This window comes from Oryzias latipes, chromosome 15, assembly GCF_053564925.1.
Source record: "Oryzias latipes strain Hd-rR chromosome 15, Olatipes_Hd-rR_3.1".
NCBI lineage: Eukaryota > Metazoa > Chordata > Actinopteri > Beloniformes > Adrianichthyidae > Oryzias > Oryzias latipes.
The window spans coordinates 30,138,087-30,423,577 of NC_136251.1; the positions used below are offsets into that span (position 1 = coordinate 30,138,087).

At 44.0% G+C, this 285,491-nt stretch overlaps 9 protein-coding genes, 4 long non-coding RNA genes and 1 other non-coding gene across 32 annotated transcripts in view; 6 read left to right on the forward strand and 8 right to left on the reverse strand.

The window, feature by feature from the left end:
- Positions 1-4,421: 4,421 nt before the first annotated feature.
- LOC101167896 (opsin-5-like) lies at positions 4,422-12,728 on the forward strand. Its single transcript, XM_023963689.2, has 6 exons — positions 4,422-4,731; positions 5,727-5,932; positions 7,215-7,314; positions 9,145-9,249; positions 9,325-9,548; positions 12,172-12,728. Exons 1-6 carry the CDS (start codon positions 4,593-4,595, stop codon positions 12,619-12,621), a joined length of 1,224 nt encoding a protein of 407 aa, XP_023819457.1. The 5' UTR covers positions 4,422-4,592; the 3' UTR covers positions 12,622-12,728.
- Positions 5,066-39,574, reverse strand: LOC111948822 (uncharacterized). The gene is made up of 5 exons (XR_013647703.1): positions 39,446-39,574; positions 33,572-33,689; positions 7,034-7,173; positions 5,704-5,925; positions 5,066-5,627 (listed from the first exon to the last, which is right to left on the reverse strand). It is a non-coding gene; the product is annotated as an uncharacterized LOC111948822 (long non-coding RNA).
- Positions 14,306-38,769, forward strand: vit (vitrin). 9 transcript variants are annotated; one of them, XM_011484705.4, is made up of 22 exons: positions 14,310-14,689; positions 19,208-19,290; positions 19,431-19,496; positions 22,780-22,936; positions 23,016-23,149; positions 23,233-23,310; positions 25,034-25,216; positions 25,605-25,649; positions 27,498-27,536; positions 27,625-27,675; positions 29,165-29,227; positions 30,870-30,944; positions 32,555-32,620; positions 32,996-33,064; positions 33,375-33,431; positions 33,537-33,584; positions 34,200-34,265; positions 35,040-35,187; positions 35,266-35,369; positions 35,913-36,139; positions 36,692-37,205; positions 37,887-38,769. In XM_011484705.4, exons 2-22 carry the CDS (start codon positions 19,257-19,259, stop codon positions 38,063-38,065), a joined length of 2,403 nt encoding a protein of 800 aa, XP_011483007.1. In that variant the 5' UTR covers positions 14,310-14,689; positions 19,208-19,256; the 3' UTR covers positions 38,066-38,769. The 9 variants fall into 9 exon arrangements, with proteins under 9 accessions (XP_078787655.1, XP_011483007.1, XP_011483009.1 ...); XM_011484707.4 differs by lacking the exon at positions 32,996-33,064; XM_020709750.3 differs by lacking the exon at positions 29,165-29,227.
- Positions 39,575-55,642: 16,068 nt separating the features above from the next.
- LOC101168645 (striatin) lies at positions 55,643-87,031 on the reverse strand. Of its 2 annotated transcripts, XM_023963687.2 has the most exons (17): positions 86,629-87,031; positions 74,548-74,651; positions 70,928-71,001; positions 69,315-69,393; positions 68,291-68,449; positions 67,174-67,306; positions 66,948-67,101; positions 66,217-66,327; positions 64,147-64,290; positions 63,945-64,078; positions 62,214-62,389; positions 62,009-62,056; positions 59,528-59,649; positions 59,286-59,453; positions 59,069-59,209; positions 57,124-57,312; positions 55,643-57,046 (listed from the first exon to the last, which is right to left on the reverse strand). In XM_023963687.2, exons 1-17 carry the CDS (start codon positions 86,839-86,841, stop codon positions 56,877-56,879), a joined length of 2,319 nt encoding a protein of 772 aa, XP_023819455.1. In that variant the 5' UTR covers positions 86,842-87,031; the 3' UTR covers positions 55,643-56,876. The 2 variants fall into 2 exon arrangements, with proteins under 2 accessions (XP_023819455.1, XP_023819456.1); XM_023963688.2 differs by lacking the exon at positions 66,217-66,327 and having other exon boundaries at positions 86,629-87,029.
- A 660-nt stretch (positions 87,032-87,691) lies between these two features.
- heatr5b (HEAT repeat containing 5B) lies at positions 87,692-109,362 on the reverse strand. Of its 4 annotated transcripts, none has more exons than XM_023963042.2 (36): positions 109,140-109,362; positions 108,543-108,696; positions 107,907-108,118; positions 107,289-107,397; positions 107,017-107,166; positions 106,619-106,790; positions 105,588-105,745; positions 105,242-105,491; positions 100,720-100,875; positions 99,988-100,238; positions 99,803-99,914; positions 99,576-99,728; positions 99,390-99,489; positions 99,200-99,309; positions 98,959-99,122; positions 98,718-98,893; positions 97,624-97,729; positions 97,354-97,544; positions 97,118-97,277; positions 96,841-97,030; positions 95,610-95,779; positions 95,385-95,532; positions 95,128-95,307; positions 94,801-95,052; positions 94,324-94,505; positions 94,176-94,244; positions 93,235-93,414; positions 92,922-93,165; positions 92,326-92,556; positions 91,524-91,651; positions 90,740-90,884; positions 90,379-90,654; positions 90,055-90,279; positions 89,819-89,970; positions 89,475-89,688; positions 87,692-88,817 (listed from the first exon to the last, which is right to left on the reverse strand). In XM_023963042.2, exons 1-36 carry the CDS (start codon positions 109,298-109,300, stop codon positions 88,510-88,512), a joined length of 6,339 nt encoding a protein of 2,112 aa, XP_023818810.2. In that variant the 5' UTR covers positions 109,301-109,362; the 3' UTR covers positions 87,692-88,509. The 4 variants fall into 4 exon arrangements, with proteins under 4 accessions (XP_023818810.2, XP_023818809.2, XP_023818811.1 ...); XM_023963041.2 differs by having other exon boundaries at positions 105,197-105,491; XM_023963043.2 differs by having other exon boundaries at positions 105,197-105,491; positions 108,543-109,064; positions 109,140-109,273.
- A 6-nt stretch (positions 109,363-109,368) lies between these two features.
- gpatch11 (G patch domain containing 11) lies at positions 109,369-114,749 on the forward strand. Its single transcript, XM_023963047.2, has 8 exons — positions 109,369-109,539; positions 112,317-112,543; positions 112,629-112,670; positions 112,757-112,877; positions 112,947-113,037; positions 113,184-113,291; positions 113,663-113,744; positions 113,915-114,749. The coding sequence occupies exons 1-8, from the start codon at positions 109,490-109,492 to the stop codon at positions 113,968-113,970; spliced, it is 777 nt and encodes a 258-aa protein (XP_023818815.1). The 5' UTR covers positions 109,369-109,489; the 3' UTR covers positions 113,971-114,749.
- Positions 114,750-115,085: 336 nt separating this feature from the next.
- eif2ak2 (eukaryotic translation initiation factor 2-alpha kinase 2) lies at positions 115,086-139,871 on the forward strand. Its single transcript, XM_020709754.3, is given in 35 exon segments — positions 115,086-115,319; positions 116,982-117,323; positions 117,422-117,545; positions 118,756-118,829; positions 118,907-119,056; positions 119,142-119,259; positions 119,348-119,403; positions 120,072-120,150; positions 121,737-121,768; positions 121,848-121,890; positions 121,979-122,055; positions 123,637-123,756; positions 123,837-124,029; positions 124,031-124,246; positions 124,356-124,499; positions 124,580-124,681; positions 127,920-127,982; positions 128,583-128,717; positions 131,003-131,118; positions 131,930-132,059; positions 132,680-132,798; positions 132,871-132,994; positions 133,072-133,124; positions 133,201-133,323; positions 133,411-133,543; positions 133,641-133,681; positions 133,770-133,860; positions 134,559-134,608; positions 134,693-134,812; positions 134,896-135,015; positions 135,093-135,297; positions 135,763-135,900; positions 136,087-136,185; positions 137,739-137,801; positions 137,898-139,871. Coding segments are annotated over 35 exon segments (4,035 nt in total). The 5' UTR covers positions 115,086-115,212; the 3' UTR covers positions 138,033-139,871.
- A 19,227-nt stretch (positions 139,872-159,098) lies between these two features.
- Positions 159,099-159,461, reverse strand: LOC144984071 (uncharacterized). Its single transcript, XR_013647704.1, has 2 exons — positions 159,360-159,461; positions 159,099-159,251 (listed from the first exon to the last, which is right to left on the reverse strand). It is a non-coding gene; the product is annotated as an uncharacterized LOC144984071 (long non-coding RNA).
- A 62,713-nt stretch (positions 159,462-222,174) lies between these two features.
- Positions 222,175-222,736, forward strand: LOC105355834 (uncharacterized). Its single transcript, XR_910163.3, has 3 exons — positions 222,175-222,333; positions 222,453-222,521; positions 222,600-222,736. It is a non-coding gene; the product is annotated as an uncharacterized LOC105355834 (long non-coding RNA).
- A 4,608-nt stretch (positions 222,737-227,344) lies between these two features.
- On the reverse strand, positions 227,345-230,096 carry irf2bp2a (interferon regulatory factor 2 binding protein 2a). The gene is made up of 2 exons (XM_023963052.2): positions 228,650-230,096; positions 227,345-228,461 (listed from the first exon to the last, which is right to left on the reverse strand). The coding sequence occupies exons 1-2, from the start codon at positions 229,443-229,445 to the stop codon at positions 227,746-227,748; spliced, it is 1,512 nt and encodes a 503-aa protein (XP_023818820.1). The 5' UTR covers positions 229,446-230,096; the 3' UTR covers positions 227,345-227,745.
- A 9,300-nt stretch (positions 230,097-239,396) lies between these two features.
- Positions 239,397-250,284, forward strand: LOC144984072 (uncharacterized). Its single transcript, XR_013647705.1, has 4 exons — positions 239,397-239,719; positions 245,433-245,563; positions 247,441-247,543; positions 247,657-250,284. It is a non-coding gene; the product is annotated as an uncharacterized LOC144984072 (long non-coding RNA).
- Positions 250,285-253,141: 2,857 nt separating this feature from the next.
- Positions 253,142-254,975, reverse strand: tomm20a (translocase of outer mitochondrial membrane 20). Its single transcript, XM_004077480.4, has 5 exons — positions 254,762-254,975; positions 254,443-254,489; positions 253,899-253,980; positions 253,627-253,769; positions 253,142-253,369 (listed from the first exon to the last, which is right to left on the reverse strand). Exons 1-5 carry the CDS (start codon positions 254,883-254,885, stop codon positions 253,325-253,327), a joined length of 441 nt encoding a protein of 146 aa, XP_004077528.1. The 5' UTR covers positions 254,886-254,975; the 3' UTR covers positions 253,142-253,324.
- LOC111948858 (small nucleolar RNA SNORA14) lies at positions 253,447-253,580 on the reverse strand. The gene has a single exon (XR_002874856.1). It is a non-coding gene; the product is annotated as a small nucleolar RNA SNORA14 (small nucleolar RNA).
- Positions 254,976-255,470: 495 nt separating the features above from the next.
- arid4b (AT-rich interaction domain 4B) overlaps positions 255,471-285,491 on the reverse strand; it is a 43,462-nt gene continuing 13,441 nt past the window's right edge. For 3 of the 7 annotated variants that reach the window (XM_011484711.4, XM_078931533.1, XM_078931534.1), the window contains exons 3-24: positions 282,712-282,822; positions 278,933-278,998; positions 278,581-278,671; positions 277,323-277,402; positions 277,147-277,238; positions 273,507-273,648; positions 272,619-272,698; positions 270,547-270,623; positions 269,994-270,142; positions 269,849-269,921; positions 269,687-269,781; positions 269,510-269,607; positions 268,832-269,027; positions 268,551-268,753; positions 265,089-265,271; positions 264,232-264,316; positions 263,948-264,149; positions 262,617-263,831; positions 262,416-262,526; positions 258,174-258,386; positions 257,410-257,556; positions 255,471-257,321 (exon numbers count right to left, since the gene is read on the reverse strand). In XM_011484711.4, coding sequence (XP_011483013.1) covers positions 257,167-257,321; positions 257,410-257,556; positions 258,174-258,386; positions 262,416-262,526; positions 262,617-263,831; positions 263,948-264,149; positions 264,232-264,316; positions 265,089-265,271; positions 268,551-268,753; positions 268,832-269,027; positions 269,510-269,607; positions 269,687-269,781; positions 269,849-269,921; positions 269,994-270,142; positions 270,547-270,623; positions 272,619-272,698; positions 273,507-273,648; positions 277,147-277,238; positions 277,323-277,402; positions 278,581-278,671; positions 278,933-278,998; positions 282,712-282,822 — 3,864 coding nt within the window. In that variant the 3' untranslated portion in view covers positions 255,471-257,166. The remainder of the gene's footprint in view (positions 257,322-257,409; positions 257,557-258,173; positions 258,387-262,415; positions 262,527-262,616; positions 263,832-263,947; positions 264,150-264,231; positions 264,317-265,088; positions 265,272-268,550; positions 268,754-268,831; positions 269,028-269,509; positions 269,608-269,686; positions 269,782-269,848; positions 269,922-269,993; positions 270,143-270,546; positions 270,624-272,618; positions 272,699-273,506; positions 273,649-277,146; positions 277,239-277,322; positions 277,403-278,580; positions 278,672-278,932; positions 278,999-282,711; positions 282,823-285,491) is intronic. The other 4 variants (XM_078931536.1, XM_078931537.1, XM_078931535.1 and 1 more) reach the window with 3 other exon arrangements.

Consider the following 285,491-nt stretch of genomic DNA (forward strand, 5'->3'; position numbering starts at 1 on the left):
AGCGTTTTTTCTGCGTCACAAATTTGATGTTTGTCTGCAAGAATTTTTTCGTTTGCACCTGATTCACAACCGCTTGAATACAGATATCGTTATAATCTTTTTAATAGCTGTTTTCCATCATCAAAAAAAAAAATCCAAAAACAGGTCAAAAATTGGGTCAGATTATAAGCAGGATCTTTAGAACATCAGTTGCTCTCGTCGATTAAACGCTTCAAGCTGTGTGTCCAGGCCCTCTGCTGCTGCTCTGCCACCGGATTTATAAAAAAGAATCGCACCAACGGAATGTCCTCTCATGATTTCTGCATCAGCTATGGGTCAACCTGACATGCCTCACAGGAAAAGTGTTTAGGTTCTTCTTAAATTGTTCTTGGGGACTTGAGACCTCAGATGGAGTTAAATGCTCCAGTTTTTCTCTGTTTCTCCTCCTTTTGCATCTGTGCGCAGAAAAGCTTGCAGGTCATGCATTCTTCATGCAAACAGGAAATTCTTCCTTTTCCTTGCCTCGTCTTTCCTGCATTCGTGTTATGTTTTGTTTGCATTAACATCTGGAACACACAGCTTCACGTCAGAAATCTCCGATAAAGGTAAAAGGGCTTCACCTGCTGACAAATTTTACTGTGAAAAAAAATGAAAAGAAAACAGATTTTGGAGCAGAAATGGTAAACATTACCGAGTGCCCAAATAAATGTTTGCACCTGGTTCTCCTGAGCCAACGAGTCCAGAGCAGCAACAGATCCCCAGAGCTCCTGGTCTGCGGTTTTTTCAAACGCACACTGAACCTTTCAGCCATTCTTACTTTTGGGGTTATTTTTTTTATTATTATTATTTTTATCACAGGCTTTTTCAGGTAAGTGTTGCCATTTTTCTTTTACTGCAACTTAAAGGCTTTCTATTCCTGTTCTTTGTCATAAATAGCTTCTAATGTCATAAACGCAGCCATCTAGACTGAACTTTGCATCTTTTTAGGCTCTAAAGGAGGCTAAAGATAGCAGATGATCATAAATAACCTGTAGGGTTTTATTTTGAAACCTTTCTAATTGTCTGCATCTTTTTTGCCTAAGGGTTCAAACTCCCTTAAAAATAGGTTTGAGCAAATCAAACCAACACAGATGTTTTTCCTGGACATGTCCCTAAACCTTTAATTTTTATTTTAAGAAAAATAGTTTGCTGAGCATTTCTACTAACGTTTATCTGGTTTTATTTCTTTCATTTGTCTCAGACTGTGAGACCACACTTCTTCTTAGTAAAAAAGGGAAATTGCAGTGGAAATCCTGCAAAGTTCAGCTCATAAAGTGACAGGCTGATCCTGTGTGGAGCGTCCACACAAGCGCTCCCTGTGTGTCTCCATTAGTGACAGGGAGCGGGAACGTGTTTTGGTCTGTTGGCCTGATGTTTGTCCTCTGTGAAGAGAGACTTTGTGACTCCCAGAAACACTCGCAGCCTTGAACACACACTTTTACAATAGTACATGTGTCTGTGAGTTTCCATTTGGAAAGTTCTGAGCTTTTGCACTCACGTCTCTGGTTTGGCGAGAAACACACGAGGAAGCCCGGCGACACAGAAGCTTACTGTGGCCTCGATGCGATGGCTTATCTGAACGCCGACCTGCCAAAGAACACAGGAAGGAGCCGCATGCTAAGCTGGATGACTTCCTTTAGCTTGTTCCACGCGCCAAGACTTTTACCAAACTCGTGCAAAACAGAGATTTCAAAAAGAAGAACACAAATGTCAATAAAGTTTTTTTAAAGTCTCACTCTGATCATCTTTTGATCTATGACAGTGTTTTTCAAGCAGTGTGTGTGGCGTGGGAACTTGTCCTCATTAACTGATCTAAAAACATTTTCCATCTCCAGGGTATCAGCTCTGTGTTCATCCAAACAGGCCCTGATAAAACACGAAGAAGTTAGGAATATGAAAGATCGTAAAGACTTTTTCTTTGTGTTTATTTGATTCTATTTAAATACATTTTAAGAAGAATGAATCAGAAGTGGTTAAAGTTTTCACTTCCTTGTTCTGATTCTGCTCATAAAGTCGCTCAGTTCCAACAAAAATAGCAGCTAAAGCTCGTCTTTAGCGGTGTATCTTTCCACAGAATCCGGTGTCAGACCGTGGAACAAGTGAACAAAACCATGAAGCTCAGAGAAGCTAGTCTGTCTGGCATTTGGCGGCTGAATGCACAACATCTTCCATGATGCATTGGGTTAAAGTGACAGCGTCTCAGTGCACAATGAATCTTCGTTGTTTAACGTCTTAAAACCACAACGAACACACATCAAACAGTTTTTAAGTCTTCTAACTTAACTTTTATTACATCTTTTAGAAAAAACAGCTGCAACTTCCAGCTTTTTCTGTCACGGTTATCACCCAAATGCATGTGAGATTGTGGAGGCCTGTAGATCAATACAGACTATGAGTTTCTCCGTTTTTTTTTTTTTTTTTGGATGCTGGTGTGCCGCAGGATTTTTGTCAATGTTAAAGTGTGCCGTGGCTCAAAAAAGATTGAAAAACACTGATCTATGAAGTGGTCTTTAGTACCTTATTTAAGCAAAATTAGAAAAAAACGTCGTCTTCCAGGACATCGTTTCTGCAGAGCGGCAGGAGTTCTTTAGAAATTCACCCCAGAGTTGTGGGTGGGAACAATGGTGTCCTCCTTGCAAAAACTTTGGACTCCTTTGACCTAATGGGGTTAAATATATTAGTGATAATAGAATGACAATTGTCAGATCAATTCCATAAAAATCTGTCACAAGTCATGAACACTTCAGTCCCACTGCAGCAGCTGCAAACATCAGACACGAATTACGCCGCCATGAAGCATCCGTGAAGCTTGGAGGACAGGCTGCTGGATGTGGACAGTTTGGTCAGAGTTTCTCTTCCTCTTTTTCGAAGAAATAGTTTGATGAGGAGGACTCCGATGTGCTGAGGCATCTGGCTGCAGCCTCCACATCCTGAGTGCCAGCAGAGCGGCCAGACGAGAAAGAACAAGGTGCACACTGTGAGCTAAACGCACAGCATGGCCGATCGGGTTACCGATCCCTCAGCTGCCCAAGCTGCCGTGGAGAACCCGTCTGTGGGGATGAGTGACAGGTCTGATCATTTCAGCAGTAACATCAGGCCGTCATCCGCTGGTTTCCCAGAAGGCGTATGGAAACACACGTCACACCACTTTAACCAAACCTGAGGTGATCTGAAACCCTTACAGAACAGGAATCATGACCTCATCGCGCCCTTTGATGAAAAGACTTGATTAGAGAAAGCGAAACGCGTCAGCGGAGGGTTTACAGCCGCTCATGCAGAGGTTATTGTTGAGGCACAAGGAGGTGGGAGGAAATTGTTGCCAGCCGGTGTGAAGCACAGCACACTCAGAATCACTGTGAGACCCAAAACTGTTGGACAGAGTCAAATAAAACTTCCTTCTAATCTGAGATGTCTTTGATCTGAGCAGGACGACGGCTCAGCTCATCCAAATGATATTAGTTTGGAGACCTAAATCCCCGAAGGGACACCTGCCAAGAATTAAACCAGAAAAGAGGTTTGTTAAGTGAGCCGCTGACATCCAAATTACATCATTTGACAGACTAAAAGGCTGCATTAGAGTTAAAAAGTCTGCTTCAGCTTTGTTTTCCATCATTGATGAGCTCAGACTGTGCTTGAAACCATCAGAGGTTACATTGGTGGTTTTCACCGATATATAAAGAGAGGCAGTTTACTCTGAAAGGCTTAAAGAAAGCATGATAAAGCCCATCTTAAAAAACACTATTTAAGCTTATATCTGTCATTAATTGCTTTTGATCTGTCTTCAAAGTTTTCTCAGTACTCTTTTAATTATCATTATGAGTTTTTTTACTCCTAAAATACAAAGATCTGTGTCGTTTTTTTGTTGTTTCAAGTGTTTCTGCAGAGCGCCAATAGTTCACCTCTAGTTTTGGGCGGGAAAAATGCTGAGAGCTCTCTAGCTTACATCCCGTCACACCCCCAACCTTTAGTGGTGCAACAAAAATGGTGAACAGTATCAGATCTATCCATCCGTCCAGTTCTGATCCAGATTCCAGCTCAGACCAGGAAAACAAAGACGCTCATGGATCTGTTTGCCTGCAGGTGGATGATCAGAATGGGGCGGAGCTGGATGCTTGTGGACCCGCCCAGCATATGTCACATAAATGATCTCTGTCAAAAGGCTTTTTTTTTACTACTCCTGATTCACAATAATTTAAATAAAGAAAAACTCAGAAATATAATTTGTAGCTTAATGTCTTTCCAAATGTCCTCCATCAACAGGAAAAACACCAAAATCAGGATTTTCATCCAAGTGGGTCTTTAAGAAAATCCAAACCGATGACTTGCTGACTGAACATTTTCCTCCCAACTGAGATTTCCACTCGGAATCTCCTTAGATGTTAAGAAATAGACAGGATTACAGCCATTGGAGGAGTGAGCAGTCAAGTCTTAGTGACCGCGTCTAAGCTGGATTTAAATCCAACTGAGCCGTCGTTCCCGCCGGTGGAAGACCTCAGTGTCTCCAGCCGGCAGAAGAGAGCGGAGCTGTGGTGGAGGACGGGGGGAACTCATGCCGACACGTCAGACTTCAGGCCATGGAGATCACGCTGAAGGCTTTTCCTCTGAAGGTGGTGAACATCCCATGGAGGAATAACAACCTCAGCACTCTGCACTCAGAGCCTCCTCTGTCTGAACAAGGAGAGACGGTCATCGGAGTCTACCTGCTGGTGTTAGGTAAGTCCACCCTGTCTGATCAGGACTTCCAGATGAACATTTGAGGCAGTTTTTACTTCTCATCTTCATTTCTGCAGCAGTTTAGAATGAAAAAAGAAATATTTTGAGCCTCATCTCATACTTTAACGCTTTACATTTTAAAAAATTGAAATAAATACTTCTTATGAGGTGTTTTTTTATTTGTATTTGATCAGCTTGAAATTAAAATATTACTGAAGTTGCTTCTAAAACCATAGAAAATGGAGAAATATCTCACATAGAGCTGGTTTTGGCAACTTTAGTGACAGTTCCACAAAACCTGATAATTCACTTGGAGAAGTGCAGACCTCAGAGATGCCAGTGAATATGTATTTATGATGTTAGGATGTGCAGAAACAAACAAATCTTTGGCGGCTCGGCTCTATGCATGGATGAACTCAGACCCCAGTATGGTGTTTGAGGACCGGACCATCCCAAAGCATCGCTCCAGGGTGGAGGAGGGTTGCAGAGCCCGTCTGGAATGCAGAGAAATAAAAATCCGATTTTTCCTCCAAGGCAGAAATAGGATTGCGATTGGCTGAGAGGAAGGTGGACAATCTGACTTGAAGGCGCGGTCGTGAGTGGCGTGCAGAGTGAAGTAAAGCAGCCCTGAGTTCCTGGAAGCGAGGAAGATCTTCCTGATTGAAATTATGCCAAAGCTTTTCTTAATCCACACACTTAAACTGTGACCAGAGAAACCGTTATAAACCCCAACAAAGCTGTTTGACATTAGAGTTCCTGCAAAAAGTTCACAGCTTTTTGTGAAATGGTAGTTTTGCTTCAATTTTCACATCTGCTTAAAAGTTTCCTCCTTTTTTTTGCATCAGATGACTGTCTTTGAAAGTCTTAAAAACTGCGATTCTTTCACTCCGTCCTCCCTGCAGCACATTAAACCGTACATTTCAATGCAAAGTTGAATGGGAGCGTCTGTATTTGTGGCTGAGAAGCTCCAACCTGCTGCGTCTGTGCTTCCGCAGGGTGGCTGTCCTGGTTCGGAAACAGTCTGGTCATCTTCGTCCTCTGCAAGCAGCGGGCTTCCCTTCAGCCAACCGACTTCTTCACCCTAAACCTCGCCGTCTCCGACGCCAGCATCTCCGTGTTTGGTTACTCCAGAGGAATCCTGGAAATATTCAACATCCTGAAGGATGACGGGTATTTGATCACCTGGATCTGGACCTGCCAAGTGAGACGCACACAAAAAGTGTCCTGAAATACACCAGAATTCAAGGAGTTTTTCATGACTGATCTTGTCCAGAAGCAAAACAACAAAAGTATTCATTCATTCCTCTTCTAAACCCGTGTTTATCTCTTTCGGGGTCACGGGGCTGCCGGAACCTATCCCTGCCATTCGTTGGCAAAGGCAGGGCACACCCAGGACAGGTCAATAAGTAATAAATAAGTTTGCACCCATGTGAATGTGAGTGATTATGCTGGTAGCCTTGTGGACTGGAGGTTAAATCTATAATCAGATTACTGTGATGGAGGCATTTAGCTGGGTAAAACTCTTCGAGCGACCCGTCAAGCAGAGACTAAGTCCAAGTTTTCAAAAACGAATAGACTAAATGTGATGCGTTCAGAGACGATCATGTCGTTTTAAGACACAAAAACAGATATTTTTTTTACATCTCTATCTAGTAAATAAAACATTTGTTTTAATGAAATGCCTCAGTGTTTTAGTTTTTTAGGTCTAACCTCTAAGAAAATGGAAATGAGTGCAGATCCTGCAGATCTGAGGGTAAAATTTAAAGGAGCGACTCTGAGAGAAGAGACAACTGCACAGAGCGTGATCAGACATGAACAGTTTCATGCTGGGCCACATCCCTGTATTTTCCATTTCAGAGCATTTTTCATGGTAATCTGACCTGATGTGAGGGGAAACAAAGTGTGGTTTGATGATATAAAGTTCATCAAATTTCAACCTGAACATCAGAAATGCAGCAAATGGAGACTGTCCGATCCTAGAGGAGCTTTCTATACCCGAATATCTCCAAACCACTGCATCCCACTGAATGAAATCTTTTTAGAATCTACAGAGGACATTTGGGGCTTTCCAATGATACCAAATGTGAAGGGGTGGAAGTCTGGGAATTGTAGTTCTTTTGGTGGATTTAAATAAATCTTGACATTTCTCTGGCAGTCAGGAGGGACCTAAAATCTCGCTCTTCCCAGCTGTCAGGCTAGCAATCTGCCAAATGTGTGTGAAGGGTGATGAGTGGCTGTAATAGGATTAGGACTAAATAAGATCAAGAAATAATCAGCAAAGACCTTAAATGAGCCACATCACCTGGAAGTGACCCAGCAGGGCGCCGGGTGTCACGCAGTCGGGGTCAAACTGGAAAAGAGGAGCGTAATTCCCTTCAGGAAGAGACGATGTGAAGCACAGTCATCTCCCTACGTCTGTCCATGTCCGGGTGCAGAGGGAGCCTGAAAACGGGAGCAAATGAGATGAATCTGTCTCTTTCCAGGTGGACGGCTTCCTCACGCTGCTCTTCGGCCTGGTGAGCATCAACACGCTAACAGTTATCAGCGTCACAAGATACATCAAGGGATGCCACCCTCACAAAGGTCAGAGCTCACCCCGGTTCAAGTGAGGACAAACCCCATTCCAGCCGCTTTTATCTAACGGAAAAGCCGTTTTTTTTCAGCCGGTAAAACCTGGTTAGCGAGTGCAGCTGTGAAAATAACCACCACCTGTCTGCAGTGGCTGCATTTATATTTGTCTAACGTGGCATTAAGTTAATTTGAGGTGGGATTTTCCTTTTCCGGATCCAAAGTGTTGCTAAAAAGAGTCTGGTAATGACACGGAAATGAGGTTTAGCAGTTGCTCTGGTTGGACCGCGTTTGTGGTCGTTGGTAAACGCCGGTTTTACGATCCGGTGTTTGGAGGTTTGGCTGCGGTGGATGGAGGACATAGAAAAACATGACTGACAGCTCCGGCGTGGAGGTGTGCAGGTGCAGAGGCAGCGAATGTAAAAAGCTCACCTCATCCAATGTATGCGACTCTTTGACCACATTAAACATTTCTTTCCATTTGTGCTGCGTTTCTGTCACATTTTGTTCAAATCCATCACAAACTCCTGAAGTAACGGCTTTTTGATGTAAGAGGCGACCATTTGGGCGTAAAACCACACCAGAATATTTCCCAAACAATTAGAATCAAGATTATAACTAAAGTTTAAAGTAAACGTTTCGATTTATTTCCTACATTCACATTTGTATTTATTGTGTTCAAAATTTAGGTTTACATTTGCTTTTCTATTTCACATTAACCTTAAAAGTAATATTGGACATTTAGATACAACATTTGCCTTTATTTTTGTCATTTTAATTTAATTTGATGCTTACATTTAGATTTAACTTTAGTATTTAGATGTGGATCCACTCCACTGAAAAGGATCTTTTTGGTGTTTTTAACACGCTCGTGTTGCATTTTTCTGATGATGGAGGACGGATAAAAACAATTTTAAACTCAGAACCGCATTTCAGAGTATTTTTATTCAAATCGTTGTGAATCAGGGACACTTTTAAAATCAATCAGAAGATGATCGGAGTGGAGCTTACTAATAAATTTACATTTGAGATTTAGATTTTGGTGCAGAGGCAGAGATGACCTCTGATCAGAGGGTGGTAGGTTCAATTCCTGCCTTGCCCTGCCTTTCATGTGTCCAAGTGTTGGTTATAGCTTGGCGCCGGTCTCTTAAGGTGTGCGGGGGGAGTGGGGCTGCTAGGGAAAAGCACCACGCACAGTAGGTATTTTCATTTAATTTGCATGTGTGTATGTGTTCATACATTTGTCTGATTTTGGATTGTTTTATCGCCAATTTACTGTTAGGTTAACTGCTAATTTTACTGAATGTTTGGTTTCATATATAATGTTATTTAAATATGTCATTTTATTTTGATCTTTTAGGGTGATCTTAACATCTACTCAGGGACTGCAGATGAAAAATAGCCTTTTGGCGAACTCTGGCATGGTGGCAGGAATGTTTCTTGATATGCACTGTCCCTGTACCAAATACATAAATACATCTAAAAACTGTTTACCATTCCAGTCATGGATGAATACTTTTATTTGAGAGAAAATGTGACGTTTATTTGAGGCGGTAACTTCTCCCATTTGCCGCCTCACATGGAAAGAGCTGCATCTTCCACTTTCTGCAGATCTCAGCACTTATAAAACAACGTGCATTTTGTCCACAAAAGGTCCTTAGAGCTGTAGGTGTTTGGATACCACTAAAGACTTGATTGTTCAACAAATTCTGACCTTTACAGCAAGTGGAGAATTCTGCATTTCTGGAGTCTACTGAGGGTCTTTTTCACAACAGTCAATCCCATCATTTGTGTTTGTCTGAGAACATCGTGTCACGTTTGTCTCCTTGTCGTGTGTTTCTGCAGCCCACTGCATCAGTAGCAGCACCATTGCAGTCTCTCTGATCATCGTTTGGGCCGCGGCGCTGTTCTGGTCTGTTGCCCCGCTGCTGGGATGGGGCAGCTACACAGGTCTGCTCTCTGAAGGTTTTTAGTTTTCGCCCGTCTGAGGCTCAGAGCGACGTCTGCTTCTGCTGTGCCCCATAGATCGAGGTTACGGAACCTGCGAGGTGGACTGGTCCAAAGCCAATTACTCCACATTCTATAAATCCTACATCATCTCCATCCTCATCTTCTGCTTCTTCATCCCCGTTGTCATCATGCTCTTCTCCTATGTTTCCATCATCAACACGGTGAAAAGCACAAACGCCATGTCAGCCGTCGGCTTCCTCTCGGCCCGTCAAAGAAAGATGGAGAGAGATGTGACGAGGGTAGGCCGGCGGAAGAAAGTTTCCTCCTGAGAGAAAAGCTTTTGTTCTTAAGAGTCAAACTCTCAGCCCGCACCACCCGGTGCCTGGGGCGGTCTGGGGCGCTGCGTGGTCCCCTGGGCTTGGGTGTGGGGGTGCGTGGTGGGGGGGTGGGGTGGTGGTCTGGCTTGGCTTGGGGGGGTGGTCCCTTTGCCTGTGCTGGGGGGGGTTGGCGGGGGGCGCTGCTCGGGGGGGGGCCCAGCGGCGCTGGATGGGCTTCCCATCTACAGCTGGGGCTGGGATCGGCCCTTCCCTGGCTCTGGGGCGGGACGGGACAACCCTCTTGGGGCCCCCGGTCGCTTCTGGGTGTCATCCGCTTCGGCTGCGGGGTTGGGGGGTCTTGTCGGCCCTGTCCTGTAGGGGGGCATTCTGGGGGAGGGGGGGGGCACTATTGGTACGGGGCAGGGGGGGTTGACGGGTCGGGGTCTCCGCTGAGGCCATCGGCGGTTTCCCCGGCCGGTTGGCTGCCTCGGTCCCGTCAAGGCCTGACCAGAGCTCTTCTAGGGCCGGCGTTTGGGGGTGGGGGCCTGGGCTTGCTCCGGGGGGGGGCGGCGCTTTCTGGCTCCTCTCTCTCTGTGTGTGGGGGGTGGTGCTGGGCCTGGGGTGTCGGCGCCTCCGGGGGTGGGGCCTCTGGGCTGGGTGGGCCTGGCCCCCTTGCTGGGGGGGGGGGGGGGGGACAGCCGTTTGACCACCGGGGGACAGTCTATCAGCTGTCCCCAACTTACCCCCTTCCTCATATAACCTCATAATAGGGTGAGGGGGTGGGGGGCTTAGCCTGCGATGAGCCTTGGGGGGGGTTTACTAGGCAGTGGCCCCCCTCCTATGGTTGCCGTATGGAGTGGGCCCCCCCTCTTTCGGTTTTATTTGCACCTTAGACATGTAGGGCCCTTGGTAGGGGGGGGTGCTTGGACATCACTGCCAGCAAGCAGCGGATGTCCTCCTAGCACCCTACCCGCCAATTTTAACCGCACCTTAGACATTTAGGGCCCCTTGGTGGGGAGGATGAGGGGACGTCACTGTGAGTAATCAGGAGATGTCCCCTTAGTGCCCTACCCGCCAATTTTAACTGCACCCCCCTTAGTACACACACCCCTCCCCCCTCAATATATACATCCCAACATAAACACACACACATGCACACACACACCCTCTCAAACACACATACACGCACACACATTTTGCAAGGAAGGTGGGACCTGGGTCCATCTGTCCCCTGCCTCTTCCCTGGTGGGGGGTACGGGCCCCTTTGCAACGGCGGCCGTGTCCCCGGGGTGCCGGCTTCCTGGGCCCGGCGGTGCTCTCTCCGCGCGGTGGGGGGGTTCACATTATATCTGAGCTGGGGGTGTCTGGTCCCTGGGGGGTGGGTTCTGGTCCTTGCTCCTGAGTGCTGGGCCCCGCCAAATTTCCAGCTGTGGCCGAGCCAGGTCGGGCCATATTTACAACACCCCTTGTGGGCCCTCTTTTTTTCCCCGGGGTTCCCCCCTCCTGGGCGGGGGCGGCGGGCCCCCTGCCTCGCTCCTCCCTGGACCAACCGTGGGCCGGGCGGATGGCTTCCTGGAGTGCGGAGCGGGTCTCCCTTGGGGGGTCCTGGCTCGTACCTGGGGTTGGGGCGGGGGGATGCCTGGAACTCCTGGGTGGTGGTGGGGTGCTCGTTTGGGGCTGTGGGCGTCCTTCTCCGGTGGGGCCCTGCGTTGGGTTCTCCCGGCGCGGCGGGGGGGCTGCCCTCCTGGTTGGGCTAGGGCGGCGCTCTCTTTCCCTCCGTGCCTCCCTGGCCTCTGGCTCTGGGGGCCTTGCGGCGGCCCTGCTGGCCCTGGCCTGGGTGGCGGGCTTGGTCGCCCGGGCGGCGGTGGTTCCCTGCCGGTTCCCGTGTGGCGTTGGGGGGATTCCGGGTGCCGCTGCTGCTGCGGTGGGGGTCTGGGTGTGGGGGTGGCTGGGCACTCTCCCTCCTTCTTTTCACGTTCCACCATCCATTTTAGAAGAACATAAACACTCACCTGAGCACTGGTGTTAGCTCACCTTTGCACTAACAGTTTGCATGACTGAATGACTGAAATATTTCACACTAGTTGGTTTTAAGGCATAAGTATGCGTGTGTGAACACTATCTGTTTTGTGTACATGTCGACAGGTGGACATTTTTGCAGCTAGCAGGTGTGTTTATAACATTTGAGTGTGTGTGTGGACGGGCCCCGCCCTTTTTGTACTGCATTTGAACCTTACCATAATGATTAACAACCAGTAAACTTGTTGCTCTATGCTGCTTCATGGTCTTATCCCCCTTCCCCTCCTATTATCACCCCCCTACCCCCCCTCTCTCTAGCGTCCCTCTCTCTTCTTCCCCTCTTTCCTTTTCCGTCCGGTCCAACACCAAAGATTTTCAAACATGATTGAAATTAATAAAGTTTGGCCTCAATTACAAAGGGGTTTATTCAGACATACCTTTGGTTTGTCTGAAGATTAATAACCCCTCTTGTTAAAGCAAAATATGTCCAACACAAGAGGCCCTCAGCTCTCATCTGTCTGCCCAGCTGTTGGACAGGACAAGTTAAAAAAAAAAAAAAAAACTCTTTTTTTTTTTTTCTCTCTAGATCTCCATTGTGATCTGCACTGCTTTCATCATGGCCTGGTCACCATATGCGGTGGTGTCCATGTGGTCAGCCTGGGGCTTCCACGTGCCAAGCATAACCAGCATCATGACCCGGCTCTTTGCCAAGTCTGCCAGCTTTTACAATCCTCTCATATACTTTGGCATGAGCTCCAAGTTCCGTAAGGACATCTCTGTGCTGCTGCCCTGCGCCGCTGAGGGCAGGGAGGTGGTGCATCTGCAACGCTTCCAGAACATCAAACCCAAGGCCGACACGCCTCTCACGGCCGCACCGCATCCGCCGCCGGCCAAGCCCCTCGCCGCAGAGATGAACCAGACCAACGCCGACGGCGACCCGGGGGTCAACAACCCTCCGCATACCCCTCCACAGATCTTTCACATCGACGTGCCGTCTCACATTGAAACGTCAGAGTTCTGGTGTGACAGACTCTGAGGACTGTTTCCAATCCACACGTGAACCTTAAAAGTGAGGTTGAGAGGATTTTTGAATGTTTTGGTCCTGCTGTGTTAAATGTCATAAATAAAGGATTTTCTGTAAAATCTGGACTGTCAGTCACTTTCTTTGTCAATAAACTGAACCAAAACATAAACCATTTACACCAGGAGGACCCAAAGCGTCGATAGGTTGATCATGAAGACAGTGTGGGCAGATTATAGGCCGTCAGAAATGAACCCAAAAATAATATCGTTGAAAAGTATTCATTACTATAATTCCATTCAAAAGGATTAGACTTTCATGGAATATAGTTTCAGAGCCCAATGTTTGATTGATTTCAAGTATCTATTTTATATAAATTGAGGTTCCAGCTCATTAAACCCACAAAAACAGGATTTCAGAAAGTTAGAAAACTCGAGAAATCAGCTTTGCTCCTCAGTCATTTCAAAAATATAAATATATTTACCTGACAGTTGTAGCCCGTCTCCCGAATGCGTCTGAATGTGGTTTTGAAGCTGTTCCTCCACCTCATTCCCGTCTTTCTGGAGGTCTGCAGGTTCTTGAATCTTGTCCTTTTGATGATCTGCTGAAGCCCACGCTCTTCTCTTGTGCTGCTGCATCTTCTCCTTCCATGAGACCTTCTGTTTGGACACAGCCAGCCTCCTTCGCTAGGAACCTTTTCTGCTTCTTCTGGTGGAGTTTTATGGCGGATGGCACACAGCGTTGAGGTTCATTCCCGCTAGGAATGTCTGTGGCTTACCCAGATTACGGAGTGGATCAATGACGGTCTTCTGGACAATTATCAAGTCGGACGTCTTCCCCATATTGAACCAAATTGAACCAATTCAATGACATCTGGAGAACCAGTGCAGGCGATTTGAGTTTAAATGTTTTGTTGGTGAAACTCAGAGAAAAACATTTTTGTCCTGCAAATTTTGGGCAGATTTCTCCACAGTTTTCTGGGATTTTATGAGCTAGAACCCCAATTTCTGTAAAAATAAACAAATAAATACTTGAAATCAATTAAACTGTTGGCCCTGAATCTGTATTATATGAAAGTTTAATTTTTGGAATGGAAATATTGAAATAAATTCACTTTTCCACAATATTCTAAATTTTTGGAAAAGGTCTCTCTCTCTCTCTACAGTATATATATATATATATGGTTATTTGAGAAGCTTGCATGCTGAAAAGTGTGTGCACAGCTGATCCCCCATAGTTGTTTTGTGTATTAAAGCAATTTGATAAACACAAATAAGCAAATAAAAGAATCAGTCTTGTGTTTGGATTTTAGCTGCATCATTCTTCTTCTCCTGAAGCCTTGGCTGGCGTGCATCCACTACATTTGTGAGGTTTTCATTTAAAACACAAAAGCGTCAGAGTCCTGGAGGTTGTTTTTTTTATAGCTCCAAAACACTAATCTCAAGCACAATGGGCTCTTTTCAAGCAGCACTTAAAACCTCCCGGCCCAAACGCAGAGCAGACCCCTTACAGTGGCATTGTGTGCTAATGTTCATAAAGCTGCTCAGCTCAGAGTAATGGAGTCTGACACAGAGCTGTGTGTGCTCTGGGGGCTGCTGGGGCGCAGCAGCTTCCAGAAAACCCCGAGTTTAGTTTGTCTCCAGGATGCGCTGGATTGGTTGATGTGTTGGAGGAGGAGGAGGAGGAGGAGTGGTTGCTCTGGAAAAGGGCTGAGGAGTCACTTCTGTAAGTCCATGAACAGAAGTGCAGCTTTCTTTGATGCGTTACAGAAAATAAATCATTTAACTTAAAAGTGCGAGGAAAATCTGGAAAACAGAGTGTGCGTCCCCTCCGGATGACCCCGCTGATCCCTCTCTGTCTGAGCTAAAACCTTGGAACCTGAAGTGGGACGGGCAAGCTGGGGGAACTGTGGCCCCGTCCCGTCCTCCAGCTTTAATGAGCACTGCGATCAACCAAGACTAAACCTCCAGGTGGAACAGGAGGCTGCGCACGCGCTCCAGACCGCTCCAGAGAAGAGGCGCTGCATGCGCGCGGACGGGGCTACCTTTTAACCAAAGCGCGCGGGATTACTGGACCCTCTCAGGTGAGGGAGCTTTCCTGGTTTTTGGGGGAAGTTTAGGGAAGGAGCCCGGAGGGAGCTCCTAAAGTGAGGAGGGACGTTTTTGCATCTGCGTGGCGCGTGCAAATTAGGAATTTATTTAGTCAAAACAAAAGTTTAATGCTTCAGATTTCTCCTGATTTCATCTTTGACATTCTGGATGACGACGATGCAACACTCCTGCTGCACACCTGAAGTAACTCTAAGACTAAAATCAAAATGTCAGGATTATTTGGATCAAATGATCAATTTACGTTCCAAAGCCTTTATTTTGAAAGGGCCTCACAGTGACAGGGCACGAGAGAGGAGATTTTCCAGCCTTTTAAGTTCTGCCTGACATATCTTTGTGTTCCCTCTCTGGTTTCCTGAATGTTTGGAAGAAAACTGATTAGGCGCAGGTGGTCTCCATTCAAGATTTCCAGCAGCAAGCTGCAGGCTGTGGCTTGCACTGAAGCCAGCGCCAAGAAGTAAAGTATTTCAGGCTGTGCTGCATAAACAAAGTGTCCTGCAGCAGCAGCAGCAGCCCAAAAGGCAGGAGGATTGACCAGTAGTATGGGGCAAGATAACTGTCAAGATGAAAGGTGTGCATACAAAGTTGTGCACAAATTTGACCGTCATCTTACCTCACACAGTAGAGACTTGTTGGATTGTCTCTGTGCTTCACAGTTACCTGCAGCAGCACTCTGACACCTGTGAACGGTGGGTTCAAACACTTCCTGGCAGCGTAAATACAGTCCCACTGCAGACAGCCACCGGGGTTTACCAGCAGGTCACGATTCGGGACAGACTGCAGAACTTGTGGAAGCTGATGCATTTGCAGAGAGACACAATTATTGTGCCGTGGATCAGTAGATGATTGATGTTCACGCTGCAAAAACACGTAGAAATAATCCACAAATTCTTCACATTTAGAAAAGAAAAATCAGAAAAACTGTCTCAGCAAGAATTCTTTAAGACATCTTTTCTCAAACTTTGCTATTTACTATCTTGCAAGAGAGAAAATAAATTTTTTTTTTAAATAGGGGTATTTTTAGGATCCATTTTTGTCCATCCTGCTCACCTTTTTCACCTCCATCCCCTCCGGGTGCTCATTGTGGCTAAAATGGTATAGTTGTCATTTTTTATCACCTTACTTTCTAAACTCTGCAGCTGTGGGATGCTAAACGTCTGATGCCGAACTGTTTAGTAGGGTGAACATTTATGTAACCAATTCAAAAAGGCTAGTAAAAACGGAGAACACCGAAGATATAAATCCGCACTGTGGAGCTGAATTATGCTTTAAACCCTTAAACTGTGTGAGCTGATGTGATTGGCTCCCTGCACACAGTGACCGAGGCTCGGCTACGGGAACTCTTGGGTTTTTCTCTCCACTTTGTTGTAGCTGTTTGCATGTTTTAAGCTTTGTTTGTTTTGAGTCTCCACCCAGTTAAAATTAGACGTTGGATGTGTTCAGTGGGCCTGAGAATACAGGTGATGTGACCTCATCCGGGGCCACGTCGCTCGCTGAACCGCCCCCTGCATCTTCTGAGCTGCTTTTCCTTCTGTGTTTGTCATTTATTACGGTCAAAAGCACATCTGAAAGCATTCTTAGAGTTCTGGCAGACCCGTTTATATCTTGTCCTTTAATCATGTGTTTTTGAAACCTTTCAACTAGTAAAACTTTTCAAACATTTATTTTTTTTTGGATGCAACATGTAACAGATTTGTCAAAATAAGACTTTGGTTGGTATGATTCTGTGTTTCCATTCCAAAATTTGGACTACCACAGGTGTGAGTCAGGTTATCCTTCATACTGTAGATACAAATATCTGTCCTAGCTTGTCCCGCTGTCTATTTTCTTCCCCCCAGGACACATTTATGAGTCTTCTGCCTGTTAACGCACAGCTCTGTGGAAAAAACCATGTCAGATTCTCACTAATGGTGCAGCGGGGGAAAGTCCTCCCACCGCCAAGCCCTCATGATGATTCCTCACATGAGATGCCATGTTTGCGGTCAGTGTAATTCATGCGCGTCGAGGTTATGGGAAATGTTTGCTATGGCCTCAGAGTTCCAGGTAACGTGCTGGAAGTTTTTGTTTACAGAGCCAAAAACCCCACAAATTAGTATTAATTAAGTAAAGAAATAAATCTATAGTACTCAGAGCTCCATATTTTCTTTGGTAAAATGTTACCAGATAATAGGAAATGTAAAGATTTTTTTAATCTTACCATTACTCTTTCTACAGCAGAGTTTTACCAAAGAGTCCCACCAGTTAGGCCTGGTAGGACTCTTTCTTGAGCTTGACAGCATCCCTTACTTCCAGTGTCCACCACCGGGTTCGGGGGTTACCGCCGCGACAGGCACCAGAGACCTTACGACTACATCTCCGAGCTGCAGCTGAGACAATGGAAGTGGAGAACATGGTCCACTCGGACTCAATGTTCCCAACCTCTCTCAGTTCCTGTTTGAAGTTCTCCCGGAATGTGGGAATTAAAGACTTCCCTAACGGAGGGCTCAGCCAGACGTTCCCAGCAGACCCTCACAGTGCGTTTGGGTCTCCCTAGTCTTTCCGGCCTCCTTCCCCACCAGCGAATCCGACTAACCACCAGGTAGTGCCTGGTGGACAGCTCTGCCCTTCTCTTTTTCAGAGTGTCCAAGAAACAAGGCCGAAGGTCGGCTGAAACAAGTACGGTACAAAGTTGATCATTGACCTCCTGGCAAGGGTGACCTGATGCCACGTGTATAGATGGACACCCTTGAGCTCAAACATGGTGTTCGTTATGGACAAACTATGACGATCATAGAAGTCCAACAACAAAACACAATTCAGGTTTAGATCAGAGAGGCCATTCCTACCGATCATGCCTCTCCAGGTGCCACTGCCATTGCCCACGTGAAAATGAAGTCCCCCAGGAGGACAATGGAGTTCCCCCCGTTGGGGCACTTTCAAGTACCCCATCGAGAGACACCAAGAAGGCCGGGTACTCTTAACTGTCCCCCACCCGAGACCTGTCCCCCACACATCCATGAACGTCTTTGTTTTCCTCGTCTGAGCTAGAATCTGGATCAGAACTGTACGGCTGGACAGCTACGATATAGCTGCCATTTTTGTTGCACCGCGAATGTTAAGATGAAGATGTGAGTTTTTCCTTTAAGTTGTCCTGTCCAACAGCTGAGCAGACAGATGAGAGCTGAAAGCCTATTGTGTTGGACAAATTTTACTCTTACAATAGGGGATATGAAACGTTCTTAACGCGAATAAAACCTAGAACACATGTGCATGAAGCACAGTGGTGGTGTGTAATGGTCTGGGATCTTTTTTGCACCTGGAAACCTGGCAGTCATTCAGTCACCATAAACAAAAACTAAAGAAAATGTTCTATTTGTCACCAAACATCTCCAGATCAGATCCCAAGCAAAAACCAGCAAACCTCTGACCAGAAGAAGGATGTTATCAGAAACCATGAGCTAAAACGGCTTCATGGACTGAAAACAGACATAATATCTGAACAAGTTAGTGCTGCTGAAGGCAGTAACTTCTTATTACTTCTACAAGCTATTAAATCAAGTGTACTTAACCTTTTCACACTATATTTTGTCTTTGATAGAGAAAAAATTGGCATTGGGTAATATATCAGGTGTTGTTGAGCTGAAGGGTTTATTACATAGTTTTAAGGCACACCAAAGGCAAAAAGGACTTTTATGTCTGAATACATAAAAGGAGATTTTTCTTTTGGGGTCACCTTAGTTTCTATTTGAAAGAAAAAACAACTGAAATGATCATTCAAGGCCTTTCAAACGCTTTTAAAGACGAACTCTAGCTTTTTTGCAATAAAAAAGCATTTGAAAAAATCTATAAAATCTAAGAGTTATTGCTGAAGTTCTTTTGAAATCTCCTGCATGGAAGTTCGGCTGCTGGCAATTTCATTTTATTCAGGAATGCCTCGTAAAAATGTCAGTTCTGCAGCAGGAGCCGGGGTAGCTTGAGCTTTAGGGCCTTATAGCTGCCCTCAAAGATGGGGGGGGTGTTCTTCGGTCACTGCCATGTGATCGCTTTATAAACGCGTAAACTACAACCGCCAATCTTCACCTACAGTCTGTTTTAAATCTGAATCTGAGGGACAGATGCACGAGGTTTTCCCTTCCCTGAAATAACGGACCCTGCAGCTTGATGTGGCCGCTTCCCTCAAACAAAGAAACCATTCGACTGAAAACAATTCCCCATCCCTTACGCTTTAAATTATCTTTGTCTGTGCTCTCTAATAAGTCGAGCTGGATGGATATTAGTGGGAGGGCTCCTGCATACAGTTTAGTGTGGATGTTTGAGGTGGAGTCTCTGATGGCCTAAAATACAGTCTTTATGTGATCTGCCCATCTTTGATGTGTAACAATAAAAAGGGAAATGTTTAGCTGCTCTTGTTGGCTTTGTGACGGAGTAACTCGGTTCTTTGTGTGGTTCCCGTCTGAAATCTGCATCTGTGGACACCAGAACTTTGACTTCAAAAGGTCTTCTTGTGTCTCTAGGCTGCACAAGGACATCTGGCTGAGCCGTTGAACCAAGGAACCACCAGTCATGTCCAGACTACCCGTCACCGTCATCGTTTTTGGTGAGAAAGCAGCCCGTCTTTATGTGGACCTGTACATTATCTACACTATGTGCGTGCAGTTTCATTAGACGTTCCACATCAGTTTGCTTTCACAGCATCAGTCTGCAGACTATTAAGTGATGTCAGATGTTTCCCCGCAGCGCTCCTGGCGTTCTGTGCATGCAGGGCGAAGCCCAACGGATCAAAGAGCAAGAAACCAAAGCAAGGTGGGCATCGTCAGGCCTGTCATCTGGGTTTCTGTTATCACTGTTTACGCTTCCTTTTCAGTCACTTCCTCAACATCTTGAAGTCCATGAACAAACATAAACATCTAACATCCAGTCATTTTGCGAGCCAGTGAAACAGCGTTTACTTTCTACACTAGAACCAGAGAGTTTTAGGCCACACAAACAGCAGCGATGGCTGCAACACAAAACCACTGATCCTTCACTCCCACAGTCAGCCTGCACAGAAACCCAAGAAAGGGGAAATGTTGGAAAACTAAACAATTAGTTCATAACAAATGGTATTCTCATAACTTTTAAATTCTGGCAAAATTTTGTTTTATTTCTACAATAAAGAATACATATTTTTGGTCTTAAAAAAGCTGATTTTTTTATGGAAACTAATAAATCAGTCAGTATGATTCCTATGTTAAAAAAGATTTTTCTAAAGGACTTTAATACACTCTAATTAACAACAAGTACTAGAACACCAAAGTAAAAGGGTCTATATCATGCAAAATCAACTTTTTAAAGTTTTAAATGTATTGTAATTGTTAATTTCTCATGAAAAACAACCCAAAGTGGTATTTGGATCCATTCAAGCATTTGAGTATTCCTCTAAAAACCTGCCCTCTGAGCACCAGCCCATCCCAATCCACATAAACGAGTGGGTTCCCACACTGTGACCTCACAAAGTGAGAAACAGCCCCTTCCAGTAAGAGTCTGCGCTTCTGATCCCGCCCCAGGCTAAGACACACCCACTTTCTCTTTGGAGCTAGCGGTGATCGGCTAAACGCTTCCCTTTTATACACACAATGTACACATCCATCTTCCTAAAAGTTTGGATGTTGTTTGTTTTCGTGGGAGAAATGACACGCTGCCGAGGCTGGCTTTAGTTTGACGTTATGAAATAGCTGGCGTCTCTCCACAGGGAGAGAAAGGCGTAGCCTCAGAGATCGAGTTGTCTTACTTCCGGGTTGGAAAATGAGCAGCAAAAATAACTACCGTAATTTCCGGACTATAAGCCGCTACTTTTTTCCTGAGCTTACAGCTTATACAGAGACGTGGCTAATTTATGAATTTAATTGGCGGCCGCCATGTACGTACTTTCTGACTCAGTGAATGGTTTGATTTCTTTATCTAACACCATACACAAGTCATTTGTTTTTCAACACACTAAACAGCCAAACAGTATGGACCTCACTTCAGGTCTTAGACACTTCAGTCATGGTTCAACAAAACGAAACACGCATGCCCGGCCGCATCCCAGAATCCTTTGGTGCCATTAGACCCAACGTGCACGTGATCGCCGCTACAATATGATGCAGCTTTCAAGTTAAAAACAATCGTTAAAAGCAGCGTGAAAAAATCCACCATCACCAACGGGTTTGGAAAAGCTGGTCAGCTGCGTGACGGAGAGAACAGCGCATGCTCAGGAGTGAATTTACCCCAGAGTCAAAGTGACTCGGCTGGCTGCACGTAAATATGTGGGAATAACATCAGCCTTTATTTTGTCGGGACACGACTGGAAACACAAATCCACGTGATCGTTTTTACGGTTTCTAAGGACTGACCGGAATTTTGCATTGAAAAACTAACAGCCGCTGTGTGAGCTGGAGAGATGTTCTCCTGCTGCTCGTTCACATAGAGCTGCGGGGCCGATGACAGTCTGATGGCTCCCACACGTAACAACGCATCCGCCCCTCATCAACAAAACGTACAGTATTAAGTCCGATTGCTCTGCACAGAAACGATTTGCTCCTCCCTGGAGCCGGCCTGGCCAGATGTGTCGGAGAAGATAGGAAGGGGAGCGCGCGGGGCGAGCGTAGAGGCGTCCGCGGATCAACAGTGTTTGTTGTGGAAGGAAACTTCTGACGCACGCGCCGTGCTGGTATCGCGCTGAGGCGCTGGTATCGCGCTGAGGCACGCTCTTTTTAGTCACCGCTGCTTTATTTTACTGGTGTTTTTTTAACCAGCCCTGTTACTCCCATAACGCTGCCGCGACATAAGCGGAAGGAGAGCTGTTCCTTTTCACCCCTCCATGCACTGCTGCTACTTGCTCATTCTTAAACACGTACAACAGTGTGGCGAGCCGGGTGTTGGCCCCACCTTTAGCCCCTAAGACTCATGGGAAATGGGGGATCGCGGATGTAAATTTCTCCTCATAACTGAGGGATGTAATGTTGATTATATGGTTACTGTTTGTAATTTCATGTATGATACCTAGATTGTCAATAAGTAAAAAAAACTAAAAATAAAATAAAATAAATAAAAAAACCATAACTGAGGAACTTGTGAACAGAATAGAGCTCCATGCTGTTTGGCAGATGTGGGTATACTCAAATTCATGAGCCTGAGGCAAGGCTGACTCCTCCCACAGTGTGGTAATGAATCACACTTACTCTGGGAGTCAGGATGTGGTTTGTCAGGCGTTGCTTAATACATGCGGCTTTTACTCCGGCGCGGCTTGTGTATGTTTAAAAGTGGTTACACACGTGAAAATGGGTGGGTGCGGCTTGTAATCGGGTGCGCTTTGTAGTCCAGAATTTACGGTAATTTCGGTATTTCATTCTGTGTGTCAAAGGTAACATATTATCGTATATAAGAATATAGTTTATTCTGAAAGAAAAGTATGATATAAACCTTTTAATACATAGTTCTGATAGGGAAGCACAGAAGTGGGAGTGCTATGATATGGGCTTTCATGAACAATAAGAGAGATCGTATTTGAAGATGGTAGTAGAGGTGGGTGGAGCTGTGTGAAGTTTGCATGTTCTCCCCATGTGGGTTTTCTTCGGCTTCTTCCCACTGTCCAAAAACATGCTTCATTGGTAAAGTGGCAACTCTAAATTGTCCATAGGTGTGAATGTGAATGGGTGTTGGATTGTGACTCTGCGACAGACTGGCGACCTGTCCAGGGTGTCCCCTGCCTTTGTCCATAAGTGGCCGGGATAGGCTCCGGCAGCCCCGTGACCCTGAGAGGGAACAAACGGAAGAAGATGAATGATGAATAGTAGAAGTTTTTTTTGCTGAATTTCTGATTTCACTCTCATTAACATTTTAAAAAGATGTAAATTTAAGAATAAAGCACAATAAAACACAAGTTTGCAAATTAAAAACAATTCCCAAACAAAAACGATGGGAAATCTTCCCATCTGACATTTTTAGTTCATTCTTGCTCGTTTTTAACTTTTTCACAACTCAATTTGCAATTTTCCCTTAAGTATTGAAGTGTTGAAGGTCGCTCTCCTGACAGTCTTAACCCTTTTTCTTCTGCTGTCTACAGTTGTTCCAGATGTTGAGTGTGACGTCAGAGCAGGGAAGATCAATCTCCAAGAGTTCATAGTGAAATGTCCTGCACGCTGTAAGGAAACCCGGCAGAAAGTCTACGGGACGGGAATGTTCGCCTCCATCTCCAGCATCTGCAATGCGGCCATCCACAGGTGAGCACCAGAGTTCCAGGTGAAGATCTTCATCCAAACGGTGTGAGATTCATCAGATCAGTAAACATTGCTTCTACAGCGGCGTGATCACAAACTCTGGAGGAAAGGTGATCGTGAAAAAGATGGCCGGGCAAGACGCCTACAAAGGAAGCAACTCCAACGGGGTTCGATCCCTGTCCCTGCCGAAGTGGAGGGAGTCCTTTGTTGTCTCAGGTACTGAAGACGAAGACAAAAGACAAACAAACCCTTGGTTTGTGTCTAACGCTCGTCCAAAAGATCCATCTGTTTTGTTTTAGTGGGGAAGCCGAAGAAAGGAGTCGTCTACCCGTCCACTCTGGACTACGTTCCTTCAAGACCAACCTACGTGAAAACTGGTGAGCAGAAGGATGGTCCATGTCGGTGACGGTTCTCGTTCATCCATCCATCATTTCTCAGCGAAACGTTTCAAGATGGAAATTTTTAGGTCTAGTTGCCACGACTTAACGTCAAGACACGATGGTCAATAAATGCTCGTCATGGCTATTGTTGAATTCCTTCCCTACTCTCAACTTAGTCCACCATATAGTTTGTTTCCCCAATCCAGTGCCCTAGGAATTTCCCAGAAGTCTCTATGAAAGACGAATGTTCAAAGATGCGTTTGGCGAATACAGTATAGACCACAATGCATTGACCACAATGCATTTTATTGTATTTTTTATAAGTCGCCCAAGTTTTCGTCATCAGAACACAGTGGATTCATAAATGCTGCAGTCTTTCTAAAATGTTCTTTGTATTCGATTAAAAACACGGAACGTTCTTAATCTTTAGGAAATCAGTGACGTCATATTTGTCATTAAAAACGTCCCACACTGTAAGGTTCTGTGGTAGTTTAGGGAGCAGCAAGGGAATTTGGACATAGTCGAGATTTTCAGGTTTCAAGTCTATATTTGAGTAGTTTTTTTGACTACATTTCTAACCAAACATATCAGGTTTAGCTTTTGAACACTAACTATTACAGTTTTTTTTTTTAAATAAAAACGTTTCGAGTGTTGCTTTAATTATGATGAGGATGTTTTTAACCAAAATCCCAAAACCTAAATGTCTTAAAAAGCCATATTTCATGTTTATCTGAAGCTTCCATTTCCAAAACCTCCTCTACATGGGCGTGGCTGTTGGCACTGAGCTGAGTAGCTCCGCCCTTGATTCCCCCTTTTCTGCAAGCTAGGTTTTGCATGAGTGAAGAGCTTGACAAAATTGTGTGTGTGTGGGGGGGGAGGGGTACAAAAAACAGTACTGATAGTAACTGATAGTCTCAGAAACGGGAGAAATTGTTGAATTCACTTCAGCAAATTAAATGAAGTGACATTAAGAAAGAATATGCGCACGTCATTTTCCAAATAGGTGCAGCCAGAGCTGAACTATCTTCTTGGCCACACGGACCCAGAGGAGCGCAGGTGTGTCTTGTGTTTGCCTTAAAGCAGGGGTGCCCAAATCCAGGCCTCGAGTGCCGGTGTCCAACATGTTTTCCAACCATCCTGCCATTGAGGCTCCTTATTGGCTAGACACACCTGATCCAGGAAATCAGCTGCAGATAAGACGGAGCTAATGGAGAACTAGCAGGAGGCCAGCCTTCGAGGCCTGGATTTGGGCACCTCCACCTTTAAACTCGTAAGGCCATCTCAAGGGACATCATGAAATTGGAACGTACCATTGTCGTGCATACGGTAAATGTATCTAAGCGTTCACTAGGATGGTATAAATATATGTGCATGATCATATTTACTTTATGGGTTCATCCATTGTCTATGATTTTAACATTTTGTGTGGGTGACCTGCTTGCTCCGTACAAGTTTTACCATTTTTTGCCCGTATTCGCCTGTAAGAGCAGTTGGGGCTGAGGCAGAAGGCTGTAGTTTATCTACTGCTCAGGGAAAAGAGGTTCCTGTGGGCAAATATCTCAGCGTTTGGCTCCGCTGAACCTCCCTCCGTTTGAACGAGGAGTTGGAGTCGGCCGAAGAATGCCAGGAATGCATGACAACACAGAGGTTACTGTAGGCGCTCTTCCTCCCTCTTCATCCTCCTTCTGAATTACCGCCTTCATCACTTATTTGCTCTCAGGTCAAAAGGAGGTTACCACGGTGATGCCCACGACAACCACAGCTGAAAGCACCACAACAACTCCTGCACCAACCACCACCACCACCACCACACCAGCTCCCACCACCACCACCACCACCACCACCCCTCCATCGCCGCCGACCACCAAAGCCCGAGCAGCTGCCCACAAAATCAGGGACACAGGTGAATGCAGAAGCAGAGGTCTGCCGCCAGCAGGCCGCCTTTTAACCTAAACACAACCAGGTTTGTTTAAAAACTACAAAACAAACTTTCCTCTCCGACAAACGGAGGATTAATGAGAGCGGCGAGTCATTACAAGCAGTTACAACTGCAATTATGGGAAATTACAGTCGCTCCCTGACGGAGTTAACGCGCTACACTCGTAGTTTCCTGAGTGATTAAACGGTAGACGAGCCCGTTTTTCATCCCCGATGAGATGAAAACGCAGCTGCAGATCTGAAGGTATGTCTGTAAATGAGGTGGGCGCTCGTCCAAACGACCACCACTCATCTTCTGTTACATTAGCTGCTTCTTTCTATTCTGGCACTCCATTTGTCATTTTTCTGTCTAGGCAGCAGCCACCCTTACCTCGCCCATGTGGCTTCCACCAGCTCAAGTAAGTCAAAGAAAAGGGACCACTGCTGTGCTTTGCTGAGATGATAGTTGAAAAAAGAAAACTATTTTTAAAACGTTTTAATCAGAACACTTAAACTTTTTCGGCATTGTTGGCATTTATTTGCCTAAAAGATTTTTCTGTCTTTTCGCATCTTCCACAAAATAAAATAGGGAAAGCTTTTTTGTGCCACAAGAATAAAATACAGCAGAGTGAAACTGGTTTCAGAACTGTCCATGTTTAGTTGGAATTCGCCTGAAAGCTCACCCCCCCTCCCCAACCAAAGAAAGGATGACATCACAATGGGAGAAACCATCAAAAAAATGAATCTGTTTTGGGGATCCAAAAGACTGTTTCCAAATCCACTAACACAACCAAACACACACATGTTGTGGCAAAGTGTTAGATTTGGGCTATGTCTGAATTCCTAATACTTAACTACTAAAACATTATATAGTAGTGCCCTTTTTTGTATTTTAAATGGCGAATATGACATCATCAGTTTCACAAAGTTAAAATCGAATCCATATGAGCAGGATAAAAATGTTAATGGTCTAATAAAAAAATAAATTTAAAAAATGTTTTTTGCAAAAATTGTTTAAACGCAATGCATTGTGGTCTGGATTCTCAATCTAGAGAGCATCAATGCACACTGATTTCTTGCAGAGACTTCTGGGAAATTTCTACTGCACTGGATTTTGGAAGAGTAGATTCGGACAGCACTGGAAAATGGCGAACGCACTATATAGTGCACTAAGTAGTAAGTAGGGAAGGAATTTGGACACAACCTTGGTGATTTTCTCACAAACGAAAACATTTGTTCAAGCGATCTCCACAAAATTTCACAAACACGACTAGGTTAGGTCTACAACCGCAACCAAAGTTTTGTTAACCCTTTAAAAAAAAAAACCTTTAGTACCTTAAACAACTTCAAACTACTCCAAGAGTTTTCAGTTCATCTACTCGTAGCTCCCCGGGCATCATTGGGAAACTAATTAGGAAAAAATGTTGGAAATACATTTTATAGATTTTGAATAGCATTAACTCGCAAAATTGACGTTCCCCAGTTGCTCGCGTCAATTTCTACCTGAATATGGTGAACATTTAATACATGAATCCCTGGCTCAAACTGAACGAAATAATATAGCATTTGATATGAACATATTAAGATTGTGGGTCTGTTTAACAAAAAAAACCTTTGTTGCCAAGGAAATCCAAAAATGTACTTTTGCTGATTCTTCCAAGAATGATATAGAACTGTTCGTCATCCCCAGGAGACCAAAAAATAAAATGGTTGCTATGGAGATTAGAAGAACAGAAAAGGCAACATTTTGAGAAAAGGATTTGTCTTCATGAATTTTGTGTATGTGTAGCTCTAATCGGTGGGGCAGCAGTCGCTCAGCCACGGGGGCGGGTCAAAATGGGGTGTCGAGGACAGGCAGCGCCTGCCGGCGGCTTTAACAATTTTTTTTCACCATAAATGTGTTTTGATAGTATTTCTTTTGCTAATTTTGGGTAAAAAGACAGTTGGTTTGAAAATTATTCACATTTGACTTTAATTGTGGTTTTTTTTGCCCAAAACAGAGTAAGTTACAGTAAATGTTTTTTGAATTTTAGCTCAGAGTGTTTTTAAATCTTCTGGTGGCACAACTGGAAAAAAACATTCTCTAACGTAACGTAGTTGAGTTTGTGAGCAAATTATTGGGATTTTTCTTTTCATTTGTCCAAAATAGTCTGCGTATGCTCCAGAAAAATGTTTCAAAATCAATGATTCCCCTTTTTCTTGAACTGTTCCCGTTTCGCCTTTCCCATTTGGCCTGAATTTGCCCCACACTTGTGTTATTGGTGTAGGGCAGTCTCCCAGTGGCCAGGGAAAGAGCCCCAGCCAAGGTATGTGTGTGAACCCTGACCTGATGGAGGAAATTTAATGAGTCAAACAGAAGTTCAAGTGTGACCGAATGTTGGCGTGTCTTCAAAGTGTTCAGAGGAACCTCCTACCCCAACAGATTCCCTCAGCGTGCCAGTGCAGGTAAGGTTTTAAAAAAAATCGGCTTAGTCTGGATTTGACTTATCCTCCTGATTACCAGGGAAAAACTATTTTGGCCAGTCAGAATCTTTACAAATGCTCCAAAAACGGTCATCTCCAGAGCCCCACCCCTTCACATTTGGTATCACTGGAAAGATCACAATGACCTCTGTAGATCCCAAAAGGAGTTCATTCAGTAGTCTTCCATGGTTGGGAGATACTGCGGTTTGTAAGTGTCATCTGCAGAGGAAACCTTTGCATTGTGGGTAATCAGGAGGATAACGTGGATCAATCTGACGTTCATTCCTTCCTTTGCTGCTTTTCTGAAGCCTTCTGCCTCTTTGCTCAGAAACTGCCGCTTGCTTAATTCCAATCATGTGTTGTCCATGTCCAAATCTTCCTTCATCATCATCAATGCTGTATAGATTTTCTCTCTGTAACCTCCTCAATATTTCTAATTAAAGAAAAAACCTTCATCCAAAAACAGGAGGAAGTCCACAGCTAAGAGGGAGAACCAATGGATATTCGTTCCCTTTGAAAACTCTCCATCAGTTGTTCATAGCTGAAGGCAAAGTGATTCAGAGAAACGGAGCGCTGACTAGAAGCGTCCATGTTTGCAGAACAGAAACTTCCGGGTTTGATTTGGAGGCTTCTGGAGGCTTCTGCTCTAGAACATCTAGAAAGTAGAGTTTGCGTTGGTTTTAAAGTTCCACTCCGATCGTCTCTTCATCTTTTTTCAAAGTGTTCCCAGCGGTCTGTTAATTCTGAATATGCTGTTGTTTTTTAGCCAAAATCTAAAAGCCTGTGTCATTTTTCTAGGACATAGTTTCTGCAGAGCGGCAGGAGTTAATTAGAAATTTGCCTCCGTTAGCGCAGAGCAGCCCGCCCCCCTTCCCGTCCCCGTTGGGTGACAGCTTGTAGTGGGTCTTTTAAGGAAAAAGAGAAATCTGCATTTTTCTGCAGTGATCCAAACTTCATTCTGCTTCCATCACAACATTCTGCCCACAAGACAAAATCTGTCATTTATCAACACGTTGGAACGAGTTTGCAGATAGATGAATCTCTGCGGTGCTCCTGTCCTCTATAAAGTTACGTATTTCCAAATGCTTAAACGTTTTACTCCTGCTTAGAAAGTCTTCAAAGAAGAAAACGCAAACAAACAAATCTAAAGAGACTAAATATGATGATTTATTTTGAGTGTTTAGCCGTTTCCTCCCTCTTTTTAACGGCCGTTACCGGAGTATAAAAGATCCTTTTCCACATCAAACACCTTTATTTTTAAAGTAAGAACAATAAAAAAGAGGATTTACTTTGCAGTTTCTTCTCACTAAAGGAAAATGTTTGACGTTAGAGTCAGAATTTGAGTAATTCATTAAATTTCAGAACATTTTTGAGATTGTTCCATGGAGGTGATCCTCACGCATGAAAAAAGGCTGGAAAGAGTGTTTTCCTTTGTGAAAGCAGATGAAGACAGGTCTAATCTTTGCTCCAGGTCTGCGCAGACCAGAGGCAGGATCTGCCATCAGGAGGCCGCCTTCCTCTCCAGTCGGACCAGGTCAGCCTCACCTGCAGCCTCACACACAGGAATGCGGGTCAAGGGCAGGACCTGTGACCCTGATGATGATGATGATGCCATTCAGCCTCTCGGGGTCAGCGCTAATCCGCCCCATCCAGCATCTCACATTCCTCTCAGGATAATTGCTGTTTTCTGTCATGATGAGGACGAAGTCGCATTTTCATTTTAGCGGATGAAATGAGGCGAAAGAGTCCAGCATGACGCCTGTTGCTGATATGATGCTGTGGAGGGAAAAAATGGCTTTCCTCAAAGGAAAACGGCTGCATTTGTGGAAAAACGGGGAGTCTTCTCTGCTCTTTCCTACTGCCTGGTTCTCGGCTTTTACGACGCTGGTAAGGGAAGTTCCCAAGCACACGGGTGGTCAGTCAGGTGCATCCTCTGCTGCAACACAAGCAGGTAATGAGGAGCGCGAGCAGCCAGAACGCTGATAACCACGGGGACGGTTTCTCTGTTACGCCTCCCTCTTAGGTAAGTCCCTGATGAGAAGCGCGCTCTGTCAGTACAGTAATGACAGCTTATCACAGGTACCATGTGGTCTGGTTTCGTTCCGTCCTTTCAAAAGTGGCGCACAGAGATGAAAGCGGGCCAAGCGAGCCCCAACAGAGGCGCGTGACCCAGGCCGCGAAGCTGCAGGAACTGGGTCCGGTCTCCAGAAGGAAAAGCTCCTGAAAAGCGGGCGAGGTGTGGCTCGCCTAGGAATGCGTTTCTGTTTTTTCGTCTGTGGAATGCACCACCATGGATCATCTAAGAGCAGACAAGACGTCCTCTGTCTGAATGGCGGCATATTGGGAGGATTTGATTTCTAAAACATCATTTATTTGACAAACTCTTTGCTGCTGGAATGCTGGTCGATGCAGGAAGCAGGTTTTCAGATTAATGAATAACAGTTTTTTGAAAGAAAATCCATTGATTCCTTTAGGCGGTTTGTTCAGGAGGAGGTCAAAGGTCAGAGGTGAAGGTGAGCAGCACCTCTGCGTGTTGATTTGTGACCCATTTGCATTTAAAAGGGCTACAATTGTTCTTTTTTTTACATGAAAAAGGCACACATAGGTAAATGGAGAAATGTAGATTTCATCGGAAACACAACAATGTGAGCGTCTCCGTCAGGAAGCGGTGAACCTTTGGCCAGCAGGGTCTCCCCTCTTACTTTGACAGCAGGCTTAGAAAAATACCCCCATGCTTCAGTGGAGCCCCCTTAAAGAACAAAGGCCGCTCTCCATCAGCGGATGGGAACCTGGAAGCTCCGGCGCTGTGTTTGAATAAGGTTGCCCGTCTGCAGCAGAGAAGAGTGTTTTGTCGTGTGTCACGCAGCTCATCTGTTCACACCTGTCAGTCAAATCTCTGTCATTCTCTTTTCATTTGATTGAAGCTAAACATTTGCCAAAAAGAGGCGTGTTTCCAGCTCGTTTCTGCTTCCAGGGCAGCAAGAAACAGGGGCTACCTGTCCCTGAATCAGGCCTCAGTGGCCCAGGCTGCAGCCGTCTGAATGACTGCTGTATGCTCAGCGTCTGGCTGAACATCTTGTGCGCCCTCCACTAATAATGTGGTCGTTTTAGTGGAGGTCACAAGTATGCGCCGCCTGCTTGTCTTGAACGCAGCTTTCTAATGTTTCCCCGCACAGCTTTTTCCCGAAGGGACTGGCCCCCCTCTTCTTTTCCTCGTCACGATTGGTTTCCTGGAGTCCGGCGACCAGCAGGTATGAGAGATGGCACCGGCCAATGGCGAGTGCCGATATGATCTGGGTTTTCACGTTATTTGGCTGACTAGTGGTTGCTTGGGAAGTGGGAAACAAAGTGACGACTACTCGGTAGCTCAGGATGTCAATGAATGCTGTTTTAAGCCTTTATAGTTTAAATTTGATATCATTTTATAATATCGCCAATTTGAGTAAATTCGAAAAGCTCATTTATATTGTAAACTGCTCCCTTTAGCCCCTCCCACATTCCTCCCCATCTCAGAAATACATACAGGCCTTCTGCAGGCACACTTCTTGTTGTAGTTTGTAAAGTTAACAAAGCAACCAAACTGGGTTTGTCTTAGGTTTGAGGTGTTTATCCCCACAGGGAGCTCTTTTTACACCCAGACCGTTTTTTGAATGAACAGTTTGTTACCATTTTTTCAGCAGACTCCTGGCCGATTGTGACCCGTTAGGCCAAATCTCTAGCTAAACTATTTGGTTTACAAAAGTCTAAACATTCAAATACAAGTTTGTATATTTTCTAATGATGACTCACTCATTGGGTGGCCGGGATACAGATATAGAGTGGCTGACCTTAGTTTGAAAGATCGCAGGTTTGGTTCCCATCTGTGTGTCGATGACACTGAACCCCACATTGCTTCTGGTTTTTGCCGTTGTGGCATTGTAAGCAAGCCGCACTGCCATCAGTGTGTGCACGGGGGAATGTGCATGTAAAGCGCTTTAGGCCTTAAAGCAAAGTAGATGCACGTCTAAATATACACCATTAATCATTTACCATTTTCCTCAACCTTGAATGACTTTGTCTCTCTGGAACTCTCTGGAATCCTGATGTCAGGAAAGCCAAGCTAAGCGGCCCGTTTGGTTTCCGTTAACCTGAGGACATTCATAAGTGCGTCTGTGGAGTTGGTTTTCCCGGCAGAAATGTAGCCTTTTTTTGTAACATTTTACAGAGAATGACTTTTTGTGAAGCTGAATTTGCCTCAGAGCTGTTTAAATCAGGAAGTGCTGAAAGTGGCCAGGAGTCTGCTGAAAAAACGGAGTGGATGTGTTGCATCTGCATTTGTCAAAGTTGGTTGATTGTTAAGGCATATTTAAAGAAAATCTTTAAGCTTGTTTTTGTTATTCTGAACTTAAATGCAGAGGATGCAACAGTGACTTTTTTTAAATTCATGAACTGATTTTTCTTTAATTTTTGTATTTTAATGACACAAAAGTCCTTTTCCGTCACAGTTATTGTTTGTCACTCAGAGTTCACTTTTGTTTCATTTAAACTGATAATTGTTTGTTGGAACAGAAATCTGTTATAATAATTAATGAAACTTTTATTTATTTGTTTATTAAAGTTTTTTAATGTAGTAGTTTGTTAAAAACTATTTCATTACCAAAAAAACAAATGTAATTAACTAACAGCTTCTTTCTTATTATTTTAAACACAACTTTTGTGGTCATTTTTGTGAATTTTTCCAGACTAATCTGGTGGCCTATAGAGAAAATAAATCATTAAATGTATTAACAAAATCCTGTAAATTAAAATATTTAGTAGATTCATCTGTACTGTAAACTTTAAATGTGATTTCACAGCACAATATTCTCTGCTGCATATTCAGATATTAGCTATTCAGTTCCAGACTCAGGATACGCATGGAGTGAGACAGACACACCTGAGATCACAGGTAAGCAAATGCGCCGATTCCCTTCACTGCAGCCAATGAGAACGTCTGCATTCTGCATGTGGAAACACAGCATGTTGGTATAAATGAGAAACCTGGATATCTGCTGGACATTCTGTTGACTCCATGGGGAGGTAGCTGTCCTCCAGGACCGTCTACCTGCCATATGAGAGTCTTCTAGAACCATAGAGGAGGAGCAGACATATGCTGCATGGTAGATAATGTGATGTATGGTGATAATTCTGCCTAAAAAGCTGTTGTTTTCACTGATCTGGGATCGGTTGCTGAGGATTGGTGACCAATCTCAACCATGGAAATGTCTGCTTTTCCACCTGAAGTTCCCTCCCCACTAACAGGTTTCCCAAAATCCTTCTTTAGCTCGGGATCGCAGGCCTGATTTCTCAGAATATGAGCGCTGGTTTTATAGCTTACCGTATGGACCATACGGTAAGTGTTCCTCTATCTCTATTTACTGGGCACTAACACCTTTTCAGGTCATGTGAGTGGGTTGGGTATGTGGAAATAAATATGTCAGTAGTTCCAGATCAGCTGTGTTTACCTGCTTCAGGCGTAGTCCCCGTTCACTCAGAAGGAAAATATTCTGGGCTACACAGCCCTCTGAAAACGCACTAAAAGAGCCATGTCTCGTACAAAACAGTCAACTCAGCGCCGAGGCACAAAAATATCCGGATGGATTGTGTTTTTGTTGCTCGTATTACAGCTGGTTCTCACTGCTTTTTGCTCGATTTGCTTTTAGCTCCCCGATCTACTGACGTAGATGGAAAAATGCCCCTGGACACAGCCCATACTAAAGGTAAGCAGCCGTTACCTTGGTTACCAAGGCGGTATCATGATAAAGCAATGGTGTATGTACAGGTATAAGTGTGTGACACGGCTCGTATGTTTTTTGTTGATGCAGTGGAGGCGGCGGACGCCTGGAAGCCAGAAGCAAACCTTTACGACGCAGGTAAGGATGGAGCCGCCGCTCGCTCTGCTGCTCCGAAACCAGTCGGTAAATCTCTGAGTGTGGGTGCCGTCCAAAACCAAAGGGAGAGTTGGGTTTCTGCTCAGCCTGTAATTGAAGGGAGTTTGGGGAAAAGTCACAGAGTATGGTTTCCTAAAGCACAAAGCCACGGCCAAACATTTGGGATGACTAAAACGTGGACAAACGCAGCAGAAGAACGCCGTTTCTACAACAGGAGAGTTTCTTCTTTTGATTTTTTTGATGCTGGAAAGTGAGAAAACTGTACAAATTTTCCCAAAATGTATTTTTTATATGACTGCATAAAAACCATGAAAAGTTGGAAATACATTCTGTCGTATTGTTTTATGCTTCAATATGCAGCTCATCAGCATCATTTTGAAAACTTTATTTTTTTCACATAAAGCTAATCAAAGAATGCTTTTCTTTTACAATAAGCAAAGCTTTAATTATTATGATTTATTAAAGGGCTCAGAGAATTTAATGGATGTTATAATCTGGTATTTTCAGGTTTCATGGTCGTATGTCTTTCTCCAGTTTTGTTTTTATTGCCTTAATTTCAGGATGTGATGGGGTTTTTTTTTGTGCTTTTCCTCTCAGGTTTTAGCATCAGAGAAAGAGAACCTGTGCCCAGAGCGCCAGAGGTCGTCTCCCAGGGAGATCCAAGTACGTCCCGCTACGTTTGTGTCAGCACATCGGAAAAGTTCATTAAAGTGTCGAAACCACTGATTTGATGGACTGTGAGTCAAAACCTGTGGAGTTCCTGAGAGACGCAGAACTTTTCATACCTAGAAGTCTGTGTTTAACCCTTGTGCTATCCTAGGCACTTTACCATTGGGAGTTGGGTCATCTAGACCCACTAGACAGTGCTCTGAACCTTTTTCTTCAATGATTTGTGATCTTCACTGGTGTCCATGGATTACATGAAATCTTTCCACCTTTATCCACCTTTGTCATGGTAGGGGGAACACGTCAATGGAAGGGGGGGGGTCATCTAAGATAGCACAAGGGTTATATGAAAACCGAATGGATTTGAGATGGATACCCAGAATGCTCGGCTTAAAATAGCTTTAGTGGTTAAAATTTCTAATAAAAGTTTAGAGAAATTGTTTTTTGGGGTAAATTTTCAGCAGGTTACCTTTTTTTGTTTTCAAAATGGTGACAAAAAAGTTAATTTTTCCCTTTAAACCTGACTCTGGCCTGAAGATGGACGTGACTAAACCCTGGATAGAACCAAGCAGATTCATCATTTGCATATAAAGTTCTTTTTGAACATTTAAAGAACTTAAACATCTAAATCTGTCAACAACTTTGTGGAGAAAAACACTTGTGAATCCTCAGACTGGAAGATTTCTATGCAACAGTCTTCTATGAAAAGAGAGAATGATGTAATCATGGCGTGTGAAAGCATGAGCCCAGCAGAAACGTCACTGTGTGCAGATTGTAAGGTGGACCTGGCCTTTCTGATGGATGGTAGCTGGAGCATCGGAAAGCGGCGCTTTAAGATCCAGAAGGACTTCCTGGCAGAGGTGGCACAGGTCATCAACGTGGGCGTCGCTGGACCCATGATGGGCATCATCCAATACGGGTAACACATCCATCCTGATCCTGCTTTTCACCCGTTTGAGGTGGTAAAACTGCAACAAGCTTTGTCTTTGGTCTGAAGAGACGAGCCGGTAACGGAGATCAGCCTGAGGACTTACTCCAGCTCCAGAGAAGTGAAGGCCGCCGTGGAAAAGATCGTCCAGAAGGGAGGCCTCTCCCATGTGGGTGAGCGACCCCCTGCTGCCAGCTCCAGCAGATGCCCAGAAACACAAGTGTGAAAGCGCAAAAGGGTGCAGTTATCGCATTGCTCGCTACCCAGACGCGTTTTCACGAGCAGGGATGGAATTAAATCTAAAATTGCCGCGAGACTAAATTACAGTCCTGCCTCTTGGGAGCCGTGTTTTTCTGCTCTGTGACCAAAAGGTTGTTGCTTTTACCAGCTTGTGGCGTTGGCTTTCAGACACATAAGGGCCGGTTTGCTGGTGCGTCAGCATGCACACACCGCCACAAGCCTCTTTATGACCTGCTAAATTTTGCATCCTGATCCAAATAGCGTTCGGCCTTAACTGCTCTCTAATCATGCAGCTCTGTAAAAAGCTGTGTAGTCTTCCAGAGCCTCTGCTGTCATTGTTCGGACCACCTGCAGCACAGTCCCAGAACCAGGGTTTTGTTGTTTTTATCTAGACAGTTGTGTCCTTCAGATCCCAGTCCTCGCTGTGGATGGACGTAGTTAAACTGGGTTCCTGTCGCCCCCTGGTGTCCCGACAGGAAGGGCTCTCTCCTACATCAACAAGCAGTACTTCAGTGACGCTAACGGAAACCGGGGAGGAGCGCCCAACGTTGCCGTGGTGCTGGTGGACGGTTGGCCCACAGACAAGGTGGAGGAGGCGTCTCGGCTCGCCCGGGAGTCCGGGATCAACATCTTCTTCGTCACCATCGAAGGCCCCGACGAGAGCGAGAGGCAAAACCTGGTCGAGGACAATTTTGTTGACAAGGTGTGTGTTCATGTCATTCAGGTTTGTCGGTGCTTTAGGACCCCCACCAATAAAAACGGGCTTCTTTTTAACATGTTCTTATGGTATTTTTCTGATAATGGAGGACGTATATAATGAAAATTTAGATTAAAATTGCATTTCCGAGTATTCCTTTAATCCAATCGCTGTGAATCAAGAGCAGACAAAAACTGCGGTTGGAAAAGCTTGTAGGTGTGATGTTGAAGCTACTACGGCAAGCCATAAGCTCCCTGCTCTGCTCCATTATGATGCATCCACTTGCAGACAAATAGATCCACGTTTGTCTTTGTTTTTCTCCTCTGAGCTGGAATCTGCCTTATACCTGTACGTCTAGATAGCTCCAATATTGCTCGCCATTTTTGATGCTCCGGTAACGCTAGGTTGGGGTTGTGTAGACAGAACTCCTGCCCATGACCCAGAGGGGAATTTCCATCAAGACCACTGGAAACGCTTTGAGAATAGATGAAAAGCTGATCGGGGTGGGACTTTAACATGTCAATGCAGTGATGTGATGGCGTGTTTTTGACCCAACAGGCTGTGTGTCGCACAAACAACTTCTTCTCCCTGCCCGTGAACAGCTGGTTTGCCCTGAGGAAGGCGGTGCAGCCCCTGGTGAAGCGAGTGTGCGACACAGACCGGCTGGTGTGCAGCAAGACTTGCCTGAACGCCAACGACATCGCTTTTGTCATCGATGGCTCCAGCAGCGTGGGAACGGGCAACTTCCGAACGGTGCTGGAGTTTGTGGCCAACGTCACACGGGAGTTCGAGATCTCGGACACGGACACCCGCGTGGGAGCCGTGCAGTACACCTACGAGCAGAGGCTGGAGTTCGCCTTCGGCCAGTACAACCACAAGGCCGAGCTGCTGAACGCCATCAAACGCATCAACTACTGGAGTGGTGGGACCAGCACCGGCGCTGCCATCACCTACGCTGCGGAAAAACTCTTCAGCAAATCCAAACCTAACAAACGCAAGATCATGATTGTTATTACGGACGGGCGTTCCTACGACGACGTGAGAGCTCCGGCGCTCGCCGTTCATCGCCAAGGTAGGAAATGAGGAATTCATTGGAAGTGGGGAAAGTTCTTTTCATTTTTAAAGTTTTATTAACAAACCAACAAAATAATGTTTATTATTTAAAACTAGTAGTATTGACTTTTTGAGTTTGATTTGGTATTTTGGTCAGGACCAATGACTGTATATAAGAACTGGACCGAGTTAATGTGACATCATCCAGAGAAAATGGTTTACTTTTGGCTCCAAGTGAAGGAAGTCAATTCAGTCACCATTTTGAACCCATAAAACTGGCTCCACGTTGCAACCAGACGACATCAGTCAGTGGTGATTAGCCCAAATCAGTCTGAGTCGACGTTTCTATGGCAACCTATCAATCCAACATTTGGAGCCAGTAGACTCCACCTACTTTTAATGAGGCGTAAAACTTGAACTACAGAAAAAAAAAAGTGAAGATTTTTAAGAGCGTGCTGGAAAAAAAAGGTAGCAGAGCAAGAATTGATTTCATGTAGCCCGTTTTCAAGTGTTGTTGGAGCATGCTCAGTAAGGTCAAAACCTGCTCTGTGCAATTTCAAGTTTCATTGTAGTGAATGGGGATTCACTTTCTTGCATAACAAGCCCCCTAGTGGTTGCTTGGTGAACTGGTCCAAACCACTGTTTCCCAACACGCTTCAATCCGGAAGTCAAAAACCTCTTCTTTCCTCTCCTGATCCAGGCGTCATAGCGTACTCCATCGGCATTGCGTGGGCGGCCCAGGACGAGCTGGAATACATCGCCACCGACCCCGACAAGGAGCACTCCTTCTTCGTAGATGAGTTTGACAACCTTTACAAGTTTGTTCCTAAAATCATCCACAACATCTGCCAGGAGTTTAACTCTCAGCCCAGAAATTGAGGCTAAACGAGACGCTGAATCCTTTCTTTGAATCTATTCAGATGGTGTATCTGAGTTTGCCACATGTTAAAAGAAAAAAGAAAAAAATGGGGGGGGGGGTCTCATTTAGTGAAAGTTTGTCTAAACTTTAACAGTAAATAATTGATTAATTGGTGGTGATGCAGAAAATACCAATAAGGACACAAATTTAAAAGGTTAAAATTTTACATTTGCATTTTTTTTTTTCATTTCTTAGAGCAAAAGAAAATTATTTACCAATAATTAATCGTTTTTCACGAACAAAAACCCAGTCAATATTGCTGCTTCCGGCTCAACAGATGATGCTTTTGCACACAATGGGGGGAGGGGGGCATTATGCAGTTTACAGCTACATACTATGGAGTTCTTCCTAAATACTATGGTGCTAAAGATGGAACAATCTGAGCATGAAAAGCATAAAGAAACCAAAAATTATAATAAAAATGAGGACTTGGATGGCAGATGAGCTCAAGCATCTCAGAAATGACAGCAGTTACTTCAACCACTCTACTCTTAGTGGTTGTTTACAACATTGCAGTCATTTCTCAGTTATGTTGGAAGAGTATTTATAATTTTTTTTCCTTGTATGCCCTGTCTGTACATATGCTCATTAAAAATTTCTCTCTGTTCAGATAAGTGGAAATTTATATATTTTTTGCAGTTTTTAATAAAACAAAGTTAAAGTACCTTGTGCGTTTTTGGATTTTATTTAATAAAACTCTTATTTTCTGATTCATTGAAAGTTGATCGATCTATCTATCTATCTATCTATCTATCTATCTATCTATCCTTATTAAGCAAAAGAACCGGGGCTTGTTGACCTTCTAAAGACTGTTAGGATCATGTATTGTTGCTTAGTTGATGATAGTCTTTGCTAAAGTTAAGGAAGTTGTAATAAGTTAAAAAAAATATTTGTGATTCATGATCAAGGCTATAAAATTACACACAAGTTCCATTAGAATTTGGTCAAATTTGGTTTGTTTCAAGTGGCTTTGATTAATTTTCTTCTGGAGTAGTTTGCTGAAAAACAATTTTTAATGACACTGGTAATGATCTATTATGGTGGTTTATTATTATTTTGGCTTTTTCTTAAATATTTAGTGTTTGCATGTATGTTTGCTAAAGTAGACATGTCGTTCATTTTCTTTGTACATACAGTCTTAAATCAGATTTTAAATGATAAATGGTGGTGATGCAGAAAATACCAATAAGGACACAAATTTAAAAAGGTTGAAATTTTACATTTACATTTTTTTCCCCATTTCTTAGACCAAAAGAAAATGATTTACCAAAAATAAATGGTTTTTCAAGAAAAAGAAAAAAAGCTAAATCAGATTTTAAATGGTCTTAAAATGTCTTAACTGTGACTTCTGTGAACCTGAGGGGATCACGACCCTGTGGGCCCCCCCACCAGCAGGACAGCTCAAAAGGGGGGGTGCTTTGTGGTTTGGGTGCAGGTCAAGGCGCGTGCATCTCATCGACTGTATCACCTGGAAAACCAAAAAAAAAAAAAAAAAACGGTTTACTCCTGGCTCTGATCAATAATTGAAGTAGTCTTTTTTTCTTGCGATATGGACATCATTTAGTAAAACAGTGAGTCTTTGTTTCTTTGTTTCTATGGCAACCGTCCTCACCAATCAGCAGTGAGCTAGTTGAGAAGCCACACCCCTATCTCTTATAATTTTTATGCAGTGTGTCAGCTAGCTCCGCCTACTTTTATTGAGCTATCTGATTGGTCCGTTTATAACTTGGAATATATCCATAGACCTGCATGTTACCTGACGGAGCATCTCTGACGTCATAGACTGTTGTTTTAAAAATAAATTTATATTTTCAGATCTGACTTTGGCCAATATTTCCTTTCGTTTTGCCTGCATACAAAAACATCCACGCAAAACACGCGGAACAGACTGGTCGTTCAAACGTTTTTTATATTGAATCGCACACTTCAGCAGGAGTCAGCCCCAGATTTCCCAATTAAATGTTTCTCCTCCTTAATAATAAGTCAACTCACCACAGCAGGACAGCAACAACCAGACAAAAAGTGCAATTAAAATCACAAGACAATAAGCAAAAATCATGTAAATAAACATGCACAAGTTTGTTAATTAAAATAAAATGTTCCTGTTGCACGGAAGTGTAACCCTCTCTTCGCTCCTACTGCTCCACAGGCGGTGCGGTCCACTGTGGTAGAGGGGAATTTTTCTTTTGCTCAGGTTGGGTGAAGGCTTGGGTCAAATTTTACCTATCAAGGTTAATACTATCCACCCCAAGAATTTCACACGACACGTACAGAAAATGATAACAAATGTATTAATAACAGAATTATACTCAACAGTTTCAAAATAAAAATTGTTCCAAATAAATAAATAAAAACCACTGAGATCTCAGGGAAAATTGCAGTTTGGAGCTCCAAAAAAAAAAGAGAAAAAAACCCCACAAAAATACCCTCAATTGAGTGCACTCAACAGTCCTACCGCCCTCTAATGTCCAGGAATGCAGTTCACGGAGTCGGTTTGGGTGTAAGGGGATGATGGGATGGGACCAACGGTCTCTTCACTCAAGGAGGGAAATTATCCAAGATGGAGGCGTAGAAGGACCGGGAACAGAAGACGGCAGACGAAAGAAAAACTCCTCTGGAATGTCACATAAAAAAAAACCAGCCTGCACAACGTGCAGAAATATTATTCATTTAACTCTCATTCACTAGAAATTTAATTAAAACAGTTCAAAAAGTTTTTTCCTTTTTCCTATTCACAGCATATCAACAACATACAATGTTTTTCCACATTTATTAACTGCATAACCAGGTTATAATAACCAATGTGACTGAATATAAAACTGAAAAAATTCTTATAAAAAGTAATCAAAGTTATCCCGACTGGTTTTAATGTAATCCTGTGCACGCGGCAACTCGGTTTAGCATGCTAACACAGCGGTTTGAATAGCTGCAATAACTCACCAGGATATCCGTTGTACAAGTAAAAAAAAATCTTCAGTGCAGTTTCAACAAGCACAGCTCCAGCTTAAATCAAAAAGCTTTCTGGGTTTTATTTTCTTTAAACTCCAATATCAATATGGCTATTCGCTCCCACGTTCTGTTTGCGTCTCTGTGACTGCACACGGTGTTCCAAAAAAATCAATCCCACACAGATCTAAGTAAGAGTGAGATGATCACTCTGAGCTAAAAATAAAATCTGTACGCAAAACAATGCACTTTTAACAAAGATGGTAGACAGTTAAGATGACCACTCTTAATTAACATTTGTTAACATTAACTTTGTTAGAAAAAAAAACATTTTTTCTTCTTATAAACAAAAACCAACAACAGCAGGCTACCTCCAAGTGCTATAAGAAGAGTGGGGTCACACCACCTGGGTTACACTCTCCCCCTCTAAACTGCATGAGTCCCTGCATGCCAGCCACCTGTACATGGGCTGCCAGATAGTGGAGCGACCACATTTTCGAGACTTGCAAAAAATGAGCTAATGGCGAGGATCAAGGGCTTCCCTAATTCATCATAGGTGAACTTGTGTGGGGGTCGTTTCATCCTTTCAGAGCGCCTAGGCTTACTTGACTCACTCTCAAGACTGACATTTGCATCCTCTTCAAGGTCTTGGCTAGCAGGGCAGGGGGGTTCACCTGAATGAGAGATTTCATTCTCTTCAGGACTTGAGATGTCCCGGTCAACTTCGAATGACTGATCACACTCTGGAATATTCACAATGACATACTCCCTTGACTCAGCTGAAGGCTGCACCGGAGCATTGCTTATGTCTGGTCCTAACCCATTAGCTTCAGTCGGTTGCTCACAAGTCGTCTGATCAGACTGCAATCCTGTTTGTGCAAGTTCTGTCCTGAGTTCAGGAGTCTCTGGATTTAAAGGAACAGAGTTTCTCATTAGAGGGCATTCTATCTCCTGCACGTAAGGACCACGCATCATGAACTGTGAAGGTCTCTGAAAGAAGAACTTTCCTTCCTCCTTGTCACGCTCCTGTCCGGAGTGAGACCGACAGGTCCAAGGCAAGACCAATAAAAGCCACTCCACAAGGTTTTTGTGAATGCTGAAAATGGCTGTTATTTTTATTTTACAGTAGGTAACCAGCAGCAATGTCCATACATGCTCTGAAACCCAAACTCCTCTCTCTCATGAACCAAAATTCACACTTTTATAAGACATGGCCCCTCCCCTGGGCCAGGTGGTTTCAGTTGAGGTTAATTGCTGATTTTTGGTCAGGCCCTACAAAAGCCTACCAAACCCAGAGATCGGGTCCTTTGACCCAGGAAGTGAAACTGAAAAAGGTAAGACACAAGTCAGCAAGACATACAAAAATACATAAACATAATACACCCAAAATAATAAAGGAATAAAAGGAGTTAACAGTGTGTATATCAGTGTGTGTTGCTATCAGGAACTTTCTAAGATGTTTTAAATGGTTGAATGTGTGCACCCACCCAACCAGCATTAGCTTAGTCCCTGAGTATACGATGTGTCTGTATGTTTGAGTTCCTGTGTGGAGTTTCAGTCAGGGGAAACTGCCACATTACCTCCCCCCTCTCCTGGCGCCGCTGTGGTGGCCCACCGAGACAGGTAGTCTGCCATCAGATTTGTTTTGCCAGATTTGTGCCGTATTTTGAAACAGAAAGGTTGCAGGTCAAGGTACCAACGGGTCACCCTGGCATTTCGGTCCTTCATGGTTCCAATCCAGGACAAGGCTTTGTGGTCCGTTTCCAGGTCAAACTCACGCCCCAGGAGATAGTAACGAAGACTTTCCAGGGCCCACTTGATGGCTAGGGCCTCCTTTTCTATGGTGGAAAACCTCACTTCTCTGGGCTCCAGTTTTCGGCTGAGGTACAACACAGGCCTCTCTCCCCCCTGATCACTCTGAGTCAACACAGCTCCAATGCCAACATCGGAAGCGTCTGCTTGGACCGTGAAACGCTTCTGGAAGTCAGGACTACAGAGAACAGGTGAAGAGCACATTGCATTCTTTAATGCAATAAAAGATTGTTCACAGTCAGCAGTCCATTTGACAGTGTTAGGAGCCCCCTTCTTTGTGAGATTGGTTAAGGGGGTGGCGAGAGTGGAGTAGTGAGGGATGAAGTTGGAATACCACCCCACAAGGCCGATGAAAGACCTTACTTGCTTCTTGGTGCGTGGGCGTTGGGCATTACGAATGGCATCGACCTTGTCCACAAGAGGGCGGATGCGACCCCCTCCAAGCTGGAACCCCAGGTACTGGACTTCTCCCTTGGCCCACTCGCACTTTTGAGCATTTAGAGTCAAACCAGCCCCTTCAATCGCACTCAGAACAGCTCTTAAATGCATGAGATGGTCCTCCCAGGACTGGCTGAAGATGACGACGTCATCCAGATAAGCCGCACTGAAGGCTTCAAACCCCCTCAGGACAGCATCCATCAAACGCTGGAATGTTGCTGGGGCACCATGGAGCCCAAATGGCATCACTGTGAAATGGTAGAGTCCTGTTGGGGCACAAAAGGCGGTGTACTGCTTTGACGTCTCATCTAGTGGAATCTGCCAATACCCCTTGCAGAGGTCCAATGTCGTTATATATTTGGCAGTCCCAACACGCTCCACCAGGTCATCTATGCGGGGCATAGGATAGGCATCAAAACAGGAGACAGCATTCACCTTTCGGAAGTCGATGCAGGGCCTCTGAGAGCCATCCTTCTTGGGCACCATCACCATGGGGCTGGACCACTCACTCCTTGATGGCTCGATAACCCCAAGATCCAGCATCCGCTGGATTTCATCTTTCAGGACCCCCACCAATCGTTCTGGGATGCGGTACGGCCTCTGCCGTATTGGAGGAGTCTCAGGTCTTTGGAGACGGATGGTGTGCTTGATGAGTGTTGTTTGACCTGGACCATCCCGAAATAGCCCAGGCATCTCCTGCAGCAGCCTTTGCAAAGCTTGTTGGTGTGCTAAGGTCAGGTGCTCCAGACGAGGTGTTTTTGGCTGTAAGAGTTGGTGCAGATTAGTCTCTGACTCACCATCGTCTTCGTTAGCCTGACGCACCAACAACACCTGAGCTGAATCACGCTCCTTCCACGCCTTTAGCAAGTTGATGTGGTAGACTTGGGATGCTTTTCCCTTGTCTGGGTGAGCCACTTCATAAGTCACTGGTCCAGTCCTCCTCAATACCTCGTAAGGTCCTTGCCATTTGGCTAACAGTTTGTTGCTGCTTGTGGGAAGCAGAATCAGGACCATCTCACCTGGTTTAAACTCTCTTTGTCGAGCCCGTTTGTCATACCAGTACTTCTGGTCTTGCTGAGCCCGCTCCAGATTGACTTGGGCCTCATCCTGGTACTTCTCAAGGCGTTCACGCATCTGGAGGACATAAGACAAGATACCTTCTGGTACTGGTTTCTTGGTAGCCTCCCACTCTTTCCTCAGAAGATCTAGTGGCCCTTGGACAGGCCACCCGTAAAGCAGCTCGAACGGGGAGAAGCCAGTTGATGCTTGAGGCACCTCCCTGTAAGCAAACAAGACAAAAGGCAACCACTTGTCCCAATCACGGCCTGTATCAGCCACAAACTTGCGCAGCATTTGTTTGAGCGTTTGGTTGAATCTCTCAACCAAGCCATCAGTCTGTGGATGGTAGGGGGTTGTCCTTATGCCTTTGATGCCAAGTTCCTTCTGTAGTTGCTTCATGGTGCCAGAGGTGAAGTTGGTAGCCTGGTCCGTGATGATCTCATCTGGCACCCCAACTCGAGAGAAAAGCTGGACAAGGGCACTGATTATTTTCGGTGTCTTTATGCTTCGAAGGGGAAAAGCTTCTGGAAAACGTGTGGCGTAGTCACAGATTACTAAAATGTATTTATAACCAGAGCTACTCTTCTCTAATGGCCCAACCACATCCATGGCTATGCGCCGAAAGGGGGTACCAATTACCGGTAATGGGTGTAACGGTGCCTGTCTGACTTTGATGTGTGAGGTGACCTGACAGTCTGGGCATGTAGAGCAATACTGTTTGACATCTTTGAACATTGTAGGCCAGAAAAACCGGGATCCCAACCTCATGTATGTTTTCTGCTGTCCCAGATGTCCTGCCCATGGTATTGTGTGTGCTAGATGTAGAACGAGAGGCCTACAACTAACTGGAACGACCAACCGTTTACCTGCCTCCCCTGTAGCATACAAAATGTCATTTTCAACCAAAAACCTCAATCCAGATCCTTGTTTTCCCTCCCCATTCTCCACCTGCTTATACAACCAAGACAGAGAAGGATCAGACATTTGCAAAAAACTTATGTCATTCGGAATATCCCAGTTAACACTTACAGGTTCAGGATAAACTTTTACATCAGAATCTGTACCTGTAATTTTGTCAATGCGACGCTGGCGTCGGGATTTCCTGGGGCCTTTGGAACCACCCTCACACAGATCACTGTGAAGATCTGGCAGGGGCTCCAAGCCAGCTTTTGTTTGAGACCTTGTAACCACTGCACATATTTTAGGTTTCATTTGTGTGATCAAATCATGGAGAACCGGCAAATCTCTTCCCAAAACACACTCTACAGACAGTTGGTCAATAACCCCCACCTGTAACAAAAATGCATGGCCGTCAACGGCTATAGTAACCTCTGCTGTAGGATACGATCTCTGATCCCCATGAACACACTTAATGTTAGTCTTGTTTTTATAATCAATGACACCATTTGACAGACAACACTTCTTAACCAGTGACAAAGAACTTCCGCTGTCTAATAAAGCGGACACATATTTACCATTAACTTGAACAGGATACAATGAGGATGAATGTGGGGTACTTTGTCTGCATAAGTCATTACCTGGAACATAGCAGTAACCTGAAAGTTTAGACTTTTTAAGGGGACAGTCTGAGGCCTTGTGACCAGGTTGTTGACAGTAGTAGCAGATGATTTCCCCATGACTGGAACCAGCCTGATGTCCAAACCTATTATTAGTCCCAACAGCACCCCGACTAACAGTAGCCTGCTGCTCCACCCTTGTAGCCCCCACATTCCCAAATGTCCCATGGTTTCTGGACCTCTGACCTTCTAGCCGACTGTCCTCATGTCCCTTACGCAACGGCCGCTGTGAAGTGCTGGTCACGTGGGGTCTTCGGGCGTTGACGTATTGCGTTGCCAGTTTTGCAGCCTCCAAGCCAGAAGTGGGTTCCCGCTCCTTAACCCATGTTCGAACGTCTGGTGGAAACATCCTCAATAGCTGCTCGAGTATGATGACCTCCCCGATGTCCTCCACACTGCACTGGTCTGGCTTAATCCAACGTCGATATAAACCTTTCAGGCGCTGGTAGGTCTCTGTGGGCGTCTCTCCCTGAGGAACAGCTGTACTCCTGAAACGCTGGCGATAAGTCTCAGCAGAAATGTCAAATTTAGCCAAGAGAGCTTGCTTCAGATCTAAATAAGAATCAGAAAGGTCCTCATCCATGGCAGAATAGGCCTCCAATGCCTTCCCAGTCAGTAGAGGAACCAATCTGTAGGCCCACTCAGTCTCCGGCCAAGCCCAGGTCTTCGCTACACGTTCAAACCGGAGTAAATAATTCTCAATGTCCTCACCAGACTGGAACGGTAGCAACTTGGGGTCCTTCCGTAGGGCTGGAACCGTTGGCTGAGACTGCAGAGCTGGTTGCTGCAGTGGTGAAGGCCCACCCAAGGAAAGTCCTGTAGGAGAGGCAGCAACCTCCACATTGGAAAGAGATGGCAGCCCCCTGCCAGCCTCCATAGCTGTCCGCAAACCTTGGAGCTCCCCAAGCAGCATTTCTTCTCTGCTCCTCTGGGCATAAATGAACTCCCGCAGCAGTGTAACCATCTCCTGCTCTGAGGACGCAGCTCCTGGTGGCTGGAAGGTAGGACCCTCATCCCCATCATCAGTTGCCCAGTCTTTACCTTCCACATCAGGTTCAGCTGGCTCTGGCTCCATCAAATGTTTGGCAGCCTTGCTCCTTGTCTTCTGGGTCATGATCCCACTTCTGACACCAAATGTCACGCTCCTGTCCGGAGTGAGACCGACAGGTCCAAGGCAAGACCAATAAAAGCCACTCCACAAGGTTTTTGTGAATGCTGAAAATGGCTGTTATTTTTATTTTACAGTAGGTAACCAGCAGCAATGTCCATACATGCTCTGAAACCCAAACTCCTCTCTCTCATGAACCAAAATTCACACTTTTATAAGACATGGCCCCTCCCCTGGGCCAGGTGGTTTCAGTTGAGGTTAATTGCTGATTTTTGGTCAGGCCCTACAAAAGCCTACCAAACCCAGAGATCGGGTCCTTTGACCCAGGAAGTGAAACTGAAAAAGGTAAGACACAAGTCAGCAAGACATACAAAAATACATAAACATAATACACCCAAAATAATAAAGGAATAAAAGGAGTTAACAGTGTGTATATCAGTGTGTGTTGCTATCAGGAACTTTCTAAGATGTTTTAAATGGTTGAATGTGTGCACCCACCCAACCAGCATTAGCTTAGTCCCTGAGTATACGATGTGTCTGTATGTTTGAGTTCCTGTGTGGAGTTTCAGTCAGGGGAAACTGCCACACTCCTCATCCTCTGAGTAACCATCTGAATCAGCACATTCCACATGCTGGTTCTTGACTGCAATGTTTCTCAAAGTCATCTTCTCGCGTTTGCGTGGAAGGGATTCTGGCTCTGCAGGTTCTTTAACTGGCAGAAACCCACAGGGCAACAACAGGTCTCTATGCAGAGTGCGTCGGGGGCCACTGCCATTCTCTGGCGTAACAACATAAACTGGCCCACCGTCAATCTGCTTCACAACAACATGAATTTCGGATTCCCACTTGTCTGCCAATTTATGTTTCCCTCGAATGCTGACATTCCTTACCAAGACCCTGTCTCCTTCAACTAATTCAACCGCTCTGACTTTAGCATCAAACCTTAGTTTATTCTTCTCGCCAGTCTTTTTAGAATTTTTAGCAGCTAATGTGAAGCTCTCCTGAAGCCGGCAACGCAACTTCTGAACATACTCTGAATGGGTCTTGTGATTCTCTGTTGAAGATTGTACACCCAAGATGAGGTCAATTGGAAGGGTTGGTTGCCTGCCAAACATCAACTCATATGGGGAAAATCCAGTTGTGTCATTCCTTGTACAATTATATGCATGGACAAGGGGTTTGACAAAGTCTCTCCAGTGTTGTTTGTCCTTTTCCTCCAAGGTTCCTAGCATGTTTAACAGGGTCCTGTTAAACCGCTCAACTGGATTTCCCTGGGGATGGTAGGGTGTGGTTCGCACTTTCTTTGCTCCAATCAGGGAACATAACTCCTTGATTGTGTGAGATTCAAAATCACGCCCCTGATCGCTGTGAAGGCGGCTTGGGAAGCCATAATGAACCAAGAAATTCTCCCAAAGTGCCTTAGCAACTGTCTTAGCCTTTTGATCCTTTGTTGGTACTGCAACTGCAAACTTTGTGAAATGGTCAGTGATGACCAAAATGTTCCGAGTGTCATGGCTGTCAGGTTCAAGGGACAGGTAGTCTATGCAAACCATTTCCAATGGGTAGGTTGTTTTGATGTTCATCATTGGGGCAGCTCTCTGCATCTGAGCTTTCCTCCTGAAGCATCTTTCACAAGTGTGGCATTTGCGTTCAATAGAGTCCTTCATTTTTGGCCAATAAAATCTGGCTCTAGCAAGACTTAACACGCGATCAGATCCCAAATGACCAATGTTGTCATGTAAGCCTTCTAAAGCTTTGTCTCGGTATTGCTCAGGCAACACAAGCTGGTAGATCATCTCTCCTCTATCAGAACATCTCCTGTAAAGAATGCCATCTCTGAGCTCAAGTCTGCTCCACTCTCTGAGCAGGAGCTTTACTTCAGGATGCTCAGCATTTACATGTCTGAGACTCGGCTTTTGTTCTAGTTCTATCAGAGAAATTACTGTTCTAATAGATGGGTCATCTCTCTGTGCTTTATGCCAACTTTCTTTCGTCATACCCGGTAGGGTAGTCTGACCCTGATCAACAAACAGATCAGGCAATGAAGAAGCATCAACGGCGAGCGACTCCACCAGGACAGGGAGGCTAGGTGGATTTACAGCGTGATGCTGACACACTGCAGAGATTACATCGGCAGAAATCTCATGTTTCTCCCCCTCTAAGATGCGCCTTTTTAGCTCATTAATCCTCTCCCTCTCTTGCACATAACCTTCATCTTCCTCTGGTGCAGCTTGTGGCCGTCGAGACAGGCCATCTGCATCCCTGTTGGTGCATCCTGCCCTGTACTTGATGTCAAACCGAAAAGTTGACAGGGCTGCCAACCAGCGGTGTCCAGCAGCATCTAGCTTGGCAGAGGTAAGGACGTAGGTAAGTGGGTTATTATCTGTCAGGACTGTAAATTCGGTTCCATACAGGTAATCTTTGAACTTTTCACACACAGCCCACTTTAACGCTAAATATTCTAGCTTGTGAGCAGGATAATTTCTCTCACTTTTCGACAACCCCCTGCTAGCATAAGCTATAACTCTGAGCTTTTCACCTTGCTCTTGATAAAGAGCGGCTCCCAAGCCTGCACAAGAAGCATCTGTGTGTAGGACATATGGGAGCTTGGGATCTGCGAACGCCAGGATGGGAGCCGATGTTAACTTGTCAATCAATGCCCTGAATGCAGACTCACACTCAACTGTCCACTCTGCATAAAAGGGGGCATGAGGCTGCACGGTGTGCTTAGGCCTCTCACGCTTGTATAATTTACCCCTCTTTCTAGCTGAACTATATCCAGCAGTCAGAGCGTTGAGAGGCTTGGCGATTTTGGAATAACCTTCCACAAACCGGCGATAATATCCAGCGAAACCCAGGAAGCGCTTCAACTCCTCCCTATTTGTAGGTCGTGGCCAATCTCTGAGAGCAGAGATTTTCTCTGGATCAGTATGAACTCCCTCAGCATCTACCACATGACCAAGGTATTTCACAGATGTCTTAAAGAACTGACACTTCTCAGGTGACAATTTCAGACCATAATCCTTGAGGCGCTGTAACACCCTCAAAAGTCTGAGCTCGTGCTCTTCTAGGGTCTCAGAAAAGACAATCAGGTCATCCAAAAACACAAGAACCTCACTCAGATGAAGATCTCCAACACATTTTTCCATTAAACGTTGGAAAGTGCTGGGAGCATTAGTCACACCTTGTGGCATGCGATTGAACTCGTAAAATCCCAAGGGACATGTGAATGCAGTTTTATGTTTATCCTCCTCTGCCATTTCTACCTGATAGTAGCCAGACTTCAGGTCCATTACTGAGAACCACTTGGCTCCGCTCAAAGCCGAAAACGCCTCCTCAATATTGGGAAGGGCGTATGCATCTTTTATAGTGCGGGCGTTTAGCTTCCTATAATCAATGCACAATCTAATTTTTCCATTTTTCTTCCTCACCAACACTACTGGTGATGCATAGGGACTTTCTGACTCCCTTATTATCCCAGCATCCAAAAGTTCTCTGAGGTGTTGCTTTACAGCTTCTCTGTCTGAAGGATGTATTGGTCTTGACCGCTCCTTGAAAGGCGTCTGGTCTTGTAACCGAATGTGGTGCTTCACAGCTGCTGTGTGACCAAGGCACAGGTCATCTGCAGCAAAAACATCAGACACAGAGTTCAACTTGTCTGTTATGCGTTGCTTCCACTCTACAGAAAGAGGGGAATCATCAAAGTCAAACGCAACCGTACCAATCCCAGACTGGGAACCGGTGGACACGGACAAAGGTGTGGTAAGGGGCAAAACACTCTGCACAGCGGATATTTTGCCAATGACAATATTGGTAGGTAGAGTGACATCATGGGCTGTTGTATTCCTAAGAATGACAGGAATTTTGTTTGCGCCTCTACAGTTTATATTCATAACTGCACACTCTAAGAACATCCCACCAGGTAGGGAAAATGTTTCAGGTGGCTCGAGAACAAAGAAGGTATGTGGATTTGCTTTTCCTACCCTGACTTCTCCATAGACACAAATTTTGTGTCCCGCTGGAATGACAACAGGCTTCCGCCCATGCAACTTTACTGGGCGAGTTTTAGTTGTATTTCTATGAACAAGGCCAACATGTTGCAGAAGTGCACCAAACCTATCTGACCTCTTCCAGAGTGTAGGCCCCTCATGTTCTATTCCCCGCTGGTATAGCTGAAACAAGACATTAGTGCCAACTAATAACGGTGTCCTGCTATTAAATTGACAATCGGGTACAATGAGGGCGAGAGCATTTAACTGTTCTTCCCTTCCAGTCACACTTTCAGGAAAGGTTAGGGGAACTTCAACATAACCTAAATAAGGCACAGGCTGCCCTCCAGCCCCCTCAACCTCAAGCAGATGAGAGATGGGCTGAATGGGAAGTGATGTCAGGAATGTGGCATGAAATGTTTCGGAAATAGTTGTGACTTGTGAGCCTGTGTCAAGAATGGACTCACATCTTGTGTCTCCAATGAAGACTTCAGAAATGCACCGAGGACCTACAAGCCCAGAAGGTAATATGAAATCCAGTTCATCACTGTGTTCACCGGTTTGGGTGTGAGCTTGCTGTTGTAATTCATGAGTGGTTAGAATGGGACTTGGTTGATTAGTTGCTTCTTCTGCTCCTGGTCGCCCCTCAACAGGAGCATTCACAAGTTTAAAGATGCTTGGTGGCCTTTCTGTTGAGCCCAGAATCTCTCACGTTTGTCACGGAGTTCTTTGTTCTTTTTCTGGACAAGTTCAGGGTTGTGAGTGTTACCACAGTTTGCTGCGATGTGGCCGTCTTCACCACATTTAAAACAGAACCATGGTCTGGGTGCAGTAGGGGCTCGAGGTGCCGAACAAGGGCCCGCAACATGGATAGCCAAGGTTTCGCAATGTTGAGGTGATTCCTTATTAGCAGAACTGCTTGGGGGTACTACAGTTCTTATTTCATTTCTTTCTTTATGTATCAGCATTGCTACTTGTTTTTGAAGTTCTGCAACTTCTTTTTCAAGTTTGGTACTTTCATCCTGCCTCTTGGGAGTTGGAGCAGCAGGCTGCTCTGGAAACACTGCCATGCCCATCACAGAATGAAGATGTGAAGCAGCTTTAGTGCTTCCTAAATGTTTTCTCATTCGGTCCATTTTAGCTGTTCTCCGGTCCTCTTCTGTTCTCAGAAGCAAAAGCAACTCTGGGAATGATGGTGGACTGGCCTTTCGGTACTCAAGCTGGAGGCCCATAATCAGACTCTGGTCCCAGCACCCCCTACAGAACTGGCGGAGTAAGTATTTGTCAGATTCAGCAGCTGAAACCCCCCCTCTAGAAACAGCTTTAGTTAGAAGTGCTTGTAGTCGGTTTAAATAAACAGAGGGTTTTTCACCTGAATTTTGGTTAGACCCCAGGAAGGTTGCAAATAGCTCTTCTCCATCTTCTACAACTCCAAATGCTGATTCAAGCTGTGTGAGATAAGCTACAGGAGTCGCACTTGTTCCAAGTGGTTTGACTATGTCAGCTGCTGGACTAAGCAGGCTCTCTAAAATTCTTCTCACCTTCTGAGAGTCAGACAACAAGGTGTCAGTGAGAAGAAGATCTACCTGGGTACGCCACGCATCATAATCAACCTCACCATTTGGCTTTGGCAGCCGCCCAGAGAAAGTTCGAATTCGGCTTTGACTGTAGCTTGATGGAGCTGGATCGTTACGAATGAAATGCTCCACGATCACTTTTTGAACCTGAAGTGGGTTTACTGTATCTTCATGCAGAGAAGGGGAAAAATTATTCTGTGCTCGACTGGGTGGGGTCTGTGCAGAAACATTTGACAGACCTTGCCCTGGAGGTATGCTGTCATGAGTAAGTACAGGAGTATGATGCTCAGAGGGCTGAAGCTGAGTATCAGGACTTTGTGGAGGGACAGGTTGCTCGGAATGAACAAGTTGCATCTGCTGCAGAAGCACACTCCAAAATCCAGCTTTACTATTTCCAGCAAGGGTGCTCAGCTCACCCAAGCATCTCTGGGCTAATTCTCGACCAAGCTCTTCCTGACACATTCCCCGAATGGTTTTGATATGCCAACTAACAGCAGGATCTTTTGGACTAGGTAAGTCACCAAGATTTGCAGGGTCAAGTTGGGATATTGCTCGATCAGAGGAGTACTGTATAAGAGTTAGCCCTTTTGGATGATCTGGGTCGTCCGGTACTCTCACTACCTTTTCAATGTCACCATTAACTTTGAAAAAATCAACAATATCCTCATCAGTATATGTTTCATGTACGCCTGTCACATAAATGCAACTAGGCCCATGCAGATCAAACTGGTTACAAAGATCCATTTTCAACTAAATGTGAACTATCAAGATTCAAAAATATTTTCTTTACACACTGTTTGGGGTGGAAGTTGATTTAAATTGCCCAAGCCCCACGTTGGGCGCCACTTTTGTAACCCTCTCTTCGCTCCTACTGCTCCACAGGCGGTGCGGTCCACTGTGGTAGAGGGGAATTTTTCTTTTGCTCAGGTTGGGTGAAGGCTTGGGTCAAATTTTACCTATCAAGGTTAATACTATCCACCCCAAGAATTTCACACGACACGTACAGAAAATGATAACAAATGTATTAATAACAGAATTATACTCAACAGTTTCAAAATAAAAATTGTTCCAAATAAATAAATAAAAACCACTGAGATCTCAGGGAAAATTGCAGTTTGGAGCTCCAAAAAAAAAAGAGAAAAAAACCCCACAAAAATACCCTCAATTGAGTGCACTCAACAGTCCTACCGCCCTCTAATGTCCAGGAATGCAGTTCACGGAGTCGGTTTGGGTGTAAGGGGATGATGGGATGGGACCAACGGTCTCTTCACTCAAGGAGGGAAATTATCCAAGATGGAGGCGTAGAAGGACCGGGAACAGAAGACGGCAGACGAAAGAAAAACTCCTCTGGAATGTCACATAAAAAAAAACCAGCCTGCACAACGTGCAGAAATATTATTCATTTAACTCTCATTCACTAGAAATTTAATTAAAACAGTTCAAAAAGTTTTTTCCTTTTTCCTATTCACAGCATATCAACAACATACAATGTTTTTCCACATTTATTAACTGCATAACCAGGTTATAATAACCAATGTGACTGAATATAAAACTGAAAAAATTCTTATAAAAAGTAATCAAAGTTATCCCGACTGGTTTTAATGTAATCCTGTGCACGCGGCAACTCTGTTTAGCATGCTAACACAGCGGTTTGAATAGCTGCAATAACTCACCAGGATATCCGTTGTACAAGTAAAAAAAAATCTTCAGTGCAGTTTCAACAAGCACAGCTCCAGCTTAAATCAAAAAGCTTTCTGGGTTTTATTTTCTTTAAACTCCAATATCAATATGGCTATTCGCTCCCACGTTCTGTTTGCGTCTCTGTGACTGCACACGGTGTTCCAAAAAAATCAATCCCACACAGATCTAAGTAAGAGTGAGATGATCACTCTGAGCTAAAAATAAAATCTGTACGCAAAACAATGCACTTTTAACAAAGATGGTAGACAGTTAAGATGACCACTCTTAATTAACATTTGTTAACATTAACTTTGTTAGAAAAAAAAACATTTTTTCTTCTTATAAACAAAAACCAACAACAGCAGGCTACCTCCAAGTGCTATAAGAAGAGTGGGGTCACACCACCTGGGTTACAGAAGGTTTTCTGCATTTCCTCATAGTTTATTTCCAAAAATCTGGTGGTAACTGTAGCATTTCTGAATCCTGTCCTTACATATTATAGATTTAATTAAAGGAAATATTAGCAAAAATGAAAAACCTTGAGAAATTTGAAATGTTGTAACATTAATTATAAAGAAAAGAGATATACATATGGTTTATTTATTTTGAATATAAAGTAATTTTTTATTACTTACCGGTTAAAATAAAGGGACAAAGGACTCCCAGTGAGCGTTTTAGGACAATTTACAGCCCAACAGCAGACAAACAAACCTAATAGCATAGATGCTAAAGCTAACACGAAGAAACGGGCTAAAACGCAAGTTCTGTTCCCAGAATCCACCGCGAACATCATCTGTCAATCATGAAACCGCGCCCCCTCATTAAGAGAAATTAAACGCTGTAAAAATTAAAAAATATATAAAGAAACTTTTAAAAAAAAGGACTCCACCCAGAGTTGTCATGAATCAAATAACTACTGATGAAATAAAAAGTTGAAGCATTAAAAGGGTTTATTTAAGGGGGGAAGAGGACGAGTTTAACATGGGAGTCATTGGCTGTGTTTACATGGACAGAAGTAATCTGAATACACGCCTGATCAGAATAAAAGTGCGTCATGTGAACACGCCGTTTGAGACAGTCGGTCTGATCAGACTTATTCAGATCAAAATGTCCTTCCGATCGAGATAGGTGATGCTGATCCGATCGTGGTGCACATACAGTGTCTTGTGGTTCACTAATGCGCTGGTTTGATGCCGCGCGTTGAAGGTGGGAGTGTTACGCTCTCACACTGACACAAACACATCCCTCCGTATTGCTGGTACTTCCTGTTTGGAACGCCAGGGAGGGCGGAGTCACTCGATCTAGTGCAAACCCGGTCTTTTGGTGATAAAAAACAAACCTTTGAGCCAAATGAAGATTTTACAGCAGGTTTTATTTAGAACATACTTCCATGTACAAACCAGTGACTGAGAAAATGGCTCATGTGAAGCTGTAGTCTCCATGTGAAACAGTTTGGACGTCCGTCCTCGGCTCACAGCGAGCTGCAGACGGAGGAGGACGTCCAATGGTCAGCCTGTTCTTCCAAAAACAGTCCCACGGTACTGCACTAAATTCTGGCTAAACACCGGACTAATGTAGATATCAGGACATCACATCGTGGTCAAGCGTGTCCAACACAGCTGGGGAGATCTACATACGGTACACAGCATTCAGTTCAAACAACAGCAAACTGGCCAAAATCGGATAAGTTGCTCCTAAAAGTTGACGTCTATTTAAGTCTGAGCTGTGATCCCAGCAAAAAAACGCTCGACTTCTGCGCTCCACAGGTAATCTAGCAGGCAAATATATTTACTGATCTGTTTCTCTACGGCCTCAGAAATGCATCAAACCTCTTTTTCCCCCAACCGCACTTATCAAAAATGAGCACTCAAACTCACGCCGCACAGGAAAGTTTAAGACTGAATATAGCTTTTGTTTATTATAAGCATTTGTAATTTTACATCCAATGTTAAAATCAACACCATCGTGACAACCAGCCCCCCCCCCCCGCCCAAAAGAAGCTTGTTAAAATCCTATTTTTTCCAGACCTTTTTAAAGCAAAGGCACATTTTTAAAAAGGAACACGAAGGCAGACCAGCGAGCAGTCAGTCTGGGAAGCAGAGGAGAAGAAGCGCCCCGCCCCGCCCCGCCCCGCCCCGCCCGGCAGTCTGAAAACACTCGCAGTGAAGGGAGGGGCTGGTCCAACTTTGTCTTTGGGGGTGGGGGGGGGTTAGAATGAAGCCACAGGGGGGAGAAAGCAGGGGCTTCAGAGCTCGTTTCTCCCCTCCTTGCTCACAGTTGCCCTGAGCCGCTCGTCTGTGGTGGTAAAGTCTGGGGGGGGGGGCACGGTGGCCGCTCACACCCAGGCCTGCCTGGATGATGGGTGGGAGACAGAGGGAGCAGTTTTATTTTCTTCCTTCCGCTTGGCCTCCCTGCCAGCTCACAGCCCGTCAGAGGCGACGCAGCCTGCAGGTCCGACAGCGGGCTGTGCGGGGCGGGGCTGGACCCCTGTCCGAGGGCCCTCCCCCCTGCCGTGTCTCCGTTGGTCCCTGATTATGGGAGTCCGAGTCAGTGGGCAGGGCTGCGGACGGACTCGCGGCTCCGCATCATACAAACACCTTGGCGAGAGCGTCCGCCCCCGCGCTGGCGATGTAGCCTTTGGAGGGGTGGAACGCCACGTCGTGGATGGACTCCTCGAACTTCTTCCTGTGAGCCGTGAACTCCTGGATGCAGGTTTTACTCTCCAGGTTCCACAGCCGGATGGAGCAGTCGTGACCTGTGGAGGGAGAGAAGGTCAGGCGCCGTACCTGCGGCTGAACCAAAGGTGCGGTACTTGGGGGGCGGGAAACCTACTGCCTGACATCAGGTAAAGCCCGTTGGGGTCCACAGCTAAGCTGGTGACGGCGTCCAGGTGAGCCACCATGGAGTGGATCAGCTTCCCGCTGTTGTTGTCAAAGAACTTGATGTGTCGGTCCTCCTGCGCCGTGATGGTGATGGGGAGCGTGGGATGGCTTAGGACCTTGTTGATGTGACAGAAAGTTCCTGGTTCACAAAAGATTGAAAAAAGAGGAGGAGTGAGGGACGACTTTTCCCAACATCGGTTAGTAGATGGACATATTTACATTGATCTGGCTCTAAACATTACATATAGTTTAATAGTTTTCTCATCTTCAAAATAAATTCTTAAAGTACACACTGTAAACCTGAAAGACATACATACGTTTGAAAATAACTAAATAATTGTTAGCCGATGGGCTCAAAGCCCCGCCCCCAAGTAAAATTCAGATCAAAAACAAAAATCCTGAATTGAAATTAAATTTAGGACTGAAGCCAAAAAGAGAGAGAAAGATAAATAAAAAACATTTTTCCCATTTGGTAAGAGTTTTAGATTTATATATTTTTTTTTCATTTTTTCTGTCAAATTAATTAATTATCAATTAACAGACTGCAGTGTATCGTGCGCTCAGCTGAGAAGGTGATTGGCTGCAGCCTCCCATCTGTCCAGGACCTATACGTCTCCAGAACCCGGAGGGCGTGCAGGTCGGATAGCAGCCGACCCGTCTCACCCTGGACATGGGCTACTAGAGCCACTCCCTTCAGGCAGGAGGCTAAGGTCCATCAGGACCAGAACCTCACGGCACCAGAACAGTTTCTTTCCCTCTGCAGTCCGACTCATGAACACTTTTTATCTATGTCCAGTTACCAGTCCACTACCTGCACCTTGATCATTGTCATTTTTTTTTTTTGCTTACTGTTGTTCATTTTTTCTAGTGTTTCTAGTGTTTATGCCACATTAGCACAGCAGCAAATTCCTATTCAGTGAAACTGCTCTGTTCACTGAAAATGGCAATAATTGAATCCTTAAATCAAGTTGAGTTTTTTTACACAATGCAAAAAAATTAGCCAGTAAAAACACAAAGACTTTTTTTTAGAAAGTCGTTGGGATGTATATGTTTTGTAATAAGTTTAGCTGAGTGGCAGACATTGGTGGTGATGTTAAACTGATGGTTTCATATATGAAGAAGCCACCAGTGATATAGAATATTACCTTATGAATGTGTAGGAGGGGTTGGAATAAAAACATATTTTTGTTTTCCTTCTCCCTCCATCTTTGAGTTGTGTGTTTGTGTGTGTGTGTGGGTACATCATTAGATGTGTGTGTACATATATGTACCATTACTTTATTTGCTTGTTTGTTACTTTATGCTTTATATGCTCATAATAAATAAAGGCATAAAAAAAACAACAACTCTTTCAAAATTAAATTAAATTTTTACAATCTGGTTTTTCATTCACTTTAAGGTGATCCTGATTTGTCACCATGTAAATTTTTAGTTATATATAAAAATATAGCAAAGAAAAAGTAAACATGTGGCCCTGTTTAATTCTGCAGGTTAAAAAATTACCACTGTATAAAAATACATTTTAATGTAATATTTAGGAGAATTTATTGCACTTAAGCTCAACTCTGGAACACAAAGGTTGACCTATTATTTATAATTTTTACTATTATAAACATACATTTTTCCCATTATAGTTTACAATTATCATTAAATGATATTTATTTCGATAAAAACTGTAAATATATCTATTAAATTATCTTTTCATGTCACCATAAACTGACAAAAATGTTGAGTGTAATGCCACTAGTCAACACTAGATGGGGGTATAAAGTCTTTTCCAGCTGTGGGATTTTGGTTAATTAAAAATGAATGAATATTTGGATTTTTCCACAAACTGAAGGAATTTTAGCGATAAAACACCACCACCTGTTTTTCTAGAAACTGTCCAAACCTACCCGCCTCCAAGTTGGACTCCAGGCTGAGAACCAGCTGGCGGGTCTCCATGTTGAAGATGCCGATCTCCCCGTTTGTGAAGGATGCGACCAGATGAGCGGATTCGCTGCACACCAGGTCCACGGAGGAGGGAATTCCCATATCTAGAGCAGAAATGTACAGTTTTCAGCACGTTTGAACGGAGGTCAAGCGGCTAAAATCTGTGAATCAAGTCAGCACTTTTGTTCTCGTTGAAGACGGCGAGGGCGGGGGAGGTGGTGCTGGCGTCCCACAGCCTCACGGTGCCGTCTGCGGAGCAGGAGAGGAGGCGCTGGTGCACGCCGCTGTAAACCAAGCCCCAGACCGAGTCGGTGTGTCCGCTCAGCTCGCCACGCAGCACAGACGGGTCTGTGGCGGGAAAAAGCCGTCAGTGAGGCCGAACCCGACCGTACCGGGGTCCGTAACGCACAAATGGAAGATACCATAGGAGTCGTAGGGGTCGACGTTGGGGTTGGGGGTGTTCCAGCACTGGATGGTGCCATCAAGCCCTCCGCTGAAGCACTGCTCCCCCGAGCTGCTCATCACCACAGAGACCACCGCCCCCCTTTCAATGACATATGAGAAGTTACCCAGCAGCCCAAAAAAAAACCAAAATAAATACCTTAAAAAATAGAAAAAATAAAAATTTTAAAATGAAAAAACAGGCTCAGGAAACAGCGGAGGACGCTGGACCACTCAGCTTCACTTCCTTTATTTTCCACCAAGAATAGATAAGAGGGACTTTGGAGAACTCCAACGATTTCAACAATCAAATGAAGGTTACAGCTTTAAATGTCAGGTCCACAATCAGCGGAACTAAACCCCCCCCCAACAGTCTCCATCTTTGGGGGAAGATGTAAAGACGCGTTTGATGTCCGAATGCGCTCAGTTACTCTGCTAAAAGGTCATTTTAGGACACAGAGGGCTCCTCTAAATTTATACGATGGACACATTTGGACATACAGTAAACCCTTGTTTTTCGCGGGGGTTACGTTCCAAAAAGACCCCGTGATAGGCAAAATCCGTGAAGTAGAAACCTATATTTTTTAACAAGTATTATACAATTAAAAACTCTATTATACTTTGAAAAGAAAGAACAAACCATTTTACAGGCTCAAGCATTTGTTTCACAAATAAAAGTACTTTAGAAACGTTTTTTCCAACAAATAACTTCTGTACTGTCAAATAATAATTTTAATCATCAACGTGAACAGAAGGCTTCAAATCGCGGAGATTAGCCCCGCCCACCGCGACCCGAGAGTAATTGCATTAAACGGGAGAAATTTTAAAAGGATTATGAAAAAAATACAAAGTACATTCAGACAAATAGTGACTCAAGTGTATTTCACTGCTCTACAGACTGAGCCGCTGCATCCTGACTCCACTCTGCAGTGTTTTCTTCTTTTGAAGCCCGCGGTGCAGCTGTGTTTGTTCGGGAGAAGAACATAGTGATAGGCAGTTGTTGTCGCTCTTTTTCTATGGGTTTTAGAGAAACTCCAAATTGCAAGAGAATTTGAACGTACGTGTTGTAAATTTGGCAAGCTGTTTTACATACGTGTACATATTAAACTGAAACGTTATTGACGCACAGGTAGAGAAAAAGTGGAGTGACTTTTTAGCCAATCAGAATGCAGAACACAATGCAACGATGCAAATCCGTGAAGTAGCGAAACCGTGAAAAGTAAACCGTGTTATAGCAAGGGATCACTGTATGTGTCGGGAAATACAACAACAATCTAGAAGTGTTTTGAAGAAATCCATATTAATCTGACACAGTTCACATACTGTGGATATTTTTAGTGAACATATAAACCAGAGAGATCGTTAACAGCATACGGTGTTATAAGGAGAAGCTCTAACAAAAATTAATAACAGATTATTGTCTTTCCCAGAGGGCGTCTCAGTTTGGCCACTAGGTGGAGCTCATGCTGCAGAATTCCACTTGATTCTAGAAGATTGAGCCAAAAAATGTTCTTTAGACCAAAAATGGTTACTTTGAAAGAAAAAAAGTGTCCTTAAATTCCTGCCTGTGAGTTTATAAAGCTGTTTAGTCAGCAATGTGTGTTTAGGTCAAACAAGCGTTAGCATTAGCCGTCCTATGGGAATTTCCATTATACGTTAGCATCAAGCTAGCTTACTTTGGCTTTACTCCTGTTATGCTGTTAGGTCACTGGAGAAAGAAAGGCATAAAAGATCGATCTCTTCTTTTATGGATCGATTGTTGATCTGCTTCTAAGCTTGGATCAATTCAGACCGAGTTATTGTTTTTTTGTTGTTTTTTCAAAGCAGCCCAGGCCTTTTGTCTCCATACAAATAAGAAAAATATCATACATTTCAGGAGGAGAACGATCAGATTCTCCTTCCCGTCGGTTTGGACTCCACCCAGTGACCCCATCATCAACACGCCACAGGCCCAAGCTGAGCAACAACCAGCTGCTAGCTCTCTCAATGCGTCTGCACAATGACCATTCACTGTATAAGAGAACCGGACTGAGTGGCTCCGCCCCCCCTGACATTCCAAACAGGAAGTACCCGCTGGATCCAAGTAGCCAACGACGTCTATAGGGAAACAAACACCTGTTCCTCAGTCATTCTGGCTCTGATACCTTTTTTTTTTTTAAACGTGATGATGACAATCCTCATTTTTTGTAACCGCAGCTCCGCCCTGTTTGGCTGCAGTTCCTGCTCATCTTACAGCAGATGTTCTAGTCTTTTTGTTTCTCAAACCGCCGTTTTCCACGTTCACACTTTGTACAGTTAATTGATTCTATAATCTAAATACAGCTTAGATAGTTGACCTTTTGGGGGGGGGGGGGGGGGGGGGGGTCTGGAATGACTTAGATGATCTCAAATGTAGTTAATCTGTTGTTTGCTGTTTTTTCTTTGTTACATTCAGAACTTGGATACTAAAATGAGCTTTTTACCTGTGTGCCCTGAAGGTGTAGACGGGTTCCACGTCCAGAGATGTGCTCCTGCAGACAGAGCATTCATTACTATGACAGAAAACAGCAGCACTCACGTGGGCAGAGCTTTCCACGCACGAAGGTGGAAAACACAGATTTTTAAACCAAAGCTCGGCAAACGAAAGCAGAGATGCTCCTTTCAGTCGTTCAAGCAGGAACACATTACTTCTTGGCGGGAGCCGTCTTCTGCAGGTTCCACATCTTGAGCGTGTGGTCCTCCGAAGCCGTGACGAGGACGGGTTCCACGGGGTGGAACGTCAGCGCCCGGATCCCGTCGAAATGACTCCGCAGGGTGAACTTGGGGTTCCACGTCTTCCTCATCGCGTCCTTATTGTTGCCAATCTGAGAAACAAAGCGGAGACGCTCAGCATCCAGGTCAGACAACAAACAGATTTTTCCTTCCACTCTGTGTTTTCAAATGTTTATAACTAAAAAAACAAAAACGAAAAGCAAGAGGACTCTGACACCGTCACCAACAGAAAATGAGAGTTTAACCGCTGTTAATGTATTTTATATTTGCACTTCATGAAGCTGCAGAACAAAAATAAAATCAATTACACAAACAAAACTACTTGTGCGGGTTCATCTAGACCAGTGTTTCAACCTTTTTTGAGCCACGGCACACTTTATCCTTGACAAAAACCTAGCGGCATCCAAAAAAAAAAAGAAAAAAGAAAAAAAAAAGGAAAAACTCAGTCTGTATTGATTTACAGCCCCTCCATGATCTCACATGCATTTTTGTGACAATTGTGGCAGAAAAAGCTGGAAGCTGCAGCTGTTTTTTCTAAAAGATGTAATAAAAGTTAATTTAGAAGATTTAAAAACAGTTTTATATGTGTTCGTTGTGGTTTCAAGACGTTTAACAAAGAAAGGCTCATTGTGCGCTGAGACACTGTCACTTTAACTCAATGCATCATGGGAGATGTAGTGCAAACAGCCGCCAAACGCCAGACAGACTAGCGTCTCTGAGCTTCATGGTTTTGTTCACTTGTTCCACAGTCTGATACCGTCATTCTTATCAAAATGCCTTTAATAGAATCAAATAAACAGAAATAAACATATTCCTAACTACTCAGTGTTTTATCAGGGCCTCAACTCAAAACCTTCGGATCACTTCATCTATGAAATCAGTTCATTTGGGGGGGGTTTAGAGTTATTTTACACCATTCAAATTTGAGAATTTTAACTTATTTTAACTTTATTTATTCATTCCCTTTTTTATTTTGACACCGGCATATACACCATCCTTTCAAAATAAAACACATCCTGTGTGCCAAATAGGATCCTTTTGCTGCAGCAGTTTTGGTTTAAACAAAGGCAAGAGAGTTTGGCGAATCACTGTCATCCTTTTTCTCCTCTTACTATCAAATATAAATGTGATGAGATCAGTGTAGAATACAGCTTTTTTTAATTTATTTTTTAGAGAATCTTTAAGAACTTCTCTAGACTCTGTTGTGCAGCAGAAGAAAAGAACATGTTGAATCTTAAACCACTCTGACAGCAGACTGAACTTTTTACCATCACTTCTCTCAGTGATGTCATAAATGTGTACATAAATGATAAAACAAAGTTAGCAAAAACAAACAAACTAAAACTATAATTTTTTATATTGCCAGGATAGAGTAATAAAGGAGCTGCTTGTGGCTCCAGAGCCTCAGGTTACAGATCTAGAACATTTTAGATCTGTAACAATTTATCTAATAGTGTCAGGGATGAAATTATTTTGAAAAACAATTTAAAATATTATGTGATGAATAAAGAAGAAAAGGTCCAGGTGGACTGTTACTTTCATAGGGGTAAAATGGCTGAAGAGATGCTATTTTCCGTTGTCTGGTTGACCCGCTAAACGCAGACTTGTGAACGATTCGGGCCGGAAAAACCGGAACAGTTCACTCACATCGTATGCCAGACTCTCGACCTCGTTGGCCACGGTGATGCTGGCCAGCTCCCCGAGTCCCAGGTCGCTCTTCATAGCTTCGTCTGCGCCCATAATAAACGTCCCTGAGGTGGGCGGGAAAGCAAGGGTCTCCACTGCGGAGAGGAAACCTGATTATAACCAAAGTTCAAACAGAAAGGGGGCGGCGGTCTTTCTGAGGCACCTTCATCCGGCCGGTTTCCCTCGTGTTCGTTAAAGCGGGGCACGCTGGGTCGGGGCTGCGGGGCGGACGGAGGCTGCATGTGAGGCATGTCCTCGCCGTCCCTCAGGTTGGCCAGCATGTCCTGCAGCTTGGATCGGTTGGGTCCTGTTCACAGGTGGGGTTACACCGGTTAACAGAACCAACACATACTGATGGAGAACGGAGACGAGAGAAAAAGAGTGCAAACAAGCTGAGAGAAAAAAAGATGAAAAGATGGAAGGACTGGGAAGAAAGAAAAATAGATAAAGTTTGAAGAAAAGCAGTGAAACCTACTCAAAAGGTACATTTGCCTTTAAAGCCGCTGGTGTGGAGAATCACTGTAGTCTAAACCTGAATCTGTACGTTTTAACTGCCATCCTTTCAGAAGTGCGTGAGACAAAAACTACGATCCGCTCAGTCTGTCCTTTTGACACACTTTCCTCCGGCTCAGAGCTGTTGCTAAGCAACCAGCAGAGACCTAGGAAAGTTTCCTTGTGATGCTCAACAAACAAAGGTGCAATTGGCAACACAAAACTGTAAATTCCAGCTTATTTTTTTTTTAAATCTAACAACAGTTTTAGCAATAAATAACAGCAGTTAACGGCTGGTATGAACACGGCGCAGAAATGGATTATGAGGAGCTGCAACAGACAAAAATCGCAGGAACAGAAACTCTACATGGTGTCGTCCGAACACCCACAAAAAAAAAAACCACACACTCTTGGGGGGGGGGGGCTGTGTAAACAGCGTAGAAGGAAGGTGAGAAAGTGAGTGTTGATGTCACGAGCAGTCGCTGCAGAAGGAGAGCGGAGACTGGGTGTCAGAAATGTGAAATCTGTGGGCTGCTGAATGAGTCATCCATGCGGGTCACAGGAAAAGCTCTGATTTTGCTATCGAGCGGCAGAACATCAGCGGCTACACGACTTCTCCACGCGAGCCGAGCCGACCGATGAGGACCACGGCGGCAATCACAGAGCTACTGTGGCACGGCGGTCTGATCTTTCACGGTTAGCACGATGACGTGAAGATGAGAATAAGGCGATGAAAGACTGAAATGAGGCATGCACCAGGGTCAACCAAAGGGCAAAAGAAATCCTGAGCACAGATGCAGGTTTTGAAGGCACCGGAGAGGTCTGAAGAATGAGATGTGAAGAGGACAGAGAAGCAGAACGAGGAGCGGCGACAGAAGAAACTCAGAGAAAACAGTGAAGATGCTCCAATTTGGATTTGAGGCTGGTTTCTCAGGAAAGTAAAGCCTTAGTCACACTGGGGGGCTTGACCTGTACGGGTGCTGTGAGGCTTTCGGCTTTCGGGTTTCAGAGTGTTCCCAGTGCTCTTTTGATCAGGATTTTACCGTTTTTAGCCAAAATGAAAAAAGAAAAGAAACCCGTGTCGATATTTAGGACAGAGTTTCAGAGTTGTGGGCGGGAAAGTTGGCGTGGAGCAACCCAAACGAATGCATCTATAGACCCTTCGCCTGAGAATGGAGCAGAGCAGGGAGCTTGTGGCCCGGCGAGCAAATTTTCCGTCAAAAATCTTTTCCAAACAGCTTTTTTTTTCCACAACGATTTGATTAAAGAAATACTCAGAAATGCAAAGTTTTTGTAGAATTTTCTTTATCTTGCAGCTTCCTTGAGGCTCGTACAAGGACCTCAAGGGGCATCATTAAAACGGGACGTACCATTGTCGTGTGTATGTGTGGCAATAATGTAAGTTACACACACTTACAACCTACAGGTGATGCTGTCCTACAGTGTCGTCACGGCACATTCAAGGTGCCAGTACAGTCTCCTTACTAATTGTGCATAAGTGCTGCACACACTGGGTGATACAGAAGTGTTCATGGGATGTCCACACAAACTACACTCTGTCCATTTTCCTCCTGTCTAACGGCCAGACTGCAGCAGGTATTGACGGGTGCCACCCGTACAGGTTTGACCATTTTTCGCCCGCAGGAAGCCCGTCTCCACCCGCAGGTTCAGTTGTGACTAAGGCTTTAGGCTCTGCAGAATGAGAAGAAGCAGGGAGGCAGCAATACCTAGCAGGACTTACTCTTAACCCCCTTTTTCCCCTTGCGATCCTTTTTGTACTGTTCCTTGAGCTGGGTTATCAGGCCCGGGGCCACGTCCCAGGCCTCAGAAATGGAGCCTTGCTCGTTCTTCTCTACACAAGGGGACAAAACCAGACCGACAGGCTGTTGAGAAACTGCCCTGGTCCTTGCAGACAGAGAGCTGCAAACGCTCTGAGACTTTCAGATTCAAATCAATTTCATAAACGAGGAGGGCGGAGCTACGGGCCTCTCCTGACCCTCCTCTGTGTTTTCTTTCTGCTGGCAGAAAGAAGGAGGTGGATTTGAGAGAGGTTTGTGTCATGGTGGGGAATGTCTGACTTCAGCTTTTGAGATAAAATTGTCTTTTGTGGCTAAAGTCAAAGATTAAACCCAGCATGACATCAAGCTGATTGTTTTGACTCCAGCTAAAGACCAGCGAAGCTCAGAGGGGATCTGGGCGATCTGACGACAGACGAGTGGAAACATGTTGGTGTCACAGGCTGGACTTGTGAACATACAGTGGAAGAGAACACAAACTGCGTGTTAAACAGACACATCATGACTTATGAGCACAGAATGACACATGAATGACGGAACCTCACCAGCAGTCAACAAACTATGAGTCAAAACTTCCCAAATTTAAAAGATCAGCGGCCGGAGTTGGAATGAATCCTTTTCTCGCTGAAGGGGTTTGGATTTATCAGTTTGTGTTCGTGGTCAGTCTGTGACTCACCCCAGTCCGTCCCATCGCCGGTGCCTCTGGACTCAGAAGTGTCAATCTCATCGGGTCTGGACAGGAAGTCGAAGACCTTCAGCACGGCGTTGGTGTCGGGGTCCTCACTGGTGTCCATGTTGGTCGATGAGGGAGGAGGCTTTTTCCTCATGATCTAGAGGCAACACAGCCTGTTCTCTAACAGCACTCCCACTGCGTGATGCAAAGATGAAAGTGGCTTCCTCACCGTCCTGGATTCTACGTTGGTAACTCCCTTTCCCTCGCTGTCCTCTTCCTCATCTTCATCGCTCAAATCCTCTGCATTCTCAATAAAATTGAAGACTTCCAGCACGGCGCTGGGGTCAGACAGCTCAGATTTCCTGCAAAGGAGCCACAGATCGTTTCATTTAAACCACCATCATAGACTCGCCATATCGAGCTTTAGATAGATGCTAGTTTTTATTTTTTCTGACGAGGATTCCCAATTTGAAGAACAAAAATATCACTGGGAGGTTCAGCAAATGGCCATTAGAAACTTTTTAAAAACATTTCAACCAGCAGAAAATACAAAAAAGAAAAGCTGTCTTGATTGAACTACGATAAGTTTGTACATTTTTAACCATCTTTTCACGAAAAATGTTGAATCCTGTTGCATAAAAAACACGTGACTGCAGGTATTGGAAACAACGGAGAGCTTCCTTAAACTGAATTACACCTCTGAAACATTAAAGAACGTCCCCTAAATGCAACACTGTATAATCATTTATTGTTGTCATTGGAAACGATGAAAATCGCAATGATGCGTGATACAATGACCGCCGCATGGCGTGGAGTCTCTCTCTGTTTGATGGTTTTTGTTTGTTATTTGTAGAAGAAAAGACTGCTGCAGCCGCTTTAGCCGTTAATAACGTGTTAATCCAGTGTCAGTAAGTGGCGCTGTAACTCCTGACAAAATAAACAGAAGAAGAAGAAAACATTTGTAGTCCTTTGCAGAATTCGAGCTTTAACATTTCTTTTTCATTAATATAAACATTTTAAGAGGCTATTATTGTTTTTTAAATCTGGAGACCGTAAAAGGCTTTAGCAGAAGTAGACGCATTTTCACAGTTTAGATCCAGATTCCAGCTCAGATGAGTCTGCAGGTGGATGATCAGAAATGGGCGGAGCAGGAAGCTTGTGGCCCCGCCCAGTGTATTTTCTACGATCAGCTTCTGCTGCACGACAATTTGGTTAAAGAAATATTTAGAAACGCAATTTTAAGCTAAATTTTCTTTAACTATGCCCTCCGTCATCAGAAATTTGCAACAAGAACATGTTAAAACGCCATTTACATCAGAGTGGGTCTTCAAATGGACTGTACTCACCCCTTGGTGCCTATGCCCTTTGTTGTCGTGTCCGTCCCGTTCACCAAAGGCTCAGTTTCCATCCTGCCTCCTCCATCTCCGGCAAGTCCCAGCAGAGCCCGAACTCTTTGGGATTTTACATCTAAAATGGTGTCTGTGTATCCCACCTCCTGCAGGTACCTGGAAAGAAAGGTCGCATCTCAGAATCACTGGAAAACCTTGAGAAGTTTCCAGATTGGTTCAAGTTCTGCTCAGCTCTAAAGCTGCACGGGCCAGCAACAATTTGGACTCTTTACTCCACACCTACATTTATGAACCACTGACCCAAACCCCTTGAGCACGCTTTTGCAGAAAAGACAACAGTCTGATTTGGGTGTGTTTCTGCTCCTGTCGAGGACTCATTTCACAGCCTGAACACTTCACTTCCTGACAAACCAGTGTTGTGACGGGCCGTGTGCACATCACACTCCTCTGTGCAAACAGAGTGTGAAGGAACCACATGTGCTGGATTCTCAGGCATCACACGAACAAAAACAAGTGTTTAAATCTGAGGCAAAACGAAATGGGAAAAAAAAGGCTTTCCCTTTTTCTTATTTACAGACAGTCTTGAATTTTAAATAATCTAAAGACAAGAAGAAAACTCTTCAAACCAAGAGCTAGAGCCATGAAAAGTGACCCCCACCCTGAGGGGACGGAGAACGCCACAGCACCGCCAGAGAAGGAATAACCCACAGACAGAAACAGATGACTGATTTGACACAGACTTGCAAATACAATGTTGGATTCATTATTTGGCGCGTTGGAGCAGACGATGTGTGAGGCTGAGCGATGATGGCATGTTCATTTACAGACAAAGTCCATGATGGGAAAACGACAGTGTTGACTGCAGCCGCCATGTGGGGGCGCTCTTTCCTGCACTTTGACTCCCCATGTGGCTGAGACCAATGACGACGCAGTTCCAGAGAGATGCTGGTATCCCGTAGCATCATTACAGCCGTTTCAATTGCATCAGAAGGGATGTGGGGATGCGGGCGTGTGCTCTTACTGTCTGAGGAGCTGCCGGCCTTGTTTCCAGGACAGCTGATTGTTGAGCGATCCGGAAGTCTGGTTCTCATTGGCCTCGTCTTTGGGAGAGAAAGACCCAAATAAAAGCTCCACAAAAACAAGTTTGACATCATTTCAACTGCGCAGATGCAGTCAGAACATTCTGGTATCACAGCTCCACATTCTTTCTTTGCTAAAAACACTTATTAAAACTTTCTAAATAAATGCTTTGTCCCCCAAGAGAAACAAATTAGTTTCTTTATTTTACAGACACAATATAGAAAATGTGGAAGAACATTTTAGTTTTAAGATTTTCTGGTCATGATCAACAAAAAACAGGAATTTCTAAAGGCGTTTAGCCATCTATTACCCCATTTTTTTCATCACGTCTGACAACTTCAAATATTTGACCTGCATACTCTGTGACTTAAAAATGTTTTAATTCTCATATTAAATCCGTATAATCAAGATGAAAGAACAGAAGCGTTGTTATAACTGATTTGTGTCCGTCTGTTGGAGGGATTGATCTGAGAACCACAGAAGCCTCCAAGAGTATGGAGTAATATTTATGCCACCATGTTTCAAATAAAATTATTTGCTTTACAAATACTTTTTTTTGCTTTCAAACTTTGTTTTCCTTTTGACCTTAATTGTTTGCCTTCAAATTTATTTTTTGCTTACAAAAGATTATTTTTGCTTTCAAATTTTGTTTTGGTTAAAAAACCTTTTTGTTTTCAGAAATCTTATAATATTTTTTTTTAATAAATAAATATTTTTGCATTTGCAACACATCTTTTTTCACATCTGTTGTGTCTCATCTCCCTTTTTTTACTATCTGTGATTTTGCTCACACAAGTTTCGGTTTAGCGTGACGTGTTTGAAAGCAAGAATAAACAGTTTGAAAGAAAATAAAAAATTGAAAACAAAAAGAAAAGCAAAGATTGAATATTTTCATTTGCAACGTTGTGCCATAAATATTACTCCATACATGACCTATTTCAGATGTTTAAGGATGCAGACAGGTGAGCTGGCAGACCAGCAACACCGCCCACCTCCGCTTTTCTCCCATCTCCACCCCCCCCTTTCATCCAACATCTCCACCTGCTCCATCAACACTTCAAGGGCTAAGAGCAGCCTTCATGAATTTAGATGAGCAGAATTATCAGAACTGCTTCAAATCCAGAGGCCAGTTAAACTGCAATCAGAAAGGAATCAGGTAAAAAAAAAAGGCAAACTACTGCACATAAGCATGGAACCGTGACAGCAGAAGCTATGCTTCACAATTATGTGGAAAGTATACACTTCTAATAGACAAAAACATGCTGTACTGCTTCATTTTTAGCTAAATAAAACCCTTCAGAGGTGAAACTATTCAAGTTTCTTTTGGGGGGACTCAAAAATATCAACCAAAAGTATGTAAAATAATAAAAACGTCAAACTTTTGTCTATGGTTTATACACAACAACGCCTGCTCTTTCACAACTCTGGTAATTACTGCATGGAAGTAAAACAAGATTCAACATGAACACATCTAAATGAGGTACAATCCTGCTACTTAAGGAATGTGAGCTCAAGCCTTTACTGTGAGGAGGTGAGCGAACACCTTAGACTTACCTGAGTCGTAGCTCGGAGGCTTCATGTCACCCTGATTTAACTCGGTCCCGTATTTTAACTTGTGGTACTTGGCTCTAAAACATAGAAAGAAAAGGCCATTTAACGAACAAAAAGTTCGGCAAAAGAACAAAAATGTTTTGCTTTACAGCTTAAATATGTTGCTCTGTGTTACAGCTAAAGTAAAGCAGAATTAGGATCATATCATTTTCATTTTTAATGATTTTCCTGCTCAAAAATGTGAATAAAGCAGCAAATAATCACGTTCAACTCAAAAGAACAAGCATTAAAACGTTTCCTGGAACAGCTTCCACGGATGTTTTGTCATCACAGAGGTATGTGGACAAAAACAGCCTTCAGTCTACATTTAGGCTCGTTTGGCAGGCTGACGCTCAGGAGCAGAAAAGTCACTGAAGCTGTGAATTGGGATCATGGAGCCGTGGGAAGCCAGTTTTAAAGATTTAGATTTAAAACACAATACTAAATCAAAAAGAATGATTTGCACTGATTGGCGTTACACATTTGAAAAAAAACAGGAATATTCCAAGATACTCATGCTGCTTTTGACATCTTCTGTCTTGGATTGTGAAAGATGCACAAGATACGACATTTTTCACTACTTTATTGATCTCAAATCAAAATCCCCAAATTGATTTATGACAGAAAATGTAAGCCTTTAATTCTTGCGTTTTTGCACAGCAAAGAAGAAAGATTTCACGGTAAAACCAAGTCACAAGATGCACAGGGAACGCAGGAAACGCCCCCGTCAAAATGAAATGCACAAAAACTGAGTCCAGCCAACAATCACCAAGCCATTTCTGATATTGCCTTTACACGCCATAGAGATGTGACCGGTTGCTTAGCAACCAGCACAGTGTCAGTAATACTGGGTTATGGCTCGCTCTCTCAAGGCTGGTTTCATTATGAAAAGCAAAAACGATATATATTAGGAATAGCTTCATGCTAACAAAACATGAGGAATCCATGAACAAGAGTCTCAAAAAACCCACTCCGATCAGCAACAGGAGTTCATTAGAAATTCACCTCTGAATTGTGGGCGGGACGTTAAAGAAGAGCAACCCCACCCACCCATTCCCTCCGGTTGCAGAGAGCTTTCTGTTTACATGCTATCTTACAGTCCCTGACATCCCTAATCTAACATCACAAGTGCAATATCGTAGCTATCCAGCCGTGCAGTTTAGATCCCAGCTCAGACGAGGAAAACAAAGACGTCCGTGGATCTATTTGTTTACAGGTGGATGATCAGAATGGGGCGGAGCAGGGAGCTTGTGGCCCCGCCCAGCGTATTTTCTACATTACATATAAAAAAATTTTTTAACAGCCTGTTTTCTTCTGCTCCTGATTCACAGCAATTTGGTTTAAAAAATCCTCAAATGTAATTTTAAGATTGATTTTCTCTATATTTGTCCTCCATCATCAGAAAAACGCAACGAGAACATGTTAAAAACACCAAAAACACAATTTTCCTCGGTATTTAAAGATGTGTTTATACTGTAAAACATTCAAAAAATTATAAATATGCTTTACTGGGGCTTGCATTCACAGAACTGAACAGACTTTTTCTTTGTAAGTACCGTAATTTCCGGACTACAAGCCGCTACTTTTTTCCTGCGCTTACAGCCCTGCGGCTTTTTCAGTGACGCGGCTAATTTATGGATTTAATTGGCGGCCGCCATGTACGTATTTTCAAACTCAGTGAATAGTTTGAATTCTCTATCTAACACCAAGCACGAGGCATTTTTATTCAACACACCTCTTAGCAGCCAAGCAGCATGGCCTTGACTTCAGGTCTTAGACACTTCAGTCATGGTTCAACAAAACGAAACACGCATGCCCGGCCGCATCCCAGAATCCTTTGGGGCCATTAGACCCAACGTGCACGTGATCGCCGCTACAATATGATGAAGCTTTCAAGTTAAAAGCAATCGTTAAAAGCAGCGTAAAAAAGTCCACCGTCACCAACGTGTTTGGAAAAGCCGGTTTGCTGCGTGACGGAGAGAACAGCGCATGGAGTGAATTTACACTCCATTTACGGTTTCTAAGTAAACCGTAAAAGCGGAATTTTGCTTTGAAAAACTCACAGCCTCCGTGTGAGCTGGAGACATCTTCTCCTGCTGATTGAGCTGCGGGGCCGATGGCAGTCTGAAGGCTCCCACACGTAACAACGCACCCGCCCCGCATACACAAAACGTACAGTTTTAAGTCCGATTGCTCTGCACAGAAACGATTTGCTCCATCCACCGGCGCAACGGGGACGAAGCGCTCCTCCTTGAAGCTGCCCTGGCCAGAGGTGTCGGAGTAGATAGGAAGGGGAGACAAGGAGCGCGCGGGGCGGGAGCGGAGCGCAGAGGCGTCCGCGGAGTGCAGAGGCTTCTGAATTCTGACGCACGCGCCGCACTGAGGCGCGCGTATCGCGCTGAGGCGCGCGCTTTTCAGTCGCCGCTGCTTTATTTTACCGTTGTGTTTTCTAACCAGTCCTGTTACTCCCATAACGCTGCTGCGACACAAGCGGAAGGAGAGCTTTTCCCGCTCACCCCTCCATGCACTGCTGCTAATTCTTAAACACGTACAACAGAATGGCGAGCCGGGCGTTGGCCCCGCCTTTAGCCCCTAAGACTCATGGGAAATGTGGAATCGCGGATGTAAATTTCCTCATTATAACTGAGGGATGTAATGTTGATTATATGGTTACTGTTTGTAATTTTATGTTAGATACCTAGATTGTCAATAAGTAAAAAAAAAAAAATGAAATAAAAACACCATAACTGAGGGACTTGTGAACAGAATAGAGGTCCATGCTGTTTGTCAGATGTCGATACACTTAAATACGTGACCCAGAGGCAAAATTGGCACCACCCACAATGTGTTAATGAATTGCACTCACTCTGGGATGCTGGGCGTGATCTGTCAGGATGACAATATTGGCTATCACTTACGCGGCTTGTACTCTGACGCGGCTTGTGTATGTATAAAATCAGTCAAACACGTGAATATGGGTGGGTGCGGCTTGTAATCGGGTGCGCTTTGTAGTGCGCTTTGTAGTCCGGAATTTACGGTAGTCAAAAATGGCTGACTATGTGCGTTTATTAAAACAGTGAGTCGTTTCTGTGACAACAAAAAACAATGATAAATCCTCCTACCGTTAGAACTATTGCTGAGCTGAGACTTTGACTCAGGCTGACTGATGCACTGGATGACTTCAGAGTCACATGGTTTACCAGCATATCTTTGTCTCAGCAGCGTAAGTGAAGTCCAAAGTGTTCCTGCCCCCCCTCTCTATAGAGATCAATCATAGCAAAAGCTGCCTTCATGCCAACAAATGCTCTTGTCCAGAGATGTCTCACCAGCTGGACTAGAGGGAATCTCTGCTGAAATATAACCAAAGTGGCCATGTGAAAGCCTCCTTATGAATAGAATCTGCATTAAAAATAGCAGAGACGCCCGCATATTTAAGGATTGGTCAATGATTGATAAGGGAGGAGTAGAAAACTCCCCTCTTTATGGCGACATGGTAAATCCAGTACTAACCCACTGGAAAAGAACCCTAGATGGTGAAAAGCTCAGGTGTGTTGAGAGTGAAGAATCTGTGAGGAAGAACTGACCTCTCTTGCTTCAGTGCATACTCCAGCATTTTGATCCTCCTCACCAGGTCTTTCTTCAGGTTCTCCTGACCTTTCCTCTCCCCCTGCAGGAATGCGATTTGGGCCTGAAAGCAGAAGGATGTTGCGTTAAAAGAAAGAAGACGTGATCAGATGTTTTTGTGTAAAAATAGAGCCGATGCGGCTTTGGCATTTTGCATCTTAATAAGCCACCAACAAAAGGCCTGACAGCTCCTTCAGGCTGACAGCTACAAAGCATCGACTTCAGTGAAAACTGAAATAGGACAAATCAGAATGTGTGGCATGACGGATAATAAAAAGCCTATCTCTATTATTCTATTTTAATCTACCCCCCACACACCGACCGGCCCCTCTCCCTTCACCCACCGCTGTCTCTCTTCAGCAGCTGTTGACGCACTCGCTCTGAGTCAGCATTACATTATAGCGGCATCGCACACATGCATGCATGCAAACATATGCACGTCCCATAAGGGCGGGGGGGGGGGGGGGCGGTGCAGTGCTCCTCACTCAAGCTACAGCAGAGGAGTCGAGGAGCAAATCCCACCAGCAGAGACGGCATTTTGACGTTTTTTACAAGCAGAACAGGTGAAGATGATTAAGGTGATGAAATGACACGTACGGGTAGATGAAGCTGCGGACGCAATGGGCAGGTGGCAGGCATTTTGCATATTCACACTAGAAAAGTAGGTAGGGGCTTCCTCTGCGTTAGCGCATGTCTGTACCTACAGTTTGAAGAGGTTTAGTGAATGTTGAAGCGGTACGTATCTGGCAGAAATTTGCGCTAGGCTTTTTGTTTCACAGCTCTATTCTGATAAAGACTCCAGCTGGGCACCAACTGTAATTATTCATTTCTCCTTCATGATCAACTTTTACACAGTTGGTACGTCCGTGAATATAAAAGGGAACGCCATCCGCACGCCACTACCAAATCAGAGTCCCCGTTTGGTCAAAGTTTGAAGCCAGAGACACGCGTTCTATGTCTTGAATGTATTGAATTCTATGCATTTATGATCCTTTTTAATTGTATGTTTACCTTACAATTACCAGTACAAAGCCCAATGAGACGACTGTTGTTGTGAATTTGGGCTATATAAATAAAATTGAATTGAACTGAATTTGGATTTCCCATCACAGTCCCAAACAAAAAGGAAAAAAGATGTAGTTTTTGTGTCCTGACACAAATGTCGGACGTTTTACTTCCAGAGCTGAACGGAGAAACTCTTGATACGATTATGAAGAAGATACTGTGAAGTGGGATAAATGTGTGGAGAATTAAGTTTTTCATTCAAGCTTTTTCTTGGAAAGTCTGTACAATGACAAACATACTAAAAAAAGCTCACATCATTGCAAAAAGTAGGCTATTTTAAAAACAAAAGGTTTTCCTTCTTCTTACAATGTGGTCAAATATATGTTTTTCTTTGGAGTGGTAAGATCCTCAATTACGGTTTTTAAATTTAAACAATTTTTTGTGATGATTAAGAATATTAGCACATGGTGATTATTTTATTTTATTTTTTAAATCATTTTGCTCTAAAATAAAATAAAAATAGAACTAAGCTGTAATAAAATCCCAAATGCATTTATTATATTGTCTTTGCAGCCATGACTCCACATGTTCACCACAAACCCACTTTTACCGCTACTACATCCACCAAATTTCCATGCAGTTGCGTGTCTGCTTGCATCACATCAATGTTGACTGTCACCTAGAATTTAAGCGCTGCCAAATCTTTAGTGAAATGAAAACTTTTCATTCCCTAAATATGTATGCAGATGTAGGGGGGTTATGACTCCAGGTGGATCAGAAATGGCACCGCGTCCCGACAGCAATGCAAGGCTGCACTTTTTTTAAGAAAGAGGTTCTCCTTACATCAGCCCAGCTGTCTGCACAGGAACTCGAGCTGCCTCAGACCGCTCCAAAGCAGTTAGCATTTAAAGTGCTGGACTGGAGAGCGTCTAGCTGGCACTAATCACACACTAAGAGTCCGCACAGATGCCAGGAACTGAAGATACAAGAAAGATGCATCAGCACAACACCTCCATCACTCAGCTTATTAGATCTATAGTCTGCAGTTCTTCAGTCAGCCTGAAGTATCCTATACTCGAGTCGGGGAACTCAAGCTGGCTTTAAATGTACAGCCTGGCAACATAAACCCATACGCAGTGAGACAAAAGAATACATTTAAGAAAACCTTGACTCAAATGTCGGTTTCCAGGTATGAAGGAAAACACAAGAATAAACTCGAAAGTACATTTGTTAGAGAACAAAGCTAAAAAGCTGGAAAGCAACTCATGGGATCGATGTTACATCTGAAATATCAAGGGGCGAACCTTTGGAGCTGGACCATCACACCAGCTCAAGTTTGTAGAAATTAAACATGAAATAAAATTGGAAGCCGCTCATTTACTTTGCCAGATGATCTGCTCAGAAGCTGCAGTGAACAAGAATGAACATCTAAATCATCTAAAAGGGAAGCTTTCTTTGTTGCAGTAATGATTGGATTTGGGCTAAACCTGCACAAGGAAATCAAAAATGTATCGTCGTCGTGATATCGGCATGTGCTCTATCCCAAAAGACGGCGTCAAGCGTGATCAATGACACCCAGTGCTCCCCTGAAGAAGGCTAAAAAGTCACTGGGTAGTTATTTTCCAGACAGCCCACTCCAAAGGTCCTCTGTGATGCATCTGTCACCAACTGTAGAAGCTGAGCTTCTACTTGCTGTCAACAGTGACAGACAGTGAGGAAGAGCCCTTGTTATGCTGGAAACTCCACCAAACTGCATTTCTACATATAACCAAGTCTGCAAGGAAGTATCTCTGCATCCCTTCAAGTAGGGCCTTTTCAGTACAACAGGAAACGTAGTAACATGTCGGTGAACATGCATGCCGGTTTTCCTTACCAAGAAAGTCCCAGAGTAAAATATTCACTCAGGTAGGATGCAAAGGCAGAGAAATCATTTGGCTTTTCAAAAAGAGCCAAAGCGCATACTACCTACATTAGTTTTGGACAATACTACCAGAAAGGCAGACCATTGTTCTTTGGTTTGTTGCTCGACATAAAAGTTCCTACCGGTCTTCTACTGAGATAATTTGCAGTATAATTTGTGTTGGCTTCTTTTTTATTTATTTATAAAAACCGTTGCAGTAAAATGGAACTGATGTAATTGTTTGTTTTTTGTCTTGCCATTTGTTCATGTATCACAAGCCAAATCATCATTGCAATATCAATCACTAATTTCACAAGTTTTCCTAGTGTCGTGCAGCCCTAATCTCAGCACAGTTGTGACAAAAAAACACAATCAGCCCTGCATACATTTTCAATGCAGACGCCTTCTAGTTCAAGTGTACACGACGCAAACTAAAATATGGACTAGAAATAAAAATTTTTTAAAAAAGTCTTAATATTTAAACTATTTTAAAAAGTTCATTTACTCTCAACAAGAGCAAATGCCACGAAGCAAAGAAAAGAAGAAAACACACAGGTTTGAACCTCCGTCTTTCACTCAGACCAGTAGTGAACAAAATACGACCAATCGATAGAAAATCACAGAACTCTTGGCCGGGAGTGACCGGTCATTTCCTGTAAACCAGAACAGAAAAATTGGGAGATTTGAAACCAACAGAGCTTAAAAGGTCTCAAGGAGGCTTTGTGTCACCAGAACTTTAGCTTCTGTTTCATCTCAGACAAAAACCTGAGAGCGGGTTAGGTCAAGCAATCATTGGAGAAAAGAAAAAGACATTTGGCCGTCTGACAACCAAAGCTGACATCCATAGGAAATGTCTTGACTTCATTTTAAACTCCCGTCTGTTCACTTGCAACAGGACAAATATTTCACCCTAACGTTGTACATTTAAAATCTTTTACTCACATCGTCTTATTTTGTCATGTGTACAATGAAACAGGAGCGCAGGGGTGTTCAGTTCCCTTGAGGCGTGTGCTGTCAGCTTAATAGACGTCATGACAACTGGAACGTACCATTGTCGTGCATGTGGTAAGTGTATCGTGAAGTATTCGTAAGGCTGGTGTATGCGGCAATCATGGATGATGTACGGGTAGCTTACTGACCCCATGTGAATGCCAAACGCATACGCAAGTGCCCGTAAGATGGCTGCAGGATGCCCACACAAACTATGCTCCGTATAATTTTGTCATTTTTAGCAGTCAGGCTGCACGCAAGGAGCGCACACCGGTCACCTGAACAGCACTAACAGGGTCCTTGGTTTCGAGGGGGTTGAAAAAATGAATTTCAAAATATTTCAAATAAACAGACACACTTACAGTTTTGGCACCTACTAATTAATTAATTAAGTGTTTAATCACGTTAGAGGGGACAATCAGGTTAATCATGTGCACTTGGAATTCACCAAGTGACCATTTATTGCACCATTTGCCTTAACACTGGTGTCAAAATGTTTTTATTCCTTTTGGTTTCATTTCAAACCGGTACTTGATCATATTTCATCAATGAAATTAAACTGAAGCCACTTCATGCTCCACATTTGTGACTTCACACTAAAAATGCACAAAAACAGTAATGACGACAAAATTGTAATTGTTTTTATTAATAAAACAGACCGTGGTGAAAAAAAAAAACATTTTGGCCTGAAAAGTTATTGCATAAAGGTAGAAAATGTAAAAAAAACTATGTCCATAACAGTTCAGCTGGTTACAGAACCTGCTGCACCTGAGACTTAACTGTGGGGTAAACGGTGCATCTGCATTAACCGACTCAGCATTCACTCCCTGGTCCACATCAAGTGCTGGCTTTCTGTGGCAGCAGAGATCAAGAAGAGAGCAGCTCTTTGAATGTGCAGCTCGCCATCCCTCCTCTGTCAAACATTAACCCTGAGAAGAATGCAATGAGTCAACTCAGGCCATAAAGAGACACAGGAAGCATTTCATTCCCGGCCGGCCTCACACTGACTGCATTATAGCGCTCCTGGATAAGGGGTTCCTCAGTCCCGTCTGAGCGAGCGGCGTGGAGAAAGGAGCATCCATCGAGCTCGCCGAGCTCCTCCGACAGGAAAATGAGGCAGCGAAAAAACAACCAGCAGACCCGGGATGCTCCAAAGGATGTTGATTAGAGCTCATGTTTTTACATGCAAACAAACACTAAAATGAGAATAAAACACTGATGTTATTCTCTATTTAGGGAAAAAACTTTACTGGTTATCCTCTTTTAGTTCAATGCTATTATGGGATGACATTTTTAAAGCAATAGTAAAAACTAGACCAAGCTAACGCTTTATTTTTCAGAGAGCATTCTCTATGATCTCAGAAAAGTTGCTAAAAAATGTACTGTAAAATGACGTTTTATAACAAAAACTCTCAATTTACACGGACATCTGAATTTTCTCATCAGAGCTTTACTCTCAGCCATTTTTCTGAATTACAGAAGAATTCAAAGTATGCCAGACATATTTCCTTCCAGGCTTGCGATTCATCATTACCACAGCAACTACAACACAATAAGTCTATTTATGTGGACAGAGGAAATGCAGCAGAAACTCTACTATGTCCCCACGGCAAAGACTGAGCTTCATCTACAACCCGGAGCTTCACGAGGAAGAAATGAAAGTGTGAGTTTAAGGTTTAGAATGCTACCAATCCTCCTCCAGTGAGCACTGGGTTTACATCTGTTACCACAAACCAAGGAGATCCATGATGGCTGACCTGATAACCAGCCAAATACATTCCACACATGCCATTACACTAGCAGCAGCAGAAAAATCAACAGAAGCAAGGAGCAAAGCATTCTGCCTAAAATTCTTTACTACTTGAAGAAAAATGTATGTTACTTATCAACAAATCAGCTAAACTGGAAGTTTTTGGCACCGTTTTTTAATGTACTTATATAAAATAAGCTTCAACTTGGTGTTAGTTCAAAAACAGAACTGTTTGGAGAACATGGAGGTAGAACTACCATAGTTTCATTTGGTGCTCCAATTGTCACACTACAATTGTTATAAACACAGTTGAATTTGACCACAAAAAGACTAGTATTTCCCCATTTGAATGCTAATAACGTTCATCTTCCTTGTTCAGGGACCTTTTTCTGGTTGGGGGGGTGACACAATGAGGTGACACAATTTAGATCTTTTTTTCCCCCCTTGTTACCTGGAAGAAATCCCATCCTTCATCTCTACATGTTACTGAGAAAGCCAAAGAAAGCCCCCACACAGCCAAAGTCATCCATCTCTTCCTAAGCTTTCACAACACACGTTTGCTTTCATGAGTTTTCACTTCAGCTTCTTTTTACACTTTATTGTTACCGAGCTTCAGTCAAGTTGACACAGCAGTGTTATCTCAGAAAGGGTGCGAGCACACAGGCACAATTTCAGAAGAACAAGGGGGCTGCTTTCTTCACACGAGGATGAATTCATATTACAGAAGTCTTTGGACGTGCTGGAAAAGTCTCCAGCATCAGCACTTTCTGTAACACATCGGCACAAGCAGGTAAACTGCAGCCTCCAGAGCTGGAAAACGGCGATGAAGCAATAAAGTCAAGAAACAGTCTGTAAATGGTTAGCATCAGACAGAGGCATTAAAGTGTTCTATTACTGAGAGAGAGTGGAAGCACTGCAGCATCTGAAGGTCTCTGAGTGGGTTCCTGTGTGTGTCAACCACAGGATGAAAATGCTGAGCCATTATCTCAACTTACAATACTGCTCTGGTATTTCTAGCCTGTCTGACCAAATGGCTTTAAAGATCCACTCATAAAAGAAGCAGGAAACGTTGTGAGGTTGGGGACTGACAAATTCAGAATTGCAACAACAAATTAAAGCGGCCAGTGGCGTTGTATGGTAAGCTACCCGCTTCTTACCCCCCCCTCACAGGCTGAGAGGCTGCCATATGCGTCTTACTGTCCCCTTCTGCCCCTACCACCCTGCTCAGAGCTGCATGCGACAAATTGATGAAAAAAATACATATATATTTTTAAATAGGGGATTTCTGTTGGCTTTATCTCCATAGCAACCATTTTATTTATTGGTCTTCGGGGGGTGACGAACAGGTCGATGTAATTTTTAGAGGAATCTGCAAAAGTAAACTTTTTGATTTCCTTGGCAACCGAGGTTTTTTTCTTAACATTCCTAAAATGCTCATATTGCATGACATAAAGTTTTGTTCAGCTTGAGCCAACGATTCATGTATTATATTTTAACAATGTTCCAGTAAAAAAATTCACAAGCAACAGGGGAACGCCACTTTTGCGAGATCGCCACGATATAACTTCAAAAACCAATGTTTTGCCCAGGAAGCTTCCTGTTCATGCTTGAGGACATAGCGGAGCTGCTAGCTGTAGGCCCGGTGGCCATCCCATACTAATCCTAAAACTTCCTTTGGATATCGTGTGTTTATGGTTTCTCTAACGTGATGTCATCTTTTTTTTTTTTTTTGGGAAGGGTCATCTAAATATGTCAAAATTCATTTTCACCGGGGGTTAGCCATGTGCAAATTTTGGTGAGTTTTGGGGTATGTGATGGGGCTAAAATTTCCCCTCCGAGCGCAGGAAGAAAGAAGAATTGCGATAACAATCTGGTCCTAACAAAACAGGACAAAGAAAATGGACATTTATTTTAAAAATCAATGTAAAAGAGCCTGTTTTAAAAAAGTTGGAACCACCAATGCTAAAAAAACAAAACAAGAGACGGATTAGCAGATGACATTGAGATAACTCCATGTACTCATGAGTGCACTAATTTACAGTTCAGATAAAGTGTGGTGGAGCAGCAGGCGACTCTGTGGCGGAACCAAGCAGCTGTCCCGCACACCCACCCAACCAGATAAAGGCTGGAAGTGTGAATGGAGAAATGAGGGGGAATAACAAGCCAAGTGGCTCCTCAGCCAATGAGGACGGAGAAAGAAAGCTTGGAAGACAAGTCTCTGCTGAACAAACACGGACCCCCTCGGGGATCCGTTAGAGGAAAAAAACAAATACTTTTAAACCACTTAAGATAATCTGCAATTTTCTCTAAAAGCCGTGTTTGTGTGCGTTTTTAATGTAATCAAGGACACGGAGAAAGCAGCACTTAACGTGTTTCAGGCAGTGCTTTTTTCGTCCTTTCCCTCGCCGCGGAGCACGAAAAGGGCAAAAATAACTGCAGCATGGGGGTGGATATGAACCGAGGACAGGCGGGGGACTCCTACCTCTGAATTTCTGAATGCGCCTGAATGTTTACATGCTCTTTTTCACCCCCCCCGAGCTAAATATCGCCGTAACTCGGCCACTGGCGGGGAAAAGTCAACGGCAATAAGTAATCCAGCAAAAACAGGCTGGTGTCAACAATCCCAGCCTGGGATAAAGCATTCATTTCTAAATACGTTCAGCCTTCACACACACAGAACCACCGTGGCACAACCCAAGTCACCTTCAACCTTCTTCCTGGTGTCAGATTCTGGCTCCTGACAGATACTTCTGGTAAAGAGATACCCATATGGAGCAGGGGTTTCCCCAGAACTAAAGAGCTGATGAGACACACTTGGCCTCCACTGGCTGAAACGTGATCCAACTCCGTCAAAAGGCCTGCGCAGGATCTGCTCTAATCAGCTTTAATCAATTAAATCTCAATCACAAAACGAACTCTGCTTTGTGCTAAAGCAGCCAAACAACACAAAACACTGGAAGATTATCTGAACAAAACTAAAAACAGCCAATTTATCGGTTTTGTTTTTAAATTATTGGTGGGAAAAAACCATTGGACTGATAGAAGCCATCTCTGAAGTCATGAACAGGTAAACCAGATATGCATTATGAATACAAATGTAAATTTGTTTGAGTATTATGCTAACCAACAGATTTTAATGTCACTTATGTATGAACAACCATTAAATACACAAATATTTAACAATAAAAAGGGAAAATCAATAAGAAAGCCTAAATATGTTAAATAAAAACAATTTACAAATGATTGTTTTTATTTAACATCATCTTCACAGTTAAACCAGTTTCACTTAAATTCTTATCAATTTTTATTATTAATTGTTTACATCCAAGACCAGTTTGATTTACTTCAGAAAATCTGCTCGTGCAAAACCAATAATCTGAATCGATAAAACGATAGAAACAAAAATAAATCAAAAGGACATTTGTAATGGTTTTAAGCGTTTTATTCTCACCTGGTAATCTAATTAAATTCAGCATTTGACCTATTTGTCATTGCTTCAATAGATTACAGTATATTCATGGACAGAATGGCTTCATCACCATGATACTGGGAAGTTACCAAAACAAGAGTAATAGTTTATGAGATTTAAAATATGACAGCTTATTAGTTTATTTCATACTTTTAAAATACAAGCAGTCAACCAAGGTCATTTTATATGGATTTTTTTATTTATACCTCATAACAGAATTTTATTTTATCCACCAAATGCTGTAAAAACTCCAGTTTTTAGAAGACTTTGTTCCTTTTATTACCAAGATAACATAAGGTCGGTTGGATGTAATCTACAACTGGGATTAAACGATCAACTACAGCAGACTAATCAGGAGCCACAGTGGCCTGTGCATTACCTAGAAATGGCTCAGCGACAGGAGTAGTTGGGTTGGGCGCGTACAGTTTCTCCAATAAAGCGAGTGGCCTCAAACATGACCTAACAAGCTGGCTGGGCCGCATTCCTACAGGAACTGTGGTTTACTTTCCGCCCAAACAGCAACAGCTCTACCTGTCTGCTCTTATGTTTAAAAGAAATCCACAGATGTGTGTCGATGAAGAGCCAATCTGTGGCCGATTATGAGGGCGTTCATTTGATCATTTCAATTTAAAACCATTTGCTTGAAGGCATCTTCCTCTGCATACCTGTGCCGCCCAATCTTCTCCGAGTAACCAACATGTTCTTTGCAAAACTACTAAAACTATCCTTGAAGGGGATTACAAGTCCATCTTTACATTTAACCCTTATTCTGATGTTAAACTATAAACCACATAATAGTTATTAGAGTCAAAACTGTACGAGTAAATCATGCTCGAGTGGCTGCACTATCACCATGACACAAAAAGCCAAACCACATAAACCTGTCTAATAGGGCTGCATGACATGAGGGAAAACTCGCGATATACGATATCAGTGATCAATATTGCGATGACGATATAACTTGAAATACATGAATAAATATCAAAACAACCAAAAACATATTTTCCTATTTTATTACTGTATTTTTCCCTCGAAGGTGGGATTTGCATTTGACCCATCCCCTGGGGGAGCGGTGAGCTGCAGCCAAGCCACGTTCGGGAGGCAGTAGCGTGTTGTTGATGTTAATGTTATGGTTATTGCCCCCAGTACCATTGATCATTCCCGTCCGGGAATCAAACCCTGGTATCCTGCGTGGTAGCTTCCCACCTTACCAACCGAGCTACCCAGCCGCCCAATTGTAATACCTTGTATGCGATTTATTGTGCAGGCCTACTGTCCAATTATAAGGATGAAACACATACAGGTACTCGACACTTTCCAAGGAGCGACACACAAAAAACCCCTCCGTTCCCCTCCGTGGTTAAGTCGCGGCTGCTTAAGCATCAGAACCCATCATCTTGTCTCTAAACATCAGAGATGCAACGTAATCTACCCCACAGACTGAAACTGAAGGTGTGCAGAGTCCAGGCAACCCCGATGGAGGTGAAGATCACCACCAGTGCAGCAACAATCCAGTGACACCCCCCCCCCTCATTTTTGATCGCTTTCTTAGCTGAAGTGCTGCCTGCAAACATGCTAGAAATTTGGCTCCGAGTCCATGAAGTTGAATGCTGCTCACTCATATCATTTAAAAAAAAAGTATTTTATTTTTTACATTTATCCATGGCTGGTTAGCGCTCTCACAGCAAGGATAGAACACCAATAGGGGACATGCGTGGGTTTTCTACCGGCTTCCTCCCACCGTCCAAAAACATACTTCATGTGTTAATTTGTTACTGTAACTTGTCCTTAGGTGTGAATGTGTGTAATTGTAGCCCTGCGACAGACTGGCGACCCCTGGCAGCTCCGTGACCCCGAAAGGGAACAAACGGATTAGAAGATGAGGAATTTAAAAAAAAAAGTTTATTCATTATTTAACCAGGAAAGCCCATTGCAGATCTCTTTTTCAGATGAGTCTTGGCCTACAAATTATTACACAACCCAAGATATATATATTTGTTACAATTAAAACTGTTTTTAAAAAACAAAAAAGCATGTTGGTGACGCAAACCGAGACAAAGTTGTGTTAGATATAAAGTCACAGACTTTGATTTCCTTTTTTTAAGCCAAAATGAAAAAGACGAATGGAAGCATAATCATAATAAAACATAGAATAATATTTAAATATATTATACAATCCCACAAAAGACGTCATTTAATCAACATTAACCTAATCAAAACAATAATAAATTTAGCAAAAACATTGTATATTTATGGCATTAAATCTGCTTGGAGTGAAAGGTTTAACCTTTAAACCCAACGGGTTTTTAAAACAATACTTATTTTAACACTTAGAGCAGCTAAAAGTACAAAAACACAGCGGATAATTATTTTAATATCAAACAGGGAGACGTAGCCTCTACTAATCGAAAACTGTGACTCCTCCTGGATATATAAGCAAAAACCGTCTCCCTAACTTTATATTTCCTTAAATCGCATAAAAAACGAAAATATAATTATACATATAAATATATGATTTAAAGAATAACGTAGGTGAGGTGCTATGAATTTAGCCGTGGAATGAAGGTAGCAGTGTGTAGCGTGTAGCTACACAATCTGTTGTGCCCTACATAATAATAACTACTTTGCTAGTACATGTAATAGCATTTAGCTGCTAGTTAGTTCCGTCGTGTGAATGTAAAGACAGCACATAAAGACAGAATATGAGCCCCTAAAGGTAGGACACGAGTTAGGGGGGCATGAGTCAGAGTAAAAAGGTCGCAAACACTCGTCGGATTGGCGCTGTAGCTCCTTTAGCAGCAATGCTAAAGCTAGCAGCTAACCAGAACAATCGAAGCCAGAAACTCATCACGACTTCGTCTAAAAATGACCTAAATCCGACAAATATTTAAGTTTGTGTTGTGTTTGCAACATTATGGTTTATTTACCTGCAATTCGGCTCGTTCCACCTCCCATTGAGCTCTTTCTACTTCGAAACGGGCCCATTCGTGCTGCAGGAAGTGCAAGATCCCCGGGATACTGTACTGCGCTCTCGCCGCCTCCCCTGCGTCGCCATCCGGCAGCGGTCCTTTCCCTCCGCCCGGCAGAACAGAGTTGTTATTGTTGTTGAAGAACACGCCGGGCCCTGCCTGTTCATCCATGGCCGGGCTCGGTGAAGCGGTTGGGCTGCAGTCTCGATGACCTGCTGGGCTCGATACCAACAGAAGGCGAAAACCGTGTCGAAAGCGCTGTGTCTCCGCCGTGTGAGGCGAATGAACTCACTTTCTGACAGCTAGCTGTCACGGGGTGACGTCACCGCGGAGCCACACCCACAACGTGTTGGCTGGCATCGTTTGATTCACTCGCAGGGGCGGCCCCAGGAGGGGCCCGGGTCCCCCCAAAAGACTAATACCCCCACCCCACCCCATTTAATAAATCCTGTTCAATTTAAATAAACGTCATTATCTTTAATAAAACTAATCATAAATAAATGCTAATATACACCTCTGTATTTCCTATTCATGTGACCAAAGGATAGCTTTATATTGAGCAGCAACATTTGTTTAATCTGTTCAAAATAAATTAAAACAGAAACAGCCAAAGAAATGACAAATAAAATATAGTTTTTATTATTCTTTGAGCATTATTTTAGTCCACAGACATATTCACTGCACAAATTTTGACCTACTATTGCTAGAATCTTTTTTTTTTGTTGTCCAGGCTTTTAGAGTCAATCAAAAATCTAAATCTTTAAAGATTTTATGGGCATTAAAAAAAAAGTTGCTCTACAGAAAGCTGTTAAATTTAAATTCTAGAATCTTTCACTTTTGCTAAAAATGAACCTTTTTTTTATTATTTTAAGCTGAAGCAATTCATTTAGTCTTCTTAGACGTTAAAATATAATAAAAATGAAGTTATAATAAAGGAAATTGTGTTGTCTCAAATCATCTGAGTCATTAGCTCTGCCTCCTGAGACAGACGCCACTGCAGAGGCGCTAAAAAGATCTCCAGTTGACACCACCAGCCTCACGTTTATTTACAAATGTCCAAATTTACCTTTTATTTTCCTGGCAAAACAAAAAGAAAACAGTAACTCAACATTTAACATCCATCAAATTATTAACAGTCGTCTAAATCTGCTAAGTTACTATCATACTTGATGCTTACATATGGTTAGCAATACAATTTAATCATTTAAATCAGTTACAAGCAAAAAGGAAAATAAAACAATTTAGCAGCTGCATTAAAAGATAAAAATATTTAGGGATACAATGCATTTGCTTCTCTGTTAGTTCTAATAAAAATCTCATTTCTGGCTCAACATGGAGACTACATTTCAATTCCATTTTACAGTCTTGTTGGAGGAATGTCGATTGGAGTTTAAAAAGTTGAGTACCTGTTCAAGAGAGAATTTAAAACCATTTACAAGACTACAAATGAGTAGACCGGAAGGCCACGCAGTGAGTTAAGCAACTCCATCAAAGAAGCAACAACAGATGCAGTAAACCACAACATTGGGACGAACGATGCAGAGAGATGACGGAGGAAACGCCTCTGCAACCATTAGACTCCAAGAACGAAGGCTGAGGGCCTCTGTGAAATGATGATACATTCACCAACTCAAAAAAAAAAACATGTAAGAGTTTTTAAATGAGACATTCAAAGTTATGAAAGACATTTACACCAATGCTTCTCATTTCCTTAAAAGAATATTTCACTAATAAGACGAGAGCTACGATTCATAAATTAATGTTCTTTAATGGACATAAATGTGGCATAATTACTGCATACAACATCCCTCCCAACAGCATAAAATGTTTCTGCGGCGCTCAGAAGAAGCTGGTCTTCAGCTTGATGGTGGGAGCAGCCTGCACGGCCGGCTGAGCTTGCCTGGCTGCAGCTTTGGCTTTGCTGCTGGCCTGGTTGGCCCGTACGGCAGACTCCAAACGCGTCTTAAGCTCAGGCGCCGCACCGATTACTGTCTTAAAGGCCGCTGGATAGAGGGGACCGATCCGCATTAGATTCTGGAGGGCAAAGTCATGGAGACTCCTGGAGACTTGTGGCGCAGAGGAGATGGCGTTTTCATCCAAAAGGTAAGAGATGAGAGTTGGTACCAGAAGGGCGAGAAGCTGCACCCCTACGGGAAACACAAACACAAGTAACTGTGAGACGGCAAAACACAACACAACACTGAGGTTGTGTCTGAATTCACTCACTACTGTCTGAAAAGGGTCGTATATGTGACGTAGGAAACACGACGGGCACGCCGCACGCTCCCTCCTCCGAGTTCTCAGAAAACAGGGAGGGGAAGTGGCGGCGGGTTTGCTGGTGGTTGTGTCTAGCATCAGGTAGAAAACAAACATCTATGTATCAAGCATAACACAACATGACCCTTGTGTGTATATTGTGCAGATTTTTTGTGTACGCTGATTATTCTGCATGGATTTTTTAGTTGGACAGTGATAGTCTGTTGGTTTATGCACTAATGACCAAATAAAACCCCTTGAGCCTTAAGTCACAATGAGAATAAAATAGACAAATATAATAGAATATAACTTTAAATGTGTTTGTGAGTTTATGCAAGGTTATTTTGGGGAAAAAAGTGATGTAACATAATAAAATCAATACTAAAACTGATAAAACGCCCGCGTAGCAATACTAAATTTGGCTCCTAATGCGTTTATGCTTCAAAGTCCAGAAGCAGCTAGCATAACGCTAAATACTTTAATGGATCCCAAGACTTTCTGGAAGTGAACACAAAGCTTCAGAGGTCCATTAGCAGCAAAGCACTTACGATTCTTCTCTTCGCCCATGCTGACCAGATTCTCCAGGACCCTGATGCCCTCCTGCACAGCCTGCAGCTCCGCGGCGGTGCCTGGCCGACTGCGTTCCACCGCCTTTAACTTCTCCACCATGAGCGGAGCCAGGGCGTGGATGTACGGCGTGGAGAGGGCGCGGTTGGCGTGTTGAAACACCGACAGCAGCAGCTGGTAACACCGCGCCTGAACCTGCGACAACAAGAAACCAAACCCGTCAACACTCGGACCTTCACCTATGCCGCTTGAAGCATTGGGAGATCACCCTACACCCCTTTGGGGTGTATTTCCCGCTCCACCCCCGTTTGCACATTCTGCTTACCCAGGGGTCACTAGAATTGAGGGCATTTCGGAAGCGGTCGATGCAGCCCTTCTGCAGGACCACCACTCCAACCAGCTCACTGCTGGCTGACAGCAGGAAGAGAGGGATGGCCGTCAACATGCTGACCTCGTCCATATCCGGTCTGGTTTCATCTAAACATTCACAAACATGTCATTGAATTGGAACACACCCCCATCTTCAGAAACTCTAAGAACTGGGGTCAAATGTGCGTTTACCCGGCTGCGAGTACTCGAGTACTGATGCCAAGCTGCTCCTCACGAGAGCGGTCCACCGCGTCTGGATGCTTTCCACCCTGGCCATAGGGGAGGTCAGGATGACCTTGATGCCCTGCAGGGCAGCAGCTACAGGGGGAGGCACCGAATTGTCCGGAGTTTTGATCGCAGTGTCCCTCAGAACGCCGGTGATCAGGAAGAGCACAGTGGGTAGGATGGTCATGCCTCCTGTAGAGACACAAAAAACAAAGGTACCAGACAGTTCCGGCTGGCTTTGGGCATCAGGCTGAGTGAAGGTGTGCAGTTGGAGTTAGTGTCAGGCCTCACCAGCAGCAGAGCAGAGCAACGGCAGCTCTGCCAGGATGGAAACTGTGTTGGCCACCAGCCGAGCGCTCTCTTCAGGTAACCTCCGAGGCCGCAGAGGCACGTGGCTGGGCGACTCCTTCACCCGGGAATTGAGCTGCGGTAGGTGGCGGACCAGGATGAAGACGAGCAACTCCATGGTGGCATACACCAAGGACTTTCCAGGAACAAGCTCCCCTGTTTCCCCTCCGTCTCCCAGGTTGGCTTGAGAGTCTTTTTCACTTTCTTCTTCTTCTTTTCCTGAACAAAATAAACAAAACAAAAAAAAGTAAGTCTGTGGAACCTAAACCAGTAAAGAACACCACCTAGACGTAGCATTTCAGACCTGTGTTAGCCCGCTGTTGCTGCAGATGATCCTGTGCGGCCCTGACGGTCTCCTGCACAACAGCAGTGACCAGGAGCTGCACAGCAGGAGGATCTCTGGTCAGCAGAAGCCTGTGGAGGACGTTCAGGAGCTCCACCGCCAGCAGCTGGAAACGCACGCCACAGCCAATCATGAAACAGTCGTGTCCCAGCTACACAGACTTTGAACCGAGCTTCCTGACGGGACCTTCAGGTCATAGATCTAAAGAAACACTTTTAGGCTTCACTGCTGCCGAATAAGTGAAAACAATTCGAGATAATCCACATTGAACCTAGATTATTCTGTTTGTTTATAGCTGTGAATAATCAACAATCTTTTAAATTATCATTAAATCAAATTCTACAAAAACCGTCAGCATCAGCATGTGTCTAGCGTTCCCTTGTTTATTGCAGAAGTTACGTTCTAAAAAAATAGATGAAAATAGGAACATAAGGTTGTACAAACCCTCACTACACATTTTCACCCTTTTCTCTCTTGTTTAAACTCTCAAAGTTCAAACCTTGAGAGAAAAAATATCACAGAATAAAAACAAAGATCTGGTCGCTATTGAAGATTTATGTAAATGTGACAAACTAAATGCATTCTGTACAGGAGACGCGACACAGAGGAGATTGATTGACAAGATCTACAGCCAATCAGAAAGCAGCATGCTTTGAGAAACAAAGTGAGAATGTGCACGGTGATACGTGAAATAGCGAGGAGTCGCTGTACTTTGAATATTTATACCCTCCCCTTCAGTTTTTACCTGGTCTTCTGCGATGTGCTTTTTAACGCAGGGAGTTTCCAGCAGCGTGCAGAGAGCGTGCAGGCAGGAAATGACGTGTTCGATCGGCTCCTCTGGTCGAGGGAAGCACAGAAACTCGATGCTGACACCTGAGGGGCCGAACAGAAGCAGATATTTTCAGGAGAATCCCGCGTGATTGACCCAAGACGAACCAAAACGCTTTATTTTACAAATACAGTGCCTTGCTAAAGTATTCGTCCCCTTTGAACGTTTCAACCTTTTGCCAAATTTCAGGCTGCGTGGGAAATCTTTTCGTATCCAACTCCGGCTTTAAACTTCTCCACAACAGGATCTGGGAGCTGCCTGGTGCTCCTTGTTCTTCCTGATGCTCTCTGCGCTCTAAACGGACCTCTGCGACGATCACAGAGCAGGAGCATTTATACGGAGACCTGATGACGTCCAGGTGGATTCTAATGATCATCATTAGTCATTTAGGTCAACATTGGATCATTCAGAGATCCTCACTGAACATCTGGAGAGTTTGCTGCACTGAAAGGAGAGGGGCTGAATCATTTTGCACGCCCAATATTTCAGTTTTTTGTTTGAAATATCCAATAAATGTGTTCCACTTCTGGATTGTGTCCTGCTTGTTGATGATTCTTCACAAAAAACAATCAGTTTTATATCTTTATGTTTGAAGCCTGAAATGTGGCAAAAGGTCGAAAAGTTCAAGGGGGCCGAATACTTTAGCAAGTACGACAAAACCAGACAAAATGCTAAACTCTTTGGGATTCAGAAAACATCCAGCGTTATTTTTTTTTACCTAACATTAGATGCAGTTTGTCTTTGACCAACTCCTCGAAAGTCTTTGTTGTAGAAACCTGAGGAAGGTTGGGGGGCTTGAAGGACGCTGGCGAGGCCTCGTCTTGGTCCTCAGCGGCCGTGAACCCGGTGCTGTTGAGCCAGAGAGCCACGGCGTGCAGGACAGGCGCCCAGGAGCTGCGGTAGTGGTGTCTCGCCGTGTCTATCGTCTCTGGGGTGTAAAATGCTCCACCTAAACACAAACCAGTTCATCATTGGTGCTTTCTACATTTAGGAATTTCTGAGCTCATTTGAGATTTTTGTTCCTTGTTACGACAAAGTTTTAGGGACACCACAAAAAAAAAAAAAAAAAAAAAGTAAAATCACGAGAATTTAAGTCGAAAATTTACGGGGGCAGGGTTGCTCTGTGCCAACAGTTATCAGAGGTGAATTTTAAACAAACTCCTGCCGCTCTGCAGAAACTTTGTCCTACAAAAAACACCTTTTTCCCCCCATTTTGACTAAAAACAGCACATTTCTAATGAAAAGCCCACTGAGAACGCTTTGAAAATAGATCAGAAGATGAAGGGAGTGGGACTCTAAAGTGTCCATAGGTACCTTCAGGGGGCAGCTGGCTGGAAAACTCTGCCGGCAGCGTCAGCAGAGCGTAGTCTCTCAGCATGGCCAGCCAGAGGCGGCTCAGCGTGGGCAGCTCCGGCTGCACCAATGTGATGAGACTATCGGGAGGAAGCACGTCTGCACCCAGGTCCTCCTCATCCTCCTCCTCCCCTCTTCCTCTCCTGACCACCTTCGCCGGCTTAGAGTCCGCCTCCTTTTTGACCTTCATAGCCACCACGTACACCTGAGCAGAGGAGTCGGCGTGGGTTCAAGGATGGTGAATAAACGGGTGGGGGCGTGTTCAGGCTCCTACCTCCGCCCACGCCTTCAGCACGGCCAGCTTCTCCATGGTGGTGGCGCTCTCGCTGTACAGCTGGCTGGACGAGCCCTTCCCAGCCTGCACTTTGTCCAGCGAGGACACCAGCAGGTTGTGAACTCGCCGCAGGTCGTTCAGGTCACTGACGACACCGCTGCCGATCCACGTGCTGCACACCTGAGGTTTGAGAAGCAGACAAAAGGCCACGTTTGAGCCACCAATGCCATTTAGTCTTGCTTTAAGCCTGTAAAACACTTTGAGTTACTGTTGTATGAAAAGTGCTTCATTAACAAAGTTTGAATTGATAAAACGCACGTAAATGTTTACATTTCAGAGATCAAATCAAGTATTTTTTATGTTTTTGAACATCATTGTTATAAAATTATTCAATTTAAAATAAATGTTTTTTTCTCTTTGCCTCTAATCTTTCAGACAAATAAATATATAAATATATATATTTTTTTTAATGGTGGACTTTATTTGATTTTATCTACATAGCAACCATTTTATGTTTTGGTCACCTGGGGGTGTAGAACAGCTCTATTCCTTTTGGTTAACCACGCCCACATTCCTTTTATGTTCATATTGCCTCGTTTGGCTTCAACCAACGATTGACGTTTAACACTATCTCAAATATATATATATAAAATCCATAAAATATTCAGAAATTTATATCTAACAATATTTTATTTTGGCTCCATTCATTGTTTTGATGGTCTCTCTTGCTGTGATGTCAACCTTTTTTAGGGGCGGAGCTAGCGTCAGGGCATCCAAAATTCTTTTTTTTTTACCGCATACTAGCAGATTTGGTTGAGTTTGTGGCGCGGTGAAATATTTGCTCAAAGGCGCAACAAGAAGGAAGAATTATGAGGAGTCCAGGACGACGAAGGACAGAATTATGATGATGAATGTGTTTATTAAGGTCATCAGAGCCTCACCTGGCAGGCTTTGGCTGTAATGTCAGACGGTGTATCCGGGGAAAATGCAGGTCTGAGAGCAGCTCCAACCTAAAAAAAAAAGGACCAAATGTGGGGTTTTTTCCAATTCCATTTTTCGTTATGTAAACGGAGGCCTCTTTGGACTTGCATTGGCTTGGTACTGTTCCAGGATAACATGTCCGGGGAACTCGGGCTCTGGTACCGCAGCAAACTTCTTGATGATGTCTTCCAGAGCCTGCAGGCCCGCCATCCTCAGCTGGTTGCTGTGGTCAGTGGCCGCCATGAAGGCCATGCGGATCAGGTCCGACAGGTGGAGCACCAGTAGATCTCCTGAAATGACCCCATCTGGATTCAAAACCTCAACTGTGCATTTCGTTTTACACATTAAAGCACATTTCTTTTGCATTTTATCTTCTGTACGTTCTCTTGAAGATTGGGAGGAGTGGAAAAGTTCGACTCAGTGATTGAAAAGAGAAAATACTTCCACTTTACTTTGCTTTACTTTTTCAGATCCATAAATACAGGCTCCTCTGTTTGTCACAGTGGAAAAACTTTCATAAAGATCAGCTGTTTCCCTCTGGGCCCTAACAGCTGGAGTGAGTGGGAAAACCTCAAAATGGGGTACCTTTGGCGTTCTTGCCTTTCCCCGCGCGTGCCGTCGCGAGGTCAAAGTGCGCTTTGTCCGCGTTCTCGCACAACAAGATGATACGACACAGACAGTCGGCGGCGAACACGCGCGTCACCCAGCGAGGCGCCACGGAGGGCTTGCTTTTCTCATCCTCCCCCAGGCCCGTGAACATGGTGTCGTCGTCCATCTCGTCTTTTTTCTCCGAGTCTTCATCCTTTTCCACCTTGACTGGCACAGCTCCCCCTACGTCTGCAGAGGAGAAATGCGCCGTCGTGACGGCGTTCCGGAGAAGAGGAAGGATTTTAAAATGATTCTTAGGATTACCTGTAGTTGCTGCAAGAACATCCTTGCAAAGTTTCAGCCAGTGACTGAGTTTTTCCACAGCCAGCGAAGACAGCATGTGACCAAAGGTGTCATGGATGTCCGAACACAACTTCCTGTCTGTCTCCCGATCCAACATGCCGAACAGAACCCCCTCCAGACCGGTCTCAGTGATGTTCAGCTCTGAAACAGAGAAGCGGGTCAACGAGGTTCCGCTTTCTCTCTGTTGTTCAACAAACTGCTCTTCGTTGGCGGCTCACTGATGGGGGTGCTGTCCTTGTTGTCTCCTGCCCGTCTCGCCAGGCTCATGGCGTACTCGCAGACCTCCGCCGCTTCCCTCTGAGCGAGCTGCCTCAGGCAGGCCACGGCGGCGCGGCGCAGCAGCAGGTGAGAGCTGCACAGGTGCACCTGCGGGGTTCAAGCACAGCCATCAGGACCGGACTTCAGCTGCTGCTTCCCGCCTGAAGAAATCTGTGGAGTCTTACACAGAGGCAGGGCACCAGGCTGGAGAGGTTGACGTGCCGCGGGGCAAACATGTGCAGCTGCTGCAGACACGAGATGGCGGCCGCCTGGACCAGAGAGTCGGAGTGGTCCTGCATGATGGCGCAGCCCACCAGGCAGGACGAGCGAATGGTGGAGATGGTGGCGCTGTTTCCTACCAAACACAATCTTCACTTTTACATTTTGAGGGGTTGGTAGATCAACCATGGCAGTCATTTGACAAAAGAAGAAGGAAACTAAATAAATCTGTAAAGTTGAGTGTTCCACTGTTACCAAAACATTATAACCTACCATGATGAGTTCTATTTTATGGAAGATTCTTCTTATCTTTGTCCAATTCAGGGCAACCTCCGTTGCTGCCGCCATTTTTTCCTGCTTGTCATTTTTCAATTCAGTTTTCCTTACATAGCCCAATATTACAACACAGTTGAATGGAGCTACAACTAGGTTTAAGCTATTGAAAGCATAAAACAACAAAAAGACATAAAAGCAGGAAAAAGATAAGAAGAGTCCAGAAAAAGGTGAAAAACAAGCTGGAGTCAATTTGGCTGCTATAGTCATTCAATGGTGAAAATACTCAGATCTCTTTGATGTTTTTAAATTTAAAGGAAAACCATGTTTTTGGTGTTTTCTAAAGGGACTATATCATGCCAAATCAACCTTTGGTTTTTCAAGTGTATTATAATGTTCAGTCCTCACAAAAAGAAAAGTGGTTTTTTGATCCAAACGAATATTTCTGAAAACCTGCTCTCTGAGCAGGAGCCCCTCCCGATCCACTAAAGCGAGTGGGTTCTGACATTGTGACATCACAAAGTGATGAACAGCCCCTTCCAGGAAGAGTCTGCACTGTCAGCCCCGCCCTCTGGCTAACACACACACAGACTTTCTCCGTGGAGCTAGCTGTGATCGGCTAAACGCTTTCCTTTTATATGAACAATATGCACATCCATCTTTAGAAAAGGTCGGATGTTGTTTGTTTTTGTGGGAGAAATGCAGACATGCTGCCGAGGACGGCTCTGGGTTTAACAGAACCTAAATGACTTAATTTAAAAGATTACTTTAGCTACACTTACTACTAAGACAGTGAAAGTTTTGTCTTATTTTCTGTCTTAATAAAATCTTTTCCTCATTTTTTGTCGTATTATTGTATTATTTTCAGTAAAAACAAAGAAATAGGTGAAAAAAAGAGCAATATTCCAGTACTGGTTTGGTTACCCTGTAATTCTGGCCCCACGGTGGTGATGAGAGCCCCCAGGCAGCGACCCAAACACTGGTGAACCTCAGTGTGGGACGGCGGCACGGTGAGGAGCAGGGTCAGAACCAGCGACAGCGTGGGCTCCACGTAGCCTCGGTACATGGGTCCGCTGGAATCCACAATGAGGGCCAGAGAGTGGAGAGCCCACGTCTGGCAAAGCAGAACCAGATTAGTGTGGGAAAAATGGAAATTCTGGACGGACCCCAGAGTTCACTGACATTCGGGGAATGACGGTACCTGAACCTCGTGAGAGGAGCCGTCCTGGGCCAGAGCTAGCAGGATGCTGACGCTGGTTTTCAGGTGCTGACCTGAACCGATTCCCCCCACATATCGATGCAGACAGCCAAGAGCCAAAGAATGGCCGGTCCGTGACACCACATCACGGGCCGACTTCAGTCTACAGAAGAGAAGCGGATCTTTAGGCCTAAAAATACTTCCTTTGATTAAAAAAAGAGGAAGACTAAAGATCGTACTTATCAAAGCTGGTTTGAGCCATTCTGGCGATGAAGGTGACCTCTCCCACCACCTGAGCCATCCTGCCGAGAGCCTCCCCAGCAGCACAGCGCAGGATGGGATTGGGATTGTCCAACGCGCCCATAACGAGGGCCAAGGCCGACTTCCGCACCTCCTCTGGACCCAGAGTGCTCTTGTTCTCAGCCAAACCCTGCAGCAAAGAAAAAAAAATGCAATCATTTGCGTCTTACCCTGAAAGTTAGTGCCTCCGGAGCGCCGGATGTCTTTACCTTGAGAGCACTGAGCACTGCGGTGAAGATGTTCAGCTGGACCGCCTGCTGCCGGACTCCTTTGGCCTGCTTGACACACTCTGCAAAGTGGTCCAGCATCTGGAGCCTGAAACATCCACGACATCAACTGTTCAATTCAAGACAGCGGTCCCCAAACCCCGGGCCGCGGACCGGTACCGTGGGACCTTTGGTACCGGGTAAAAACAAAAAAAAACACAACCTCCATTATTTTCTACTTTATTTATGATCTGATACTGAACACCGTGAGCGTGGCGAGCACGCAAAAGTGGCGTTCCTCTAGACTTTTTTAATTCTTACCAGAATACTGTAAAAATGAAATGCATGAATCGTTGGCTCAACAAAACTAAATGACGTATGAAGATATTAGGAATGTGAGCGTGGTTAACCAAAAACCTTAAAATCCAGAAATGTACTTCTGCCGATTCTTCTAAAAACTGCACAGACCCAACAAAATAACATAAAAATACAAATTAAGTAAAATAAATAAAGAAAAAATAAAGAAAAAAATCAATAAAATAAAAACAAAAATAAAGAAAAAACGTAAAAATTAATAAATAAATAAAGGAATAATAATATAATATAAATAAATACATTTTAAAAAGAATAAAGTCATAATAGTAATAATAAAAATAATAACAAATTAACAATTTAATAAATTGCCAGTAAAAATAAATAAATAAATAAATAAAGTGACCTGTCCGTCACCCCCAGGTGACCAAAAAATAAAATGGTTGCTATGGAGATAAAACCAACAAAAGATTTTTTGAAAATAGTGTTTTTACTTATGTAGTTGTCACATGCAGCTTTGATTAGAGTGGCAGAAGGGGAGAGTGAGGGTTTGTTTTTCATCTGTCACACTCTAAAAATTGGATGAGCCTGAAGTTGTTGTCTGATACTTCAGCTTCCACTTTTACTGAGGATGAGGATGAACCCCACCTTCATAAGTAAAGGAAAACTGGAAGCTAAAAGACAAAAAATTATTTCAGCCTTGTACAGGCCGGTCCCTGAAACAACATTGGGGACCATCTGACAAACAACCATGAAGAAAAAACAGAAACAACACAACAACTCACCGGTGTTTGAAGGAGACGTGGGGGAACACCACCCCAAAGAGAGCCACCGAAGCGTCGATGACAGACACGCCCAAAGGCAGAGGCCCCGGGATGGCCTCGCCCACAAGGACACGCAGGTAGATGGAGGAAGGATCGTGTTCAAGAGCGCCACTCCCAGACGCACTGTTGGGCTGCAGCTGCAAAGCAACTAAAAACTTAGAACGCAAACTTCAAAACCAAGTCAAAGTTCGTTTTGACGCACTTGATCCTCGATGGACTTGTGGTCCGTTTCCTGCAGCCAGGAGCCCATGAGCACGCTGTCGTCGTAGTGACACAGCGAGCGCAGCAAAGACGTGGTGGTGTTGGCCGAGTTATCGGTCAGCGTGAACTCTGCCACCAGCTCTCTCAGAAGAGCGTTGAAGTTTCCTAAAAAAGGAATAAGTTTGGTGAATTTTCTGCTTTTCGGGGAAAAAAAGGATTTCCGTGGAAACGGGGGATTTTACCTTCATAAGTCTTAGGAGGCAAGAGAGCCAAGATGTCGTATAACCTGAGCCTCACCATGGCTGCACTGGCTTTGAGGTGAGCACCGTGGACCTTCGTGATGGCAGGAACGCTGAGAGAGGAGGAAAGGTCACACATCAGAAACAACCACAACATGAATCTTCTAGAGGGAATTCCACTGAAGAGCCTCACTGGGACAGCATGGTCATGGCACATTCAACGGGGGACATCAGTCTGCGGATGACGTCTTCAGTGAGGAGCTCGGGACAGTGAGCCACGAAGCTGCGCATCGCTGCAGAAGAAAAGCAGCGGTGATGGTTCAGAGCTGGGCGTTCTCCTGCTGGAGGATCACAACAACAGCAGTAACACTTAAATTACCACAAAGGGCTCCAGCTCGGCCCTCCAGGGTGACCTGCCAGGTGAAGGAGTCTCCTCTGGCCTTTTCTGCCTCCAGCTCTTTCTGGGAGCGGGGAAAGACGTTCCTCCACAGCAGCAGCATCTTGGGAAGGTGGTAGCGCACCAGAGAGGAGCCTGGGAAAGCATGTGGAAGATGAGTTTGGAGCTGAGAAGCCGCTGACAGCTAGAAACGGGTCTGATGGGCTCACCCAGAGTCATGAGGGCCCCCAGCAGCAGCCATCCTGCTTGAGTGCGCTGCAGCGACAGCCGGCTGTTCTGGGCGGCCGTGCGGAGGAGGTCTTCAGCTATGCTGACCACCGACTGCAGCGACACCACACAGATCAGCGAGGTCGAAACGGGTCGCACAAAGAAACGAGACCCCCAGAGCACGCACCTTTCCCTTCGAGTGCGGGATTCCCAGAGGACACTGGTGCACCCCTCCCAGCAGAGCCGCCATCGCAAAGCTGTAGCCACTCACGGCCTCAGGCGAGCTTTTCAGGCTGTTGATCCTCTCAGCACAGCGGTCCAGCAACGGCGACAGCTGATAGGGCAGCGCCACGGCGACGCAGCGCAGGCACCTCGCGGCTGCCAAACGTGCCGCCATGCTCGGGTGCAGCAGCACTGACGTCACGGTTTCAAGGAGTCCTGCGGTGGAAGACGATGATGAATGAATTTTGGGCACGGTGAACGACAGAGAAAAGGAGACGACATCACGGCGGGATAAACCGTCCACAAATAATGAATGGGGCTTAAAAGGGAACGTGAAAATCTATAAACAAAACCAAAAAACACGTCAGGGATCTGTTTTTATATTATTATAGGATGGGATTGTGGGTTGGCTCGACCTGAACAACACAAAATAACAAATGATATGGCCATATCAGGAATGTGGGCGTCCTTTTGTCAATCCTTCTAAAAATTACACAGACAACCCAAAAGTAACTTGTTGCTATGGAGATAAAACCAACAGAAAAGCATCCATTTGGAAAAAAGTGTTGTTTTTTTAGAAATTTGTCTCGTGTAGGTCTGTCTAGTGTGGTAGGGGGGAAAAGGGAAGAGTGAGGGGCTCCGTCTGTGGGGGCTAATGTCTATTTTTAATCCAAATGTTCCATTGAGGGGGTCTCACCAACAGAAGGCTCCTGGATGAGCGGGGAGGCCGTGGCGCTCAGACTCTGGACTAAACTGCCCAGCTCTTTCAGGGCGCACACCATGACGTGCTGACTGGCGGACACGTCGGCCGCTCCCGTCTTGTTCTCGCCGTTGATGTCGTTCACTACAGCCTCTGGGGGGGGGGGGGGGGGGGGGGGGCACGTAGAGCAGTGGCAGTTTGTAAAAAGACGTCACACCGCACTCAAAACTTCACAATCGGGAAAAAGAAATGTTCAAGAAGTTATCGACTCCCCGGCCAAAACATGACGTGCGCTCTAACCTTTTGTTCCACCTTCCATCTACTTTTATTAAACTCATTGTTTCCCATCAGTTTAAAGCTGCATTCGTCCTTTGGTGGTGATGATGGGACGACTCAGACTGTGTTCGAATCCCTTTTACTGCTCTCTAACCCTTAAAGACTCGATTTTACTGCAGTTTAGACACACGGTCACAAATATGAGGTTGTAAAAACCTAATAAATATGAACATTTTACATTTTTATCTTTACTGTGTTCAGAAAATAATGGAGGATTTATAAAAAATAAAATTAGATACATTTTTTAAAAAGAGTATTTGTACAAATGCAATGCATTGTGGTCTAGTGATGCACCCTGGGTTTTTTTTTGGTTTTTTTTGGAGAGACTTCTGGGAAGTTTCCCCAGAATTTAAACATTTGGCAGACGCCCCCTTATGGTGTGCAGGGAGTAATAAGTGAATTCAGACAAAGCCATCGTTTTGCCGTTTGCCTCCAATTTGCTCATTTACAGTTGGATTCTGATGTTTTCCTGTTGAAGAAGTATTTCAGGTAGAAAAACAATCAGGTTACTTAACAGTTTGTTAGTTTTAATACGTGAATTCAAATTGTGTTTGTCTTTTATATCTTTTTGCCCTTTAAGCAAACCCCAATGAGAAGTGTCTTTTCTTGGCCAGGCAGTGAATAACAACAGAACACAATCAGTCCCACATTTCTATCATTCATGAAAAGTTCTTCAGAATCCTCAAACCTTTGAAAATGTTAGGTCTAGATTTATTTGGACTCAGACTCAGCCTCAGCCTTTTTGAAATATTCCTCCATGTGAAGTTTAGATACAGACTCTAATCTTTAAAGTCCCACTCCGATGACCTTTGGAGCCGTTTTCACGGCGCTTCCAGAGACGCTCATAGATCGATTTGTCTGCAGGTGGATGCATCAGAATGGAGCGGAGCGGGAAGTTTGTGGCCCCACCCAGCTTAAGTCACAAATACGATCTTTTTTCAAACGGCATTTTTTTAATCTGCTCCTGATTCACAACGATTTGAATAAAGAAACGCTGCAAAATTTAAGATTACTTTTCTGTATAAATGTCCTCCATCATCCGGAAAATGCTACAAAAACACATTAAACATCATTTTCATCAAAGTAGGTCTTTAAAAGAATTTTTTTTTTAATTAAAAGATTGGGAACACTGTCAGCCAAAATAAATCTATGCCTTAAAATGTTTGTTTAGCCATTTCTCACCACAAAAATGACATATTATAATAAAAGACATGTTAGAAGTAGGTCAAGCCACCAAATATTTCACCTTTTTATCCCAAAAATCCTCAATTTCTTCCCTAAACATTGCTTAATCTGGATAGGCTCTCCATTCCTGGATGTCTGAACAAACTGACTTCTCTTTCACAGAATGAGTGAACACAAGTGGTCCAGGAAGAGGAGTAGAAAACCTCAGGTAATCCGCCTTTTATCCTTTTCATCCACGTTTATCACAGTTTCAAGTCTTATAATCGTTTTATTCCTCAAATTCTCTATAGCCTACAGATTTTTAGCTTTTATGCTTATCGTCTCACTAAAAGGTTTCAGTCTTATTACAAGTTTTGATTCAAGCAACAAATATTGCGTTTGGTTGCCTGAGGAGACATAAGTGTCCAAATACCTCTGGACCTGAACATCTGTGCAGTTAAAGCTCTGAGGACTTCGCTTAAAGAAATTATTTAATGCTGGAAACAGAAGTTATAGGTAAAAGGATATATTTGACAAAAAATGAATGTAAGAATCTCTTTTCTTTTTAGGGACTGAAATCCTTTGAGCTTTAAAAAATAAAGCAGTCCAGCAAGTTGAAAAAGTACAAGAAACCACTTTGAAGACACTTCTTGAATTTTGGCAGCAAATTTGTTTAAAAAACAAAACAGAAACCAGTTCTTAAAATACAAAGTTTAAGAAGTCTGACCTCCACCACAGTTCCAGAACTCATTACTTTCAATTAGATGCAGTGGTGCTAAAAAGTATTCAGTCAGCCTCCAATTGTGCAAGTTCTCCCATTTAAAAATATGCAAGAGGCCTGTAATTATATCATAGGTAAACCTCAACTATGACAGACAAAATGAAAAAAAAAATCCAGAAAATCACATTGTCTGATTAAAAAATTTTTTTTTGTAAATTATGGTGGAAAATTAGTATTTGGCCGCCAACAAAGAATCAAGATTTCTGTCTCTCACAGATCTGTAACGTCTTCTGTAGAGGATCTTCTGTCCTCCACTGGTTACCTGCATTATTGCCACCTGTTTAAACTGGTTATCTATATACAGACACCTGTCCACAACCTCAAACAGTCACACTCCAAACTCCACTAAAGACCAAAGAGCTGTCTAAGGACACCAGAAACCAAACTCTTGACCTGAACCAGGCTGGGAGACTGAATCTGCAACAGCTTGGTGTGAAGAAATCACCTTTGGGAGCAATTATTAAGAAATGGAAGACATACAAGACCACTGAGAATCTCCCATCTGGGGCTCCCCCCAAGATCTCACCCTGTGGGGTCACAATAATCACAAGAACGGTGAGCAAAGATCCCAGAACCCCACGGGGGACCTAGTGAATGACCTGCAGAGAGCTGGGACCAAAGTAACAAAGGCTACCATCAGGAACACACTACACCACCAGGGACTCAAACCCTGCAGGGCCAGACGTGTCCCCCTGATAAAGCCAGAAGAGGATTGGGAGAATGTCCTTTGGTCAGATGAAACCACAATAGAACTTTTTGGTAAGGACTCTACTGTTTGGAGGAGAAAGAAAACTGAGCTGCATCCAAAGAACACCAGACCTACAGTAAAGCATGGGGGTGGAAGCATCATAGTTTGGGGCCGTTTTTCAGCAAAGGGACCAGGACGACTGATCCGTGTAAAGGAAAGAATGAATGGAGCCATGTATGGGCAGATTTGGAGTGAAAACCTCCCTCCATCAGCATTGAAGATGAACCATGGCTGGGTCTTTCAGCATGACAACCATCCCAAACACACGTTGCCCGGGTAACGAAGGAGGGGCTTCATAAGGAGCATTTCAAGCTCTTGGAGTGGTCTAGCCAGTCTCCAGATGTCAACCCCATAGAAAATCTTTGGAGGGAGTGTAACATCTGTGTTGTCCAGCGACAGCCGTAAAATATCACTGCTCTAGAGGAGATCTGCATGGAGGAATGGACCAAAACATCACTGCTCTAGAGGAGATCTGCATGGAGGAATGGACCAAAATAGTTAGTGAAAACCTTTTGAAGACTTACAGAAAAGGTCTGACTGCTGTCATTGCCAACAAAGGGTATAAAACAAAGTACTGAGTTCACTTTTAGTTTTTGACCAAATACTTATTTTCCACCATAATTTTCAAATAAATTCTTCTAAATCAGACAATGTGATTTTCTGGATTTTTTTCTCCTTTTTTCTCTCATGGTTGAGGTTAACCTATGATGAACATTACAGTGGTAGTTAAGTAAATTAACTAGCAGAACTGGTGGCTGACCGAATACTTTTTTGCCCCACTGTCTAACCACAGGCATTTGTCAAAGTTTCAGTTCAAGAAGTGGCACAGAGTCCTTCATTTAAAAAAACAGCAGAAAGTGCAGAGTAAACAATGAAAGATTGTTTAGAGAAACATCAACATTCAACATCATTTTTCACGCCTTTTTTTAATCAAAACGAAAGACAATAATGTATTTTCCCGTCATTTAAAGGTTGCAAAGCAAATCAGAGTAAGAATCATCCTTTCTGAATGACAGACGGTTTAAAGGTAACTGTCAGGATGCCTAAAAAAGGAAATCCTGTAGGAATGGCGTGTTTATGAGCTCCTCATTTGTGCATCTGATTGTGCATGCAGCTTTTTTTTTTTTAATGTTTGGCAAGCCACAAAATATTCTGAAAATGTTTGCTTCCTAGAGGGGGTTAGGCAAAAAAACGGGGAAAACGCCATGCGGCTTTGCAATAACGCCAGAAACCACGAGCTGGGTGGTTGATGTTACAGACATTATGATGCTGCTCAGAGGGAAATGCAAAGAAGTTCAAGTATAGGAACCAAGATGGGAAGCCAAAGCAAGGAAAGCCAGCGCCACACTCAGGCCACAGCAGGAATCCCCGCACAACACATGCAAGAATTTCAGAGAGCCAATGAGGAGCCAGAGAAGTGATGACGTTGATTGATGAGTACTTACTCTGTAATGCTCTGAACCGTGATATTTCCCCCCCATCCTCCTTACCCACAGCCCTCATCTGCTTGCCGATGGCTTGACAGATTTCTTTCCCGGCTGCGATTTGCGCCTTCTCCCCGAGTAAGCCGCCCAGGGTGGCGCGCAGCATGAAAGACACGCAGCGGCGCGAGTACACCGCCTCCACGTGCGTCTGCGTGGCCCGTGGGTGGGAGACCAGGTCCAGAACGTGGGACAGGAATGTGGCAAAGTTGCGCTCCAGCCACTGGCCCCCCAGCGTAGTCACAAACACGACATAAGCCTGAGGAGGAGGAAGAGGAGGAGGAAGAGGCGGCACTGAGCGCATTTGGATCAACCAACGGCGGGGGGGGGGGGGGTAGCTGTCCGATAGTCTCACCTGGGTCACGCCCACCCGCACCTCCCTGCTTACAGAGCCCCCACCCTTCAGCATTTCCCCTCCGCTTTTCAGGAAACCGGAACCGCCACGCAGAAACCCAGTGGCCATCAGCTCCAGAACTTCCTCCAGCGTGGCCCGCTTCACGTTCTGCCGCATGACTGCAGACAAAGTGTTTTCAGGTCAGGAGCCGCTCAAAGGGAAGAAAAAAACCAGACTGGAAATTTGACCCAAAAAATAAATACATGAAAAAAGGTTTTGACCCTAAAGTAAGAAAGCTAAAAGAAATCTTGAAATGAAAAACAAACAAAAAAAAAACAGAAAAAGTAACAAACTTCAGTTAAAAAGTATGTTTTTAACAGTCGCTGTTTGTTTTTTCCTTTCTCTCCCTCTTCACTTTCAATCCCCAATTTAGTTTCAATTCCATATTCTTTGAGGTTGATTCTAACGTTACGTGGGGGCGGGGCTTAAGCCCATAGGCTACTGCGATTGACATCGGGTAACGAACCGGCTCCAGAATCGGCGTGTGTTGTTCAGAATCTGAATTTCCTTTAATGTCCTTGTCTGCACAAACAAATGATGATGCAGTCTGAGTGTTTAAAAGAATATATGGATTAAAAATAAAAATTCATCTTAAATATAAAATAATCCAAAGATGGTCACCAAAGGATAATAACAGACTGATCTGGTGACCATAGAGTTATGTAATACTGCATTTGTGAATAATAAATAACTTATAATTTATTTATAACCATTTAAACATAATAGTTTATTGAATTGAATAAATATTTTACTTTTGTGAATCAAATACTGTGCGTTAGTAAGGATACCTTTAGAGTTCGTATTTTGTCCGTTTGTTGATATTTGGGCGCCGACTGTGTCAGTTTGATTTACCAAACTTTGGAAGGTCATTATCATCATTAGTGTTGTTCTCTGGTTTTTCATTTACTTTAAGCTGATTCCCCATACATGACACCCAAAAAACATGATTAGAAGCAACAGTTTTCATCTCCAACATCGCCCGAATCCCCTACCGGCAGCCTGTTTTGGCAGCAACGCGGTAGCCATGACGGTCCCGAGCAGTTTGGCCACCGCTACCCGGACGCCGTAGTTGGACCCTTCCAGAGCTTTGAAGCACAGGGTGGCCATGTTCTCCAGCTCCGTGGTCCACATGAAGACCGCCTCATTCTGCAGCTCCAACAGGCACTGGTCAGGAGGGAAACAAAACACAGAGAACAGTCCAGTTCAGTTCTATAATCTGATGTCAATCTATACGCAATAATGTGTCAACGTTTATGTTGTGTCAGTAAGGAGTAGAGGGTTCAGAGATGACAGAAAAACTGCACCTGTGCATTTACTTATCAAAAAGAGCTATGCATGCGTACATTTTGGGTGTAATTTACACATTTTGTGTTGTTCTTTTAGGACCAACCTTTGCAACAGCGCAGCGCACCGCCATAGATCTGTCGGTGAGTAAAGAGCGAGCATTTTTGTAGATGTCTCGGTGACACGAAGCTGCTGCTCCACCTAATCCACTCAGCACCTTCTGCAGACTGAGGAGGATCTCCCCTCTGCCCTGGGACTGAAGGACATGGCAAACAAAAGCACCTCAATGTCGATAAATACTTATAGGATCCATCAGAACAGATTACTAAAGATAATTAAAAAAAGTCTTTAAACCTTAAAAAGGTACAAATGTTTTACCTCGGCGCTCTTTAGTGCTTTCAGAAGATTGTTAATGGTGTCTGGAAAGGAGCTTCCAAGCATCCGGCCCATCTTTTCATAAAACGCTCCCAAACAGGCAACTGCAGCACTGCAAGAGAGGGGAATTCATGCCTCATAGTCTTGAATTTTTATATAAAATCACTATTGAAAAAGTTAAATTATGAAGACTTTTTCTTCCAGATGTTCTGCTTTGAGCTCTTGGTAGCCTCCATCATTTTGTAATCAAGTTAAATCCACATTATTGTGATTTTACTTTCTGAAGCCCTGACGTTTTAAAGAGTCTAACAGTGGTTTAATGGTCATTACAGAGGTGTATTAATGCAATACGTGCCCTACATCTGTATAAGAACATCAAGAAGCAGCGACAAATGGCTGATGGATTAATCCTCAGCTGTGAAGCAGCTTCACCCAAAGTCCATTAATGCCAGCAAGAAATGCATCACATCAGCTCAAACTTAATCCGCCCTTCAACCCATTAAATGCACAGATTAAGGTCCATTAGCACAAATTTGTAAAGCAGTGGTAAAAAAGTAAAGTGATGTGCATTTCCGCACAAACATCAAACAGTGAAAATCGTGTGTAGAGATGAACGCTTACAGTTTTGTTGGCAGGTATGTTGGCGTGTCATCCTTGCTTTTAATGATCTCGTTGCATTTATCCAACGTTTGGAAAACAGTAAAGGTGTCACCAATGCTGTATAAAGTGGCCAGGTTTTTAGCCAGGAGTTTTCTAGTAGGAGGTCCCGGTGCGCTGCTGATCAGTCCTGTTAGCTGCTCCACCAGCTTCTTCTGCTTCTCCTTTACATCGACCTACAATCCAAGGATAAAACAATTACCTAATAGAGATCAGCAGGTTCATTTGTTTTTTAAAGCTTTGGGGGGAAATCCGGTGAATTTATCTGTTCAGGTTTTGTACAAAGTGTCACTCATGGTGCAAATATAATAAACAAATGTAACAAAGTTTGTTTTTCTGAAGTCCTTTAGATCTGACTTTTGTTTTGAAGATATGTGATGTCACTTCCTGTTCCTGTCCACTAATATTGAGCTTCATGAATGTGTTACAGTAAATGGTGATCGGTGACAAAAACATTTTAGGTGTATCTGTGAGTTTCCTGAGAAAAAAAACATGTGTTTTCGGAACTTCCTTTGGAATCTAGGCTTATAATCAAGTCTTGTGCTAACTTATTTATATGTTTAGACTCTTTTATAAGGAAGAAAGGGTTTCATAAATTACCTTATTCGCAGCCACAAGCACTTTATCCAGGAAGCGAAGCCACTCGAAGATGAAAACGGGCCTTTTAGCCTCAGTGATCTGCGCCAAAGCATCTTCATTGAGCAGCAGGCTGTGTGCCAGCTCCATGGCGACGATCTGTCGATCACTTTGCTTTCTGGAATGTTCCAATAAAATGCGGGTTTTGTCGTTAAAAGTCCGCTTTTGTCTTCAGTTCACCACCGGCTTGACAGGTTTTAACAGCATCTTTAGAAGTGAAGAAGATCTAGGACCATAAAAACTCTTATTTGTCGGGTGTTGCAGGTGATTTCCTGAGGATTTTGTGTCGCATCTGGTTAAAAAAACGTAAATGTCAAAGCAGATTTTCGCTAACACTCCGTGTTGACAGAAACCGGCAGAGTCCAGCTGCTGCTGATGGGCGAGGAGGTTAGCAACACCAGCTAACTGGTTCCGCTGAGAACTCGAAGTCCTCTATTGCGTTTTGGGCCTTTAAAGAGTCATTAATTCTTGTTTTAAAAGATTGCCCTGTTGAATAAAGTCACTACATATCAGATAGCATCCTATGTTGGGATTTTAAATATAAAAAAATGCTCTTCCTACCTGTGTTTCGATGGCCCAAGATGAATGACGACGAGTAACAGCGGTGTCGCGTTATCAAAATTCCGACTCGAAACATCACACAAACCCATCCACTGTTTAGAATAAAATCCTACATTTACATTTTTCACATATATGTGTTTCTTACTGTTTTTATAATGCATTTATTATCAGCATGTCTGCGTAAAACTTAAATTCCGCTTGAAGGAACGTTTGAGTACACAACTCATTGCAGCTAACCGGAAAACATTTTACGGCGAACACAACATCACAGCGTCGTTGAATTTACCGCTGAACATAATTTTGAGATATTTATTTTGTTTCAGAGCGTTTGATCCCATAAAACCCATATAATGTCGGACGAAGAGGAAGATTACATGTCTGACGCGTTTCTCAGTAAAATGTAAGCAACCATTTACTTTATTTTTTGATTTAAACGAAATGATATGAACATTGATTGATTGTTACCATATTATCGTCATGAAAATTGTAGTTTAGAAAACCAATTATTGTTACCATTTAAAAGTGGTAACCTTAACTTTAAAGGATTCTATTATTTTTAAGGTAATCCTTTTCGATAAAACAACAGATGTTAACCATGTAACATTTTAAAACCTGTTCTTGTTGGTTGGAGGGCTTAAGTTAATGTAAGGGTTTTTAATAAACACACAACTAAGAGTTTTTGTGTGGAGATTAAGAGAGGGAAACTGTTTTTGTATTTAAAGAGATGCTGTTAAGTTTAAATGAATTCGCGTTCTGGGGGGGAGGGGGGGCCCATTATTGGTACGGGTCGGGGGGGCTAACGGGTCGGGGTCTCCGCTGAGGCAATCAGTGGTTGCCTCGGCCGGTTGGCCTCCTCGGTCCCGTCAAGGCCTGACCAGAGCTCCTCTATTGCCGGCGTCTGGGGGTGGGGGCCTGGGCTTGCTCCGGGGGGGGGGGGGTGACGCTTTCTGGCTCCTCCCTCTCTGTGTGGGGTGTCGGCGCCTCCGGGGGTGGGTCCCCTGGGCTGGGTGGCCCTGGCCCCTTTGCTGGGGGGGGGGGGGGGGGGGGTGTCTGGGGGACAGCTGTTTGACCACCGGGGGACAGTCTACCAGCTGTCCCAAACTTACCCCCTTCCTCATATAACCTCATATTAGGGTGAGGGGGTGGGGGGTCTAGCCTGCGATGCACCTTGGGGGGGGGGGGCTACTTGGCAGTGGCCCTCCTCCTATGGTTGCCGTATGGAGTGGGCCCCCCCTCTTTCGGTTTTATTTGCACCTTAGACATGTAGGGTCCTTGGTAGGGGGGGTGCTTGGACATCACTGCAAGCAAGCAGCAGATGTCCTCCTGGCACCCTACCTGCCAATTTTAACCGCACCTTAGACATTTAGGGCCCCTTGGTGGGGAGGGTGAGGGGACATCACTGTGAGTAATCAGGAGATGTCCCCTTAGTGCCCTACTCGCCAATTTTAACTGCACCCCCCTTAGTACACACACCCCTCCCCCTTCAATATATACATTCCAACATAAACACACACACATGCACACACACACCCTCTCAAACACACATACACGCACACACATTTTGCAAGGAAGGTGGGACCTGGGTCCATCTGTCCCCTACCCCTTCCCTGGTGGGGGGTGCGGGCCCCTTGGCGATGGCGGCCGTGTCCCTTGGGTGCCGGCTCCCTGGGCCCGGCGGTGCTCTCTCCGCACGGTGGGGGGGTTCATATTACACCTGAGCCGGGGGTGTTCGTGTCCCTGGGGGGTGGGTCCTGGTCCTTGCCCCTGAGCGCTGGGCCCCGCCAAACTTCCAACATGGCCGAGCCTGGTCGGGCCATATTTATAACACCCCTTGTGGGCCGCCCTTTTTTCCCCGGGGTTCCCCCCTCCTGGGCGGGGGCGGCGGGCCCCTGCCTTGCTCCTCCCTGGACCAACCGTGGGCCGGGTGGGTGGCTTCCTGGAGTGCGGAGCGGGTCTCCCTTGGGGGGTCCTGGCTCGTACCTGGGGTCGGGGCGGGGGATGCCCGGAACTCCTGGGTGGTGGTGGGGTGCTCGTCTGGGGCTGTGGGCGTCCTTCTCCGGTGGGGCCCTGCGTTGGGCTCTTCCGGCGCGGCGGGGGGTCTGCTTTCCTGGCTGGGCTGGGGTGGCGCTCTCTTTCCCTCCGCGCCTCCCTGCTCTCTGGCTCTGGGGGCCTCGCGGCGGTCCTGCTGGTCCTGGCCTGGGTGGCGGTCTTGGTCGCCCGGGGGGCGGTTGTTCCCTGCCTGTTCCCGTGTGGCGTTGGGGGAATTCCGGCTGCCGCTGCTGCTGCGGCGGGGGTCTGGGTGTGGGGGTGGCTGGGCGCTCCTCCTCCTTCTTTTCACATTCCACCATCCATTTTAGAAGAACATAAACACTCACCTGAGCACAGGTGTTAGCTCACCTTTGCACTTATAGTTTGCATGATTGAATGAATGAAAGATTTCACACTAGTTGGTTTAAAGGCATAGGTATGCGTTCGTGAACACTATCCGTTTTGAGTACATGTTGACATGTGAACATTTTTTGCAGCTAGCAGGTGTGTTGATAATATTTGAGTGTGTGTGAACAGGCCCCGTCCTTTTTGTACTACATTTGAACTGTACCGAAAAGAAAAAAAAGAAAAAAAAGTTTAAATGAATTCATAACTGCAGGGCTTAAGATGCTGGCAGGGAAAGCGTACATTAACCCAAGAAAACTATATGTATTCTGTTGGCATCTGTCAGCATTGTGTATGTTAAAATTTCATTGTCTTCTACAATATAAATCTTGATCAAGGTTTAAGAGTTTTTATTGTTATTCACCACAAGGCTGAACAAAATTAGTTTTTCTGGTCCTGGGCCAGCCAAGTACAGAGAAATGAATATAAAAACACTACAATTAATTAAAATAAATTCCATTAAAAATAGAATATAAGGCGGGGGGGGGGGTGTAATGTAAAATGGTTGAGATCAAAACATCGGAATCTCTTATTATAACCTAAACATGCATAGTAAACCTCAAAGCTTGTGCAGCGACATGAGAAATGAGTGTCGGAGCACAACCAGCGTAATAATTCTAACTACTTCCTTCTGTACTTTGATATAAAGTGAAGGTTTATTTTGAACAAGTTTTTACTTGTTTATTTTATTTTAATTTTTGCCAATACTATGTAAAAGTAACGTAATGTTCTTTTGCCCAACAGTCAAGACGTGAAACCAGGCGTCAGCATGGTGAGGAGTGTAAAAGAAGCAATGAAAAAAGAGGTCCAACAAAAAGAAAAGAACATCAAAAACCGACAGAGGACTTACAAAGAGCAGGAGAAGGAAAGCCGAGAAGTAGCTTTGCAGAGCTCCTTAAGCAGCGAGAACAAAGGCTTTGCTCTCCTTCAGAAGATGGGCTACAAAGCTGGGCAGGGTCTCGGGAAGGGGGGTAAGTTTCATCTTCACCTAAAAACATATCTTTAATCAGTACTGGTTGTAAGAGAGCACTGGTACTAATCTCTGCTACCCCTCAGGAGCCGGCAGGATTGATCCAATTCCACTAAATATAAAGACAGGTATGCATTATTTACCTATAGTAACAAATAGTGTGATTAAAGCTTTGTTCCAGTGTTTGTTTGCCTTCCTGTGTTTATGCTGTCAGACAGAGAAGGTATCGGAATGGAGGAGGTAAAGAAAAGGAAAGCTGTTGAGGAGCTTGAACACTATCGACGGAAAATACGAGCCAAACAAGAAAACGAGACAAAGTCTCTGGAAGATTTTAGGTAAACTTGGCGGTTAAGCACAAGACCAAAAAGTAAATGTTTCATCTTACTTGATTTTGGTCATTTCAGGTCACGAGTTAGAACAGAACGGGAGGAAAGGAAGATTGAAGGAGACCTGAGAAGAAGTCAGAGAGCATGTGAGCAGCTTGACAGCCAGAAGGTTTGAATAATTTAAGTTTGAACATAAGTGCACATGGCAGAGCCACACTAGCAGAAATCGAATATGCTCTTATTTTGTAAAGCGAAGACAGCAAAGCTCTAAGTGTTTAGTCTTTGGGCTAAAAGTTTTTTGGTTTTTTTTGTTAGAGCATAAAAACCCCAAGAGAAGCCTGGTACTGGCCTGAAGAAAAAGCTGATGAAGAGGAGGATGACCTAGAAGAAGAGGATGAAGAGGAAGAAGCAATCAACCTTACTGTTCGTATCCAGTTTTATATGTTAAAAATAGAACTTTTGTGAAAAAACAGGAACAGGCCTCCCTGTGTGTCATTTTTTTTGTAATTATGTTAAATGAGGCAGTTGCAAACATTGTGAGCAAATATAATGTATGTGTGTCTGTGTGTCTAGGAGTGTGTGTGTGTGTGTCTGTGTGGGTGTGTGTGAAAATTGGTCATTTTTTGGTTTATTACATTTTGGAAAACGTTTTTATATATCGTACTTTGATTCCCATTAAGTGGAAAGGTGTTATGCAAATAAAGTTTGATTTGATTTGGTGACAGGATTATCCTGCATGTGGAATAACCCGATTAAATTTTTATCTGCCTTTTTTACGCCTCCATCTTTTACAGCCCTTTGATAAACTCCAAATTCTAACATCGTATTTAAGAGGAATCCATTTTTACTGCATCTGGTGTGGGACGACCTATAATGGTAAGAGTGTTTAGAAAAAAAAGTTTTTTAATAGTTTCATTATTGTGTTTGATTTTTTGCTGTTTACTCGTAAATATATATATATATATATATATATATATATATATATATATATATATATATATATATATATATATATTTTTTTTTTTTTTTTTTTTTACATTTTCTAGATGAAGAGGACTTGATCTCCAGCTGTCCAGGAGATTCAGCAGCAGACCACGAATGATAAAGAGAACATCTATATCAAGTCAGAAGTTTCAAAGAAATCATTTAACCTGGAAATATTTTCTGCAAAGATATTGTACTCAAAAAAAAATAAACAATGCATGTAAATAAGGCTTAACATTTTTCAATCAAGAAGGATTTAAAATGAGGTGAGATGAGCGGAAGTAGCACTTCTTTAACCCTCATGAATTGGCTGCTTCATGGCCAAACATTGCCATTATTTGTCTGTTTTGCCTAAAGGAATATCTTCAAATATCAAGAAATGTGATTTTCAGCAATATTCCTCCAGGTTTTAAATCATTTTGAATGTTTTTCTGTGGATGTCAGTTCCTCTCTTGGGGTTTCAGTCAAACAATTTGCATTCTTAGGTTATTTATAAATGGCTATTTGCTGGTTTGTGTTATTTGACTGTTTGTGTCAGTTGAGCTCCTTTTTATCTTTTATGTACTAATAAAACTTATAAACATGATTTATTTTTTTTAAGATTGTGAAGCAGAAGAACCGGACCAGAAAAGTGATCACTTAAAAAAATCTGGATTTCTTTTTGTCCTTAGCCATGTTCAAACATTTTAGGCGTTTCTTTTTCTATAAAACGTGAAAACAATTTAATCTTTCATTTTTAAATATTACATCAAATGTTCGGGTATGTTTCTGTATTTGCTGCAGGTTTTACACAATTATTTGTCATTTAGCCAATAGTTGGACTTCGTGATTAGGGCACTTGGGTGCCTTTTTTTTGGCTTGTAATTTGAAATAAAATAAAAATGCGATTTTTTTGTTCCCCTGCGTTTTATATTCTTTTCATTTCCCACATTTAAATTGAATAATTGCTTCGTGCTTTAAAAAGTATATTTGGCGCTTTTTAAGACAAAGAAATCTGCTGAGGAAGTAGGTCAAATTGTGTCTATTTAACTACATTTCCCATGATTCTTAGCAGCGGGCGAGCTCTGAATGCGTCAGAAGACCTTCGGGTTAAAAGCGTGTTCATTTTCTAAATTAAGTATGACTTATATTAAACTATTGGAGATCGTATTTGTGATTAAATAAACTGGATGGACGAAGAGTAAAAAATGTGCATTGATGACACGAACGTCACGTGCGCTGAAATGTTTATGATGAAATCGAAACTTAGGAAGAGTGAGGAAGTTGTGACGTGGGGGCGGAACAGGTCGTCTGACATGCCGTCCAGTGGGGTTCTCTCCGATCTTTATGGACCGTAGACATGTTTCCTAAATGATTCCTGATGGATTCCATAAATTACGTTGGAAAGCTGAAAGAGTACGCCGACAGAGAGCGCGTGACCGTCAGCTACGAGGACGTCGCATCTGATGGACCGGATCACATTAGAAGGTGCGGCTAAATCGCTGGAATTTAAGACAAATGCATCGCATCTTTTATATGTTGTTGTTGTTGCAATGTGTGTAAAACTATCAATTCTGCTCGTCAATGTGACATTTAATTAAAAAAATGTTATGGGTGAGAATAATGAGAGAGGAACCTGGACAGCTCCAGGTGTTTCCAGCTGCTCCCATTGGAGGTTTTTTATTCGTTCACGTTTCTTGAAGATCTCTAGAGCGTCTTTGACCCTTTAGGGCCGAACAGGCGCAGTTTGGGTTAGAACCCATTTATCCTAAAGATGCAAGCAGCAAGCATGATCATGTGTCAATTCTAAATCTGATACACTTTGAAAAAAGATAAAATTCTATTAGATATATATTTTAAACCGGGTAAAACCCATTGAGATCAAGCTATTTAGTTACAATATGGCAAAACAATGACCTTAGAGTTATTACGATTTACATGTTAAAGCATCCGTGCAGTAAAATCCAATAAATGTAAACAGTCAGACAAAAGGTGACAAAGTTAAAGGCAGTATGAGGATAATACAATTTAGGAGATGCTAGGTGCATTAGGTATCACAAACAGAATTAACATTAAATTAAAAACAATGCTATTGATGTAGGGAGTCTTTGTCTCTGCTACACAGAAAGTATAGAAAATATCTAAATAAAAAAACAGTTCAGACCCTTTCATGTCAGATATGACTTTCAAATTTACTAAATTTGTGTTTATTTTGTTTTACCATTATATGTTGTTCTGTATTTGCTCCTTCTGGCTGCAATTATTATTATTTTTTTTACAATTTACCATCTGCTAAACTGCTTTCTATCATCTTCAATCCTTCAATTAAAAAAGAAAAAGCAGGACAAACTTTAAACCTTTAACTTTATTAAAATCAGGTTTGTGGTCCAAATTCCTTTAGGTTCTTCAGTTTCCTCCTCCTAAAGTGGCTGAATTATGATAGTTTTTTTGGTAACGCTCTGTATCTTATTTATTGCTGTTTTGTTTTTTAATAAATAAGGGTAAAAACATTTTATTTAAGGGTTTTATCTTAATATTTGTGACAGAATTGAACTGCTGTTCATTTTTAAATGTAAGTTTTGTAATTTTAACTCAAGTTTTATTTCACAAATTAGTTTTTTCTTTCAGTAAAACTTTCGGTTAAATGATTTTACGTATTATTATTTGTGGGCACAGATGTTCCCACAACTCAATCTTTATGCAAAAAACTCAGCTAAACATAAAAACTAGTAATGCACACATGTGGTACAGCATCATACACGTTCATTTAGCTGTAACGTTCAGGGGAAAAAAACGTCTTATAAGCGATTTTTACTCAACAACACATTTAAAGTCTTTTTTAAAATAGTAATTATTATTATTTAAATGTTTGCACTTTTCAAAATTCTTAATTTAAAAATGAAAAAGTAAAAAAAACAACATTTTTTTTAATCGTGTTTTCTTAATTCCTTTTCTATTCTGTGTTTTTTTACTGTGTTTTACTGTGAGGACTTTGTGATTTTTATTTTGAACGGTGCGATACAAATAAAGTTTATTATTATTATGTTTTGAAAAGAAAAGATGTGAAATAAGAAGCTTTGGATGCTGTAATGTTGGTCTGGATGGGGCTAATAAGGACCTTGGAATTACTTCACACGTCTTACTTTTCAGGTTTACTATACGGGCCGTTGTGAATGGAGAAGGATACCCTGAAGGAGTTGGGAATAACAAGAAAGAAGCCAAGAAGAATGCCGCCAGAAACGCCTGGATGGCCCTGACAGGACAATCAGCTGATTCCACAAAGGTACGCCGTCGTTTGATTGACCGTTGTTTGCATTTCTCTTTTTGTCATAGTTTTCCTTCTCTTTCACAGACAGAAAATGTAGCGGAAGCGTCTTCGTCTGGATTAAGAAGCGTCAGTTACATCAGCTGGCTCTATGACTTTGGCCAGAAGAAGAAGCTGGCTGTGAGGGCCGTGGAGGCGCTCAGCGTTGGAGGCGCCTTTCCTGCTCCGTAAAGTTCCTCTCTGTTCCTGCAGGGTCACCAGCGCTTCAGCTCTTGTTTCTGGGTGTTTTGAAGGTTTCCGTTTGTGTTGTTGTTGTTGTTCTTAGACGGTGCAGTTTCGTGGTTGGAGATAAGGAGTATCCAGCTGCCGTGGGAAAAACAAAGAAGGAGGCAAAGGAGGAAGCTGCCAAGCTGGTCTATGAGGAGGTGATTGGCGGTGAAAGCATGGATGTGAGTAGTGATGGACAGTCCTTCTCTGATCATCTTTTCTGTTTTTAAAGTGGACTTTTAATGATGAGGATGCCGGTTTTAGCCAAAATCCAAAACCCTGTTTTCTAGGATGTAGTTTCTGCAGGAGTTGATTAGAAATTCACCTCTGAGGTATGGGCTATGGGCGGGACTGTTGGCACAAAGCAACTCCGCCCCCTTCCCATTGTCAGACAGCTTATGGCCCCGCCCAGCATGTTTTCTACGTCATAAATCTTTTTGAAACAGCATTTTTTTGGTCTGCTCTTGATTCACAGCAATGAAAGAAATAAAAAAAGATTTTTTTGTCTATTTGGGTGTGGGTAGCTCGGTTGGTAAGGTAAGAGACAATGGTACTGGGGCAATTACCAAATCAATGGCGAACAATTAAGATCACCCAGGGAAGGCTCTTGGGCAAGGCCCTTAACGCTACCGCCTCCCGAGCACGGTTAGGCTGCAGCTCACCGCTCCCCCAGTGGATGGGTCAAATGCGGAGAAGAATTTCCCCATTGTGGGATAAATAAAGTATCAGTTATTATTATTGTTATTTATGTGTCCTCCATCATGAGAACATTGTCACCAGAACATGTTAAAAACACCATTAGTATCAGGGTGGGTCCTTAACGGTCGATCTTCTGGTTTTCTTAAGCCTTTCAGAATAAACTATATCCATATAAATGATCATATATGACTCTTGACACATCAAAGAACCATTTTTTATGAAACAAGTTATTTTCGCAGCTCAATTTCCTACCAGGAAGTAAGACAACTTGATCTCTGAGGCTCCGCCTTTCTCTCCTCGTGGGTACCGCCCATTTCATGATGTCAACCTAGAGTCGGCCTCAGCAGCGTGTCTGCGTTTTTCCCACATAAACAAAAACAAAAGCGTTCAGCTATCACCACTAGCTCCACGGAAAAAGTGGGCGTATGTGTATTAGCCTAGGGGGCGGGGCTGGCAGCGCAGACTCTTCCTGAAAGGGGCGGGTCCTCACTTTGTGATGTCACAATGTGAGGACCCGCTCGTTTTCTTGGATTGGGAGGGGCTGGTGCTCAGGGAGCAGGTTTTTAGAAGAATATAAATTATAATTATAAAACACTTAAATGCTTAAAAAATGTGATTTGCATGGTATAGTCCCTTTTCAGTGAATCTCTGGGATTCTTGGATAAAAACACTTTTTCTTCTTATCTTGTAAAGACTGGACTTGGAAAGGAAAGTTTCTCGTCTCCTGAGCGAAACGAACCGTTGGACGAAGCTTCTTCCGAATTCTGGTGAGCACAACTGACTATAGAGTCCTATCTGTTTCTGGTTTAAAATGGTTTATTGAGGAATGTCTTTACCATCGCAGTGATCAGATGAAGAGCTTAAGCATAAGGGATGCGGACGGTGGAGTCACGCAAACCAACTTTGTGCAGACCATAAACCTCTTCTGTCAGCAGAAAAAGCTCCAACCGTCATACGTTGAAGTGAGAAGAGCCGGTCCTTCTCACAACCCTACGTGAGTTTCACTGAGCTGCCTTTGTTTGAATCGGCGTGAAGGCTGTACACGAGGATTAAAGCTCCCACTTTTTCTGTAAATGTAGATTTTTCTATAAATTACTGCTCAACAAGCAGGAGTATCCTGTGGCTGAAGGGAGGAGCGTCAAGGAAGCAAGACAGAAGGCCGCTCAGCTGGCCTGGTCCACTATAAAAGAGCAATCAGTATTTCTCATTTTTTGATCTATAATTTCATCTGATTTGTAATTTTTGAGTCATTAGCAGCTTCATTTGAACGTGTTTGTGGTTTTAGGAAACGTCATTGAGCGACAGTGGAAGGGCCACAGCTTCCACACCGACGAGCACAAAGTGAGGCGTAGACAGAACCAAAGGCTGTATTCAGACTGGACACATGTGGTTCGCTTAAAGTGTACCGGAGTTTGTTTCACCCGATAATCCAGAACAAGTTTTCAGCCTGATTACAACCAAGCAGGCCCTGTTCTGGGACCAAGAACCGCTCTCTGACCCATCTTTGGAGGTGGTCTGGGTTTGTTTCCAAACAGACTGAGCTTCGGTACGCTCTGAGAGTACTCAAGTCTGAAAACAATCCGTCCTCGGAGTGGAACAACTGAACCGGAACGGCCATATTAGCCGACATAAACCGATTAACTGTAACCGTAACTCCACAACAGACACAGCAACTCATTGAAATGTGGTCGGATGAATGCAGACTCATTAAAACAACTTTTAACGTCATCCACAGTGGTTCTGACTGTTTTCCCCACAATCTACACGTCAGAACCATTTATCAGCGTACCTTCTTAGCCATCTCCTTGTCACGTGGTTTTGTTTACAAGCTTTGGTTAAAGTAAGGAAAGGCCGCTTGACGGCGTCTGCCTACAGACCAAACACAAGGATCAGGACTCGGTACGGAACAAACTAAGCGGACCGACAAACGGTTTTCCCAGTCTGAATACACCCAAAGATTCACTTCTGCTGTGGAATATTCCTCTAATAATGTGTTCGAATTCCTTTAGGGACTCTGGACAAGTGCATTCCAGCAGTGGAAGTGACTGGATTGAGTTTAAAAGTTCATCACAACCTTCTAAGAGTCGGGTATGGGATCTCCTAACCTTCTAAAAGATCCAGCTGGATGTGTAATCTGTCGGGTCATGCATTTATCAAATGAATTGAATTACTTGTTTTAAGTGGAGCAAACATAACTCATGACACATGTAAGGGGTGGAAAATGTATTTGGTACCTTGCTTATTTCATAGGTTTGCCCATCTAAAAAAAAACTGACAGTCTGTCATCCTGATGGTCAGTTCATTTGAACAGTGAGAGACAGAAAATCACAAAGAAAATCAAGAAATTCACTTTAAAGAATGTATATACACTTATTTGCATTTCAGTGATGGAAATAAGTATTTGGCCCCCTAGTAACCATTCAGAGTTCTGGTTCACACAGACCAGTTAGACTCTCCTAATCACCTGTTTGAAGGAATCACCTGTAGAAAAGTCACCTGTCCACAGAATCAGTCAGACTCCAAACTCTCCAACATGGAAAAGACTAAAGAGCTTTCCCAAGAACACCATCCCCACTGTCAAGCACGGAGGTGCAAGCATTATGGTGTAGGGTGTTTTTCTGCGCTGTGTGGCAAGCTCAGAGTTTCTAAGCAGCAGCCACCAAATCTGAATGATTTAGAAGTCCTTTGTGAAAAAGAGTGGAGCAGAAATCCTCCTGATATGTGCAGAAAGCTGCTCACCAACTACAGGAAACATCTGACCTCTGTGCTGCTAGTAAAGGTTTACTAAGTCTTTCCTGCAAGAGGGTTCAAACACTTATTTCCCTCAATATAAGAAGAGGCCGTGCGCTCATCCATAGTAACGCCTTCAGGCAAATGAAGGCGGATCATTTCAACTCAGTTGAGTTACAAATGACTATGGTTGGAAATGCAGACTTCTTTTATTGTATCTTAGTCCATCGTCCCCCCTGGTCTCGCTAGACAGTTTTTAAATGAATTTTCTGAATTCTTTTCTGCTCTTATCAAATTTGAGAAGGTTTTAACTCTTGGTGATTTTAATTTGCATGTTGATGACCCAGAGACCTACAGAGCTTTAAATGGACAGACCCCAAAACACTTATCAGACTTGCTCTGTCCCTACGCTTCTGGCTGCGCCCTCCGGTCCTCGGATCAAAATCAAAAAAGACTTTTTGGACCAAATATAAAAGCAGAGGTCTTTCCAGACAACAGCCCCCAGACTCTGAAATGCCCCCCCCCCTCTGTCCCTTCCTTTGGCCGATCTGTTGATTCTTTTAAAAGTCGACTCTTCAGTTGGCTTTTATTCAAAAATGCTTTTGCTGACAGGATTCTTTGTTATTTCTATTCTAAGTTTATTTTCTTCTATTTAGTTTTGTTTCACATCATATTTAATAGATTGTTTCTGTGTTTTATTGTTCAGCGCTTTGTGATTTTATCTGGGAAAGGTGCTAAATAAATGAAACTTACTAATAAAATGCAAATAAATTCTTTAAAGTTGATTTTCTTTTTTGATTTTCTTTCTGTTCAAACAAACGGACATTTAGGATGACAGACTGTTGTTTTAAGTGAACAGACCTACAAAATCAGAAAGGGATCAAATACTTCTTTCCTCCATTGTCTTATAATAATCGCTGTTTTTCCTGCTTTACATTAAACAGGGTCGAACTCCTGATTCAAGACCCAAAATCAAGTAAGATGTGTCTTTTTTATTTTAAGCAACAGTTTGTTTCTTGCCATGATTCCTCTAACTGAATGTTATGACTCTAAAGACTTGCAGCAAAATTTGAAGGAGCTCGTTGTCGGAGTAAAGAGGTAAAAAAAAAGGAAGTAATTCTCAAACCAAATGTTTCTTATGTGGTTTTTGGAGAAGTTAAACTTTTTACGATGACTTTTTATTAAGGATGTCATCAATTTTAACGGCATGGATAAAGGAGAAAGTGAGACTGAAGAAGCACAAACTCCTCTGATGAACGGCAGGTAGGAAATCATTTCTGTTTTGGGAAGCTCCCTCAGATTTATCCCCATTTACTTAAATCCATAACATTGTTCCTCATTAGCGGAGATGAGAAACAGCATACATTTGGTTTATACATCTCCTAAAGGAAAACAAAGGTTAAATATTGGATCTCTGTCTGGGTCAACAGGAGCTTGAATTGATTGACAAAAAATGTTTTTCAGTTGCAGATTCTGCAAGTTGGGCCACAAAAAAAGCTGAATTTGGTCTGTAGTGTTCATTATAGAACCATTTCAACTGTGAGAGACAGAATTAAAAATAATTATATGTGTGTGTGTGTGTATATAAATAATATTATATTACAGGAAAATCCCATTGTTTGATTTTTAAAGAATGTATTTGTATAATGGTGAGGAAAAAAAACAAGATTTATGTTCCTCACAGACCTCTTCTTCTTTAAAAAGCTCTTCCGTCCTCCACTCGTTACCTGTATTAATGTCACCTGTATAAAAACACCTGTCCACACATTTAAAGAGTCAGATTACAACCTCTCCACCGAGACCAAAGACACCAAGGACGAGATTGTTTACCTGAACCAGACTACAGATCTACAAAAAGCAAGCAGCAGCAGAGAGGAGGTCCACTGTAGGAATACAGGATCACTGATGATCTCCCTCCACCTAGAGCTCCATGAAGGATCTCACCTGGTGAGGTTGAAACGATACTGAAAACAGTGAGGAAACAGCGGAAATCTACACAGGGCAACTGGCGAGGGTCATGTGGTCAGATGAAACCAAACTTTTGGTAGAAATGCCACCTTTCCGTGTTTAAAGGAGGAAAAATGTTGAGCTGAGCTAAGAACACCATTGTGAAGCATGGGGGTGGAAACATCATGGTTCGGAGCTGCTTTCCTGCAAAGGGGACAGGATGAACGGAACCATGCATGGTGAGATTCTAGGCAAAAACGTTCTTCCATCAGTGAGAACATTGAGAATGAAACATGGATGTTCTACCATGACAACAGTCCCAAAAACATCGCCGTGGCAACAAGGGAGAGGCTACATAAAAAGTATTTCAAGGTTCTAGAGTGTTCCAGCGAGTGTCTGGACCTCAATCCAATAGAGAATCAGTGGAGGGAAATAAAAGTCCAGCAACAGCCCCATACTGGAAGAATGGACCAGAATATCAGCCACAGTGTTTGAAAACCTGCTGGAGAACTACAAGTAACCTTTGACCTCTGTCCATAAAACCAGGGTCGCATTACAAAGTATTGAGGTGAACTTTTGTTATTGACCAAAGACTGGTTTTCTGCACCTTTTATACAAATAAATTATTTAAAAATCAAACAATGAGATTTCCTGAATTATTATTTTTTAATATTCTGTCTCTCACAGGTAAAGTGTTTCTATGACACAGACCTCTGCTGTATATCACATATCTGCACTGGGATGAATACTTTTCTCATTCTACTGTCAAGGTTTAGAAGTAAAAACACAGAAAAAAGGGAACCTGGATGAACGCAGAGAGGCTTGCATGCTACTCCAAGAAAACATTTACTGGGAAATATTTTACATTTTGAAAAGCATTTCTGTGAATGTCATCAGGTTTACGTCCGAGTATGACTGCATCGAAGGCCTGGGTAGAGGAAAGTTCGGTTTTGTCTACAAGGCCAAACGAAAACTGGAGGGGACCGATTGTGCTGTGAAGATTGTGCGCTACAAAAAGTGAGTCTTGCAGGAAGTTGTGTTTCATTTATTGTTAAATTTAGGTAAACAACAAATTCTCGACTGTATCCTTGTATTAGAGAAGCTCTGCGAGAGGTGAAGGTACTGTCCGACCTCAACCACTGCAACATCGTCCGCTACTACATATGTTGGATAGAAGACTCCGCTCCTCAGTGGGACGGCTCAACGGACAGCAGCTCTTCAGCGCAGCAAGTTTAATTCCTTCCTTTTTGTTGGCTACCATTCATTCCCCGGGAGGTTTTTGATGTTTCCTCTCTGCAGGTCGTCCAGCGATTCGCCTGTAAAGTACCTCTACATTCATATGGAGCTGTGTGACACTAAAACGCTGAGGGCGTGGATAGATGAGAAGAACATGCAGGACCCAAAGAAACCCTGTAAAAGACGGGAGGAGGGTCTAGGCGTCGCCCTGCAGATAGTGAACGGAGTGGAGCACATTCACTCCAAGACGCTCATCCACAGGGACCTGAAGGTGAGAGAAGCTGGTCCGACTCCCTAAAGGTCCAGTAGAAAAACCACCAAGCAGAACACTTTTTCACTGGGTTCAAACCCAAATCTTCTTCTTGTTCACCATCCCTCAGCCTGCAAACATCTTGTTTGATCGGAACGGAATGGTGAAGATCGGAGACTTTGGCCTCGTCACAGCCGAGATCGAAGATGACGCTGAGAACCAGAAGGAGAGAAGTGGGTTCAAAGGGACCCCGTCCTACATGGCTCCTGAGCAGGTCAGGTGACCCGTAAAGGTTCCTGTTCCTGGAGATTTTAATGCCTTTTGTTAACACTTTGCTTTCTGATCTTGTGACAGAAAAGACAAACCGTTTATAACAATAAAGTAGATATATTTGCCTTGGGCCTGATCTACTTCGAACTCCTTTGGAACTTCCCAACTTTTCATGAAAGGAATGAGGTGAGTTTTCGTTCCTACATGTGTTAAGCACTAAAGTCAATTTCAGTTGTCATCTTTGAACATTGGTTAACAATCACAGCTAAAGCCCCGCTCCAATCATCGTTTTCATCTGATTTCAAATCGTTCCCAGTGTTTTACTGATGATGATGATGATGATGATGATGATGCAATTTTTAGGCAAAATAAAAAAAAACGATCATTTTCTAGAATATAGCTTCTGCAGAGCGGCTGGAGTTCAGTAGAAAGTCACCAGACCATTGGGGTTCACAACCCCGCCCCCCTTCCGAAGGTCTGAGAGCTCAGTTTAAGTGGTGGCTTACATACGGTGGCCGAGAGGTGCAAGGCACGCTTACATTTAAGATACAGCAACAGCAAATCCCAGTACAAATGAACAAATCATGAAACACAACAGCAAATACTGAAACACAACAGCAAATCACGAAACACAACTGCAAATCACAAAACACAACAGCAAATCACGAAACACAACAGCAAATACTGAAACACAACAGAAAATCACGAAACACAACAGCAAATCACGAAACACAACAGCAAATCACGAAACACAACAGCAAATCATGAAACACAATAGCAAAAACTGAAACCCAACAGCAAACCACGGAACAAATGACAGAGTCCTGAAACACAAAAGCAATTTTGGGTGAAAACTAACAAATCCTGAATTACAAAAACAATCTCGATACAAATGAACAAATCCAGAAACACAACAAGGAAAGCGGAGAAACGGTGTCTAACTGAAACGGAACGTCCTGAATCCTGGAAGTGACGTAATATAAAACTAATTGTGTATTATTTTTTACATTTCCTTATTACTGTCTTTTTTATGTGGACATTTTCAATACATGAGACAGTCCAAAAGCATTTCTTCAATTGTATTACTACAATAAAAATTACAACAACGTTTAACAAGGTAAAGTTTTTGCTCTTCCGGTATTAAGGGCATTCCCTCTCCGTTAAGACCACTCTAGCAAGAATGCTTCAGGACTGTTTCATGTATTTAAAATGTCCACATAAAGAAAACAGTTATAACATTTAAAAAATCATACACAATTGATTTGCTGTTGTGTTTCAGTATTTGCTGTTGTGTTTTGTGATTTGCTGTTTTGTTTAAGTATTTGCTGTTGTGTTTCGTGATTTGCTGTTGTGTTTCAGTATTTGCTGTTGTGTTTCGTGATTTGCTGTTGTGTTTCAGTATTTGCTGTTGTGTTTAAGTATTTGCTGTTTTGTTTCGTGATTTGCTGTTGTGTTTCAGTTCTTGTTGTTGTGTTTCAGTATTTGCTGTTGTGTTTTGTGATTTGCTGTTTTGTTTCATGATTTGCTGTTGTGTTTCGTGATTTGCTGTTGTGTTTCAGTTCTTGCTGTTTTGTTTCAGTTCTTGCTGTTGTGTTTTATGATTTGCTGTTGTGTTTTGTGATTTGCTGTTGTGTTTCATGATTTGCTGTTGTGTTTCAGTATTTGCTGTTGTGTTTCATGATTTGTTCATTTGTACTGGGATTTGCTGTTGCTGTATCTTAAATGTAAGCGTGCCTTGCACCTCTCGGCCACCGTACTTACAGCCCCTCGCACCCCCAACCTTAGAAACATGGGGGCTATCCAGCCGTACAGTTTAGATCCAGATTCCAGAAATCAAAGACGTTCATGGATCTGTTTGTCTGACAGCGAATACATCAGAAAGGGGCGGAGCAGGGAGCTTGTGGCCCCGCCCAGCGTATTTTCTACATCACAAATACAATTTTTTTTTTCAAACAGCTTTTTTATTTCACAGCAATTTGAATAGAGAAATATCAGAAGTGCAATTTTAAGCTTAATTTTCTGTATAGATGTCCTTCATCATGAGAAAACTGCTACAGGAATTCAGAAAACACCATTTTTGTTGGAGTGGGTCTTTAAAGACATTGATCATTTACAGTGTGGGGTTTATTCTCCATTCCAGAATAACAAAAAAATGAAATTAAAATAAAGAGTATGAACACTTTCCCACTAGACATGAACCTTACTTTGTTGTCATCACTTTACACCCGTGAGACGTTTGAGTTGTTGGTTCTTGTCTGAGGCCTGTAAGCGGATATGACCTCAGACGTCCTCTGCCTCAAAATCTATTAACTACACCTTTTAGCTGGCTGTAAAACAATAGATGATCTTGCAATAAAAAATGTGGAAATGTTCAAGTTTAAAGGTGTGAAAGGAAGACATTTCTTCCAAAAATATCACTAAATTATTGGATTGTGACGAAAGGCGGCTTAATCAGTGGGTGAAGTGATAAATAAGGATGAAAAGCTCAGCCAATTCAGTTCAGATATTACATAAATATATCTATTTTAATCATAAAGACACTGACCTTATGAGAAGTTAATAAATATTTGAATATTTTTAAAGACTTTTCCAAAAATACCATCAGAAAAAACAATATTGTTATTACAACAATAATATAATGCAATACATTAAAGATGACATGTTATCCAAATGTAATCCCTACTTTAAAATATTAATCTTAGAATTGTAAAATAATTAGTATTACTTTTAAGTTACTTTCTTTGTAGTATCTGCATTACAGTCTAAATTGTCCCGCACAGTATTTCACATTTAGATAAGGGCCGATATGATGTAAAGGTTACAAATAATATAGTTTATTAATGGTCAGATGAAAGCACAGAAATAACAACTGCAGCTGAATCCATAAAAACATGAGACTGAACAAAGAACCTGAGGCGTTTGGGCCTCAGAGAGAGAAAAAATGATGATCCTGTTTCATGAAAGCAGATTACAACAACAGCACAAAAAAAGACAATTATTGGAAAAATAGAAATGAAATTAAAGTGTTCAGGAAGTCGAAGAGGCAAAAAAAGTAAAATAATTTAGTTTGTTGCATTGTTTTAGCTGCTGTTTGATCATCTTTTTTGTTTGCTTTTATGCACGCTGTTATAAACAAGGTCTGAGAATATTGCCTTGTATTACTTCATTACAGCAAGAAGTACTATGATAATGTAATTTATTACTTTTGCAAGAAGTTACTCCCAACACCAGTAACATACCTGTAGTAGTTCTTACTAATGAGTTCCTATAAACAGCATGTTAGAGGACATTAATCACTGATTTCTGATCTTAAGTGGCACCGAATTACCGTACTCTTATTGCTTTGTCAAAATGCCAAAAACCCACTTTTTTCTGTATCTATCTAACTTAACTTTTCCTTTTTCCTATTTTGTCTTAAATCCAGAATTGGAAGGATATCAGACGGCAACATTTTCCTGAGAAATTTCGGCGTCATTTTTATGAGGAGGTAGGTTTTCTCTAAGGAAGCTGAAGCCTCACATGTCACATGGACCCATACGGGGCGTTGACCTGCATGGGTGCAAAGTTCTTCATGAAAATGGAACATGCAATTGTCATGCGTGTCGTAGGTGCTTCCTGAGGCTAATAGCACTTGTGGCGTATGGGTGATGCTGTCGTACGGTGTCTTTACGCCACACTCTAGTGGTTAGTAAGGTGCGAGGACTGGATCCTTACTGCTGCACGCACAGGTGTGATGTCCACACAAATATATATAGAATATATTACAGGTTTGCCCATTTTTCGCCCGTATCCACCCCTAAGGACAGATGTGACAAAGGCGGTAGATAAGGATAGTTCTGCATGAAGCCTCAAAACGATCCGGACCAAACCCAGCTGTTATGTTTCTGTCGGAAAAAGGTTTTCTGTAATTTTATGCTGTTTTTTTTATTTTGTTCTTGTTCTTAATTTGCCTAAATGTAAAAGTCTTTCTTTTATTGTGAAGCACTTTGGTTCTCTGAAGGAGTGCCATAGAAATAAAGTTTCATTCATTTAAAAAGTTTAGTCAATGTACACATCCATGTAAATTTGTTTTTTGTGTTTTTTTCAGAGCCAAATGATCAAGTCAATGCTGTCTGTTCATCCAAAAGATCGACCAAAAGCCAGCAAACTGAAGGTGGAGTTAGAAAAATGGGAGAAAGACTTCGCACAACTTCAGAGTATGGACCGTGATAGTAGAACTTTGTAATAATTCAAAATTAATATGGTTTATTGGTCCGATACTATTGTCAGGATTATACCGCGAAGCACATGTAATCTACTTTACCATCATGTTAGAATGTGATTACAATTACATTTTTAATGTTTTACGTTTTTTAATCCAATTAAGTGTTAAATTATGTAATTCAGAACTAGTAACACGCTGTACTAAAAAATGGGTTTTATGAAATAAACACATTTTCTAATATCTCTGGGTTTTTTTTTGCTGTAGTGTCGTTAAATTCTGATCTAAATCAGGCTGATAGATATTAATTCTTAACTATTAACTGTACATTAGGTGCTTTAGTACACAGACACTTAGAGAAGGCTTGTTTGTCACAAACGCCAAGAAAGTTTTGATGCATTTGGTGCCTAAATTTTACAAAAATGGATATAAAGAGAGTCAAATGTAAAAATTCACCTCATTCAAATTACAATTTTGCCTCATATAGATAAACATTTCTTTACTGCCTTTATGTTAATAGTTATCACAAATAAAAGCGTCCTTTACTTTTACTTACTTTACTTTTAGATGCTAAATATAAACCTGAATAATAAATCATATTAAAATGGATGTACAAATGTTTAAGTTAAAAGTCCAATGTAAGGTTAAATGCATATATTAAGTCTAAACGTAGGATATATTTACAGTTTTTTAACAGTTGTTTACACTCTAAAATAAAAATCTCCACACAATTTGCAAAACTCTACTCCAAGGAGCAAAACACCAACACAAACACAGATTTGCCCGACACAACACACGATGTCTGCAAAACATTACACACATGGGTTTGTGAAACTAAACAAACTCATTACAATTCCACGGTAGCCAATGACAACACAAATGAACGAATTGGATACTATTTGAAAATGCAGCAGTCAGGTGTGCTGGAACAGGCAACAGGTGAGTTCACCTGTATCCATCGAAAATAGAAGGAGCTAGAAGAAGAGTGAGGATGAGAAGGGAGCTCAAAGAGGAGAAGAAGGAGGTAGAGGAAGAGGTAGAGAAGGACTTAAAGAGTTGATAGAACCTGACCAAAGCCGAGGACCAAATTTGACTCAAGAAATCCATGCAACACTTATTGACCAACCATGGACTGATGGAAGCAGGTCACGCCGTTCTCACTCCCCCTTCCTGAATCCAAGGGAAGAGATTTTTTTTCAGCATGGCGGTGGAAGGTACACGACCTGCTAGGAGGTTCAGTTTGTGCCAAAAATATGGAAAATATGTTTTGGCGTCCACTGTCTACGTCTGCTGAAGGAGTTTATTGAACATTGGATCATGTCTATGTACTACTGAGCATGCAAAGACAAATGCAAAGTTTTAAACATAAAGCATGAACCGATCAACTCTTGAGCAGACATAGACGATGGACCAAAGACGTACACAGTGGATTTACTTACAGCATTTGTTTTGCTCTTTTTCCAGGTTAAACTATATGTATTTCATGCAGTAATTTGTATTTGTCCATAGATTCTGTTGGTGTCGTTGATTTCATTGTTGCTTGATTACTGTGATTATGGTAAGGAATATTTCTTGAACTGAAATAAATTCTTGAAATATTCCGTCTGCAGCATCAGTGTTGTGCCGTGCATAGTATGTTCATAGTTGGCCTATTTGTATACATTCTCCCTTTATCTCAAACTAGTCATAAATTGGTCTGTTTATTTTGTTTTTGGTTCCTTTACATGAACAATGTCTGGTCCAATATGCAGCACATGCTATTTCCTAAATTCGTTTTTTTTTTACAGTTGGGTTGGTTAAATGAAAACTAATGGCCTTTTCACAAATAGGTGTATATGTTTGACTGAAGTGTGTCCTTTTGCAAACAAACTAGTCTAATTGTGATTATATTTTGAGAAATTATGTGTAAACAATTGGAAAAAAACTATAAATGCTGTAAAGTGCAAACATCAACTCCAAATGTAAATGTTTTTCTAAATGTAAACATAGATGTGATACATAAATGTGAATCTTAAATCGAAATAATGAAGTTTACTAGTTGTAATAATCTACTTATTGAAATCTATACCTTTGGTTTATCTTATTTCTATGGATAATTTGCAGATTACTATCAGTAAAGCTTCCGGAAGTTGATGGTCAGTTTTAGTTTCGTTTGATGAATCAGGGAATTCCGAATCGAAACTTAAGAAGCTGAAACTGATCAGAGGTTCGAGCGCGGGCGCGCGCGTGCATGTATGGAAGCGCAGAACGCGGAGGTTCAGCGTCGCAGACGTTTCTTGAATGTTTTGATCGGATCAGCTGATTGATTCGCGGCGATGGAGACTGGAAACTTCGTGTCCGAGTTGCACGAGTTCGCACAGAAAGAGCGGCGCGCGCTGACTTTTGAGGCCGTTAACCAGGAGGGAGAGGATCACAACAAAATGTGAGTTTGAGGTTTATTTATTATGGAGACGTCTGGATCATCGACCAGAAATGTTTACTTCCAGTCAAATATATGATCTTGATTGGTCCACAATTATGTTTGATTTTTTTTTATTATTATTTTTGTAAATACAAGTATTGAGGCCCAAGTTTCCTGATAAAAGTCAGTTACCTTTGAATACTTATATTATAAGTCAGGCACTATACTTAAAGTTTACTTTTATATACTATCTTTATATCGTAAACTTAAAGTGTTCCCAATCTTTTTCAGGCCTGTCTAATGTCGGACAATAATTTCACGAACCGATCTGAACAGGGCCGAAGTTACGCTTCCGGTTTCTGAAAAGTATATTTTTCAAAATAAAATGCTTCCACCTGACATTTACTTTAGGGAGGTAACGATGAATCAATCAATCAATCAATCAATCAATCAATCAATCAATCAATCAATCAATCAATCAATCTGTCTGAAATAAGGATACCATTACAAATACGTCACAAAAAAACATTTCAAATAGAAATAAATCATTAATTGACATTGGAAAATACCATTTGGATTGAGTCATTATGTAGGTAGCGGACAACACTGATCTGTCTATTATTCAGGTCCATTGTGTGGAAACACTTTAAATTTAGCAAAGAACACAACAATTTATTCAATGAAACGCTGCACCACAGCCTGTTGTGAACTTTCTAGTCTTTTTTATTTTATTAATTTTTTAGCCAAAGGGCTATTTTTCTTATCTGCAGTCCCTGGGTAGATTTTATCACCCTAAAAGTTCAAGTCTTATACTTTGAAATCTCCTCCACAGATTCACTCAGAGAGTCGTCCTCGATGGGACACCGTACCCGAACGGTGTCGGGAAAACCAAGAAGGATGCCAAGCAGAGAGCGGCTTATGAAGCCCTGAAATGTTTGTTTAAGGATAAGTACCAGGACTCGGTAAGTTTCCTCTTTACTGAACCCGTGCGTGACATGAAGTCCTCTCAGTTTGGAGAATGAGAAAAAACATCAACTGTTCAGGATGGGACCACTGAAAAGCTCATTTTTATCAGTCAAATAACTCGAGGTTATAGACCCATCTGCACTAAATCCCTTATAACCCACAGAGGAAACAGCTCATTGCTCCACATTTACTCATCTGCAACATTATCTTACAAAAGTACAAAAAAGAGAAAACATTAAACTAGATAATTAGTTGAGAAAAGTCTCCAAACGATGACTGTGTGGCCTCATATGTCATTTAAAACCGTATTTGTAGGGAGTTACTTTTAATTGTTAGACCTCCAGTTTTTGGAAAAAAAGTCTGAAGGCTGTTTTCCAACTCTGAGTCTTTAAATCTCAACTGCAGGACATTTTTTTAAATGCTTCTGCTTGCAAGAATGAATGTCTCCCTTCCTGCAGAGAATGAACTGACCCTGAACTTGGCACCTGATTTCCTCCCTAATTCTCCAAAATGAGAACGTTCTGTCTGCTGTGGTTGTGCCTCAAACCGCTTTTAGAAATGTCCCAACAATTATTAAAACAATTATTCTATGTAAACCTGTTCTGTCTCTTGGCAGACGGAACTGCTGGCCACACCTAAACAGACCAGCATCAACTACATCTGCTGGCTGAACCAGTACGGTCAGAGGAGCAGCCAGGATGTGAAGCCAGAGGAGACTAAAAGAGCTGGAGAATTGTTAGTATGTGAGCTCTTTCCCTTTATCACTGCATCCTAAAATTCACCAAGCACATTTTCTGATGCCTTTAGCTGGTGTGGGTTTTTGATCGGTGACACAAAATACCCAGAGGCCTCTGGTCCAACCAAGAGGGAAGCCAAGGAGAACGCAGCTATGCTGGTGTATGATATTCTGAATGGGAATGAAGCTACGGAGGTGAGAAGTGGAAGAGATTGAAAGTGTCTGTATGGCCTCTTGTGTCCGTCTCTAAACTCTCCCGTCTTGTTCCAAAGGCTGCAGACGGTCAGCAGAGTGAGAAGTTAAACCAAAGTTTGGATGAAAGTTGGTGAGTAAGTCATATGGTGGGTTTTCACTGTGGAGGAAGAGCTGCATGTTTATCACTGGATCTGTTTCCGTCTGAGCTCCGTGGACTCGGAGCTCCCAGACAGAAATTTCATTGGACGTCTCAACGACTTCTGTCAAAAGTACAAACGCCTTCATTCTTACATTCTGGGGAACAAATGCGGTGCTCCTCATGCCCTAAAGTGAGTATGAGCCTCTTGGAAAGCGTCTGCTGTCTAAAACCTCATGACTGTAGCACATTAATATGTATTTTTATGGGTTTTTTTTAGATTTTCATACAAAGTAATGATTGATGGCCAGGAATACCCTACAGGTGAAGGTAACACTGCAAAGGAGGCCAAACAAAACGCCGCCAGAATGGCTTTGTCTGCTCTCCAGGGGCAGTCTGACTGGGACAGTAAGGTGACCGACTCGTCCTCCTTGACGTCGTCAGACGATGCTTCCGTATCTCCACCGTCCTTGATCCTGATGCTTTTTATGCATTTATCCTGCATTTCAGATGTCTGTCAAGTCAAGCGGATCTGAAGATGAGGCAACAACGTAAATAGGAAAACTAATTAGGCAAAGACAACCCAAAAAATGGAGTGTCGCAGTATTTATGGGTGTTTCTATTATTTATAATTTTTAGGTCTTTAAATGAGCCGTCTCCAGAAAAGATGCAAAACACTGAAAGTGACTCAATAATATTTGCTGATTCATCAAATGACTCCAAAGCTCAGGTGTGTTTCTTCATCCTCATATCAACAAAAAGCAGTTGGTGGAATTCTTTACATGGTCTCTAAGTAATATTTGAAAACCAGAAACCTGTTTCACAGTCTGGATCTTTCTGCTGTTCTTGCCCACATGGGCCGCAGAAAGTTTACAATCCATCTTTTGTTGAAGTCTTTCAGTCCAGAGTTTAGAGTCAGCCTTATGCTGTGTTCACACCAGGCTCAGAATCGGGCCCTCAGGGGACCACTTTCAATAGAAAGTTTATGTAAACGCAAATCAGATCAAGCTTTATTTCTAAAGAACTTTTACAACACAGGTCACTCAGAGTGCTTTGCATAAAAATATAATCAATTTAAAAAAAAAAATGACAAGACAAACAAATGTGAAGGTGAGACGCAGCCGTGTCGTACAGATTTTTCTGTGGCGTGGCTGCCAGTACACACCATTACCGGGACATTCATACACATTCACACACCAGTGGAGCAACACTGGAGGCCATGTGAGGGTGAAGAGTTTTGTTTAAGGACACAACCACAGTTGACTGGGGGGTGCGGGGATTGAACCACCGACCTTTCGATGGTTGCCCGACCAGCTCAAGCACCTCAGCCACTGCCACCCTTACTTCATAACATGTGTCTTTGTGAACCAGTCCTATGGAGAATTTGTTGTTTGAACCCTATAAATCTTTTGTTACCCCTCATTTTAGGAGAACGTTGGAACCAAAAAAGTAGGAAATAGAAATGTCTCCAAGTCAAGGTATGAAACTGGAACAGATCTGCTGGCTTGTTCCTCATTGCTCCTTTGACCTCTTTACTAAAACAGTTGGAATCACCTCTGCAGATTTGAACGAGAGTACGATATCTTGGGTCGAATTGGCAAAGGAGGCTTTGGTCGTGTTTACAAAGTACGAAATCGTTTGATAAACAGGGAATACGCAGTAAAAATAGTTTCTGGAACAGAGTAAGTCTAAGCTTTCCACTCGAATATTTCAATGTGCACCAAAAAGAAAATTTTGATGGTTTTTTGTTCAATTCTTTGAGCAGAAAGGCTAAACAAGAGGCTTCGACTCTGGCAAAACTCCAGCATGATAATATAGTTCGTTATTACATTGCCTGGATGGAGGACTCACGATATCTAGACGATGTCAGTCAAACCACCACTGAGTGAGTCTCATCGTCCTGGATGAAAAAGTTCTTGTTTTCTACCGACAAATGAGATAAATCCATTTCCTGCTTTGTAGCTCTTCAAGCATCTTGTGTGAGGAGTTCCTCTATATTCAGATGGAATTGTGCCGCTCTGAAACACTTAAAGACTGGATTAAAGACAAGAACCGTAAGGATCTGCAGGCCTATCAGAGAAGAGGGGAAAGTCTCCCTATAGCTCTACAAATCATCAGTGGAGTGGAATACATTCATAGCAACGGTCTTATTCACAGAGACCTTAAGGTGAGTTCAGTTCAGCTCATAGAGGGATCTGAATGACAGAGATCTTTTCTACTGTCTTATTGTTGTGATACATTATGGAATAACATCTGTCCATCTATGTTCTGAGTTTTTATTGTTCTGGTTACTAACTGATTTTGGCCAGTGCAATGATATGGAACATTAAGGCTGTAAGACCGGAATTTCTATTTTTGGTGTCCAATATTACTTTTTAATGGACATTCTGCAGCCAATCAGAATTGAGTATTTACCTGGACCAAAGTATAAGGGATCACCAGTTGTCCATCATTATCAGGACATTTAACTTGTTTCATTGCTTCTGTTATGTTGTCACAGTGGCTACCAAAACAAAAAATGGTTCTATTCCCGGTTTCTTCTCCAAACGTAAAGTTCAAAGGTCACTTCAGGCTAATCTGTCAGTTTGATCTGATTGGGTTTTAATGGCTGCATTTGCACATAAATCCACAGCCAGCAAATATTATGTTTGGAATGGACAACAAGGTGAAGATCGGAGACTTTGGGTTGGTCACCACGGAGGCGGTTGATGATGAAAAGAGGATGGCGAGATCCAAGACAGGAACCAAAGTATACATGGCTCCTGAGCAAGTGAGATCTTTTTTTTTCCTATTTTCTCTGAAGATGCATATTTACAGACGACTTTATCTCACTGCTGTGTAATTTTAAACCAACACTTTCAAAGGAGATTCCAGCATTCAGACAGTTTTTATCTAAATTCTCTTGAATTTTGTGTTCTGAATAAAAGTTCACCACCTGATCTTTTGGTTGTTACAGACGAGTGGGAACTATGGACAGAAAGTGGATATGTTTGCTTTGGGGCTGATCTTCTTTGAGCTTCTCTGGAAGCTCTGGACCGGCCATGAAAGAGTCCAGGTGAGTCGCCTCAAACATGAACGCCGACAGCTTCTAAACCTGCAGCAAGGAGGACGTTTCTACAAATGCTTTCACAAAAGCCCAGCACATGTTTGTGAATGCAGGATATGCGGTTGACTGATTGTTTTGGACTAAGTGTTAATGTACCACCACTTCTGCTTTATAATGTGGATTAATGGATGCAAAATAGTTTATGAGACAACAGTAATTAGTGTCAAAAACAGAAATGAAGCATCTCGCTACTGATTTCAAAATAAAATCATGGATGGATTACAACATCTTTGAACCTAGAGAAAACCAGTTTGATGTTTATTTGGAAACTACAATGCCAACACCAAGCTCTCTATTAAAATGAATAATGTCCTAATTGAAAGTGTTACAGAAATCAATTTCTTGGGGTTTTAATCTATGACAACCGTAAGTTGGAAGCCTCACATCAGACACATACAAACTAAAGCCTCAAGAACTATTTCAATTATAAATAAATCTAAACATATATTAGAATACAACAGTAGATATTTATTATACTGATCTTTAATATTACCATATTTCACCTACTGTATAGAAATTTGGGGGAATAATTATCAGAGTTCACTACATCCTCTCTTTGTACTTCAGAATTTTACATAAAGCTGGATATCTTTACCACACAAGCTATTTATTTGATCAATCTAGACTTTCAAAACTGTACGACCTTGTGGATTTTTACACCAACAACTTCTATACAGAGCCAGTTGGAAATCGTTACCATTCAATATCCAGAAACAGTTCTTAGAAAATGAAGGAGGAACAGACTGAGGGAATGTAGGAAGTTCAAGATCAAACTGATAAAAACCACAAAGAAACGTTTCTGTGTGTCTATGTGTCAGTGTGTGAAATAATCAAAGCTCTTTTAATTACAGCCAATGAGTTTTACATTGGAATGTGCAATAATGATGACTGAAAGGTTTGAATTACAACCAATAAGGTATTGATTTTTTTCTTTACCTGATCTAAAATGTGTAGCAATAATTACTGGTTTAATGTGATCATGTGTTCTAATAATAATCAGTGATTATTACATATCAGCTACTGTTTACTGAAATCATGAATGAATGTTTTCTGCAGATAATCAATCATTACTAGGCACTGGAATTTGTGGCAGCTGTTGGAGAGGAGGGTAACAAAAAAACAATCTATCTGATCAGAACCTGGATTATAAAAACTATGTAAAACTATAAAAATCTGTGGGGGTGGAATTATATAAGATCGCTTGCTCCCAATCCTTTTCAAGCAATAAATCAAGCTCTACTTGACTTTAGTTAAGGATCACTATATTTAATTGAGCATATATTGTTTGTTTGTTTGTTTTATCCATGCATTTCATCATTTCTGTAATGAGTTTGATAAATCCATGTGATTTATTTATTTTATTTTATTGACTTTAATTAATGATCGAACTAAAAAAATCTAAATAAAACAAATCCCTCCTGTTTATTTATTATTAATGGTAGACATAAAGTGTTATCTAGCTTAAAAATTTAAGCTCTTATTTTTCTTTTGTTTTGCACCAGATTTGGGAAAATGCAAGAAGGAAGAAATTTCCCGCTCAGTTTTTAGAAACTTTTCCTGAGGAGGTGAGTTACAGTATTCCTAAAATAACCCCCAGAGAAAACCATTTGTGTCCTTTGGGGCTTTAGTTTACAATCTTTTTCCACCTTCTTGTTCTGCAGAGTTTAATTATTAAGTCCTTGCTGTGTGAAAAGCCAGACGACAGACTTGAAGCGACGGCAGTAAAGGCTGAGCTGGAAAAGTTTGTGCAAAACTTAGAATCCGCCAAGGAGCTGGAGAAGAATCACACCGTCTGATTCTGCAGAGGCAAACGTTCTTTACTGAACTCACATTAAGGTTATGTCCAAATTCCTTCACTACTTACAAATCAGTACGATTTATAGGACATTTTGCCATGTTGTCGAATCCACGGTACCCTGGAAATTTCCCAGAAGTCTTTGTGAAAAACCAGTGTGCATCGATGCTCACTAGATCGGAGAATATAGACCCCAATAAATTGCATTTGAACGATTTTAAAGTGAAAGAAAATGCATTTGAATATATTTTCATCATCAGAACACGGTGCATTTATAAATAGTCTTCCTAAAATGTTCATACTTATTAGGTCTTTACTTTGGGAAATCTGTAAAGTCATATTTGCCGTTTGAAAAAAAAGTATTGAGCACGGCGTCCAAACTGTTTTTGAACTCCAGGGCGCAGGATAGTCGCGTACTAATCCGTTTCTTAGTAGTTAGGGAATTTGGACGTGGCCTTGAACTTTAAAAAACCTATTTTCTATTTTTGTGACAACTATGGAATCATCCAGGATGAATGAGTATTTTAACAAAGGTGTCATATATTGTGCAATTGCCGATGGAGCGAGTTTAATGCTGCCATTCCCAATCCAGAGGTAAAACATGATTTTTAGAAGCACATTTTACAAAATCCTTAAGACCCACTCGGATCATCTTTTGATCTGTTTTCAAAGCAGTGGTCTTTAATTTATGATTATGCCAGTTTTAGCCAAAATAAAACACAAAAGTCATTTTCTAGGACATACTTTCTGCAGAGCGGCAGAATTATATTACAAATTAACCTTTGTGGGCGGAGCAAGTAAGGGTTAAAGGCTGACGAAGTGTGCGTTATTACTTTTTAACACACGCCGTGGAAGCCTGACCCTTCCGACGCAAATGATTATAGAGCTTTTTATGGAAAAGGATCGACGCATGGACTGAAATTATACCATGGTCACTTACAAAAGCAATACATATTAACCAGTTTTTGGTCTTTAATTCTTGTTTTTGTTTCCGATTTGGATCGCTTTTCTCACAAAAATCGGACTAATTGTTACGTGCGCCGCATCACGTAACAATTAGTTCCACCAGTTCAGAGAGAAAGTTCTCCTCTTACTGCTTGTTTTTGTCCAAATGATGAAGCAAATGTTGTTTTAAAGAAGCCGGCACAGTGATACAAAACATTTAAGCTAGGTGACCGGAACTTCTTTTTTCACCGTGCGGTTATCAGGTTTTAATGCACACCCAGCAGCCAATCAGAATCGAGTATTCAACCGGACCATGGCATAACACTCTTTATCCTCCATCATCAGAAAAATGCCACAAAAAAATGGAAAGGGGTGGGTTTTTTTTTGAAGCGGGTCTTTAGCACTTTTATATGAAATGTTATTTTCATTTTGCTTTGCTTTTACGCATGGTTTTTCCTTTTTGTTGAAGCGGAGTCTGCGCCTTACAATTTATGTTTGAATGCTTCAAAAGGAAGGTGTTTTTCTTTTTAAAAATAAATGTGTGTGGTCTCCTGAGATCATCCCCCTTTCAGCTAAACGTTTAAAGCGGTTTGAAATGGAAGGTTTTTCAGTGCCTTCACAAGGATGACTTTGAAAAAAAATCTGTAATAATGTTAAAAAAAGGATATTTGCTGATGTTTTGATATGCAGAAGTGACTTTTGGTGAGGCAAAGGGCCGCTGCACGGTAGTCTAACCACAGTCCCTGCATGGTTCAAATACTGCCGTATGTGATGTCTATACCTTTACCGTGACATTTCAAAACATTCCAGCAAGTTTTCTCTTTTCAGTTGTTTCTCTGAATGTAATCTCGGTACGGAGTAACTAAAGTGAAACAATAAAGTACTCTAAACTGTTGTATTTCTCTATGTGTATGTATTGGTTTTAAAATCCTTTTACTGGCTGCAGTTATTTTTTACAACAAAATTTTAATTATAACACATCTCTTTATATCTTTTTTTTTCAAGTAATTGACACCTTAAACATTTCTTCTTATTTCTCTAACTCTTGAAATGTTAACTTTTGATAAATCTTTTTGTTTGGGTCGGTCAGAGTTTCTAAAACTATTTTTTTTATTGTGCAACTACAGGTTTGGACTTGTTGAAGTCTTTCAGGAGATTCTGTCCTCATCTCCTTTTGTGCTTTTATATGTCATTGTTGGAGGAATTACCTTTAGTTTTTCTTTTACTTAAGGGTTCAATGATTCTGTCTTTCGTTATTTTTTTTCCATTTTATAACAGATGAATGTCCATGTCTGGACCTGCTGGAAGGTTTTTCCTCCTCCCCCAGGACGGACAGGCGTTGTCCCAGAACTCTTACAGAAGAATTAACGTATCTAACTCTACAACTACATGTTTAAATAGTCCAGCAGACGAGCTTCATCCACCAAACTACTGAAATGTTAAAAGTTTGAATTCAGATTTTAGCTGAAAGTATTTTGAAGCAGTGACGTGCGGTCAGATGAGTCATTTTGATCAAAAAGTACATTAAGTAAATATTATTTTCCGCTGATCCGTGTTGGAGATACATTTTAAGTTGGCTCGACACGTTTTCCACAGTTTCTGAGGTTAAAATCGCCGAATTTTGCGTCTTGCGCGATCAGATTTGGAGCCTGGGGCTCCCGAGCGCTTTGCGTCATGTCTGACTGTTGGACTCAATTTGTATTAAGTCGCTCAGAGTGCTCAGCAAAATCAAAGATGAGAAAAAAGCGAGATTTGACACAACGCATGTGAATACAAGTGTTTTACAAATGCAAAAAAGTTTTTGAAAGGAAATAAAAAAATTTGGAAAGCAAACAAAAAGAAAGAAAGAAAACAAAATAAAAAAGAATTCAAAAGCAAATTTTTAATATTTTCATTTACTTAGAAAGTTTTGTGTGCAACGTAGTGGCAGAAATATCACTTTAACCCTTGTGCTATCTTAGATGACCCCACCCTTACTTTGACGTGTTATTCCTAACATGACAAAGGTGGATAAAGGTGGAAAGATTTCATGTAATCCATGGACACCAGTGAAGATCACAAATCATTGAAGAACAAAGGTTCAGAGCACTGTCTAGTGGGTCTAGATGACCCAACTCCCAATGTTAAAGTGCCTAGGATAGCACAAGGGTTAAACAGTGATGTGCGGTCAGAGCGCGTGGAACAGGCTGGCGGTGTTGCGAGCCTCGCCAGCAGGGGGCAGACGTGAGCTGACAGCTGCTTTGTAGCTACACTCGTGGCGTAGAAACAGAACAGACCCAGGAAGTCTTTCTCAATTGAGAGGAAGACTTTTCCAACAGATCATGGAGCTTTTTGTGGAGAAGGATGGACGCATGGACTCAAAAAGTAAGGTCAAACATGGTTTTCCATTTTTTTTAAAATAACATGGGAGTAAGACATGTAAAAAAATGTGAGTATTTAAAAAACTAAATTTTAGGCCTAAAAGAATTATTTTTATGATAATTTTCACAGACAACATTTGATAACACTGATTAAAAGCACCAGAACTTGAAGCTGGAAAAACACCAGAAATAGTTACTGAGGGTCAAAGTGAAATGTGTGCTGAACACATCTGTATACTTTAATTTGTTTACAGTATATATGAATAATTTATACACAAGAAGAGTGTTCTATCCATATCTAAATAAGAAATAATCTCTATAGGACAAACATGCTCTTGTGTGTATCTTATATGCTGTTAGCTGCTGCTGTGGTGAAATATTCAGGTCTCGTAACTCCAGAGGAGTCGGTGCCTCACCAGCCATCAGCCTCACCGCATGTCCCTGTTTTGAAGTTATGAGCAGAATGGTTTTGAAAGATTATATACATGTTCAATTCAATTCAATTTTATTTGCATAGCCCAAAATCACAACAACAGTCGTCTCGATGGGCTTCGAAGTAAAACATGAACTCAAAAGGATAACAAATATAAAGAGTTCAATAGGAAAATACTAAAATGAACCAACAAACTGACTAAACTATACTGGCATCCCTGCCCTTAGCCCCCCCTTCGCAAATACACAATACATGTACATGACTACATACACATTATGTATTCAAACAATATTTCTAACACCTTTACAGTGAACAGAGTCTTCAGAACAAAAGCTCAATCCTTTGATTCCAGAAGAGCTGCAAGTTTTCCTTTCTGCAGAGCTTGTTTTGTCCACCAGGCGGCGCCGTTGGTCTTCAGACAGTTGCCACAGGTTTTTCTCACACTTTGAGGAATGAACTGACATGTGACTGAGCTTCATGCTTCATCATTAGCAGTGGCGTTGTGGATCCCACACATCACCTGGGTGCGTTTTTAGAGTATTTTCGGAAAGCATCTCCGATGAAGAAGCTCGCTGCTTTTCGTCTGGCGCTCTGCGGCTGTCGTTCTTCCGTGAGCAGGGATGGATTGAGGCCACTTCCTCTGAGAGCAGTGTGGGCACTGAAGCAGAGCTGGCCAGTGGCAGGAAGGAGCGAAGTGGACTGACGAGCCAGACTGTCTGCCCACAGTCCCTGAGGCCCCTGATGACTCTGCAAGCAGCTGCTTTGTTTTGCTGCGTAAAAGTCAGAAGGAGAGTTGAGATGAAACCTGATCTCGTGTTGCCGTCCTCCTTGCTAAACGTAAACACGTATTTTAGCTCTAAAGCCATTTTAACCTCTGCTTTACTCCAGCTAACTGGAGCGTGACGACTCGCCGCAGGGCCCTCTTGGCTTTTACTCTGGACTTTCCACCTCTGGAGAACCGCATCCTGCAACCGTCCACTGAAGGAACGTGGGGTTCTTTAAAGGCCAACAACTTTCAGAACTATACTTTTTATGTAATAATCATTTTATTTTGAAGTTTCTTTGTTTTTTTTACCGTAAAACTTTGAGGAGCACACCTGATCACCTGCTCCCCTTCATGCTCCTTCCATTTTTAAATCCAGATTGTGCTCATTGATGTTGCTACTACTAATATTTATATCCATTGCGGCTTGCAGCTCTGAAACGCCCGCCTGCCGTCCCCTGAGAGCAGCTTGACACAAGTGATGTTACACATCACAAGACGGTTTTCTCTGCTTTGCTGCTGCTGATCGTCTGCTGCACAGAATTCTCTGGGTTCTGTTCTGTATCCCTGCTCTCTGTTCTGTCATTTGCCTGTAAAACAGCTGTAAATTTTTACAATCAGAATAAACATCCTTTTCTTTTTTTGGTCACATTTTTAACAAAGTTCCAGGTCAAAGAATCTTCCCTTTAAGACACGAGGAGCTTTGAGGGTCCAAAAGCAACCGAAAGTTTAGCAAAACAAGGGAATCAACCTGAACTTTCCTTCTGAACCTTCGTGGCGACATTGAACATTGAGGTCAAATCCGTTTGCTTCTTGCCGACAGGTTCAGCAGACGGTGGTGAAAGTCAAAGGAACGATGGCAGACTGGCCTGCTGAATCATTTAAAAAGCCGAGTCTGGGCTGGAGCCGCTCATGGCAGAGAAGCAGGAGGATCCTCTAAAAGCCTCTGCAGTCACTCTTTACTCCCTCAAAGACAGTGACACCTCCTGACAGGCTGCAGGGACAGCCTCGTGGGGCCCGGTGAACGAGGATCTGTGGTGGATTTCAGAGTCTTTCTTTATTCAAATCGCTGTGAATCAGGAGCGGATGAAAAAATGCAGTTGGAAAAAGCTGTGACGGGGCTACAGTCAGCGGGCCACAAGCTCCCTGCTCTGCCCCAATCTGATGCATTTACCTGCAGACAAACGGATCCATGAACGTCTTAATCATGGATTAATGGAGTAATGTTAGATTGAGGGTGTGAGGGACTGTAAGCTAGCGGGATAGACTGTAAACAGAGGGATGATGGGAAGTGTGAGCAGGCTTAAACCATGCCAACGGTCCCGCCCACATCTTAGAGGTTAATTTCTAATGAACTCCTGCTGCCCTGTAGAAACTGTTTTAGAAAACTACACAGGTTTTTTGATTTTGGGTAAAAACGTCATAATAATAATCAAAATACAACTAGGAATGCTTTGAAAATAGATCAAAAGATGATCGGAGTGGGGCTTTTAGCAGTGGTGACACTAGACTGGACTCATGGGTTTGCTGTGAAACTCATCTCTGTCATCTCTGTAGGAGCTAGTACGGGAGAGCTGCCATTTCATTAAAAATCTGTCAGTGGCCAGGCAATAAACATATGAGATTGTAAATGTTATTTTGTAGGTTTTGAAATTCTTTCAATTGAACTCCTCTTTTTGTTGTCTTTGTCTTTTCTTTATGCATCTTTGTCGTCTGCATGACAGAGAACAGTGTGTACAAATTGGGGGCTCGTCCGGGATTTATGCCCGGGATTTGTGTCCGGGATTTAGGTCTTTTCGCATGGTGTAACAGCTGTGTGAGGAGAACCTGATGATCGGTGTAGAATTGAAGGGATGAAGCTTGCAGCGTGTGCCATTTTAAACCCACCATGCGGAGACATACATCAGTTCCTCCCCCGGAATTTCATTAATGGCTTAATAAAGACTTTTGAAATGATTGAAATTTAAAAGTTTTTTTAAAAGTGTGATAATTTTCACAGCTGCACAGCTGTGTGAGTTTGAGAAAACAGGAAGAACCAATAGTTGTCATTTTTATGCCATGCTAACACCGCCTTCAGGAACACGTGTTCAGGCCACCACTTGCAATCAAAATTGCGCGTTTCCGGCAAAACTCTCTCGTTCACCCATTGCAACGCAAGCTTCTAAGTTTCTTTAGATGTGGGATCTGCAAACAAAACGCTCGGCCACTGAACGCGCGTTGAAAGTTAAATCAGTTGAACTCTGACCAGTCAGGAACTCGGACTTGGTAGTGACGTATGGTAGCGTTCTTTGCAAAACGCGGAAATACCAATAGAGCTGTGAAAGAAAACCACACCCCTTCAACATTTTGCACCAAGCCTCTTCCAACTGTGGGTACATGCGGCAGTTTTGGGTAGCGACAGTCCAGTGCGAGCACCGTCGGTTAAAAGCGCGCTCAGCGCGTCCTTGAATGCACATTACATGTCTGGTGTGTATGTAGCATAAAAGCTGTTGACGGTAAATGATCATGATGTGATCATGGATGAGCCTCATCCTACAGAGTAGGAGTCGAGAGGATGTTTGTAGATTGGTGTTTGCTACTCTTTCGGGTGAGTAGCGACCATGCAGGTACCAAGGCGCATGCAGGGGGATGAAAGCCTTGTGAAATCAGGACACGGACAAAAAGCCAGAAACGGAAAGACAGGGCCAAGGCTTGAACGGCGCCATGACAGGCAGACAGCCTTTGGAGCTGTTTTATTCAGCTGCCAGGAGCTTTTTAGGATTCGTTTTATCTACTCTGCCTTCCCGTCCACCCAAATGCCCACCCCCCCTGGATGCTGCTCCAGATGATTTGCGTCCAGTGAAGCTTCTCTTGAGCCAACACGTCTTCTAAAAGCAGACACGCTCTGCCTCCTTCTCTGAAATCCGCCTGTCTGTTTGCCGTTGCAGAGTCTTTTCTTTCCCTCTTTTCCTTTTTGCATTGAAGTGAAATGTTCCTTCGTGTTCTCTAAATAGGAATGTAACGCCTCTTGGTTTGCTCCATCAGCAGCAGAATGATCATTTTTCCTCCTCAATGGAAAAGAAACATTTAAGAAAAATTCACAGTAGTTAATTTTTGTTGTTCTACCGACTGAACTGAATTGACAAATTGACAAACGCCGAGTTGTTTCTCTTGCATGACTAAAAAAAAAGCAGTCAATTCATTACAAAGGTTGGGGATCTGGTGATGCTCTCCTAGACACCTGTATTGATCTCCTCTGGAGAGAGCCCTGCTCTGTCTGGTGCCTCCAAAGAAATCAATACCAGTCAAAATTGGTGAACTCTTAAAATTCAGTTTGTCAGTGGTTGAACAGGCGGACAATTGAACTCCAGCTTTTCTTTTTTTAGAAGATATTCCGTATATATTGTACTGACTTCACGGTTTGCTGTGTTTAACTTGAAATAAACGCATGTTTTTATATGAATCTTTTCAAAAATGATACTATTGACACAACAATGAAAAAGCCCACTGAAGAACTGTTTTGACTTCTTGCTTTCAGGTACCGTTGTACAGTTTTACTCACTTCTGGGTTTATGTTGGAATTATGTCCAAGTTTACCTGCGAGTGTTCAGGAATAGCAAAGCCACAAGTTCATTTACGTTTATTTTTATTTTTATATGGATTCAAAAGTGCTTTTTTTACTGCTCTTCCTCTGTGCTTCTGGTTGGAGTAACTCCACAGTATCATCTGCAAAGAAACTTTCTTTATCTACTTCTTAAGGTTAGGAAAGGACATGAACTTTAGTTTAGAGGTGGAACTTCTGTTGTAGAAGTCAAACTGTAATGGTTTTTAACTGAATCTAGTCATGTTTCCAGCAGTAGTTCCCCTGTTGTGAACTTCTGCTTAGATCATCAATTGTTCACTTCTCTTTTTTCTTTTACAATCAAAACACAGTTTTTGCATTTTGATAAAATGATAAAATACAGAAATGCTCAACCCCTTTTCTGCTTTTTACTTGCTGCAAGAATCGTCTAAGAATTCAATCTAATGTTAAGTGTTTGTATTCAGCCCCAGCCTAAGTGTTTCACAGATCTTCCAGCCAAATACACTGAATATGTAGCAAGAGATGGTGGAGAGGAAAGACTCGTCTGCGTCAAGAAGAAATCTCCAGCAGAATCTTCACTTTCACAAGTGGTTTCAAAGATGTTTAGGTCAAAAAACGGGCAACCCTGTTCAAAATATCAAGGTCGTTATGTTCATGCACTTTTTTCTCTAAGGACAGGACAGGTCCGTGCACGTATCGGGGTGACGCTGTCTCTGGGTGACAGCGCCCCACACACATGTGTGCATGCAACTTCCTTTAGCCTTACGAATACTTCATGATATACTTGCCACGTGCACTACAATGGTACATTCCATTTCCATGTGGTCCCTTGAGGTGGCCAAACGAGCCTTAATGGAGCTGCTCCTTAAGATGCGACCGCTCCTCTCTACGACCCTCCACAGACCCGAACAAACCATAAACCCGCAGAACCCGTACAGGTCAACCCTGTACCGGTGACTAAGGCTTAAACTGTTTGGAAAAAGGTTTAAATACCTTTGCAAGAACTACAAAATGACACTTATGATGATTATGATTCATAACCAATTACAGACTTCAGAAACTAACTAAAGGATTCAGCTCAAACTTTAAAAACACTTTTTTCAACCTAAATTTATAAAGAAAAAGTTGGAGGGATTATGTCTCAGTTTTCCCCAGTATAAAATAAAACAGTCGTCAGCCCAAAATACTGAGTATTTTTTTATTATTATGATTATTTTTATGAACACTCTTCACTAACAGAGTTTATCTTCAATCTTTTTTTCCTATATCTTGGTCTGTAATGATTTTGTAAAGGTGTTATCTCTGAGCACTGGACAGATGCCACCGACCCACCGACCCAAAAGCCTATGAAACTGTTGATATGATGGAGAATATTAGACGTCTTTGTAAAATCCACCATGGTAGAAAACATGGTTAATGAGATTTGTCCTAAGACGCATCTGGCCTCTCAGAAGTCATTTCCAAGGTGTGCTAGAGCCCTTGTAGCTAGCGCTCTGCTCCTGTTGTTCTTCATCAGACCCAAATTAGCAGCATTACACCCTGAGAGCGTCTTCGTAAATGGATTTTGGTGTTGCTCATGGGGGAATCTGCACAGCATGTTGCCATCTGTCTTTGTGCTTCCAGCCTTTGAAATCAACACTCCGTGGTCTGAATGGCCCTCGACGCGCTGTTGTAGACCTGCGTTCGGGCTTCTTTTGCTTTGCAGAGAAAACAAGTCATGCTACGTTTACTCCGGGCTCGGAAACATGCATTCAAGTGACCACTTCCAAAGACAAGCCTCTGTAAACGCCGGGCTTCCACATGCACATCAGACGTTCATCGCGCTGGAAGTTGATATTCCTGAAGCGAAATTGCGACAACACTGAACTGTGACCAGTTTTGGGCTCAGATTTCGGAGTGACGTGTGGGTAGCATTCTTTTCAAACATGGAAGTGCCAACTGTTGTAAACATGATCACAAAGGAGAAATTAATAATTGTGCTTTTTCAGCCTGACCAGAATTCTATGACTCCAAGTCTTTCATATATTGGAATAAAGCTGTGAAAGAATGTTCCCCACCTCCACATTTCACACCCAGCCTGATCCCACTCAGGTATATGTGCTAGTATCGGGAAGCGACAGTTCTGTGTGGACACCATAAGCTAAAAATACATTCTGAAAGACGCATCACATGTCTGGTGTTTACGTATACCGTAAAAACAAACATCGTAAGTTAGCTTTAATGACACCTTGCTCTATTACCATAAGATGTTACCTTTATTAATTCTTGACATTTTTATTGACATTTTTAGGTTTACTTCCATTAATGTACAGCAGCAAAGCATCTCACCTGGTCTATTCTTAATTGGTTCTTTGAGTGTTGACCAAAGCCTAAACCCAATGGACCAGAACAAAAGAACTCTTTTCATCAGAGGCTGTGAATGTATCCGATTTGCAAACACAATATCAAAGCGGGATCTAATCTGGTTTCATAATTATTCCCTCGATGAACAAATGAAAGGGTATTGAAGCGGTGCAGTTTCTCCATTGGGGACATTTCAGCACCTGGCCTCTTTCCTCACGCATCTGCAGGCTGCTGCAAAGACAAAGAGGAGCTGCTGGCGCCAGAAAAGTCAAACGCCAATCTGGCCACCTGCACTGGCCTTCCTGCAGGGATGCACTTGAATTTCTGGTTGACTACCCGTTCATCCGATCATTGTGTGGAAGAGGCTGACTCTGACAAAGGCTGTCCTGTGTTGGGTTTTGATAGTCGTCTGGTAGAACCAAAACAGGAACCATCAAGGTACATTCTCTTTTCACTCCTTCATCTCTTTTAGATACACTCCAAGTGTTATATCTTTACCTGAACATCAGATTCTTCAAACCTTAAATTGACAGGCGGTTTGAAGACATGCACTAGGGGGCAGTGTGGCATCAGGCTCCTTCTCATGCACGCTCATGCATGAAATCGGTGAGAAATGAGAGCTGAACCAACAGTAGATCTGTTTTTGTCCTCTTTGTGAGACAATAGTATTATATTCTTATCCAATCTAACCTCCGCCTGCAGAAAAAGACAACCTCCAGCATCAGATCAAATCAGATTTCTGAAATACACATATGTGTGTTTTTTCCTACACTCACATACATGAAGAATGGAACAGTTTCCTACGAGAAAATCCTTAAATAGCGCTCTTAATGAATGGATGATGGGCTCATTTGAATTGACTGAAGGAATTTTGATCCTGGTGGAAACAAAAGATTGAGTCCAGAGAAAATTGGTGTGCCATCAGCACTCATAATTACAAAGACCTTTCATGTGTAGCCTGTATTTTGAAGCCTAGCTAGAAGCATTCAGACGCTGCATGATGTTACAGGCATTTTCCAGACATTTTTAAATGCACAGCCTTCCAGATCTTCAGATATCTGATGATGGACACCACCTTTCCCCTCATCCCGTCCTGTCCTTCAGCACAAACGATCTGCACTAATGGGAACATGTCTAATAATACCAAAAGAGCCAGACGTAAGGTTCTGAGCTGGACCAGATGAATAAAATACATTACGGTGATTGTATGGATAAAATCACAGCTGATTTGACTTCGTTTGGTAACCATCGTTTGATTCTTTTCCTGCACCAGTATTCACCAACTGAAATTCATCAGCCTTGGATTCTGTTCTGCATCTCTGCTGGATGCCTCCTTAACATACTGCTGTTGTTCCCCGTTGCCATGGTAACCCCGCCTGACTTTCTTCCGCGGGGTCAAGCCGGTGTCACTGTTTCTTATTCCACCGCAGCTCTCCCCTTCGTTAGCAGTCCAAGCACCTCTCCGCTTTGACAGATGAGAACAATTTTCCATCTGGACGCGGTGACAGTGATAAAGGAAACAAAGGTGAGAGATGGAGCTGTCGCCGCCTTCAACCGAACGACGGCGTTATCCAGTGTCATGCATTCAGACGGATCTGCTCACGAAAACGTCTGCGCAATCCTGAAAAAAGGAAGGTTTAGTTTTACCGCAGATGTACAACAATTAAAGATGGAAACCACAGGAAATAAGACATTTAGTACTCTTCTTGAGGCTTTGCAGAATTGCAGCAGATAGACTGTGTTTAATAAATTGCAGATTAGTTCCTTTTGTACTTTTTCTAGACATTGTGTAATTAAAAGCTAGTAATTCAATTAAATGACTGACCTTTTGGTGGATTGTTTACAAGGAATGGGAAAGTTCCAGTCCAGCCCTTTGTTCGATTAGAACAATCAAAGCTGTGGCTGTTGGTTGAAATTTAGTTACAGCCCTTTAGCCTCTTAATGAAAAGGTTTTTAAACAAAAGTTTCTGAAGCTAAGTCACCTGTTGGGCCATTTTTATCACTGGTTTTAGTCTGGAATTTTGAATCAGTTCATACAACTGATTGTGTCCACAAAGCATAAACTGCCTTTAGATGGACCGCAGTATCACCAATGAGTCACATGACCACACCAGATTTTTATCTTGAACATCTGGTTGAGCCAAGGCACAAGTTCACGACTTCGGAATGAAGCTTTTTAGAAAATTAAAGACAGGACAGTTCAGTAGCCACTAGGGGGTTTATTTCATACACAAGTTTGTACCCCAAATTGGTCCAATGGTGCAACATAAGTACACATATCTGCAGATATGTTTCATGATCAGCAAGAAATTTGTATTCGTTGTGATCAGCATTTGTATTTAAAGGAGTTATATTTGTGCTAAATAGGGATGACCACAGAGGTGAACAATCGGGTTCAGGTCAGGTAAAATAAAATAAAAAGCGATCACGGGGTGTTTTCGGATGTCTGGCCCAGTGGACGGAAGGTCACTTATGGGATTCTGCAAAATGAAGGTGAAAATGAAGTATATTGGTCAGAATGAACTCCTCCCACCTCAACAATATTCCTAAAATGGGGCAAAGGTAAGTTTGAAGCTCTACTGAATTGACCCTATGGTTGATTCCATCTGTCAATCAAAAATATGCTCCTAAATGAGCTACAATTCGTGCTGTAATGAAGTCAAAACAGCTGATTCAATCCACCTCCCTTAAAGTTATCATAATTAAAAAATAATAAAATAATTCTGGAAAATTTAGAAACCTATAGGTAGGTTTATTTTAGATGCAACACTGGACAATATAAGAACTGGACTGATTGACTCCTCCCCCCTGGCGTTCCAAAGAGGAAGTACCTGCTGGCTCCAGGACTCTTGTTTAACATGCTCTTGATGGTCCTAATTATTTCACATTTTTATGTAGCTCAAATTATAATCTGACCAATCAGATGCCTCAATAAAAGTAGGTGGAGCCTGCTGGCCAGCATGTCTAATGTTTGATTAACAGATTTGGTATAGCCTGCTTTCAAGTGGTATGGGTGTGGCCGTCCAACAAGCTCAGTCCTGATTGGTGGGAGTGATAGAAACGATGACGACATCAGGCTCCAACATGGTGGCGTACGATCCTGAAAAAATGGCGACCAAATCGACTTCATTTTCTACAGGTGATGTCACCCTCGCTCACTACAGTCAATGGGATTAACCAAAGACATTGAAGGGGCCGTTGTGTTGATGAATTAAAATGATTTGGTTAGTGCTGTAGCAGCCGTTTCATGCTGTACTCTCCCTGAAATAAGCGTTTACATACCAACACAAGGAGGAAAATCTGACATAAAGAAGTGAAGGGCTTTGTTCTGTGATCAAACTGGTCATGTGTTGGTGTGAGTCAGACTTAGATGTTGATTAACTGAGCCAGACAGCGAAAACAGGATAAAACAGTGATGAAGGATGACTGTGTTAGCATGTGGGCAGAGACTCACAGGGACTCTGAGTTCACTGGGAGGGGATCTGAAGTGCAGTCTTTGCAACACGAAGGCGAGCTGCAGCAGGGACCTCCCTCCGTGAGAAACGTCCCCTCATCACTGCTGTGTCCTCTACTTCCTGCCCAAGGGTGGGAGCTAAACTCAAACAAGATGTTCTCCAGCCTCCTTTACTCATTTGTGGTGCAAACCTAGATGAAAAGGCGTGGATCAGTAGGAGCAGCCCTCTCTGGATATTACAATCTAACTTCCTTGAAGGCCAAGGCCATAGATGGCTCCTATTTGCACCTTATTTCATGGTCAGAAAGATAATCGATCCTTACAGAGTCCATCTGGGTCACGAGGAGGTTTTTTTGGTACCGTGTAATGCTTGACTCCAAGTAAGAAAGAAATCAAAGACAGATTTCTTTGATTTTGATTTCATCGTCTAATTTCTTTGAGCTTCGTGGGATCAAGTTTGCAGCTTGCGATGTGTGACATTATCAGGAGTTTCCAAGCTCCAGCTAGTGTGCGGCACAGCTGAGAGTTATTGTTCCACTGTAACCTCCCCGTGTCCTAACGGTCTGCTTTGTGTCCTTCACAGGCGGTAATCAAATACAGCAAAGTGATTGTGGAGCAAGCGACCCGGGGCGGTCCAGCTGCACAGCCATACTTCTTCAGCCCCTCGCGGTGATGTCACCGCTCCCATGTGACAGGGCTCAGTTTCACTGTCAGATCAATTATTCACAGCGTTTAATTGGATCAGCTGAATCCAGATCGCTCCGGGGATCCATTTCCTGTAACAGCAGCTGCAAATAAACCCTGAGCCAGCACACCAGACACTAGGCTCCTGATCAATACACAAGTCCCCCCCCCCCACACCCACACACACACACACACGAGCCAAAGAAAGTCCCTTTAAACATGTGAGCCATAAGTTCAAACTTCTGTTTATTTACTTTACATTAATCTAACTTTAGTCAGGAAACAAATGCCTATGTGCTTCTGGATGAGGCAGCATTCATTCATCAGACGCTCCACGGATCCTCCCTCCAGCTGGTGACCATTGTTAGGGATCTCCTTTGTGTTGGGTGGTGGAGGTTGAGTGGGGAGCCAGAGGTCAGATGAAGATAGTCTAATTACACTGTCATCCTCCAAGGAAATACATTATTTACTATGCTGGTGTCCAGGAATTTAAAATAGAGTTGCTGCTTTAAAGCAACAAAAGCTTGTGTTTCAGACAAAACAAATGTTGGGATAGGCACCGGGGCTTTAAGTCGAGTTAATGTTCAAAGGCGCAGGACTAAATTCAGCCAAACTGTAGTGTCAATCAGAGGCACACAGTTATGGAAAACGCTGCCACAGCATATTAGAAACTATGAAAACTACCCTACCTTCCAAACAGCTCTTAAACAAAACCAGTCCTGCAGATGTTGGTGTTATTGTTGTTTTTCTTGGACTTTTTTAGACTTGCTTTTTATTGTAAATAACATTTGTAAATATTTTTACCACTAATATTGTGCCATTGGATTGTGTTGTAAATGTAACTGTTGAACTTTTTATCCTGCCTTAGGACAACTGATGAAATTTAGCTCCTGTGGCATATTTATGTCAAAGCAGCTGTTGAAACATTGTTTAATATGCACTGTCCTAATTTAAATAAATATAAATAAATAGATAAAAATATAAACACCAAAAATATACACATTTTATAAATGTTTATTCTGGTTCAAGTAATTACATTCCATGGAAGAAATCCCAATGGTAAAACCTGATGCGAAATAACAAGAAATACAGCCTTTTTACTGGTAAGTTGTTAAACATAAAAAATATATAAATAAAGCCACGAGCAGTATTATAAAGCCATTGCGACCCCCCATGACCCCCTTTTACCTGCCCTCCCTGTGGTTGCTTTGGGCCTTTTTTTCAAAATGTCTGTCTTTCTGTTGGTTTTATTGCCATGGCAACCATATTATAATTTGTTCGCTTAGGGGTAATGAACAGGTCTGTGTAATATTTAGAAGAATCGGCAAAAGTAAATTTTTGGATTTCCTTGGCAACGGAGGTTTTTATAACCTAAGCCCACATACCTAATATGTTGATAATTTATCTCATTTCACTTTGTTCAATTATTTGATTTTCTCAATGTTCTGGTAAAAAAATGTATGAGGACCAGGGGATCGTCATGCTAACGCAGTTCAAAACTTTATTTTCCCGACATTTCCCCCCCAGATAGCTTCCCTATGATACTCAAGGAGCAAGGAGGCGACAGATCGAAAGATTAAATTTGTAGAAAAAACGATTGGGGATTTTCGTAGAAAATTCAAGATGGCGGTCTCTTCCTGAGGTCAAAGTTCGACGGAACCTTGGTTTTGGTTGCAGACCTAACCTAGAATGTGAGTGCTTTTTGAGGGTTTCTCCCACTGTTCACTTTGCCCAAAATTCATTTTCACCAGGTACTAGCTGTGCAGTTTTTGATTATGTGGCAAAGGGAAAATTTTACCTTCAATGGTGCAGTAAGAAAGAAGAACTGTGAAAACAACCTGGTGCTTCAGTCCAGGTCGGCTGCAGGTCAGAATTAATCCTGGGATTCAGAATTTTTTTCAGTGGTCTTTTCTGATGCTTTTTCAGCGTTTGTAGAGTGAAAAACAGCCTTGTCGCTGTTTGTGCTCGTTTGAAATGGACAGTTGCTGCTCTCAGATAAATCTTCGTTGCTGTTTGAACTCAAATCTGACTGCTCCAAACAAAACCTCCACTCCATGATCACAATAGTAGCCACGTCTCTGGGGAGCAGATAGAAAAGGTTGAGGAGGACTCGGGATGGTTCCCATCGTGATCAGATTACCCCAGGATGAATACGTCTCTTTCATTCCCTCGTGTTTGCAGTTTTACACCCCCCCATGGGGGCTTCTCATCAGGATCAGCTGTTTGAGGGAAATACCTCGAAAAATGTTACTCTTCTTTGATAAACTATAGTTTGTGTCTTTATGACTTCAGTTCTGAGGATTTGGGAGGTTCTTTAAATTAGCTGCAGTAAAGCAGAGATAAATGTACTATAAATAAAAAAATCAATGTTTTTTTCTCTGCATAGGTTTGAGGAAACATGGAAGGAGCTGATCAATGTTTCCTAGGGTCTAATTCTATTAATCAAAGGGCTGAGAGGATGAGGCTCGGTGTGCACAACAGGACCTCCGTGCAATGACCTTGTGACTAGTGACCTTTTCTGTTTTCTTTCCAACTTAAAGGGGACACACTGTGGAGATCCAGCTAATCGGCTTTGTTCACTGCTCAACTGTAGTTCTAATAGGCCCATTGATCTGGATATGAATTGATCTGATTTTCACCTAGGAGCTGGTTAACGCTTTTGTGTAAAAATTAAAAGGTACATATGACTTTAGACACAACACCTTACAATTAGACTCTTCTCGTTTGACGTTTTGTGTTTTAAAGAGCAGTGTCAGGTTATTGAGTTACTGAAAGGTCAATTTTAATTCAAATTCTGTGTTCGTCTCTCTTCAAGCTGTCTTTGAAATGATGGAGGTCTCTAGATCTTCCAAATAATTCAACGCGTGGGAATATTATGCCAGCGACCTGAAGTACACAAAATAGAAATCAAAGAAGGCAGAATAGTCAGCAGAAAGCTAAAGTTTTAAGAAAGTAAACCGGACAGATCTTTAACAGACACGTATGATTGTGGCTGTCATTGAATACTCTAGCAATACCAGTTTGACGTGTTGAGGATTGTCTAATGTGGACTCTTGCGCTCCTTTTGGCCATTCGTGGGTCATTTTGTCAGCTGATGGGCAGATGAAGCTTCGTGAAGCATTAAAGCCTTTAATCCAATTGTTTCACTCCACCACAAAGCTTCTTGAAGCTTCACCTCCTGTAGTAGAACGTCTACAAAATGCAAAACAGTCGGTATGACTTCGAAGTGTGTGACATTTTACAAAAAAAAAAACTTTGAATTGAATAGTCATTCATTCATCTTCTTTACCGTTTATTCCCTTTCGGGTTCACGGGGTTGCCGGAGCCTATCCCGGCCACTTGGGCGAAGGCAGGGGATGCCCTGGACTGGTCGCCAGTCTGTTGCAGGGTAGAATATCCTCAATCACACATCCATTCACTCTCACACTTATGGACAATTTAGAGTTGCCAATCATCCTATGAAGCATGTTTTTGGACAGTGGGAGGAAGCTGGAGATCCCGGAGAAAACCCATGCATGCACGGGGAGAACATGCAAACTCCACACAGAAAGGTCCCCCATTGATGTTGTGTTTTTCACATCCCCCAGCCGGGACTTGAACCGGGGGCCTTCTTGCTTTGAGGCAAGAGCGCTAACCACTGCGCCACCGTGCAGCCCTGCTGATTTGAATAATCAGCAAAATAAAAAAATTTATAGCCTCGATACAGAACGTCACATCACTAGCTGTTAGTGTTTTTAAAACAGCGAAACTTGCAATTTAGACTCTCAACAGCAGTCGACGACATCAATTTGGAAACAAACATTTTACATCACTGGTAAAGTCTAAAGAGGAAACAGTGGATTTATTCGTGAGGCTGAAGATTCTTGAACGATTTGTTGACTTGATTCTTGGAAAACTTGCACACAAAAAAATCTGTCTTTAAAAAAAGGACATCTTCAAGTTGTTCTCAGGAACTCTGTGTTTTCAGTGTGCAACGCTGTCTTATCAGTGAACCACCACCAAGAAACGGTTTGTACTTATCCGACAATCTTAAAGAACAGCTGATCCTATGGGGAGAGCGCCGGCGAGAGCGCCGGCGAGAGCGCCGGCGAGAGCGCGATGACTTCTTTCCAGCATCCTACACAAACATCACTCGTTGCTCCCCTAAATCCTGTTAAATCGTCTTTACAGCCTCCTTCCAGAAAAAGCACTCAGACTTGGCCTCTCAAATCCCGGGACAATCCCCCCCAACCCCCCCCCACAATGGTTCAAAAATGGATCGATCAGACAAATTAGCTTCCCTGGAATCATCTCTCAGAGCCACACCTTGTTTTCTCGTGTCTGTGCTCCTCCCTCTTTAGAGACGGATGATTGTTTCCCCACGGTAACCAAGCAGCCCACGTCGCTCTGATGTCCACGGCTTCTCCTAAATGCCCCCAACTCTGCGGTAACAGACGTGAACTGACAAGAGAACGGCTCCGACGAGGGAACGGGGCCGTCGTGGCCGACACAGGGTTAAATGCACTCGACTAGCAAAAGGGAACGAGGGCAAAAGAGGGGAGCTCAAATGGAAACAGACATGCGTCTCTGCCTCCAGGGCGACTACGAGGCAAGTCTTTACAGTGAAATGATTCTCCATTCTGATGTTTTCATGAAACATCTCTATTTCTGGACTCGTCCTCCTTTTACCCTCGCTCAGCAAACGCACAAACATCAAAACACTGTCGGCACCTGGGACGTCACTCGGAGCATTATTTGGGAAGGCAGATTCGGTGAACCAAACATGAGATTATGCTCCTGCGGTGCAGGACATGCACAGCCATGCATGTGTTTTACATCCTTTCAAACAAATCTCACCACAACTGAATTTGGATAATCAATCTATTATTGCATAATTCCTCTTTATTTCCTCTCAAAGCTGTGGGGAAGGTGGCGAGGAAAACCTGCTGTCACTGTTATGTCTAATCCTTCCCTCCCATCTTCCACAACTTCTCCCCACCCCGCCCCACTTTGCTGCTCTTCTGGCCCTGTGGCAACGAATATTTTATGTTCTCCTTTCCTTACACAGTGAGATCACCTCTCTCCCACCGCCGCCAAGTCTGCACCCCCCCTCCCGTCAGACAGCAAAATGCTTGCATGTGTAATTTTTGGCCTGGAGCGTTGACAAACGAACAGTAACAGTTGGTATCCATGTGTGCTTCGTCGGCTTGTGCCAACGTGTTCTCCATGTCCGATGTGTTTTTTTTGGTTAGGCGCTCTGGCCGCCGCCTTCCAGCAGGGTCAGAGGTCAGGGTGCATTTTGCCCCCAATATGGAAGCTGCTTTTCCAGCTCTCACACAGAACCTTTGGCTGTGATTTCCACAGACCTCACTCCGGTTGATGCTGCGAATGTACACATTTATGAAAGGAGGCTGCAGCGCATTAATAAAAAGAAAATCCCTATTTTCCGTCTGTGTGTAATCTTCAAAATGCCATCAGACCCGTCTGGCCCAGCCCCAGCTGCTATGGGAGGACGGAGAGGAAGTGATGGAGCTGCTAGGAAGAGGGTGGGGGTGGAAATGGAAGGGAGAGCCACAGAGGAGGCGTATCTGCTGTAAAAATCACGTTATGCAACCTCTGTTCTGCGGCTGGCGTGTTGCATCTGTTTAACATGGAGGAGAAAAACAGCTTTGCAATTAGCTCTTTGTGTCCTGAGGGCCCTTGTCTTCCCCAATCACATCGCACTGTCCTGCTCTCTGGCCTGCATGTTGCCAAGCAGAGGATATGACTCACAAACACACACTCGGAGGCTAGCAGACGCACCGACAGCCCCAATCATGGCGCAGCGATGTTTACCAGAACAGAGAAGTCATGCAAGCTGAACCCGTCTGGATTGATGGATGTTTACTGGGAGGAAAAGCATTAGGACTCCTTTTCCTCAGAGCTTGCTGCCATTTACAGCAACTTGGGGTGCGGTCTCCTTACTTGGGTGCTTCCTCTGTGGCGGCGTGTTTATGAGCCCGGTTCTGCTTCCTAACTCCCGAGATAAGGACCACCCACCGAGGCCCCATCACTCCACATCCGTCAGCAGTCATGATCCCTGGGGAGGCTCCAACTTTCTTATGGTGGAGGAGGGATGTTATTACTCAGCATTTATCAAAGTCTCCAGTTACACAGTCATTATGTAAATTATGAACAAAGGCACATGAAGGGCCTCCTTTTGCTTGTTAACAAACGCCCTCATCCGCTGAGGTTACGCCGTTCATGGAAACAGCAAGGACGTGTTTTTAAAGACCCACCACGTTGGAAAAAGGGTTTTTGGAGGTCTTTTTCATGTTTTTGTGGCATTTTTCTCGTGATGGAAGGACATCATCAAAGAACATTAAGGCTGTATTCATTCTGGACACATTTGGTTCGCTCAAAGTGAGCCAGAGTTCGTTTCCCCCAATAATTCGGAACAAATTTTCAGTCTGAATACAACCAAGTGGACCCTGTTCCGGGACCAGGAACCACTCTCTGACCCGTCTTTCGAGGTTGTCTCGATTGAAATGTGGTTGGATGAATGGAGGCTCATTAAAACTACTTTTATTGTGATACACATTGCTTCCTGACAATCTTTATGTCATAAACACGTATCAGTGTGCCTTCTTAGCCGCCGTCTCCTCCGTTACCGCCTTGCAGCACCGCCCCCACCGGACCAAAGTAAAAAGTGTTGAACCTGACGTTGATACAGACGTTCAGAATTGGTCAAAGTGTGAACAAGGGAACTTTCCCGACAAGGATTGCAAGGCGCAGAATTTCCATTATTCTTTCACTCGTTGCTTACCCCGTCCTCGAATCTCCTGGCCAATGACTGAATAGATCTTTAGTCATGTGGTTTTCTTCACAAGCTTTGGTTTGAAACAGAAATGTTTGGTTGACGGCAGTCTGAATACAGAGCAAACACAAGGTTCAGATTATTGAAATCGTTGTGAGTCAGGAGTAGATGAAAAAATACCGTTTTTGAAAGCTTGTAGTTCTTTCATAAAATGTACAATCAGCAGACCATGGCGTCCTGCACCGCTCCATTCTGATGCATCCACTTGTAGACAAATAATTCAATTCAATTTGACTTCTATAGCCCAATATTACAACAATTGTTGTATCAGTGGGCTTCCTACTTGTATAATTGTATAATAAACACGAAATTATAAAGAACATGAAATACAATTCTATAGGTAATGGCTAAACTAAAATAAACAGACTAAATTAAACTGGACATCCCTGCCCTCAGACCCTCCTTCTCGGTAAGGAAAGACTACCAATAAAACGGATTCCGGGAAAAAACAAAGAAACATCAGGGGTGTCCAAATGAATGATGAATCCTCCCCCAGGACGGACAGGCGATTTACCAGAACTCTTAGAGAAGAATTCGCTTATCTGACTCTACAACTACATGTTTAAACGGTCCAGCAGATGAGCTTTTTCCAGATGGATTTGGGGGGAAGTCCACGGCCAGGTTCAGGTACAGGAGCACGGACGAGCCAACTGGAATCTGGAATCACTCCAGAGGGGCAACACATGAACCACACTGCACCAAACAGAGGCATAGAGAACTAAATGATCAATAAATGATCATGCATAAAGGAGAGGAGGAGCCAATGCACCATACTTTCCCCAGCTTCTAACTTCTTGCAGCCTGCTAACAAATAATTATTACGAGTAGATACATGAACAATTTTGTTTTCCTCATTTGAACTGGAATTACGCTCCAAACCGTACAACTTATATTGCTCATCATTTTTGTTACACGGATAATGTTAGGTTGGGGGGTATGACGGGCTGAGGGTCACTTCTGTGCCAACAGTCTCACAACTCAGAGGGGGAATTTCTAATGAACTCTGAAAACAGCTGATCAGAGTGGAACTTTATGGAACTCGTCAGAGTTCACGTTGAAGCTCTTACTTCAGAGGTTAATCCAAAATGAAACTAGGCTGGTGTGTAATCTGAGCCTAAAAGGTTTGGATGTTCCTTGATAAGGTCAGGCTGCTCTAAATTGATGCAGAAGTACTCCACAGGCCCACAACTAATGGTCTTTCCTCTGCAAGAAGAGGAGGTATGTGAGTGAGTGGGATGCATTATTTAAGGGTAAACACAGTGGAGCCAGGGAGGCCCAGTGGTGGAGGCTAGTATTGATTGTACCAGTCCATAGGAGACGTGCACACCTTTCCTAAGTGTCTGGAGCTTCAGACCGCGCCCCCATTAAACATCTTTTATTGCTATGGCTTTGGAGTCTGGAAACCTAACGCAGCTTACCAGAGAGCCTGTGGCAAACCCACGTCAGGTCTGTCAATTGACCAGGAAGCAAAAATAGGCAACAGAGAGAGAAACACGGGACTGAGATGTCTGAGCTGGACCGAATCCCGAAAAACCTGGTCAGGTTTTGTTGAGAACAGTCCCCGTCTTGTTCCGTGCAGGAAAATACGAAACGTTTGGGGGAGAAAGGGAGAAGAAAAGTAATGAGAAACTTTTTCTAAAAGAGGTCGAATGAGATGTGGCCTCCCCGGTGCCCTCCCTGCACTCCCCTCATCCCTCCTGCACATTCCTCTCCCCTCAGCAGATCTGGCATGCCCCACAGGAGGCGGCGGCAACAGCAGCACAGTAATCTTTTCAAAAGGGTGGATTTGAGCAGCCGCCAGGGCAGACGGCCAAGTATTTCTCATTTGAAGCTGGCCTGGAGATGACCCTCCTGTTGGAGCCCCACTCTCAGGAAAAACAAGAACGCCGGCAACGAGTGAGGGAGCACCCTGGCAACGCCGGGAAGCGAGGAACAGACCAGGCAGAAGAAAAACAGGGAAACCACAGGAACATCTGCACGGATTGGATTTCTGTGCAACAGCAGAAAAATTAAACCTGTCTGCAGGAGCCCAAGGGGCTTAACAAAAACACGGGAGGGCCCGCTTCCATCCGCGTTTTCTCTTGGAATTCTGTCTGCTTCTCTGTTTCCCCTCTGCTGAACAACCCCCCCCCAGTGCTGTCTCACCTCTCCAAAACACTCACATCGCCCTGGCCTCTTGCGTTTTCAATGGCAGCCCGCTCTTGTCTTGGGAGGGGGTTGGCCGGGGTCTGTTGTGCTTGCTCAGTGATGGATGGACATGAGCACTGCGAATCCAACTGCTGCATTCCTGCCTTTACAGTGGGAATTCTGGCATTTTTCTGCAGACTCCAACTGCACCGTGACCCTCATGGAAAACCGCGGTCCCACCACAGAAATGCCTCCCCACTCATTTTATGGGTGTTTCTTGAACAATTCACTAAAACGATTCAAAAATCCGTTCCCAGAAAAAGGCAATGTTTGATGAGGGGGGGGGGGCTTCAAAGCTCTATGGACATCTGACATCAAATTCCACAAGCTGGGTTCAGTTATCGTGTCTGTCTGCAATATTTGCGGCCACATCCAGCCTCCCGCCCGGCCAATCGGACGTCTCCGTGGCCGGCTTCAGCGAGCGAGCAGGAATCACAACAAAGAAAGCCCTTATGTTTTCCCTCTAAATCTCCTTCCTCCCACGACTCCCCCCGTCGCCCTTTCTCCAAAAAGAACCAGTAAAAACTCATCGCACATCTGCCAGATCCGCCAGGGCCTGCCTTTAATTATCCAACCCCCCCCCCCCTGGAATCCCAGGAAGGCTCTGTCCGGCAAAGCGTTTGAAGTCGCCACGCAACATTTGACGGAGCACAGGGCGCCTTTGTGAGGAGGGGTGTAAACTTTCCTGCAAAGTTTGACATGAAGCAAGAAGGGGATGCTGGTGGTGGTGGTGGGTGGGGTGGGGGGTGGGGGGTATACACATGGAAATGGCCTCTAGATTGAAACCAGCTGTTGATGGTGGAGAAACGTTGCTTGTAGTGGGGCCAAATGTGGCAAACCTCTGCCAAGTGACCAAACATTTAACCCGCTGAGGTCTTTTTTTTCTGATGATCTCAAAGGTCAACCACACAGGAAGTGAAGGAAACGCAAATATTTTCAGATATTTGTTCATATTTCAGGTTCCATGTGTAGGAATACGTCCTTAAAGCCCCACTCTGATTCTCTTTTGACCTGCTTTCAAAGCGTTCCCAGTGGTCTTTTCTTGATGACGGTGCCATTTTTAGGCCAAATCAAAAACATGTTTCGTTTTCTTGGACGTAGTTTCTACAGAGCGGCAAGAGTTTGTTAGAAAATCACCTCTGACCTATGGGCGGGACTGTTGGCAACTGTTGTTACACGCTCGACCCGCTAGCGCAACAAAAAATGGTGAGCAATACCGGAGCTATCCAAACTTACAGTTTGGATCCATATTCCAGCTCAGACAAGGAAAACAAAGACGAACACGGATCTATTTCTCTGCAAGTGTACATCACAAATATGATCTTTTTCAAACAGCAAAACTCAGAAGTGAAACTTTAAGTTCAATTTTCTTTCCATATGTCCTCTCTTACCAGAAAAATGCCACAAGAACATATAAGAAACACAATTTTCACCATCGTCTTTAAAGTACCGTTGACACACTTTCTGTAAAGTCCTCACAGTTCAGGTTTGATTACACAAGATCTGTTCTTTTCAGATCCTCTCTGCCACAAAAGGAAGCTGGCCCAGCCCAACCTGAGTCTTCTATTTATAGTCGGTACAGTTTCCGAGCACAATAATGAATGTAAAGTGAAACCGCCGCTGTTTGCTGTGAAAGCTGGTGAAGTCACTCCAGATCTGGTTTGCTTGACGTCTGTCCCCCATTACACTATCAACACACTGATCTAGAAAGGCGACACCCAGAAGGCATGGCTGTCATGAGAAACGCTGGCGGCGCTTCACGCCATGACCTGACCACACCCCTCCCCCAATCACAAAGGAAAACAAGTACAGTGGAGGAGCGGGATTCTTTCCCACGATCACTGGTAGGACGAGGTAAGCTGAGCCAGATTAGTTGCAGTGTAAACAAACGCCGACGTGTTCGCACACAACAAGCCTCGGCCTTTCACGGCTTTGGAGTTAAAAGTGGGAGGCATCATCCCGTCCCCGGAAATCATTTTCAGATCCACAAATGAGCAATTCTGTGGATGTTTGCTCTGCTTTCTTGCTGAAAACTGCCCTACTGAAGGGTAACAGAGGAAGCTAACACCACGTGAGGCAAGAATATCATTCACAAATTGCACCCAAAAAAAAGCAACTGGAATCTGAGCGATCATCATCCACACCCGCTGTTGTCTCCCGCAGGACGGCGGCAACACTGATACACGACTCTTCATCTCGCTTCATTTCAGCAGCAGGGTTGGGTTACCCGCTCCCTTCCGGACCAGAAAAGATCTCATTGTTCTGTTTGACAAGCCGGGCCGATAAACAGGTCCGATTCACCGCTGCTCGGACAGAACACCGGCTTATTTGAGGGGAGCGCATAACACACATGGTGGCACGCTGAATGCATTAACGCGGAGTGCAACATGAGGAGGGGCAAAAAAATACCTCAGATGAAAGGCTTTTAAAGGCTTCGAAACCGGACAATTCTCTTCCAAGGACCACAGAAGCTCAACAGCTTTCTGTCCTCCTTCCCGCTTAAAGGCTTTGCTTCGGAAAAATGTGGCAAACGAAAAACTGCAGTTTGAAATAATTCACCCAATGACCATCAGCTGACTGGCCACAGCTGCTTTTGGCTCCTGGCAGTGGTATCCATGGCAACAGCCTTTCCAAATGTAGCCAGCGCTCGCCCGGCTTCATCACAACAACAAATCCCATTCATGCGTCTCTGGAATGCATCGCCCTGTTTGCTGCTTGGGGGGGGACGACATCTAAGCAAACTGATGATTTCAGGTCTGATGCTCTCCAGCTTTGGACACGATTTTTGCAACAGCGAAACTCCGCAATCTATAGAATTAGTCTTTTTATTTTTTTATTCACACATTTCCTCATTAAGATTTTTTTTTCGGGCATAAAAGGCTTCTTAGCAACAATATAGCTGCAACGAAACATTTTCTCTCATTAAGACGTAATTGCTGTCGTCAAGCAACTGGCACATCATTAGAAAAAAAATGAATACCTTCTCTGCATAGAGCAGCCTCTCAGTGTAAAGTCAGAGAGGAAATAAAGACCTAAGGGAGACAGAAAGTCAAGCTGGTAATGTTAAAGCACCAGCAGCACAATCAGAAAGGAAAAAGTATTAAATAATGACAAAACCCAATAACATTTTAAAAACCCCCACCTTTTTTTACCTCACTGGCTGAGTGGCTGTCTTTGCCACCCTTTGACAAATTAAATAAACAAAACAAAAACAAAAAACTTTTTTCAATAACGGCGGTTTTTCTGTTCTTTCTGTAATTTTTGAAAAAATCGGCAAAAGTACATTTTTGGATTTCCTTGGCAACGGAGGTTTTTCATTAACCGCACCCACGCTCCTAGTATGTGCATATCACGTGTCGTATTTTCTCGTTCATGTGTTCACTTTTCATGATGTTGCGGTTTCTTGCACTGATGGTGATGCTTAAATCTCATTGTACTATGCACAATGACAATAAAGCCATTCTATTCTATTCTATTCTAAAAAATGTGTGAGCAACAGTCACTTTTGTGAGCTCGCCACGCTAACGCTGCTAACAATCTACAAACGTCTGATTCAAACAGTGGCCTCCCAATGATGCCCAAGGAGTCAGGAGGTGAAAGGTCAAAATCAGTAGCAGGAGTTTACATTCGTTGCTGGTACTAAAGGTGTTTTTTTTTTTGTTTTTAATTCTAGATGGCGGGCTCTTCCCGAGGTCATAATTGTTTCAAAGCTTCCTGTGGATGTCTCTGACACGCACACTTTTGGTTCTATTAGTGAGTTTTAAAATATTTTCGGAGCCCCATAAGAGATTTTTTTTTAAAGTTTCTCCCGCTGTGATTTGGGTGGGTGGGGGGGTCTTTCGCTATGGTAAAGATTCATTTCAACCGGGTACTATGTGTGCGCATATTTAAGGGAGAGTTTCTGAGAGTTTGTTTGGATTTTTTTGTGGATTCTGTTTGGGAATTCCGATGGAAACTGTGATCGCAGCGTGGGGGCGTGTGTGTGTGTGTGTTTGTGTGTGGGGGTGAAGTAAACATCTGTCTCTGCTGGATGAAGCGATTGGGACTCGCTGGACTGATTGTCTTTGCTCATGGGGGAGATGGAGGCGGCGGCGGCGGCTCTAAAAGCATCTCTGGAAACGTAACTCTCAATATCGAGTTACTCTAATCAGCTACTTCATGCTATCGATCCTGTTTCCTTCCCTGACCACTGGAGCAGTGAATGGATGCAAAGAAAACAGTGTGGTCTTTGTCTGAAGCCCCCCCCCCACCACCACCACCACCACCACAGACCTCACTTCATCGCCAGTAACCCAAGCTTCAAAGTCACAAGCCCCCCCTCCCAACACTCCATCTCACTCTGAGCAGGTAACGAGACCAGCTGTCACCATGGTTACAAACCACCAGCAAGAGGACAAGAAGATCACAAGGACGGCTCAATCCCCAACACACACACACACACCCCTCTCTGAGCGCCGCCTTTCTGCAGCACGAGGTTTCATGGTTTCACGACCAAATGCTGAATATCAGCGGAAAGGAAGAAGCGCCTGACCGAGGCTCGGAATAGCACGCTTAGCCGCCTGTAGCTCCGAGCGGAGAACCAACCAGCAGTCACTGTGAGTCAGCTGAAGATGCACACGGACCATCTGGCTGCTAAGTCACTGCTGATGCTTTCAGCCAAGAAAGGAAAATATGCAAAGGGCCTCTTAACATAATGCCTCTGCGACTGCTCCACAGATCCCAGACTTTCCAAAGCTCTTCAGGACTTCTCCTTCATCAACAACCCATAGTTTTGGTTTTTCTCAGACTACAGTTCTACAAGACCGACATTAAAAAAAAAAAAACATGCACCCCCCTTAGTACACACACCCCTCCCCCTTCAATATATACATTCAAACATAAACACACACACATGCACACAAACACCCTCTCAAACACCCATACACGCACACACATTTTACAAGGAAGGTGGGACCTGGGTCCATCTGTCCCCTACCCCTTCCCTGGTGGGGGGTGCGGGCCTCTTGGCGATGGCGGCCGTGTCCCTTGGGTGCCGGCTCCCTGGGCCCGGCGGTGCTCTCTCCGCACGGTGGGGGGGTTCATATTACACCTGAGCCGGGGGTGTTCGTGTCCCTGGGGGGTGGGTCCTGGTCCTTGCCCCTGGACGCTGGGCCCCGCCAAACTTCCAACATGGCCGAGCCTGGTCGGGCCATATTTATAACATCCCTTGTGGGCCGCCCTTTTTTCCCCGGGGTTCCCCCCTCCTGGGCGGGGGCGGCGGGCCCCTGCCTTGCTCCTACCTGGACCAACCGTGGGCCGGGTGGGTGGCTGCCTGGAGTGCGGAGCGGGTCTCCCTTGGGGGGTCCTGGCTCGTACCTGGGGTCGGGGCGGGGGGATGCCCGGAACTCCTGGGTGGTGGTGGGGTGCTCGTCTGGGGCTGTGGGCGTCCCTCTCCGGTGGGGCCCTGCGTTGGGCTCTTCCGGCGCGGCGGGGGGCTGCTTTCCTGGCTGGGCTGGGGCGGCGCTCTCTTTCCCTCTGCGCCTCCCTGCTCTCTGGCTCTGGGGGCCTCGCGGCGGTCCTGCTGGCCCTGGCCTGGGTGGCGGTCTTGGTCGCCCGGGGGGCGGTTGTTCCCTGCCTGTTCCCGTGTGGCGTTGGGGGGGCTCCGGCTGCCGCTGCTGCTGCGGCGGGGGTATGGGTGTGGGGGTGGCTGGGCGCTCCTCCTCCTTCTTTTCACATTCCACCATCCATTTTAGAAGAACATAAACACTCACCTGAGCACAGGTGTTAGCTCACCTTTGCACTAATAGTTTGCATGATTGAATGAAAGATTTCACACTAGTTGGTTTAAAGGCATAGGTATGCGTTCGTGAACACTATCTGTTTTGTGTGCATGTTGACATGTGGACATTTTTGCGGCTAGCAGGTGTGTTGATAATATTTGAGTGTGTGTGAACATGCCCCGCCCTTTTTGTACTACATTTGAACCGTACCGTAACGATAAACAACCAGTAAACCTGCCTGCTCTATGCTGCTTCATGGTCTTACCCCCCTTCCCCTCCTATTATCACCCTCCTACCCCCCCCTCTCTCTAACGTCCCTCTCTCTTCTTCCCCTCTTTCCTTTTCCGTCCGGTCCAACACCAAAGATTTTCAAACATGATTGAAATTAATAAAGTTTGGCCTCAATTACAAAAGGGGTTTATTCAGACATACCTTTGGTTTGTCTGAAGATGAATAACCCCTCTTGTTAAAATAAAATATGTCCAACACAAGAGGCCCTCAGCTCTCATCTGTTTGCCTAGCTGTTGGACAGGACAAGTTAAAAAAAAAAAAAAAAAAAAAAAAAAAAAATTTAACTGGAGCATTTTGGAATTATTTTGGTTCCTAAAGGATGGCAGGACTAATAAATGTTATACAGATATACTATAAATATAGATGTCACATCTAAAATTACCGAATGTTGCAGAAGGGACCAATTTCCCATGGACTCCAATAGTAAAATGTTGGATTCTACACCAAAAATTTTTTAAAGTTTGGTTTCAAAGATCTTCTCGATGCATCATTTCCCATTTTTTAAAATGTTACAGCTCAAATTCCTGCAAAGGGAGTGTGATTTTTTTTTTGATTGACAGATGGGTAGACACATACATGAGTCCAACAGAGAGTCAAATTCATCCCACCCGAGATTCAAAAAAGAGATTATACGATTAAAATTGTAAGAGTAAAACCTAAAAACGATTCACTGGTCGTAATTGAATTCAAATGCAGTTCACTGAGTCGCCACTAGGGGTTTGCAAAGGAAGTCTGTTCCAAACATGTTTGGAAATGGTTTTCACCTATTTAGGTAATCTAATATCTAATATCAATTTTTAACTTCTTTTTTTAATTTTTCCTTGACATGAAAATAGAGCACAAACTGAACCATATTTGTTGTTTCGCCCCCCCCCCCCCAAACTTTGAAGCTTGTTTGTTCATTTCTGTAAAATAAATAAATAAATGTTGACATAGTCGTATCATATCATGAAATTTAGCAAAAATTGAAGCTCAAAATTGACTTTAAATTGACCAGAAAAAAAGAATTTTGTCAATTAATGAAACACAAATTCACAGAAATACAAGAGAAGACAGACACAATAAATGATTAATTGAAAAGTAAAAATAAAATAAAAGTAGAGGACATGCATCTGTATATGTGTATACATCTACATACAAATGTGAAGGATGACATTACAATTACTCTAAATAATGGACATATTTTGTACCTGCATAAAATACATAGAATCCATTAAATGTGAAGTTTGTACTCGCCATCAGATGATTGGATGAGATTAATTATTTTTTTCTTTTTCAGTTATTTCTCAAGAATCCATGGTTAGTTGGATTTTTTGTAAAACCTTTCCTAATATTGCGTCAGTTTCCTTACTTGGAATAACTGGACACACATAATTCACGTAAGCTCTCAAAGGGCGCAAAAAAAACGTTGATTAGCCTCACTGGTGTGCATTATCGTGAGGCTTTTATCTGCTTACAGCATTTAATGCATCAAGAAGTCATTAAGTGTTTACATTCAGCTCATAAATTAAGGGGATTAAAACAAGTGTCACCAACATCTGCAGTAAGCGCCTCGTGTATTAGCCTGCCCCCGTCCTTCATCCCAAACCCTGGCTATGTTAGACTGTTGCTATGGCAACTAGGAACAGTGAGCCAGTTCAGGGAAGAAAAAAAAAATGAAATTACAAATGCTTTCTATTTATACACACTCATCCTTGCTGCACAGCGTGTGACGGGAATACACTTCCACGTGTTATGGTGACCTGCTGGGAAATGTCTGGGATTTTAAAGGTGGAGGTTGGGACTCCAGGGTGGTGTTGGGGGGGGGGTTGCTCAGCATTTTCCATCCACAACTCTTGAAAGTACTTTTTTTTTTTTTAAACTGATTGGGCTTAATTAAATATTAATCAAGTCTAGAAAGCTGCCCTTCAAATAATTTATTCAATCACACAATTAGCTTTGGTTAATTAGCATCGGCGACGTTCTTGCATCAATCCTCAAGCTCTCTTTGAAATGCAAAACCTCTGGAAATGCTTTGTCCTATGCATGAAAGAGAGACGCAGACAGCAGTGTAATAAATTCTCGGGCAGGCGCACTCGCCGGCGTGATCATTACTCTCGCTAATATGGAGCTCGGACATGCCTCTTGAATTTGAGGGATGACTCACTTCCATTCTCAGCCCTTTCTTCTTTCTGTACATGTTCTCATCTGCTCCTGCGGTGGGGTCAGTCTGCACCGATGATGGAACAACAAGCTGACGGCGGGGCCGAGCTGTGCTCACCACATGTTGCAGTGATTCATGGGCTGCTTTGATTGGATTTTGTTGTTTCCAGGGTAACGAGGTGACCCTCTGCGTTGCTCATCACTTCCATCATGTTGCAGGTTGTTGCGACTACTCCTGGCTGCAGTGTGGAGACCGAGGCGTGGTTCAATGTGGGCGGGGTTTGGCGCGTTGCGCTCCACCCATTGTATGCAATTCTTCTTCGTCACCGCAATTGCCGTCTTTCCTTCACATTTTATACGTTTTCACGGGCAATATTGCCACCTTTTGGATTTGGGAGAGTATCCGGAGATGATTAAATTAAGGCTCGCCATGCTCATTCTTTTTTTTAATCCAGGAAAAGTTATTTTGATTTTAGGATGTGTACCTTCCTGCTGTAACCCTCTTGCTATCCTAGGCACTTTAACGTTGGGAGTGGGGTCATCTAGACCCACTAGACAGTGCTCTGAACCTTTTTTCTTCAATGATTTGTGATCTTCACTGGTGTCCATGGATTACATGAAATCTCTCCACCTTTATCCACCTTTGTCATGGTAGGGAGAACACGTCAATGTAAGGGGGGGGGTCATCTAAGATAGCACAAGGGTTAAGAGGTGCTTTTTCAGAAAGAAAAAAAAAACAGCCCACAGAAACAAGAAAGGCAGACTGAACAAAACTGCTCTTATCTCATAGAAATAAATCACTTTTTTTTCAATAAACACCGCTCAGAAGTTCATTGCAGTTCTCGTGGTCAGTCGTAGGCAATTCCAAACACCATCACTATGAACTTAACGTACAATTGTGAATACGACTGTTGCGATGACCGGTCGCTTGGCTCTTTAAAGCAACCGACAAGAGCCGGCGTCTTCCTGAGAACCGTTTTTTGAACTGTCCTTCACTCTTGCTTACTTCGTCTTCTCTTCAAGCTGCTCATCATTGGTCAATAATACCTGAGAGACAGCAGAAACAGATATACCTGCTCAAATATGCACGTTTCGAAAGTAGCACGTAATCTACGCCGGCTTGTGTTGTCCCACAAAACGGCTGTAAAAAGCTGCTCTCTAGCGTGTTCAAACGGGCGTTTTGTTGTCTGTAGAAAACACCCAAATTTTTTTCTTTGCTCCTGATTTCCAACAATTTGAATAAAGAAACATTCAGAAATGCAGTAATTGTCTTTATACATGTCCTCCATCATCACAAAAATACCACAAAAACACGTTAAAAACACCATTTTCATCGTAGTAGGTCTTTAGTTTAAACTCATTGATACATTTTCTCTGGAAAAAATGGGAAAACCTTCATGTTAATGTGGTTCATGAAAATTATTTGTTCCACAATAATCATTTCTTCACCTATTGGTCAACGTGCAAACCTAACAAGTCAGAAATATTGGCTTGAACTCAGTTTGTGTGCAGCACCGTCCAGATAGCTCGTTACTTTACAAGGACGCAGGAAATATGAAGACAAAACATGTTGATTCAATAAAAATATTACAAAAATAAATCACACATACATTTTACAGAACAGGTGGTAAATCTGTTATACCAGACTTCTATTTATGTGTTCAAAACCAGCGCAAAAACAATTTCTCCATCACACTTGATGATAAAAACACAATATTTGTGAACTTAGTACATGCTGGCTGATTATTAGTTCCACAAAAATAAAATAATTCAATTTTTTTCTGCATTAAAAATCTTTTTTTGATTTAGGTTCCTTTCTGAAGGAAAACCATCTGAACCCGAGCAGGTGTTTGCTAATACTTGATGACTCTTATGCTCTCAAACCGTTGAGTTAGATAAGTTGGAATGGATTAATATGTTTGCGGTGCTGTGTTTACATCTCTGTATGCATGTGTGGCAGCGGCAGAGCTCCGCACAGCTGGTGTTTTCAGAGATGAAGAGGAGTCTGTCTCCCTCTTTTATCTGATACACCAGACGACTAGAATATTAATGGACCAGGCGGGAACGCAGGCAAATGCAGATTTGTTCGGAAACCACGAGGACGAGTGTTGCAACGAGGGCTCCAACTGTTTCAGCTGCAGTCATGTTTTGATTTTCACACCTTCGAAGTGCAAATCAAAATAGAACAGCCTCTGAAAAGTGTTGAATGAACACTTTTCCCCCAAAGGTCTCATTTTACCGCCCATCTCTTTATCATATGCCCCCACCTTCGCCATCTCCTGGCGCCTCGCCCTCACCGCTGTATCAGTCATCCACCCTCTCACACTCTGCTCATCCTACTGAACCCCCCCCCCCACACACACACACCCCCCTGCATGGAAACTTCAGGGCAGGAGGGCAACTGTCAAGATAGGCAAGATTAAATGAAGAAGGGTGAAAGAGCAAAACCTTCAGAAAAAGCCATGCGGACACGTCAGACAAACGGTGACACGGAGAGCAGACTGACGTACAGCCGTGCTGACAGGATTTCACTGTCACCTCCCTTCAGACAGCTCTGACTGATCCTCGGGAGCAAACAGCACACAAACGTAAACCTTTCTGCTTTCCCGTTTAAATCCACTCATTATGGTACACCTTAGAAATCCGTACAGCCAGCCTAACGAAACCGCTTCGGGTATTTGCATGTATTGTTTTCCTTCTGACGGATTTTGCTTCTGCTGCACCTGCTTGTTTTCATCTGCATGTTTTTGTACTGGGAAACTGATGGAAGTAATTATGCCAAAAGTTTCTCCAGCAAAGGATGTGTAGTCCCAGGAGTTCACCATGGCAACCGCTTCCACATCCTGCTGCATCCCTGCTTTCCAACAGCTACAAAAAACAAAACTAATCCCAGTGTGTGTTTGTAGATCTTTAGAATATTTACCCAAAGCCCGAAATTATCATTCAAGAAAACATTTTTTTAATGTCATATTAGGCGCATCAGCAATAAATGGTCTATTTTCAAAGTTGTGTCGTTTATAACACAGACCAACTCACAAGGCCCATTAAGCCCATTATTTAATTGGATCCAGAAAGTCGAACCGATGGGTGTCATAGAAAAATGGAACGAACATTAGGGCGGAGCTACTGGATTAAGGTTGTTGCGACAAAAGAAAGCGGCTGTATTTCTCTTCGCTGCTCACAATCTTCTCTTAAACAACTTTAAATGACTTGTAGATACGATGTACCAAAAGTAAAAAAAAGAAGAATCTTCTGGAAGACCTCCATTAATGTTGTTGTCGGCTTCACCCAGCATGCGCCGCCAACTTTGAGTGAAAACTGCTGGATCATCCTAAACTGGACCTGACCAAACCAAACACTGGAAACGACGCTTTAAAGAAGAAAATTTCGCTTTTTGGTGTTTTTCTGATGAAATAGAACATTTATAAAGAAAATTAATTACACTTCTGGGTTTTCTTTATTCATTCAGATCGTCCTGAATCAGCAGCAGACAAAAAAGGCTGTTTGAAAAAGATTCTATATAAGATGAAGAAAAGACGTTGGGCGGGGCCACAAGCTTCGTGCTCCGCCCCATTCTGATCATGCACTGTCAGACAAATAGATCCAGAAAACGTCTTTGTTTTCCTCGTCTGAGCTGGAATCTGGGTCAGAACTGTTCGGGTGGATAGTTCTGATGTTGCTCGCCATTTTTGTTGCCATTTTAGTTGAGGTTTGGCGGGGTGTAAGCTAGCGGTAAAACATTTAAACAGAAAGATATCGGGAAGAAGGGGTGGGCTTTCTCCACGCCCATGGTCCCGCCCACATATCAGATTTCTAACAAACTCCTGCCGCTCTGCAGAAACTATGTCCTAGAAAACAACGTTTTTTTTGTGGTCTAAGAAGTGCAAAATCATAATTAAAAGACGCCTGGGAACGCTTTTACAAAAAAGATCAAAAGATTGTCAGAGTAGGTCTTCCCGGCTTTTATGGTGCAGAAAATGCAGATGATCTTTGTAGCTTCATGCAGTTCTGCATGAAGCTGCAGTCAGTAAAATGCAGCTGTGTGCGTGTGCATATGGGCTTTAGTCATTCCAGTCACTGCATCACTGTGCTGGAGTTGCGCCAATGTCATTTCAAAGACCTAAGCCTTGTAAGATAAGATGGGGGACATCGGACCCTGAACAGCTCAAATGAATGGGATGTCACTTCTGCTTAGGAGCCTTGTCCTCTATGCTGAAGTGTGTGCGTGTGTGTGTGTGTGTGTGTGTGTGTGTGTGTGTGTCGTTTAAACAGAGAGGACAGATCTAATCCCAAAGAAAGGTTTCCACTGTTCCAACCCCACCTGGTGAGATGTAATAAGATTTCCTCTCCGTGCGGGCTGAAGGAGCCAGGACATCTGCTCAATGATAGTTGATTTTTAATCTAGCCTGGATAATTGCGCTCAAATAATGGATGTCATGCAGCCACAGGCGGGAACATGTGGGTTCTCTCTGTATGCTGTTCTTCTCCACCAGCAGATCCAATTGGTGAGCCTGGAGAATGGGTTGTGTCCGCGGCTGCAGATCATCTAAAGGTTACTCTCCTCAGATGAGGTTGAAAGGTTGTTTATTTCGGACGCTGGGCTGAGGATGTTGCCTTGGCAACCTTTCATGGCTTTGGCACTTGTGAGCGCTGGGGCGGAGCTTGGCGTCAGCCTGGGAGGCGCACAGGTGCCCCGGCCCAAGCAGCTGCCTCCTCTGTCAGATAAAGAGCGGTTTGTTGTTTTCACCCTTCTCCCCCCCCCCTCAACAGACACGTCAATCTCCTCTGCCCTTTTCACTTCTGCGTCTCCTCTCTCCTCCCGTAGCCTTTTTTTTTCTCCTTGGCCTTTGATCAGTGATTGGCTTTGCTGCAGAATGACAGAGGCAGGAAGTGCTCTGAGGCACAGAAGGAGCCTCGGGGCCCCGAGGCCGGGGCCAGAGCTGTCCACAGAGCTCTCTGTTTACCAGGGCCTGCGTCATTCCTGGCCCGGCTTGGCCCTGCGTTCACAGAGCCTGGCTTTCAGCCTTGACTCTCATTGCTGTCTTTCTGTCAGGCTGGCCCAGTCACAACAGCCTCCACCCACTGATCTAAAGGGAGGAGGGAGAGCTTCACATCCAAGCTCCGCCTCCATTTGACCCCGGGGACGATGTAATCACGTGTTTATCCGTAAATCGCAAAGATGACCTTCTCCATCTCCTCAGGCGGAATTCTGATCCCTGACCCTTGTCATTCCAGCAGAGGCTTTTCTTCTGCGGCGAAACGCTCCTTCAACAGAAAATCAGCAGCTTTTAACTTACAGAAACCCCAGAAGAACCACGAGGACCTAGTTTTAGCTGCACTTGCTCACATTTAGGACTCCAAATCTAAATAAAGCTCGACAGATTCCTCACAGTTCCTCAAAAATTGTCAAATGTGGACAAATACAGGAGCTAAACCTCCAGCAAAAATATAACCAAAGTAAAAAAACAAAACTGCCAACAATTCAAGGAACATTTTGAGAAAAGTTTGAAATTGGGACTTAAGAAGTTTAGGTCCAGTTAATTAAAAGAAAATAATGTGAAAATTACAGTTAAAGTAGTTTAATGATGAAGGTCATAAATATCTTTTGCTTGCCTTGCTGAGCTGTTCTTACATTTGTATCATCAGCATATAATCTGGTTTTCCTCGGTTCTTTTGCATCTCACATGAACCATGAGATGCAGATCACATTGCATTTATGATGCCTTTCTAAATTCATGCAAACAAGAGCTTGTTACCTTTTATCGAGGTCATTCAATTTTTTATTTCAACATTACAACAAGTTAGCATAATGTCCTCATAAATTTATATCTTTTATCATCCTGATTTTGTAGCGGTTAGACCATAAACTCTTGTTTTTAAATGTTTGTTTGGGACACTGTCTTTTGTTTCTACTTGTGGTAAATAAAGCCACTTCACTCTTACTTTTGGGCATTTGACCTGATTTTGCCAGTGTTTTTCTTTAGGGGGAGGTTCCATTGACACAAAGAAGAAGCTAACTTCCTTTGTTTTGCTCCCCAAGTCTGTGAAATTTAAAGGATCAGCAGAAACATCTAAACCCTTCACGGCTAGCAGGAACTGAATGTGGTGTTTATATAAGGGTAGATGCTAACTTGCTGTCTATGGGACAAAATGGGTAAACCTGGTGGGGCTCGCAGGTGGTTGGGTACGAAATATCAAGGTTGTAGACGTCTGGGTGAATCCATAGAGAGAAAATGTTCATTTATTTTCTGTGAGCATGCTGCCAGTGACATGAAAGCTTAAGGTACCTACACACCGCCACGTCGACTCGGGTTTAGGCGGCCAATTCTAACGAAAAGTCTATGCAAACGCACATAAAACTTATTCAAAACAGATGAGAGCTGAAGGCCTTTTGTGTTGAACAGGTTAAACTGTTACAATAGGGGTTGTGCGTCTTCGGATAGCCACGGTGTTGTATAAACCCCTTTTTGTTTTGTTTTTAATTATTTTTTTGTCGCAAGTTTTTAAGTCCGTTCATTTTTCCCGCGCTAAACGGCGTTGAACTTTTCACTGCTAAATGGCGAAAATGCGGAACTTTGACCAATCGGGCCTTGGATTTGACGTAGCATCCGTTTCAAAACACGGAGGTGCCAACCGTTATGAACATGATGATGAAGGAACAGTTAACCATTGCGATTTGTGCCTGCCCAGAATTTTATGACTCAAAGTCTCTTATAAATTGGAAAAGAACTGTGAAAGAAAAAAAAGCTTGGAGCAAGATTTTTGGGATTTGAACCTCTATGACATTTTACACTAAGATTCTTCTAAAAGCGCCAGTAAAAAGTAAAAAAACATAGGAAGAAGAAGCCCCTCCCCGTTTGCCCAGTGTGAATGCCAGTGTGAATGCCAGTGTGAACACCGCGGGCTGAATGCACGTTCATAAAACCACGTATATTGCGTTTTTGAACATGCAATAAATGGAGTGAATGTAACATTTAATTCAATTCAATTCAATTTTATCTATATAGCCCAAAATCACAACAACCGCCGTCTCAATGGGCTTTGTACCGGTAGCATTATAAAACATCTCACACTAGACTGTCCCTACCTGTTACTACTGCATGTACCTGCAATTGGAAGAGGTTTGGTGCAAGATCTGCTAAATCTATTTCTTTCACGACTCTGTTCAAATATATGATCAATCATGATCAATTATCAAACGGTTGGCTCTTCCATGTTTGGAATCCAAGTCCCTGTTTGGATTCGACCCGATTTAACCTGCAAGGTGCATTCAACGGCCGCGCGTTTTGAACGCAAAAGCCCAAAAACGTGCATATATGCGCGTTTGAATAGACTTTTTTTCATTGGAAGTGGCTGCTGGAACGCTGCCTGCTGTGGGCGGCGTGAACGTAGCTCAGGCTTCAAGCTGTTGCTATAAATCTGAAGGTGTTGCTGAAAGCAGAACAGAAAGTACCTGAGATTCCCAACTAGCAACCCCCCTCCCCCATTCACCATTCACTTGTCCCATTCATTACCCAGCAACCAAACACACTGCATGAGTTTATCGTGGCCCTCTGCCAGGAAAACACCAGTTCCCAGCGATTTCCCAGAAAACAGCAGAACGGCCACTGAGGTCATGATGATGACACGTCCATGTGCGGCTGCAGCAACATCACATCAGCACAAACTGTACTCGCGCGCTCATCGATAACCAGCCGAAGATAAAAGCCTGATTAGGATGAAAGATTTGAGCGTCCCTCAGCACCGGCGTGTACGTTTGATTCCTGCTTCACTCCAACCTTCCTGGCAGCTGCAGCCTCTTGGTATTTTCTTCCTTTCATCTGATCTGACGGGCTAAAGTTCATTTGATCCCTCCAAATATGTTTGGAGCCACTTCAAAACAAACATGAAGCATTCTTGCTCGGGCGCAGTAAAAATCCAAGGCAGCTGTTTTGTGCTTTTAAGGCTTATCTTCCCCATGTAAAGACATTTACGGGCTTCAGGCAAACACAATAGCCAGTTGAGGCCAAGTCTGGATGAAAAACAGCAGCTTTGAGCTCATGGAAATACTTTCCTGTCTCTTGAACTCTTCCAAAGAACACTGTAGTGGACAGAAATGTTGCACTACGTGTGTGCAGTAATTTCCCTCTAAAGGATCACAAACTGCTCAAAGCTTCTGAAGGTATGCGGGTTTGGAGCGCTGACGTTTTTTCCACAGCAGTAAACGGTATTGCAGTTAATTCTGCGCTTTGGCATGGAAGCTGCAGCTGGAAAACAACTCCAGCCGTGCCAGAAGCTGTTGGTTACTGCAGAGAGCTTTTACCCAAAATGGCCATGGAGCGGGCCGCGGCGCCCGTGCTGATCCCACCGGGTCGCGTGGTAACCGACCGAGAACGTGGTGGTGTAGAAATACAGCAGATCTCATGCAGCCCGGAAAGCCTGCTGTGTCGCAGACAGAAAAAAAAAAAAGGAAGATGAGACTTAAGGCTTTATTTGGAGCCAGACACTGACACAGCACACGCATGAACATCCCAAGGTGGAGATTAAAGAGATCACGGCTGCTATTATTATTATTATTATTATTATTATCATTATTATTATTATTATCTGCACTGTTGCATTTTTCCCCACGTTGTATGTGGAGCAGCTGAGATCAGCCTGGCAGGAAAAAAAAAACAGAAAAAAAAACATTTTATGCAAATGATTTATTCTCCCGTGCCACACCGCAGATGTGCAAGCATTGGGAAGAAAGACTCAAACGAACGGTTGTCACGGCAACCTGGCGAAACTGGAAATCAGCGGCAAAGGATGGGTTAACGGTGCAGTCAGAGCTTTCATTTCCTCTTCTGTTCCATCTGAGCAAACAAGGCGGGTGACCTGACAGAGCCCGGGGGGGGGGGGGGGGGGGGGGGGCGTGACTGGAATATAACCAAAGAGTCACAGGGGGGGGAGAGAAGCAGACCACGTGATGGTGCAAAAGCCTGCAGGCTGCTGTGCTGGAGAAGGCAGGCAGAGACACACACCCCCACCCCCCCAGCCCTACCCACCCCCACCCCCATATTGATGCTGCCGTTTCGCAACAACAGTTCTGGGAAATGGCGGCCGTGTGTGTACTGTAGCTGTTATTTACAGAGAACTGATTCTGCCTGTTAATCACTTTCATCGTCAGCAGTGGCCGGACTGAACCCCCTACTCCCATTGACCCCCCCCCCCCCCCCCCCCCCTCCCCACACACACACACGCTTTAAAACAGGATTTCATGAATGAAACCACATGCAGATGAAATACACAAAGCAACAAAAACAAGAAGGGAGAGGTAAGCACGGCGCCGTGGCCATGGAGGGGGGAAGTGATGCTGAGGGATGGAGAAAGAAGAGTGGTGGTGGGGGGGGTCTGGACCAGAAACACTGGAGATATGAGTCATGGCGTGCACTCTCCCTGGGGGCTTGTTGGTGCAGTCTATAAATGGAAATAGCAAAACAGCGGCTTCCCTCGCCCACCCAGGACTGGGTTACGCTTTATTAGAATCTGATGGTTTATGACAGCAGCAGCTTTGTTTAGCCTCACTTTCACTATCCTTTCTTCCCTCGACCTGGCAAACGCCACGGGAAAGTGAACGAGCATATCCAAACTAAGCTACTTAATGCAGAGATGCATCCAGGGGAGGAAAGAGCGTGTGATTTAAAGCAGGTCAAGAGGGTTTTTTTCTTTTTTTTTGCCGCAGTGAATGCAACCCGTATCTGTTAAAATAGGTGGATGAGTGACATGAACTAGTTAAATTGGCTTCTTGGTTTCCCCTTGGCTACCTTGCTGAGGAGCTGGCCCACATCTGCTAGATATCTGGGACGAACCCTGTGCACCCATGGAGGTCGTCTTTTCTCATGTTAGTGCTTGTTATAGTCCAGCGCTCGGTTATAGTTGTCCCCTAAAAGATTATTATATGGAAGACAAGACATCTATGTGTACGGATTCCTTTACATTTTTAGGTTGTCCTGATCTGCTGTGACCATTGAAGACATTTAAAACAGAATGATACTGCAGTCTGGTTCTGTTTGTTCCATTTTGTTTGGAAAGTGGGAACTCCATAACGTCCTATTTGTAAAGTAACGGACGCCAAGTCAGGGTCACCACCCACGCTGTAGGTGTTTGGAGTTACTGCCCAAACAAAATGTGTACTCATTGATAAAGTTGTGCACACTTCGGAATAAAACTTGTTTTTTTGCATCAGAACCAACTCCATAACTGCACTCGGATTGGTTTACATCTAATATTACTTATATTTGACATTGACTCAACAGAAGCATCATCTGAATATTAAACCTTCATTCAGAAAAACACCCGTTGGTTGTACTAGAACTGCTCTTTTTACCCATGGTTTGAACTTCAGTGAGCAGATCTAGTGGGCCAGCTTGTTATTATTGTGATTTTTACTGTTCAATTGCTTTTACTGTTTCTTTTATTGTTTAATGATTTAATTTATTTGGGATTTTATGGTCAGCAGCTCTTGCTTTTAATGGTACAAGTAATAAAATTGATTGACTGATGGCTAAATTTGACTGTCCTGCTCAGTGGTTTGGTATTTCCATACAAGGTTTGGCATTGACCACAGCCTAAAACATGAAATAAAGAATAAATAAGGCTGGACCAACAAGAACTCCTACAGGATTCTGCAGCCAGAACAGGGTCAAGCTTCTTTGCTGGGGGCATAAAATGTGTGGACAAGTGGGCGGGGCAAAGGAAAGGGAGAGCTTTGTGGAGGCCACCCTTACTTTGATTTTTGGTTTATTTTTCTGTATATTTTTATGAATAGAAGCACAAATCTGTTCTTTGCAGAGCTTTCAGAGACAAAATTGACGGCCGTTTGTGGTAGCGGTTCCAGAGATGATCTCAATGAGCTCCTTGATGATGACGGCCTGCCGGTTGTCAGTGAAGGTCAGACTCAGCTTCACTTGCCGTCATCCTGGCGCTTTGCTCCCAAGTAGAAGACTCCTCAGTTCAGCGTGATGTGCTTCCCCGCTGGGCATCTCAGCTTGTTTCACCTCTTTGCCGCGACGGTTTGGTTGGGTATCCTGTTCGTTATGGTGCAGAGTGGATGGTGCCGGTCAGAAGTCACCCCAAACAGCAGATGCTTGGAGGTCTTCCCCTCAGGCGCCTTGATGTCGGCCGTCTCGTACAGCGCCAGAGCTCCGGTGCCGGCCTCAGCTGCCTCAGCTGCCATTTTTAGTTTTAGTTTTTTTACATTCTGAATGTTCTTACTGGACCTCAGCTGAACGGTAATGTCCTTCAAGGTGGCCAAGTTCCTGACCTGCCCAGATTGCGGGAGGAAAACCAATGCGCTGCTCGGGCCGAACATGGCTATAAAGGTCAAACACCCCCAATGTGGAGTTCTGATCAAATGTAGACGGCGGATTTCTTTTCTTATTTCTGAGGTCCTCGTCTTACCTGCACTGTGGTTAAAGCCTATTTCGTCGCTCTTGACATTCATGCTTGTGTGCTCTGGGATTGCTAAACTCCTGCTGGTGGTAATTTTCTGCCCCCCCGCCTTCTGTTTACCTTCCTACCACCTCTGTGCACAATCCTCCCACCTGTTTGCATGAGCGCAGACACACCCTGCCCACAGTTCCTCCCTGGTAGCCTGCAGCTAAAGTGGAGCCCGTCAGATGCAGACAGAGCTGGAGCATGCCTGGTCGCCACACCAGAAGAGGGAGGGTTCTCTGTAGCCGCAGGGCTTTTGCTTGTCTTTCAGCTCTAAAAACTCGCTGCCCGGTCGCTCCTCTTCTTCGTCTTCTTTGAAGGCTTTTATCTGCAGGATTCATCCTCCAGCTTGACTCATCGAGGACATTAGTGGAATACAGACAGGAGGGAGGTTCTTCTGAGGTTTTTATGTGGAACCTGGGTTGCAATGAACAGAAAGGGGGCACATGTGAGGACTCCCTTGCTGAAGAATGCCCCGATGCTTGTTGTTGGGGTGGCAGTTCTGGTCATAATAATGTGTGTTTACCTGGAACTGATGCTGACGTTCCCCTGGTGATGCTTTCCTGTCTCATTAGTTGTTGCTGCTGTGATGTTTTTCGCACAAAGTGAATAAAAAATACACTCATTCCTTTGTGTTTGTGAATCATTTTTCACGTGAATGTTTTTTTTAGACCATATAAACATTTATAAATGCAAAATAAAACACTTTAAATGACTCTTTTGCTTTTATTTATAAAAAATATATGTATTTTTTCTGTTTAAAATTTGCTGAAGTAAAATAAAATGAAGCCATTTCCTGATTGTTGGTGAACTGTGGTGAAACTTTGTCCGAGTGTTTCACAGAAAAAAACATGGAAAAATTCAATAAATAACTCAGCACTGAAGTGGAGTGGAGGCTGTCAGATGGCAAACACACTTGATGCCAAAAGATGTGCAATTTGTTGTTTTTTTCTGTTTGGGTGATGCAACCAGCTGCAACCTGCAAAGAGTGATGGCAATAAGGTGGTGTTTTTTATTTGGTTTCTATTGGTTTTTCCTGCGGCTGGATAAGAGTGATGCTGCTTCAGCACGGTGTAAACGGCCCACAGGGGCTCGTTCCTAAACATAGTCCTCCTCCAGAAGCCGATTTCACCTCGGGGCCTCGGCTCTCCATCCCAGCAGCCCTCTGGCCCACATGGCAACAGGCAGCCTGTTTTTCTCAACAACATAGCAACCCTGCCCTCAGCCAACTCTTGACAGTCAAAACATCGCACCGGCCAAGGTGACAGCGGGTAACGTAAACACTCCAGGTGCAGGATGCTGTGCGTTTATCAGACCGGCTCTTAAACTAACACCGTGTCACGGCGAGGAGATTTGAATAAACGATGGTGGAGGCCGACCACATGTTTGCTTTGTTACGCAGCCTTTTTCTAAAGAGGGCTTTCAAACAAAGTGTGACTCCATAGCCAGACGTTCAGTTCTAATCTGTTAAAAGATCAATAAGCCTGCACACACCAAATATGTCATCATCCTCTGGGGTATCAGAGTTTGAGGATGATCCAGTGTTCTTTTGTCTGATGAAGGTTTTTTTTTTAGTTTATCTCACAACATTGAAATTCCACTCCGATCCTGTTTAGATCTGTTTCCAAAGCGTTCCCGGTGGTCTTTTATTAATGATGATGCCGTTTTTAGCCAAAATCGTAAATCCTGTGTCGTTTTCTAGCACATAGTTTCTGCAAAGTGGCGGGAGTTTATCAGAAATTCGCCTCTTAATAACAGATTCATTCATTAAAGCCAGTGTTCCTACATAAGAACAGTTACAGAAAACGTTTACCTTGCACAGCGATGACTTTTTCAAATATTTATAGCTTTCTAAAGAGTCTATTCCCATCCTTTCCAAGTCCACCTCCGGATTCTGCATTGGATAACTTATTTGGGTTTGATCCAATAAAAAAAGGATTGATAGCAAAAATTCACAACATGCTGCTGCAACCGGACTGTGTCACTATAACTTAGAAAATTTTAAAGATGCCTGGCGGGAGGATTAGGGAGTGAAAATCACAGATAAACGATGGGAAAAAGCCCAAGAAACCACTGTGTGTGTTCGACTTCCAAGTTAAAACTGTCACGAATGTTCCCCTCTGTAGAGTCTTCCTGTGATAGATGCAAACGACCGGCTTCTTTGCTTCTTCAGCGCACATGTTCTGGAACCGTCCTTTAAGATGACGTGACTTTTTTCAAAATTTGTCCAAAATTTAAAAGAAATCCCTCAAACCGGATCCACTCGCTGCTTTGTTTGGAGTGAGGCTGTGGATGTGACAGACACCCAAAGTACTGTGGTGTTGTAATCAAGATGTAGTGTTACGTTTCCAAGGCAACCGCTGTTTCCTCACCGTGTAGTTCAAACTAAGAACATTTCCAAGGCGTCGTCTATTGTGCAGACACACACAGCCACCAGCGCCACCATCTTTACCGAGCGTTAGAGCTGTGTACATTTCCCCGTCACATAATTCGATACGCATCTCCATACATGGTCCACAAATCATTCAGTGGTTTTCCACTAAAACTGTTGATCCTCCCAGTTCTAGATCAATTTTACCAGAGGTGTCAATACCTTTTACATCCAAGACCGGATCTGCAGAAGAATAAATGTATATATGTAAAAATTTAGGTCAAACAATGGAATACATTTGTGATCATTTCTAAAGTTCATGTGCAGACAGAACACTCCAAGTCTGTGTGAGAAACCTATGTGATGTTTTCTCTGTGAAAATTGAGCCGATACATTTGATCTGGAGCTCTAGAGCGTCTTTCTTTCTGCTGGCGCTCTTATGAGGTCAAGTCTCAGCAGAGGAGAGTCAAAAAGTGACGAGAAAATCAGCAGGTTGGGTGTCCTTACACACCTTTCAGCACGCACTGCTGTTTGTCCTCAAGGAGTGTTTGCCTCTGTTGGTGTGCCCTCATACATATCAATTACTTGGGTGGCTGAAAATGAGGTTTCTCTGTCATCTCTGCAACGCTTTCCAAACAAATGCAGAGGGGCTTTCACCTCCGGGCGTCTCAGCCTCTCTGCTTCGACTGAAGCTTCTGAAAAACACGGAAACCCAGAGTTGCACAAGAAGCACATTCTTCTTGCATCAGCAAATGAGGTTAATTCTACACAACAGTTGAGCTGTCAGCAACTCTGCCGAGTGTTTGCGGCGCAAACGAGCTGGGGAAGTAAAAACAAACCATGGGCTGAATTCCTGAAAACTCGGACAATAAAAAAAAAATGGCGTCACCGTCGCTGTGAGTCAGAGACGCAGCGTGCCCTGGATGAACTTCCTGTTTCAGTCTGCCACAGATATAAGGTTTCTCCAACCCCAGCCACAGAGGAAGTGAGTCACTCCTATTCGCCCGCTGTCTGCAGGCTGCAGACTCGTGGAGCTGTAGAGTGACAGGCTTGTGGAAGGGACCAAATTAGCTTCTGAAACTTTAATCTACTGCAGCTCAATTATTTAATATCTGAGCCACCCACTTCAAAAGGAATACCTCAGCTCCCTCCGTCCTGTTTGCCTTGATGGAGCTTTTCAATCCAGCTTCCTGAAAGTCTCACTCGTTTAATATCTGCTCCCTGCGGTTTGAAGGCTGAAATCGGAGATGTACAACACTAATAAACTGAAAACAGCGTTGGCGAATGATCAGTCTGCGTTTAGCACACAGTGGCTCATTTCTGCTTTTGATTTTTATCAAAATATTATTTAAAAAAAATGCAGCTTAAGAACAATATGTCTGCAGACACAAGCGAGTCAAGATTTGAACAAATAAAACCCTATAAAACAATGATAAGCATGTAACTTTACAAATAAACTGCATGTTTTATTTTTGACACAAAATTTACATTTTTTTTGTTTAAGGGGAAAAGGCAGGAGAGTTAATAAACTATGTGACAAAGCTCATCCATTATATTTTTTTGAACTGGGCCTAATTTAGCTGCATGACACATTTCCAGAGCCGCGTTGCTATTGGCTCTCTGGAAAGTGGATCAGAGAAGGGGAAAGTTAATCCCCAAGACCCCTGCAGCCAGAGATGAAAAGAGAGGCTCCGGAGAGGATGCGCCTGCGCGGATTCACATGCAGGCGCATCAGTCCAGGAAGTCGGTCCCGTATTAATTTAGCATTATACATGCACAGCCTGTTGCAGGGGAATGTAGATACGCAGAAAGAACCTTTTAGCGGAGCTGGTTAGGTTGATGTACCAACGAAATGGTGCGTTTTGTGGTAGGAGCTTCAAATTTGCTTGGGCTTCGGAAAACATTAAATCACAAGTGTTGTGTTTTCATATGAAGTATTTGTCCAGAGAAATAGAAAAAAGTTGTGTTTAAATCATTTTGACCTTCATTTTATCTTATTATCTTTGCTGTTTCTGCAAAAGAAGCAATAAAAAAACAATCATTTACCAAATAAATGAATAAATTGACTGGTTTATGGTTTGTCCTAAATTTTCCTTTTTCTGTAAATGTTTGGTGTTACTCTTCTGTGGGAGTGACTAAGGTCATTTAAAATTCTGCAAGCGCATCTCTTAAAAAAGTATTCAAGCTAGTTTATGACCATAAGCTGCTAATATCAACAGAGCAAAAAAAAAGACCATCTTGTTTGTAAATTTGCACTTTTGGTAGCTATCTGGTGATTTACATAGATATATATATGTTATATGTAGATTTAAATATATAGATATAAATTTACAGTAGTTAAGTAAAAAGTGCAGCTTTTTTCGTGGCTAGACGTTTATTTATTAAAACACAACTTATTTTGTGGATGGGAACTTCTTGTTTTATTTTGTTTTTAGCAACTCAGAATGATCGAAATGGTTGCAGAAATCTAGAATTTGCACTTTGCAACATCATGATGACCCCATTTGTCCTCTTTCCATGCTTTAGGTGAGTTAGAATTTTTCTTGTTTGTGGTTTTTTGGTGCAGGCTGAGCCGTATTTTGACACATCTTTAGTTCTTTCCCCTCTCTGTTTTGTCTTTCCTTGCCTTTCCAGTCTCTTGTTTTGGTAAAATAAAGCCTCCCTAACCCCATCGCCTGCTCTCCAGCACTTCTGCCTGTGTTTGGGTGCTAAGCAACAGCTCTGCTTTCTCAGAATAACAACAGTTGAATCAAAGTGAAATGCTGGCTCGTGCTCCTTGTGTGGGTCTCCTTGACCTTGACACGTCCCAGGTCCACAGATCCATCCACAGGGAAAGAATGGGCTGTACTTTCATCAAAACAGAAAAGGCTCTGATGTTCTGGTCTTTGAGTTTCTGTTGAGTCATTTCCTATGTTGCTCTTTCTTTTGATTATAAAAACCACAGAGGTCCACCCCCCTCTTTGTAAGTAAATATATGTCAAATTCAAACCTAGTTCAGTTCTTTTTTATCATTTCCACATTTGATTATTGTGACGCAAAACAGGTCTGTGTGCTAAAGTAGATTTCTTTTTTTAAAATCTCCCTCATGGATGCAAATAATTGGTTAGAAAGCTACGGTAGTTTTTTCTTTTTTTCTTGCTATTTTGTTTGCTTTTGCTGAATCAATTTGAGCAAGCTAACACACATAATTAGACATCACATGATTTGGCTTTGTGGTAAGAATACTATGGCAGGGTGCCTGCCGTGATTGCACCAGATCCCCGCTGTGTCAGAGTGCAGCCGGCGGGGCTCCCGGCACGCCAGGCTCCTCTGAACCGTGCCCTGACATGGAGAAATCGCACAAATGAAACCTCACAGGTCAAACACGCTGATTTGACTCGTGTGTACTCATGCAAGTACGCAACCACACTTTGAAACCACAAGGCTGTAAAGATCAACAAACGTAAACACAAACTCAGGTAAATCTCTAAATGAAATTAGGTCCCTTCCAAGAACAATTACAAGAGTAAGTCAGCATCAGGACTTCAGGCGATAACAACAATTATATTTCCATTGCTGTAACAAAACAGCCATCGTTAGGAAGTCCTGATTTACAAGTTTGAGTTGCAGGTACTAGGACCAATCATCTGTGACGCCACCCTTTGGATTCTGTCAAAATAGAGCCGTTGTTCTATAAATCCTTCCTACCCGTGAAATATCCCTAACAAAACTCACTGGGCATGCTCAGACCGAAATGATGTCATCGTTTCCTGTTTTGGCGGACCACCAATAAATCTGTGCTACCTCTTTGATCTTGTGGTTACTATGCTGTTTTTTTAATTATGTGCTTTATGCATCTAATGCAATGCTACAGCTCTGGACTTTTAGGCTAGCTCACTACTTAACTTCTGGTCCACACCATACCTCTGCGGCCTATTCGTGTTTTCGAAACAAGCATCACGAACGCGGTGCAGAAGAGGAATTACCCTTTGGCGGGGCGGCTCAGTTCCAGCGTGAATTCAGTTTCCACGCAGCTCTCGCAGTGCTCAGTGAATCTGTCCTACCCTCCGGGAAGCTTTCTTACCCTGCTGTCTTTACGACCCAACATCAAAATGGTGCGATCGTGTACAGTAAGGTAGGATTATCTCATAAGGTAGCTATGGATAGCTACATCTATCATTTTGTGCTACTGGTAGGACAATCTCATGAGGTAGGAAGAATCGGAAGTAGGATAGCCAACATTGACTGGAAGTTACTCCGCCCAGCACAACAACTTTACAGCAATTGGACAAATAAAGTTTGAATCTCTGATGGATCCACCCACATGCAAATCCATCCATCCATTTTCACATCCCACTGTATCCCTTTCTGGGTAACGGGGTCCTGTCCCGGCTACTGTTGGGCATAGGAGGGGTACACCCTGGCCAGGTCGGCAGTTGTCGTAGGGCACACAATCACTCACACATGCACACTTAGGGACAGTTAGAGTCAAGCATGTGTTTCGACTGTGAGAGGAAGCTGGAGTACCAGGAGAAAACCCACGCTCACACGGGGAAAACATACAAACTCCATGCAGAAAGGCCCCAGCTGGAAATCGAACCAGGGCCCTCTTGCTGTGAGGTGAGAACGCTAACCAATAAGTCTGGCCAGATTTGAGATAATAAAATAAAAAACAACTGATTTTTAATCCCCAGAGTTAAGATCCTTAAAGTCGCACTGTAAAAACATTTAGTTTTGGTGTAAAAATAAGACTTTTCAACATTACGGTCAACGCAGAATTCCCCAGCTCTGTAACCTGCATCTAGTGGTTGTTGATGGAACTGCAACGTTTTGTTCTTCCTGGTTTGGGTCAAATTGATGGAGGCTTGTGGAAGTCCATATGCTACTATGTAGGTTTAGAACTTCCTGACGATTTTCAAAACTTCTGTGTAAATATGGTGGTGCTGTCAACGTTGGAACTGTTAAAAAAAACTACAAAATAAATCGGGCAAATGCCCCAAAATGTCATTTTTTCATGGAAGAAGTCCATCATCACATAAAAGACATTACTAGTTTACATCAAACCTGAACATCTGAAGAGATCGAAAAATGATGGGATATCTGGTGTGGATGTAAATGAGCTCAATGAGAGTTTGGCTCTTATTTTGGCAGCAATAGATGCTTCTTTTTATGTGTGTTATCATATCTGCAAGACTGCAACTATTGATTTTTTACATTTTGTCTAAAAAAAAATCAAATTTTTTTAACAACTACATGGGTATTTGGAGTTCGTTTTGGCACTGTTCACCTGGCACAGATGTCGTTTGATCCAGACTGTGTTAAATGTACCTACAGAGCCGCCGTCTTATTATTGCATGCTTCTGTTCCTGGTATTTTGAGCGCACGTGTGCAGGTGTGCACGTCTGATTGAAAGCATGGTATGAGGATGAATGCAGATGTGTCGGTGCGGCTGCAGGGATGCAGCATCCTCTCTGCTCTTTTGAAAGCCTTTTGAAGGTGGAATGACTCTATCAAGGGGACAATGTCTACTCCGAGTCCTGCAATGTGACAAAGGTTCACACTGACACGCTTTCCTAAATTAGGCTTTTCATTCACAGGAGGGAAGTGAGCCCTGCTCCTATTCTTCTCCTCTTCTGGACGGTCATTGTGTTGACAGGAAAGGCCACAGAGACATATGACTTGACATGCTCTCCAAAGTAGGTTAAGGGCGCTCTACTTGTAAATGTGAAGATGCAGAAGAGCCATTTTTAAACTGTGCACAAGGAACTACTAGAACAACCTAGAGAGCTAACTGGTAAAGATGACCGTTTGGTGACTTCATACTCAAAGACAACTCCTTCTATGAAAATATTCATCACTTGCCCCTGTATTGCCCAAATAAAGCCAATTCAGTCACAGTTTTTTTGTTATACGGATCCCGCCATGTCGCAGCCAGATGTTATCACTAAGTAGTAGTCATTGGCTATGTCTGAATTCCCTAAACCCTAAATAGTGTGTTCGCCATTCTGTAGTGCTGTCCGAATCTACAATTCCAGAATCCAGTGCCTTTGAAATTTCCCAGAAGTCTCTGCGAAAAACCAGTGTACATCGATGCTCACTAGATCGGCGAATATAGACCACAATGCATTGCGTAGGAAAAATTTTTGCCCACAAAAAATGTGTTTAAATGTATTTTTTAAATAAATCATCAATGTTTTCATCTTCAGAAGACAGTGGACTCATAAGTAATCGATGCAAAACGCTCAAATCAATTCGATTTTAACTTCATGAATTCATTGACGTCACATCCGCGGTTAAAAAAATAAGAAAAGTAGTTAGCATGGTGTCCAAATTGCTTTTAAAATTCAGGGCACTACATAGTTTTTTAGTGGTTATGGGTTAGGGTGGGAACTCGGACATATCCATTATTTCCATGGCATGTATTCGCACCAATCAGGAGTGAGTTTGTCAGAAGGCCACACCCCTGCTACTTGAAAGCAGACCACAAAACATCTGTCAATTAAATGATTTGAACGTCAAACATGGGAGCTAACAGGCTCCTTCTACTTTTATTGAGGCATGATTGGTCAGTTTATAACATGAAAAAATATCTTGACAAAAAAAAGTATCAGATCCAGAATGGTTATTCTGACCAATAGAATGACTAAGTAACAGATGTTTATTTCTCTATAGACGTTTATGGCGGTGTCCAAACTCCCACCCAAACCCCTAACTACTAAAAAACCATATGATGCGGGAATATCAAGTGTGATTGTTCAGACGCAATGCATTATGGTTTATATTCACCAATCTAGTGAGCATTGATGAACACTGGCTTTTCGCAGAGACTTTTGGGAAATTTCTAAGGCACTGGATTTTGGAATTGTAGATTTGGACAGCACTACAGAACGGCAAAGGCGCTATATAGTGCACCTTATAGTGCACCTTATAGTGCACCTTATAGTGCTCTATGTAGGGAAGGAATTCGGACACAGCGTATGTGATTTTGGCTTCTTGGAGCCAATGGGTACTTCCTGTTTGGAACGCCAGGGGGGAGGGGGTCACTCAGTTCAGTTCTCATAGACAGCCAATGGGGAAGACACATAGCAGCTCCAACGCTTCACATTTCCTGCTCCACCCAAGCTTCAGCGTGAGTGAACTGCAGCCGTGAGTGACGTCCCGATCCGAAAACCCACTTTTCATTTTCCACAAACGCAACGTTGCTGCCCTCAGACAAACAGCAGCTGCTTGTGCGAGGGTGTTGCAGCCGTGCGGCGAGCCGGCGCAAACGTGTCTGCAGATGTGTGCAGAGGCTCCGCCGGCTCCCTGAACTCGAAAGTTTCCAGGAAAGCAGCTGTTTGAGTCAGGAAGGGGGATGAGGCCATATTCTATATCAGGGCCGTGAATCACGGCTTTGTATTTTTCCAGTGTTGGTTTGGCTGGCGGCGCAGCTGGCAGACTGGACGAAGAGGAATGTGCTGTGGGCCGAGGTACGGACCAAAAAAAAATGGGACAGGGGGCTGCTGGGCCATTACATGGCCTCAGGAGTGCTCATTTCAACTGAAGTTCTGTCTGGACTGTTGCAGTGCAGCTGCAAGAGAAACAAAGACACAGAGGAAAGCACGGAGGAGGGAGATGGAAAGAAAGCCATAGTTACCGTGGAAGGGAGAACAGAAGGAGGCGTTCTGGAGATAGTTGGTGACTCCTTACAGAAAAAAAAACAATGTATAAAAACACGAGGGCCCAGTTTAGCAGAAGCAGGACCTGTAATTAGGATGGATGACAGACGTTTGCACCATGAAGAAGAAGTAAAAATGGAATTTTCCAGAGCTGCTTGTTTCAAACACTGCCTGTTTGACTGTGTTTTGGTACGGAGCACGTTTGACTGGAAAAAGACCATCATTCAGCAGCAAAGAGCTGAAGCCAGACAGGAACAAGACGAATGAGATCAGAGCCGAGGATCCGCGCAAACCCGAAAGAGGCGGCGGAAATCCTGCTCTGTTGTGGCGCTGTGTTTGCTTGTGCTCAGACAGCTCAGGGAAAAGGAATGTGTGGCCTACATTCCCCCATCAGACCCTGCCTCCTGTTCTCCAAACACTCACTAATACCGTCTGCATGCTTTTCGTCAACTTTCAGAGGGGAAACATTGAAAAAGCGCACGGTTCTGCTCTGAATGGGTGACAGAGATCTGTGCAGCAGGCGGGAAGGGGTTAAGTTCAGAAAACACTGAAGTCCGGCCGTATAGGGGACCAAAGGGGCATGAAGCGTGGGAGCATTCAGATTAAATTAAACGGAAGCTAAAGTGCTGACTCATGGCGTTCAGCACCTTTATTACCTGCTCCGTCACCCAGACCTTATGAGGAAAGCTGTGGGGGGATTCGTGCTGGCGGGCTCATTTACAGGAACCCTTCTGGAGGCAATAACACTGCAGCCACGTGGCTCACCTGCACAGGCCCCTATTAGGAAACCACCCTACCCCCTCCGCCCCACCCTCACATACCTCAGTCCCCCTTTTTCGGCTTAAGTCTGTTTTTTCTGCTAATGAGACATCAAGGGGAAGTCTGGTTTCACTTGTCCTGGCCAGACTGTGGTGCTTCTGGTGTGCGGTTTTCTGCGTCTCCTTTGATCCAGTAATATTTAGGTTAAATGCCATGCATGCATTTGTCTTGCAGACCTACAAAAATACACACTATGAGCTGAAAAAAAAGGAACCTGAAAGTGTCCTGAATCCCGTTCTAATGTTAGGTTTGTGTTTACCGCTCATGTACCTACAGGAACTGTGAGCAGAGAAAAAAGACAAGGTTACATGTTTTTTATTAGATTGAAACAGGAATTAGCTTTTAGTTTCTGCGCTAATGTATGTAGTAATGTCCCAAAATCCACCATCTAGAAGGTTGCTGCGCATTTTAACCACAGACAAAAGAAATATTAAAAAAAATCAAAACTTTTCGATGTACCGTTTGTTTCTACAGGTAGAAACGCACGCTCTTTGACATACTGTAACTTCCGACTGTGTAACCCCTTTAACATTGGGAGTTGGGTCATCTGGACCCACTAGACATTGCTCTGAACCTTTTTTCTTCAATGATTTGTGATCTTCACTGGTGTCCATGGATTACATGAAATCTTTCCACCTTTATCCACCTTTGTCATGGTAGGGAGAACAGGTCAAAGTAAGGGGGGGGTCATCTAAGATAGCACAAGGGTTACACAATCAACGTGTATCAGATGAATGATGGTTTTTGCATAAACACTTCAGTGTTGCATATCAGCCTAATTCTGCTTTTCTCAGCTGCCATTCTTGTATTCTCGTAAACGGTGAATGAGTTATGGTGGTTAAAAGAATGTAAACACTGGATGTAAAGGTTTGGTGTTGAACGGTTAACCTAAGACTTAAAGATGAGTTTGTTTGGAATCTTTTTTCCTACAAGTTGTAATGATTTCCTGTGAAAGGCGCATCTTTTTCACACAACTACTACCTACATTTTGATCATTTTCCACGTGTGTAATTTAAGTCTTTCGTGATACACGCCTGATATCCGTCATTCGTAATTGTTGTGTCATTCGTCGATGTGTGCAGATGTCCGTCAAGGGTTTCCGCCGACGGGTCTTTACGTGAATTCAGTTTCGAGCTGTTCAAACTTTTGGGTCGGTTGAAAATTACGCAGTTTACGAAATTTTAACGTACCGGTACTTCGTACGCAATTATTATGTCAGTCCAGTGCAATTGTGCGTGACCTTTGCAACACCACCTGTCCACTTATGTCTAACAGACTTTTCACGCATGAACCACCAATGTGTAACTTGTATTTCGTGTTTACGGCGCAGATTTCACATTCAAAATATGTAATTAATGCACCAATCACTGATGAGTTACATTTTAACAGCCAGTAATCAAACAAAATTCGTGTTCTACGTAGATTCACTTGTTCATAGCGTAGTTTATTGCCATAGTTTATGTTCACGCATGACCAACTTTCATCCAAGCAATATGCACAAAAAGTACATAGTAGCTGTGCGACACGACCTTTAGATTCAAAGAGCAAAAAAAGAAAAAAGAGGTGCCTTTAAGTTACCTCTTTGTGGTTGTCTTGTTGGAAAGCTGTGGGCACTCACAGTGAGTCACTGATACCAAATAAGTAGACGTAATTTTAGTGGTTACACAATCTGCACGAGGTTCGGCTTTGTCCAGCCCGGAGCTCTCAGTTGCTGCGGAAAAACGCTTATTGCTGCTGATCAGACGGAATGGACTCCGGCACCGTCAGGCTCCGGTTTGTCTCAACGGTCGAGTGCAATCAGAGCACACGGCCAATAAATGGATGCATTCTCTCTGTCCTGGCGCAGCTTCTCCGTCTCCCTCATTACTCTCATTACTCTGCAGCTTGTGGGTTATCTAATGCTCTCCCCGTGGCTTACGGTTTGGCTGGGGATTAGACTCATTTTTTTTCAAGGGCATTTTATAAACAACCCCGTTTGCCTCTTTTCTCCTGGGCTGAGCTGATTTAGCAGCAGAATTTACGACCTCGGAGGCCTTGTGGCCTCACACCCGAAGCAATGTATTATTTAAATTTATTCCCTTTCTCGCACACCGGACAGGCGGGAAAGGTGTTTGAATATCCACAGGATGCATCTGGAGAGTTGCAGCTTGTCTTCAGCGGCACAGTGGGGGGAAGTTGCATCCTTCTGGCAGATCAAGTACAGGCAATGAAACAATAATTCAGTTTGATATTTCAGCGAAGTCATTGATTGCTCGTGGTCGGACGGTGCCAAGGACTTCCGCAAAATCCTCTTTAATGAATTTTCAGTTCTACTTCGATGACTTTTTGTTTCACAGGACTAATTGTTCACTTGGCCTGAACGTCTTGGAAAATGGATTTTCCTCTGAATCGACAGAAACCGGTGTGGCGCTCGCTAAATCATTTGAAAGCCTGTAAATGGCGTTTAGGACCATGCAGAGTACTACGGTGGCCCAGAAGGGTCGCAACAAAACACTTGGGATTTCGCCACACAACACAAATACTACAGTACAATTCGTCACAAAGTTACCTCACAGCACGACACAACACAATAACTGACAACACAATGTGAGGTAATGGTATATCTGCAACTTCTGTTTCAGATATACTTCCGTTTTGAGTTAGTGTTGTGTTGTGAGTTATTGTGTTGTGTTGTGAGTTATTGTGTTGTGTTGTGAGTTAATTATTTTAGTGTTGTGACGAATTGTAGTGTTATTTTGTGTTGTGAAATAAAAGTGTTGTGTTATGAGTTATTGTGTTGTGTTGTGAGTTAAAGTGTTGTTACTTATTGTGTTGTGTTGTGAGTTAATTTATTCAGTGTTGTGACGAATTGTAGTGTGTTATTTTGTGTTATGTTGCAAAATCTAAGGTGTTGTGACCCTTCTGGGCCACCGTACCAGAGCATGCCTTCAACTTCCTGATCGCCTGTACAGTGCAGCTCCTGTCTGTCACAGGAGTGACGTCAGTACTCTTCACCCAACAACACATTTGTGCAGATTTCGCTGCAGCGTTGCACAGAGAACGGTGCTGTCGTGTGCGTTACACGCCGCCTCCTGCATGGAGACTTACTCATCCTGTGGACACGGCTGAGCTGCATCATTCCTCTGTGAATATTTGGCCCGTTTAACTCCTGGCTTTGACTCACTTCAGCCCAATCAGCTCCTATTGTAAACCTTCCCTTGCCGTCCAAACTACCGTATTTTCCTGACTATAATTAGCCTTTTTTTTCATAATTTGGCAAGGGGTGTGACTTATACTCCGCAGCGACTTATATTAGAACTAAATTGAAATAAATACATTGTTAACCCTCCTGTTATGTTCATTTGTGAGGAACAGAGATGATGTTCCTGGGTCAATTTGATGTATGAGGTATGTTAAGTGTTAAGAGTATGTTAAGTGACTCAGAGAATCAGCAAACTTTTTTTACAGTAAGATCTTGAAGGCTAACAACATAATATTCTATTTTCCAATGATTTCATAGATTCAGAAATGCAATAAAAATGACAACTGTTTCTACAAATACAGGATGAAAACAGAGTATTAGTTGGTCAATGATGCTTCATGAAAAGAATAAATAAATAAGTTTGAGAAAGAATTACTGTGAAATTATGAGATAAACAGTCTGCTATGATTGTGTCATATGAGGTTGTGAAAGTTATTAGTTCTTGGTCTCAGATTTTGTCAAATAAATTTCCCGTCAAAATGCGACTTATAGTCCAGTGCGACTTATCTGTGTTTTTTTTACTTTATAATGCATTTTTGGGCTGGTTCGACTTATACTCCGGAGCGACTTATAGTCCGGAAAATACGGTACATTCATGCTGATCTGTCTGAATCTAAATCTCAAGCCCTAAAAAAGGTCATCCAAAAATAAAACACTGAAACAGAAATTAGGAAAAAAATAGTTCAACTAGATACAATTTTTGTCCTTTTAAGGGAGTCACATTCAAAAGCTGATCTAAAATTAGGAATTTAAAGAAACGAGAGGGTTCACATGTTTTTAAAATGCCTGAAAAGGGAAGAAAAACAACAAAAAAGTAAATTAGCTAACATTTCCAGAGGTACAAGTTTTCAGGAAACAAACTTTGTTGTGAACCAAACAAGCCAAAGTAAAAGAAAGCACCTTAAGAGTAAAATAAAAACTCTGTGATGTAATGGTAGATCACTTCTTTGTTGCTCTTTACTTCACTTTTACATTTGTGGGAGTAGAGCAAAATTAAGTTATTGGGGTCTACAAACTGTTTTTTGCTGCCATCAGCCAAAAAACCGTTTATCCTACAGCTGTTTTAGGTTTCCGGTCCTACCAGGGACATCTTATTTCCACCGAAGCTCCGTAAAAGAGAATGAAAAGACCCTTTCCACATCACGTCAGCACCCATAGATGCCATAAAATTCATTTCGGCAGACCTTTGCAGCAGAACGTGGTCGTCAGAAAATTCAAAATCAAATCAAACTTTATTTACAGAAAGCGCTTCTCATACACTGCGCATCTCAGAGCGCTTTACAATTAATAACAGAAAATTGAAATACCAACCTTCCTCTCTGTTAACACATACATCCCATGACCCCACACACAATGAATACTTTTAAAACTAACTTAAGGCTCGGCTCTGCTGTGAGGGAACAGCATGGTGGGATTCCATTCATACCAAGACTCACCTCGGCTACAGGAACATCGCCAGAGTGGGCAGCAACAGGGTCCACTCCACAGCCGTGAGGCTGCAACGTTGAACTCCAGCCGCCCCAGCAAGGGCGACAACTGCGGCAACAACCCCAGACCGAACCGGCAAGTCCTGGCACAAAGGATCCCCACAGGAAACACAGAAGGTTGGGAGCCCGTCTCTGGTCTCATCAGACCCGTTTGTGCACGAGTCTGCAATCAGATGGTAGGATCAAAGCGTGGACAAAACACCATGCTGATTGCTGCACTGTGTAGCAGCTTTGGTGGAGGTAGTGTGATGGTTTGGGAAGGCGTCTAGGTTTGTAATATGTGATATTTTGGTTTCAGTCATCATCTTTGTGAAACGTGTTTTGCTTTTAGCTGTTTGCAAAAAGAAACTTTAGGAAAAAGTACAGGTTCTTTGTCTTATTAACAGATAAATATCAATTTTTGGAACAGCTCACAGTTAAATCAGGGGTTTTTAGTGCAGATGCCATGTTCAACACCGGCGTCTGGCTGTCCCTTATGCTCCTTTTTAGTCTTAACTGTGGGACCGTGTTTGTTAAAGGACGGGATAACGTTTCCAGCCTCACATCCACCCCAGGAAATCTCATGTGGCCGTCTCCAGTTCCTGTCAGTGACACCACGAAAGCAAAAAGAGGCAGGAACAACAAAAGCCTCATTCAAACACAAAACGCCCGACAAGGACAGGTAAGAGCCTGTCCTCGTATTTCCCACATCATTTGAAGTTTCCAATCCCCCGATGGGTGTTCCCTTTTTGGTTTTAACCGATGAAAAACCACCGATGTGATGCAACTTTGTCTTTATTCATGACAGCACTCAGTGGGAGGGTTTCTGCCTCCAAATGCCTCCAGCCTCCTAAATAAATCATCTAAAGTCACCAAAGAGAACACTGTAGAAAAGATTTTTCCTTCCCGAAGGGCGAGTCACCATTCAAAGAAAAAGAAAAAAAGGCCCAGATTCTCCGCTGTGGAGGCATCGGTTTCTCTGGTGTGAAAAGCCAGCCGACAATGGAGCTAATTGATGAGGATTATGCAGCAGAAAAGGAGGAAGCCTAGTGACATGACTCATGGAGGCCATCTGCACAAGCACACTGTGTTTTCACAGCCACATCTCCAAGAGCAGCAGAAAAAAACACAGAAGAAAAAGCCTGTTTGGCCCAAAGCCCCGAGAAACATCCTTCTGCTCTGCCTGGATAATACTTTCACTTGCACCTGTGCTTTAAACGCCCCCAGTGTCTGACTAGCATTTGCTGAGAGAAGGCAAACACCCACTGAGCGCATTATACTGAAGGAAACATGAGTCATAGTGAGCACCAAAACACATCGCTTAAAACGCAGAGGCCTGAGGTCACACACAATCACCCGCTGAAAATCCCTATGACTCGAACAGGGCTGCAGAATTTCCACTTTTCTAAAATAAAATCCAAAAAAAAACAAAGACACACGAGACACGCAAGGAGCTGCTTTCATTCTCACATCAGAAACTGCCGCTCAATGGAAAAACTGTCATCTACCACTGCTGGAAATTCTGATTACTGGCGTCCAACAACCTTTACTGTTAGAAAAATAGATAAATGTGGTAGAAGTCATTATTTGAGTGTGTTGTTGTGTCTCGTTTGGTCGTCTTGTTGCAGGCTGTCCACCTTTGTGGACTGGAGTTTTGGTTCATAGCAGTATGCATGTAGAAAAGAGATTCACCCACAACTTCCAAACTTGCAAATAAAGATGTTCATTGTGACATTTCATAAGGTTTGCCTTTTTGCATATTTGTACTTTGTGTTGGAATCCTCGCCCTTGTTCCTGCAAACCGGTTTGTAAATTGATGAGCAAATGATCACTCCTCACATTTATCCAATCAATAGTGATGCAAAAGCAGGTTTTCCAAGCAATCAAAACAGATAGATGGATGGATGGAGGGAGGGAGGCACGGAGGGACGGACGGACAGACAGATAGATAGATATGCCTTTCTTGTCTATGTCCACAAGAAATCTGGATTTGAAGGCATTATTTTTCCCATAACTACATAAATGAAGGAATGGGGAGAAGCCGTTGGGGCAGGGAAGCATTTCGGATTTGTTCTAAATGTAACTCTATAAGAATGCATTGTGGAGAAAAGAATCTTTGCATTTGTTCTGCACATGTTTGCATATGTTTTGTTGATAGTATCAAAGACATGCTGTGCTAAATTTAACATGTTTAGTACTGTTTGATTACATGAGACTAGTTCTACAAGTCAGCTAAAAGGTTTTTCTTCGTTATTACTTGCTTATTAGCAAATTTTTAAAAAATAACTTTTTTCTGATTGTTTTCTTTTTTTGTTATTTTGTAAAACACAAAACTTTTTTAAGACAGAAACAAAACCGTGACCCGAAAAAAACAAGGTTTGAAACAAAATGTAAGGAAAGTAATTTGTTGCATCCTTACTATGAAACTTTGATGAATTTATATAATCCCAGTTCTCTCTGTAAGGATAAGTAATCATTTTAGTTTTTATAATAAGGCTTTAATATAAATATTGTGTAAATTAAAGCATGACTGCATCTTTGAGATACAAACCTGCAGCTTAATGGGTTGAGAAGCTCAACGAATCACGAGCTTCATTGTCTCCCAAAGAAAGTCGTTTTATATAAAAGCCACTCCGTGTTGCTTATGTACACATTATTGTCGTGTTTTTAAGCTTTTTTGTCATTGTGTTTCATAAGTGTACATTCAGTTTCCACAATGACACATTGTCTGTCTGCGTTTATGTCACTTTGGTCGGACTGTTTGGTTCATGAGAGTGATGCACGTCTGTTTCAGAAAGACCAGGTTTTGCTGCTAAATATGCTAAACACGCCACAGCTGGTTCTCCTCCCAAAAGGGGAAATTACAGTGATCAGTGGGTGAGTTTCTGAATCAGTCAAAGCAAAAATAACCTTTTTTCTTTCACAGTTATCTTACCAGAAGGCCAAAATTGAAACGCCGGAGGAGGATTCAATGTGTCTGAATGCTCACAAAGACGTTTCACCTCCCCAAGCCGGTTCTCTTCTGACTCATGGGGGATTACTCGTCTGAACACTTTGAACTGCTTGCAGGTGCCAAAGCCGTTTTTCCCTTCCAGCAAACTGGGTGCAGACTTCGATAGCTCACACCGACGACAGACACGGATTGCAGTTTGAGGCTGCCTGCTGACTTTCAGACCCCACCTAGCACACGAGGGCCGCTGCCAACCGGAGGTGGGGCTGATTTCAGTTAGGATTGCCAAGAACAGTGCATGAGGATGTTGCACAACAGCGATGAATAACAGTCACAAACCACAAGCTGTTTGCTTCTTGAGCAACAGGATCTTAGAAATGATGGCCGCTCCGACGAAGACAAAAAGAACTCAACAGAGCTTTGGAGAGGGGGGTGACGACTCCGGAGAGGACAACCATCTCAACAGAAGAGATGAGCGCAGAGTTTTTGAAGAAAGCCGCCTCGCTTTGTCAAAGGGACCAATGGCCACAAGTTCTTGAGATGTCACCAAATCAGAAAAGGTCTCAGTCACATCGGGCATTTTGAAAAAGCCCAGAACAGATTGCCAGGACGCTGAGCAAAGTTGAACGGAGCTCCTACCCAACTTATGATGGCGCAGGAAAGTCTGGTGAAGAACGTCTTCACAAATCTAGTCAGATAAGGGAGGCAGAGGAGATGTCACATCAAACTCCACATGGGATTATTCTTCCTTCAACAAAATGGAGCAAAACAACTGTTCCAAGAACATCAGAGACGTTCTCCGTACTGTAGATGAGAATCGGACGTCACTCATGGAAACTGATCCCTCCCAGCCCCAACCAAATCAAGTCACCTTAATCACCATTTGTATTTTCTGTGTGCCATGTTGGAGCCAGAAGTCTTCATTATCTATGCCATCCACTCTGGCCAATCAGGAGTGAGCTTGTTGGATCTGAATGTTGGACGTGGGGGCCAGCAGGCTCTGCCTACCTTTATTGAGGCACCTGATTGGTCAGTGGACAGAGGACTGTCAAGAACATGTTAAAAAAAAAAAGAATGGTTATTCTGACCAATAGAATGGCTGAGTAATAGCTGTCCAGTACTTCCTGTTTGGAAAGCCAGGGGGTAGCGGTCACTCTGTCCAGTTGTCGCAGCCTACCAAGGGTAACCCTGAGGAAGAAGAGGGCAGAGAGACTCACCAGTTTCTGCCCGTCAGGCGGATGGTGCACACGCCAGGACATGCAGACCAGTCGGAAAGATGTATACGTTCATGTAGGTTACATGTGGAGATGTGTGTGCATGTAATCCCATAATCCTTTATTTTTTTACATTTGTAGTTTTCTGTTACTTCTTAACTCTACACAAAAACTAATTTCTACTCAAACAGATGACAACATTTGGCATCATAGTTCGAGTCGACAAACGACTGTGACACGAATGTAAAGTCAAATAGAGGGGGGGTGCATCTGTTTGAAGAAAGGGCATGAAAAGTGCAGCAGATGGCGGTGCACGGATAACGTCTACCCTGCCCTCCGAGGCTGGTGCACAACACTCCTCTATGACACATGAGTCGACATGATGCGTGTGAATCATGTGGCAGAGCCGAGTCGGCGTCAGAGTCACAGAGCGCCTGTCGCAGGTAAACCGCTGCAGCTGGGAGGGACTGATGTGGTTAAAACGTCTTTCGCTTTCTCTATCTGTTTTCATCTTGAGCTGTAGCGTCACGATACCCCCCCTGCCCCCCCTGCCACTGCTGCCGTCGCATGCGCATCACGCATCCCCACATGCACGCGTACGGATCTAGAGGCGTTCCAGGGTGTCATTTTCGTGAGAGCCATCATCAGAGGCTGCTGCCTGGTTTCCATGGAAACAGCCCATTTTGAGGGGATGGCAAATCAGAGGCGGCACGTCTTAGAAATGCTGCAGGTTGCCATGGAGACTGGAGCGACAGCTTACATAAGTATTCACTGTGCGCCTCTGTTGCACCAAGGCACATTCCACCATATAATTAATGCTCAGAGTGTTTCCTCGCCGCTGTCGAAAATTACAACAATGTCATTTGGAGTGGCGGGGAACGGCAGCTCATCGCCCGCCCTGCCGCAGTCAAGGTCAGGCTAATTTCCCCGCCAATTAAGCCCAGCTTGTGCATGAAACAGCTGTCAGCTGCCATCTCCAAGGTGACACGTCAAATAATTGTTTTTTTGTTTTTTTACCTATACCAAAAACGGTTCAGCTTTCTAAAAGCTTCATGGGAGATGCTCCTACTGTGAAATGTAACTGGAGACTGGAGACCATAAACAGCCCAGACAGGAAACCGTTATGAGGTTTATGAGCTCTGAACCTTTCTGTTGATAAATAATGGATCATTGAAGAGGAACGCTGAAGGCAAACAGTGTCTGGACTGGAAGAAGAATGATGTTCGTCTTATCAGAGCTTTACATAGTGCTTGTTTTTGTTCCTGTGTTTTTGTGCCCTATGAACATTTATCTCCGGTCCTCAGGTCTTTACTGAAACAGAAATAACACAGCCTTCAAAATCTGATGTTTATGACACTTAAATACAATTTGCATCATCATTTAGAATGCCATGTACGGGTGAAATGGTTTATTCCAAATGCAGAAAACTTTAAAAAAAAGAAATTCCTCTTGACTGCATGGTACAAGCTGGGTAATTATGTGAGATGACTTTCATTTTCACTTCACCTTTTTTATGAAAACACGCTCTGCTCTGAAAATAACAAGCAGCAATCAACACTCAGGACTCTAAATTTCACCTTTAACCTACTTCCTGTGACTCAGATGTCAGCGTGCACAGAGAAGAACTACACACAACTCTTTTTTTTTCTGCACAGTCATGTGGTGGCAGGTATCATTAAATCTGCAGCAGACTCGCATTTTTGCTGACAGTTAAGGATTTCAGACAAGCTGCGCATGTCGGCTTTGCAGGGAACTGTTGTGCAATCTGGCTGTAACTGAAACCATGTGTGCCGCTTCTCCACGTGGTGCTTTCACGACTGCTGGAAGACAGGATGGTCTGGAGCTGGGTGGGGGTTTGGAACCGCAACATGACAAACGGATTGATAACGCCGTCGCAGCAGCCGGTGACACTTTAGGAGGAGGAGGAGGCTGCTGGCCTCTTGTTTGTTTGAGGCTTAAACTTTGATAGCCGGGCTTCCTCTTTGTGCTCGCCCAGAAGTTAATTACAGAACACATGACCCTTTGACAAGTAGCTAAAGTTGACGGATATGGAAGTAGCTTTTGGTTCCTGGCTCAGACGTTTCCCGAACAATGCAAGGTTCAGATCAAAGCTGGAAGCTGGTGATCAGAACAACTTATGCAACAAAAGTACCAGCGACAGATGGAGGGAGAGGAATGCCGTGTGACTATGGCAACCCGGAGTGTGACAGGGACACACTAAGTGAGAAGAATTGGGCGTGACACTCCTCCGGGGCACCTTGTGCAAAGCGTGACAGTGGTATGAAGGAGTCAACATGCCAAGACCACTCCCACTCCAGCCTCCACGCCACTCCAACCGGAGTGCAGATCACTGCGGCCCTGCTGGGCTTCAGGATGCATGAGGTCCACAGCATCGCAGTGTGTGGAACGCTGTCAACAAATAAATGAACAAAAATAAACACATTTTAGATCCCCTTCCCCTTGTTCGTGTTTTACATGTAGCTGTGAACAAGGAGCTCTCATTTCCATTTCCATTCACAAACCAGTCTCAAATAGGCCACACCCACTGGTTTGGGGTGTGGAGTACTTTTGATTGCTATGGGCAACAAAATGGTTTGTACCATTCAAACCAAAAAGCCCTGCGAGCAGCTTTCACATCATACGGGAGCAAATATGTTTGAGTTTAAAAACCAGTCAAGCTGACACCCCAGACCCGCTTCCAGTCATGATCAGAGTTGGAGAGCGGTGCAGGAAGGCTGAATAATTAATGCTTTGTCTTTTGGGTTTGATCGTTTCCCCAAAGCAAAGAAGAAGCTTCTTGCTTTCATCGCCCGCAGCCAAACATTTAGTTTGCAACGCTCCCCTTTTAGAACTTTTCTCGCATTTTTAAACCGTCATCGGAGATTTAATGGAGGAAAGTCGAACTCGTGCTGGTGATAGGACTCTGGATGAACATCTCCAGCGATGGAAACTGGAGAGAGAAGCAACACAAAAAAGCAGCTCAGTGGTCTCAGCGACAGTGAACGGGTCAGGAATCCCACCGTTTGGAGGTGGAGGAGGTTGAAGAGGGATGTCAGCGCGCTCATCCAGACCCTCTGACAGACGTCCAGCAGCGGCTCTGAGATGAAAAGACTCGTTTGATTCCATGCATCCAAGAACTTTTTAGGATTTGTAGCGTCCTGGGGTCTGTCACTCGTCTCCATCCTGCAGATTATCCACTTCCAGGGTGAAATAAAGTGATTTCACTGCAGCGAGAAAACAAGTCAACACCCATAAAGTTCAGAACGCTTCGTTCCTACATCAATTTCTAAATGTAAACATGTTTTTAAGATAATCCCTTAATTTAACTTCTAAACATTTAGTTTTTTACCTGTTTGCTAAACCTGAGCTACACTGTAAATCTGATTATTGCACATTTTGCATAAAATTTACTTTCTGAGACTAAATCTCTTTAAAACTTTAAAATAAGAGCCTAGTTGGAGACCAAAAACATTTCCACAATGTCAAGTCAAATAAATAAAATTTAAGGCTGTTAACGTAAACATTTTTAACTATTCATGCTTTTTGCCACGATAAATTAATCAGTTCATAACTTTAATAAAATAAGGTGTGGTGTTCTGTATGAAAAACTCAGAAAATATCGAGCGATAGGCGTAACGGACTGTAATATTTAACATAATATTGTTTTAGCAAATATCCTGCAAACATTATGGAGATTTTAGTGAAGTAAAAGTTTTCATAGATACTAAATAATTAAGTCATCTTACTGTGACGAAAAAAATAAGCTAAAAATCACACAAAGACAAGTCAAAAGCGTTTTTATTACTGAGGCTTGTTTTGTCATTTGAGTTCATTTTTATTGCTTGGAAAGTCACATTTATGTAAACTATTAAAGTAATAAACATTATTTTATTTTTATCTAATTTACCTACATTTTCTAAAATCCTAAAAGATTTTTGAAAGTACCTCATTTTGATAATCCAAATGCTAAACAAGTTTTCAGTTCATGTTTTTTGAGCATTTCTGCACATTTTGAAGGAATGTTTACTACAATGTACTGTAAAATTTGCTGCTAACAGAAAATATTTTTTTTAAGTCAACAAAAGATTTCATTGTGTTATTTATCCTAAAGCTGAAGAGTTTCAACGCGTGTGCTTTAACATTTATGTTCATGTTTTCTGCTTTCTCCGTACCATAAACATCATTTCCTTGACAAAAGCGAGACAAAACAAGATCTTCAGAAAACAGCTCCATCCGCTTTCAGCTCTTATCTTGTTTCCAAAAACTGACAACAGTCCAGAGAATTGGTTTCAGAAATCGCCTCCATCTCTGCCGCCATTGCGCCACAGTCACACCAATCACAGTTCGCCTTTTCCTCAGGACTGATGCTGTAGTTAGCCTTCATCGCCTTATCTGCAAACAGCACCACACCTCACTGTCTTCAGCCAGCATCATCTCCCTCTTTACGTGAGGCACAGCACCTGCTGCCCGTCACAGATAGGCCGAGTCCTGCCAGGATGTCCACTTTAAAGGCAACATGCCAGAGATGGACAGTATTTTATGCTTGGGGAGATTCACTTTGACCATAAATAAAAGCTCCAGGATGTCTGTTTTTTTCTTGAAAATAACCTGCAGAACAGTCCTGAATAATCCTTTAAGTCCTCAAACAGTTGGATGTTTGCTTTTCCACTAACACTTTAAATCGTCACACTGACACTGTCCGTCTGACAAGCGCATCCCAGCGTTTATCTGTTTTCCATGCCACAGAAAAACACGAGCCCAGCATCAATTTGTCAGCCTGTCTGGGTGGGTCTTAAAGCGCTGTCATTATCACAGCAGGCGCAAATCCTCCCCCCAGATTGCTTGAGATTGCTCCGCTTACCTAAGGCCACCCAGAGCCAGAAACGTATGACAGACGTTCAAACAGGTCCAGGCCGCTGCCTCCCAGCATCCCTCAGGCTCCGGACCGCCTGTGGTTTGCTGCCAAGGTCAACAAGGTGCTTTTAGGTCAATCAGATCTCGGTCACGCAGCACTTTGGTGCAGATCTGCTCCGATTACACGGGTCTGTAAACACAAAACGCATGGGGACAGACAATGATTATTCTGTCCTGCACTCGTCCTGGACTGAAGGACCAGGTTGTTTTTGCTTTTCTTCCTTTCTTTCTGTGACTTTGAGCAAAAACATGACCCCCGCCACACACGTAAAATGTGCACACACATAGTACCCTGTGAAAATGCATTTTAGGCATAGTGAACACCCCCCCTCCCAAAAAAACAACAAATAAATGAATAAATAAATAAATGATGACATCACAGCGGGATAAACCATCAAGAAAATGAACGGGGCAAAATCTCTTATTGGGCCCACAAAATATTTCAAAATCCACTAACAAAACCAAAACAGGTGTCGGGGACACGTTTTGAAATTATTATGGGATGGCCACAGAAGCTACTGCTTGGTGGCCATATTGTAGCAACGTGTAAAATTTGGGGATTTTCACATTTTTGCACAAAATGGAAAAAAGAAAACTTTTGTTTAAGCGATCTTCACAAGATTTATCACACACGCCAACAGGTTAAGTAAACAGAGTTTTGTTGACCTTTGACCTCAGGAGGAGGTCATCTTTAAAAAGAAAAATCCCCTTCAGTACCTTCTACAGGAATTTTGATCTATTGCCTCCTAACTCCCCGAGCATCTTTGGGAACCTACCTGGTAAAAATTGTTGGAGTTAGAAGTTGTAGATTTTTAATGACATCCCCCTGTTTCTTGCACATTTCTTTAACCAAAATATTGTTAAAATTTAATGTATGAAGAGGTGGCTCAAGCTTTACAAAATGATATGACATGGGATGTAAACATGCCAGGAATGTGGATGTGGTTAACAAAAAATCTCTGTTGTCAAGGAAATCACAACATTTATTTCTGCCAATTCTTCTAAAAATTACATCCACCTGTTCCTCAGGTGACCAAAAAAAAATTTGGTTACTATGGAGATAAAGCCAACAAAAAAGCCACTATTAAAAAAAAAAAGGTTGTTTTTTTTTCTTTCCTGAATCTGTCACGAGGAGCTCTGACCAGGATGGCAGGGGCAGAAGGTGAGGGGCGTGTGGCCGCCGCTCAACCATGGAGGGCGGGTCAAAAGTGGGCAGGAATGGTGGGGGCGGGTGGCGCCAACGGGCCATACAACGGCGCTCACGGGTTGAGTTTTTGTTGATTTAGGATATGCTGCTTTAAGGTGCTGAGCAGAACGGAGTGACTCCAAAGTAAACACAGGAGCAGCTCTGCATAAATACAGCCTGATTGAAAAGAGCAAAACTGTATTTATTTGAGTAACTTCCTCAATTACACAAGCAGATTTGGTGGAGTCAGCTTGGCCTCACATGATGACTGGTCATCTGTTGGAGATGACGCCGTCTATTCAAAACAAAACTGAGTCATCCTGCAGAGGCTCCAAGTCATTCTGCGTGAATTTGTTTTTGTAAAAACAGGTTGTTGTTCTTTAATCCGCGTAAATGAAAAAGGCTGCAGATGAATCACAAACAAAAGGTGATCCGAAAGCTGCTAGAAATGTGGGAATTTGGTAGCAGTTAAATGTCAAATCAGAGTTTCTGAAGAGTGTTTTGGCTCCGTTTCTGAGTCATCCTCAGCTTCAGACACGACGGTTCAGCGCCAGGGTAGGGGGCGAGGCCGCCTTTTTTTATCTCAATGAAACAGCATGTGAGAGTGGAGTGGAAAATAATAACGTGTCAGGCCCTTTAGCTGAAATATTTCTGGTGTTGATGAATAATTGAGCTGCAGTCATGCGATGAGCCCCTTTTCCTGAGTTAAAATTAGACCCTTCTCTGTGTGCACATGCTCTCTTTGAACTACTGCTGTCATGGAGCATCACTCAGCTTCTGCCTTCTAGTACGTCTGCCTCCGTAGATACGAAAAGAGGAGGAGGAGGAGGCTGAAACCCCTCTCAAAACTCTTTCCAAAAAAATATATATGTATGGAATTTTCAGCATCCAGACCTCGTTGTGTCAGAAATTGAGGTTCACAACATGTGAACAAAAAAAAAAAGCCATATATACCTCGGTATGTTGATTTGGTGGGCTAATTTAAGAACGAGAGCACTTTTTCATAGCAGTTACACAGTTCCTCCTCTCCTCTGTCTACCTGTCATAAGATCCCTGAGGCTTTCCTGTCTTTGGCCGGCCTCCGAATACCCACAGCCCATCTCAATCTGTCACTGCTGTCCAGAAACGACACCAAAGAGCCGGAAAGTAGGACACCAAGAGCGCTCAGCTCTCACACACACATGCAGGATGTGAACGGTGAGAGAAAAACTATAAAAAAAGTGGGAAAAGATCCTTTTGACAGAGGTCTAAGAGTCCGTCGCCACAATATCTGCTGTAAGCAGAGACACTGGGACTCCTCACGTCGCATGTTTCTGCAGAATGCTGGTGCTTCAGAAATCAAAGCACATCTCTGAATAATGATGCCTTCAGTTAAACCTGATTCCCCTTCATCCTCCTGATCTTTTAACCAACCCCCGCTCCCCTCCTTTGTGGCTCTCTGCTGTTTCTTATGCGCTGATTCAACATTATTTTGTCATGTTCAGGCTGTCTGTGCTGCTGAGGCCCGCGGCAGCAGCAGCAGCAAAACAAAAGCTTTCCACCTGTCCTGCATTGGAGCGCTGCAGCCGGGATCACAGGAAGCTTAAAGTGGGGGGCTGTTTTTATGTCTAAAAGCGATGCGTGTGTGGAAAGCTGGGATATTTATGCTTCAATAAAGCAGACTCTGTTTTCTGTGTGAGGTGATTCCACAAAAGCTGATAATTGGATTTCATTAAAAGCAACAACACAGCGGTGAACCCTTTGCATCTCAATAGGGGGAAATCTGTTGCTATAATTTACGGTAAAAAAAAGCAAACAGCAGTTTAACAGAAAGTCAGAGATAAAAAAACAAAAAAAACTCTGCATCTCACTGGATTTTTGTGTCTAAACTGCAGGTGAAGCTTCATAACTGCACTAAAACTATTTCAGCCCTGCAAAACATTTGTAAAATTATTTGTCTGCAAGTGGATGCATCAGAATCGGGCAGAACAGGAAGCTTGTGGCCCCGCCCAGAGTATTTTCTCAAACAGCATTTTTTGGTCTGCTCCTCCTCTGAATAAAGAAATCCTCCGAAATGCAATTTTGAGCTTAAGTTTCTTCATATATGTCCTTCATGATCAGTAAAATGCCACAAGAAGATGTTACAAACAGCAAAAACACAATTTTCTTCAGAGTGGGTCTCGTAAAAAATAAGTATCCAACAAAGATATGCAACTTTATGAACTTATGAACAGGATATTTATTCAGAAGAATCAGAACAGCACATCTCAATTTTTCAACTATTTTACAATTTAAAACTCAACTTGGGACATTTTAAACAAAAATCTGCTAAAATAACAATGCCAACAGCAAAAAAAAAAATTTAGCAACCTTGTAGTATCTTAGATGACCCCCCCCCCCTTTAAATTAACGTGTTCTCCCTACCCTGACAAAGGTGGATAAAGGTGGAAAGATTTCATGTAATCCATGGACACCAGTGAAGATCACAAATCATTGAAGAAAAAAGGTTCAGAGCACTGTCTTGTGGGTCTAGATGACCCCACTCCCAATGTTAAAGTGCCTAGGATAGAACAAGGGTTACACATTGCGCTTCTTGTTGTTTGCGTCTTTGCGAATACTGTCTTCGTTTGCACCATCATAAATGAAACGACAGCCTCTAGAGCACACCATTAATGCACCTTCTGAACTATTCCTTATGTTATTTAATTACCCAATTTAAATAACTCTGAGCCTCCTTGAGAAAATGGTGATTTGTTTACAATGTGCAAGGCATGATGGGACTTTAGTGCGAGTGGCTGTGGGAAATTTCCTCTGCTAGATATCTAAATGTTGATGTGCAACAGACGTCTATGAATCAGATGCACATATATAGCTGTAAATCTCTAAACAGCCAGGATGCAGATAGAGATGTGTTCAAGTCCAGTGGGAAATTGAGCTGCAGTCCTAATAATTGACTTTGTGCATCAGCAGCTGAGCTTGTATTTGTATTTAAAAAAAAATGTTTTAAAAATTGAGTTTTTATGCAATGCAACCCGTCTATGGTCATATGATAAAAGACCGTTGCTATGGAAACTGGCTGCTCTCTACCTGCTCATTCCAGAGCACGACAGGTTGAATTTCCTGGTGACCAAAGGAGCAAAAGGTTCTCAAATCTGGGCCAACATTGTCATCTTTGGGTTTCCCACACACTGAAACCTCACTCAAGTCACCTATTCTGAACATGCAGGGATCAGAAACTTACCAATCGTCTCCTTACGTAATTTAACCTCTGCCACTTTACCAATGCATGCTGACTCAGCGCTGCATTCCTTCTGTAAACACCTCATGAAACACAGTCGTTATGTAATCAGGCGAACCACAGATGTTTTACTGCATGTGACGGATTTAAAATCGGGCTTTCATCAGGTTAAATGATGGCGGGAATCTGCTTAGTTACACATTTCTTTTGTTTACATCCACCAAGCAGGTCAAACTCATTTTTCCATCAGATAACATTGTTGTCTACTTTGGTACGTGACATTCCAGAGCCGTCTTATCTTTCCGCTGACTCAGCTGTGGAGATGTGGAGATGTACCCAGCGCGGGATTGGAGGGCGACAGTAAGACGACAATCAGCTGTTTTTCTGACACAACCTGTTTCCAGAGCTCCATGTTTACAGAGTTAAATAAATGAATGAGTGTGTGTTTTATTATGGCCCGCAGCACTCATAGAGTGCAAGGACCATATTGTAACTGGTTTTGTGTTGTAGTCATCTAACTTTGCACTGGTTGGCTCTGATTGAAAAACAGAACTCTGGACGATTCAGGAGTAGGAATATTTCTCTTCAGCTCATGTTAGACGTCTCTGGTTCACGAGTGGCTTGAACAGAACATTTGTGGTCCATATCTAGAGCTATGGTTCTTTATCTTCTGAAGGCTGTAGATGGTCCTGCTGCATCTTTTCCAGTCAAACGTTTTCCTTCCTCTCAATGTTCTGTTGAAAGCAGATCTCTGTGAACCACCAGCTTGTTTAGCGTTGGCCCGTCATCCTTAAGATGACCATCTTCTGAAAATCCGCCAATCAGCAGTCTTCCTCGTGATAACGACTGAAATTCAACCCAGACTTTCCGGCGTTGAATTTTTTACAATAATCACATTTTTCAAGACACTTAATTTGGGGTTTTATATCATCTATGGACAACAATCATCAAAATTAGAAAGAAAAAAAGGTACAAAATATTTAATTCTATGTGTAGTGACTGCATTTGTTTTCAAGTTTTACTTTTCAACAAATATATTGAACTTTTTTATGATATTCTAGATCTCTGAGATGCAACGGTGCAGAAAATGTTTGGAAAAACCCATCACTACTCATGAGAAAACGATTAAATTCACTAAACTTTTCTCATTTCTGCCTAAAATAGCTAAACCTTCAAGTTAAAACGCTGCTTTTTCACACCATTTATGCCATGCTAAATCCGTCCTTTACCGGCTCAAACTACAACTGTGATCCAAATGTGAGCTGACTAGCATGGTAACAAGGTCAACTAAAATAAAGAAAAGCGTTTTTCTTCCTTGTTGAAATCACGTTAACAAGCTCTGCAGAGGGAGGTAAAGATACAAATTTTCCTCTTCCTTCATTATGACGAGCTTAGCGCACTAATCCTGCTTTGATCACACGGCATTTGAATTTTAAATCTCAGGTAAAGACTGAGTGCAGCTTAGTGAGGAGATAACGGTACGCGACAGACAAATTAACGTCCTCTGCTGTCATTGACATCCAGCAGCGCAGTTTTGTTGTTTGGATAAATGCTGCACACGACTACAATTAATCACAGTGTTTGAGGTGATCTGGAGCTTTGCTGGGTCATGTATTGATGGGGGCTGCTTTGACCCGTTTAGCCCGCCTGGTCTTTAGGGAGTCGAGCATCAGGAGCAGCCTAAGGCAAAGGCCTGACACATCTATCAGCAGTATTACATCACTTCCACAGTCAATGGTGCAGTTGGTGTTCATGGGTAAAGCCTGCAGTGGTTACAGGACCGACTGTCAAAATGTTGTTGGGTTTTTGCACCAATTATCAGTTTGCTTCTGTTCTCCTCAGACAATAATGTCCTGATTGCATCACAGAGCTACTGTGACTGTAATCTACTTCTCTGCTGTTATAGAAACAACCATGTCTGTTTGTAAGAATGAAGCCAGATCAGTGGTTTAACCCTTGTGCTATCTTATGGGGTCCAGATGACCTGATCCTTGCATTGACATGTTCTCCCTCCCTACCATGACAAAGGTGGATAAAGGTGGAAAGATTTCATGTAATCCATGGACACCAGTGAAGATCACAAATCATTGAAGAAAAAAGGTTCAGAGCACTGACTAGTGGGTCTAGATGACCCAACTCCCAATGTTAAAGTAACTAGGATAGCACAAGGGTTACATGTATCCATAAATTCTACCCATCCAGATTATACCGGCAAAGATTCAAAAGAGACATTGATGTAACCCGCTCTTTTTTCCCCCCAGAACATCCTGAAGATGCTGTACATTAATTTTGGCCATGTCCTTCTTCAAATAAACTCTGGTCTAAAGTTTGTATTTTCATTTCCGCTCACATAAACTCAGACTTCCGTTTGTGCTTAGAACATGTGCTGTTTGGCCTCACCCATGGTCCATCCCATAAAAAAGAACAATTAAATATAATTAATCTAATTTTATTTTTATGCAAATGGCACATTCATATATCCAAATTTTCAAAACATACCCCTCATTTCTCAATCTTCAAAGGTCAAACAACACATGAACACAATAAAGCATTCGGACAACAAGAAAGCGAGTAAAACACTTGATCTGTGCGTCCGTTTTAATGTCTTAAAACAATGTAATAATAAAATGTAATAATAACCCCCCAGTTTGTTCTTTTCCTATTACTGTATTGTATTTCACTGTTTTGTATTGGATCGTTGTGTTCAATAAAGTTTGTTTGAAAAAAAAAAGTACATAGTCTACACACAATTAAGACGTACGTAAATCTTAAGCAATTGTGGGTGATTTTTGCAAGATGCGTATGCAAATTTGTGGCTTTCCATGACCGTTCCACATGTTTCTTCGTTTTTTCCGGAATCTGTTTTTTTTGGGAGTTTTTCCTTACCGCGAAGGGGGGTCTAAGGGCAGGGATGCCAGTATAGCATAGTCAGTTTGTTAGTTCATTTTAGTATTTTCCTATTGAACTCTTAGTATTCGTGATCCTTTTAAGTTCATGTTTTACTTCGAAGCCCATCGAGACGACTGTTGTTGTGATTTTGGGCTATACAAATAAAATTGAATTGAATTGAATGTTCAATGGACTTTTCACGCACGTACCACCACCGTATAACTTTTCTGTATTGTATACGGCGGACATATCATTTTTCATTATTCACGACGAATCGCTAATGAATTGCATACAAACAGCGCAATAAACATGCAGGGTTCATGTTCTGCAAAGATTCATGTGTTCTTTGTGTGGTTTATTACGTTTACATTTATACGTCTGTGGTTTTAACGTGGTTCATTTGTGATACATCTGTGGAAATTTCATGTAAAGACCACAACTTTAATCACTTTTTCTACATATATAAATGTACGACCAATTTTCATCCCTGCAATATGCATTAAATGTCCCAAATGAGAAAACCCTCAACGACACTTTACAGCAAATACAGGAACTGCATTCAAAATACAGGCCCATTTTTTTGTTTTCAAAGACTTGTCCTGAGAGTAAAAAGGAACAGATTAGACTGAGCTTTGTACGAAATGGTAACAGACTCCCTCTGTGGTCTGCTGGGGGCGGGGAGGCTGTCAGCGGACCTTCGGCGTTCAGCACGGATCACATGAGCTGCAAAGCCAACAAAGACATCTGATGGCTCTTTGTCCTCTCACAGTCATGCAGGACGGATCTCCAGAACCGAGCTGGAGTCGGGTCCCAGCCGAACAAGTCCTAATAGTGACAGAAAACGACGTTCTGCATGATCCCGGCAATAAACTGACCTCGTCATTTAGAGATATCACAAAAACGTTAGGAAATTCATGTGCAAAAAATGTTTAAATGGTTTATTTTTGTCATTTTATCATCTGTGTACTTGTAGTTTCTCACACTTATCCCTTTCTGTGTTTTAATCTTCACTATACTAGAAGTTTACCAGAAAAAACAAGGAATTGCAGGGATTTTCTTAAATTAGGTCAAATAAACGAGCTTTCACTTTGGTCTTTTTGGTCGACACAAGATGAATTTACATTCTAGCATTTATTTGGGTGAAGATACTGGATTTCCCTCATGACCAGTCTTATTGCATAATATTATCTACTATTATGTTAGAGAATTTGTTGTCAAGATCTGGTATATCTACTCAAATACGTTAAATTTGTCTAATACCTTTATTTCAGTCAGACAACTCTTGCAGTAAGAAATATTTATTTGACATTTTTCCCACATTCTTTAAGTTGGCATTCACATATTTTCGTTTGGCATAAGGCTCCGTTCAATTCCATAAAACTTCCATAAAATTTCCATAAAACTTTCGGGTAACAAAACCCCCCTTTACGGAGCCCACAGGTGGAAGCCGGGGAGGAGGGTGGGGCGAAGAATGAGCGCTGAAGGTAAGAAAGAATGAACAACTGCGCACCTGGCTTAAATAGGACGCTGAGCAGGTGAGTTAATTAACTGAACCGCCCTAGGGTATTTACCTGAAAAACACTGCAGCGAGTATCTGCCCGAAATACGATAAATCGTCATTTCATGCATCAATAGAAGCCTTTATTTTGGCTGAAACAATTTCAGAGAAGTTCTTAAGTTTTGTTGTAGATGTACAAATAGCAGCATTGAGATTTTGTTCTTTAAACTAAAACTTTTTTCAGACCAAACTTCAAAACATTCTGTAGAACTTAATTTTTTTTATTTGTATGTTTTTTTTTACTCTTTCGTTAGTCAATATTTGGGTTTCTACTCTGACATTTTTTAGCCGTTCTTCTAGCTTCTGTTCCCCGCTAAAGTCAAAGTTAACTTTGGCGGACTGAAACCCTGAGGACCAGAGAAGACAATCCTCCTGAAACTTAAAGTGTGGGTGACATGGCCTATTTTAATAAGCCAAAATATAGTAAATAGTTTCTATTTCATGTTGCGATTGTTTTTAATATTTTTCGAAAAAGAATAAATAGCGAAAAACGCAATATAAACAACGAGGACGGCCGCCGGCTTCACGCATTCCGCCGAATTCGCGCCGCCCTGTTTGTGACGTAACGAAAGGAAGACAAGGCAGACAACATGGCTAGCACCGATAGCGAAGCACAGAGTGATGCTACCGTCTCTATTAGCGATTTATCATCAGATGAACAGAAAGATGAAGAGGAAAGTTGCGGAGATTATCATGATGATGAGTCACTTTTGCAACCGTATCGATTCGAACCCTTTTGCGAAAGTGAGGAGGATATAGCAGAAAGTAGTAGGTCTAGTGATCATGCCGATCATGACGATAGCCAGCATGAAGATTCGGCTAGACTCCAGTAAGTCTAAAAAATGTATAAAATTAAATTACTCCACTTACCCTAAAATATACTCAAAATGTCCCCTTTTGGCCTAATCTAAACAAAGGTAAACACTGGTTTTCAACCCAATTTACAAAATAAATGTCACAAAATAAAAGTTTCCCAGATGGTACTACTCTTTAGTTAACAAAGTCACTGTATACCATTAACAACTGTGGAACATTAACAGTTTTACCCGTTTGAACCCGTTTGAAACCTTTTCTCGTGCGCGCGCGCGCGCTCACACACACACAGTTCAGTTTACTCACGGTACCGGCACCTCAAAAGCAAAAGAAAAAAAACGTTGCAGGCCTGTTGCTTCTCTTGCAAAACATTGAGTGCGTTGAAATACTCCAGTTGGATCCAAGGACAACAGAAAACACGACTACTTCGCCTCAATGTGATCCATCGTGATGCACACTAGCTTAGCAGCCTCCGCTCCCGACTCCAGCGCCGTCCTCTCCGACCCAGAAAACGGCTCGCTCGCTTCCAGCTCACCCGCCTTTCCTCGACTCAGAAGCCAAGATCCTCCTCCCAACTCTCCGTTCAAAATTCTTCGTTTGTGTCCCGGTTTTTGTCCCTTCGAAAACGCAGACTTCTCTCCTGCAGATCTGGAGGGAAAAATCCTTCGCCGTCCACCTTCTTGAACTTTCCCCTTTTCAGCAGCGTTTCTTGTTTGGGAATTTTATACACAGATACACTTTCAGTAGATGTATTGCTACATCCAGCTGCCACACAACGACTTGGCATGTTGATGATTAACAGATTTAAACACGAGAGAAACGAAGACTACCGGTTTTGTTTACATGCTGTCCGAAGCGGAACTGCGAAAATCAACGCCTTTCATGACGTCACAGGTCATATCGGGTTCACTTCCAGCCTGCGCTCTAGCGGCAGATCCAAATCTCTGATTCCTTCGAAAGATGTCTATTATTCATATGCTTCGGATTTTTTTCGACGCGAACTATTGGTATCAATAGAATCAGCGTTTAAAGGGCTTTTTTATTTGACAAAGTTGTTCAAAGCATGGCATCCACACTTTAAGGTGCCGCTGTAGGTACCATAACCGTTCGGCCTGGAACTTCCGTTCGGGGTCCTTTCGACTGAAGGTAACGTCACACTACGGACATACTACGTAGCGTTGAGATCTGCATTTCACGTTCCCTTTTGTAGCCTAAAGTTATTTCCCTCATAAATTGTGTCTGACAATATGTTTCATAATTTTTATAAAGAGATTTATCAACAATCCACTTGTTATTCCAGTATAAGTTCAGCCGTGGCTGAAAATGTTGTCAGCACGGCTAAATGTTGTTCTTCTGGAAACGTTCTGCCAATAATAAAGCACTGGGCGCATGGATTAAAAAAACTATAAGCGAACATGCATTTAATAATAATCATGACAATAATAAAGGCACATTTGTTTGCAACAGACTTCATAATATCTTCTTCTATGGGAGTATCGTAATTTGTCCAGACCAATCACGATCTGACACGTCTTCGGACCAACGGACAGCCAATCACATGATGTGACGTCAGCATCAGTCCCAGGACCCCGAACGGAAGTTCCAGGCCGAACGGTTATGGTACCTACAGCGGGTCATGTGCAAGAGAACACTGGTGTGGTTCGGCAACAGTCGGATTGCTATTTATTTATTTATGTTTGCACAAGGGTTACGGAGCCAATACTTTCACCTTACTAACAACCAGAGTGTAGCGTAAAGAGGCCGTACAACAGCATCACTCGTACGTCATATGTGCCTGTGACTTCCCTTATTCACTACATGACACACTCACCGCACGCACGATAATGGTACGTTCCATTTTCATGACTTCCCTTGAGGCAGCAGCTTAAAGGGAACTTCAAGACACACCCCCTTAAGATGCAGCCACTGCTCTACGACCCTCCACGGACACGGACAACCAAAAAGTACCTGCGTGGGTCGACCCCCATACGGGGAGGAAGTCATGGTAAGGTTCAGGAAGAAGAATCGGGGGACTAACCGTTTGCCTGTTTCTGCCAACTCCTCCAAACAAACAAACTGTGAGCTACTATCATGGAAGTGTTTATCTCATTAATACTCACATTATTATTGACTGCATATATTATTTCTGGATGAATCAGCAAAAGTTTTGACAAATCCTCTGGTGATGATGCGACAGCCTTTAACGATCTCCTCGTTATTCTTCTGGTGATATTATTACAACAAGATGCAAATTGCAATGTTTGACCAAGCATAAAACCTGAAAGAAAATGATTTATGCAACAGTCGGAGAGTATCTCTCTTAATTAACAGTGTGTCATATTGTGCACAAACGAGTCTCCTTTGATTAAGTGCAGAACCAAAGGATTCTGGGAATCCCTGGCAGGTTTTAGTAAACGGAAACTAAATAAATGAAGTCGTTTTTATAGGTGTGAGGGTGAGAGTTATTAAGTAAATGGCATCTTTCCACGCCAAACGAGACCCGATATCACAGCAGAGTGTGATCCGAATGGAAATGTGAGCGTTATACGTCCGTGCAAAGATCCACATCACCAGCCGTAAAGGAGGGTAAATGGTGGCGCGGCCGGCCTCATTACTGTGTGTTGCTGCTGACGTGCAGCACCGCCTCTGCCAGAGTCGCAGTGATGCACGTGGAGCGAGTGCAAGTTCAAACACGTCGCCGTAAATTCAGCTTAAAGCAGAACATGTGAACAGCTCGGCCTTCGGTTCCTCGGAAAAGTGTCGACAAATGCTCGGAGGTGAAGATGAGAAACATTTTAAGGATGAGTTTGATTTACAGGAGCGAGTGTGTGAGTCGGCTTTGTTCAAAACCTGCAGCTTGATGAGGAAAACAAGAAAACAACTCATTCATCAACACAACTGTACGAATTTACCTATTTTTTTATCAAAAAGGAACAACAGAATGTACAATATTTACAGTTTTAACTGCAGGTTTGAAGTAAACTGTCATCTCAAGCATTTTTATTTGACAGTATTATAAACATTGGAGTTTACTCATTACAACAATATTAACCTTGAACTGATTGCAACCCTTTTCAGCCGTTCTATATGACTCAAATACTTTATTTATACCAACAAGGTTAGGCGGTTAAGCTTTATTTATGTATTTTAGACACAATTATCATTTATGATTGAGTACTTGCTGAAATATATCATAATATTTAGTTTAATCATTTCCTTTTGAGGAATAATAAAATATCTTCTCGCTTGAATATTATTAAAAACTCACCGAGCTGAATATCTTCTCTGTTGACTGTTTAACCCAGATAGTAGTTTGGAGCCTTTTTGAACTTCTCCTTTTCTACTTTTCAATTTACTTTATTCATTTCTAATTAAAAAAAATGCTGGATATTTATATTTTTAGCAAGTTTTTTTGTTTTGTTTTTACAAATATTGTTCATTATATGACAGCAAGGTTCTTCAGTTTCCCTGAAACTGTCCGAAATTTTTAATTTTGAGCACCAAATGCAGTCTTTTTTATGTGTAAAATCCATATAATTGAGATTTTATAACAAAACTCAAATGTGTAGAGATAGAAATAGAAACAAAACAATTTAAATACATAAACGAACAGCTTGGCTAAACTATTAAAATTCATTTTACATTTTGAAAAAATGTGTTTTTAGCTTAAACTTTTTAAAAACCTATACGTTAACTTTTGAATGGAAAAAGGGGGGGGGGGGGGGGGTCGGCATCATTCCTGTGCCATTGTAAACAGCTGATATGAATTGCAAACTCACTGGAGAATTCAGATTACTGGGGGTTAAAGGATTCCCACAACGCCATGTGGCAATGAGGGCTTGCTTTGCATTCTGGGATGTGCTCTGCTAAAATCCCCCTCTGGGTTCACAGCCTACCCACACCCTCCTCCAACAATCCTTCCACCCAAAAAAAAAAAAAAAAAAAATTGCCTTGGCCCCGAGGGGACAGCACAGCCCAAAATAACAGGACGCATCAGCACTTTCATCTGCATCCCCGAGCAAGCTCAGACACTGCAGCAGCAGCTGTTAGGCCGCTCGCAAGCGCAGATACGGCGCTGAAAAACACAGAGGAGCTATTGCTGGCTCCCCAAACCCCCCCCCCTCAGTGATACCAGCACAGACAGACATGGATAAGAGAGCCAACTAGGTGTGGCTGACAGACAGAGTCGTCCTCTAACCGTCCTTCATCCACAAAGAGAAAGACAAACAAAAAAACCTCTGCGATCATAAAACAGCTGTGGATGGATAGACAGACACTCAGAGGAAACAATCGCGTCACGAGGCAGAAGATTTGATCAAAGAACGCTGCTATCTGTTCCACCGCACAGAGATAAATGTCTTTACACTTAATGGAAAGAGAGCGGTGATATCTGCAAAGAGACAGAGAAGCAGCTTTGATCAAGGTCACAGCTCGAGAGGAGCCGATAGGCCGCAGTGACACAGAAAAGCAGGAACCGTGTCACAAGTCGGGACTTTGCAACGGAGCCTGAGTCACCCTGAGGACCAAATCATAAAAATCACATTTAAATGTGTCACTGAGTAGTTCAATATGTAATGAATCTGTTTTGTGTGTTTGTTTTTTGTATCAGAGGGAAAAAAAGAAGACAAAAAACTTTTGAGCAATCCGACCTGTTGCCGTTCTTGTGGTTCTACTTCACATCAGGAACCTCATTTTCTGCACTGATGCTCTGAACGTTTTAGATAGGAAATGGGGAGAGCGTGGCGATGAGCTTTTCTATGGACCGTGTTGCTATGCGCACTCCCCCTGTTTCCCTGGCAACGGGCGTATTGACATGCTGCAGAGCTGTTGCTGCTGCTTCTGCTGCTGGAGGCTGGCAGGCGGCCAGGAAGCACCCCGCCTGCATGCGGCCTTGCATTCTGCCGCGCACCTTTCAGCTCCTCGCAATTCCCATCTCATTCTGGTATTTTTTTTCTTTCTTTTTTTCCCTCAAACATCAATATGAAGACGAATGATTCGGATGGATGGTCTGGTGAAGGAACTAAGCCTGGAGGAGGGGGGCCTAAAGCCTGTGCCATGCAGTGCTTGCATGTTCCGATGAATAGAAGGAGGCTGGTGTAATTTTACTAGAACATAGTAGTGACTTGGGGTGTTGGGCCCTGTGTCAACAGATGGATAAACCCAGGAAAAGAATGCGCGCCAAGCGTATCAGGGGCATGCTGGGGCATGAAAATGTCAGGTGTCAGCAGCGAGCCACGCAGTTGCTTCTATTTATACAGTCCAGCATGTGCTGAATGTACACATAAGGCCTTGTGGACGAGCATGACGGGGGCGTTCGGGGGTTTATTGCCTGGCAGAGGAGGAGGAGGAGGAGGAGAGCGGGACATGTAAGCAGCTGATTCACCTCTTTATCAGACAGCCGGAGCCGTGGCCCTGTGTGCTCACAGGGGTTGGGCGGGGTAATGTCAACACCGGAGAGGGTTGAAAGGATAAGGGTTAGCATTATCTCATCTGCTCTCACACACCATTCGCTGGTAGATCCAAGGCAAGCGATGACTGGTCGTGGCGGCGCATGTCGCCTCAGATCTTCCAATCTTTTCCTACAACATGAGCCGAGAGAAATCTGTCGGCTTCTGCTCCCAAATTAGTGACCGGTTGGTGACCGAGTCACCCCATCAAAGCTTATCAGCTGGCATTTTGGAACATGGCCTTTTCTAAAGTCCGGGTCGAGCGCGTCCTTGTCCAGACAAAGCCTCTCTAAACCCAGGATTTCGGTTCCACATTGTGCCCCCTTCATTGTTGATTTTTCCACCATGTGCAAGGCTAGGGAAATTGTACCGTTAGGCCCGCTGTTCAAGGCTAGGCCACTCTTGTCATTCATGCCATGCAAGGTGGTTAAGTAGGGCAGGGTGCCGAATTTTCCAGAAGCAGCTGCGTGCTTGTGAAGCTGAAAGAGCGCCAGCCCAAAAGGTTTTCTATCTCTCTGCTTTCTTTCTCAACCAAGCCCCCCCCCCTCCTCCCCCGCCGACGCCGCCGCCTCCCTTCCTTTCTGTCGGCATGCTTGGCTCGGTGCCCGAGCTCAGTCAAACCAGAAATATCCGCTCCCTCCCTTCCCTCAGACACGTCCCCCTGGCTCAGCGGAGAAGCTTCCATCACGCCGGATGACATTGGATCATTTTTCTCGTCCTGCACATTCCAGCCAAAGAGGAGGACAAGGGGAGGGGAGCAGCTGCTGCTCTTGCTCTGTGATTATATCATTACAGAGCAGCAGACATGTATACAGTATATCAAGCACAGCCTGTCATTAGCATACTTTATGTTCTGATGGCTAAATACAACTGTGCTCTGCCTGGGTCCCGGTTTGAGAAAGTACCGCAGATTTGCAATCCTGCAGCGTTCCAAGTTCCCTTTTCTCAGCCTTGAGCTATAAAATCCTTCTTTTCCCTTATTTACTGTCCCATTATTCCTGCAGACACCTGTCGAGACATGCAGGTTATCAGATCCTCTGCAGCCTCAGTCTAAATAAACCGTGCAGTTGTGTAACATGTTGGAGTCACCGGCTCCACGAATAGCACACACCTGTCAAACACAGTCCTGCTTGTTCTCCCTGTGGAGGCTGACCTCCCCGCCTCCTGAACCCCAACGCTCCAACGTCAACAGCTCAGAGGCGTAGGAAGCGGAGACGGAGCCTTTCAAAATGGCAGCCTGAACAAAGGCGGTGAAAGCTTTCCTCTGCCTCTGCGGAGATGGTGCAGTGGAAGCCTTGATTGACAGGAACATTAGCTCTCAGAGGAAACGGCTCCCACCCAGTTATGCAACACAGAGAAGAAACTACAGTGAGTTTGTGGATGTGTGCTTTGTGTGTGGGCGCAAATGTGACGTAAAGATGAAAAAACAAAGGTGTCAGGATATCTGAGTGTTGTTTTTTTAAATACTGACAACTGCATTCCTTCAGCGAGATGAAAGATGCTGCATATTGCAGCGCCAATCCTGCAGGAATCCTGGATTAACACACAACAAAAAGGTACTTTTTGTGTTGCCTTGGACAACAGCTAAAGTTTAACGGCGCAGTTGAATAATTACAAATGTGTCCCTCGAGTAGAGAAAGCAGGAGAAAGGGGCAGCATCCCATAATACATCATCACAGACCTGCTGACACACGCCAGAGTACTCTGTCATTCATCAGCCCGCGAGCTCGTCCTCTCTTCAGGATGCTGAGACGCTTCTGCCGTCACCGCCGCCGCTGTGTCTGAGCGGGAGGCGCTGGTCTTTCTGCATCGTCATGCTCGCCGTCGCTCTGCAGCCGTGAAGGCAGATGGTCCTCTTCCGACGCGGCGTCTTCTGCAATCCAGACTCTCAGCTGATCAGACAAACCTGTCAGGGATGCAGAAACCAGCCTGCTACAGACAGTTCACAAAACCATAAACCGTATTTGTAAACTGGAGCGAGTGAGACATTAACCGAAGATCCAAACAAAGGAAGTCAATTCGGTCGCCATTTTTCCACAATATGGAAGCTGCCATGTTGGAGCCGGACAACGTCAGAAAGCAGTGATTGGTCAGAATCGGTCTGAGTCAATGTTTCTACGGCAACCACTCTTACCAATCAGGAGTTGTTGGAGGGTCCACACCACTTAAAGGCAGGCTCGAGAGAATCTGTCAATCAAATGTCCACCCACTTTTATTAAGGCACTTTGAATGACTTGCATTACAGAATAAAATATTATGAAGAAAAACTCAACATAAGCAAGAGCACATTTGCTCCTTTGACACCGGAGCTTCAGCTCCAGCATTGACTTTCATTCGACGACCGCAACTCTTCAACCGTTTACGCAATTAACCCTTGTGCTATCTTAGATGACCCCCCCCTAAATTGACGTGTTCTCCCTACCATGACAAAGGTGGATAAAGGTGGAGAGATTTCATGTAATCCATGGACACCAGTGAAGATCACAAACCATTGAAGAAAAAAGGTTCAGCGCACTGTCTAGTGGGTCTAGATGACCCAACTCCCAATGTTAAAGTGCCTAGGATAGCACAAGGGTTGCACCGTTACGCAACACTTTACGTCTATAATGTGTTGCATTTCGGAGCATAGCTGTGTCAGAATCAGCTGATTGATCGCGTTAACGGTCAAAGTTTTACAATATACAAAAGAGCGTGTGTGGCCGGCGACATTAAAGGGTTAAAAAAGGTATCGGAGTATGAATGGGTATTTATGACTGAGAAACAGCTATTTATTTCTGAGATTTTGGCTTTTTGTAGCCAGCAGGTTCTTCCCACTTGTGGTCCCACTCAGTCCAGTCCTGATATACAATGTTTGCATAATAACGTGAAGATGGCCAGGCTGTTTTATTCTTTTATTTTTAGGATCTCTGTGTTGATGAAGCAGTTTGGAGCCGTGCGGCATGCTGGGAATCAAAGCTGCTCTTCCTGCTGCCATGTTTACTTATAGCCCGGCTCATACTGACACCTACATCTAACTTAAACATGTCGGAGGCGGACAGCAAGAATCTCAGCACGGCGGCTGGTATGCAGAGGCCCAAAATAAACGTCTGGAGGGAAGATTTCATCCAGAGATACGGCTGACAAAGACTAATTATGTCAATTAAAAGCCTTGGTTGGCCACAATTTAGATTCTACTATTATAAGTAGCACTTTCTAAATAGCAGGAGATGCCGTCCTGACTCATCTGCTGCCTTTTTCATTTGGCAAAGTCGCAGCACGCCATCTTATCAGCTGATCCGGAGCCAAAGCCAGGAGTAGTGTCTCAGCAGAAAAGCAGGATTGTGCTGGACTCGGCTAGAACACCGGAGCGGTCTCGATGGCTCTTGGACCCGTCCCGAGCTTTGTCCTCATCTAAGCATGTTCCCTCCTTCATTTTTCATCCTCTCTCCTTTCATCTTTTCTGCTCGACGCCTCCTCGCCCTCCTCTGCATTCTGCTCCATCTCTTCCTCCACCGCTCCCCTCTCTGCTCCACTTATAAGATTTGGCAGCACTCCAAGATCTGAGAAAAACATTGGAGGCGCAGCTTGGTTCTGATGTCTGGAAAGAGATGGGGGGGTGTGTGTGAGAGTCCTCATTTCCATTTCACAGACTTAATTCACACCAGAAAGCAGGAATACGTGAAGATGGAGAAGTAACCGCCCGTCAGAGGAGGCAGGACTGGATCAGAAGTGGGAGAAACAGTAAGAATGGGCTCTCCAAACACCATGGCGGTGTCTAAAACGGCAAACCTCACAAAAATAATCCCCCAAAAATCCAGATTGTGTTCCAGATACTGTTTGTTTTCCACACTAACATGTTTCATACCACTCCAAGTAAAAACACGTTTGACACTCGGAACTGTAAGCATCTGAAGTTTTGCGGGCCTTTCCTGGTAAACAGACCAGATCCATGCCCCCCCCCTCCAATCTGTTGACCAAGCCAAGAATGAAGGGACATTTTACACATCCTCCGGATTCAGCCTCGCTGCTCCTAATTGCCGGTTGGAGCTCCAGTTTCTCCCTGGATGCCAAGAAGAGAAACCGTCATTACAAGTCTCTCAGGAGCTGGAGCCCAGCACCAAAGGGAAACTTTGATTGATGAAAAGAAAAGCAGGCAGATCTGAGCATGCCCTCAATACAACGTTTGCCGTGACCTTGTTTTTCCTGACAGCTCTAAAATTAACCGAGCAGATCAGTTATACTGGGAGTGGAGAATGTGGACCAGATCCTGCTGTTGGCGTGTCGCTGCCTCTGCTCGCTTTCAGGGGATTACAGCAGCTCCAGCACGCATTTTGATTTATTGTGCTAAACATAGATTCATTAGTGAAACAGCTGGCTGCATTGACTGCTTCACTTTTACTCAGAAACGTTGATTGTTTTTAGAAAATGTACCAAAAATGAAGGATATTCTGCTGTTTTTACCAAACAGGCAGCTCTTTTTTTTTTACTCTTTAATTCCAAATTCAAGCCGAGTAAAACCACAACAGTGAGGCAGACCCTCCGCTTCACCCACCAGTTATTGCTTTTCACTTAGCTTGATTAACATGATCCTGTCAAGCGAATCAATCAGTCTGAGAAGGATTTTACGACCATCGATTGGAGTTTGTGCCGTGTTTGGTCATGAACCTGCGGGGAGAACGCCAATTCATCGGTGCCTCCGGTTTCACTCGGATCGGCCTCACGTGCAGAGCCGTTTTTAGAAAGTCGGTTTGAGGGCCGAGAAACCTGTTCTGCTTCTTGAGCAAGACTCTGTACGTTCCAAGGCCCCGAGGGGTTTTGGATGTCAACACAAAACTGGTTTGTCATTAACCACAAACAGGGTGTGAGTCACTTCACTTCAGGCACAAAACGATGTCGTCTTCGCACCAACTTTAGAAGCATGGGCCTCGTCATCATAGCCGTGTTTTGTTTCGGTAAAGTTCCCTCCTGCTCATGAAGCGACCGGACGAACCAAAGCATCTGCGGATTTCCCCGGTAGCTACGCAACCGCAGAGCTTTGTCAGGACAAATACACTTCCAGTGACACACGATGTATGTATTCAACACAGAGCGGGCTATTTTCCTCAGCACTAAGCAAACAGGTACTGACTGGGCCATAAAGCTTTGTGGACAAAAACAGAAAAGGTCTTTTATGTCCGATTGCGTCATTCTCCAAAGAGGGTTACGAAGGCCCGGCTTTTGTGTCCACGTACAGCCATAAGTGGGTCAGCAAGGTAGGGAATCTGACCGCCGGCAGGTGTGACGGTTTATGGAGAAGGTGGTGCATTGTCATTGGGCTCAGCAAAGTATCACCCTTATCAAAGTGGGCCAGTTCTAAAGTCCAGCTGATAAGGCGACGGTGTACAGCAAAAAAAAAAAAAAAGCAAGATCCTCAAATCGCTCAGAAAAAAACAAACAAATGTTCTTGTTTTGGAAGAGTTTGGAAAGATAGTCTTCGGGATTATGAATGACGGCTTCCCAAAAAAAGGCTGTAAGGTTGATCAACATGTTGATTGGATTTCTGGGCTGCAAGAGTGGTTTGTGGGCCTGATGACTACTTGATGCACGCTCTGGCTGCACGCTGCAGGTTGGTGTGATTAAACATTAGCAACGAGCAGACTACGTCTGACTGATTCATTCATTCATTCATTCACAGAGTGGTGTTTTTGTTTTACTAGATATCCCCTCCTCCATGTCAGGTTTCTCTGACTGCAGCGTCAGCTACACAGCACTCCTTTGTCTGGGGGGAAATCTCAAAAAGCTCCTCTGCCGTTTGCTGCTTTCACTGCCCTGAAGGAGCACTCCAGGCTCGCGGGCGTTTGTGAACGCCACCAATCCGCAACGGATGTATTTGCATTTGAAGAGCCGGGACGGGGAAACTTGGCATGCAGCGGCAGTGTTATTATTGGCTCCGAGAAGGCACTCGGTGCAAAAGAAAAAAAAAAAGCCAGGCACCAAATCAGTTCTTAGCGTTTGACAATATATCAGCGATACGCCAGAGCAGCACAATGCAGCCCATAAATCAGGGAGGTCATTGGTGCAGTGGAGGGAATCTGGAAATAAATGAAAACAGCAATGCACCTGCCGTCAAAAACGCCTCATTTCATCAAGAAATTGGAATTAGCGGTCACAGTTTTGTCACAACAGTCGCGCACTTTCTCATTACTGACTCAACAGATTCCAGCTGACTGACGGAACATGACTTGGCACCTGTTCAATCAGTACAGCCATGCACCAAATGGAGCAGAGCAGGAGCAGCACGTCTACTTTCTTTTGTTTTGGTCGTTGGATTCGGCGGAAAAGCTCCCGAAAAGGCAGCCAGAAGACTCCCTGATCTGCTCGCTCAAGTCGCCCCAGAATGAAGCAAGCTCAGACAATCAAGTTCATACAAGATCAGAAATTGTATTTGGCAATTTTTTTTTTAAACAAGTGCATACAAGTACAGCTAAAAGCATTTTAGTTTTGCCAAGTGCTCGTAGAGTAGCATTAGTCACATTCTACGTTAAACAGGAACGGCCACCAGACCTAGAAGTACATCGAGAATTTCAATAAACATCAACAAAGAGGAACGTAGTTCATTATGATGAGTACATACCTTTATCTTCAAAAATATAGAAACACAATGTTTTCCAAAATCAAAAATTATACAACCATGTTTACGAAGTATACTCTTCCCTTGGTTCCAATATGTACATGTCCGTTAGTCTGTTTGAATGTTATGCAGATGATATTTATATATTTAAAGGTGTTTTTTTTGCCTCCCCGCCCCAAAGACGGACGGGATCAAGGGTCCCTCTCCTTTTTTACTTTGACGTCCCCCGCCAGGATGGTGGCGATCTCCCCCTGCATGAAAGCCCACGGTACGTTTGAGCCGACCAGGGGGCACTTCTCCCCGCTGGGACAGTACACCTCCCCCGTGGCGCCCTGCTGCTTTATGCTCTCCCGGGAGCACGGGAAGCAGAACTTGTGCGATGGCACGGACGGGCACTGGACAAAGTGCGTGTCCTCCAGGCGCTCGTGGCACAGCGTGCAGCACAGAGGGATGCTGCCCGGCACCGAGGAGTCCGGAATGTTCTGGGGGTGCACCTGGTCCATGCCCGGCACGTGGGGGGTGCCCGCCCCCGACGCCTCCCTCTGCGCCAGCCGCCTCTGGGTCATGGAGGACGGCGACATGGGGCTGCTGCTGTTCCTGCGGGTGGTGGAGTGCACCTGGTTGCCGTCCTTGGGGGAGCTGTTCCCGCCTGCGTTGTCCGCGGCCATGATGAGTGCCGCCATGGGGGACTGGCCGTTCTGGGCCGCCTCGGGTGGGGTGGTGCGAGAGTGGGGGGATATCGTGGAGGGGGGGGAGACGAAGCTCGGCGGGGGCACTGGGGGCATCTTGAGTCCTTCGGCAGGGGGAGGCAGCCACTGCTGTCCCTCCCCGTTCAGCTTGGCGGCGGTGCCCTCTCCCTCCGGCTCCGGGGAGGCTTTTCTCTTCATGCGGGGGTGTTTTCCTCTGTCTGCAGGGGGGGAAGGGTTAAAGAAAACTGTTGAGCTGACACCAACATAAACAATTGGGGGGGGGGGGGGGGGGCAGTTTCCTGCCTCACCTGAGCACAATGCAGACAACAGGTGGGACAGACCCTGGTGGGGGTATGTGTGTGTGTGTGTGTGTGTGTGGAGGGGGGGGGGGGGGGCGGTCACGTACCTGACTTGGTCGCGGAGGCGCTGCTCTCATAGCCCGTCACCCTTTGTTGCATGACCGCATGGTCCTTCTTGAACCGGGGGTCGTAGGCGTGGAGCCCCCCCATAAAGTCCCGCATGGTTTTGTTCTTGGCCCCCCAGTCCTGCTCGGCCCTGCTTTTGTGGCCCTCCAGGATCTCCGGGGTCAAGCTGTCCGGTCTGTGCTTCTCCTTGCCCTCGCGCTCGTGCTCGGTGCTGGACACCGACGCGGGTCTCTTGCCCAGCTCGGCGGGAAGCCCCATCTGGCCCCTGCCGTTCACGGCGTGCACCGGGGGCATGCTCCCGTTCACCAAAGGCACTAGGTTGGGGGGCACGGCGCTGTTCCTGCGCGGGTTGGGGCTCTGCCGGTTCAGCTCCGGCGGCTCGTCGGGTTTAGTAAATCCATTGGGGACCGGGATCCCGTTCACCTGCCGCCCGGACTGGTACTCGGGACCGAGCCGGGGCGGCCGGTCGGAGGAAAGCGGGTATCGGTCCAGCGGCTGCGGCGGCCGGGAGCCGGGGTCTCCCGCCGCGGGGTGGTTGATCGCCTGGATCTCCTTCTTGCCCGGCCCCGGAGAGCGGCCCTCCTGGAAGCCGTGGACCCGCTTGAGGTGGCGGGCCGAGTCGATGACGATCTCGATGCGGTCCGCTCCTTCGTAGTTGACACATCCGCGGCAAACGGGCTCGGAAAAATCCCACAGCATGGCCCACGGCATGCGCGGAAGGTCGCACAAGTAACACGACTGCCGGCGGGAAGACGCAGCGACCGCTGCGGACGACATCGCCAAGCCCTGCGAGAAACAAGCCCCAAACGCCGCGTTCTTCCTGCAAACTCCCGGTAAAAAAGCCAACAAAGCGCACGGTCCGTCGGTCGGGAGGGGGGGCGCGCGCTCAAACGCGGCTCCTCGGGGTTTTTCACAGCAACAAGGGTGAAGTTTCAGGTGGAGGAGTTCATGTCGGTGTGTACTTTACTACGGCGCTCCTCTGTCTACCTCCGCCGACTCTCTACTATGGCTCAATGTGGAGCAGTGACGTCACCACGGAGCTCTAAACGCCTGCTTCCCCTTCAGTTTCTATTGACTTGATTTCTTCGACAGACCCCCCCCGCCCCCCTCCAGCGCCCTGCTGCAGCTTCACCGCTCACTTTTTCTCTGTTTTTATTTTTTGTTTACCATTAAATCACCGGAACCTGCCCAATTTGACAAAATACATGTATTTATATATCCATCCGCCGGTGCGAGCCTAGTGCTCTTCGGGACGGAATGATAATATGAATGATTTTTTTTTGGGGCGAAAAAACCCTTTAACTGCCGCGCTTGGCTCCTGCTTTTGTTCCGAATTCGGATCCGAATCCAGCTGCAGCTCGGCGAAAGACTCTGAATTGCACCGACCGAGCGGACGCTGCTGCACAGCCACCCCGAAGGAAACGCTGCTGCAACAACAACAAGAAGCACCGAGCTCGTAGTTTTGAATGGAGCAGCGCCTCAGCTCGGAGGACTATTTTTAGAAGCAGTAAAAAGTGGATTTTATTAGAATTCAGAGCTCCAGTTATTGTGGAGCTGCAGAGCTGCGCCTCCATCAGTCAGAGAGCAGAAAGCTCCATCACGAGGTGGGGATTTCCAGCCTCTGAACTCTTGAATGGACTCAGCTTACAGCCTTCTCCAATCAGTGAAATCACCCTGGGATGATGAATTCCCTTCAGCTGCACCCAAGACCGTAAGGTTTATTACAACAGAGGAGATGTTGCTGCTTCCACCCAGAAGCCCCTGGGGCAGATTCCTCCTGTTTTTTGGGCTCACCCGGGCCCCTCTGCAGCTCGGTCCTCCGGCTCTGGGTGAGGCAATGTGTCTGAAACCTGCAGACACAAAGCAGGATATGTTTGTGCAAGTCCGTGTGACGTTGGAAAGAGGAAGCGAGATGTTTAGTCACGCACCCTCATCTGCCTCACCCATCTATGGAGGCCATTTGGCTGCGCGCCTGCGGCTGTGACAGAGGCTTTCTTCAGACCCGTTTCCACAAGCTCAACCAGCCAGTTGCTGCCACCGAGCACACCTCTGAAAGTCCCCCCGCCGGAGCTCATATCATATAGTACTGTACTATTTACACATCATGAAATCCCAACAACAACAGGAAGTGCTGTTCATGGTACGGTTGGGAAATGACTTGTGAGGAACAAAGCAAACAGATTCTCCGCTTCAGATTGGTGGGAAACGGTTGCCTAATGCTTTGATCCTCCTTTTCTCTCCACGCCGTTTGTGCAACTAAATGGCTGCAGGGCCAGAGGGCTGTTATGCAAGATGGAGGCGCGCTGGCATTCATTTAAAATCTCACTGACCTGATTCTATAACAGCAGAAATGCTGCAGTGCAAGGGCAGACATAGGCATTGGCACGAGGGGGCCAGTGGCCCCCTAAATGCCACAACCGCCCCCCTTAAACGTGATGGCCACGATTTACTTGAGACATAGAAAAGTCAAAAAACAAACAAAATAAAAGCGTAAGGGTGGACGGACGGATGGACAAACAAACACAGAAAGATACATGTTGCCTCAACAGGGCACAAACCTTCCTGTGCTGGTCCCAAGCCCGGTAAACGCAGAGGGTAGTGTTAGGAACGCGCATCATTCCGTGTTGAAAACTCTCGGGTTCACGCATCGCTGTGCAATTTCCTACGAATGCGCCTTTCAATATAAACAAGTACGAACTTTGACCAATCAGGGACTCCGATTTGGAAGATTTGACGTACGGACGGCGTCCCTTTTCATTCACGAAAGCACAAGCTGTTTAGAATTTGATCATGGAGAAGAAATGAATGATTGCGGTTCGTTCCTGGACAGAATTCTAGAATTCACCAAGTCTTTCAGATATGGGAATAGAGCCGTGAAGGAAAAAGTCTGGAGCGCGAGATTTGCACCGCCTCGACATTTCACACCAAGCTTCTTCCATAAAGGTGTGTGCAAAGGAAGTGTGCATTATCACTTTTTAGCCGTGGCAGCCTGAACTGTCCGACGCGAAGTGCGTTAAAAAGTGATAATGCACACTTCGTCAGCCATTAACCCGCTTATACCATGGTCACTCACAAAAGAAATAAATAGTAACCAGTTTTCAGTCTTTAATTCTTGTTTTTTTCCAATTTGGATCGCTTTTCTCACAAAAAGGGAACTATTTGTCACGTGGTGCGGCCACGTGACTAATAGTCCGTGTTACGCCGCACCACCGCTGCAGTCAAGATTTGGCGATATAAAGCGATATTTATATGCTGATCTTTCCGATGTGTTAAATAAAGAATCAGCTCAGACAGAAAGGTCACCTCTTACCGGTTCTTTTTGTCCAAATGATGTAGCAAAAGGTTGTTTTAAAGAAGCCGGTGCAGCGATACAAAACATTTAAGCTAGCTGACCGGAACTTCTTTTTTCACTGTGCTGTTTTCCTGTGGTATTTCACTTTTTAACGCACACCCAGCAGCCAATCAGAATCGAGAATTCACCCGGACCATGGTATATGCGCTGGTAAACAGTAGAACAAGAAGGAGCCCCTCCCTGCTTTTCCAGTGTGAACATGGCGTATATATAAACGACCTGCCTCATGGCCGCTTCATTCCAGTCCCAGAGCAGAGCGAGCAGCTGCACCGTTTGAACTTTTTCATTTGAAGCTAAATAAAGGCGGTGTGGAGGGTGAAGTCCAGGGGAAAACCCAGCCTGCGACAGCATTGCGCTTTTGCTTCATCGCTCTCTGAGCCTGTTCAGGTTTTAGAATGTACATATTTTATTGACGGAAGCGAAAACATTAGGAATTCTCTGTGAAGCCGTCTGCTAAACAGAGCTCAGCTTTGGACGTTTCCTCCGTCTTCTCGCCGAAATCAATTTAAGATAACCTTTTTTGGAATGACTGAAGTGCGCCTCAGCCTCTTTCTGCCCCCACGGCGAGGGAGGTTAGAACAGGACAGAGAGAAAAGTTCAGCTACTAGGAAAGGGTAAAATCCAATCAGTGGATTCAATTTCCTTAAAAAACAAATAGCGTTTTATTTTGTTTTTAGTCTACAAAATCATACAAACCCCCCTTTAATTGAAATGACTATTTGTGGGAAAATGTTTACAATCTACAACAAAAGTTGGAATAATTCAACATTCATCCACCTTTTTTTATGTTATTTATCAAAAACTGTGCACCGAAGGGGAAAGATGCATTAAGTGTAGGAGGTGCTGCGGCTGCTCCGTCAATGTTTCCTTCATGGTAGAGGTAACCATGGAGATAATCACAGCACCCCGACCATCATATATATCCTTTTTGCCCAGCTATTTTTAGCCTCTCTCTTTTGCAGCGTGAGGATTAGAGCTCTGATTTACATTTAGGGAGCTCAGGAACCATTCGCTCTCGTTTCCTCCGGCAACATTTCCACATTAAAACAAAGAACATGTGACAATTTAAGGGAGTCGGCTCCAACAAAAAGGTACGAAATGGTGGAATTCAAATAAAATGGAGGGTGGAATAATGTGCCAGGCGGCTGGAATCTGGGGGCCGGCGGCTGCAGAGGTGATGTCATTGGGCCAGAGCAAAGAGGCGAGTGAAAAACAAGTCTTGATTCAGATCCTCTTTGCAGGCCAGGGAGGGGAGGAAGGGGGGGATGGAGGGGAGGGGGGGGAGGGGGGGCTGGCAGTCGGCCAAGCCAAGGGCTGCTGGGAAATAGCAGAGGATGCCAAGCAGGCCCCACCGCCAACATTAGAAGCTCACATCTTTGTTCTCAGAAACCTGGTGTGCTGCCAAAGGCCTCATTTCAGCTCCATGGCATGATTACTCTGGATGTAGGCCAACTACTGAGAGCACCCCCCCCCCTCCTCCACCTTCTTAACTCCCTCCCGAGGCTCTGTCTATTTTTTTCCCTGCGCCTTCAAAAGCTTTCAGCCAAGCATGCTGCTGTTGCCATGGCTGCAGAGAATGGAAGATGAAAGCAGGGAGCCGCTTCAGACCCAGATGTGCCACATGTGTTCATTTAGAACAACAATAACAACAGGAAAAAAAAAAAAAAAAAAGGAAGCGTATCCTCTCCATCTGACCGCCTCATCAGATGACTTAGTGAAATGCTTAAAGGAGGGGCGGGGGTGAGGAGGAGGAGGTAAAAAAAACCCAGCAGAAACATGTAAATGAGCAGCATTGTTTTCACTTCCATTTTTAACCGGGGGGGTAGTTTCAGTGGCATGTTGTGCAAACTCAGTTTGGCAACCAGGAACAGAAAGAGGTGAGGTTGGCTTCTGTAATGCTTCGCTTTAGTGAGCCTGCACGTAAAGTTCACTGATGACATCACTTCCCGTCCAGCGGAAACCCCCGAGTATTTTCAGACCCAGCCAGACGTTGATGTAAACAAGCTGCGGTGCAGAGAGCATGCTCCAGTGCAGCAGCTGCGTTATCGCCACTCTCTTAATGACGGGCCCTTACGGGGGGCCCGGAGCCCCGAGTCGCAGCCTTCAAAGTGCTGACTCTGGGACTCTACTAGAGAAAGTGCTCCAGATGCCTTTCTGCTGCACAGCCTCACACATTCATGCTTTCCAGCTGCACCGCCGCCTGTAGCCGCTCCTGCAGCAGCGCTGCAGCACTTTCTGCGGCTCGCTCGTGAATCATTAAAGATGCAGCGACACTCTACGCCTCCCTTTTTTCGCTCACAGAGGAATGAATGCTGGGGTTTTGGAGCATCTGAGGAACAAGAAGAAGCCTTCAGAAGGTTATGTAACTTCATCCCGGGAGCTACAATGAAACTATCTCACCACCATGCTGGAACCCAGTGCAGTCCCACAGACTCGGCTCAAACAGGCGTAGGATGCTGATGATGTCACACTTTCATCTGGTTTGGTTTGCTTTCACACACGGCGCTCTCCAAAGTGGACCAAAGACGGCAGAAACCGTCTGGAATGATCCCACCTTTGACTGTGTGACGTCACTCATAGAAAAGGGTTTACGTCCAAATGATGTCAATTTAGTCAACCTTTTTGGCAATACGGACGCCGCCATGTTGGAACCAGAAATCATCAGTTAGCGGTTATTAGTCCAAGTCGGTCTGAGTCAACGTTTCTATCATTTCTAGTCTCGCCAATCAGGTATCAGTTCATTGGAAGGCCACACCCCTACCACTTCAAATCTGTATAAAAACTGTTGAACGTTTTGAATGTTGATTGAGGCATCTGATTGGTCAGCTTATAACCTGTTATTCTGTAGAAGTTTATGGGATTTTGGTTTCTTGAAACCTTACTTCCTGTTTGGAACGCCACGGGGGAGGAGTCACTCAATCGAGTTCTCTTCAAATGATGCCTCATTTGTGGGCGATATCGGCAAACCAAGAGGATGAAAACCAGCGAGAACAAGAAAACTGGCGAGTCCAGCCAATCCACCGAGTTTAACGTAGCAAAAATGTTGCCGCTCATTCAGTTTCGGCGTTCGCTTCTGAGAGCGCCGTGTGTGAAAGCAAGACAAAAGCATGAGAATCATTGGCATATTTTCAATACTATTATTATTAGTATTGCTAGTAATGACAGCACCATGTTCAGTCCTTACCATTGACTGTATAAGAGAACTAGACTGAGTGACCCCTCCCCTTAATATTCCAAACGTTTGATTGACAGATTTCTTGTAGCCCGCTTTCAAGTGTTAGGGGTGTGGCCTTCCAACAAGCTTGATTGACAAGAATGGTTGCCAGATTGACTCGAACCAATCACTGGCGACTGAACTGACTTCATTTGGTTGGAGCAGGAAGTAAACCCTTTTCTACGGGTGACGCTGCACGGTCCTCTGATACAGTCAGTGGTTCTCACATTAGAGGCAGTTGATTCATAGCAGTGTTTCCATTGGAGGATCAGAGCCGGTTGTTTCCAGTCGCTCTGAAAGTGAAACCGACTGCGTTTGGGGTTTTACAGCATGCAAATACGATTTTGAGTGAAAGGGAAAACAAAGACAGTGACCTCATTGGAAAACTTTGACCCTGTGCTGTTCGGAGGAAAGCTGTGAATCGTTTGGCACTGAGGGTCAAAGCGGCTGCCGTGCATCCATAACAGATGCTGCGGCTACATCTCTGCTCTGCTGACTTGGAAACATTTTGGTTTCAGTGGAGCTTGGCAATCGTGTCAAGTTCCCAGCACAGACTGCGCCGATGCCCTCGTCCTTGATTGTCAATTTTTGTACCAAAAAACTCCCCCACGCACCCTTCCATCAAAGTGCAAGTCCTCGTGGTGTTCCTCATCCGCCTTTGGTTTTGCAGGCCTGGTTCATGGGCTGCTGGGAAAGGCGGGTTGTCACGTGGAAGGCCGGGAGGAGGGCGCCATCTCCGCGTCCCACTTCAAAGCGCCGTCTCTGAAATCAGCTCTCCACGAAGAAAGAAAACCCAGCTCCGATGGGAAGGTCGAGCACGTGTGAACTCATCCTGACTCTCAGGAGGACGACATCCTGTTTTCCCATCTGAAGTTTTTGTTTGAACAGCTGCTCCTAACTTTGCATCTCGACGTATTTCTGTAGGCTTTTTTTTTCTGGATGAACCCACAGCAGCCGCTCATGTTCAAGAGCGTACAGCGTGAACCTCAATGACAAACAGGTTTTGCAACACGGAGGTTGTCAGACATTACAATCATTGTTCCTAACAGGCACATTGTAGATGGTTTAGTCACCACAACAGGCTCAGCTGCAGCAGAAGTGTGGGAAGCAGATTGCTGCAGCCTTGACGCAACCGTGAATTCTCAAGGGACGGAGCGAGGGAAAGCTCCTTGGGAAAGTTCAGCGCCCTTGAAGGATCCAGATAAGGGGATAGCAACCTGTGGGTATTTGTTTTGTGCAGATTTGCAATGACTGCAGCACGGACACAAAGCAACCCGGCCTGGCGGCAGCGGAGGGGGGGCGATTTCGGTTTACATGGAAAGGATTGGTATCAACATTCAGCAGACGTGTAACTGGATCTCGCTCGATGCAAATCATTTGCTCGACAAACAGGGGTAAAGTTCGCCGTGCACAACGTTGCAACACAATGGGAGGGGCGCAGCCAGACGGCCTTGGAGAGGAAACGTTCTCCAACCAACTGGCAGGTCTTGCAGCAACGCCCAGAGTGAACACGCTGAAGGACAATGCCGTCCCCCTTTCCCTGCACTTCTATTTTCACATGACGAATCATCGAAAAAAACAACCTAGGAGAGCGCGGGTCGCTCTTCCTGCCTCGTGACCTCATCACTCCAATCAAAAAAGAGGTTGCCCAACGAGAAAATGAGTAAAGTTCACCCTCAGTGTAACTGGAAATAAAAGATCTCTTGTTCTTTTCACATGATCCCTGCCAAGTTATTCATTCACAGGCTGAAGCGGCTCACGCTGGGCGAACCGGGTGCCGCTGCCGCTGTCTGAACTGGTTCATCCACCCATTCAGCACATCGCCTCTCCGCTCTACGTGCAGGAACATGAACCCGTCACTCCGCACCGAGACAAAGCTGCAGCCAAACTATGCATGCAGGCAGTTAGAGGCCCATTGTTGAGCCGCTCATCCACAGGACCAGTGCCTCACAGGAATGCCGTTGTGACACATGTGCGTTGTTGACACAAGGGTTAAACATTGATCTGCTCTCACACACTTCAGCCGCCAAAAGGCGGGAGTTTTAACTGCTGCCACGCCGGTTTCTGTTTATCTTTCCACTCCTGCTGCCTCAGCCGGCGCCGCAGCCAGCTGCATTGTGGCGCAATGATTCACCGCGCTGCAGCCCAGGGCTGCGTGGTGCGTTTAGGGCTCTGCAGGGGTCACGGGGTGCAGGCGGGTGTGCTGGATGTCATGTGGTGCAGATCTCTGGCTGGGTGCTGGTGCAGAGGGGTTCAGCGGGAGTTCAGCACAGATTCATTATTCATGCTTTTCTGTGCACCAAATTATGCCACAGCAGGGCTTTCTGCCCCCCTTCTCACCTATTTTTGCCCCCCTCAAAAAGAAAAAACCCACAATCCTGTTTTTGTCTCTGTGATTTATGTCGGTGCAGGAAACTGACCGGTACAGTTTTTTTCATGGGGGGGGGGGGGTTAATCTAAGGCTTGTTGGCAATGCTGGGAAAAATCCCTGCTTAACAGTTCGAGGAAAGCCAAGCCACCTGGAAATCTCATGACTTCCTGAATCTAATTCCAGGCCGAGCTATCAGACTGTCTGACTAGCAGCTTTCATTGAGGGGTGTAAACACTGAACGTCAAGCGTGTTTTCCACAGCCAGGCCTGAATTAGGCATTAGTACTCACGTAATGCAGTGAACTCAAGTGGCCCCGCAAAGCCCTGATTATATTTTCTCCCTGTCTAAAGGATTTATAGTCCACTGCAAGCTCCCAGGAGAAAGCTGGACACGGTCGGCTCCTTTAAATGCGGCCTTTCCTCCACTGCGTAATGACAGACGTCAGTGACAGTTTTAATCACCTCCAACTGCAGCCCGAGCCTGCAATCGCTAGGGGAGAATCCAGGACAAAACCCCCTCCGGTGTCACAATGTGCCGTGTTGGCGGACCGTGACCTCATCCACACATTACACTCAACTGCCTCGTGCTGATTTTTTTTATCTTCAGGCCAGCACATTCCATCTGTCAGTTGCCTCGAAAGAATGTCAGATCCACAAAGGCCACAAGATCACCTGCAGGCAGAAACACACACCTGCAGGTCGAGGAGCCTCTCGGAGGGTGGGATGTAGGTCAGCTGACTGGAGCTTTACGTGTCTGCTTACTCAGCAGCACGCACCATCTCGCCTTCAGTCTTGCTTTTTCAAAGGGTGGTAAATAGCTGCGAGGAGGAAGCAAACAGGAAGCAGCGAGTTGTGCAGGGGGCAGAACGAGCTGTGGTGGCAAAACGGAATGAGTGAAGGCTTGATGAGAAAAAAAAAGAAATGAATCCTTTTGTTTGCAGAGTCCCATGTGAGTCAGGCAGGAATGCAGGCTGTGATTCAGTCTCTGCAGCGTCAGCAGAGATGATGATGTGTCAAATATGGCCTGTTTGCATCGCTGACAGTGGGGCAGGAAGCCACAAAGCGATGCTAATCATACAGTAGGAGCTTCACTCTGTGGTGCAACCTTTTGTCTCCTCATGTGTTTACACAGCAGCTGCTTTAGCTCTGACACACAGATTTAGATCGCCATAATTTCACTTCTATTCACTCCTGAATCTGTCGCCGTTTTCTTATGCGGTTGCACAGCTCATAGATCATGTAAGTGAAGCATGAAGGAAGGATGTTGAAAAGATTGTTCCCTTTTTTTTTGTGCAAGTTTTTTCTGACACTTTCCTCAATCCAGCGTCCTGGTTTTGACGGATCGTGCCTTATCTAGTGTTACAGAATTTCTGACGGGGCAAAAGCAGAGGGTGGAAATAATGAGTGACAGAAAAACAGCCCTCCTCCCTTCCCCTCCTGGCAGCCTACTGTCCCCATTGCCTGGCTGTGAAGGTCAGATGGAAAAAAAGAGAGAAAAGCTCCATCGCCACCTCCGACTGCCTGGTTCATACAGGCCCTGGGAGGGATGGGGGGGGGGGTCTGAGCATGCTCAGTCAGGAGGAATGCCGGCAAACACAGTGGGCTCCCCCATCTGCTGATGCAGTGTGCACCTCTTGCCCCAGGCCCTTTTCCATCCAGTCTAGTGAGCAGCTAGATCAATTTTCTGAGGAATGAACACAAAGTCAGCACGCACGCACGCACACGTGCACGCATTCCTTTTGTTCAGCCGCAGCAGCGATGCAGAGGCTCGCGCTGCACTGCAGCAGGGTTTTACTCATGCATGCAAATGCCAGAGAGGCAGAGGCTGAAGGAAATGGGCAGAGATGTTCTGGAAGCAGTTCTGCTGCAGATATCCTTCCTGCAAATACAAGATTGTGACACTTTTGTGTTTTTTGTGTTATTCTGAGCTTTCCTGAATAATGAAAAGACCCCTATTTCATGCAGTCACCACTGACTTCCTTGGTCTAGTTTGAAGAGGGGCAGGTAAGAAACTCTGATGAAAAGCTCCATGGACCAACTCCTCATCTCTCAGTCACACACACCCAGGTCCGGAGGGTCGTAGAGAGGAGCAGCCGCATCACAACAGGAACGCAGGTGTGTATTGTAGTTTCCTTGAGGCTCGTAGGGCCGTCTCAAGGACGTCATGAAAATGGAATGTACCATTGCTGTGCATGTGTTAAGTGTTCCATGAAGTATTCGTTACGCCCACTTTATACTTCATAGAGCTTTACAATCGCTCGAGTCGCAAGGCCATCGGAAGGGACACAACACTGCGAAAGGTGACACAAGCTGTTGACATCATCCGGGACTGGAATCTCACGCCTTTAGTACAATTGTCTTCATATCGCGCCATTTAACCTGTACTTATTTTGAGTTATTAGTGGAGAAAACTTGACACAGAAAGTTGTGTCGGTTTTTAACGGTTAGCCTTTTGTTTGGAGGTGTCCACACCCTGACGGAAAGAGTAGTATCTAATAACTGGCAGTGCGTAGATGTTTGTGCCCGGGTCTTATTTTTGCCATTGAGCTGGCTTCTCAGGACTTGCCTTACTCGTTAGAGGTATTTAGCAGGAGCAGCTTTCCTTGCTGCCTGCTCCAGGTTGCCATTTGCCATTTGCAGAATTCCAATGTCCTCGATGTCTGCTCATGGTCCTTCTGGGAGTGAGATGCTTCCTGTGTGGACGACCTTGCCTCTCACCATCCGGCTGCATTTCTCGAGCCCGAATGACATCCCAATGTCAGTACTGTAGATCCTGGTGGTGTGGATCAGGGAGTCAGTGTCACGCTTGCTCTTAGCATATAGCTTGATGTCATCCATGTAGAGGAGGTGAACCCATTGCTGAGTCGGTATCCATAGCCAGTCTTGTTGATTATTTGGCTGAGGAGGTTCAGACCTATGCAGTGGGGACAGAGCGTCACCTTGGTATATCCCACATTTGATGGAAACCTGTGCAAGTGGCTTGCCATTGGCTTCAAGGGTGGTTTGTATATATATATATATATATATATATATATATATATATATATATATATATATATATATATTCCAAATGACTATGTCAGAGTCCTCTGGGTGTTAGGGACAATCGCACGAAGCTCAAAAAGTACAAATGCCACCTCAGACGTTTGTTATGGCCAGTTACAAGTGAAACTGGACAACCTTAGAATGAACTGAACCACACAATTGCAACAGAAAACAAGAATGCTTTGCAGCATAAACATAAACAGGGCATTAGGCAAATGGAAGTTGCACACACTTGTGATGTACGGGTGATGCTGTGTGGCGTCCTCACGCAACACTCTAGTTGTTATAAAGGTGAAAGTACTGTTCCTGACTGACCGGTACTTGGATGTATCCCTTGTGCTATCCTAGGCACTTTACCATTGGGAGTTGGGTCATCTAGACCCACTAGACAGTGCTCTGAACCTTTTTTCTTCAATGATTTGTGATCTTCACTGGTGTCCATGGATTACATGAAATCTTTCCACCTTTATCCACCTTTGTCATGGTAGGGAGAACACGTCAATGGAAGGGGGGGGGGTCATCTAAGATAGCACAAGAGGTAAGGAAGCCCGTAGGATGTCCACACACTACAATCTGAGTGTCTAATTTCCTCATTTTTAACATTCAGGCTCCACGCAATGGCAATCTACTTACCCTTATGTGTTGCACAAGTGTTCGCTATGACCTGCCGCCTGCAGCATGCCCGTAATAAATGTCAATGAAGATTTTCTCTCTGCGGCTTCACTGAGCGGTCTACGACCCTTTCATGTGGGTCACCAAGTTTGCCCATTTTTTGCTCACTGACAGCTTTTCCACTCTTAAGAGCAGAATTAGCTAAAGCTTCATTAGCAACGCACGTTCAAGCGGCCACTTTCACTGAAAAGTAAACATGCGTTGATATTCCTTATGTTCACGCATAACTACAGTTTTTGGGTTCTACGTACAAAACGTGTGGCCTTTGACTGCATGTCGAACCAGGTCGAACTTTGACCAATCAGAGACTGTGATTGGTTTATCTGGTGAACCCAGACATAGCGAGAGGCCTGACGACGTCTTGTGTTTGTTTTTCAAATAAAGATGGTAATCCATATCCACTAGTGCAAGGATGCTAGCAATAACCATTCCTAACCGCTTCGTGCCCAAATCACAAGATTTGCCCCGCTTCGACATTTCTCACCAAGCTTCTTCTAACTGTAGGTGCCGGACCTTTAAAAGAAGCCCCTCCCTGCTTGTCCAGTGTGAGCACCATGGGCCAAACATGCCTGGTGTACGTAGCATTACTGTGTGACAGCATCCACACACTGGTAAAATGTAGACTCTGAAAGTGTCCTGAAGAGGCAAATGTCCGTCATATCAGATGAACTATTGAAGCATGTCGTGTGCGATCTAATGCGTTCCTCTATTTGCAGAGTCACGCCTGAGCCTTGAGATATGCTAATGAGCTTCTTCCTTCAATAGCTGGTCTGTGCTTCCGAAATCAGTCGACAATGAGGCTCTTGAGGAAGGTTGATGGACTGTCAGCAATCTTCCCCGCTGTCAGAAACTCATTTTTAGATTCATCTCGATTTTGTATTTTCCATTTGGAACATTAAGGTCCACTTCAAGCTGCCGCCTCTCCTCGCCGCTGCGTCTCTCTCAAGGGTTTCTAAATCAGGAACATCGGACTCTCACCCCGCACTCATGAGTCACTCTGATATTCCCTGTGACCTCAATCCACCCTCTGAATAGATTTTTTGAATTTTTCACATCACCTGTGGTGGCGTTAGTGTGCAGACAACAACACGTGTATGAATGCTGCGGTCCTGAGTGCAAAACAGCTGCGATTTACTGCCTGTGATGTTCTGAATGTGTCTGCTTAGAAACCGCCGAGTTCCTGCAGAGCTGCAGCTCCTTGCTCGCCTTCGGCAGGGTATTTTCAGTGTCAGAAATGTGACAAATATACTCTTCAGGCTGTGTTTTGTCCCTCCCCCCACCCTCACAGTGAGTGTATGCTTGTATCTTTCAAGGCCTCATTTCCCAGAAAAGAGCAGAGGATTTATGAGTGCATGAGCCGCCGCGAGCCACATCTCCAGAGAAGGAGTGTTTCCTGCAAACATCAGGGAAGAGGCATGGCTGTGTGTGCGTGGGCGGACAGCTCCCATAGAAACACTGTCCAGTAACGCTCTGGGAGCGTCATCGAGGGGGGAGGCATGCTGCGTGTTAGCGCAGAAGAGGGATCTTTCTGGGAAAAATCCCATGAGGCCTGCAGGCCCTTTGATTGACAGCTAACTCTGCTGATTACCGCCCCCTGAGGGACGGACTCCCGTGAACAGCTGCTGCTCCAAACTCCCCTTGAACTGTTGCTGTGCCCAAAGCGGAGATGTCAGCTCCAGCGTGGCGTCCATTTCCCTCATTTCTGTCGCCCGTGTTTGCAGAAACCCGACACCAGAGTATTGCGCCGTTCTGCTGAACCAAGGCGTCTCCACCCTGCAGGGCCCGGCGTGCGGATGGCGGCACGAAGTGCTGAGGGGCTAAAAAGAGTTTCTGGAGGCGAGCAGATACCGAAACGCCTCTGCAGAGTCCAACTCATCTGAATGCTTATGTGTGTCTGTGGGGGGGGGGTCAAAAGCCAGTCACTGGGAGGGAGGGGGTCTATTTCAGTAGAGAAAGGTCGCAGTGTAAGCTGATAAAGGCAAGAGGCAGAGCTTGGAGCAGCTTCTGGGCCAGCCAGTCAGCTGACGCTTGCAGCTGTGTTTGAAACCTCAATATGAGCCTTGTTCAGACACTCCACCCCCACCTCCAGCCTCATCCCTTCCTCCCTCCCTTTCTTGCTCTTTCGGCACCCCCCATCATCATGCTGTTTCCGTTTTTTCCGCCTGATTTATGAAAGTAGGGCATGTGCCCATAACTGCTGCATCAAGGCACATGGCTGAGCCTCCAGAGGCAGTGAGCTCAGACAACTGCGCCGCGTTGCACAATCGCCACAAGCAAGCGGGATTATATAAACCGCCATGGCTCCATTGTTTTGGTTTTTCCTCTTTGTCTTTTTTTTTTCACCTGTAAATCCTGATTTCCTGTTTCCCCAGGACTGAGTGGGTCAGCTGAGAGCTCAAATGTGGAAAATTCATTAAGCATATTGGGACGGGGCAGCCAGGAAAGCCTTCCAAAGGGCTTGAATGGCTGTTTTGTTTTGTTTTTCTGTTGCTCTGCAGCCATTTCCCTTCACTCCGGCACAGGATTTCTGAGGCTTTATTGTCCGGAAGTAGCAGAGCATGTAAATATTCCAACAAAGAGGACGAGCGCTGCTGCGATTTCGGCGGTGACTCCGAGAGGAGCGTGCTTTATTGGTGTCTGGCCTGAATGAAGATGAGAGGCACTGCCAGGAGCGTCTCCATGGTAACAAACCAGGCTGCTCAACCCGGCAGCATTAAAAAAAAAAAAAAAGAGAGAGAACATAAAAAACAAAAGCGTTTGAGTCAGAAGCCAAATCTGATGTGGCAAAAATAGTAAAATATGTTTGCAAGTTGCAAAAGGCTTGGATGACTTTACCGGGTTATCTCATGAACAGCCTTTGATGAAATGAATGGAACGGATCATTTTTCCATTCATCCATCTTTCCTCCCACATTCTACACCTGCTTTGACCTTTTCAAGGTTGTCGGTAAGCTTACCTGGAAAATGTTGGACTCTTTTACAATTTTGATCACAGCTCAGCGAGAAATTCTCGTCACTCGCTGCTTTTTTCTGACCGATTGAAGACTATTTCTTTGTTTTTTTAAGCCTAAAAGTGTTTGAATCAAGCCCCCAGTTTTAACTATTGAATTTAATTCTTTCAAAAGAGCAATTAGAGTAATAAATAAAGGTGGGTTTTGTGAAATGTGCTGTTTTAAAAAAAATAATTCATTAAAATTTGTGGATGTTTAAAAATGTTGGAAATTTTCATTTTTAAAATAGTTTGCCCTTGAGAGTGCAGTCATTTTGTCTTTTAAAGAATAGAGGGACATTTTAATTTGAGAAGTATTTTTATGCATCGTGCAGAGCAAGAACAGATGTAAAGTGGAAATGTCCTGTTTTTGGAACAAAAATTGTGAAATGTTTGGATAAAAAGATCAAGGTTACTGTTAAAATGTCAAATATTACTCGATACCAGTGAAATAAACTTTGTATTAGTAAATACATATGTATTTGTGGATGTGTATATTGTATATATGTTTACATATTATGTGTATGTTTGTGAATAGTGTCTTGCAAGTTCTGAGTTAAAAAATCATCTGTAAATATATTAATTTCTCTTCAATTTACATTGAAGCGATTCTGACTCGCTTGTGCCACCTAGTGGGCATTATGTGAACTGACCTGTCTCTAGTCACTTCGGTTTTTGAACCAGCTTCAATCTGGAAGTAGAAGTGTTGCAGCTTCTGTACATTTTTTTAAAATGTTTGTATAAATTCTGCTTATTTTACAATTGAAAATTGTCATTGTAATCGCACGGATTTTTAGCGTTTAGGTTTCAGGTTCATGTTTTGCCTTTTCAGAGACTAAACCGCTTTGGGATGCACCCAAAGGCTTCAGCATAGAGTCCAGAAAGCACACAATCTGAATGTAAAAGCTGGATGTAACCCTGAGAGACGCTTTTCTCTCTTTGTTAGCTGCTGCAGAAGTCCTCACATCCTCTACGCGTCCTCCACCCACACCCATCTCCTCCACTCATAACTCAGCTGTTACTTGGCAACGTGGTCCCAGCTGGACCCAGCATCAGCCGCGTTGTCAGGGCAACAGAATGCATGCAGGCAGGCACGATAAACATGTTGGGTTTTTTTTTTCAGACGGCGGCGCTAAATGCACAATGAATCCCAAATGTGAATCCTGCACTGAGACATCCATCAAAGGAGGAGCAAACACATTAATCCAAGCGAGAGAGATGAGCCATTGCAACATCTGCACATCTGTGTTCAAGGTAAAAAAAAAGAAAAAGAAGAAGCAAAAGAGTGTTGTTTTTGTGTTGCTGGTTCCACACTCTGATTGTTTTTAGTTCCCGTAATGGCTCTGTATGTCATGTGGCTGCGAGCGTACAGTATGGGAAACAAACCTCCTCTCCACGCTCTGGGTAACACTGCATCTGTTACCATAGCAACCCCATCCATCATCATGCAAGGGGGGGGGGGGGGAGGGGATCAATTGATTCATTATTGAGTGAGGCGCAGCTCCTTCTCTGCTTCCAGTTCACGTCTACTCACTCTGCCTCCCAGCATCCATTATTGACATCTGCGCCGGCCCGCTCACGGCGCCGGAGAGGAGAAACCTGCCGGGTCTGCTTCATTGAAAAATAAGTCAGCTTCTACCAAAAAAAACAAAAACAACAGCACAAATAAAAAATACATGAGAAAACAAGAGGACAGAAAAAGTAGAGCAGCAGGCTCCTCCTTTAGATCAGTTAGCCAAAAATAAAGCGATACATGAAGTGGAGTGTGTGGAATGTGACAGTAGCTGGTTGAAAACAGGAGCAGGCCGCTCATGGCTGCAGGGGAAGGCGTGCTTTGATTCTCCACCTAAGCACAGCGCCTGCAGGCACCGAGGTGGTTGGCGAACTCTGTTTGAGGAAGGAAAAGAGGAAGACAAATGCGCGTTATAGGAAAATGTGCGCTAAATGGATGATGTCAGCTGCAGCACTTTGACACTTTAATGTCCTCTCGGAGGGAATTACATCATTAGCGCTCTTTCCTGGCCCATCTCAGTGCTGGGAAACCTCCTAATGGATGTCAACAAGCCATCCCTGTGGAAAAAAAAGGAGCAGTGGGGGGGTGGGGGGTGAGAATGGCGGTGGGAGTGCTTTTGAGAGGTCTCACATTGACCGCCTTTCCAACTAATAGCCTTCAGTGCGATTTTCCTGCACCATGTTAGACTCCACTTGTGTGAAAAGTGGACCTATCCGCTCTGCGGCGGTCCCTTCTCATTGACCTTGAACGGCTGGCTGTGCTGGAACGTCTCGCAGGAGTTGTTCTTCATGCATTTGTAATTACAGGAGCACATCGAGTTGGCAGCCGGCGAGTCTCCACCACACATGTGCTCCTTTTAATTTGAAAAGCTGTCAGCGTCGTCACTGCAGCTTCCAGGGACCTGATGCGGCAGCCATTCATGAATTAATTAACCGTCTGAAAAGTCCATTAAATTCAAGTCATGTTCAGAATGTGAGTGAAACTGAACTGGAAAGACTTTATCTTTCCGACGGACTCTCCAAAGCACGGGAATTGATTTTGACCTCCAATGAGAGATAGATGGCGTTCTTTCATTTCATTTCATTTTGAGTTTTAGCTCAAATAAGACAAATTAAGCACATTATGTTGTCTAGGAAGACATTTCTGTAAGATTAAAGATCAAAAACTGCAAGAAAAAGACCTGAAATGGGGAAAGAGCAGAGGCTATTGTTGGTTTTTATAGCTGGAAATCCTCTAAAAAGATTTCAGATGATCTATTCTCCAGACAGATGAGAGCTGAAAGCCTCTTGTGTTGGACACATTTTACTGTTACAGTGATCAAATGATCTATTCTTAAGGCAATTATATGTTTATTAAACTCATTTTCTAGGACACAGTTTCTGCAGAGCACCCAGCGTTCTTTTCTACATCAGAAATGCGATCTTTTCCAAGCAGATTTTCTTTCCCGTCTGCTCCTGACTTACACTATTTTAAATAAAGAAATACTCAGAAATGCAACTTTGATATTAATTTCCTTTATAAATGTCCATCATCAGGATAAAATACCACAAGAACATGTTTAGAAAAAAAAAAGATCTCTGCAGGCTGAAAACTGTAACAAAGCCATTTTTCCCGACAGTACCCCCTCCCGGAGGAACACTTTCCAGTTCTGAAATACAGAAACTTCCTGGACTGGCCTGAAGGAGGGTTGCTGGACTAAACCAGGTCTGAAATCTGGTCAGGTGAGGTCTAGATGAGCAAGGATCCAGAGTCTGTAATCCCAATCCTAACCTCAGTCTGTGGATTAGTCACTTCCTGTCTATCCTCGTGCCCCCCCCCCCCCCCCTTCCCCCAGCCTGACAAATGAGCCCATGGTGGAGTGGACAGCACTGTCCCGGGCAGCAGTTTGACCGGTTGCAGGCTCTGCCGTTCACATCCACCGGCAAACCGGACCAGAACAGAACAATCGATCCAGATGCGTCAGGGAAGGTCTTGGTTTCGACGGTGCCGACTGAAAGGACAAATCCGGGGTCCCGGATGACAAAGAAGTCCTGAATCTACGGCTCATTTCACGATGCAGTCGTTCTGCAGAGTGGAGCTGGAAGAACGGCGGTTCTGGTCCGTCTCAGCTCGTGTTCAACCAACGTGAAGGCTGACGGAGAACCATCCAGATTTCACATTCCCCTCCCTGCTTTTAGCTTCCGTGCCAGGCATGACATCTTCAATGCATGAACGGGCTCCTCGCACGCCACGTTCCCGACAAAAGCCGCAGTCTGTCACTCCTGTGAAGTCAGAAAGTTACCTGTTTACGCGCACGGAGAGCACGCTTACATAAACAACAACCCGCGTAAAACGACTCTACACGCCTGTCACCAAAACGGGGGGCATGAATGAATAATGTTGAACAAGTAGGACGGATAAGCAGCCCCCCTCATGTGCTCGCCTCACGTTCAGATTTAGCTTCGTGTGGGGAATTGATGAGACGCAGAGCCAGAAGCTTCAAAGGCCGCGGTTACACGAGCTGCCGGGCGTCAACGCCATTTGGTTGGTCTCTGCTGAGCGGCTAGCAGGTGATGAACAAGGTGGAGCAGCGGCGGAGCTGTCGGCCCAAGAGGAGGCAACCAGACGCAGGAGTTGCAGCCAGGTTGCATCGTGCAGGAAGGCGCGGAGGCAGGAGGGACTTTTATTTTTTTCAAGCAGGGGTTATACTGCAGCAGGCGAGACAGAAACGGAGGTTTGAGTGTCGGAGAAAGGTTTCATCACACTTTAAGCACAGATGAGGAGGAGGAAGAGGAAGAGGAGGAGCCTTTAAAGCTTAAAACGCTCCACATGTGAGCATCACAGCGGCTTTTTTAAATATGCAACACAGAAAGAGAGAAAAGACCCACAAAATACAGCAGAGAGGAAATGAACGTCTAGATTCAGGTCACAAACAAAACAGGAAAAGAGTTTTGTAGGTTAAACTATTCAAGAATGAAGTAATTTATCAATTAGATGATAAAAATATACCATATAAAGGAGCTATTACTACCATTACTCTAAAGATAACGATCACAATGGAACTATAATAATTTACTTCACGATAAAAACAATACCAACAGAAATAATAAAATATAAAAATAATTACTGGACTGAAGTTTGACCATATTATCTCTAGTGCTGAAGGGAATAATAATCAAACTAATAAAGTAAAAATAAAAAAAGCCTGCTTTTATTTATATTGTTAGGAATATTAACAGTTGTAATTATAACAAATATAATAATAATCCTTAAACAACACAAAAAACAAATAATTATTTATGCAATAAAGTAAACTAATCAAAGACCGAAAAACTTTATTTAATTTCTGTGGATGATTCCAGATTAAATAAGAAATTCAAACTTCGTTTAAAGAAAATCTGAAGGGAAAAAAATGATGGGTATCGTTATCGCAAAATCAAGCGTGGCATATCGCAAAAGTTGGTAAAAATTGCAATAAATGGTTAGCTTAAATGTGCTAAATCAATGTTATGGCAGCTTGAAGTATTTAACGAATTATGCGTTTGACCAATCGGATGGACGCCTCCAGGTTGTTGACCAATCAGATGAAGCCCTTCTATGTTAGATGTTGGCCTCCTATGTAGACGAAGGTCATTTGGAGAATAATTTAAGTCCTTATTTAAATAAAACTGTTTTAGTGAAATAAAAATTACGTGTTGCTATTTGTTCATTTATCGCAAGTTATGTCGTCATCGCAATATTGATCATAAATATCTGAATTCCTTCACTACTTAGCTGTAGTCTGTAGTACGACTTCAAAATCCGGTTCCCTTGAAATTTCCCAGAAGTCTCTGCAAAAAAACAGTGAGCATTGATGCTCCCTGGATTAGCAAACATAGACCACAATGCATTGCTTTAAAGGATTTAGGGTTTGAAAAAAAATTGTGTACTTTTTTTTAAAAATATAAATCATCCACGTTTTCATCATCAGAACACATTAAATTAGAAAATCATCTTTGTAAAATATTTACTTCGGAAAATCTGTGATGTCAAATTCGACGTAAAAAAACACAAATTAGTGGAAAATGCGTTAAAATCCAGGGTGCTGGATAAGTCCACAGTACGGAGTGTTTCAGGGGTAAAAAATACAAAAAAATCTAGTTAGCATTTACTCCATATGTAGAAACTGGTTTGGTTAACAACGGTTGAATTGAATTGACTCGATTTCCACACAAAACAAGAAAAATTATTCCAATAAAAATCAATAAATCTGCTTTTTAAGCATATTTTTAGCGTCGTTTGGGTGAATACTCGACTCTGAGTGATACTTTTTACTCGTCAGTGATACTTTTTAAATTTGGGAGAATATAGTATAGGTGGATAATGCCTGACGCGTCATCCGTTAATTTAAAGTAAGCTCTTACTTGTTTTGTTATTTTGTCAAATTAAAAACTGTTTTTATAACCAAACAAACTTGTTTTACAATAAAATAAGAACAAATAAATTGATGTTCAGTCGAGTGGCTTCGTCAAATCTAAGGTCACCTGTCCCCCCTCCAGCCCCCTCTGGAGACACTCCTGCATCCAAGGGTGCCAGGGAGCCAAAACCTGAGCGGATTTGAAGCCGTTTGACCTTTACCCTGTAAAGGTAACGGTCAGCCGCGGCGTGCACGCTCAACCACAGCGCCTCTTCAGTCGGTTTGATTCCGCTGTCGGGTCGTGGGACGGTAGGAGGAAGCAGAAAAAAAGCTGACGAGAAACACGGAAAGCCCCCCCCCCCCCCCCCCTTCACACATGAACCGGAAACCCCCCACCCCCACAGCCACACCAGTCATGGCGCCGGATAACGCCGCACCTCCCGCTGCAGTTTCAGGAGGACGGCTTTACCTGGGGATTACAGATTAAGCCTCAGCGAGGGAAATGAAGATGAGGCCCGACGGTTGGTTACATAACGGGCCTTTCATGCTTCCCTCTGTGAGAAATCCCCGTCCCACACGCGTGTTCCCATGAACACGGGCGGCCATGTTTGTTTGTGCCGAGACAGAGAGGCCCTGCAGCAGTAGAGGCCCCGCATGGCTCAGAGCAGTGGCACTGGAGGGTTCCTCTTTTGCCCTCAACCCCCCTCCATCCATGAACACTTCCTGTGCAACAGTATGCCCCCCCCCCTCAATTTAAATACATTATTAACACCCCCCTTAAGCATAGCTCTGAAAGAAGTGGGGCAGAGAGAAATAACACCACTGTATGACCCCCCCCTAGCCTGCTCTGACACTGCACACACATCTCCACCTCTTCCTCCACCCGCCCCCACCTGCTCTCACTCTGCGGGATGAAAAGAGTCCCCCCCCCATTAATCCCCTCTGACGTGCCTCCTGAGAGGCAGGATTTGCTGCAAGTCCATGTGTGTGTGTGTGTGTGTGGGGGGGGGGGGGGGGGGGGGGCCTACAGCATGCAAAACAAGCCCGTCTGGCTGTTTTAAAGCCGCCCCCCCCCTTGCTGAGAGGCAGGAAGCAAATCAGGGAGGGGGGGGTGGGGTAGGTTAACCCTTCGCTCACCCTCTTCTTCCTCACCCCTCCTCCCCTTTCAGATAGAGCTATCAGACTCCCAAGATCCGTCGGGGGGGGGGGGGGGGGGGCAGTCTTATCAGACACGTAGTGGTGGGAGGGGATGACATTATTAAAAAGCAGGATGGGGGGGGGGGGGGGGGCGGCCGTCCGCACCCTTCAGCTAGAACTCACGTGGAATGTCAACAGTGCCCTCCCCAACCCCCACAGATGGAAAAATGGGTCATTGAGTGGAAGTCACCCCCCCCCTCCCAACATCAACAGTTTTGCTTTATTTTGAAATTTCTCGGGGTTTTTTTTCCCTCTGTGGTGAATTGCTGTGCAGTCTCTGCCCTCCCCATGACAACCTACTGTAGGGCTGCAGACCATGCCCCCCCCCCAGCCGTGACATCAGCCACAACACGCAGACAGAGGCTTTCACCTCCCACCCCCACGCAGGCCGCTAAAACCCGCGAGCCGCACGTTGCATCAGAGTCCTGAAGCTGCCATAGCAACTGCGCACCGACCGGCGGGTTATTTCTGTCTGCTGCTCGCGCGCGCGCGCGGACCCCTCCGCGGGTCAGACGCCTCTTTGTCACCAAGGCTGCGATCAGGCGCTGACATTTTAAACTCTCGGCCGCGTAAAAGGTCACAAATGTTGTGGAAAAAATGTCCCGACAGGATGTCCAGAAAGCGGCCGTCGCAGTGATCACAACCTCAACGCCGTCAGAGGCACGCACGCGCGCGTTTAACCGTCACTCATCTGAAACGGTTCAAAGTCCCAAAGATGAGGATGAAACACAATTCTCTGCGCTGCAGGAGCAGCAACCACTGTTATTACTGTCAACTGGAGCTGTTGGGGCCTCTCCATTCAGATGCCCCCCCTCTCTGTGAGGGGGGGGCATCTGAATGGAGCAACAGCGCCCCCTGCTGCCAAAAGCCTCCTGCCCGTCTGCGTCGGACACAAAGAGCTGACTCACTGCGCCTGGAAGAACCAGGACGGAAAATGACCACGCAAGAATGACTTCCAAAATAAAAGTCTTGCCAGAATCTGAGCGTCCAGAGAGGCTAAAACCGGTTTCTTCCCCACGTTTGACCTCTGGATGTATGCCCCTATATTAACAACCCCCCCACCCCCCCTGCACAGGACTCTGCTGCACATTTCTGCAGAGGACACGACTTCATGGAAAATTGGAACTGCGTCCGCCTTTCAGTTCCTCGCTTGACGTTTCTAGGGCAGCGCTCATTTTTCATTCCTCATGCAGGAAAAGTTTTCCCCCGCTCTGGTTTCCCGGTAATCTCCAGACCCGGCCGCTCTGGAATAACAGCTGCAGACAGGGATAAAAATAATTACGGCTCTGTTTGTCTTCCAAGAGACACACTTCCAGCCAGACCTACTCCCTTCCTCTCATGGGCTGCTCCGCTTTCGCTCACTCGCACGCACAATAAAGCCATTCATGATCATTGTGGGCCGGCGAGCTCGCCTTTCTCCATTCTGGCTGGAAACTGAAATACTTTAGCTCACGTTGGCAGTTCAGCTGTGGTTTGGCAGCACATCACCAAACCCAGAAACAGGATTTTGCTCCTTTCATGTAAATGTGATCCACAAACATCTGTTGTTTTCCCGCTCTAACTTTATCCACAAAGTTATTTCCCAGTTTTCTTAAAACTGAGCAGGTAAAAACACATAAGGGATTTTTTTTGTGTAGCTCTGCTGCCATCTGCTGGTGAAACCACAGTCAGCACAGCAGGTCCTCATGTTTAGTTTCCAAGGGTTTTACATGTTAAAAAACATTTATGATTAAAAAAAAAAACAACATTTTCAGACAAACTTAAAGTCTTCTTTAATGTCGACATTCAAACAAATCAGTACATTCAAAAAATACATGATATCTAGTGGATGAAAAGTTGGGGAAACATAAATCGTGATCCCCTAAATGACCCCAAACTGGGATCAAACAGTAAAATAAAATCTGGAATCATGAGAAGATCATCCGCAAACTCATTCAACATCATCTTCTGATAAAGACTGAGAGCTGACGATTCGCTGAAAAACAAAGAGGAATAAAGAGCAGTTATCTATGCATTCAAAGGATTTAATTTTCATTTTTTTAACGATTTTGTTTTTGTCTTAGAGGTGAAATAGCTAAGAGATACCATCACATAACTCTTAGCTTTGGATAATTCTAAGGTCAATCTTGCACCCTTTCTTGTCCCAGAGGCCAAAACGGCAACTGGGGGGTTTTTAAAGGATGCTCCACCGCTGAAGCACCTGCACCGCTAACGGACAGAGAAGACCCTCACCTGGCTGATGGTGGGCAATTTTGTGAGCAGCATCTGAAAGACGGGAGGAGGCAGAGTCTGCTGGAGAACCTGGAGCAGCTGCTGAGGTTGGCCACATACCGCGATGGCGTTGGTGAGGTGGTCGACGCCTTTCTCAAATTCACCTGAACACAGAGGGAGCAGGATGCGTCTCTGTTATGATTTATGTGACTTACGGCTGCAGCGACAAGTCCTTAAAAAAACCACACGTCTAACCTCCAAGTATGGTTTACTAGTGTGTAACAGTGGCTGACCTTGTGACAGCAGCTCCTCTCCCAGCTCGATCTCCTTTAAAAAGAATTTCTGCACCGCTTCAGCGTCCTTCAAATCTGGAAACTACCATGTAAACAAAGAACATGTAAATATGTTAAATAAATAAACAAACAACTATTTTCGCTTGGCTTCAACATTTATAGGCATTTAACCCCTTTAGGTTAAAAGGTCCGTCCGTAACATAAGTATTACCAAATAAATGTCTTTTCTAACCTTATGTTAAAAGATTAGAAAAGCCATTTGGTAATACTTGTTATGCTACCTTTAAATATTAACATATCAAAAATGTTTCCAAAAAAAAGGTGTCATACTGTAAAATATGTTCATCTTTAACCTTCAAATTATGAAATCATTAGATGAGAATAATAGAATTTGGAAAGTAAAAGTACATACATTATCAGTCATGTTTTTGTTTAGTAGATTTTTAGGGAGTAAGGTTATTAGCATTTATACTGTGTGCAAAACCTTACTTCAATTGACTGTCAGAAGACATATGGCTTAAATGCACTTTCTATTAATGCTTACCTTTGATTCCCCAGAATTTATGTTTGAAGAATTCAGCTTTCTTCTACCTGTGAGGAAAAACGAAAACTAACTTAAAATAAAGGTGTTTTCAGCATCATCATGTGAACGCCAACGAGACCCACGTGGTTACGAATTAGCACGCAAAACTTAGCAAACCAGAAGCGCAAGTTAAAATAACTGACACACAGAAAGTAGCTTTACATTTTGTTACAAACCAACATTACGCAAAACACTCACTACGCAGCATGTTTCTTGCTTTAACCTTAACGTCTGTGGGTTGGTAGGCTAAGCTAACGATGCTAGCTTGAATAAGACTTACGCTCTCGAAGCTTTTGTTTGAACTGAGGGTCACTCCGCCGCTTCCTGTCGAAATAGAAGCAGTAAGCAACGAACACAGCTCCGCACACGCCGGCCACCACCGCGCTTTTCCCCCCACTAATCATTTTTAAACACTGAACAGAGAGGAAGGACTAGCCGGCCAGCAGCTAGCACACAGCTGCGGAAATGCGGAGCGGAAGTACGTCACCTACACAAAGGCGCCAACTTCCGCCGAGATTTTTAAGTATTTTAAGCTTTTTATTTTAAGAATATTTCATTTTTGCACTAAAATATATAGACACAATATATCTTTTTAAATAAATGTTGAATTATTAATAAAGGTTTTAGGCGCTACACTACAGCAAATATAAACAGAAAAAAACGTATTACTATTTTTTTTTAAAATAATTCTTAAGTATGACAAGAGTTTTATTCAGTTAACATCTTTTCAAAAAGACCTAATTGACTTAACTGAATTTTAAAAATATTATAAAACAAGGAAAAATGAATAGTTAAGTGAAGACACATCTTTTCAAAATAAAGGGAAAATTATACTCCTGCACTCGAAAACCTTAGATAAAAATCTACTAAATCTATTTCACAGAAAGTGAATTATTAAGTTTAAAGGTTACATCATAGAACAGAACAGTAGGTTAATGCAGTATAAATTCATTTTTCCCCTTAAATAAAGGTTAAAAGGAACAGACTCATTCACAAACTATGGCATTTATTTTAAATGGAGGCTTCTGCTTTGCTTACATTTTTACAATAAATTACACAATGACCATTATTATCAGATGTGCCTAATAAATACTTATGGAGCAATAATCCAATTGGCTCCATTACTCACTCTTAGCCTATGATGCTGACCATTTTCCACATACTGTTTCATACAGCAATAGCTTCAGGCCACCAAGGGTTGAAAGAGTCCAGCCGCATCTAGAACCACCATTCCTCTCTAAGAAGCTCTATCTAAAAAAAACATAAAAATAAAATAAAAATGAAGAAGCAATCTAAAGGAAATGAGAAATTTAAAAAATAAAAAGGGGAGGGGGATAGAAAAACAAAGAGATGGTGGAGGAAACAAGAGGAAACAAACATGCTGCAACCCTGATTATTTACACTTAAGCTATAGTTAAAACCATAAAACTGTCTGTACAGAAAAGTACATGTTATTAACAGTGCAAGATATTAAATAGCTCGACTCAAAACACTTCTCAATATACAAATGTATAACAAAAGCATACATCTAGGTACAAGTTTGAAACCGAAACGTAACTTTAGGTTAACACACAGCTGGGGGGTTTATGTACAAACACTGGAGAAAGTTTTACACGTACTTCACCTTAGCATAGAAATGCACATTTACAAGATCTCTACCTTAACTATGATCATGTATGGAAATAAAAACAAAACCTTTTTTTTGTGGAGATGAAAATGATGAGGAGCTTTTGGATGATGAGTAGAAGTTGCTTCAGTGGTTTAAAAAGATTTCTTTAAAGGCTCCAAACGTAGCTTTCTTTAGTTGGTCAGCGGTGATTAGGCTAAATTCATACCGGTGACAACATAAAATGATGGAGGGTTTTAAAAGGCTCATGAACCGAAGTGATGTTCTCTCATTGCACATTTCCATCCATCATTCAGTAGTAAATTACAGGTGAAAATCCTCTCGTAGTTCTTACATTTTTACCGTCCGTCGTCCCTTTGCTCACTGCATTCTTCAGTCTTTTTAGAAAAGAGACAAATGGTTCCAGCTGACCCCCTGACCTGACGAGGATCAGGAAAAAGTGCTTCTCTTTTTCTCAAAGTGCCCCCAGGAGAAGTTCAAAAAGGCACTACAGTATCATTCATGCTCATGATGCTATCAGAGCCATCGCCGCCGGACCACGAGTCTGTACTGCTGACGTTGAGCTCACAAAAGCCTTTTTTCACTGTTTTCAATGAGGGTGGGGGAAGAAACATGGCAAAATGATGGTTTGCCCCTTAAAGCCAATGGGGCAGTGGTCCTTAGAAGCCCCTCAACAGCAACACGAGAAGCCCTGTTTGCTTTTAGGGCTGAACATTTTCCTCAAACGGGTTTAGCAAACGGAAAAGATTATTGCTTGCAAAAACAACCCTCGAAATGTTTCCGGGAACGAATGTAAAACCAGTAACTTTTGACAAATTTCATCTCCTTACACAACCGTCAGAAAAGTGCACTTAAGTGCTGATAGCTTGCCATGAAACAGTTGTCAGTAGAAAATAGTGCTTGTTTCTCGTTGTGGTGACTGGTCGGGTTTGGTGCCCCAGCGGTTAGAGTTTACAGGTTGACCCATCCGTCCTGTTGGGACGGAGCGGCGGCGGCGGCGGCGAGCCCAGGATGCTGGTTAAGTGCTCAGTGCGATGGCTCATTGCTGCTCGGTTCTGTCACCTGCACTCCACTGACAACCCAGAGTTCTGAGACGAGGAGGATGAGGATGGAACCGGGGGGTCGGCAAGTGTCAGCATGACGGCCGCTGTTAAGGAGCTAGAGGACGGTGATGAAGAGGAGGAGGAGGAGGAAGAACAAGCAGCCACAGTACCTGCAGAGGAAAAAACAAAGGGATTTTACTGAGCTCTTTGCTCATTTGTTGGAGGCAGATTCATGAAAGCTGGAAGCGATGATCTCACTTTCCCGCTCCTTCTTCTTCATGCGTTTTCGTCTTCTGTCAATGGAGGCCACCTCAGACTTCAGGGACAGGTAGTGGTTCCTGATGTCTTGGAGTTTCTCCTGAAGGAAAGAGATTCTCTCCAGGCTGCTCATCTTCTCCAGATCAGCTGAGCAGAAGGAAAAAAAGAAGGTTTTCAGAAAATCTCTGGTTCGGGAAGACGGAGGAGCAGATCCGCGCTGTTCTGTCCCGTTGAGTATTTTGTTGTTAGTTTGTAATTTGAATTTATGGAGGCCAAGCTGACAGTCAGAAATGATCATGAACTATGACCTTTTGGGATTGGTGCTCAACCATAACTGTGTAATTAAAGATTGAAGGAATATCTGAGGGCAAAGCTTAAAGCTAAACCGTTTACAGATTTTCTTCACTCCTTTGTTTTTTGTAGACATTAAATGTTGACGTCTTTATACATTTATTTATTTTATTGTATGATTTAGTTCGGCTACAGCCGCCGCTGCTGCTTAGAGAACATGAACTCTCTTGTTTATATATATTTATTTTAGAGATATAAATGACATTTTTTTGTTACATTTTATGTCTCAAACCTTTAGATTTATTAGTTTTTCTGTGTTTTTATTCCATTATCACCATCAAACAAAAAAGGAAGAAAAAAAACAGTAAGTAAAAAGAAAAAGAAAATAAATGATTTGTCTTTGAATGATTTTTGCAGTAATGTGACTGAAATAAGAATCGCGATGTGTGTGAGGTCTGTTCCAAGTCTCTTACACATCTGGAAGCTCCACTTGTAGACTCGAGCAGATCTCCCATGGCTGTCTCTGTGCTGGGGGGGCTCTGGGTCCCCCTGCTTGTGGAACTTGTGGCCGGAGGGGGGGGATCGGCCGTGACATTTGGGCGAAGCTTTGGGGTCAGATGTGGTGTGCTTGGAGGGGGCGGGTTTGCCCTCAACAGCAGAATGGTCCTCACTGTCACTGCTGTTTGCTGCAGAGGGTGAGAAGAAGAAGAGAGGAGGACGAGGTGAGGATGAGAGGAGGACGAGGGGAGGATGAGGGGAGAAGAGAGAAAGATGAGAGGAGGACGAGGGGAGGATGAGCGGAGGACGAGGTGAGGATGAGAGGAGGACGAGGGGAGGATGAGAGGAGGATGAGGGGAGGATGAGGGGAGAAGAGAGAAAGATGAGAGGAGGACGAGGGGAGGATGAGAGGACGACGAGGGGAGGATGAGGGAAGAAGAGAGAAAGATGAGAGGAGGACGAGGGGAGGATGAGCGGAGGACGAGGTGAGGATGAGAGGAGGACGAGGGGAGGATGAGAGGAGGATGAGGGGAGGATGAGGGGAGAAGAGAGAAAGATGAGGAGGATGAGGTGAGGATAAGAGGAGGACGAGGGGAGGATGAGAGGAGGACGAGGGGAGGATGAGGGGAGAAGAGAGAAAGATGAGGAGGATGAGGTGAGGATAAGAGGAGGACGAGGGGAGGATGATAGGAGGACGAGGGGAGGATGAGGGGAGAAGAGAGAAAGATGAGAGGAGGACGAGGGGAGGATAAGAGGAGGACGAGGGGAGGATGAGAGGAGGATGAGGGGAGGATGAGGGGAGAAGAGAGAAAGATGAGAGGAGGACGAGGGGAGGATAAGAGGAGGACGAGGGGAGGATGAGAGGAGGATGAGGGGAGGATGAGGGGAGAAGAGAGAAAGATGAGAGGAGGACGAGGGGAGGATGAGGGGAGGACGAGGGGAGGATGAGGGGAGAAGAGAGAAAGATGAGAGGAGGATGAGGTGAGGATGAGAGGAAGATGAGGGGAGGATGAGGGGAGAAGAGAGAAAGATGAGGGAAGAAGAGAGAAAGATGAGAGGAGGACGAGGGGAGGATAAGAGGAGGACGAGGGGAGGATGATAGGAGGACGAGGGGAGGATGAGGGGAGAAGAGAGAAAGATGAGAGGAGGACGAGGTGAGGATGAGAGGAGGACGAGGGGAGGATGAGAGGAGGATGAGGGGAGGATGAGGGGAGAAGAGAGAAAGATGAGAGGAGGACGAGGGGAGGATGAGAGGAGGACGAGGGGAGGATGAGGGAAGAAGAGAGAAAGATGAGAGGAGGATGAGGTGAGGATGAGAGGAAGATGAGGGGAGGATGAGGGGAGAAGAGAGAAAGATGAGGGAAGAAGAGAGAAAGATGAGAGGAGGACGAGGGGAGGATGAGAGGAGGAAGAGGGGAGGATGAGGGGAGAAGAGAGAAAGATGAGAGGAGGACGAGGGGAGGATGAGGTGAGGATGAGGGGAGGATGAGGGGAGAAGAGAGAAAGATGAGGGAAGAAGAGAGAAAGATGAGAGGAGGACGAGGGGAGGATGAGAGGAGGAAGAGGGGAGGATGAGGCGAGGATGAGGGGAGGACGAGGGGAGGATGAGGGGAGAAGAGAGAAAGATGAGAGGAGGACGAGGGGAGGATTAGAGGAGGAAGAGGGGAGGATGAGGGGAGAAGAGAGAAAGATGAGAGGAGGACGAGGGGAGGATGAGGGGAGAAGAGAGAAAGATGAGGAGGATGAGGGGAGGATGAGGGGAGGACGAGGGGAGGATGAGGGGAGAAGAGAGAAAGATGAGAGGAGGGCGAGGTGAGGATGAGGGAAGAAGAGAGAAAGATGAGGAGGATGAGGCGAGGATGAGGGGAGGACGAGGGGAGGATGAGGGGAGAAGAGAGAAAGATGAGGAGAATGAGGTGATGATGAGGTGATGATGAGGGGAGGATGAGGGGAGGATGAGGGGAGGATGAGGGAAGAAGAGAGAAAGATGAGGAGGATGAGGTGATGATGAGGGGAGGATGAGGCGTGGATGAGGCGAGGATGAGAGGAGAATGAGAGGAGGACGAGGGGAGGACGAGGGGAGGACGAGGGGAAGACGAGGGGAGGACGAGGGGAGGACGAGGGGAGGACGAGGGGAAGACGAGGGGAGGACGAGGGGAGGACGAGGGGAGGACAAGGGGAGGACGAGGGGAGGACAAGGGGAGAAGAGAGAAAGATGAGAGGAGGACGAGGGGAGGATGAGGCGAGGATGAGGTGATGATGAGGGGAGGATGAGGGGAGGATGAGGGAAGAAGAGAGAAAGATGAGAGGAGGACGAGGGGAGGATTAGAGGAGGAAGAGGGGAGGATGAGAGGAGGAAGAGGTGAGGATGAGGTGATGATGAGGGGAGGATGAGGGGAGGATGAGGGAAGAAGAGAGAAAGATGAGAGGAGGACGAGGGGAGGATTAGAGGAGGAAGAGGGGAGGATGAGAGGAGGAAGAGGGGAGGATGAGGGGAGAAGAGAGAAAGAGGAGAGGAGGACGAGGGGAGGATTAGAGGAGGAAGAGGGGAGGATGAGAGGAGGAAGAGGGGAGGATGAGGGGAGAAGAGAGAAAGATGAGAGGAGGACGAGGGGAGGATTAGAGGAGGAAGAGGGGAGGATGAGGGAAGAAGAGAGAAAGATGAGAGGAGGACGAGGGGAGGATGAGAGGAGGAAGAGGGGAGGATGAGGGAAGAAGAGAGAAAGATGAGAGGAGGACGAGGGGAGGATTAGAGGAGGAAGAGGGGAGGATGAGAGGAGGAAGAGGGGAGGATGAGGGGAGAAGAGAGAAAGATGAGAGGAGGACGAGGGGAGGATGAGGTGAGGATGAGGGGAGAAGAGAGAAAGATGAGGAGGATGAGGGGAGGATGAGGGGAGGACGAGGGGAGGATGAGGGGAGAAGAGAGAAAGATGAGAGGAGGACGAGGGGAGGATGAGGTGAGGATGAGGGAAGAAGAGAGAAAGATGAAGAGGATGAGGCGAGGACGAGGGGAGGATGAGGTGAGGATGAGGGAAGAAGAGAGAAAGATGAGGAGGATGAGGCGAGGACGAGGGGAGGATGAGGTGAGGATGAGGGAAGAAGAGAGAAAGATGAGGAGAATGAGGTGATGATGAGGTGATGATGAGGGGAGGATGAGGGGAGGATGAGGGAAGAAGAGAGAAAGATGAGGAGGATGAGGTGATGATGAGGGGAGGATGAGGCGTGGATGAGGCGAGGATGAGAGGAGAATGAGAGGAGGACGTGGGGAGGACGAGGGGAGGACGAGGGGAAGACGAGGGGAAGACGAGGGGAAGACGAGGGGAGGACAAGGGGAGGACAAGGGGAGGACGAGGGGAGGATGAGGTGATGATGAGGGGAGGATGAGGGGAGGATGAGGGAAGAAGAGAGAAAGATGAGAGGAGGACCAGGGGAGGATGAGGGAAGAAGAGAGAAAGATGAGGGGAGGACGAGGAGAGGATGAGGGAAGAAGAGAGAAAGATGAGGGGAGGACGAGGGGAGGATGAGGGAAGAAGAGAGAAAGATGAGGAGGATAAGGTGAGGATGAGAGGAGGACGAGGGGAGGATGAGGTGAGGATGAGGTGATGATGAGAGGAGAATGAGAGGAGGACGTGGGGAGGATGAAGGGAGAAGAGAGAAAGATGAGAGGAGGACGTGGGGAGGATGAAGGGAGAAGAGACAAAGATGAGGAGGATGAGGTGATGATGAGGGGAGGATGAGGGGAGGATGAGGCGAGGATGAGAGGAGAATGAGAGGAGAATGAGAGGAGAACGTGGGGAGGACGTGGGGAGGACGAGGGGAGGACGAGGGGAGGACGAGGGGAGGACGAGGGGAGGACGAGGGGAGAAGAGAGAAAGATGAGAGGAGGAGGAGGGGAGGATGAGGTGAGGATGAGGTGATGATGAGGGGAGGACGAGGGGAGGATGAGGGGAGAAGAGAGAAAGATGAGAGGAGGACGAGGGGAGGATGAGGTGAGGATGAGGGGAGAAGAGAGAAAGATGAGGAGGATGAGGCGAGGATGTAGGAAGAATGAGAGGAGTATGAGGGGAAAATGAGGAAAGAATGAGAGGAAGATGACAGAAGGATGAGAAGAAGAGAAGAGGAGGACCATAGACTTATGTAAAGAGGAGGGTCCGGGGGTTTCTAACGTGCGACCGTCACACCAACGTTCTGGTGGAAGCGGCGCTGGCGGGTCGTACCTGCTTTTCGGTTCTTCTTAGGAGGCACTCCGAGACTCTTCCGGTTGGGTTTGTGTTTCTTTGAGGCTCCGCCCGACGGCGGCTCTTTCTGCCTCTTTTGACTGATGGATGCTGCAGAAGGAGGAGGGAACGGACAGCCTGAAACAAGCTGCCGGACTGCGCTTAGATCATTTAATCCCAGATTGCGACAGACTGGAGTACCTTTGGGCTTCTGCTCGCAGTCCTGCTGGCTGCTGCAGCTCCGCTCGGGGCTGTAGCTGCTGCTGTTGCAGGACAGGTTGACGCCGTACACTTTTGAGGGGGAGCCCTCTCCGTCCTCCTGTGGGAGGTCTGGCAGCTCCCCGCCCAGACTCTCCACCTCCACCGTGCTGCTGTCCGTCTCGCTGCGCCCGCCTGCCACCTCCTCCTGGATTGGACCTGGAGGGAGAGCGTCGGGAACCGGCTCTGGAGGTAACGTGGGGGCCGTGGATGTTTGCGGGGAGGAGGGCGGGGCTTGGGCGGAGTCTTCCACAACGCTGCCTCCTCCTGACGGGGACTCGGGCGTCGTTGGCGGCGTGTTGAGCACAGAGTTGCTGCCGCTGCTCGGGAACTCCTGCAGCTTGTCGAGCTCCATCTGCTCTTCTGAAGCTTCCTCCTCAAGGTCGGCGTCCTGTCGAGTCACGCCGGGCTCCTTCAGGCATGCGGGCGGCGGCGGGGAATTGGCAGCCTCAGTGTCCGAGTCAGAGAACAAGTCTTTGAGGGTCTTCTTGGGCCACTGGGCCTGGATGCTGGACCACACGTCCTTCTGTCCTTTGGGTCGGACGGCGGCCCGATCCTCTGCGTTTGCTGACACCTTGGCCCTCTTCTCAGGCGTCTCCCAGAACCCCGCCTGCCGGCCCGCTTTGGTCTTCTCCTTCATGCCGTTGTACTTCTTGGAAGGTGAAGCTTTGGATTTGGGGCGGCTTCGCTCTCCTCCGTCCACCTGGGGTTCTGGCGGCGCCGAACTGTCGTCATCAGAACTGCTGCAGGACAGCCCAGCCCTCTCCCCTCCTGGACTGGCGGCTACGTCGTCCGGTTTCTTTGGGGAGCTCTTCGGTAACCACTCGCCCCCCCTGGTGTTCCTGAGCTTAGCTTTGGGCTGACCCTTTGGGGTCCTCTCGGCAGCACCGTCAGACTTCCTCTTCCTGGTGCTCGATGCCTCCGCTTCCGCCTCCGCCTGGCCTCTCAGCTTCCCAGCGTTCTCCGCGCTCTCCTGACCCTTTCCCGAGACGGAGGATGATTTGTCGGCGGGGGCTTCGTTCTCCCACTGCTCCGAGGGCGGAAGCGGCGGCGGCGGCTCTGCGGGGCTTTTCTTGAGGCTCGGATCGTGCTGCTCCTCGCCGGGCACCTCCCTGTCCTCATCCTCGTGCTCGCTCTCCTCCGTGGAGAGCTCGGAGGCTGAAGCAAACGAGACAGAGCTGTGAGACTCAGCAGGAAGTGGTCAGACAACAAACCACGTTGGTGTAAACAATCCTACATCTGCTTAAGAGCTGCAGGCTTACGAGTGTTGCTACCTTGCAGGCCATTGAGGATAGAGGTAATTTCTATAGACTTGACGGGAGACTGCGGAGTCCCTTTGTCCTCACCATCGTCCATCTTGGAAAAGACATCCTGGCTGAGGCCACATTTGGAGCGAAGGACATGGCTGGACGGGGGGCCGAGGACTTCTCGGTGACTGAGCCTCTCTAGCCTGTCTCGCTCCCGCTCCGCTTTGTTCTGCCGGGATTCAAACAACGGTCAGCCAACGGCGTCACGACTCCAGAACCACAAAAAAACCTCCACCCGTCGGAAGCCGTACCTTTATCTTTTTGCGGTGCTTTATTTTTGGTACGTTCTTATTGGCCGGGCGCAGGATCTTGTCCGCTTTGATCCATTCGTCGTATCTAGAACGGAGTACAAAGACAGGACGGGGGTCATCACGGGGGGTCATGGAGGAGGAGCCGAGGAGCTTCCTCTCACAGCACCGCCACCCAGACACCTCCACCTTCTGAAGCAACACAACAAGCCACCACAGCAAAGAGGAGCAACCCCCATGGAGTTATGGAGAGGAGACACACCGAGCACCACACAAATCAGAGGCAGCCCCCCCCCACGCCACCAAAGGAGCTACTGGGTTGTATGAGTGGAGATGAAACGTCACACACGACAGACACAGAGAACATCCCACTGTCTGTGGCACCACGACACGGAGACGATGACATGCCGACTGCACCAGTTGACCACCCTAACACTCCCCTTAACGCTGCGTGAACCCTGACCCGCAGGGGGGGGGAGAGGGGGGAGAGGGTTGAGAGGTAGAGGTGAGTGGAGCGGCAATTTGGTCGGCCGTTGGAAAAGTTCACACAAAGGTTGATCGGCCCGATTGGTCAGCCCGTCTGTCGGATCGACAGACAGCAGGGAGACGGACAGACAGGGGGGGTTAAAGTGAGGAAAGCCGTGGAGTCGTCCGCATCACGCCGACGCTCGGTTTCGGCCACTAGACGGCCCAGCGTTCTCCCGTGATCAGAGTACTGAGCACGGCGCAGGATGAGATGGAGCAGAATCAACAGTAAAGGATGAGTCTGCACCCGAGGAGCAGCCACTTCATTGGTTTGTTTTCCTTCAGGGTGAAAACAGGTGATTTGTTTTTGCTTTTGTTCCCAGGTCCTGTCTTACCTGACGTTCCAGCCACAGTAGTGCACCAGGTAGAGCACCTCTCCCCCCTCCACGTCTGCCTCTTTCACAGTGGCCTCGTACGTCTTCAGACTGCGGCCTCGCCCATACCTCACCTGCACCTTCATCCCCGGGGGGTAACACTCAAACTCCTCCCCTTCCTCCCCCTCCTGACTGCTGTCATCCCTGCAAGAAAAAAAGTTCAGCGCTTGCTGGCCCTAGGCTGCACACCACAAAGCCCGACCCCGCACCGAGCCCGGATTCTAGCTTCGCCTGCCCCGCTACCACGCTGCACCACCGCCTACAAAGAACCTCCCACGTTTGTCGCCACTCTATCTGTGGCAAACTGAAGAGTAAACAACAGAAATCCAGTAAAACAGTTCATGGCGTGATTCATCAGATTAAACATTCTCTCAGGGCAGATCCTGGATTTGCTACGGTTAGTCCCTCTAACCCCACACAGCAAACGCAGGAGTTGCAGTCATGCACACGCCGTGAGAATCAAAGCAGCCTCAGGAAGGAGCTGGAGGTGTGGAAGCTGGAGGGGTTTCTGGAGGAGCAGGTTAGGACAGCAAGGAAACGTGAAGCAGGTCCACAAAACAGGAAGCACGGGCCCTAGAGCGGCTGGAAGACCCTTCAGAGGCTCCTGCAGCCTCAACGTTGGAGCTTCTCTGGGTTTTTGAAACTCCTTCCACAGAAAACGATCAACACTGTAGCGGAGGACATAAGTATTATTTATCCCTTCTTGATTTTGTAGGTTTTTTCCCGCTTTAAAAGAAACTGACAGTCTGTCATCCTGATGGTGGGTTCATTTGAACAGTTAGAAAAATCATGAATCTCACTTTAATATTAATTTATTTGCATTTCAGTGATGGAAATAAGTGTTTGGCCCCCTAGTAACCATTCAGAGTTCTGGTTCACACAGACCAGTTAGACTCTCCTAATCACCTGTTTGAACTAATCACCTGTAGAAAAGCCACCTGTCCACAGAATCAGTCAGACTCCAAACTCTCCAACATGGAAAAGACTAAAGAGCTTTCAGTGGATTCAAGGGAGAAGATTGTAGACCTGAACCAGACCGGACTGGACTACAGAACCATCAGCAAGAAGCTGGGGGTTTAGGGTAACTGTTGGTGCAATTGGGGCAAAATACAACAACATGACCCTCAATCCACCTGTAGGTCTGGGGCTCCAACCCAGATCTGACCTGGTGGGGTTTCCATGATCAAGAGAACCGAGAGAAATCAGCCCAAAACAACATGGCAGGAGTTGGTTGAAGATCTCACAGCAGCTGGAACCACAGTCAGCAAGAAAACCAATGGGAATACTTTACACAGCAACGGTTTCACATCTTGGAGAGCTTGCAAAATCCTCCAGCTTAAGAAGGCACATGTGCAGCAGACCCACCTGAAGTTTGATACCAACTCCTTCATGATTTAGAGATTGGGAGAAGGAGCTGTGGTCAGATCAGACCAACATGGAACTCTTTGGCATCAACTCAGCCCGTCATGTTTGGAGGAAGAGAAATGCTGCCTATGACCCCAAGAACACCATCCCCACTGTCAAGCACGGAGGTACGAGCATTATGGGTTGGGGGTGTTTTTCTGCACTGTGTTGATTTGGGGGGGGGGGGGGGGGGCATGTACCGTCAAACCCTGAGCAAGAACCTCCTTTCCTAAAGCAGGAGTCTTTAAATGGAAGCTGGATGGGCCTTCCAACAGGAGAATGACCCAAAACAACCAAGGAACGACTGGAGAAGAAGCAGATCAAGGTCTTGGAGCGGTCCATCCAGTCTCTGGACCTCAGTCCTACAGAAAACCTGTAGAGAGCTGAAGCTCAGAGTTTCTAAGCGACAGCCGCCAAATCTGAATGATTTAGAAGTCATTTGTGAAGAAAAGTGGAGCAGAAATCCTCCTGATATGTGCAGAAAGCTGCTCACCAACTACAGGAAACATCTGACCTCTGTGCTGCTAGTAAAGGTTTACTACAAAGTACTGAGTCTATCTGGTGAAGGGATTCAAATATGTTATTCCCTCAATAAAATGCAAATGAAGTGGATTTTCTATCTGTTCAAATGAATCGACCATCACGATGACAGACTGTAAATTTCTTTTTAATTGGGGAAAACCTACAAAAAAAGAAAAATCAGAAATGGATCAAATACCTTTTTCCTCCACTGTAGCTTCAAAAACAGTTTCAACTGGAAGAACTTAAGGTTTTCTCCTAATAAATGGATAAATATCCTGTTGCACATTAAAAGCCAAAGAACAACAATCTAGACATCTAATCTCTGTAAATGTTTCCTGTTTAACGGATGACATTTAGACAGTAATTCATGGCTGGACTGAACACTTCCCTGCCATAAAATACATGAATTATTTTCCACATTGAATCCGGCAATTAGCCACATCTTACAATAAGTATGCGTTCTCCTCACACACCTCAGCTCAGCGTACAGGTTGTAAACACTAAACACACGTGACAGGGTTCAATCTGTGGGTGTCTGCAGAGTAAACGAATGCAAGGCTGAACGCTGCAGCACAGCCTGACAAAGCCCAACAAACACAGAGCCCAGGCCGTACCCGACAGGAACAAAAAAACCGACCGTTCAGAGCAAAACCCAGAGTTACTGCAAACAACCGCCAGGAAGAGAACAACCAAGTCCGCATCGCACCCCAAACATCATCGCTGCAAAGCTGCAGCTCAGCCAAACACGCAGGTAAGGCGCTCGAACCAACGACGGAAGCAGTGTTCAGCAGCTAAAGGGTTAATGCCTCGGTGCAAACACTCACACACATGGAAGACACAAAAAAGGCGTCACATCAAAAGCTCAAAACAGAGAGGCAGAAGGTAGAGGAAAGACAAGAGGGGGCGGGAAGACTGAAGCTCCATTCACGCAGCCTGTTTGCTGTTGTGGAAAGGTGCGGCGTCTCTGCTACGCCTCCCTGAGAGGGAGGGAGGGAGGGACAGAGGAGGAGCAGGTGGAGCCGTCGGTCAGGTGACTCACTCTCGGTGTGTGATGGAAAGCTGATGTGTGTCTGTGTGATGCAGAAGAACAAAACCGCTGCGGCGAACTGGCGTGTTTTAATGTTTCTGCTGACATAGCAAGGACGCTGAGAAAGTTCGGAGGCTCCGCCCCCCGGCCCAAAAGACCCAGACAGAGAGAGACAGAGGGGTGACAGGCCAGGTGAAACGACCACGAGAGACAAATATAGCAAAGAGAAGGGGGAAGTAAGAGCTTAGTTAGAGGGGAGCTGCGCTCTGTTTGGTTAGCAGGTACTGGTGGATTGTGGGTATTAGTGTAAATCAAATCACAAGGATCTTTTCCCCTAATCTGCTAATGGTGTTGTTGCTCTCTAGGCCTGTAGATAAGTTGAGTTTCGCCTCCCTGCAGGAATCCTGCGTCTGGTTCGTCCCATGAGCGCAGAGTTGGGAACGTTGGGAAAATGTTGCCGGAAGACTCACCCGGAGTTGTCCTTGCTCTCCTGCTCCTCGTCGTGCTCCTGCTTTACGTTCTCCGGCCCGAGGCGAGACGTGGAGGAGCCCTCCTCTGCGTCCCTCCTCAGGGGGCCGTCGTCTTCATCCTCCTCCTCGCTTCTGCTGCTTTTCGCCTCCGCTTTCAACGGTTCGCTCCCCTGGTTAGCTTGAATCGACTCCGGTTTCTCGTCCTGCGCAGAATGACGTCTGGATCAACCACCCGGTCAGACGTTTCAGGGAAAGACCTTAGCAATAGTTGGGAAAAACACCTTGCAGAGGAGGGACCGAGCGCTGCCGGAGTCCCCGTCTATTTGGGCTTTCTGTTCCTCTGCAGTGGAGGATGAAGGTGCTGCTCCTGCAGCCTCCGCAGGCTTCACCTCCCCTTTAGAAACCTGCTTGACAGGCAGGTCCATCCGAAAGGTGATGGCAGAGGAGGTGCAGTATTCCTCAAACCCGTACAAATACCTGCAAGACAGCAAAGGTTCACAGTTGAAAAAGAAACCTGTGCAAAGAAGACGCGTAAAACAAAGGACATAAACAAGACATTCAGTGAAAGCTGCACGCCAATGCTGCAAAAACAGGCGCCTCAGGAAAAAGTGAAAGATTCTTACCCCAGTGGCAGATTGTCTTTCAATGAGCAAAATAATTCACCAATAGGGTAGTAAAAATGGTCTTATCAAGAATTCATAGAATAAGAAAAACGTTCTAGTCACTAAGACACGATTTCTCAAACTCAAAGATTATTTTGCGATTGAGAAAGACATTTTTTCTTAAAACATGCGTCTTTAAATAACTTGCTAATATTTCAAAAATCAACAAATTGAGCCAAACCAAAAGCACAGAGTAATCTCCGGAAGGATCTGAACATTTTGACATCAGAGCGTCTGGAATTTAAGGTTTGAAAACCCAAGAGAACCCAGACAAAGGCTGTATTTTAAAAAACGTACTTGCGATAAGCACATTTGACGTTGTAGCCTGCAGCCGAGTTGAGTACAGGGATTCCCAGGTCCTGGTAGACCTGCTTCCAAACGGAGCCGCTCTCGATCTAGGAGGCACGGACAAACACGGACCGTCAGCTACGGTGAAAAATGTGACAAAGCCTGGTGAGCAGAAGCAGCGCTCACATTGTCGAAGCCCCCCAGTTTGTGGACCAGCCGGTAAAGCTTGAAGAGGTTGAGGTTTCTGTAGCCGAGGACGGGCCGCTTGTTGATGGGAGTTCCTGCAGAGGAGACACGGTTCAGAGCAGGTGACCAACGAGGAGCAAAGAACATCTTCTCCCGACTCACCCCTGTCCTCCATGAACTTGTAAAGCTGCTGCAGAAAGTTTTCCCGCTCCTCTGGGAAAGGCTCCACCTCCTCCTGCAGACAGGAGCAGCACTCTGTCACTTTAACCATGCAGGTAGAGGAGGATCTGAATCGTTTTGTGCCTACCTCCTCCTCTTCATTGTTAGCATCTTCCTCCTGCTCCTCTGCCTCCTCCTCGTCGTCCTCCTCGCTGCTGGAGCTGTCTTCTTTCACCTCCGTCTTCCAGGCGCTGGGAACTGCCGTCTTCTCCTGGAACTCCAGAGCTGCGTCCAGAGCTGGCAGACGGCAACATCATGAGTTATTAGGCAGCGAACACAGGCGGCGCCACTCATTACGGCCTGAGACCAACATAAGGAAGAGCGAGGCGACCAAACACCAACATCAGGGCGGGAGAACTGTTTTTGTTTACACATTCCTCACAAAAAAAACTGTGAAAATAGAGCAGTAACAGGGCCATTTACAGTCTGGACATCCATCAGAACCTGCGGCGGTGCAGAACAGCAGAAGCATCGAGGCACAACGCCACAGGTGCTTTCGAGGATCATCTAAGCAGATGCTGCAACACTGACAACATCTAAGAATGGGAGTCAACCTCCTGTGAAAGCACAGGCTGCCTCCTGACTGCAGCTGGAACCTGGAAGAACCGCGAACGGACCGTCCTGGCTTTTCCTAAACTCACCCGGTTTGAGTCCCGCGTCTGCTTTAGGTGGAGAACGGCTGTTGATCTCATGGACGTCCTTCCGGAGCACAAGGTTACTGCGAAAAGCAGGTTAAAATGTGAACAGCGTGACGTCACATCCGCTCAGGTGGAGTCTACAATACGTGAGCAATACGTGTTAACCCTAAAAAGAACCCGGTCACGGCCTGCAGCCGCCATTGTGGACACGTTCTGACAGCGTCTGGGCTCCATGCTGGAGATGATGCACGAGTCTGGATTTTAAAAGGCCCCCAGATTGTTTAATGTGAACAGCTTTCCACAAACGTGGAAATCATTAAGGTCTGTTGATTGCTGAAGCTAAGGGATTCAGTTCAGTCAAGGAAAGGCAGCGGTTCTAAACTTCATATGAGGACAAAGAGGTCAGTACACTTATGGTAACTAAAATCATTGGCCACAGAAACAAATGAAACTGAACAAAAATGCACACAAAAAAGAATTCAGTTGAAAGAATAACTGTTGATTCAGGCCTGGACCAAGAATCCGTCTTTTAAATGGGAAAATGTGCTTTGTTCAGGTGTATTTATAATCTGATTCTGAAGGGCATTTTATTTTGAAAAACGACGATTTATCCGACTCATTGCTGACGCAAGTCGCTCATGTCGGATTTCCAACGGCTACTTTGTTAAACCGGCTGCACCGAATGCTAGATTGAAACTCCCAAGCCAGAAAAATTAGCAAAAAACAAACAAACAAAAAACTTAGTTTCTTTGGCAGAAAAGACCCAGAGAGGAAACAGAAGAAAAAAACAGTCTTCAACAGCAAAATAGAAGAAAGTTGCATTTAACGGAAAAAAATGGCTCCTAAACAAAATCCAGTCATCAAGAATAAAATTGAAAGATATTTTACAGAGAATGAAGAGAAACTTTACCTTTAAAAGTGAAAGGAAACAAAGAAAACCTGAAGCAAACTTCAGCCTCGGACGGGCCGCTCCGTACAAACGTTAAACCCTTCCTGCCTCACAAAGGTCGAGGACCGCGGATTTATAGACCTATGCAGGTATTTTGGGATTTCTGTAGGACGCTTTCATTCCACGACTTCAAGCGCTTTTTAGTCCTTTCCTATATTATCACTCATCAGGTGTTCTCTTCACCTAACTATGGGCCAACATCCAAGTGATAAGAGCTCCTTCTCTGCAGCAGCTGAAGATGCTGGTAATGGTTACAATCTATCCATTTATAGAGGATCGCAGCACCGTCATTAATTTAAACCCTTAAAACCTTACTGCCTCCAACATGTTTGCAAATTCTATGAAGAATTTCCTGCATGAAATAAGCCAAAGAACTTCCTTTAGGAATAACAATTCAATGAAGCAGAAAACCTACAATAAACACTGAAGTTTTTAGGGCAAAACTGTTTTTTGTTGCTGTTTTGTCCCAAAAACAAAAAAAAAAAACCTTTTTCTTGACTTATCTAATTGAATGACTCCTAGTTGTCATTCACCATCATGGCAGAAGGAAAATAAATGTTTGACGGATGCTGTCAGTTTTTATGTCTGAAAAAACGGACAAGCAGTTCATCCTCAGACATTACATCAAACCTACTAAAAAAAAATTGAATTGTTTTAGATTTGACCTTAATGATAAGATGACCTACTTTTTACAGAGACACACCAAGTGAAAACATTCTAGTAGCAACATCAGATTTATTCAAGTTCTTTGATTACAAACACAAACGGCTCAATTTTATAGCAATCGATGAGTCAGAAACGAGATCCGCCGACGATGGAAATCGCAGCAGAAACACAGAGCGACGAAAAATGAACGTGTGAAGCTAAGAGGTTATCGTTTATAATATTTGGACCGGCCATCAAAAAACAGTCTGTCAGAGACTGGAACTGGTTAAGCTACGTTAAAGTCCTACTCCAGTCATCTATTTGGTCCATTTTCAAACAGTTTTTAAAACCTGAGTGGCTGCTTAGGACATAGCTTCTGCAGAGCAGCAGGAGTTCATTAGAAATTCACCTCTGAGGTGACAGAGGTGAATTCTAATGAAGTCCTTCATCAGAGTGAGTATGTTTGGAGCTCATCACTTACAATTTTCCATCCTTGAAAGACCGGATGAGGATGGTGTCCTTCTTCACAGCGACGTCTTCATGGCAGTCCGGGGAGATGACCTTAGAAAAAACAGAACAGTCAAATCGTCAGAAAAAAAACAACTCATTTTTAAAAAGAAACATTTTTTTAAAAAGGTTTCATTTTGTAGTTCCTACAAACTCCTAGCGGCGCATTACAGATGCATCTGTGGTCAAACAACAAAACAAGAGCCACCAAATTTGCAGCCATAAAACCCAAACAGGCGGCAGATGTGAGCAGAGCTGCTGCTCTGTGGCGTCTAACCCAGAGGAGGCGGCTCTGCAGTCATGGAGATCCGATTTCCAGCAGGGCTCTGCCCGCCTGCTCTCTGCAGCACAGGCTCCCTGTTGAAGGGCGAATGCTGCGAGGCGTAGCTGAGCCTCCACATCCAGACTCGCTCCTTCCGCGCTTGAACAAGGCAGCGTCGGAGTCTCATCGCTGGAACGGAATCATCTGTTGACGGAGGCATCAGTCGGCGCGTTACTCCACCCCTCTGCCGTCCCCCGACAGAGAACAATGACGGGCTGGGTAGTTATGAGGACGGCCACAAGGAGGCAGCATGGAGCTCGGCCAAAACCAGCTAAAGGCAGGGGGTGTGGCCTGAACCCCCCAGTTCTACTTGTAAGAATTGCATTAACAAATGAGAACTTTTAGCATTTTCCTGAGTCAGCAGCAGAGTGGTGAAGCAGACTGACAGGCTTCACAGGTATGAACATTCTCCACATTCTCCAAACATCTCCCGCTGTTTGAATCAGATCACATGACCTTACAGAGGCTTTGAAAAGCAGACGTTGTGATGGAACGCCACGAAAAAGGAAAAAATAAAAAATAAATAATGTGTCCACTGACCAAAGCAGGGTACCACGATGGTTTCTTTTTGTCGCTGCCGGTGACCCCCTCCACCATGACAACCTTGCCGAACAGATCTTCGTTCTGCCGCTGGTCGTTCTCCTCTTCCTCACTGGAGGAGGAAGACGACTCTTCCTCCTGACTGTGAAGGGAAGGGAGGGTTTTTTCATCCGCTTTAACCATTTGAACTTTCAGAACATTTGGTCAATGATCGTGTTTGTCAACAGCAAAGAGCAGGAAATAACTGCACGGTGTGAAATGCCAACATTTCCTCCTCTTCAGCTCCCAGATGCATCGTATTGTCAACCCCATGTCTGTCGTCTCTCATCAAACGGGGTTGATGTTTCACAATAAATCAATGATTTGAATGCAAAAGTACAATAAAGGCCTGATTTGTTTGTTTTTAAATCAATCTTTTTTCAGTTTGGGAAGACGGAGCTGGACAGTTTGTGCTCTAATCACGGCGATAAAGGCTGCGCTGATGAGCGCTCTCATTAGGATCAGTGTACAAATGAAGAGGCTTAGCTCAAGACGCTAAACCTGCCGCCGTGACTGATCTGGAAACAGATCCCACGTCCTCTTCTGACGCCTCAGTAAGCCTGTTCTCTGCACAGCTCCATGTAAACCAACACTGATTCTGGCTCGCCTGCAGTAAATCCATCTGGATACGACGACGACAACAACAACGGCGAAACTGTGAATCCATGTTGTGAACAAAGCTCTTTGTGTGGGGTCAAATCAGGATCAGGTTTAAGGTGAACAAAAAAAGAAAGTTAATTTGAGAGGTAAACATTGTAAACCTGAAAGAAATGTTAGAAATGTGACAAAAAGTATATGTTTGAGGATGAAGAACCTTTAAAACACGTATAATAAGCGTCAACGCCGTAAAACCAAAAACCTGTAAATAGAGAACTGAAAACAAAGAGACAGAAAAATAAAAACAAAAATTTAAAAATAAAAAAACAGCAGCTGTTACTAATAAACAAGTTTTATTGCATTTGGTAACAGTTTTTGATTTATAGCTCTTTTTTTATTCAAACTTACCTCACTTAAACCCTTATAGCTCAAAAAGTTGTTTTGCATGAAAGTCCTTTTAATAAATGAAATGTGATTATCTGTAACAGCTGCTGTTTTGCATCTTCAACTTTTGTTTTTTCATTTCTCTCCCTCTTTGCTTTCAGTCTTAAATCTACAGTTTCAATTAAGACTTCATGTTCTTTGGGTTTGGGGGCGGGGCATAGAGCCCATTGGCTACTGGGACATGATTGACATCAGGTGAAAAAGGTTATGGTGATGCGTCAAACTTCTGGAGCTTGTTGATGTCTTTTTCCGTCCCAAAACACAGCCCGTTGTTGGGACCGCCTGTGTTTTCCCTGCACCGATGTGGCGCTCGGTAATGATTGCATAACCTCTGTGACCGAACGTCAATGGTAGCCTCAAAGGCCCGCCCCCCCTGAAAAATGAGTGTCAACTCCGAAAAACAAACAGTCTAAACTGAAACTGTAAATTTTGGACTGAAATCAAAAATGGAGAGAAAAATGAAACAAAAAAAATTAATACAAAACAGCAGCTGTTAAAAAAAAAATTGGTAACTATGGAGCCCGCGACCTGACATGGGTAAAAAAATAAATAAATAAATCGTTCCCACTGAATATTTTGTTCCCACGAAATAATAATTCACATAATAAGTCATTCGTAAAAACAGATGGCTTGCTGTTTCCACACATTTATCCTGTTGTATTTGAATGCACCTCAGTTACAGCGATACATTGATTGGTCGAGATGCATGATGGGATATGTGTGATGCATGATGGGATATGTATTAGGCATGTAGCCTTCGGATGTAAAGAGACTGCTAACCAGTATGATAATAAAGACAAGTTACCTCAGCACGCCCTGAATATTATTATTCCTTTTCGACAATAAAATACAACCCCCTACACCACAGCGGCTGTCCGTCTGCCGGCATGACAAGCAAACGAGCTCCGCGGGCGAGGAAACGGTCGCTCCGCGGGCGAGGAAATGCGCGGTCCGCAGCCACCCGGAGCTCGTTTGCTTGTCATGTCGGCAGACGGACAGCCGCTGCGGTATGGGGAAGCAGCAAGCTCAATCATCCTAAATCTTATATATTTTTATTTTCATCGGGACAATCAATAGATCCCCAGTTTGATTCTTCTTTTTATTTTTCTCCTCTTGAATTACTCATTCAATGATATGACTAATTAATGCTCTTATTTAGCGGCCGCCAGGTGCGCTCCGTCAGTCTCAGAGGGGAGACTGCCTGCATAGTTCTATGTCCAGCAACAAGCGCGATTGCTTTGACACACACTCAAGCAGCCAAACAGCATGGACCTCACTTCAGTTGATAGACACTTAAGTCATGGTGCACTAAAAGAAACACCCATGCTCAGCCGCATCCCACAATCTTTTGGTGCCATTAGACTCAACGTGCACGTAAACAAATTATTATTTCGTGTCTACAAAACAATATTTCGTGGGAACGTTTTGTTTATTTTTTTTACCCATGTCAGGTCCACGGGCTCCGTAGTAACAGTTTGGGGTTTATAGTTTTTTTTTTTTAAGTTTTCAGAATTTCTTGAAGTTTGAAAATTTATTTGTCAAATTTAATTTTTTTCTTCTGATTTTCAAGATGTCTTTCAAGTTTAGAATGTGTACTTTTATGTTCACAACAAATGTTTTTCTAGTCTTTTTTTTAAATTCACTTTAAGCGTATCCTGATTTGACCTCACAACTGTGACTGTTACAGTTTTTATCTGCATGCATCAAACTGGGAAGTCTGGTTTTGTGACACTGAAATCTGAAACCACAACTTTCAGCGGCCTCTAATGCTCACATGTGAAAACAAAACCCTGATCACCAGTTCTTCTCTTTTAAATAAAATGCGACACATCTGCAGGTTTGCAGAAACTATGGAAAGGAGCCGATAGCAGGAAAAAAAAACAATAGAAAATGATTCCATCAGGAAACAAAAAAGGTTTGTTTTCATGCCGCTTCACGTTTTCCAAAAGGGTTTCCTGAACCTTAACAGATGTTCACTCGTGCGTCTCAATGTAAACTGTATGATTGAAGTGCATCATTAACGAGTTCAGACATAACTACTGACCATATGGAAACAAGTTTAGGATAGCAATGTGCCTCGGGGACCATTCTGAGTCCATATTGCATCAATGTTTAGAGAAATATTGACTTTTCTGCGAGTGCAATTAAAGAGGGAGGTTAGAAAATAAGATTATGGGGACCAAGACTGTTTTGTTTTCTTTTTTTTTGGCAATAGAGCAGACACAATTCTACCAAATAAACCCTTTTCCCTGCAGAAAACTGTGCTGTCTCCCAGGAGCACACACATCAGTGCATGAAATCCTTACTGGAGGGGGGCTAAGCAGGACCACAATGTGCTCTCACATACCGACACACATCGGATGATTGAACTGCCTGAGGAGGAGGGGAGACTCTTCTTTTCCAGCCTCAAGTGCAGGAATGAAGATGAGACTTCCCTCCTTATTTGAAATGCTTGTTATTGATGAGAGCATCCCCCCCCCCCCCCCCCCAGCAGGGGCGCCCCACATCCTTACACCGGGTTTTAAATGACCCCTTGAACGCGGCGGAGGACGGCACTCACACTGGGTTGGACCGGCGGCCGCGGTTGCCTTTCTTGCCGATGACGGGGGTGCCGAAATGCTCGGGGTTGGTGAGGGGGAGTCTGTCCAGGGTCTGCACGGGAGACAAAGACTTTAAGTGCCGTTGTTTGAAAAAAAAGAAAAACAAAGCTCTTAAATCAAACATGCTATACAGCACCTCGCTCTCTGCAAAGTGGCGTGCTCCTTTCAGGCAGAGAGAGGAACGCCTCAGGGTCTTCTCATCGCCATCGTCAAACACTGCAGACGAGACACAGAAGTTATTAGGCTGAAGAATCACTGGTGCTAATGAGTCCTGTGTAAATATGACCCAATCTCATGGCTGTTTTTAGGAGTTTCTATCAGTTTTCTTGTCAATAAATGTCACAACTCTTAATTAAACTTAAACGGCGAGTTGAAGTTCCTGTCTGTGATGTTTGGAGGGTAAAGAAACCCCCCTCCTTGGTGATCTCAGGTGACAAACGGCAGTTAAAACACTTCAGATCTCAACAGCTTTAGAGGCAGCACATATTGATTTTCCCACAATGCAGCCTTGTACTTATAAAGATTTTCAATCAAAAAAAACAAGACAATCCTGAGAAAAATGTTAAAACGTCACAAAAATGAAAGACAACACATTTTGAGAAATGATTTTGCTGATTGATTGAGGACTTTTCAAACACAACACTCCATAAACGCTGATCTAACTTCATGTGAAGTAGGAACTGCAGAGAGAAATGACACTAAGAATTAGCGTGAAAATAAAGACAGTAGAATGGTGTTAACCCCAGGTCAAACTGCATCCAGGAGGACAATAAAACCGAAAATAACGTTCATTTTCTCAGAATGAAGGAGGATATTGCAGGAAGACCGTTCTCCAACAAGCTAAAGGCCGTTTTGCACATTTCAATGTATGTTGCGTTTGTCTTCCGTGGTACATGTCAGACATGCAGTACAGACCAAAAGTTCAGACACACCTTCTCATTCAAAGAGTTTTCTTTACTTTCATGACTATGAAAATTGTAGATTCACACTGAAGGCATCAAAACTGTGAATTAACACACGTGGAATTATATACATAACAACAAAGTGTGAAACAACTGAAAATATGTCATATTGTAGGTTCTTCATAGTAGCCCCCTTTTGCTTTGATTACTGCTTTAGAGACTCTTGGTATTCTCTTGATGAGCATCAACAGGTACACCTGAACTGGTCTTTTCCAATATTTATGTAATTCTCAAAACTTTTGGCCATGACTGTAATTTTCTGAGGTTAAATGAAAACTATAGCTTGAAAATCTAAAACTAAAGCCAGTCAAAGATGGAAACAGCCTTTTAAAGACATTATTTTCTTTAAAATGGACTGAAAATAGGAAGTTAAAGGCATTTATGTGCAGGTGCTTGACAGAGGTCAGGTCAAGCGCTTTGCTGTGGACTTACCAACAGTGTAAATACTTGCATCAGTCAGCTTGTTGATTGTGGCTTCCTGGTAAACTCCGTTCTGATTCTTCACCTCCACAACAGCACCCACCTGTGAGACGGATCAGCAGCTGTTACCCGGCTCGTCCATAGATGATTACTATTACTTCACCTAACGAGGCAACCGCAAGAATCCAAATTGACTGAAGGGAAATTACAAGGCTACTGCTTGAGAACCCATTACTGTCGGGTTTCTTCTGCATTCGGTATGAAGGAGGATGATCAGCAACCTGAACTTTAATGAAATTATTATTGTCCCTATGAGAAATCCTAACTGCTAAATAAAAAGGATGCATGTATCCTCCTGCCTCACCTTCAGGGGTCCTTTGATGTTCTCATCATGGACCTCCGCTGTGGTCAGATCTGACTTAAAGGTCACCTTAAAGAGGACAGGAAGCATGAGAAAGACAATTAAAAAATGACCACGTGACCATTAGAAACGACATTTGCAGGTTTTCCAACGTGTTTAGCATGATTGCAATAGACAAAATGAGCAAAACTCTAGTTTTTGGTGCTAAAACCAACCGTTTCATCTGACTATGCTGTCTGCCCATCAACCCCGCCTGCCTCCCCTGCCTCTGCATCCTCCCCTGAGCGAGTGGACAATAATCTGATCACGCCGAGGTAATCTTGCTTCTCCATGGCAATCTGGCATTACAGAGACAGAAGACCACACGGCCGGCGCTCTTCAAGTCGTTTAGCGTCATCTGAAGAAGTTCTACTTCAGGAAGTTTCCGCTTCAGTTTCATTTCTGTTTTGACTTTTGTTCATTATGTTGAGTTTGTGGGAGCATTCCTTAAAAGGTTTCCCTAGTTTTAAGCCTGTAAAGAACTTGGCGTTGCTTTTATATGAAAAGTGCTTTATGAATAAATTTTGATTTGAATTGATTTAAACACATATTTTGTTCAAAAAGAAGTAACTAAAGTAATCTAATTACACTAGTAAGAGTAAAAGGTAACTTAATTGTTGAAAGTCTTTGAATCCTGTAGAAGCCAATAGGGATAAACAATATGGAACTTGACATTTTTGTCTGTTTTCCTCCATTAAACTCGACAAAAACGTATTTTTTTTTAGATCAGTATGAATGTTTGTGACACATAAATAGCTTTACTGCATCCTTCATCCCAGCTGCTTGAAAAACATCTCTGATATTTGTCTTTGAGACAATATGCGGCAGGTTTTCAAACACCTCCATCTCCTCAACATGTTAAAGTTTAATGCCGACACTAATCAAATAAATTGATTCTAAAATAGTGTCAACGAATCATTTCATTCTGATATTGTGTGTTTTTTCCCCGCAAAGCTTTGGCTACAGTTCAGTTCTTTGACTTTTTAAATTGTATTTGTTTTTTTTTATAAGTCTGAGCCTGGAGATCAACGACCTTCTTCCCATTGAAGACCGAAGTCTTCCAAAGTGTGTTTTGATGTCAGAGCTAAAGTATCTTCCTCAAATAGACAAAAGCAGGTCTTTTTTACTGGCTGAAGCCTGAGATTACTTTTGATTGAGACAATCTTCTTCTGAATCTCGCAAACAAATAAAATAATCAAACATTCATCCCAGTGTAGCTGACTACGTCTGACCGTTCGTTATGAATCAAATAAAACGTTTTGTGGCTTATTACTACCTACTTTTGGTGAACAGTTTCAAAACAACCAGAAGCAGAAAACACATTAACGACTATAGTTCCCTTAACTCCAGTGTTCATCAAAATGTGGGCTCTTTATGTAAATGCTGGTGTTTGCAGGAACTGTTTGAGTTTTCCTCAAAGGTTTTCAAGGTTTCAAAAAGACATAAAAAAATAATGGAAAAAAAACCCAAACACAGTTTTAAATAAAACAGGAAGTGTTTTTGACCAAAAAGTAACTTCACTAGCAACAACAACAGATCCGTTTCTCATCAGCTTAATGAATGGTAGAAAAATAAACAGGGAGATGCAGCAGAATTGTCCGGTCATAAATAAAACGAAAGCAAACCGAGATAAGAGCTTAGTAAGGCGCCGTTTCATCTGTTACCGACATAATAACGCTTTTGCCAGCTGGAATAAAATGTCCCTTTCTTCACAGGACTGTGAGTTATTTTGCCGATCTGAAACCTCAGACAGACAGCATCAGTAACACCTGACCACCCAGCATCTACGCAGATACACTCAGTTCCTGCAGGACTCACAGAAACCAAAGCACATCATATCCTAAATCCAATGAAAACATAGCACAAGTCAAGAAAATACCTTTTCTGAATACATCTATTTATCTGAATTCTATTCAAAGTGATAGTTTTTCTTTCCACGCGTTGTCACTTATTTATTTCTGCCATTAACTTGTCTTCCTTTTGCTCTAACCAACAAATTAAATGTGTATTGTCTACTAAAAATGTAATTTCAAAGCAGATCGGAAACAAATCTGTAATAGCTAAAGCGTCCGATTACATTTTGTTTACTCTATTTTAAGCAGGATAAGTAAATATACATACAAATGCAAATATGCATCCATCACATCCTTTATTCTACAGCTTTTTTCTTCATATTTGCTTTGCATTCATCGAGCAGTTTTGTACTACATTTCATAATGCATTTGAGTAAAGTCCACATGCTACATCAACGCCACATAACTGACCCCTTCAACATACGGTGCACCCAATGTTTACAGCCTTGGTCACATACACCTGTACGGGGGTTAAACCTTTACTGACACAAGAGAAGAGCCTCTTGTCCAGACAGAATTAAGTATCACAGGGTCAATCACTGAGGATAGTGCCAAGTTAGGGTGAACAGGAGAATGTTACCTGTAGTATCAAGCTTGCTAGTATCACCTAGCATCAGAGGCACCAAACAAACTCTTTAACTTATCTGAAGATAAGTTTAAAAAAACGTGGGGGAATAGGACGCAGATGAAGGCTCAAGTGTCGATTATGTTGTTAAAAGGATGGGCCCAGATAGTTCTGCCGTGTGGAAGTATTTTTAGTCCAACAAAATAATTTATATATAAAATATATGTAAAAATTCTATATGGCCCAGCTCTAGCCTCAATGTTTGCTATGACCAGTCGCCTACAGCATGACCGTAGAAAAACATTTTGCATGAATATTTTCGTTTCTATGCGCTCATTGTGCAATCTACAACCTTGATATTTTGTCCGGGCCACCAGTGTACCACGTACAGGTTTGATCCTTTTTGACCTGTATCCACCTGTAGGGGGCAGCTGGACTAAAACGTATTACTGGTCTATTTCCCTACCTAAGAATTGCATTTTGTTTGCAGTGAAACTCCTGAACGCTGAACAGCCCGCTCACAGCTGAGCCACAGGGTCAGCGCTGACTGACTGTAGGTGTGTTAAACCCCTTCAGTGAGTGACAATGACACGGCACTAATTAACTTCTTACAGGTCCTGTAGAGCAGATTATAATCATGAAGAAGAATGTCACATAGATCTTATCGCTCCCTGTTCAAATCACTCAAAAGATGCGCGCCACATGCTGTAACCATCGACTTTGTTAAACAAGCAGACAAGGATTAATGAAGCAAAGAGCCGACGAGGAATCAATTACTGTAAAATATTCAGACTCACAACAAGCCGTGAATAATAGACACACATCAGTGTAACAGACCTCAGAACCACAGCACTTCTACCAAACAAAAAAGTCATTTGGTTGGTGCTTCATTCGTGGACTGAGGCTCGACTACTGCTGGATTTTATCTACAGGCATCCACTGGTGTTCCCCACAATCCTGACGACACAAACGCCACATCATCTGATCATTTCCGCCCGAGTGTCAGAAGAGATGAACATCACGGCTCTTTCTTTACACGGGGAACTACAGAGCAGTGTCTGTACTTCAGCTGCATGAAGAGCACGGACAGGTGAGGCCGCTTTGAAATGCAGAGGAATGAGAACAAGCATTTAAGCTTCAACTAGGACGAACTCACAATTTAAACGATCACCACAACCCGGATATCCTTTCAAACCAGCTGGGAAATAAACAATTAAAGCCGAGCGAATCCAACCAAAGCAACGGACCGGTGATCTGCAGCTTCACACGCCCAAAATACTGAAAAATGTTCATTTTAAGGCGTGAGCACATGTAACACGACTTACCTTGGCCTTGACAAGTCTCTTGGCTGTCTTAATCTTAGCTTCACAAAAAGCCCCTCTGTACTTGGCACTCACATCGGTCCCGACCGTCAGGTAGGGGGGCTCCTCCAAAGTCTGAAGATGATGAAACAGCAAAAGAAAAAAAAAGAAGTCATTTTCAAAGCTTATTACATAATCAACAAGCACTGGTGCATTCTCACAGCCAAGACCAAAAACACACATCTCTACGAGCATTTTGTACTCTAACAATACCAGCTTGGTGCCTCATCCATAGAAATCACATACCATCTGCTCTGGGCGTTAGAAACAAGCCTCAGCGGAGGCAAACGGAAAGGCCACTTTATTACAGCTTTAATGATTACAAAAGAGAAGCTTTCTGGGCACCATCTTGAGTTGTTGAGAGATGTTTATCAAATCCTGTTCCTCCTTTGTTTTGGAGGACAGGAAACGAAAGCACTGAATGAAGTCAGGTACTGTCTGAGGATCAAACCACATCGTACAAAACACAAGATCCCGAGATTCAGTCTCCTTTCATCGGCTTCCTGTACATGTCAAAATCGAATTTTAAGGTTTTACAGAATGCGAAAACACTTTAAAACACACAACTCTGATCTTCACATGTACACAACACAATAACTGCTTAGGATACACTGGTAGATTATATAAAAGGAATGTTTCATCTTCTGTACTTTTTGTTTGGTATAAACGTTTTTCTTTTGCTTTCTATTATTATTCAATAGTTTTTCAACTTTAAAAATATATTTTGAATTCTTTTTTTGTGTAGATATGACGTTTTGATCATTGATTGTATACAGGAGCTGGACTGAGTGACTCCGCAAAAGGTGACATGCATATTGCACCTAGAATATATTTACTTTTGAACAATCAAATATATATACACACCGGTGAGAGAAAAGGTGTGACTTTAGACTTTTCAAATGTTTCTACCGCCATTATAAACAAGCTGTGCCAAAGGTATTTTATACGACAGGCCGATTACTTGTAAAACTACTTGTAAGCTACATCATTTTTTATTGCAACACCGTGAGCTCTAACTAAAGCATCTGGCTCTTCTCCAGAAGAAAAACTTTATGACATGCAGGCAAAGAAAGCAAAATAACTGGGTCATAAAAAGACAGATTAGTAAAGTAACAGACAGAACAAAGTGGGAGTAAAAAAAAAGGAGAAAACAGCTGCTTTGAGTCTCTGAAATAACACACACCAACTCTGAGATTCTAACGCAGTCTGAGGAATGACCGAATGGAGGTAATTGGTCTAAGCTCCAACCTTTGTACCTGTGTTTTGCAATAACCTGTGTTTGGAACATCGTAGGAGCAGGTAGAAATAAGGACAAGCTGGAGCAGAGGCTACATAAAAACAAATACACGTATATGCAAAACTTAGCTCAAGAGAACGGCTTTACAGATGTACAAAAACATATTTAAAAACCCGCTCAGGTTATATTTTGATCTATTTTCTTGCGGTTGATGATCAGAATAGAGCGGAGCAGGAAGCTTGTGCATCCCTCTGTAAAGTCATAGCTAATGGCATTTTTCGTCGGCTCCCGATTCACCAAAACTTGAATAAAGGAACGCTCTTCATTATACTATGGTCTGAGTGAGTACTCTATTCTGATTGGCTGCTGGGTGTGGATTAAAAAGAAAATATCCACGGCGATCTAGGCCCAAATTATAAGAATAAGGGACTAAAAACGGATTGAATATTTATTTATTTTGTAAGGAACCATGGCCTTCAAAGTGTGCATTTTTTTAAATTTACGCTTTGCGTCGGACGGTTCGGCTTCCAGCGGCGTGCGTCAATTTCTGATAATGCACACTTTGTCGGCCATTATCCCTGACTTATATGTTCTCCATCACAGCAAAATTGCGACAAGAACATGTAAAAAAAATAAATAAAAACACCAAATATATGGCGTTCCATGGCTGCCATTAATTGAACGAGCGCAAAAAACAACTGAGCGAACCTTACAACTGCGCAAGCGCAATGTAGTATCAAATGAATCTTTGCTTAATTGCTTAATTTTACATTATTGCTTTTTAATTTTGTATTACTATTTTTGTATGTTTATACTCAGTTATATTAAAGACCTATTCTATTTTATCCGTTTGTTTGTTAGTAACATAGGTGTCTTACTTAACTTTTGATTTCTGTTCCCCCCAATCATCTTCCCAGGACCCCAAAAGAGGTAAAACTCATGTAATGAAGGAAAATAGATCAACATTAAATCAACAACAGAGAGATGCTGCTCAATTGTTAGCATGTGTTAGCCACATGCTAATACATCTTCCTGTACTTTGAGTCGTGTAGTAGCTCTGTCTCGGGCTAACTAAAGTCTATATGTATTTTTACCTAATAAAGTGATTTTCACATGAGAAAAACATTCATCACAAAAATAAACGCGCTGCACGTTCTTACATAGGTTTTGGGCCGTTGTCAACGTTTTTATCCACGTTACATCCAACTTTTTTTTTTTTTTTCAAATAAAGCCTCTAAAAAAATGAAAGTCCCTCCTCGCCGGATTTGACATGCAAATTTGCTCCCTCAAGTTCAAGGTCCCCCAAATTTACGCCCCCAGTTCCTGAACTCAGTTCCTGAATCCACCTGCTCAGTTGTCTTTGAGCTCAATCAATTAATGGCGGCCATGGAACGCCATAAAAAACACCAGTTTCATTAGAGTAGGTCTTTAAAAAAAAGGTTTTGTTATTTTTCCTTTAGATGTTCATGTTTAACAGATCCATTACGACATTGTCATTTAGTTACAA

What these genes read in the sequence shown, in the direction of transcription:
- heatr5b (XM_023963041.2), bottom strand. Translation starts at nt 109,300, where the DNA reads ATGCATTATAAAAACAGTAAGAAACACATATATGTGAAAAATGTAAAT. An exon ending in TTACAGCCAAAGCCTGCCAG is followed by an intron (nt 93,415 to 94,175) that starts GTGAGGCTCTGA and finishes CTCAAACCTCAG; the next exon opens with GTGTGCAGCACGTGGATCGG. An exon ending in AGCACATCGCAGAAGACCAG is followed by an intron (nt 90,885 to 91,523) that starts GTAAAAACTGAA and finishes GTGCGTTTCCAG; the next exon opens with CTGCTGGCGGTGGAGCTCCT.
- gpatch11 (XM_023963047.2), top strand. Translation starts at nt 109,490, where the DNA reads ATGTCGGACGAAGAGGAAGATTACATGTCTGACGCGTTTCTCAGTAAA. An exon ending in GACGCGTTTCTCAGTAAAAT is followed by an intron (nt 109,540 to 112,316) that starts GTAAGCAACCAT and finishes TTTGCCCAACAG; the next exon opens with TCAAGACGTGAAACCAGGCG. An exon ending in AAGAAGCAATCAACCTTACT is followed by an intron (nt 113,292 to 113,662) that starts GTTCGTATCCAG and finishes CATCTTTTACAG; the next exon opens with CCCTTTGATAAACTCCAAAT.
- vit (XM_011484705.4), top strand. Translation starts at nt 19,257, where the DNA reads ATGTCCAGACTACCCGTCACCGTCATCGTTTTTG. An exon ending in AGCAAACCTTTACGACGCAG is followed by an intron (nt 33,585 to 34,199) that starts GTAAGGATGGAG and finishes TTTTCCTCTCAG; the next exon opens with GTTTTAGCATCAGAGAAAGA. An exon ending in CGTCTCCCAGGGAGATCCAA is followed by an intron (nt 34,266 to 35,039) that starts GTACGTCCCGCT and finishes CACTGTGTGCAG; the next exon opens with ATTGTAAGGTGGACCTGGCC.
- LOC101167896 (XM_023963689.2), top strand. Translation starts at nt 4,593, where the DNA reads ATGGAGATCACGCTGAAGGCTTTTCCTCTGAAGGTGGTGAACATCCCA. An exon ending in GGGATGCCACCCTCACAAAG is followed by an intron (nt 7,315 to 9,144) that starts GTCAGAGCTCAC and finishes GTGTTTCTGCAG; the next exon opens with CCCACTGCATCAGTAGCAGC. An exon ending in GGGATGGGGCAGCTACACAG is followed by an intron (nt 9,250 to 9,324) that starts GTCTGCTCTCTG and finishes TGTGCCCCATAG; the next exon opens with ATCGAGGTTACGGAACCTGC.
- LOC101168645 (XM_023963687.2), bottom strand. Translation starts at nt 86,841, where the DNA reads ATGGATGAACAGGCAGGGCCCGGCGTGTTCTTCAACAACAATAACAAC. An exon ending in TATGCACTGAAGCAAGAGAG is followed by an intron (nt 71,002 to 74,547) that starts GTCAGTTCTTCC and finishes TCTATGTTTTAG; the next exon opens with AGCCAAGTACCACAAGTTAA. An exon ending in GGGGAAAAAGGGGGTTAAGA is followed by an intron (nt 64,291 to 66,216) that starts GTAAGTCCTGCT and finishes ACCTGTGAACAG; the next exon opens with GACCCAACCGATCCAAGCTG.
- tomm20a (XM_004077480.4), bottom strand. Translation starts at nt 254,885, where the DNA reads ATGATTAGTGGGGGGAAAAGCGCGGTGGTGGCCGGCGTGTGCGGAGCT. An exon ending in TAAATTCTGGGGAATCAAAG is followed by an intron (nt 253,981 to 254,442) that starts GTAAGCATTAAT and finishes TTTACATGGTAG; the next exon opens with TTTCCAGATTTGAAGGACGC. An exon ending in AATTGCCCACCATCAGCCAG is followed by an intron (nt 253,370 to 253,626) that starts GTGAGGGTCTTC and finishes TTTGTTTTTCAG; the next exon opens with CGAATCGTCAGCTCTCAGTC.
- irf2bp2a (XM_023963052.2), bottom strand. Translation starts at nt 229,445, where the DNA reads ATGTCGTCCGCAGCGGTCGCTGCGTCTTCCCGCCGGCAGTCGTGTTAC. An exon ending in CGCCTCCGCGACCAAGTCAG is followed by an intron (nt 228,462 to 228,649) that starts GTACGTGACCGC and finishes CCCCCCCTGCAG; the next exon opens with ACAGAGGAAAACACCCCCGC.